The 264,340-nt window shown below is 42.6% G+C and overlaps 7 protein-coding genes across 8 annotated transcripts; 2 read left to right on the top strand and 5 right to left on the bottom strand.

The window, feature by feature from the left end:
- Positions 1-17,127: 17,127 nt before the first annotated feature.
- On the bottom strand, positions 17,128-41,051 carry LOC306793772 (ATP-binding cassette sub-family C member 12-like; the record flags this gene model as incomplete). The annotated part of the gene is made up of 29 exons (XM_079291536.1): positions 17,128-17,220; positions 17,302-17,466; positions 18,045-18,158; positions 20,807-20,885; positions 21,008-21,167; positions 21,631-21,820; positions 22,032-22,121; positions 22,226-22,415; positions 23,472-23,609; positions 23,779-24,005; positions 26,223-26,405; positions 27,023-27,126; positions 27,229-27,321; positions 31,208-31,298; positions 32,242-32,376; positions 32,748-32,951; positions 33,665-33,737; positions 34,033-34,157; positions 34,390-34,461; positions 34,550-34,783; positions 35,294-35,401; positions 35,533-35,681; positions 36,589-36,736; positions 37,422-37,595; positions 39,146-39,382; positions 39,786-39,933; positions 40,185-40,331; positions 40,459-40,610; positions 41,001-41,051. The coding sequence occupies 29 exons, from the start codon at positions 41,049-41,051 to the stop codon at positions 17,128-17,130; spliced, it is 4,074 nt and encodes a 1,357-aa protein (XP_079147662.1).
- Positions 41,052-59,053: 18,002 nt separating this feature from the next.
- Positions 59,054-88,227, bottom strand: LOC306793763 (ATP-binding cassette sub-family C member 12-like; the record flags this gene model as incomplete). The annotated part of the gene is made up of 30 exons (XM_079291527.1): positions 59,054-59,236; positions 59,318-59,482; positions 60,061-60,174; positions 66,112-66,190; positions 66,313-66,472; positions 66,936-67,125; positions 67,337-67,426; positions 67,531-67,720; positions 68,782-68,919; positions 69,089-69,315; positions 71,510-71,692; positions 72,335-72,438; positions 72,541-72,633; positions 72,998-73,048; positions 74,371-74,461; positions 75,405-75,539; positions 75,912-76,115; positions 76,836-76,908; positions 77,483-77,607; positions 77,840-77,911; positions 78,000-78,233; positions 79,580-79,687; positions 79,819-79,967; positions 80,875-81,022; positions 84,659-84,832; positions 86,353-86,589; positions 86,993-87,140; positions 87,391-87,537; positions 87,665-87,816; positions 88,177-88,227. The coding sequence occupies 30 exons, from the start codon at positions 88,225-88,227 to the stop codon at positions 59,144-59,146; spliced, it is 4,125 nt and encodes a 1,374-aa protein (XP_079147653.1). The 3' UTR covers positions 59,054-59,143.
- Positions 88,228-107,306: 19,079 nt separating this feature from the next.
- Positions 107,307-142,141, bottom strand: LOC306790374 (ATP-binding cassette sub-family C member 12-like; the record flags this gene model as incomplete). Its single annotated transcript, XM_079286583.1, has 29 exons — positions 107,307-107,489; positions 107,571-107,735; positions 108,303-108,416; positions 113,621-113,699; positions 113,822-113,981; positions 116,289-116,478; positions 117,211-117,300; positions 117,409-117,598; positions 121,541-121,678; positions 121,909-122,135; positions 122,862-123,044; positions 123,586-123,689; positions 123,802-123,894; positions 124,582-124,672; positions 124,961-125,095; positions 125,444-125,647; positions 126,256-126,328; positions 134,675-134,799; positions 135,032-135,103; positions 135,192-135,425; positions 135,893-136,000; positions 136,132-136,280; positions 137,188-137,335; positions 138,000-138,173; positions 140,326-140,562; positions 140,966-141,113; positions 141,364-141,510; positions 141,638-141,786; positions 142,091-142,141. 29 exons carry the CDS (start codon positions 142,139-142,141, stop codon positions 107,397-107,399), a joined length of 4,071 nt encoding a protein of 1,356 aa, XP_079142709.1. The 3' UTR covers positions 107,307-107,396.
- Positions 142,142-153,352: 11,211 nt separating this feature from the next.
- Positions 153,353-197,912, bottom strand: cep89 (centrosomal protein 89). The gene is made up of 18 exons (XM_079293990.1): positions 197,744-197,912; positions 197,019-197,125; positions 196,285-196,431; positions 195,579-195,771; positions 194,098-194,149; positions 192,791-192,901; positions 192,090-192,329; positions 191,347-191,489; positions 190,262-190,312; positions 189,706-189,789; positions 189,106-189,209; positions 187,751-187,866; positions 187,154-187,334; positions 186,396-186,563; positions 184,788-184,929; positions 181,701-181,790; positions 162,244-162,392; positions 153,353-154,184 (listed from the first exon to the last, which is right to left on the bottom strand). The coding sequence occupies exons 1-18, from the start codon at positions 197,783-197,785 to the stop codon at positions 153,875-153,877; spliced, it is 2,430 nt and encodes an 809-aa protein (XP_079150116.1). The 5' UTR covers positions 197,786-197,912; the 3' UTR covers positions 153,353-153,874.
- Positions 162,480-175,217, top strand: LOC306795459 (E3 ubiquitin-protein ligase RNF182; the record flags this gene model as incomplete). The annotated part of the gene is made up of 2 exons (XM_079293978.1): positions 162,480-162,543; positions 174,472-175,217. The coding sequence occupies 2 exons, from the start codon at positions 162,480-162,482 to the stop codon at positions 175,215-175,217; spliced, it is 810 nt and encodes a 269-aa protein (XP_079150104.1).
- Positions 197,913-199,181: 1,269 nt separating the features above from the next.
- On the bottom strand, positions 199,182-225,546 carry rhpn2 (rhophilin, Rho GTPase binding protein 2). 2 transcript variants are annotated; one of them, XM_079282513.1, is made up of 15 exons: positions 225,392-225,546; positions 221,155-221,270; positions 217,139-217,267; positions 212,023-212,098; positions 210,819-210,896; positions 210,427-210,551; positions 209,027-209,193; positions 207,133-207,320; positions 206,805-206,961; positions 205,571-205,690; positions 205,165-205,359; positions 204,677-204,753; positions 203,148-203,294; positions 201,684-201,839; positions 199,182-201,204 (listed from the first exon to the last, which is right to left on the bottom strand). In XM_079282513.1, exons 1-15 carry the CDS (start codon positions 225,455-225,457, stop codon positions 200,941-200,943), a joined length of 2,061 nt encoding a protein of 686 aa, XP_079138639.1. In that variant the 5' UTR covers positions 225,458-225,546; the 3' UTR covers positions 199,182-200,940. The 2 variants fall into 2 exon arrangements, with proteins under 2 accessions (XP_079138639.1, XP_079138640.1); XM_079282514.1 differs by having other exon boundaries at positions 204,707-204,753.
- A 7,706-nt stretch (positions 225,547-233,252) lies between these two features.
- slc7a10a (solute carrier family 7 member 10a) lies at positions 233,253-260,282 on the top strand. The gene is made up of 11 exons (XM_079284597.1): positions 233,253-233,453; positions 239,926-240,130; positions 241,538-241,689; positions 254,879-255,004; positions 255,791-255,944; positions 256,075-256,198; positions 256,681-256,784; positions 256,917-257,013; positions 257,155-257,304; positions 258,152-258,329; positions 258,421-260,282. Exons 1-11 carry the CDS (start codon positions 233,348-233,350, stop codon positions 258,519-258,521), a joined length of 1,497 nt encoding a protein of 498 aa, XP_079140723.1. The 5' UTR covers positions 233,253-233,347; the 3' UTR covers positions 258,522-260,282.
- The last annotated feature ends 4,058 nt before the right edge of the window (positions 260,283-264,340 follow it).

Below are 264,340 nucleotides of genomic sequence, written 5' to 3'. Positions count from 1 at the left end.
TTTTAAATTGGATATCTATTTTCAGCAATGTTTTTGAGATTCATTTCAGCTTTCAGCATTCCAATGCATTTTCAGCAGGAAATGCATTTTCTAGTTTACAATTAATGACCGACTAATGTAACCAAATACTTTTAACAGCATCAACAGGGAGGGTGTAACCATTTCTCATTCTGCTGTGTAACAGTGTGACGATATTACGGCTGTTGTGTGTTTGAAGCTTACTCATTTCAACACAATCATCAGCAGTCATAAGAAATGCTGTCATTCAGGATGCTTTATGTATTATGTTGTGGAAGATTTCTATGTTAATCGGAAGAGAGTTTTTGTTCACAAATCAATAATAAAGTCTTCAGAAGATTCAATGTTGTGTTTTTCCATTTATTCTCTTGCAAGTAGACTGTGTGAATGCTTCAAAATTTGTAACACACAAGCCCCTTTATTTATACAGCAACAAGTTATTTCTCAAAAGTGCAGCACCCACGAGGGCTTGTCTGCTGCATCCAGCTGACTTTTCACAGCTTCGATACAGTCAAGGTAACATGATGTGTTTCAACCACAAGTTCTGATTACTGCTTAGTCTGCACTTTCTTTACTCGATGTAAGGAACAAGTTGTTCTTGCCACTTTGCAAGTAGTTTTGTTACTTTTCCAGTAGCCATTTTCCTTAATAGATGACACGCACGTTTTCGAGTTCACTGCGAGTTCAGATCGAGGACACAAAGTTCAAATGCATATTTTTACCATTACAATTATAACTATGATGACAAGTCACAAGGCATTACAACTGTGATCAAAATACTTTCTTGGTCAAATATCACAAATGTACCCGCATTGCATGAAAGGTTATAAAATCCAATCAAAAACAAAAAGTAAGATTGTAATGATTTCGATAAGGCTCAGGCAGAGGCATGCAGAATATCAAACTTGTAAATATACATTTGTATACATTTTATATGTATAGCACCAATATTGTGTTCATACATTATCCTTATATTTAAACTTTGCACTATTTCATTTCTTAGATTCTCATTTTCACTTGCGTGACTTGAAATTTCAATTTCATTCATGCCTCGTACGTAACATCTGAAAATACAATGTGTTTATGAATTACAGCAGCGGTTCCCAAACCTTTTAGGCCACGCACCCCCTTCTACATCCCGACCGGGTTCGCGCACCCCCCCCCTTTAATAAAAAATAAAAAAGCAACAGAACCCTTTAAGCCTTTATAGCCGCATAAGAATCGGACCAATGAGAGAACAGTTTGCTCGCGCGTGGCATTTGTTTACAAGATGTAGTCCGCTGTTAAATGTTGCAGTGTGAACACAAACCGAACAAAGGAGCAAGTGCAACATTGTATCATATTAATCCCTGAATCAGAACAAAGGAAACGAACTGAAGGTGTGAAAACGCCCTGAAACACTGCAACAAAGTTTCAATAACTTTCAGTTACACAAGGCGTCACTTTTAAAGAGCAATACGGATGCGAGGACACACGCACAGGCTCAGAGGCAGATTGCATCACATTTAATTTACAATTAATGACCGACTAATGTAGCCAGGATGTCTTCGGACAAAGCATCGATGCGGCGCGGCACAGTGTTGTTGGACACAGGGATCATGTCCAACTTTTTTGCTTCTTTCCCCCCAATCATACATTCCACCATCGCTTTGGCAGCTGGCAAGCACACGTCTTCGGCGATTGTGTGCGGTAGCCCCTTTCTTGCTATTCTGTAACCAGATATGAAGCCCGTAGTGCGTCATTTATAGACCCAACATGAATGAGACTGCAGTTGTTTTGGCTGTTTTGTAACTCCTCCAATTTCGATATAAACTATGTAAGGGGCTTTTGACTTGCACTGGCATGCTTGGTGTTCAGGTGGCAACGTAAATAAGAGGGCTTCATACAGCTGTTAGCCAGAACCTCACTGCACACCACGCACTGTGGCTTTGGGGAATCTGCGTTGCCAATCCAAGTGAAGCCCAGACACAGATACTTTTCATAATTTTCCCTCTTTTTTTTCCCAGTCTGATGCTCACCCTCGTTTCCTCTTTTTTCACCTTGACTCCGCGATGGGCCGATGTGCTCCGGATTTCTCTGTGCTATCCCTTCCTCCTTTTCGGTCTCCTCCGTCTCATCTTCCTCTGACTCGATTTCTTCTCCCGGTCTCTCCCCAACGCACCTCTCCGTTCCCCTCGCCTCCGATTCCTCTCTCTCTCTCTCTGTCCCTCTCCTCTTTTATGACTGATAGCTTCAGATGTCCCACCTGATAGTTTCCCCGATTTCAGCCAGTTTAGCATATTTAAATGATTAATTTTAAATCTTACAAAGGGAATTTTTATAATTCATGTTTTTATTTTGTGAAATCAGACCGCCATTACACTTTTCCTCTCGCGCACCACACTTTGGGAATCCCTGAGCTAAGGTAATGTTAGACTTTTAGTTTCAACACTCCTTAGCTTGTTGAAACCGTTATGAGTTAATTTCGCATGTATTTCGTTTTCTAACGGTAACTTGACCGTCAGTTAATTGCCTTTGTTAGTCTGCTAGTTGGCTGAAGCTAACGCTAATTCGTTAGCCTAGATAGCGCGCGAAAATATATTTAATGTTAATTTAGCTACGCTGCTATGCTTCTGCCTGTGAAATCTGTTTTGGCTAACGGAGATGTGAGTGAGTGGGCGAGCAAGGGAGAGGGAGTGGCTGCTGTCAGACAGAGCTGTGCTGATCCGCGCAGAGCTCAGTGAGCTGTAAAAACTGAAGGAAGCTGTATACTATGAGCCACATTTTGTGATTATATAAATGATGTGGACCTTAAAGCAATTCCTGAATGTTGTGTAAATACACATTATTGATTGTAGTGACACAAACGATCTTAAATGTATGATTTTTAACCAGCTGTGGAGGATGAAGGAGGACACTGTTTGAATAAGATTTTTTCTCAAGGAGAGCACAGGACATGTAACTTATACAGCAGACACTTGTGTTCCAGCAGGTAAAAATAATGGATTTAATGTTGGTTGACCTTAAAATGTTGGTGCTTGTATAGTCTATGATTTGTCAGTTTGAAGGCAAATAAACATGTTGATGTGCTGTAGTACAAACAAGTGCAAAGAGATCGCTGTCGACAATTTTTGATAATAGTATACTTTTATCACACAGTCACTCATGAATAATGTGAACATATGTAGTCGTGATGGTAAAGACCTCATTCAAGGATGTTCAGCATTAAGCAAGGCAAGAATGTTAATTCCGAAACATGGACATGAGCCATGGCAACACATACCGACTTCGAACATGATTTTGGTCCAATAATGTTTCTCTCTGCCATAGATAATGAAGTAGATGGGCCTACACTTCTCCAGATGACTAAAAGAAAGTGAGCGAATCATTCCAAAAATGAAAGACCAAGTGAAGTTCCTGTCTGCTTTAGCGCAGCTGAAAGTGTGAGTTACGTTATACAGTGGAGCCATGTCATTTCAGTTAAAATTCTAAAGATTTACTTGTCTTGTTTTTGGTAGTTTTTTTACTTGTTGGCTTAAATTAAAATCAGATTTTCCTCCCCTTTAGCGGTGAAAGTGAAGCCCCTGTGAGTCAGAGAGCCCGAGCAGCCCAACCAATGATCAACTGCCAAGTCCGGTTTTCTCCAACAGTCTTCACGGCACTGACCAACAAGGATGCAGCTCTGTTTGACCATTTGAGCCAAGACACAATGTCAGTTTGTGCCATAATAGAAGATGGCGACAGACACCAACACGTGTGATGCGTTACATCATGTAAGCCAGGGGTGTCCAAACTACGGCCCGCGGGCCGTCCATTTTTAATTGGCCCGCAGCAACTTCTAAAAATATAATGTAATATGGCCCACACTTGAAACTTGCGCTTGACTGTATTGTACTTCTTAGTTTCACCACTAGGTGGAGATACTGTGTTGAACAAGGCAGCTTTTTCACAAAATAAGAGCAATCAAAGAAACTTTTAGCCCCGGATGATGACACGTCCTACACTGGTGCCGAGCGAGAACAGAAAGTTAAATGGCAGTTAGCTCAATAAGAGTATTTTTTTCCGTGCAAACAAAACACAAGAAAAAGTCACAATAGCAGCCACGAGGTAGCTCAACTCATTGCCACGGGAAACCTTTCTCAGATGGTGACTTCATAAAACAGTGCCTCACTAAAGTCGCAAGTGCCCGGAATAAATGCAGGAATTCAACAACGTTAGCGTGTCCAGAAACACAGTTGTGCGGCGAATCGAAGACTTGTCAGCTAACCTAAACCATCAAGTGTCAGATAAAGCAAGTGCTTTTGCTTTTTACTCCATTGCATATGATGAGAGCACAGATGCCACAGACACCGCACAGCTGTTAATTTGTTTGCGGCGAGTTGACGATCATTTCTGCATTAGGAGCTGCTTGATTTTAGGAGTCTAAAGAGCACAACAACAGGTAAGGACATGTTTGAAGCTGTGTCAGATGCAATTGACAAGATGGGACAAGCTGTGTGGAGTTATAACAGATAGGGCTCCAGCTATGAAAGGCGAGCGCAAGAGAGCGGAGGTGAGGCTGTTAAAATGCAGCGTATCACCCACCAAGAAGCCCTCTGCGCTCAGACAGTCCAGCTTGGCGATGTGATGAACACGGTTGTGAAAACTGTCAACATAATTCGAGCACAAGGGCACTCTACGCAACTTCAATGTTGCGCACTTCCCCACGCAGTCCGAAGTCAAATGTGCTTTTCCAAAGGCCAACCTTTCTGCTAAAAGGGGGAAATACGTGTCCGTGATAACGTCTCTCATGACAGAACTCAGTCAGTGCTTACGTGGCGGCTGGTCAATAGAGGGCGATAGGGCGCCGCCCCACCTTGAGCCACAACAAATAAAATGAATAATAATAACAATAATAAACGATACAAATTGTCAATATTTGTGTTTTTGAAATATGGAATCACCCAGTAATATGTGTAAAATATGATATCTGCGGTAAATATATGCTTTTCCTGCATGTCCTCTCTGCGTGTGCACGTCTCAGCAGCGCTGGAGAAACTGCCCAAAAGAGCAGTGAAGCAGTTTAGCCAATTGCTGATTAAAGATATAAATGTGTGACATACAATTTAGCCAATCAGCGCCCTCAAATAGATTCAGCTTGGGGCAGAATCGATTCGGGGAGTTGACGATCATTTGGGGTTCTGCCCCAAGCTGCGCGTTCCCGTCCGGACGAGTCTCTACAGGCGGGCGCGAGCTCCAGCGCGAGCACTACTCCTCCAAGACCCGTTTGAGAGGAGAACTTTGAGGAGAAACTGCAGTGCTGATATCAGATCAGCCTGACCTCACAATCAGACAGCAGACTAGCAGGAAAGGGAAGCAGTACATGAAGCTACTAGCTGTAAACAAGATGTCCTGACGTGTTTGTCAAAGTGTTATTTTCTGCTTTTTTCATGTTGGAATAAATGTTAAATATTTAACTGCAAAGTAGCAATACGTGTTTGATACCTTAATTTATTTAGCATTAAATCATACTGGGATGTTTGCTGAAATTGATTGGATGTGGCACAGCCCTACCTAGAACATGTTCCACCAGCTGCCATGGCTTTCAATATTTTTCTCTCATTGAGAGAGACATCGAGCTGTTCTCAACTCCCTTCTATTTGAATAATGAGTCTGTTCGGCTCAACATACGTGAGCAAACATCTCTGTTAAATCTGAACAAAAGCACATTGAGAACCAAATTTGATTGATTCTCAATGTGTCTCTTTAACACACTAGGGGTGAGGCGATCGGACCTGAGTGGCCCAGCCCTTGGTATATTTTTCTGTATGTGGCCCTCAGTGAAAAAAGTTTGGACACCCCTGATGTAAGCAAACCATATACCTATCAACTGTCATGTCCATTGTTCTCAGACTTTTTGTTGAACAGGCCAAAACACTGGCATCCAAAGGTGTGTCCTGAAGACAAAATGGAAACTGTATAAATAGTAAAGTTGTTGGACTATGTTGTTGTGTAGATTCAAAGGCAAGACCAACCATGCAACACAGTTTAATGGGTACTTTGGTTGTGTTTTCTGTTTACATCCTGGTACTCTTGTAGAGAAAACAGTGAAGTATACTGTGACTGCCACTGAATATCCTGACAGAGAAGCAAAAAAAGTGCTGGCAGATATGGAGCAGGCAGTAGCACAAAACAAAAGTGTCAGAGGAGTGAAAGGTCCATCACCACTCATCAACATGCCTTATTTTGATATAGTGTGGGGCTTTGTTCCAGACTACATGCATGCTGTGTTACTTGGTGTCATCAGACAACTCACAGAGCTTCTTCTAAACAACAGTGAGCAACCCTACTACTAATTGCTGTATTGTTCAATAAAACAAGCTTTATACACATACCTCCTTTCCTTTATCACAAGGTTATGGGTTTGTGTCACATATCCGACTCGTTAGTGGAGGACATTTTTCTCCAGTGTGTCTGATTCCAGTTGACAGGTTAGAGCAGAAATGCATGATGTTAAAAATAAGTGATCAGATGTACATTTGTGACTTTTCAAATTCACATGAGAGAGACGAGTCTGACTAGACTGAATCAAATATGGTAATTCTAGCTTGCATTAATTTTGAGTTGGCTGATTAGACTTTATCTCAGGTAGAGTTTAGGCTTAGCTATGCTGGGATGTACAGATGTGGAGAAATGTGTTTGTACCTGCGCTGTCCTTGTTGTACTGTACTGTACTGTGTATCATTTGACAGCCAGATAAACGCCATCCAAACATCAAAACTCTGAAGACTGTCTGCTTCTTGAAGGGTGAAACTAAAAACATAATCAATTCTCTGCTTTCTTTAACATGTATAGATGCACGCAATGTAGATACATGAACTCAATCTCTAACATGAATTAAGGTTTTACAGGCTTTATGTATTAATTGTGATTTTAACTTTAAACATAACATCAAACTTTTAATATGTATTCAGTCATCTGTTTGTTTATCTATTTGTAACTTTCATGAACTCTCACTGGCCTAAGAACAGTGCGGTCATTAGCAACAGTAATTCAGCAAACTTCTATCATAAACTTCAGAAAACGTAATATTGTCCAAAAATAATGCAGTGTTATATATGGGTATATTTTACGCAGTTATGGATAAGAACAAAACAAGACAATACATACCCATGATGCCACCATGAGGCATATGTGTACAGATAGCGCTGGATTAATCTGATACTAAAAATATAACCTCTCAGTGCCATGCTTCCATACTTTCTAATTACTGATCACTACTGACATCCTCTAATTCTTAAAGTGACCACAGCAAACTACAGGAACCCCTTTAGAAAACAGACAAGATTTCTAATGCACTAACTTAACTGTAACAGAACAGTACCGTTCCACAAAAAAATAACAATTCACAATTTCTCTAAAATGACTTGAAAATCAACCAGAATCCATTATTGTTTCTTCCATAAATTTTCAAAATCAGACTTTGCTTTTGATTTTTTATTCGTTTGACTATATTAAATAATGAAGGAAAATGGCAATGACGAAATTGATGATTTGTACAACATGAGTAGAATATTGCCACGATCACCATATTATTTTTATACCATAATAATAGTAACATTTTTGTGAGCTATATGACATGGCATGTGTTGAGAAGAAAACTCATGTTGAGGAGAAAACTCAGGTGAACAGACTTAGGTCGAGGAGTTTTGCTCAATTCAAGCAATAAGGTTCAAGCAATAAGGCTTATTTGTAACAGAAGTATTATGTCCAGCAGTTAAATGTGCACGGACCCTAGGAAAAGTTCACTCTGTAGGAGCGAATGAAAAGCTAAAAGGCGCTTAGTGTTGAGGCCAGCACACGTGGAATGATAGCTTTTCAGACACACGGCGCTAAAAACGTTACCGAAACTGATTTACAGTTATAAGGAATTTAATTCCACTGATGCAAGCACGATCACAGTTACACATTGGAGTACATACTCCTATGAAATATTAAAACAATAAAACCCCATTTGCAAAAACCTCAACTCAGCACCTCAGGTGAAAAACACGTCCGTCGTCCGAGGGGCATGACACAGAGAGAGGAAAAAAGTCTTGAAATTAAACCTCCCACCTCGGTTCGAAACACCTCCTCTTCCATTTATCTCGATTCCTATTGGCTAACTTCCAGGAGTGTATTCGGCTGTCTGCCCCTGAGTCTACTAACACATTCAATGACTGTCAGTTACGTTTTAACCCCTTCTATAATAATCCTTCAGTATGAAAGTTAAACTTCTGCAACTTGGCAGAAGCTTCATGTTTTTTAGCTACTATTCCTACATCACTTTATGTTTATCTTAATTATGCATTCCCAAAACCCTTATGATTATGACTAATTATGAATTATTAATTATGAATTATTAAACACTTTTATTATATCTACTAACTACAGTTTTTTGCTCAAATTTCTTACATTAGACAGAGTGCGCAAGCGTGTAATAGGTTATTCTGATGGAAGCCTATTGGTTAAAGCAAAGTTGGAGGCGGATCTGTTTCTATCTTACAGACAGCCTGTGGAGCTCTGGGCATCTCCGCCCACACTGGCTCACGTCCCGGGACCGCCCTCTCTGGAACGTCAGTGTGTATGCATATTGTTAACACCTAAGGTGCCGGAAAAGGGTGCAGTTCTAAGCTATTTCGAAGTCTCTGTGTGAATAGATAAAGAGAACTCTTCTCCGACTCTAAAATGGCAGTTTCCGCCCTAATCTAGTGGTTTAAGCAAGTGTTTCTTTCAGGGCCACTGTATCTGTTTCTATCGTGCGAACAGGCGACGGAATGCCCTGTGGAGTTTTTGACAGACTTACAGTGACCTCACAACTCCGCAATATAAGCTTACAAGTATAGCGCATATTATTTAACATTGAATGAATATATTTTTTATTTACACATGCCCCTAATTACAAGATTGAAGTCATGATACGAATGAAAGAAAACATCTTTAAAATATCAGCTTAACCAGCTTCATTAATGAGTTGTTGCTGGTGGACCAGCTTCATTAATGAGTTGTTGCTGGTGGACCAGCTTCATTAATGAGTTGTTGCTGGTGAACCAGCTTCATTGGTTTACCAGCACCGAACCAGCATAGACCAGCATAGAAAGTATGCTGGTCTATGCTGGTTTTTTTAGCAGTTACAGCAGTTTTTTAGAAGGTTTTTTTAAGTTATTAATGAACTACATGAGCTGTATAGCTTACCCTTCAGGAGCAATATCTGAGCCTTGATGAATTCCTCCTGCCCGCGCACCCAGTAAATCTTCTTAATATCGTAATGGTTACCGTCACAAACGTTACCGTCACAATCCTTGATGTTGACAGAGGGTATAATCTCCTTACAGTCGTTGTCGATATATTTGACATAGGCAAACATCCTGAAGCCGTGTTTGTTTTAGTCTTTTTAGTAGGCTACGTCCGTAAAACGGTAAAATGCCAAAAAACTACAGTTGCAAAAATGCAAAGAACTACATATACATATCAGTATTACTAGCTTGTACCGTGTACAGCATTTTACGGTTAGCAAACCGTTTAGAGCAGGGGTGTCAAACTCAAATACAGACTGGGCCAAAATTTAAAACTGAACAAAGCCGTGGGCCAAGGTTGAACAAATTAACCTTTTAATAGGGACCCAAACAAGTTTTGCATTGAATATTGAACAAGCAAGGCTTATATAACTTTATAGTGACATGCAAAATCGAGTTTCAAATAATAATAATAATAATAATTAAAAAATATCAATGGCATATCAAATACAATTTTAATAAAAATTGAATGCCTCTTTTCTATTTGCAACCTTCTGAGGTAAATATCAAAATTAACTTTTTCCACAGGCTAATAATACATTTGAAAATAAAATAACAATAATGAATGAATCAAACATTCAAGCCTTGAAGTAGCAAGAGAAAGTGCATGAATAAAACGTTAATTATTGCTCAGTTTGCTACACTGATTTGCTTTAACACTAAATATGGAACAAGCAACGCTTATATAACTTAATAGTGCAAAATCAACTTTCAAAAAACAAACGAAAAAACATCAATGGTATATTAAATAAAATTTAAATAAAAAATGGAATGCCTCTTTTCTATTTGCAGCCTTCTGAGGTAAATATCAACATTAACTTTTTACACAGGCTAATACATTTGAAAACGAAATAACAATGAATAAATCAACCATTCAGGCCTTTTTACTGCTCAGTTTGCGACACACTGATCTAATCTGATGTGCCCAAGCCAGATACCTGGCATCTTTTCTTGGATACTAGCTCATTAATGTCGGGGTTCAGGCTTTGAGCTGAGGCAACCTTCATTATCGAACGAAGGTGTTCATCAGTCAGACGTATCCTGTGAGACGTTTTCGTCATCTTCATTGAGGAGAAAAGTTGCTCACATAGATAAGTGCTGCCGAACATGGAGAGCAATTGAGCAGCTTGGGTGCGGAGCTGAGGCATTGTGTCAGGGATGAATTGTGGAAACTGTGCGGCGCCAACAGCATCATACTTTGACTTCAGCGTGTCATCACACTGGAGTTCAATCAGCTCCATTTGGAGGTTAGTTGGTGCTTTTTCCACATCAACTGCGAAGGGATTACTAAGCAGTTCAAATCGACATTTCTGACCATCAAAGTCGCCAAATCGCCGGATAAACTCAGCGCCGAGTACACTGAGTTTTTCAGCAAACTGTGCGCACACGGCAGTAGAGATCTGCGTTTTTATGGTTTGGCAGCAGGGGAAATGGCCAAGGTTTCCTTGCAGCAGCTGATTCTCCCACAGGCAGAGTTTAGTTTTAAAAGCTCTCACTGACCAGTACATATCTGTGATGATGCGGCCCCGCCCCTGTAGATGCAGGTTCAGCGCATCAAGATGGCTTGAGATGTCACACAGAAAGGCCAGCTCACACAGAAACGTTTGCTCCCAGAACTCTGCTGTGTCCTTCCCTTTGCTTTGCAGAAACTGACATATTTCTTCACGCAGCTCGAAAAATCTGTTCAGTACTTTTCCGCGGCTTAACCATCTCACCTCTGTGTGATACGGCACGTCTGTGTGTTCCGAACCAAACTCGTCCAGAAAAGACTTAAACTGGCGGTGATTCAGACCTTTGGCTCTTATAAAGTTAACAACGTGTGTTACTGTGGTCATAACATGTTCCATCTTTAGGGCTTTAGCACACAGTGACTCTTGATGTATCCCAGTGAGCACTAACCCGGATTTCAACGTTGATTTCTGGTTTAAAAAGCGTTGATATGGGGTCTGAACGTCTAAGACGTATTTTAACCGTCTTTTGAACCGGCTAAATTACGGTTACAATATCAACGTGTCACAAAACACCAATTTGTTTTAAAATATTGATGGTTTGTTCAGTTGTAGGTTGAAAGAGACGCGATTTTGGTTACTTTAAACGTATTTCTCCAAAATCATATTCCGCTGTCCGTTCATATGTGGTCTACACGAAGACGTTATTTCAACGCATTCAATGTCTCATATAAAACGTCGTAAATATGGAACTATAGACTGTGTGCTGTCAACAAGAAGCTCACAGGACATCATAATGAGAGCAGAGCACATCATGTCTGCATATGTTCACTAAAATGCAACTCAGTGTTTACTGCTGGAATACGCATGCGCACGGACTCTGCATTGTTCTAAATTAGAGGCTGGAAACACGACAAGGTTTGAGCAAGCTAGCTCTTACTGAGTAATGAGGAAGTGAACGAGCTGTGTAAATAAAATATATTCATTCACTGTTAAATAATATGCGCTATACTTGTAAAGCTTATATTGCGGAGTTGTGAGGTCACTGTAAGTAGGTCAAAAACGCCGAATGGGGCATTCCGTCACCCGTTCGTACGATAGAAACAGATACAGTGGCCCTGAAAGTAACACTTGCTTAAACCACCAGATTAGGGTGGAAACTGCCATCTTAGAGTAGGAGAAGAGCTCTTTTTATCTATTCACACAGAGACTTCGAAATAGTTTAGAACTGCACCCTTTTTCTGCACCTTAAGTGTTAACAATATGCTGTACATCAACATTTCACACACACTGACGTTCCAGAGAAGGCGGGTCCCGGACGTGAGCCATTGTGGGTGACGTTGCCCAGTGCTCCATCAGGCCATTTGAATGCTAGAAACAAATCCGCCTCTGCTTTGAATTTGACCAATGGCTCCACAAGGAGTACCAGAATGGACACGCCTGCGCACTCTGTATAAGCGCCCTTAGGTTTCACTTTTGCACTCTTTGCCTTTTGCTAGGGGTCCGTGCACGTTTAACTGCTGGACATAATACTTCTGTCACAAATAAATGTTATTGCTTGAATTGAGCTAAACGCCTAGATCTCAGTCTGTTCACTCGATCTTCATTCATAACAGCTGACGGTATAAACGAGGATAAACGAGGAATAAACGAGGCTTCACGCTAACGACGTACTCTGTAAGTACTTGAACTACTTTATTCCAGTATTGCAAACCGAAATATTATTACCATACCATTAATATCATGTTATGATCATCATGCGGGCGAGGCTGCTAGCTTGTTAGCATGTAGCGTTAGCAGTTTACGAACAGTAAACAGCAGACATGTGTGTTAGTTAATGTACTGTACTAACGTTAATAGATCATGGTCAAAACATTGTTGTTTGGGTTATGGCAATATATAAACAATATTGTGTAATATCCAGGTCAGCATTGTTCCGTTGAAGACACGTCTATGGTCTCCGGTGTAGAGACGTTCAAAACTGGTCTAAGTCAATATGTTTTTCTAATACTTGTTTTATTTACAGATGTCCAGCTTGAAAATATGGCAGATCTCCTGAAACAGGCTCCTGTGTGGCTTTGAAAACGACATTTAAAGAAGGAAAAGGAGATTATGTTTTTATATAAAGAACATTGTTATATTTATATTGTGCTTTAATAAATACAAATGAACTGTTGCTGTGTCACTTGGACCGACTTACAGTGACCTCACAACTCCGCAATATAAGCTTACAAGTATAGCGCATATTATTTAACATTGAATGAATATATTTTTTATTTACACATGCCCCTAATTACAAGATTGAAGTCATGATACGAATGAAAGAAAACATCTTTAAAATATCAGCTTAACCAGCTTCATTAATGAGTTGTTGCTGGTGGACCAGCTTCATTAATGAGTTGTTGCTGGTGGACCAGCTTCATTAATGAGTTGTTGCTGGTGAACCAGCTTCATTGGTTTACCAGCACCGAACCAGCATAGACCAGCATAGAAAGTATGCTGGTCTATGCTGGTTTTTTTTAGCAGTTACAGCAGTTTTTTAGAAGGTTTTTTTAAGTTATTAATGAACTACATGAGCTGTATAGCTTACCCTTCAGGAGCAATATCTGATCCTTGAAGAATTCCTCCTCCAGTAAATCTTCTTAATATCGTAATGGCCTACGTTACCGTCACAATCCTTGATATTGGAAGAGCGTACAATCTCCTTACATCATTCATATAAAAATAATTTATATTTTATGTTTTGGCATCTCAAACCATGAAAATGTCAGGCGGTGCACCTGTCCTAGCAGATGAACAGACTAAGAAAACTATTAAAAAATGTATTGAAATGATAATAAATTCTAAATGAAATACTATGGCATGCTTTTATTGTTGTATCGATTCAAATGAACCAAATTTTTACAAATACCAATAGTTTTAAGCTGTTGCGATAATTTAAAAATGTTTGTCCAGCAATTTGAATGTTCTCAAATGTCAGGGTGGCACAGCTGTAAAGATGGGACTTTTATGATCAAATTAAAGTGGAAAACAGGAAACAGGTTATTGTATCATCAAGAGGACCTCAACTGACCTTTATAGCAGAGTGAAAATGTTTTTATATCTCTTTTGAATATTGATAAAAACAGCTACTTTCAACTTATAGGTAGAGTGGTTCACTTTCCATGTCAGGGCGGTACAACCAATGTAAAACTAGAAAAATGTTATTTTATCATAAATGTCTTTATTCTATTTGAAATGTATATGTATGAAGTTGTTAGCAAGAACAAAAGTTAATGCTAGTGCCCTAGTAGATGCCTGTTTAATTTGAAATCAGTTGCAAATGTCAGGTGGTGCAACCAGTAAGGCAGGTGGTGCAACTGCAGAGAATGTTACTCTATGATGTTATATTTAAAGCTCTAACATTTTTATTTTTTTTAAATTCAAAAGTCTAACATTGTTAAGTTAACGATGTTATACACTTTCAAACTATTTTTTATGATATTAATGAATATTGTTTAACAATTAATTAAGGATGCCACGCGGAAGCGACTGTGATTTTGCCTATTCCAGTTATGTGCTAAACATGATTACTATGAAATATATACTTTATATATTTATTTTACTTAAAAAGAGTTGAGTAAAAGCATGTTTTATTTGAAAAAAAAATGCAAATTTTCTGCATTTTTCCTGTGATTACTAATATTGTCAGGTGGCACAACTGATAAATGTCATGGTGGTGCGACCAGGTAAAATGTTAATTTAAAGCAATAAATAACAGGTTAAAGTGAATTTTTTTTTGCTTGATATGATGTGAAGAACTATTGTATTGAATGTATTCATTTTTCATCAAGAATTGTGATTTGAATTCACTATTTTGTTATTTATTTTTTCTCTCTTTACAGCATTAATAAAAGAGAAAATATAAATAACAAAATAGTGAATTCAAATCACAATTAATTTACTGTCTGAGCCACTTAAAACCACTAAATATACACTTAATTTATAACTATAATATTCTATTCATAACAATTTGGTTAGTTAACTAGCTGTTTGGCAACTAAATGCTTGGATCACAGTATATAGTGTGACATAAAATCAGAACACAACATATAACAATGTTCTTTATAAAGAACATTGTTTATATTTACATTGTGCTGAATAAATACAAATTAACTGTTGCCTGTGTCACTTGGTCTTTTGTCCTGTAAGTGGAAACCGATGATGTGTTACTATGACTTAAGTATTTAGTTGCTAAATATTGATCTGAGAGCATTCAGACGTTGAAAACACGTTTAAAATACTGTGACGTTGAAAACACGTTTAAAGTGGTTCAAAAGTGAAAGTTTTTTCGCCGACTATTTATAGACGTTGATTAAACATTCACGGTTAGACCAGATTTCAACGGGATGTGCAATACTTTCTTTCAACTGATAAATGTGGATGTGGTTTCTTAGTAAGACTAAAATGATGATATATTATTATTAGCACAATGTAGAGGACGAAACATTTTAGTATTGCAAATCCGGTTGAAATCTGGTCTAAGCGTGAACATTCAATCAACGTCTATAAATAGTCTGCGAAAAAAGGATGTGTGCTCTCCCAACTGCACTTCTCCCTCTACACCAGGGGTGTCCAAACTTTTTTCAAAGAGGGCCAGATTTGATAATGTGAAATAGATATATAGATATATATATATATATATAGATATATATACACTTTTGGATATATATTTACATTTATATTGTACAAAGTAGGTAAATGTTTAAATGTTTATGCTTACCTCTGTTCTACTTTGTTGTCTTTAATATCCTTGTTTTTATTTTTTATATTTTTCTTGTTTGTATATTCTATGTATGTACCTTGAGAGCATACATGGATAATAAAGCTGATTGATATTCTGATTCTGAAAATAATGCACATCCATTAAGGATAAGGATTAAGGATAGTATATCGTTCCACAGTAATGTTAGGCAAATCTAATGTATTAATCTAATCTAATGTGTGAAACAGCATAGGGAACCATGAGTGCGAGCTCACCATAACCCACAATATCACGTGCAACAGCTCGCAGACATAGAGGAAGGCAGGTTCTAGTTTAGTAGAGAAACATGCAACAGGGATTTGTTTTCCTGCATGAGTCCAAACTGATGTCATGTAACTGTCCAAATGTCAACTGTCATGTTTGCAGCCAAAAATGTAGGTTAACTAATTGTAAATTACTCTAATTTGCATGCTTCTTCTGTGGGGCTACAAATAATGATATCATCAACATATTATAACAAAGCAGAATCATTTGGTGTAAATTATTCAGATTATCTCTGAAGGCACTGTGAAATACACCAGGGCTTTCTGAATATCGTTGGGGTCATTTTCAAACTCCTCCGTTTTCGGTGCTGAAAAACGCCGACGTAGCAAAACATGCATTTTCAAATGGAAACAGTAGTGTGGACATGGCCTGAGAGGCATGGGCCCCTGCTGAGCTGGGGGAGGGGGACCTGGTGGGCTGGAGCTGGTGGATGGGGTCAAGACTGTCCCATTGTCTTTCAAAGTGATAGTAAGACATGTTCAGCTCATTTGCCAGGCGGAGGTCATTCATGGACATACATTCATACGTACATACAGATGTCTATTTACTGTATGTACCGTGTGTAGGATGTATATTGACAGTGAGAGGTGATATGTACATTAAAAAAAAACTAATTCTGCATTAAAATTGTAAAAATCGAATCTATAATGGTAGCATTACATATGTTGGTGTTAGAGGGATATTGAGTGTATGACTGATGTTAGTGTTCATCAGAGGTAATGCCTGCAGGAAGAAACTGTTTTCGAGTCTGGCTGTTTTAGCATGCAGTGATCTGCAGCGCCACCCACAGAGGAGAAGCTGTAACAGGTTGTGTCCAGGGTGTGAAGGCAGTGATGTTTCCTGCCCATTTCCTGACTCTGGAGGTGTATAACTCTTGAACAGAGGGCCGGCTGGCATCAATGATTTTCTCTGCAGTCCTCAGCTGTGCGTTTTCGTCTGTTCCTGTCTTGCTCGGTTGTTGATCCAAAGGTCTCTCAAGGCTACCAAACGGAAGAAGTAAAACGAAGCAGCGTGTCTTCTCATTAGAGTCTAAAAGCAACGAGGCAATAACTGTTGTTGCTCGTAGCTCTGAACAGCTGTTGTGCTACGCAGCAACTGACCAAGCCAGTTAGACTCGTAAGTGGAACATTGTAGGTGTGTGGAAACAAACGAGGAGTCGAGTATTCCCTTTGGCTGCACCATGTGGCCGTTTATTTCCATCCATACAAAGATTACATGTGACAGGACTGATGAAAGTGGGAAATGAATATTATTATGTTACAGTTTTTAGTGTGTCATGGTACCACAGGGCCTCTGTGGTTCAGGTGTTCACAGTGTTAGCAGCTGCTAGGAGTGAGGAGAACAGAGAGTCTGGTCTTTGCTTCAGCACATCTGGATGGTCAAACTCAGCCACCTGTCGGACAAATCGCTGACTGTTAGTCTAGGATTAGAAGCACATGAACTTTAGCTTTATCTTTTTTTTAATCTCTCAAACCTTTCCGTTGTCCATGACCAGAATACGATCTGCATGCATCACAGTGTTGATACGATGGGCGATGGTGAGCATGGTGCAGTCCTGAAAGGCTTCTTTGATGGTGGTCTGGATCAAGGCGTCTGTCTCTGCATCGATGGATGCTGTTGCCTCATCCAAAAGAATGATCTGTTGGAGCAGGGGAAGGACCCAAACGCAGTCACAGATCGCTTCAAGATCAGAATATCAATACAGACTCAAATAATTAGTAAATATATAAATACATTCTGCCTGTAGAAAAATACAGAACGCGGTTCATTAAACAGGCTACAGAGAGGAAACACTGCTGCTCTGGCAGTTATGATAGCTGCGTGTCTTAATTATGCCTCTAGTCCAAGAGGGTTGTTGGAGTTTGATTTATCATAATAGCACCATCAACTATATCCATTTGTTTCAATATATCTAAATGTTTGAAACTCATTATGTGACATCTGCATATTGAGAACTAGTGTGAATATAGTGTGGTCTGAATAGGTCAACATACATAAAAAAACAACATAGGTTTGCCTTCGCACAGTGATCCTGTGCAGACACAAACTCCATCAGAAGTCTCTACAGCTGTTAAAGCCCACTGACAGCTGATCAGCTAATCAGGACGAAACCATGACATATATGTGGCAGTAGTAATCCAGTGGCTGTTCAGCGGCTGAAAAGTTGGGAAGTGTGTAAATAGCAAGAAAACAGAAGACAGAAATTCATGGACAAACCTTGGAGTTGCGTAGTAGTGCTCTAGCCATACATATGAGTTGTCTCTCTCCTACAGAGAAGTTCTCTCCATTCTCCAGCACTGTTGCCTGTAGTTTCCCCTCCAGTCTGGAGATCTAAGGAAACAAAACAATACTCATAGAACCACTTATACGTCTGCTACTACCACCTCTAAGAGTAACCTATACTGACGATGATCAAATAATGATATAAAAACCCCAAGTTTGTAAAATTGTCAAAGCTACCAACTGAAACATAAAATTGCTACTTACACTTTACTGCATTGGCAATAATAATCTAATGGTATTGTGTAAAACTCACAGGGTATATTTTTCTACTCTGTGTACTTTTACTTTGACACATACTTAAACTCAAGTAAGGTCTTTCTGTTTGCTGCTGCCTTTAATTGAACCACATTCAATTAATATATTAATCCATTTCCTGCATTTCTGCATTTTACTGCTGAATTTTATTTCTTACACTGTTTCTTGAATTGTTTTTAAATCGAAAGTTACGAATGTAACTACGGTTCTATGAATCCTGGATGACCGCCAGAGGCAGTGCTTCACACTGGATATCTTCCGTCTCGCGCATGCGCAGGTCGGATATTTATATTAACAAAGTCACGTGTGACCTCGGATGACCCCCGTCGTCTATAAGTTCCGGTGTCATCCTTAGCTCAGTCCTATGGAATCTTCTCGCGAGTTCACGGGATTCCGAGTGACCAAGAACTCTGGTGGTCATCCAGGATTCATAGAACCGTGGTTACATTCGTAACTTTCGTTCTATTTCATCCTTACTGACCGCCAGAGGCAGTGCTTCACACTGGATGACTTATACCAAAAGAGTCACGAGGAAGCACAGTAACTACCTCTTATAGCTCCGGCAGAGAAAATTGGCCAAAGAACCCTCCCCAGTGGGTGAGGGTTGGCAACGTTAACTCTGTAGTGTTTGGTGAATGTGCTCGGTGATGCCCATGAGGCCGCCGCACATATATCCCCCACAGGCACACCACTCAGGCTTGCCCTCGGTGTGGAGACACTCTTGTTAGTGACCCTTCACCCCGGACGGCCGAGCGCAGCCGCTCGCCTTGTATGTATAGGCAATGGCCTCCACTATCCAGTGGGACAGGTGCTGTTTTTTTAGTTTTTTTTTTAAAAGGAGCACAGCCCTTCTTAGGCTCACCATAACTGACTATGCAGGCGGTGGCTTCCACATAAGCTCTGATGGCCCACACTGGGCACAGCAGCCTTGACCTCTCCTCTCCCAATGGGGAGGGGGGGGGTCAACTTTGCCAGCTGGATAGGCCGGTTTATATGTGAACGTATCCACACCCTTGGGAGAAACACTGCATTAGGCCAGAAAGTGACACCCAAGCCATCTGAGTTCCACCTCAGACATGATTCTTCCACTGATAGGGCATGCAGCTCGCCCCCACATTGAGGTGAATTGACGGCAAGGAGAAAACAGTCTTGCCGATAGCCATCTCGGCTCCGCCTGTGCCAGGGGTTCAAAAGGAGACAAGCATAAGGTGTCCAGTACCAAGGGTAGGTCCCATGCCGGGGAGACCGGCCCTTATCCAGGAGGGACTGTAGAAACTCAGTACATCAGGCACGGGGCGCTGTACTGGGACCTTGTTCTGAGCTGCCCACCAGTCGGAGAACAGCTTCCACCCGTTTCTTGTACTGCAGGCAGGTAGACCGCGCACTGGCATTCAGAATAGTCAGTCAGACTGGTTCTATGCAGCCACTCAGCATCCGGTCGGGCCCTCCCGTGACCCATAGTTGAAGGCGGCAGGGATTGGAATGCCAAATCCGACCCTCTAGTTGAGACAGGAGATCCCTCCTGTCGGGGAAGAACTCTGCCAACCGTGGAACAAATAACTGTTATAGAAAACAATGTTAATCGATCTTACCGATTGCTGTCATCACGACTTAGCTGGCCCTTATCAGACTGGTGACGACCGATGATAGGGGCGTCCACCAGTCCGGGGCTCGATGTCCGAACGGCGAACACACCGTTCCCTCCGAAGAGGGACAGCTCGTCGCAGCCTTTGGAGGGTGAGAGAACCGCAACTCCGACCGGTGGTCACAAGGCTACAGCGACGAGCTCTAATATGTCTTGATCGTAGACACATCCTTGTGTATGCTACCATGGTAGCTAACCTGCGTCGCGAGAAGATGAAAAAGGACTGAGCTCAGGATGACACCGGAACTTATAGACGACGGGGGTCATCCGAGGTCACACGTGACTTTGTTGATATAAATATTCGACCTGCGCATGCGCGAGACGGAAGATATCCAGTGTGAAGCACTGCCTCTGGCGGTCAGTAAGGATGAAATAGAACTCCTTTTCTTTTGCCTTATGTTTTGATGCTTTTAATGTGTTTTAATGTGTTTTATGTGAAGCACTTTGAATTACCTTGTTGTTGAAATGTGCTATACAAATAAACTTGCCTTGCCTTGCCTTACATACAGTGACTTTACTTGTGAGTATTTTCAGTGTGGTATTGCTACTTTTACTAAAGTAAAGAATTGAATACTTCTTCCACCAATGCTATGGTTCATAATACATTGGAAAATAAGGGTTCAATAACATCAATACACCACTAAGACAGCTACTATCTGGTCAGATAACATTTCACTTCAAGATATGTGAAAAGAAATCGCTGCACGCTAGCTAAAAAGATTGAGTCTGGATAATTGATTAGACTCTCTAATGAAACTGTTAATGTACTGTGCTTCATATTGTCCAGCGAACATACCGAGTCCTTAATGTAGGTCTTCTCCAGCGCCGCCCAGATCTCCTCATCATTGAAGTTATTGAAGGGGTCTAAGTTGTACCTGGAGGAAAGGACATGCACTATCACAGTTGGCGAGCCAGAGACTAACCCACCACAGTGGGAGCAGTGTGTACCTGAGTGTAAACATAAAGCTCTATGGAGTTAGGGGTTAGCTTAGGTTACCTGACCGTTCCAATGAATAGCACAGGATCCTGGGGAATGATGGACAATTTGCTGCGCAGATCCTGCAGACCAATGGCTGTAATGTCCACGCCATCTATCAGGATGGTCCCTGATGCTGGCTCCACCAGCCTGAACAGAGCCACGCCTAGAGAGGACTTCCCTACAGAAACAAAGGACAGTAACCCTAATGGTTCACAGAGGCAGGTCCCCTTAGCACCCTACAGCCATGTCTCTACAAGTCAACACTCTCATCCAAGTAAGTTCTTTCATTTACACATTTAAATCCAAAAAGATGCTGTTAAACTGGGCGATCAACATTTGTATTGCAGAAGATATATTATGATCAATATAGACTATAGGCTTTGTGATTTATTGTAATGCATATACCGGTATGTTGCTTATTACGGTATATGATATGACGTATTGAAATAAGTAAAATTGTGTGCGTATTTAGGACTGTTCAAGATTCAACTCTGATAATTCGTGATAGTTACCTTCAATCAATCAAATCATTTTAATATGTCTGAGTCATCGTGACAGTTTCTGAATTGCCCATTTACACCAAACTCAACCTGCATGAAAAACAAAGTTATGAGTAAAAACTGCTGGAGTCAAGGTCTTACCAGAGCCTGTCCTTCCCACAATGCCCAGCTTCTCTCCAGCTCGGATGAAGAAATCGAGTCCGTTCAGGACAATAGGTGTATTTTCTCGGTACCTCATCTTATAGTCCTGGAAGGTGATGGTTCCGCTCTTCGGCCAATCCTCTGGGACTTGGGCCTCCTTTATTTGCCTGGGGGCCTCAGACGTACAACCCTGTACACAATAAACAACAACTACTTTGAGGGAGGGGAAAGGTAGTGTGTCAGAGAAAAATGTAACTATTAGCTTTAGAAACTGTTGTCCTTGAGTCGTTTAATGGACAGTAAAAGACCAGTAAAAAATGGTTGGATTGTTGGTAGTTGTCACGCAGCCTGTGTACATGTGTATCATTATTTTTCAGAGGCAGAGATGTTTAGAGTCTGACCGTGATGTATTCCTGCAGCCGCTCCACTGAGTTGAATCTAGCCTCGACCTCCGTCGCCTCCCTCACTGTATACTGAAGGATGCCTGTCAGCTGGACAACACATCAACATCTTTAAATAGACACCTTGCAGTTGCTTTCACTGTATCTTTACAAAAATAAACGAAAGGTTCATTCATTTTCTGTTCCAAACTCACCTGTATGGTGTAGGACAAGGCCAAGCCTTTCAAAGACGGACTGATGAAGTCATTACTGCTGAGCACAACGAACAGAGACACCAACAAGGTCATGGTTGAAGACATGGAGTCCAGGCAGAAGGAGAGCCAACGTGTTCCAGAGTGAAACAATAAATAGTGGTTGGAGTTGATGTCATTCAGTGACTTGAACCTGCAATGTGATAAAGAACATGCAGGTTTGTGAACATACATACTGTACCGCCTCACCCAAATGATCCGTAATGCAGCATTTAAAACGCAGACCAGGTTTAGAGACACTGACTGAAACATCACCTGCTACTTTTGCACTGCATCTAACGATAAAGCAAGGAAACTCTATGAGTGAGTGTCCTTTGCTTATCTCTAGAACTGTTGATTTGATCTACTTCAAACTTGGCAGTTGTATTGCTGGGGACCCAAGGGAATGCAGTGTGAAATGTGGTGCGATTTGATCAGTTGGTGGCACTACAACAAACTTTGCATTTTGGCCCGAAACGTCAGAGCTGTAAGTGACGAAATTCCCAACATTTTGTTTGTTGTTCTGTCAAAGATTTAATGATATTTTTTTCACTTCACTGAAAGCCAACAATTGTCACAGCTCTGCCCCTTCTCGCCTGTCTCTTTATTTCTCACCCACCTCACTCTACTATCAGCTCATTCAGTGTACCTGTCAGCCTCCCTCATTCACCTGCCTCTGTTCACTAATCAAGCACTCCCTCATCAGTACAACTACCCTCCCCTGCCTCTCAGTCACTCCTTGCCAGATCATTGCCATGTCTACCCTCCCGTTTGGCTCGTCCTTTTCCCGGTTTCCCTGTCTGCCTGCCCTGTCTCATCCTGCTGGAATTCCCCCCTCGTCTCGTCCGTGGATTCCCTGTTGTGTTCCTGGAAGTTTCCTGTTCTGATTTCATTATTCATTAAATACCTGCTTCACTCTACTTCTGGTCTTGTCTGCATTTGAGTCCTCCACCACACCCCGTGTCAACAATGACCTCTTAGGGTAACTTTAAATCAGGTTATAATGCATTATATTAGTTATTACAATACATTACTCTAACTCTAATGTATTAGAACTATGGGAATTATAATACACTGATTTTAAAAATGTGCGTCATGATCAATTTTCTGCCATTTTAAACTGTGTCCATATTGTCACCCCGACAACGCTGCAAACAGCAATATAAGGAGCCACACAGTTGAGTCATGTCGAGGAACGTTGCTATCTTACAGTTGTATGTGTCTGTCTCTTATGTTGTAGGCATGGATGGTGCTGAGGCCGTGCAGGGTAGAGGTGGTGAGAGAGATGCAGGGAGAACGACTGACGTTCTCCATCCTCTTCATCTGTCGGATACTCCTCTGGAAGATACTGCAGATGAATCACAACTGATATATTTAGTTTGCCTTTGAAGAACTCTTGTACTGAACCTGCTTTTAAGACGTGCAACAATTTAAATGATTGTGAATTGCTACGATCCTATTTTACAAAAGTACCCATACAAATAATTTTTTTCATGTTTAAACTGGTATCAACTCACAAGAGAATGAGGCCGAACAAAGCTCCCATGAAAACCACAGCTGCCAGCATCGGGGGGAAGACTGCCGAGATGGTGATGATGGTGAAGGTGACCAGCAGAGCAAAATCAAAGAAAGTGTCCATGTGGAGGGGAAGCACCGTGTCCACCTCCTCTTGATCTTTGGAGAAGCGGTTGAGAATGCGTCCTGTTGGCGTCGTGTCAAAGAAACTCATGGGACTGGAGAAAATCTGAGAAAGGAAAACAAAACAAAAGTCATCATAAACGTATATTTATAGGGAGTAGTTCATTTGAGGGTGATGAGGGGGGATGGCATTCCCTTTGTTCATAGAATGACCAAAATGCATCCCCCTTGTTAAGCTCCCATCCCTCCTCTCCATCCCCTAGTAGCAGAGTGAGGGCAGGGCCAGAGGGTTTGTTTAATTGTTGGAATGCTGTTAAGCATTCCAACAATTAAACAATTATCCTGTTTCTTTATTCCACTATTTCTTCCGTCCCCCTTTTTTTGAAACTCTTCTTCTCTATTTTTACAGGATCTGTTCTTCAACTCATCCTTCCTCTCAATTATTAATATCGGAGCAATAGGAGCTACGGTTATGGGAGTTTTGAGGATTTGTTTGAGAGGTGTTTCCCTGTGTTATCTCCATGAAAAAGCTCTCTCTCTCTCTCTGTCTCTCTCTCTCATACAGTCATTCAGGTCTTAGAGACTTTTAGAGGACCCCCCCCCCCCCACACACACCCCATTTCAAAATAAAAGCCCAAAAGAGTGAATTCTAACTGAAATGCTTGTGATGAAGCCAGGCATTTAATAACCTCTGTTTATGTGTGTCAAACATTATGATTATGTCTCCTCTCCCCCCTCCCCCCCACCCAGCCCCACCCTTTCAAAATAAAAGCCCCATGGATTAACTGTATTTAAACAATCTCAAAATTAGGCTTTTTTGTTAAAAAGATTAATGATCTTACTAATACTGCGACAACTACTACTGCTGCTGCTGCTAATATAGTATTACTACTACCACTATAACTTTTGCTGTTGCTACTATTACTACTACTGCTATTACTGCTACTGTTGGAGCTATTTATTTGATATTGTATTTTGTTATTTCATTTATAAGTAGTATTGTTTAATTATTGTAGATGTTTCATATGTTAAGATTATTTTTCTCTTTAATAGTAATTTGTTTAGTTCTATTATTTTTTGGGTAATTACTGTGGGCACCTGTTGCTATTTAAACGAGTAGAAAGGTAGGACCAGCATGCACCGGGGTGGGCGTATAGTTTTTACCAGCTGCACAGCAGCATTGCACTGCACAGGACAGGAGAGACAGCACGACAGGAGTTTTGTGAATTAGTTTGTTTGCTTGTTTTATTTGCTTTATTTAATAAATACACAAAAATGGAATCCTGCTTGGACATTTTACTCTCTTCTGGCTGCGTAAGGATACCGACCACGGTGCATCAGTGGCGTTTGATTATTATTTGTTTAAGTTTGATTTAGCCGACAAATGGCCACTACAGCTACCATCAATGTTATTAGTACCACTACTGCTATTAATACCACGACTACTATTACTTATACGACAACTGCCACTACTACTGCTATTCATGCTACTACAGCTATTAGTACGACTGCTACTAGTACTACTACTGCTACTTATTCTACTGCCATTACTATTCCTACTACTACTACTACTACTACTACTGTTATATTAAATACTACGACCAATACTACAGCTATTACTATGACTACTGATACTACGTCTTCTACTACTTCTTCTAATTACTAATACTTCTACTACTAATAATACTTCTACTACAACTACAAATATCACTACTGCTACTATTAGTACTTATTCTAATGCTACTAATACTTATACTAATAATACTTCTACTACAACTTCTACTACTACAAATATCACCACTGATGACATTTTTTAAGCCACAGAAACTATTAGAATATCAAAATGTTCAGCTCTTTCAGGAGAGGTGTGATATGACTTTTCATAGTTGGAATCTTTAAACTTTTAGAATTATTAAGCTTTTTGCAATTTTTAAAAAATTGGATATCTATTTTCAGCAATGTTTTAGCAATTCATTTCAAATTTCAGCATTCCAATGCATTTTCAGCAGGAAATGCATTTTCTAGTTGAATATGTTAGTCTAGTCTGTCTCACTAATTGATATCACTGAGGTTTTGGGGAAGTCAGGGAATAAATCCGTGGCTCCGACCATGGCTATGAAATATGTATCCATCGTGAAGATGTAGACGCATTTATAATTGTGACTTTTTCTCTTGGTCCCTCCCTTCTGTCTGTAATACCTTGTCCTTACATTATATTTTCAGTAAAATTCTTTTTTTTTTTAAACGATCGTATATTAAATTCAGTAAACATGGTTATGTTTGATGGTATATAGATGGCTGGGGGTCAGCCATCCAACAGTACCTTCTTGAACATGGTGTTGTGGAGGTTGGTGGCCGCATTCAAGGTCACCCAAGTGTAGGAGAAGCATTTGATGATGGCAAGTGTCACCATGACGACCACCATCACGCCATAAATCATTTGGTAGAAGCTCAGGTGAGGGTTTTGTGAGATGTCTCCTTGGTTTGAGGTTGTGTTATTGGATGACTTAAAAAAAACAGAAAATATATGATTTTAGTGGAAACCAGGTCCAGAGAGACAATTTATCAACGCAACATGTTTTTTTGAATATTTTTCATACTATTGTGAATACAATCGTCAACAATTGGTGCAGACTTGTGGAAATAACACATTGTATCACATATTTAGCACAGTTTACTACAGTTATACAGTTAAGTTCTATCTGTTCAATATAAGCACACCACCTCTATCACTGCCAATATAGACAAAACCAGTTTGGTTCAGCCGTAAACACAGACAGTGAAGTTATGTGAGGTAAAAGAATTTGCAGAGCACATGCAGCAATACCAACATCTGTGCACATCTGACCAACGATGAGAAAAAAGTGTGTGGCTGTTGGAAGGTTGGGTAAAACAGACACTCTTTGAAGAGAGCTATTCACAACCCTCAGACGTTCCATAAAACATGCCCATTGGAGCATGAAAAAGTCTTTCCAGCTGTGGGAAGTCACACACTTACTGAAAACACATTGAAATGAAACCAGGTGTGTGTGTGTGTGTGTGTATGTGTATATGTATGTGTATGTGTATGTATGTATGTATGTATGTATGTATGTATGTGAGGGAGAGAGAGATGGTTCTCACCCCATCACCCTGCCCCAGCCAGAAGCTGAGCCACCAGTTGCTGAAGGCTGTGGATCCAATCATCAGGACCAAGTTCAGGATGGTAAGGAAGCTTACTGTGTAGCCTGCAGCACAGTCACATCAAACATCATCCCATGTGTGAATTGTGTATCATTGCATATAATCACGACAATGCATTTGTGTGGGTTTGCTGTCAGTGTTCAAACCTCCAGCTGCCTTGCAGTATTGCTGGTAGACTCTCCAAGAGATGGCACCTTCTGTGGCGGACTCTTGACTGACCAGCTGATCATCGACAGGTGCTTAAGAGGAAGAAAAATGAAAACCATTGTAGAAAGGGGAGCAATAATTGTTGAAATGCGGGAATAACAGTGCACATATTCTTTCCTGGAAGGCATTCGTAATGTTGCGCTCGTTTGTTGTGAACAGAAAAAGTGAGAGGAAAAAGTGAAGAAACAATCTGGCGATGCCAGATTGTTTCTTCAGCTCAGTGGTAGCTACAGCCTCGCTGAGGTTTACCTCGTCTCACCAGTTAGTTTGCGTTGCGATTTGCAACTAACTTGTGTTTTTCTTGTGCTCCAAGATTCCTGTGCCACGTCGCCGCCCAGTTGCCGCCACTCACACCGCCTCACCTTCCTACCTGCATGCTCCACGAACAAACTAAATAAAACCTTGTATTTCACCTACCCTGTTGTCCCGGTGTCTGCGCATGGGTCCAGAACAACTGACCGTAACAGAACAATCTGGCCGCCATGGACCCAGCGGACCCAAACTTCCTCCGACAGACGCTAGCCTCACAGGGCAATCTGATCGACCTGCACGAGACACTTCTCCGGGAAGTAGTAGAGACTCTACGCACCCTTTCCCCCAGCGTGTCTCAACTCAGCGGCAAGATGGATCAAGTCACCTCTCTGCCTCCTCTGCCCCGGGCGCTTCCGCTGCTCCCACGGGGGATCCACCTGCGCCATCCACAGCCCCCCCGGCATCCGCCACTCTAGCTCCGCGTGCCCGTGAGCCGTACATCCCGACACCAGAACGTTACGCCGGAGACCTGGGAGCCTGTGGGCGGTTCCTCACATTGTCCTTTATTTTGTCGACCAAGGTCCCCTTGTTACCTCGATGGACAGCTGACTACCTTTTACCTCCTCCTTGTTATGTATTGACACGAATGGCACTTTAGTCCAAAGATAATTGTGCCAAAAGTAAAGCAGAATTGTATAGAATATCCCCCTTTGACTGCTTCTGCTCTCTAAATTGCTTTCAGGCAATAATGTGCCACACTCCCAGTGTGTCTTTGTACTAAACTCTATAATAATCTCCAGCCTTGTTTTCGTTAATTATTAAATGATGTATTGCGGCATCTAAAATCATCCCATTACTGTTTTAGATGCCAGATTGTTTCTTCAGCTCAGTGGTAGCTACAGCCTCGCTGAGGTTTACCTCGTCTCACCAGTTAGTTTGCGTTGCGATTTGCAACTAACTTGTGTTTTTCTTGTGCTCCAAGATTCCTGTGCCACGTCGCCGCCCAGTTGCCGCCACTCACACCGCCTCACCTTCCTACCTGCATGCTCCACGAACAAACTAAATAAAACCTTGTATTTCACCTACCCTGTTGTCCCGGTGTCTGCGCATGGGTCCAGAACAACTGACCGTAACAGAACAATCTGGCCGCCATGGACCCAGCGGACCCAAACTTCCTCCGACAGACGCTAGCCTCACAGGGCAATCTGATCGACCTGCACGAGACACTTCTCCGGGAAGTAGTAGAGACTCTACGCACCCTTTCCCCCAGCGTGTCTCAACTCAGCGGCAAGATGGATCAAGTCACCTCTCTGCCTCCTCTGCCCCGGGCGCTTCCGCTGCTCCCACGGGGGATCCACCTGCGCCATCCACAGCCCCCCCGGCATCCGCCACTCTAGCTCCGCGTGCCCGTGAGCCGTACATCCCGACACCAGAACGTTACGCCGGAGACCTGGGAGCCTGTGGGCGGTTCCTCACATTGTCCTTTATTTTGTCGACCAAGGTCCCCTTGTTACCTCGATGGACAGCTGACTACCTTTTACCTCCTCCTTGTTATGTATTGACACGAATGGCACTTTAGTCCAAAGATAATTGTGCCAAAAGTAAAGCAGAATTGTATAGAATATCCCCCTTTGACTGCTTCTGCTCTCTAAATTGCTTTCAGGCAATAATGTGCCACACTCCCAGTGTGTCTTTGTACTAAACTCTATAATAATCTCCAGCCTTGTTTTCGTTAATTATTAAATGATGTATTGCGGCATCTAAAATCATCCCATTACTGTTTTAGATGCCAGATTGTTTCTTCAGCTCAGTGGTAGCTACAGCCTCGCTGAGGTTTACCTCGTCTCACCAGTTAGTTTGCGTTGCGATTTGCAACTAACTTGTGTTTTTCTTGTGCTCCAAGATTCCTGTGCCACGTCGCCGCCCAGTTGCCGCCACTCACACCGCCTCACCTTCCTACCTGCATGCTCCACGAACAAACTAAATAAAACCTTGTATTTCACCTACCCTGTTGTCCCGGTGTCTGCGCATGGGTCCAGAACAACTGACCGTAACAGAACAATCTGGCCGCCATGGACCCAGCGGACCCAAACTTCCTCCGACAGACGCTAGCCTCACAGGGCAATCTGATCGACCTGCACGAGACACTTCTCCGGGAAGTAGTAGAGACTCTACGCACCCTTTCCCCCAGCGTGTCTCAACTCAGCGGCAAGATGGATCAAGTCACCTCTCTGCCTCCTCTGCCCCGGGCGCTTCCGCTGCTCCCACGGGGGATCCACCTGCGCCATCCACAGCCCCCCCGGCATCCGCCACTCTAGCTCCGCGTGCCCGTGAGCCGTACATCCCGACACCAGAACGTTACGCCGGAGACCTGGGAGCCTGTGGGCGGTTCCTCACATTGTCCTTTATTTTGTCGACCAAGGTCCCCTTGTTACCTCGATGGACAGCTGACTACCTTTTACCTCCTCCTTGTTATGTATTGACACGAATGGCACTTTAGTCCAAAGATAATTGTGCCAAAAGTAAAGCAGAATTGTATAGAATATCCCCCTTTGACTGCTTCTGCTCTCTAAATTGCTTTCAGGCAATAATGTGCCACACTCCCAGTGTGTCTTTGTACTAAACTCTATAATAATCTCCAGCCTTGTTTTCGTTAATTATTAAATGATGTATTGCGGCATCTAAAATCATCCCATTACTGTTTTAGATGCCAGATTGTTTCTTCAGCTCAGTGGTAGCTACAGCCTCGCTGAGGTTTACCTCGTCTCACCAGTTAGTTTGCGTTGCGATTTGCAACTAACTTGTGTTTTTCTTGTGCTCCAAGATTCCTGTGCCACGTCGCCGCCCAGTTGCCGCCACTCACACCGCCTCACCTTCCTACCTGCATGCTCCACGAACAAACTAAATAAAACCTTGTATTTCACCTACCCTGTTGTCCCGGTGTCTGCGCATGGGTCCAGAACAACTGACCGTAACAGAACAATCTGGCCGCCATGGACCCAGCGGACCCAAACTTCCTCCGACAGACGCTAGCCTCACAGGGCAATCTGATCGACCTGCACGAGACACTTCTCCGGGAAGTAGTAGAGACTCTACGCACCCTTTCCCCCAGCGTGTCTCAACTCAGCGGCAAGATGGATCAAGTCACCTCTCTGCCTCCTCTGCCCCGGGCGCTTCCGCTGCTCCCACGGGGGATCCACCTGCGCCATCCACAGCCCCCCCGGCATCCGCCACTCTAGCTCCGCGTGCCCGTGAGCCGTACATCCCGACACCAGAACGTTACGCCGGAGACCTGGGAGCCTGTGGGCGGTTCCTCACATTGTCCTTTATTTTGTCGACCAAGGTCCCCTTGTTACCTCGATGGACAGCTGACTACCTTTTACCTCCTCCTTGTTATGTATTGACACGAATGGCACTTTAGTCCAAAGATAATTGTGCCAAAAGTAAAGCAGAATTGTATAGAATATCCCCCTTTGACTGCTTCTGCTCTCTAAATTGCTTTCAGGCAATAATGTGCCACACTCCCAGTGTGTCTTTGTACTAAACTCTATAATAATCTCCAGCCTTGTTTTCGTTAATTATTAAATGATGTATTGCGGCATCTAAAATCATCCCATTACTGTTTTAGATGATTACACAAACAGTCATGTTTTCTTGATTCCATACCTGGGTTCACTAACCCACTGTCGGTGCTTTCTCTTAGCTCAATGTCCCTCAGCTGGGCAGCGTCTTGGGGAGACACTTCCTCATTCGGAGTCTGAATGACAAAGCAAAAACGCAGTGATACTGCGGAGTGTGGACAAGTTGACGACAACTCACTTTCACCCTGAAGTAAATGATGAATCGTTAACTTGTGGCCTAGTACAAGACATGTTTCTGCCTCCTATAAACCTCTGACACATTTGGTTTACAGCTTACGTGCGTCGGTTTATTGTTTTTAAGCTAAAAACCAATGAAGAACCGGTGAAAGGTGTAAGAAATTTGAGCATAGAACTGTGTTTAGTAGCTATAATAAAAGTGTTCAATGATTCATATTTAAGAATTCATAATTAATCATAAGGGTGTTGGAAATGCATAATTAAGATAAGCATAAAGTGTTTTAGGATTAGTAGCTAGAAGTAGAATTTGAGACATGAAGCTTTTGCCAAAGTTGCAGAAGTTTAACGTTTATACTGAAGGATTATCATAGAAGGGATTAAACCGTAACCGACGGTCATTGAATGTGTTAGTAAACTCAGGGACAGAAAGGCAGACAGGTGAATACACTCCTGGAAGTTAGCCAATAGGAATTGGGATAAACGGAAGAGGAGGCGTTTCGAACGGATGTGGGTGGTTTAATTTCAAGTCTTTTTCTCTCTCACGTGATGGCTCTCAGAGGACGGACGGGGTTTATACCTGAGGAGCTGAGTTGAGTTTTTTGCAAACGGGGTTTTATTGATTTAATATTTCATGAAATAGTGTACTTCACTGTAAATACTGTACTTGCATCAGTGGATTAAATTCCTTTTAATTGTAAACCAGTTTTGGTAGATTTATTGTTGCAGCGTGTCGACTGCTCAAAGCAGCCGGACACGTGCTCTGGCCTCCTCGCTGTGGAACAGACTCAAACTTCCACAAAGGTTTTGCAGCTATTAAAACATGGAGATAAGACACAAAGGTTATCGTACATTAGAGTATTTTACTGTAGATTTCTTTTTTACCTCGGGCTCTTCCAAGTGGTAGTTGCTGATGAGCTGAGCAAAGCGTGCATTGGCTTTCATTAGGTCCTGGTGGTTTCCAGCCTCCTGCACCTCGCCATCATCCAAAAGTATAATGTCATCACAGAACTCCAGATACTGACAGACACAAGTGAGGACAACCATGTCAACAAACTATCTCAGCTCTGTGGCCGGAGTTCTACCTAACGTAGTCTAAACAGCACGTCTTTACATATATGACACTTGGCAGAGGCTCTTATCTTGTGGTTATGGTGACGCTCACAATTCACGATAAAAAAACCTAATGGCTGCAATCAGAAGCCACCTACTGGTGTTTGATTTACTTACTTAAATTGTTACTTGTTACTTTGGGGTTTACACAATAGGATGGATCTTCAAATCATTTTTTATGTGTTTTAAACAAGTATGTAAATTTAATTGAGAAATGTAATTCTTAATTTTAAGCTATTTAGGATTCACTATCTGCTAAAGAACAATGCTGTGTCTACCTGGAGCTGGTGTGTAATCAGTATGATGGATTTTCCATGGAGCTCTTTCTTAATGCATTCCTCAAAGATGTGTTTCCCCACATGGGCATCGACAGCAGATAGTGGATCGTCAAGGAGGAAGATGTCCTTATTGGAGTAGACCGCTCTGGCCAGACTGATCCTCTGCTTCTGCCCCCCTGACATATTCAGCCCTCGCTCTCCGATCTGCCAACAAAACAGCAGGAAGCTGATAAGATCACTGACAACACGTCACGATATGGTACATTACAAAATCTGCTTTTCCCTTTTACTAACTTACAACAATATAGAAGAAATAAAACGAATAACAGCTTAAGAATAAGTAAGAAACATCCGTCAGACTTGGAACAAATTGTGTCGCAAATTTGGATATGCTAAACTCAAACCTAAATAAATAGGTCTAGTATTCAACTTGTAATTATTTAGTTCTGACTCAGACCTGAACATACCATTAATTTGCGTCATGTAATACATTTTTGTAAAATGACTGTACTTTGCACACTAGATGAATTTTCGGTGAACATCTAGTTTTAGTGTCAGTTTCATGAATGAATTGCTATCGGAGACAGTCAAAAAACACATAATTGGCAGAGTTTGAGGTATATTTTTTTGATATTTAAATGCTGTACAAAGCAATTCGAAATAAAATGATGTTACTAACAAAAATACAAGATTAAAATGGGCTTTAAAACAGTTCAAAGAAAGAAAAGCGAACTGGATTATTGATTGTACCAACTAATGTTTACCTTATTCCATCTTTTGTTAATGCTAATGTCCGCAAGGGGTTTCCTACCCCTCATCAGAGAGTGTTAAAAGTTCCACTCAGCTTGTAAGAAATCATTCAAAAGCAAAACAAACATTCAGCTCGGGGAGTTTTGAGTACAGCAGAAGGCCCTCACCTCAGTTTGATCACCATATGGGAGGATATCCAGGTCAGCTCTGAGACTGCAGACATCCACAACTCTGTTGTATCTGTGGAGGAAGACAATGAGTTACCTTAATGTCAAGAGACAGCGACGTATAGTGTATTCAACTGAGCCATTTTAAAGATAAGATTTGAATATTTTGGAAAGATATGTTTTTAAATACGTCAGTCGGGTCTGCTGCATGTTGACTTTCACTCCAGTATGTACTTCATACAAGATTATGATTACAGCACAACTATGGGCCTAACCACCGTCATGAATGCCAGCTGAATGATGTGACATATTCATATTCAAAAGCTCTGTGGTTACTTATAATGTTTGTGGGTTAACTGATTATATACTTGGACTGGTCAAGAGGTTCCCCCATCAGGATGTTTTCTTGAACAGTCCCATGAAATATCCAGGCCTGCTGGGAAACGTAGGCAAACGTCCCATCAGCGGTGAGGGAGCCCTGCTGAAGGTGCATCTAAAATATAAAAGTGAGCAGACCACCATGAGGAAACCTGTTCGTTACATGGCATCAGTTAGATCTGGTTTATCAAAATGTAAATAAGGAGCATAATTTTTACATAACTGTGTGACAGAGTGGTCATAAAATAGTGAAAATCAACAGCATTGAAATATCAAACATTATGTCAGGAACTTGCAGGGATTGTAAAAGAGAATAAAGAACAAAAAAGACAAAAGGAGGAGCCAACCTGTTCCAAAATGCTGGAAATCAGTGACGTCTTTCCACTCCCCACGTTTCCACAGATTCCAAGCAGGTTTCCCTTCAGAAGATAACACAGAGAGAGTTTGGGTTTAACCTTTAACCCTCTCTAGATCACCTTATTTATTCTCACCAGTCGTAGAACACACCTTAGGCAGTGTGAAGGAGATGTTTCTCAGGGTTGGCAAGGTTTCAGACTTCCCATTCTGGCACGTGTCCTCCACTTTGTGTCCCTTCTCCACATTAACTGAGATGATGGGTGGAGAGTCTGGCTGGTTGGCTGGTTTGTTCCAGGAAAGTGTCGCATTTTTCATCACGACGGCTGAATCACTGTCTTTTCTCTGGATCAGGTAGGGCTCTGGATTCTGGATCACCAATATTTTCTGAAATAGCCGAAAATTGCTTTGATAAGCTTCTTATTTTTTAACCGTAAAGATGAGATTTTAAGTGTGAACTTGTTCCACAACAGCAACAAACACAATGAAAGCTGACAATGAAGTTGTAGCAAAGAAGATAGCTCCAATAACAATGACAATGGAAAAACAATGTGGTAACAATACAAATTTTCATATTTTAGAGATTAAAGGCATTAAAGGCAAGTGTGAGGCTAAGAGAATGACAACAGAAGCAATAAAGCCAAATTTGCACTGCAGGTTGGCGTACATGTTAAAACTCCATACAAGCTATTATTTATGTTTGAAATTAATAAAGATAAAATAAGAACCATATCGTTAGTCTGCAGATTATGAGCTCATCATTATTTATTATCACTAGAAGGCACAACCTTGCAGTTGGTATGGCTGGATGACATCACAACAAGATGACTTTATGTAAGATCAGAGTAATAATGAATGCCGTTGCCAGCTGAGCAGCACAAAAAGAGAGGAGTTTACCCTCAGTCGTTTTAGTGAAACAGCAGCCTCAGCCAGGGCCTTTGCAGACGGGGCCATAATAGACAAGCAGAACCTCAAGCAGTTGAAGATGGCGATGGTGGTGAAGGCCTGTTCATAAAGAAGAAGTACGCTCACACTATACAACACTGACTCTTTTTTATCAGTACACCTCAACCATGTAAATCACACAGTGGGCATGATGGCAAGGGTTGTTGTACTGCATGTGCTGCAGTACTCACATCAGTTGTGTTGAGCTTCAAGCTCAACGAAGTGTGTACAATGAAGGTGAGAATGGTGGCCAGGGTGGGGATGATGCTGGTGATGCTGGTATTGGCGTTCTGGACGTAACAGACCTTCTGCAGTTCTTTCTTCTCATTTTTCCGGAAGCCTAAGAGAGACAGCGTCACATGTTTAGGGAACAGTTTCAGTTTTAACTTTACTTCTACTTCTGTTTCTGACACCAAAAGAGCATGGACTGGTGGAGGCAAGAGAACATGGGAGCTCAACCCTAGATTTTAGTTTTGCATATATAAGCAGCTCGTTCTATATGAGTTGAAGGTGGAGAGTACCGGTATGTGGCAGCCTTATTTCAGCCTGTAGTGCCTCTGGCAGCATGGCTATGTGAATTGTTATCAAAAACTAAAACAAAACAAGATCCAGATTGCTGTAAAAGGTGCACATAATTTCCCTTGAACTTTGACGTTTTGCTCCATGGAAAGTAGCACATGCGACTTTCAAGATTGGGTTTGTGTTCATACAAAGGGACTGTATAAATGATAACCATTAAATTAGTTCTTCAAGGAATGTCTGTTTAGCTAGTTTCCTGTTTTATTTAGAATGTCCCTGCCTCCTGTGTCTTGAGTTCACTTCACTACCTGCATTTGTATGTGTTCCCGCCTGTGTGATTGTCTGCCCCGCCCCTGATTGAATCCTCCTGTGTCTCATCATCTGCACCTCCACAGTGTCTCAGTGTCAGTTCGTCTGTTGTGCTACCTGCTCTGCTCCTTGTTTTGATCTACAATGATTCCTGGGATGATCCCTGCTCTTCTCTGCTGTGTTCCCTGTAAAGTAGTTTTGTTTTCTTAGACTTTTTGTGACACATTGTTTGACTCCCCAGCTCTGCAAGTTTAGTTTTGAACATTTTCTTAACAATTAAAGTCACCGTTATTCATCCCTTTGTTCACCGTGTCTCTCTGTCTTTGGGTCAATCCCCTGCTACCATTTTTGCCTTAAACCCTGACAAGAAAGGTTAAAAACATGTTTGACTGGACAACAAAGTCTGTCTAACTTCATACCTGTGATCGTCTTTTCAAAGGAATCTTCCCAGGCGTACATCTTGATGAGCTTGATGCTGTTGAGAATCTCATTCATTGTGCGAACACGGCTGTCTGTTATCAATATGGTTTTCCATTTGAATTTGTTGATGAGATTAGCCAGGCCAAGCTGAAAGCAGAAAAAACAATATTAATCTTTATGTTGTGGGAGAAAAATGTATTTGTGTCTTGAAATATATTTGTGTAAATTCAATCATATCCATAATTTAAAATGTATCCATGTATATTCACAGAGACTTAGGGTATAAAGTAATGTACAATGCTATTGTGAAGTTAGTTGGCTCCGGACTGCTCGATTTACTTGTATACTTTGTGATGCAAATACATCTGCGTGAACTGAAGAAAATTCAATCTCTCTTGTGTTCTGTGGGTGTTCGTTGCTGAGTTCCTAATAGTGAGATCCTGTGGTGTCTCACCACAAGTCAGATAGATAACAGTTACTGAGTTAGGTGTTGAGTTTTAACATAAGTCAAAGAAGCTGAGCATCATCATCGACGACGAAATAAAACCCACAACAGTGTCAATTGAAAACAAGCCGCAAAGAGGAAAATAAAGATATGTTAGTGTGGTGCACGTTGATGGCTGAATTAGTTGGAATGAATTAATTGGAAAGCTTTAATTATTTGCCAACAACTAGATAATTAAAATGCATTTCTGTTTATAACCTTTGATTATTGCAGTACCTCTTTTTAGCTCTGATTGTGATGTGGCTCAATTAAATCTGAATCCATTTATTTTACACTGCTCATGAAAATATGTCTCATATCTGTTTGTGCGATTTCCAACATACAGACCTGTACTGGGATGAAGATGAGGTAGATGCAGACTCCAGTCAGTGCGGTGTAGCCCAGAATGTAGCAGGCATAGACAATACACACAATAAAGAGCACTGGGGTGGCCAGCACGATGCTCCCAAACAATACTGCTTCAAATAATTTGTGGCCATCGTTGGTCAAAACACCAATCATCTGGATGGGAGAGGAGGAGAGAGACTGGAATCTACATTTGCCAAGATTGCTTTGCCAAGGCAAGTTGCTTGAACTAATGGTGAGAACAAGTGAATTCCACAGGATGTTTATGACAAAGAAGTGTGGCCTTGTAAAACAGGATCAAAAACAAAGTTGTGCAGGAAACAAGAACAAATATAGCCACAAGAGGCCATTCCAGGGGACTGGGTATTTGGCTTCACAAAGTTGAGCTAAGTCAATTCAACTGGTTTAATCTTGTTTAAGAAAGACAAAGTGAAACCAATCACACACTTGTTTCATCATGACCATGTATGCAGCCTTTCAGAATTTCACACTAAAAGCCCCTCCAGCCATATTTGGTTTTTACACACAGCCATGTTTCAACAGCTTAATCACAAATATCCAGCAAGTTTGGTGATGTTTGGACAAGCTGTCATTGATTTATGGCCACATTTGCTCCATGCACATGTTAAGAATTAGTCCGACCCCTATTAAGTTATTTTGAAATAGTTTCACACACGTGGCTTAACATTGTCATGAAACACATCCTAGGAGTTTTGTATTGATTGGATGAAAAGTTTCTGATTTATAGTCCAATTTGGTCTGTGTCGCGCTCATCTATTATATTGGAAGCGTTAACTAGTGGTCAATTCGACTGAAACTTTCAGGGTATGTTTCAGCTACTCTTGTAGATACACCCTGCAAGATGATTGGTCAAACAATTGTTGAGTTAGGTATATTAATGTGCTGAGGCAGGACCCCTGGAAGTTCATTGGTCAATATCTTGAAAACTTTATAATATATCAACAAGGTTTTGATAATTTTGTTTAACTTGGTCCAATAAGTATCCACAGAAAATTTGGTAGCAATCAGATCTACATTTAAGGAGGAGATGATAAAAATGTATGTTTCAAAAATTCCAAATGAAGAAAAATGTAGTGGGCGAACTTTCAAATGTGTCAAATTTCAAGTCAATCTGACTGGGTGGTGAAAGGTTGTGGCCTTCCCAAAATGTTTTTTTTTGTGTGTGGGTACATTCTAGTGCCATCCTTTGGCCGATTGAAGTCAGATTTCTTGCAAGCACATGCACATCATGTCCAGTTATTGGGCCAAGTTTCTATTTCTTGCTATTTCGAGCTCACACGGAATCCCTTTGGAGCTAGAACCCTAAAAATGCAATAATAACTGACAAAAAGAAATGTATGTATAAATATATATATTCAAGAAGGGCATTATGCAGTTGTCACCTGTAACTCTAACTAGATGTGCACTTGATGTATGTCCACATTAAAAATAACCACACCATAAACATTTTATTCCTGCCTTCACTTCAGCTGCTGAGGAAGACTGCTACCGTTCTTTGACCTGGACTGACCCCAGTTTACATGTTAAACTCCACAAATCTAAAACATCATATTATGTTATATTGAAAATATATTTTCTTTCCACTACTTTCTACAGTTCACCAAGAGTAAGAAGATCTCTCAAACGATGGGCAAAGAGATTTTGGTGTATGAGATCTCTTTCCTAGAGAAATGCAGGAACCCTACCTCTCCCATTGAAATGCCGCTGTGAACCCTCAGAGAGATGACTTTCTGAAAGGCCACTGAAGAGAAGGCTCCCTTCAGTCTGACTGCAGTGCGCACGTTCAACGCCCACAACAAGGATATCAGGAAGGCTTTGGAGAACTCAGTGGCGAACAAAGCGAAGGACAGACCAACACCGTAGGATACTGTGGACTTCTCTGGGTCCTCATTATATTTCAGGATCTCATAGACCAGAACAGCCTGAGAGGACAGAGAAGTTTGTAACACACAAAAGAGCAGTAAATATTAAACAACCTTTACATTTGTGTCATAAAACCTTTGTGATGTCACCCATAAAGCCTTAAGTTGCATTTCTTGACCATTTTACTGCAAAATGAGAACTTTTACTTTTCAGACTTTAAGTAAATGTAGCTGATATCTGTATATTTTAACTAAGTAAAGTTTTGAATGCAGTTCTTTTACTTGTAGTGGAGTATTTTACAGTGTTGTACTTGCACTTTTACTTAAAAAAAGATCTGAATTCTTCAAGCACATTTACAGTGAATGTGATATTAGGAAAAACATCAGAAAAGACTCCTGGATCTGGTATCCAATAGAGGAAGCACTGGTACTGGTATAGATATTCAGCTTCAAATGTAATTACCGGGCCCAGAAACGCTGCCACCATGGTAAGGACACCAACAGCGACTGAGAGAATCAGCCTGGTTCTTTGAAAGCGAAGGATTACACGGACCAGAGAGGCCTTCTCCAGGCCCACCTTTGCCACCTCTTCCTCCCAAAGTCTGTGGAGTCTGTGCACAACACACCATATTAGCCTTATTCAATTATTACTCAAGTAAAACATTGACACACACACATGACCTCATAATTAATAAATTTCCCAGCATTTTCATGAGTCATTTTCCAGATAAGAATTTCAGCAGCTAGACTTGTCATGTCTATATATATCTATAAATCTATAAATATACTGTCCTGTATTTCATTGCATGAAATGATAATAGAGAAATGTGAGTGCGCCCACGAATCAACAAGAGTGTCAAACCTTTCTCCGCTGGTGTCGGCTACATCCAAAGGAGACAGTTTGAGAGAGCTCATGTCCAGCTTATTCTTGAACAAGGCCCACATCATGGGGATCATCCATACAAAGGTTGCAAAGGACAGGAAACCTGCATTGTCCAGAGGGTGAGACCTAGACATGGAAACATCACCCAATATGCAATGGGGGCCAGTACAGTATCTGTCTGCTGACATGTCACCGTACATTTATTTATCAAATGGAATATAACAGCATCAAAACAAGACAAATGACAACTGACTGAGATGAGGACCAGCGGAAGGGTTTGAGGGTCTGAAGGCTCTGGCTGTATCTTCCAAACAGGGTAGGGTAGGATTTTTCTCTCTTGTCCAAATCAGTATGTTCTGAACTGGAGGCCAGAAATCCAGTTCTCTGTTGGAAAACATCTTCCTGCTGAAGAGTCATAAACACAAAGAGACAGAGTGAAAGAATCAGACAGAAAGACAGAAAGACAGAAAGACAGAGTGGGACAGAGTAAGAGATGGTGAGGAAAAGGAGAGACAGAGACACAGAGAGAGAAACAGAGACACAGAGAAAGAGACAGAGAGAGAGACAGACAGAAAGAGACACATAGAGAGAGACACAGAGAGAGAGCGAGAGACTTTTGTCAATATTCAAAATAAAAGACTAAAGAGAGCCTCAAAAAGTGGATCAAACAAGTTTGCATTGAAAACACAGGATGCAGGAGAAACAATAGAAGAGGAAAAGATCTCAGGCAGTGAAAGCCACATGTGAAGAGGCCGGAAGTGTACTGGTGGAAGCTGTTGTTTGTTCTAAACTTACAAAAGAGACTCCTCGACTGTCGTTCTTCTCCAGAGAAAGGTCTTTCTTCATTTTGTCCTGTACCGAGGGAAAAAAACATGCAGCGTCACTATTTCACTCGCCAACAAGAGATTTTAAGTGTGAATATTGCTTTAAGCCTACTAACCAAATACTTTTAACAGCATCAACAGGGAGGGTGTAACCATTTCTCATTCTGCTGTGTGACGATATTACGGCTGTTGTGTGTTTGAAGCTTACTCATTTCAACACAATCATCAGCAGTCATAAGAAATGCTGTCATTCAGGATGCTTTATGTATTATGTTGTGGAAGATTTCTATGTTAATCGGAAGAGAGTTTTTGTTCACAAATCAATAATTGAGTCTTCAGAAGATTCAATGTTGTGTTTTTCCATTTATTCTCTTGCAAGTAGACTGTGTGAATGCTTCAAAATTTGTAACACACAAGCCCCTTTATTTATACAGCAACAAGTTATTTCTCAAAAGTGCAGCACCCACGAGGGCTTGTCTGCTGCATCCAGCTGACTTTTCACAGCTTCGATACATTCAAGGTAACATGATGTGTTTCAACCACAAGTTCTGATTACTGCTTAGTCTGCACTTTCTTTACTCGATGTAAGGAACAAGTTGTTCTTGCCACTTTGCAAGTAGTTTTGTTACTTTTCCAGTAGCCATTTTCCTTAATAGATGACACGCACGTTTTCGAGTTCACTGCGAGTTCAGATCGAGGACACAAAGTTCAAATGCATATTTTTACCATTACAATTATAACTATGATGACAAGTCACAAGGCATTACAAGTGTGATCAAAATACTTTATTGGTCAAATATCACAAATGTACCCGCATTACATGAAAGGTTATAAAATCCAATCAAAAACAAAAAGTAAGATTGTAATGATTTCGATAAGGCTCAGGCAGAGGTATGCAGAATATCAAACTTGTAAATATACATTTGTATACATTTTATATGTATAGCACCAATATTGTGTTCATACATTGTCCTTATATTTAAACTTTGCACTATTTCATTTCTTAGATTCTCATTTTCACTTGCGTGACTTGAAATTTCAATTTCATTCATGCCTCGTACGTAACATCTGAAAATACAATGTGTTTATGAATTACAGCAGCGGTTCCCAAACCTTTTAGGCCGCGCACCCCCTTCTACATCCCGACCGGGTTCGCGCACCCCCCCCCCCCTTTAATAAAAAATAAAAAAAAGCAACAGAACCTTTTAAGCCTTTATAGCCGCATAAGAATCGGACCAATGAGAGAACAGTTTGCTCGCGCGTGGCATTTGTTTACAAGATGTAGTCCGCTGTTAAATGTTGCAGTGTGAACACAAACCGAACAAAGGAGCAAGTGCAACATTGTATCATATTAATCCCTGAATCAGAACAAAGGAAACGAACTGAAGGTGTGAAAACGCCCTGAAACACTGCAACAAAGTTTCAATAACTTTCAGTTACACAAGGCGTCACTTTTAAAGAGCAATACGGATGCGAGGACACACGCACAGGCTCAGAGGCAGATTATCACATTTAATTTACAATTAATGACCGACTAATGTAGCCAGGATGTCTTCGGACAAAGCATCGATGCGGCGCGACACAGTGTTGTTGGACACAGGGATCATGTCCAACTTTTTTGCTTCTTTCCCCCCAATCATACATTCCACCATCGCTTTGGCAGCTGGCAAGCACACGTCTTCGGCGATTGTGTGCGGTAGCCCCTTTCTTGCTATTCTGTAACCAGATATGAAGCCCGTAGTGCGTCATTTATAGATCCAACATGAATGAGACTGCAGTTGTTTTGGCTGTTTTGTAACTCCTCCAATTTCGATATAAACTATGTAAGGGGCTTTTGACTTGCACTGGCATGCTTGGTGTTCAGGTGGCAATGTAAATAAGAGGGCTTCATACAGCTGTTAGCCAGAACCTCACTGCACACCACGCACTGTGGCTTTGGGGAATCTGCGTTGCCAATCCAAGTGAAGCCCAGACACAGATACTTTTTCATAATTTTCCCTCTTTTTTTTCCCAGTCTGATGCTCACCCTCGTTTCCTCTTTTTTCACCTTGACTCCGCGATGGGCCGATGTGCTCCCGATTTGTCTGTGCTATCCCTTCCTCCTTTTCGGTCTCCTCCGTCTCATCTTCCTCTGACTCGATTTCTTCTCCCGGTCTCTCCCCAACGCACCTCTCCGTTCCCCTCGCCTCCGATTCCTCTCTCTCTGTCCCTCTCCTCTTTTATGACTGATAGCTTCAGATGTCCCACCTGACAGTTTCCCCGATTTCAGCCAGTTTAGCATATTTAAATGAATGTTGCTGAATGCATGAAGTTCGCTGTTAGCTGACGTTAGCTGCACAAGCTAGGCTCGCTAGTGTGTACGACTGGCGGCAGGTGCAAGACTGCCGGAAGGAGCTCAAGTGCATTTATTAAATTGTACGTTTTTAATTTTAAATCTTACAAAGGGAATTTTTATAATTCATGTTTTTATTTTGTGAAAAATCCCACTTTTTAAATTAAAATTACATTTTTTTTAAAATATATAATATTATTACACCATCAGACCGCCATTACACTTTTCCTCTCGCGCACCCCATAGAGGCAGCTCGCGCACCCCCAGGGGTCCGCGCACCACACTTTGGGAATCCCTCAGCTAAGGTAATGTTAGACTTTTAGTTTCAACACTCCTTAGCTTGTTGAAACCGTTATGAGTTAATTTCGCATGTATTTCGTTTTCTAACGGTAACTTGACCGTCAGTTAATTGCCTTTGTTAGTCTGCTAGTTGGCTGAAGCTAACACTAGTTAGCTAGCTAACGTTAATTCGTTAGCCTAGATAGCGCGCGAAAATATATTTAATGTTAATTTAGCTACGCTGCTATGCTTCTGCCTGTGAAATCTGTTTTGACTAACGGAGATGTGAGTGAGTGGGCGAGCGAGGGAGAGGGAGTGGCTGCCGTCAGACAGAGCTGTGCTGATCCGCGCAGAGCTCAGTGAGCTGTAAAAACTGAAGGAAGCTGTATACTATGAGCCACATTTTGTGATTATATAAATTATGTGGACCTTAAAGCAATTCCTGAATGTTGTGTAAATACACATTATTGATTGTAGTGACACAAACGATCTTAAATGTATGATTTTTAACCAGCTGTGGAGGATGAAGGAGGACACTGTTTGAATAAGATTGTTTCTCAAGGAGAGCACAGGACATGTAACTTATACAGCAGACACTTGTGTTCCAGCAGGTAAAAATAATGGATTTAATGTTGGTTGACCTTAAAATGTTGGTGCTTGTATAGTCTATGATTTGTCAGTTTGAAGGCAAATAAACATGTTGATGTGCTGTAGTACAAACAAGTGCAAAGAGATCGCTGTCGACAATTTTTGATAATAGTATACTTTTATCACACAGTCACTCATGAATAATGTGAACATATGTAGTCGTTGTGATGGTAAAGACCTCATTCAAGGATGTTCAGCATTAAGCAAGGCAAGAATGTTAATTCCGAAACATGGACATGAGCCATGGCAACACATACCGACTTCGAACATGATTTTGGTCCAATAATGTTTCTCTCTGCCATAGATAATGAAGTAGATGGGCCTACACTTCTCCAGATGACTAAAAGAAAGTGAGCGAATCATTCCAAAAATGAAAGACCAAGTGAAGTTCCTGTCTGCTTTAGCGCAGCTGAAAGTGTGAGTTACGTTATACAGTGGAGCCATGTCATTTCAGTTAAAATTCTAAAGATTTACTTGTCTTGTTTTTGGTAGTTTTTTTACTTGTTGGCTTAAATTAAAATCAGATTTTCCTCCCCTTTAGCGGTGAAAGTGAAGCCCCTGTGAGTCAGAGAGCCCGAGCAGCCCAACCAATGATCAACTGCCAAGTCCGGTTTCCTCCAACAGTCTTCACGGCACTGACCAACAAGGATGCAGCTCTGTTTGACCATTTGAGCCAAGACACAATGTCAGTTTGTGCCATAATAGAAGATGGCGACAGACACCAACACGTGTGATGCGTTACATCATGTAAGCCAGGGGTGTCCAAACTACGGCCCGTGGGCCGTCCATTTTTAATTGGCCCGCAGCAACTTCTAAAAATATAATGTAATATGGCCCACACTTGAAACTTGCGCTTGACTGTATTGTACTTCTTAGTTTCACCACTAGGTGGAGATACTGTGTTGAACAAGGCAGCTTTTTCACAAAATAAGAGCAATCAAAGAAACTTTTAGCCCCGGATGATGACACGTCCTACACTGGTGCCGAGCGAGAACAGAAAGTTAAATGGCAGTTAGCTCAATAAGAGTATTTTTTTCCGTGCAAAAAAAACAAGAAAAAGTCACAATAGCAGCCACGAGGTAGCTCAACTCATTGCCACGGGAAACCTTTCTCAGATGGTGACTTCATAAAACAGTGCCTCACTAAAGTCGCAAGTGCCCGGAATAAATGCAGGAATTCAACAACGTTAGCGTGTCCAGAAACACAGTTGTGCGGCGAATCGAAGACTTGTCAGCTAACCTAAACCATCAAGTGTCAGATAAAGCAAGTGCTTTTGCTTTTTACTCCATTGCATATGATGAGAGCACAGATGCCACAGACACCGCACAGCTGTTAATTTGTTTGCGGCGAGTTGACGATCATTTCTGCATTAGGAGCTGCTTGATTTTAGGAGTCTAAAGAGCACAACAACAGGTAAGGACATGTTTGAAGCTGTGTCAGATGCAATTGACAAGATGGGACAAGCTGTGTGGAGTTATAACAGATAGGGCTCCAGCTATGAAAGGCGAGCGCAAGAGAGCGGAGGTGAGGCTGTTAAAATGCAGCGTATCACCCACCAAGAAGCCCTCTGCGCTCAGACAGTCCAGCTTGGCGATGTGATGAACACGGTTGTGAAAACTGTCAACATAATTCGAGCACAAGGGCACTCTACGCAACTTCAATGTTGCGCACTTCCCCACGCAGTCCGAAGTCAAATGTGCTTTTCCAAAGGCCAACCTTTCTGCTAAAAGGGGGAAATACGTGTCCGTGATAACGTCTCTCATGACAGAACTCAGTCAGTGCTTACGTGGCGGCTGGTCAATAGAGGGCGATAGGGCGCCGCCCCACCTTGAGCCACAACAAATAAAATGAATAATAATAACAATAATAAACGATACAAATTGTCAATATTTGTGTTTTTGAAATATGGAATCACCCAGTAATATGTGTAAAATATGATATCTGCGGTAAATATATGCTTTTCCTGCATGTCCTCTCTGCGTGTGCACGTCTCAGCAGCGCTGGAGAAACTGCCCAAAAGAGCAGTGAAGCAGTTTAGCCAATTGCTGATTAAAGATATAAATGTGTGACATACAATTTAGCCAATCAGCGCCCTCAAATAGATTCAGCTTGGGGCAGAATCGATTCGGGGAGTTGACGATCATTTGGGGTTCTGCCCCAAGCTGCGCGTTCCCGTCCGGACGAGTCTCTACAGGCGGGCGCGAGCTCCAGCGCGAGCACTACTCCTCCAAGACCCGTTTGAGAGGAGAACTTTGAGGAGAAACTGCAGTGCTGATATCAGATCAGCCTGACCTCACAATCAGACAGCAGACTAGCAGGAAAGGGAAGCAGTACATGAAGCTACTAGCTGTAAACAAGATGTCCTGACGTGTTTGTCAAAGTGTTATTTTCTGCTTTTTTCATGTTGGAATAAATGTTAAATATTTAACTGCAAAGTAGCAATACGTGTTTGATACCTTAATTTATTTAGCATTAAATCATACTGGGATGTTTGCTGAAATTGATTGGATGTGGCACAGCCCTACCTAGAACATGTTCCACCAGCTGCCATGGCTTTCAATATTTTTCTCTCATTGAGAGAGACATCGAGCTGTTCTCAACTCCCTTCTATTTGAATAATGAGTCTGTTCGGCTCAACATACGTGAGCAAACATCTTTGTTAAATCTGAACAAAAGCACATTGAGAACCAAATTTGCTCACTTTAACACACGAGGGGTGAGGCGATCGGACCTGAGTGGCCCAGCCCTTGGTATATTTTTCTGTATGTGGCCCTCAGTGAAAAAAGTTTGGACACCCCTGATGTAAGCAAACCATATACCTATCAACTGTCATGTCCATTGTTCTCAGACTTTTTGTTGAACAGGCCAAAACACTGGCATCCAAAGGTGTGTCCTGAAGACAAAATGGAAACTGTATAAATAGTAAAGTTGTTGGACTATGTTGTTGTGTAGATTCAAAGGCAAGACCAACCATGCAACACAGTTTAATGGGTACTTTGGTTGTGGTTTCTGTTTACATCCTGGTACTCTTGTAGAGAAAACAGTGAAGTATACTGTGACTGCCACTGAATATCCTGACAGAGAAGCAAAAAAAGTGCTGGCAGATATGGAGCAGGCAGTAGCACAAAACAAAAGTGTCAGAGGAGTGAAAGGTCCATCACCACTCATCAACATGCCTTATTTTGATATAGTGTGGGGCTTTGTTCCAGACTACATGCATGCTGTGTTACTTGGTGTCATCAGACAACTCACAGAGCTTCTTCTAAACAACAGTGAGCAACCCTACTACATTGGGAATGGCACCACTATGAGGGTGCTAGAAAACAGAATGAAGGACATAAAGCCACCACACCTGATAACTCGACTACCCAGACCTCTTGCAGAGCTCAGGCACTGGAAAGCCTCAGAGTGGCGAACATGGCTCCTGTTTTACAGCTTGCCTGTCCTGAATGGTGTACTTCAGCCATGCTATCTGAAGCACCTAGGCCTTCTGGTGTCGGCAGTATATCTTCTTTTGAAAGAGAATGAAAGAGAATGTCACCTTCCAAGACATAAACAAAGCAGATCACTAAGTCTGTAGCTCTACAGATTGTGAACAAATTCCTGTTGCACAGAGCAGTACCTCTCTTAACCTCCAGGCATGTAGTAAGGGAGCAAGTCAAGGAGTTCTGTTTGGAGATGACAAATGACAGAAGAGTAAAAAGTTTCACAAAATGTCAAGACACAACTGTTCTAGACAACGGGAGAGTGACAGAGACCACTACTGAAGAGAAGAGTGCCTTTGTGTCTGCACAAAAACAAGCACCAGATGAATTGGTAGTGCACAAGAGAATGGTGCATAAAGGACTGGTGTATACCGGCAAAAGCTATACCCTCAGTAAGAGACGCAGGGACTGTTTTGCAAAGCTCAGCGATGGTGTTTATGGGGAAATTCAGAATATCATATCCCTTCAGAAGGAGGTACAGAAATTGCTGTATTGTTCAACAAGCTTTATACACATACCTCCTTTCCTTTATCACAAGGTTATGGGTTTGTGTCACATATCCGACTCGTTAGTGGAGGACATTTTTCTCCAGTGTGTCTGATTCCAGTTGACAGGTTAGAGCAGAAATGCATGATGTTAAAAATAAGTGATCAGATGTACATTTGTGACTTTTCAAATTCACATGAGAGAGACGAGTCTGACTAGACTGAATCAAATATGGTAATTCTAGCTTGCATTCATTTTGAGTTGGCTGATTAGACTTTATCTCAGGTAGAGTTTAGGCTTAGCTATGCTGGGATGTACAGATGTGGAGAAATGTGTTTGTACCTGCGCTGTCCTTGTTGTACTGTACTGTACTGTGTATCATTTGACAGCCAGATAAACGCCATCCAAACATCAAAACTCTGAAGACTGTCTGCTTCTTGAAGGGTGAAACTAAAAACATAATCAATTCTCTGCTTTCTTTAACATGTATAGATGCACGCAATGTAGATACATGAACTCAATCTCTAACATGAATTAAGGTTTTACAGGCTTTATGTATTAATTGTGATTTTAACTTTAAACATAACATCAAACTTTTAATATGTATTCAGTCATCTGTTTGTTTATCTATTTGTAACTTTCATGAACTCTCACTGGCCTAAGAACAGTGCGGTCATTAGCAACAGTAATTCAGCAAACTTCTATCATAAACTTCAGAAAACGTAATATTGTCCAAAAATAATGCAGTGTTATATATGGGTATATTTTACGCAGTTATGGATAAGAACAAAACAAGACAATACATACCCATGATGCCACCATGAGGCATATGATGTGTACAGATAGCGCTGGATTAATCTGATACTAAAAATATAACCTCTCAGTGCCATGCTTCCATACTTTCTAATTACTGATCACTACTGACATCCTCTAATTCTTAAAGTGACCACAGCAAACTACAGGAACCCCTTTAGAAAACAGACAAGATTTCTAATGCACTAACTTAACTGTAACAGAACAGTACCGTTCCACAAAAAATAACAATTCACAATTTCTCTAAAATGACTTGAAAAGCAACCAGAATCCATTATTGTTTCTTCCATAAATTTTCAAAATCAGACTTTGCTTTTGATTTTTTATTCGTTTGACTATATTAAATAATGAAGGAAAATGGCAATGACGAATTTGATGATTTGCACAACATGAGTAGAATATTGCCACGATCACCATATTATTTTCATACCATAATAATAGTAACATTTTTGTGAGCTATATGACATGGCATGTGTTGAGAATAAAACTCATGTTGAGGAGAAAACTCAGGTGAACAGACTTAGGTCGAGGCGTTTAGCTCAATTCAAGCAATAAGGTTCAAGCAATAAGGCTTATTTGTAACAGAAGTATTATGTCCAGCAGTTAAACGTGCACGGACCCTAGGAAAAGTTCACTCTGTAGGAGCGAATGAAAAGCTAAAAGGCGCTTAGACAGAGTGCGCAAGCGTGTAATAGGTTATTCTGATGGAAGCCTATTGGTTAAAGCAAAGTTGGAGGCGGATCTGTTTCTATCTTACAGACAGCCTGTGGAGCTCTGGGCATCTCCGCCCACACTGGCTCAGTCCCGGGACCGCCCTCTCTGGAACGTCAGTGTGTATGCATATTGTTAACACCTAAGGTGCCGGAAAAGGGTGCAGTTCTAAGCTATTTCGAAGTCTCTGTGTGAATAGATAAAGAGAACTCTTCTCCGACTCTAAAATGGCAGTTTCCGCCCTAATCTAGTGGTTTAAGCAAGTGTTTCTTTCAGGGCCACTGTATCTGTTTCTATCGTGCGAACAGGCGACGGAATGCCATGTGGAGTTTTTGACCGACTTACAGTGACCTCACAACTCCGCAATATAAGCTTACAAGTATAGCGCATATTATTTAACATTGAATGAATATATTTTTTTATTTACACATGCCCCTAATCACAAGATTGAAGTCATGATACGAATGAAAGAAAACATCTTTAAAATATCAGCTTAACCAGCTTCATTAATGAGTTGTTGCTGGTGGACCAGCTTCATTAATGAGTTGTTGCTGGTGGACCAGCTTCATTAATGAGTTGTTGCTGGTGGACCAGCTTCATTAATGAGTTGTTGCTGGTGAACCAGCTTCATTGGTTTACCAGCACCGAACCAGCATAAACCAGCATAGACCAGCATAGAAAGTATGCTGGTCTATGCTGGTTTTTTTAGCAGTTACAGCAGTGTTTTAGAAGGTTTTTTTAAGTTATTAATGAACTACATGAGCTGTATAACTTACCCTTCAGGAGCAATATCTGAGCCTTGATGAATTCCTCCTGCCCGCGCACCCAGTAAATCTTCTTAATATCGTAATGGTTACCGTCACAAACGTTACCGTCACAATCCTTTATGTTGGAAGAGGGTACAATCTCCTTACAGCCGTTGTCGATATATTTGACATAGGCAAACATCCTGAAGCCGTGTTTGTTTTAGTCTGTTTAGTAGGCTACGTCCGTAAAACGGTAAAATGCCAAAAAACTACAGTTGCAAAAATGCAAAGAACTACATATACATATCAGTATTACTAGCTTGTACCGTGTACAGCATTTTACGGTTAGCAAACCGTTTAGAGCAGGGGTGTCAAACTCAAATACAGACTGGGCCAAAATTTAAAACTGAACAAAGCCGTGGGCCAAGGTTGAACAAATTAACCTTTTAATAGGGACCCAAACAAGTTTTGCATTGAATATTGAACAAGCAAGGCTTATATAACTTTATAGTGACATGCAAAATCGAGTTTCAAATAATAATAATAATAATAATTAAAAAATATCAATGGCATATCAAATACAATTTTAATAAAAATTGAATGCCTCTTTTCTATTTGCAACCTTCTGAGGTAAATATCAAAATTAACTTTTTCCACAGGCTAATAATACATTTGAAAATAAAATAACAATAATGAATGAATCAAACATTCAAGCCTTGAAGTAGCAAGAGAAAGTGCATGAATAAAACGTTAATTATTGCTCAGTTTGCTACACTGATTTGCTTTAACACTAAATATGGAACAAGCAACGCTTATATAACTTAATAGTGCAAAATCAACTTTCAAAAAACAAACGAAAAAACATCAATGGTATATTAAATAAAATTTAAATAAAAAATGGAATGCCTCTTTTCTATTTGCAGCCTTCTGAGGTAAATATCAACATTAACTTTTTACACAGGCTAATACATTTGAAAACGAAATAACAATGAATAAATCAACCATTCAGGCCTTTTTACTGCTCAGTTTGCGACACACTGATCTAATCTGATGTGCCCAAGCCAGATACCTGGCATCTTTTCTTGGATACTAGTTCATTAATGTCGGGGTTCAGGCTTTGAGCTGAGGCAACCTTCATTATCGAACGAAGGTGTTCATCAGTCAGACGTATCCTGTGAGACGTTTTCGTCATCTTCATTGAGGAGAAAAGTTGCTCACATAGATAAGTGCTGCCGAACATGGAGAGCAATTGAGCAGCTTGGGTGCGGAGCTGAGGCATTGTGTCAGGGATGAATTGTGGAAACTGTGCGGCGCCAACAGCATCATACTTTGACTTCAGCGTGTCATCACACTGGAGTTCAATCAGCTCCATTTGGAGGTTAGTTGGTGCTTTTTCCACATCAACTGCGAAGGGATTACTAAGCAGTTCAAATCTACATTTCTGACCATCAAAGTCGCCAAATCGCCGGATAAACTCAGCGCCGAGTACACTGAGTTTTTCAGCAAACTGTGCGCACACGGCGGTAGAGATCTGCGTTTTTATGGTTTGGCAGCAGGGGAAATGGCCAAGGTTTCCTTGCAGCAGCTGATTCTCCCACAGGCAGAGTTTAGTTTTAAAAGCTCTCACTGACCAGTACATATCTGTGATGATGCGGCCCCGCCCCTGTAGCTGCAGGTTCAGCGCATCAAGATGGCTTGAGATGTCACACAGAAAGGCCAGCTCACACAGAAACTTTTGCTCCCAGAGCTCTGCTGTGTCCTTCCCTTTGCTTTGCAGAAACTGACATATTTCTTCACGCAGCTCGAAAAATCTGTTCAGTACTTTTCCGCGGCTTAACCATCTCACCTCTGTGTGATACGGTACGTCTGTGTGTTCCGAACCAAACTCGTCCAGAAAAGACTTAAACTGGCGGTGATTCAGACCTTTGGCTCTTATAAAGTTAACAACGTGTGTTACTGTGGTCATAACATGTTCCATCTTTAGGGCTTTAGCACACAGTGACTCTTGATGTATCCCAGTGAGCACTAACCCGGATTTCAACGTTGATTTCTGGTTTAAAAAGCGTTGATATGGGGTCTGAACGTCTAAGACGTATTTTAACCGTCTTTTGAACCGGCTAAATTACGGTTACAATATCAACGTGTCACAAAACACCAATTTGTTTTAAAATATTGATGGTTTGTTCCGTTGTAGGTTGAAAGAGACGCGATTTTGGTTACTTTAAACGTATTTCTCCAAAATCATATTCCGCTGTCCGTTCATATGTGGTCTACACGAAGACGTTATTTCAACGCATTCAATGTCTCATATAAAACGTCGTAAATATGGAACTATAGACTGTGTGCTGTCAACAAGAAGCTCACAGGACATCATAATGAGAGCAGAGCACATCATGTCTGCATATGTTCACTAAAATCCAACTCAGTGTTTACTGCTGGAATACGCATGCGCACGGACTCTGCATTGTTCTAAATTAGAGGCTGGAAACACGACAAGGTTTGAGCAAGCTAGCTCTTACTGAGTAATGAGGAAGTGAACGAGCAGACGGAATAAACGAGGATAAACGAGGAATAAACGAGGCTTCACGCTAACGACGTACTCTGTAAGTACTTGAACTACTTTATTCCAGTATTGCAAACCGAAATATTATTACCATACCATTAATATCATGTTATGATCATCATGCGGGCGAGGCTGCTAGCTTGTTAGCATGTAGCGTTAGCAGTTTACGAACAGTAAACAGCAGACATGTGTGTTAGTTAATGTACTGTACTAACGTTAATAGATCATGGTCAAAACATTGTTGTTTGGGTTATGGCAATATATAAACAATATTGTGTAATATCCAGGTCAGCATTGTTCCGTTGAAGACACGTCTATGGTCTCCGGTGTAGAGACGTTCAAAACTGGTCTAAGTCAATATGTTTTTCTAATACTTGTTTTATTTACAGATGTCCAGCTTGAAAATATGGCAGATCTCCTGAAACAGGCTCCTGTGTGGCTTTGAAAACGACATTTAAAGAAGGAAAAGGAGATTATGTTTTTATATAAAGAACATTGTTATATTTATATTGTGCTTTAATAAATACAAATGAACTGTTGCTGTGTCACTTGGACCGACTTACAGTGACCTCACAACTCCGCAATATAAGCTTACAAGTATAGCGCATATTATTTAACATTGAATGAATATATTTTTTATTTACACATGCCCCTAATTACAAGATTGAAGTCATGATACGAATGAAAGAAAACATCTTTAAAATATCAGCTTAACCAGCTTCATTAATGAGTTGTTGCTGGTGGACCAGCTTCATTAATGAGTTGTTGCTGGTGGACCAGCTTCATTAATGAGTTGTTGCTGGTGAACCAGCTTCATTGGTTTACCAGCACCGAACCAGCATAGACCAGCATAGAAAGTATGCTGGTCTATGCTGGTTTTTTTTAGCAGTTACAGCAGTTTTTTAGAAGGTTTTTTTAAGTTATTAATGAACTACATGAGCTGTATAGCTTACCCTTCAGGAGCAATATCTGATCCTTGAAGAATTCCTCCTCCAGTAAATCTTCTTAATATCGTAATGGCCTACGTTACCGTCACAATCCTTGATATTGGAAGAGCGTACAATCTCCTTACATCATTCATATAAAAATAATTTATATTTTATGTTTTGGCATCTCAAACCATGAAAATGTCAGGCGGTGCACCTGTCCTAGCAGATGAACAGACTAAGAAAACTATTAAAAAATGTATTGAAATGATAATAAATTCTAAATGAAATACTATGGCATGCTTTTATTGTTGTATCGATTCAAATGAACCAAATTTTTACAAATACCAATAGTTTTAAGCTGTTGCGATAATTTAAAAATGTTTGTCCAGCAATTTGAATGTTCTCAAATGTCAGGGTGGCACAGCTGTAAAGATGGGACTTTTATGATCAAATTAAAGTGGAAAACAGGAAACAGGTTATTGTATCATCAAGAGGACCTCAACTGACCTTTATAGCAGAGTGAAAATGTTTTTATATCTCTTTTGAATATTGATAAAAACAGCTACTTTCAACTTATAGGTAGAGTGGTTCACTTTCCATGTCAGGGCGGTACAACCAATGTAAAACTAGAAAAATGTTATTTTATCATAAATGTCTTTATTCTATTTGAAATGTATATGTATGAAGTTGTTAGCAAGAACAAAAGTTAATGCTAGTGCCCTAGTAGATGCCTGTTTAATTTGAAATCAGTTGCAAATGTCAGGTCGTGCAACTGCAGAGAATGTTACTCTGATGTTATATTTAAAGCTCTAACATTATTATTTTTTTAAATTCTAAAGTTTAACAGTGTTAAGTTAATGATGTTATACACTTTCAAACTATTTTTTATGGTATTAATGAATATTGTTTAACAATTAATTAAGGATGCCACGCGGAAGCGACTGTGATTTTGCCTATTCCAGTTATGTGCTAAACATGATTACTATGAAATATATACTTTATATATTTATTTTACTTAAAAAGAGTCGTAAAAGGAGTTGACTAAAAGCATGTTTTATTTGAAAAAAAAATGCAAATTTTCTGCATTTTTCCTGTGATTACTAATATTGTCAGGTGGCACAACTGATAAATGTCATGGTGGTGCGACCAGGTAAAATGTTAATTTAAAGCAATAAATAACAGGTTAAAGTGAATTTTTTTGTTGCTTGATATGATGTGAAGAACTATTGTATTGAATGTATTCATTTTTCATCAAGAATTGTGATTTGAATTCACTATTTTGTTATTTATTTTTTCTCTCTTTACAGCATTAATAAAAGAGAGAAAATATAAATAACAAAATAGTGAATTCAAATCACAATTAATTTACTGTCTGAGCCACTTAAAACCACTAAATATACACTTAATTTATAACTATAATATTCTATTTATAACAATTTAGTTAGTTAACTAGCTGTTTGGCAACTAAATGCTTGGATCACAGTATATAGTGTGACATAAAATCAGAAAACAATATATAACAATGTTCTTTATAAAGAACATTGTTTATATTTACATTGTGCTGAATAAATACGAATTAACTGTTGCCTGTGTCACTTGGTCTTTTGTCCTGTAAGTGGAAACCGATGATGTGTTACTATGACTTAAGTATTTAGTTGCTAAATATTGATCTGAGAGCATTCAGACGTTGAAAACACGTTTAAAATACTGTGACGTTGAAAACACGTTTAAAGTGGTTCAAAAGTGAAAGTTTTTTCGCCGACTATTTATAGACGTTGATTAAACATTCACGGTTAGACCAGATTTCAACGGGATGTGCAATACTGGCTTTCAACTGATAAATGTGGATGTGGTTTCTTAGTAAGACTAAAATGCTGATATATTATTATTAGCACAAAGTAGAGGACGAAACATTTTAGTATTGCAAATCCGGTTGAAATCTGGTCTAAGCGTGAACATTCAATCAACGTCTATAAATAGTCGGCGAAAAAAGGGATGTGTGCTCTCCCAACTGCACTTCTCCCTCTACACCAGGGGTGTCCAAACATTTTTCAAAGAGGGCCATATTTGATAATGTGAAATAGATAGATAGATAGATAGATATAGATATCTATAGATATATATATAGATAGATAGATATCTATAGATATAGATATCTATAGATATAGATATCTATAGATATCTATATCTATATATAGATAGATATATCTATAGATATAGATAGATATATCTATAGATATAGATAGATATATATAGATATAGATATAGATATATATATCTATAGATAGATATATATCTATCTATAGATAGATATATATCTATCTATAGATAGATATATATCTATCTATAGATAGATATATATCTATAGATAGATATATATATATATATCTATAGATAGATATATATATATCTATAGATAGATAGATATATATATATCTATCTATAGATATATATATATCTATCTATAGATATATATATATCTATCTATAGATATATATATATATATCTATCTATATATATCTATCTATCTATAGATATATATCTATCTATAGATATATATCTATCTATAGATATATATCTATAGATATATATCTATCTATAGATATATATCTATCTATCTATCTATCTATCTATATATAGATAGATAGATAGATAGATAGATAGATAGATAGATAGATAGATAGATAGATAGATAGATATATATATATATAGATATATATATATATATATATATATATATATATATATATATATATATATATATATTTACATTTATATTGTACAAAGTAGGTAAATGTTTATGCTTACCTCTGTTCTACTTTGTTGTCTTTAATATCCTTGTTTTTATTTTTTATATTTTTCTTGTTTGTATATTCTATGTATGTACCTTGAGAGCATACATGGATAATAAAGCTGATTGATATTCTGATTCTGAAAATAATGCACATCCATTAAGGATAAGGATTAAGGATAGTATATCGTTCCACAGTAATGTTAGGCAAATCTAATGTATTAATCTAATCTAATGTGTGAAACAGCATAGGGAACCATGAGTGCGAGCTCACCATAACCCACAATATCACGTGCAACAGCTCGCAGACATAGAGGAAGGCAGGTTCTAGTTTAGTAGAGAAACATGCAACAGGGATTTGTTTTCCTGCATGAGTCCAAACTGATGTCATGTAACTGTCCAAATGTCAACTGTCATGTTTGCAGCCAAAAATGTAGGTTAACTAATTGTAAATTACTCTAATTTGCATGCTTCTTCTGTGGGGCTACAAATAATGATGTCATCAACATATTATAACAAAGCAGAATCATTTGGTGTAAATTATTCAGATTATCTCTGAAGGCACTGTGAAATACACCAGGGCTTTCTGAATATCGTTGGGGTCATTTTCAAACTCCTCCGTTTTCGGTGCTGAAAAACGCCGACGTAGCAAAACATGCATTTTCAAATGGAAACAGTAGTGTGGACATGGCCTGAGAGGCATGGGCCCCTGCTGAGCTGGGGGAGGGGGACCTGGTGGGCTGGAGCTGGTGGATGGGGTCAAGACTGTCCCATTGTCTTTCAAAGTGATAGTAAGACATGTTCAGCTCATTTGCCAGGCGGAGGTCATTCATGGACATACATTCATACGTACATACAGATGTCTATTTACTGTATGTACCGTGTGTAGGATGTATATTGACAGTGACAGGTGATATGTACATTCAAAAAAAACTAATTCTGCATTAAAATTGTAAAAATCGAATCTATAATGGTAGCATTACATATGTTGGTGTTAGAGGGATATTGAGTGTATGACTGATGTTAGTGTTCAGAGGTAATGCCTGAGGTAATGCCTGCAGGAAGAAACTGTTTTCGAGTCTGGCTGTTTTAGCGTACAGTGATCTGCAGCGCCACCCACAGAGGAGAAGCTGTAACAGGTTGTGTCCAGGGTGTGAAGGCAGTGATGTTTCCTGCCCATTTCCTGACTCTGGAGGTGTATAACTCTTGAACAGAGGGCCGGCTGGCATCAATGATTTTCTCTGCAGTCCTCAGCTGTGCGTTTTCGTCTGTTCCTGTCTTGCTCGGTTGTTGATCCAAAGGTCTCTCAAGGCTACCAAACGGAAGAAGTAAAACGAAGCAGCGTGTCTTCTCATTAGAGTCTAAAAGCAACGAGGCAATAACTGTTGTTGCTCGTAGCTCTGAACAGCTGTTGTGCTACGCAGCAACTGACCAAGCCAGTTAGACTCGTAAGTGGAACATTGTAGGTGTGTGGAAACAAACGAGGAGTCGAGTATTCCCTTTGGCTGCACCATGTGGCCGTTTATTTCCATCCATACAAACATTTCACACATTCACTTCCTGTCACCCTTTAACCCCCTCTGTCACCAGGGTTACGCCCCTTTCCTTAAAGGGGCCCCGTGAATTCGGTCGTCCCCTACAACATGACAATATTTATGTTAAATGTGTTGGCGGCGCAAAGCTACGGAAAAATCCGAATATAAGCCGCACCGGTGTATAAGCCGCAGTCTCAAAGCGTGGGGGGAAAAGTAGCGGCTTATAGTCCGGAAAGTACGGTTGTTCAAATTGGGCCAAAAAAGCTTTCCAGTCAGACCTACCGGAGTATTTGGGTTTTCAACGTTGAGACTGGGTGCCGGGCGCCACCATTGTTATTTACGTTCTACCGAAAAACGGCGGGAACGTTGATGACGGAATCATACTGGCATATCTCCAAATTCTTGTTGTGTTTGTCCATCAGTGCCACTGTGCTATTGCATAGTGCATATTCACCCAGCAGATTGAAACTTCACACAGAAGCTTTGCAAAGTGGCAACAAACAAAGTCAAAGAAAATCAATAAATAATATCTTTTAAATATATATTCAAACCTCTCCTATAAAAACATTGTCCATGCATTTGCTTCAGCAGACAGTGGAGATAATTACATCCATATTTATACAGTGTGTAAGGTGAAAAACAAAAATTGTGTCTTTCTCCATGAATGTTGGACTCAGTCACACCGGATAAAACCAGACTGGTCCAGATTACATGTGACAGGACTGATGAAAGTGGGAAATGAATATTATTATGTTACAGTTTTTAGTGTGTCGTGGTACCACAGGGCCTCTGTGGTTCAGGTGTTCACAGTGTTAGCAGCTGCTAGGAGTGAGGAGAACAGAGAGTCTGGTCTTTGCTTCAGCACATCTGGATGGTCAAACTCAGCCACCTGTCGGACAAATCGCTGACTGTTAGTCTAGGATTAGAAGCACATGAACTTTATCTTTATCTTTTTTTTAATCTCTCAAACCTTTCCGTTGTCCATGACCAGAATACGATCTGCATGCATCACAGTGTTGATACGATGGGCGATGGTGAGCATGGTGCAGTCCTGAAAGGCTTCTTTGATGGTGGTCTGGATCAAGGCGTCTGTCTCTGCATCGATGGATGCTGTTGCCTCATCCAAAAGAATGATCTGTTGGAGCAGGGGAAGGACCCAAACGCAGTCACAGATCGCTTCAAGATCAGAATATCAATACAGACTCAAATAATTAGTAAATATACAAATACATTCTGCCTGTAGAAAAATACAGAACGCGGTTCATTAAACAGGCTACAGAGAGGAAACACTGCTGCTCTGGCAGTTATGATAGCTGCGTGTCTTAATTATGCCTCTAGTCCAAGAGGGTTGTTGGAGTTTGATTTATCATAATAGCACCATCAACTATATCCATTTGTTTCAATATATCTAAATGTTTGAAACTCATTATGTGACATCTGCATATTGAGAACTAGTGTGAATATAGTGTGGTCTGAATAGGTCAACATACATAAAAAAACAACATAGGTTTGCCTTCGCACAGTGATCCTGTGCAGACACAAACTCCATCAGAAGTCTCTACAGCTGTTAAAGCCCACTGACAGCTGATCAGCTAATCAGGACGAAACCATGACATATATGTGGCAGTAGTAATCCAGTGGCTGTTCAGCGGCTGAAAAGTTGGGAAGTGTGTAAATAGCAAGAAAACAGAAGACAGAAATTCATGGACAAACCTTGGAGTTGCGTAGTAGTGCTCTAGCCATACATATGAGTTGTCTCTCTCCTACAGAGAAGTTCTCTCCATTCTCCAGCACTGTTGCCTGTAGTTTCCCCTCCAGTCTGGAGATCTAAGGAAACAAAACAATACTCATAGAACCACTTATAAGTCTGCTACTACCACCTCTAAGAGTAACCTATACTGACGATGATCAAATAATGATATAAAAACCCCAAGTTTGTAAAATAGTCAAAGCTACCAACTGAAACATAAAATTGCTACTTACACTTTACTGCATTGGCAATAATAATCTAATGGTATTGTGTAAAACTCACAGGGTATATTTTTCTACTCTGTGTACTTTTACTTTGACACATTAAGTACACAAAGCTCATAACACTTAAACGTACTTAAACTCAAGTAAGGTCTTTCTGTTTGCTGCTGCCTTTAATTGAACCACATTCAATTAATATATTAATCCATTTCCTGCATTTCTGCATTTTACTGCTGAATTTAATTTCTTACACTGTTTCTTGAATTGTTTTTAAATCGAAAGTTACGAATGTAACTAAGGTTCTATGAATCCTGGATGACCGCCAGAGGCAGTGCTTCACACTGGATATCTTCCGTCTCGCGCATGCGCAGGTCGAATATTTATATTAACAAAGTCACGTGTGACCTCGGATGACCCCCGTCGTCTATAAGTTCCGGTGTCATCCTTAGCTCAGTCCTATGGAATCTTCTCGCGAGTTCACGGGATTCCGAGTGACCAAGAACTCTGGCGGTCATCCAGGATTCATAGAACCGTGGTTACATTCGTAACTTTCGTTCTATTTCATCCTTACTGACCGCCAGAGGCAGTGCTTCACACTGGATGACTTATACCAAAAGAGTCACGAGGAAGCACAGTAACTACCTCTTATAGCTCCGGCAGAGAAAATTGGCCAAAGAACCCTCCCCAGTGGGTGAGGGTTGGCAACGTTAACTCTGTAGTGTTTGGTGAATGTGCTCGGTGATGCCCATGAGGCCGCCGCACATATATCCCCCACAGGCACACCACTCAGGCTTGCCCTCGGTGTGGAGACACTCTTGGTAGTGACCCTTCACCCCGGACGGCCGAGCGCAGCCGCTCGCCTTGTATGTATAGGCAATGGCCTCCACTATCCAGTGGGACAGGTGCTGTTTTTTTAGGGTTTTTTTAAAAGGAGCACAGCCCTTCTTAGGCTCACCATAACTGACTATGCAGGCGGTGGCTTCCACATAAACTCTGATGGCCCACACTGGGCACAGCAGCCTTGACCTCTCCTCTCCCAATGGGGAGGGGGGGGGGGTCAACTTTGCCAGCTGGATAGGCCGGTTTATATGTGAACGTATCCACACCCTTGGGAGAAACACTGCATTAGGCCAGAAAGTGACACCCAAGCCATCTGAGTTCCACCTCAGACATGATTCTTCCACTGATAGGGCATGCAGCTCGCCCCCACATTGAGGTGAATTGACGGCAAGGAGAAAACAGTCTTGCCGATAGCCATCTCGGCTCCGCCTGTGCCAGGGGTTCAAAAGGAGACAAGCATAAGGTGTCCAGTACCAAGGGTAGGTCCCATGCCGGGGAGACCGGCCCTTATCCAGGAGGGACTGTAGAAACTCAGTACAGCAGGCACGGGGCGCTGTACTGGGACCTTGTTCTGAGCTGCCCACCAGTCGGAGAACAGCTTCCACCCGTTTCTTGTACTGCAGGCAGGTAGACCGCGCACTGGCATTCAGAATAGTCAGTCAGACTGGTTCTATGCAGCCACTCAGCATCCGGTCGGGCCCTCCCGTGACCCATAGTTGACGGCGGCAGGGATTGGAATGCCAAATCCGACCCTCTAGTTGAGACAGGAGATCCCTCCTGTCGGGGAAGAACTCTGACAAGCTTATAGCAAAATCAGAGGGAATGGTGGAAAGGCATAAAGAAGATCCTCTGGCCACGTGTGAGCCAGGGCATCTTGACCCAGAGGGCTGGTCCTCTCCGTCAGGGAGACCCAGTGGGGGCAGTGGGTCGACACGTTCTGGATGCAGCCGCCACTCTCACGGTGGAGGCTTGTGACGGAACAGGAAAACCACAACCTGGTTCCGTTCTCCTGGTGGGTGCATTGCACACAGGCTGGTCAGGCGAGGGGCCTCCCAAATCAGAAGGCCACGGTGATCCCCGTAGCAACTTCTGCAGATCTGGTGCCCCATTGATAGTTCATGGGAAATCACAGCAGAGGTGCTGTCCACCGGACAAGCACATGCTTTCCCTTCAAACATGGAAGGAAGTGCTCGAGCGCTAGCTCTAGAGCCTGGACCTGCGGTCTTTCAGCAGACAACTGCCCCCAGGCTGTCCTGTTCTGTCACACTGCACCCCGCCTTGAGAGGCAGGTATCTGTTGTGACAATCTCCTGGTGGAATGGGACACTGTTCGCCAGATATGCACTCCCTCCATGGGGATAGTGAATAGGCACTGTTTCGATAATATTACTGCCCTGTATCTGTGCCACTTGGCATCCAAGTGAAGGCTGTTCAGCCATCCGCAAACCCAAGGGAACGACAGTTGAGGCAGCTGTCAGTTTACCCAATAGTCGGTTGTTGGCCACATGCTGGGGCGACAGACAGGCCCTCATAGGGCCACACTAATGAAGGTTATGCTCTGAGAAGGGCTCAGGTAGCTCCTCTCCATGTTCACCTTGAGGCCCACCGGCCCACGTGAGAGAAGGCGAGCAGTGTCCTGTGGCGCCCGAAGCCGGGATGGCGCCTAGGTCAGCCAGTCGTCTAAGTACGGCAGTATGTTCACGCCCTGCGATTGCAGGGGCAAAGGACAGCAGTAACACACTGTGAACACCCATGGGGAGATGGGAGAGTCCGAATGGAAGCACCCAGGACTGAAAGTTGTGGTGATGCACCATGGGAACATGGGAATAGGCGTCGATAGACGTGAACCACTCTCCCTTGGAAATCCGCTGCTGGGAGAAAGAACCCCGACAGCCGGCCTGGAGACATCTCCTGGCACCCCTGCCGGGGGGACGGGGACGTAAGTAGGGTTGTATAGGTAGCGGTCCGGCCTCTCAGCAGGACGCCGAGGCCTGTTGCGGCTACTAGGGTAAGCTGGAGGCTGAGAAAACGGCCTTGTGGGGCCAAAGTGGCACCCCTAGGTCTGGGGGTGCAGGCATGTCCCTGCAAAGACCAGAGAACTGCTGCCTGGTCTGGCTAGCTCTAACAGTCCGCTGAAGCGCCTGTATAGCAGCTGACTCGAACAGCTCACCAGGTTCCACTGGGACAGTACGGAGGGTCCTCCTACATGTCTCAGATAGGGGTGACTGCGCCAGCCAAACCTGGCAGCGAGTCTGAACCAGGGTGGACATCATACATCCACGTTCCCTCGATATGAGTGCAAACGCCTGCAATGAAGCATCACTGAGCAGAAGCGTCGAAGTAGCCCGCTGCAGAGAATCTGCGAGGGAAAGCATGAGGTTGTCAGGATCCCTGTCTGACCCACTGTGTGGTTACCTCTGTTTCCCCTCCAATCTCCTCTCCTCATGTGTCTGTCATTCCCCTGTGTGTGTTTTGTTATGCCATGTGCTTGGTGTTTTCTCGGACCTGCCTCCAGACTCCTCCCACTGCTACCGCTCTGATGGATGCCAGCTGCGGACAATCTGGCTCGTTACCCGGCAGCATATAAGCCCTGGGCCTGCAGGCTTGGGGCGTCAGTCTGTTCTGTCACGGGAGTTCACGGGTAGGACCCAAATGCAGACCACAGGAGACAAAGTCCAATGAAACAGGTTTATTTGGTAGACAAGTGGGTGGCTGGTGTGAGTCCCGTGGCTCGACACCGGGGGCTGGTAGCTCGACGGTGTGATGTCCCGTGGCTCGACACTGAAGAGTTGACAGATCGACGGTGTGATGTCCCGTGGCTCGACACCGGAGAGTTCGTAGATCGCCCAGTACTTTCCACCCGTAGCAGAGAGGAGAGAGATTAGCACAGGAAGATACCATGGGGTTTACTCACGACACGGCGGCCGCTACCGAGGCAGAAGACAATACAGACTGACGCCCCAAGCCTGCAGGCCCAGGGCTTATATGCTGCCGGGTAACGAGCCAGATTGTCCGCAGCTGGCATCCATCAGAGCGGTAGCAGTGGGAGGAGTCTGGAGGCAGGTCCGAGAAAACACCAAGCACATGGCATAACAAAACACACACAGGGGAATGACAGACACATGAGGAGAGGAGATTGGAGGGGAAACAGAGGTAACCACACAGTGGGTCAGACAGGGATCCTGACAGAGGTGGGAGAGGGAGTTGTCGATACGGTGGATAGCAAGTCATCTTTGACCCAACATTGGGTCGAGGGCACCTGGCATCGGGCCTCAGAGTCTCCTCAGGGGAAACTGATGGACGCAATAGTCATCTAACTGGCTGGCATACGTGCAAGGCCAGATTTGCCGCCTCCTGCATGGTCTGATGTAAGGCGGGAGAGAGCCCTGGTGTCTCCAGCATGCATGCAACTCCCTCAGATATTCCTCGGAGAGAGGAACAGAAAAGGTGGTGAGGGCGAGAAGGCGCCTGAAGAAGGCACTCACAGGTGGATGTTCCAGCTGCTGTGTATGCCAGGCGTGCAAGCGTTTCCCACTGAGTTAACCTGAGCGGGGACGCTCTGTTAACTGTGACAGCCGTAAGGCTACAAAGTTTATGGCTACAGCCCCAGTATCAGCTTTGTTTAGCTAGTTTCCCACTGAGTTAACCTGAGCGGGGACGCTCTGTTAACTGTGACAGCCGTAAGGATACAAAGTTGATGGACACAGCCCCAGTATCAGCTCTGTTTAGCCATCTTCCCACTGAGTTAACCTGAGCGGGGACGCTCTGTTAACTGTGACGGCCGTAAGGTTTACAAAGTTGATGGACGCAGTCCCAGCTAGCATCTCACCAAGTTAGCCTGAGTGAAGACACTGCTAACTGCAAATTACGTCAGATGTAAAGATTAAATCTCAATGGACACAACGCCAATGCCGATCTAGTGTCTCACCAAGTTTGCCTGAGCAGGAACACTCTGCTAACTGTGATAGCCGTAACACTGTGAAGGGCGGGCCGACAGCGTAATTCTACGCTCTCGTTAGCGCGCCACTCGATTAACTAGAGCGGAAGCGCTCTGCCAACCGTGGAACAAACAACTGTTATAGAAAACAATGTTAATCGATCTTACCGATTGCTGTCATCACAACTTAGCTGGCCCTTATCAGACTGCTGACGACCGATGATAGGGGCGTCCACCAGTCCGGGGCTCGATGTCCGAACGGCGAACAGACCGTTCCCTCCGAAGAGGGACAGCTCGTCGCAGCCTTTGGAGGGCGAGAGAACCGCAACTCCGACCGGTGGTCACAAGGCTACAGCGACGAGCTCTAATATGTCTTGATCGTAGACACATCCTTGTGTATGCTACCATGGTAGCTAACCTGCGTCGCGAGAAGATGAAAAAGGACTGAGCTCAGGATGACACCGGAACTTATAGACGACGGGGGTCATCCGAGGTCACACGTGACTTTGTTGATATAAATATTCGACCTGCGCATGCGCGAGACGGAAGATATCCAGTGTGAAGCACTGCCTCTGGCGGTCAGTAAGGATGAAATAGAACTCCTTTTCTTTTGCCTTATGTTTTGATGCTTTTAATGTGTTTTAATGTGTTTTATGTGAAGCACTTTGAATTACCTTGTTGTTGAAATGTGCTATACAAATAAACTTGCCTTGCCTTGCCTTACATACAGTGACTTTACTTGTGAGTATTTTCAGTGTGGTATTGCTACTTTTACTAAAGTAAAGAATTGAATACTTCTTCCACCAATGCTATGGTTCATAATACATTGGAAAATAAGGGTTCAATAACATCAATACACCACTAAGACAGCTACTATCTGGTCAGATAACATTTCACTTCAAGATATGTGAAAAGAAATCGCTGCACGCTAGCTAAAAAGATTGAGTCTGGATAATTGATTAGACTCTCTAATGAAACTGTTAATGTACTGTGCTTCATATTGTCCAGCGAACATACCGAGTCCTTAATGTAGGTCTTCTCCAGCGCCGCCCAGATCTCCTCATCATTGAAGTTATTGAAGGGGTCTAAGTTGTACCTGGAGGAAAGGACATGCACTATCACAGTTGGCGAGCCAGAGACTAACCCACCACAGTGGGAGCAGTGTGTACCTGAGTGTAAACATAAAGCTCTATGGAGTTAGGGGTTAGCTTAGGTTACCTGACCGTTCCAATGAATAGCACAGGATCCTGGGGAATGATGGACAATTTGCTGCGCAGATCCTGCAGACCAATGGCTGTAATGTCCACGCCATCTATCAGGATGGTCCCTGATGCTGGCTCCACCAGCCTGAACAGAGCCACGCCTAGAGAGGACTTCCCTACAGAAACAAAGGACAGTAACCCTAATGGTTCACAGAGGCAGGTCCCCTTAGCACCCTACAGCCATGTCTCTACAAGTCAACACTCTCATCCAAGTAAGTTCTTTCATTTACACATTTAAATCCAAAAAGATGCTGTTAAACTGGGCGATCAACATTTGCATTGCAGAAGATATATTATGATCAATATAGACTATAGGCTTTGTGATTTATTGTAATGCATATACCGGTATGTTGCTTATTACGGTATATGATATGACGTATTGAAATAAGTAAAATTGTGTGCGTATTTAGGACTGTTCAAGATTCAACTCTGATAATTCGTGATAGTTACCTTCAATCAATCAAATCATTTTAATATGTCTGAGTCATCGTGACAGTTTCTGAATTGCCCATTTACACCAAACTCAACCTGCATGAAAAACAAAGTTATGAGTAAAAACTGCTGGAGTCAAGGTCTTACCAGAGCCTGTCCTTCCCACAATGCCCAGCTTCTCTCCAGCTCGGATGAAGAAATCGAGTCCGTTCAGGACAATAGGTGTATTTTCTCGGTACCTCATCTTATAGTCCTGGAAGGTGATGGTTCCGCTCTTCGGCCAATCCTCTGGGACTTGGGCCTCCTTTATTTGCCTGGGGGCCTCAGACGTACAACCCTGTACACAATAAACAACAACTACTTTGAGGGAGGGGAAAGGTAGTGTGTCAGAGAAAAATGTAACTATTAGCTTTAGAAACTGTTGTCCTTGAGTCGTTTAATGGACAGTAAAAGACCAGTAAAAAATGGTTGGATTGTTGGTAGTTGTCACGCAGCCTGTGTACATGTGTATCATTATTTTTCAGAGGCAGAGATGTTTAGAGTCTGACCGTGATGTATTCCTGCAGCCGCTCCACTGAGTTGAATCTAGCCTCGACCTCCGTCGCCATCCTCACTGTATACTGAAGGATGCCTGTCAGCTGGACAACACATCAACATCTTTAAATACACACGTTGCAGTTGCTTTCACTGTATCTTTACAAAAATAAATGAAAGGTTCATTCATTTTCTGTTCCAAACTCACCTGTAAGGTGTAGGACAAGGCCAAGCCTTTCAAAGACGGACTGATGAAGTCATTACTGCTGAGCACAACGAACAGAGACACCAACCAGGTCATGGTTGAAGCCATGGAGTCCAGGCAGAAGGAGAGCCAACGTGTTCCAGAGTGAAACAATAAATATTGGTTGGAGTTGATGTCATTCAGTGACTTGAACCTGCAATGTGATAAAGAACATGCAGGTTTGTGAACATACATACTGTACCGCCTCACCCAAATGATCCATAATGCAGCATTTAAAACGCAGACCAGGTTTAGAGACACTGACTGAAACATCACCTGCTACTTTTGCACTGCATCTAACGATAAAGCAAGGAAACTCTATGAGTGAGTGTCCTTTGCTTATCTCTAGAACTGTTGATTTGATCTACTTCAAACTTGGCAGTTGTATTGCTGGGGACCCAAGGGAATGCAGTGTGAAATGTGGTGCGATTTGATCAGTTGGTGGCACTACAACAAACTTTGCATTTTGGCCCGAAACGTCAGAGCTGTAAGTGATGAAATTCCCAACATTTTGTTTGTTGTTCTGTCAAAGATTTAATGATATTTTTTTCACTTCACTGAAAGCCAACAATTGTCACAGCTCTGCCCCTTCTCGCCTGTCTCTTTATTTCTCACCCACCTCACTCTACTATCAGCTCATTCAGTGCACCTGTCAGCCTCCCTCATTCACCTGCCTCTGTTCACTAATCAAGCACTCCCTCCTCATCAGTACAACTACCCTCCCCTGCCTCTCAGTCACTCCTTGCCAGATCATTGCCATGTCTACCCTCCCGTTTGGCTCGTCCTTTTCCCGGTTTCCCTGTCTGCCTGCCCTGTCTCATCCTGCTGGAATTCCCCCCTCGTCTCGTCCGTGGATTCCCTGTTGTGTTCCTGGAAGTTTCCTGTTCTGATTTCATTATTCATTAAATACCTGCTTCACTCTACTTCTGGTCTTGTCTGCATTTGAGTCCTCCACCACACCCCGTGTCAACAATGACCTCTTAGGGTAACTTAAAATCAGGTTATAATGCATTATATTAGTTATTACAATACATTACTCTAACTCTAATGTATTAGAACTATGGGAATTATAATACACTGATTTTAAAAATGTGCGTCATGATCAATTTTCTGCCATTTTAAACTGTGTCCATATTGTCACCACGACAACGCTGCAAACAGCAATATAAGGAGCCACACAGTTGAGAGTCATGTCGAGGAACGTTGCTATCTTACAGTTGTATGTGTCTGTCTCTTATGTTGTAGGCATGGATGGTGCTGAGGCCGTGCAGGGTAGAGGTGGTGAGAGAGATGCAGGGAGAACGACTGACGTTCTCCATCCTCTTCATCTGTCGGATACTCCTCTGGAAGATACTGCAGATGAATCACAACTGATATATTTAGTTTGCCTTTGAAGAACTCTTGTACTGAACCTGCTTTTAAGACGTGCAACAATTTAAATGATTCTGAATTGCTACGATCCTATTTTCCAAAAGTACCCATACAAATCATTTTTTTCATGTTTAAACTGGTATCAACTCACAAGAGAATGAGGCCGAACAAAGCTCCCATGAAAACCACAGCTGCCAGCATCGGGGGGAAGACTGCCGAGATGGTGATGATGGTGAAGGTGACCAGCAGAGCAAAATCAAAGAAAGTGTCCATGTAGAGGGGAAGCACCGTGTCCACCTCCTCTTGATCTTTGGAGAAGCAGTTGAGAATGCGTCCTGTTGGCGTCGTGTCAAAGAAACTCATGGGACTGGAGAAAATCTGAGAAAGGAAAACAAAACAAAAGTCATCATAAACGTATATTTATAGGGAGTAGTTAATTTGAGGGTGATGAGGGGGGATGGCATTCCCTTTGTTCATAGAATGACCAAAATGCATCCCCCTTGTTAAGCTCCCATCCCTCCTCTCCATCCCCTAGTAGCAGAGTGAGGGCAGGGCCAGAGGGTTTGTTTAATTGTTGGAATGCTGTTAAGCATTCCAACAATTAAACAATTATCCTGTTTCTTTATTCCACTATTTCTTCCGTCCCCCTTTTTTTGAAACTCTTCTTCTCTATTTTTACAGGATCTGTTCTTCAACTCATCCTTCCTCTCAATTATTAATATCGGAGCAATAGGAGCTACGGTTATGGGAGTTTTGAGGATTTGTTTGAGAGGTGTTTCCCTGTGTTATCTCCATGAAAAAGCTCTCTCTCTCTCTCTGTCTCTCTCTCTCATACAGTCATTCAGGTCTTAGAGACTTTTAGAGGACCCCCCCCCCCCCCCCCCCCACACACACACACACACCCCATTTCAAAATAAAAGCCCAAAAGAGTGAATTCTAACTGAAATGCTTGTGATGAAGCCAGGCATTTAATAACCTCTGTTTATGTGTGTCAAACATTATGATTATGTCTCCTCTCCCCCCTCCCCCCCACCCAGCCCCACCCTTTCAAAATAAAAGCCCCATGGATTAACTGTATTTAAACAAGCTCAAAATTAGGCTTTTTTGTTAAAAAGATTAATGCTCTTACTAATACTGCGACAACTACTACTGCTGCTGCTAATATAGTATTACTACTACCACTATAACTTTTGCTGTTGCTACTATTACTACTACTGCTATTACTGCTACTGTTGGAGCTATTTATTTGATATTGTATTTTGTTATTTCATTTATAAGTAGTATTGTTTAATTATTGTAGATGTTTCATATGTTAAGATTATTTTTCTCTTTAATAGTAATTTGTTTAGTTCTATTATTTTTGGGTAATTACTGTGGGCACCTGTTGCTATTTAAACGAGTAGAAAGGTAGGACCAGCATGCACCGGGGTGGGCGTATAGTTTTTACCAGCTGCACAGCAGCATTGCACTGCACAGGACAGGAGAGACAGCATGACAGGAGTTTTGTGAATTAGTTTGTTTGCTTGTTTTATTTGCTTTGTTTAATAAATACACAAAAATGGAATCCTGCTTGGACATTTTACTCTCTTCTGGCTGCGTAAGGATACCGACCACGGTGCATCAGTGGCGTTTGATTATTATTTGTTTAAGTTTGATTTAGCCGACAAATGGCCACTACAGCTACCATCAATGTTATTACTACCACTACTGCTATTAATACCACGACTACTATTACTTATACGACAACTGCCACTACTACTGCTATTCATGCTACTAAAAGTAGTCATACTACTACAGCTATTAGTACGACTGCTACTAGTACTACTACTGCTACTTATTCTACTGCCATTACTATTCCTACTACTACTACTACTACTGTTATATTAAATACTACGACCAATACTACAGCTATTACTATGACTACTGATACTACGTCTTCTACTACTTCTTCTAATTACTAATACTTCTACTACTAATAATACTTCTACTACAACTACAAATATCACTACTGCTACTATTAGTACTTATTCTAATGCTACTAATACTTATACTAATAATACTTCTACTACAACTTCTACTACTACAAATATCACCACTGATGACATTTTTTAAGCCACAGAAACCATTAGAATATCAAAATGTTCAGCTCTTTCAGGAGAGGTGTGATATGACTTTTCATTGATGGAATCTTTAAACTTTTAGAATTATTAAGCTTTTTGCTTAATAATAATTTCAGCATTCCAATGCATTTTCAGCAGGAAATGCATTTTCTAGTTGAATATGTTAGTCTAGTCTGTCTCACTAATTGATATCACTGAGGTTTTGGGAAAGTCAGGGAATGAATCCGTGGCTCCGACCATGGCTATGAAATATGTATCCATCGTGAAGATGTAGACGCATTTATAATTGTGACTTTTTCTCTTGGTCCCTCCCTTCTGTCTGTAATACCTTGTCCTTACATTATATTTTCAGTAAAATTCTTTTTTTTTTTAAACGATCGTATATTAAATTCAGTAAACATGGTTATGTTTGATGGTATATAGATGGCTGGGGGTCAGCCATCCAACAGTACCTTCTTGAACATGGTGTTGTGGAGGTTGGTGGCCGCATTCAAGGTCACCCAAGTGTAGGAGAAGCATTTGATGATGGCAAGTGTCACCATGACGACCACCATCACGCCATAAATCATTTGGTAGAAGCTCAGGTGAGGGTTTTGTGAGATGTCTCCTTGGTTTGAGGTTGTGTTATTGGATGACTTAAAAAAACAGAAAATATATGATTTTAGTGGAAACCAGGTCCAGAGAGACAATTTATCAACGCAACATGTTTTTTTGAATATTTTTCATACTATTGTGAATACAATTGTCAACAATTGGTGCAGACTTGTGGAAATAACACATTGTATCACATATTTAGCACAGTTTACTACAGTTATACAGTTAAGTTCTATCTGTTCAATATAAGCACACCACCTCTATCACTGCCAATATAGACAAAACCAGTTTGGTTCAGCCGTAAACACAGACAGTGAAGTTATGTGAGGTAAAAGAATTTGCAGAGCACATGCAGCAATACCAACATCTGTGCACATCTGACCAACGATGAGAAAAAAGTGTGTGGCTGTTGGAAGGTTGGGTAAAACAGACACTCTTTGAAGAGAGCTATTCACAACCCTCAGACTTTCCATAAAACATGCCCATTGGAGCATGAAAAAGTCTTTCCAGCTGTGGGAAGTCACACACTTACTGAAAACACATTGAAATGAAACCAGGGGTGTGTGTGTGTGTGTGTGTGTGTGTGTGTGTGTGTGTGTGTGTGTGTGTGTGTGTGTGTGTGTGTGTGTGTGTGTGTGTTTGTGTGTGTGTGTGTGTGTGTGAGAGAGAGAGATGGTTCTCACCCCATCACCCTGCCCCAGCCAGAAGCTGAGCCACCAGTTGCTGAAGGCTGTGGATCCAATCATCAGGACCAAGTTCAGGATGGTAAGGAAGCTTACTGTGTAGCCTGCAGCACAGTCACATCAAACATCATCCCATGTGTGAATTGTGTATCATTGCATATAATCACGACAATGCATTTGTGTGGGTTTGCTGTCAGTGTTCAAACCTCCAGCTGCCTTGCAGTATTGCTGGTAGACTCTCCAAGAGATGGCACCTTCTGTGGCGGACTCTTGACTGACAAGCTGATCATCGACGGGTGCTTAAGAAGAAGAAAAGTGAAAACCATTGTAGAAAGGGGAGCAATAATTGTTGAAATGCGGGAATAACGGTGCACATATTCTTTCCTGGAAGGCATTCGTAATGTTGCGCTCGTTTGTTGTGAACAGAAAAAGTGAGAGGAAAAAGTGAAAAACTAAGAAAGAGATCTTGAGAGAGATGCTGTTCAACCATCCAGCCAGCACTTCTGGCCACTTGACGCACGGACCCTTTGTCTTTAATGTGTCTTTAATGTTCCCACATTAAAATGGAACCAAATGAGTCTGACATCCCTGCAGAGACTGGATGTGTTAGATCTGAACTTCACCGACATCAGAGTTAAAATTTAATAAGTTTTCCAGACTCACATCTTTGGTTAGTTGTCATTCCATCGTCCTTTTCATCCAACATGTCAAATGCTGAAAGAGAACACAGATGTGGAAGGGAGACATCAATAAAATGACAGAAGAAATATCTGTCATCTTTATGCTGTAGACCGTAATAAGGACACACATGCCCAAATAAATCAATGATAGTATATTAACAGTCAGGATTGTAGATGTGTTGCCCTGTCTTCTATTGTTTTACAAAGCTTTTACAAAGTACATTGTGTCACGGCTCCGCTGTGACCTCAGCTCGTGTCGGTGTGTGTGTGTGTGCGTGTGTGTGTGTATGGCATGGGCGTGGCTTCAATCATCTGGCACCTGGGCTCATCTCCACACCTGCCAACAATCAGACCATCATCACAGACAACTCAAATACCCCAGCTTCCTTCAGTCTCATCGCCAGATTGTTTCTTCAGCTCAGTGGTAGCTACAGCCTCGCTGAGGTTTACCTCGTCTCACCAGTTAGTTTGCGTTGCGATTTGCAACTAACTTGTGTTTTTCTTGTGCTCCAAGATTCCTGTGCCACGTCGCCGCCCAGTTGCCGCCACTCACACCGCCTCACCTTCCTACCTGCATGCTCCACGAACAAACTAAATAAAACCTTGTATTTCACCTACTCTGTTGTCCCGGTGTCTGCGCATGGGTCCAGAACAACTGACCGTAACAGAACAATCTGGCCGCCATGGACCCAGCGGACCCAAACTTCCTCCGACAGACGCTAGCCTCACAGGGCAATCTGATCGACCTGCACGAGACACTTCTCCGGGAAGTAGTAGAGACTCTACGCACCCTTTCCCCCAGCGTGTCTCAACTCAGCGGCAAGATGGATCAAGTCACCTCTCTGCCTCCTCTGCCCCGGGTGCTTCCGCTGCTCCGACGGGGGATCCACCTGCGCCATCCACAGCCCCCCCGGCATCCGCCACTCTAGCTCCGCGTGCCCGTGAGCCGTACATCCCGACACCAGAACGTTACGCCGGAGACCTGGGAGCCTGTGGGCGGTTCCTCACATTGTCCTTTATTTTGTCGACCAAGGTCCCCTTGTTACCTCGATGGACAGCTGACTACCTTTTACCTCCTCCTTGTTATGTATTGACACGAATGGCACTTTAGTCCAAAGATAATTGTGCCAAAAGTAAAGCAGAATTGTATAGAATATCCCCCTTTGACTGCTTCTGCTCTCTAAATTGCTTTCAGGCAATAATGTGCCACACTCCCAGTGTGTCTTTGTACTAAACTCTATAATAATCTCCAGCCTTGTTTTCGTTAATTATTAAATGATGTATTGCGGCATCTAAAATCATCCCAGAACTGTTTTAGATGATTACACAAACAGTCATGTTTTCTTGATTCCATACCTGGGTTCACTAACCCACTGTCGGTGCTTTCTCTTAGCTCAATGTCCCTCAGCTGGGCAGCGTCTTGGGGAGACACTTCCTCATTCGGAGTCTGAATGACAAAGCAAAAACGCAGTGATACTGCGGAGTGTGGACAAGTTGACGACAACTCACTTTCACCCTGAAGTAAATGATGAATCGTTAACTTGTGGCCTAGTACAAGACATGTTTCTGCCTCCTATAAACCTCTGACACATTTGGTTTACAGCTTACGTGCGTTGGTTTATTGTTTTTAAGCTAAAAACCAATGAAGAACCGGTGAAAGGTGTAAGAAATTTGAGCATAGAACTGTGTTTAGTAGCTATAATAAAAGTGTTCAATGATTCATATTTAAGAATTCATAATTAATCATAAGGGTGTTGGAAATGCATAATTAAGATAAGCATAAAGTGTTTTAGGATTAGTAGCTAGAAGTAGAATTTGAGACATGAAGCTTTTGCCAAAGTTGCAGAAGTTTAACGTTTATACTGAAGGATTATCATAGAAGGGATTAAACCGTAACCGACGGTCATTGAATGTGTTAGTAAACTCAGGGACAGAAAGGCAGACAGGTGAATACACTCCTGGAAGTTAGCCAATAGGAATTGGGATAAACGGAAGAGGATGCGTTTCGAACGGATGTGGGTGGTTTAATTTCAAGTCTTTTTCTCTCTCACGTGATGGCTCTCAGAGGACGGACGGGGTTTATACCTGAGGAGCTGAGTTGAGTTTTTTGCAAACGGGATTTTATTGATTTAATATTTCATGAAATAGTGTACTTCACTGTAAATACTGTACTTGCATCAGTGGATTAAATTCCTTTTAATTGTAAACCAGTTTTGGTAGATTTATTGTTGCAGCGTGTCGACTGCTCAAAGCAGCCGGACACGTGCTCTGGCCTCCTCGCTGTGGAACAGACTCAAACTTCCACAAAGGTTTTGCAGCTATTAAAACATGGAGATAAGACACAAAGGTTATCGTACATTAGAGTATTGTACTGTAGATTTCTTTTTTACCTCGGGCTCTTCCAAGTGGTCGTTGCTGATGAGCTGAGCAAAGCGTGCATTGGCTTTCATTAGGTCCTGGTGGTTTCCAGCCTCCTGCACCTCGCCGTCATCCAAAAGCATAATGTCATCACAGAACTCCAGATACTGACAGACACAAGTGAGGACAACAATGTCAACAAACTATCTCAGCTCTGTGGCCGGAGTTCTACCTAACGTAGTCTAAACAGCACGTCTTTACATATATGACACTTGGCAGACGCTCTTATCTTGTGGTTATGGTGACGCTCACAATTCACGATAAAAAAAACCTAATGGCTGCAATCAGAAGCCACCTACTGGTGTTTGATTTACTTACTTAAATTGTTACTTGTTACTTTGGGGTTTACACAATAGGATGGATCTTCAAATCATTTTTTATGTGTTTTAAACAAGTATGTAAATTTAATTGAGAAATGTAATTCTTAATTTTAAGCTATTTAGGATTCACTATCTGCTAAAGAACAATGCTGTGTCTACCTGGAGCTGGTGTGTAATCAGTATGATGGATTTTCCATGGAGCTCTTTCTTAATGCATTCCTCAAAGATGTGTTTCCCCACATGGGCATCGACAGCAGATAGTGGATCGTCAAGGAGGAAGATGTCCTTATTGGAGTAGACCGCTCTGGCCAGACTGATCCTCTGCTTCTGCCCCCCTGACAGATTCAGCCCTCGCTCTCCGATCTGCCAACAAAACAGCAGGAAGCTGATAAGATCACTGACAACACGTCACGATATGGTACATTACAAAATCTGCTTTTCCCTTTTACTAACTTACAACAATATAGAAGAAATAAAACGAATAACAGCTTAAGAATAAGTAAGAAACATCCGTCATACTTGGAACTGATCCCAAATTGTGTCGCAAATTTGGATATGCTAAACTCAAACCTAAATAAATAGGTCTAGTATTCAACTTGTAATTATTTAGTTCTGACTCAGACTTGAACATACCATTCATTTGCGTCATGTAATACATTTTTGTAAAATGACTGTACTTTGCACACTAGATGAATTTTCGGTGAACATCTAGTTTTAGTGTCAGTTTCATGAATGAATTGCTATCGGAGACAGTCAAAAAACACATAATTGGCAGAGTTTGAGGTATATTTTTTTGATATTTAAATGCTGTACAAAGCAATTCGAAATAAAATGATGTTACTAACAAAAATACAAGCTTAAAATGGGCTTTAAAACAGTTCAAAGAAAGAAAAGCGAACTGGATTATTGATTGTACCAACTAATGTTTACCTTATTCCATCTTTTGTTAATGCTAATGTCCGCAAGGGGTTTCCTACCCCTCATCAGAGAGTGTTAAAAGTTCCACTCAGCTTGTAAGAAATCATTCAAAAGCAAAACAAACATTCAGCTCGGGGAGTTTTGAGTACAGCAGAAGGCCCTCACCTCAGTTTGATCACCATATGGGAGGATATCCAGGTCAGCTCTGAGACTGCAGACATCCACAACTCTGTTGTATCTGTGGAGGAAGACAATGAGTTACCTTAATGTCAAGAGACAGCGACGTATAGTGTATTCAACTGAGCCATTTTAAAGATAAGATTTGAATATTTTGGAAAGACATGTTTTTAAATATGTCAGTCGGGTCTGCTGCATGTTGACTTTCACTCCAGTATGTACTTCATACAAGATTATGATTACAGCACAACTATGGGCCTAACCACCGTCATAAATGCCAGCTGAATGACGTCACACAGCAAATTACTTGACACATCTTTGGCTGCATGGAGTGGTTTCCAAATAACAATCCTGTCAGATAACAGAGATGACCTCTTGTTTGACTACCTTGCCAGATGCGAAGTGACAGTGATAAGAGGAACTTTCTCCATTCATTACATTTGTCACGTGAGATAACCTCAAAAGACAATACCTATTCATGCCTTGTTGTAATGGTCTGTGTAACTGCAATGATGAGGAACATTGGTTAAATATTAACATCATAAACGGTATCCAGTTCACGATACCTCCTTTTGTTTCCATATTCAAAAGGTCTGTGGTTACTTATAATGTTTGTGGGTTAACTGATTATATACTTGGACTGGTCAAGAGGTTCCCCCATCAGGATGTTTTCTTGAACAGTTCCATGAAATATCCAGGCCTGCTGGGAAACGTAGGCAAACGTCCCATCAGCGGTGAGGGAGCCCTGCTGAAGGTGCATCTAAAATATAAAAGTGAGCAGACCACCATGAGGAAACCTGTTCGTTACATGGCATCAGTTAGATCTGGTTTATCAAAATGTAAATAAGGAGCATCATTTTTACATAACTGTGTGACAGAGTGGTCATAAAATAGTGAAAATCAACAGCATTGAAATATCAAACATTATGTCAGGAACTTGCAGGGATTGTAAAAGAGAATAAAGAACAAAAAACACAAAAGGAGGAGCCAACCTGTTCCAAAATGCTGGAAATCAGTGACGTCTTTCCACTCCCCACGTTTCCACAGATTCCAAGCAGGTTGCCCTTCAGAAGATAACACAGAGAGAGTTTGGGTTTAACCTTTAACCCTCTCTAGATCACCTTATTTATTCTGACCAGTCGTAGAACACACCTTAGGCAGTGTGAAGGAGATGTTTCTCAGGGTTGGCAAGGTTTCAGACTTCCCATTCTGGCACGTGTCCTCCACTTTGTGTCCCTTCTCCACATTAACTGAGATGATGGGTGGAGAGTCTGGCTGGTTGGCTGGTTTGTTCCAGGAAAGTGTCGCATTTATCATCACGACGGCTGAATCACTGTCTTTTCTCTGGATCAGGTAGGGCTCTGGATTCTGGATCACCAATATTTTCTGAAATAGCCGAAAATTGCTTTGATAAGCTTCTTATTTTTTAACCGTAAAGATGAGATTTTAAGTGTGAACTTGTTCCACAACAGCAACAAACACAATGAAAGCTGGCAATGAAGTTGTAGCAAAGAAGATAGCTCCAATAACAATGACAATGGAAAAACAATGTGGTAACAATACAAATTTTCATATTTTAGAGATTAAAGAGATTAAAGGCAAGTGTGAGGCTAAGAGAATGACAACAGAAGCAATAAAGCCAAATTTGCACTGCAGGTTGTGTTATGGGAAAATATGTCATCGTCTTATGCTTTAGGATTGAAGAATGTAAGTCTTTAAAAGTGCAGGCACAAAACCTATTTGAGTAGATGATTCTATCAGTTTTGCATCCAGGTGTCTTGTTATTTGTTATCTGTTATCTTGTTATCTGTTTTCCTGTGCATTGTTTCTGTCTTCAAAGACGGGGACACCCACAGGGGTCATGATTGCGGTATTTCCCTTGATGGGCATCAGCTGAAGGGCATGACCCTCTTTAGGTATTTATGATGTGTGATGATTCACAGGCTTATTCCGTCTCTGCATACTGTGACTTAACTTTTTAACCAGGTCACAGTGACATCAAAGGCCGCATCTGACTGGGTGTCCCCATGAATATTGTGGGGCAAACTGATAACAAAGGGATTTGTAAACAGGCCGTAAAAGCGCCTTCAGGGTATCGTAAAGACAGGACACTATGCTCCAAAGAAAAACATCTGCTTTGACTGGTTTCCTTCTTCTGTTTATTCTTGTTTGCGAACCGAAATAACAGCATGCTGGTTGGGTATAAATGTCCATGCATTTAACTATGTTGTCAGAGCACCTCAAACAGATGACGGTGATGTATCTGTGAGACTGTGCTCTCTTTGCTTGCAAGACATGCATTTTACTGTGTTATTCAGGGCACCTCCTGCAGATGACGTGATGTGTCTGTGGGACAGTGTTCTCTTTGCTTGCAAGCAAATAAATTGACTATTACAACTTTGATCGTTCATCCAGACTCTGTTTCATTTGACATTGATTTGATAACACTTTGACACTCTTCTCCCGACTATTCATAGAAATATTCCACAACAGTTGGCGTACATGTTAAAACTCCATACAAGCTATTATTTATGTTTGAAATGAATAAAGATAAAATAAGAACCATATCGTTAGTCTGCAGATTATGAGCTCATCATTATTTATTATCACTAGAAGGCACAACCTTGCAGTTGGTATGGCTGGATGATATCACAACAAGATGACTTTATGTAAGATCAGAGTAATAATGAATGCCGTTGCCAGCTGAGCAGCACAAAAAGAGAGGAGTTTACCCTCAGTCGTTTTAGTGAAACAGCAGCCTCAGCCAGGACCTTTGCACACAGGGGCATAACAGACATGCAGAACCTCAAGCAGTTGAAGATGGCGATGGTGGTGAAGGCCTGTTCATAAAGAAGAAGTACGCTCACACTATACAACACTGACTCTTTTTTATCAGTACACCTCAACCATGTAAATCACACAGTGGGCATGATGGCAAGGGTTGTTGTACTGCATGTGCTGCAGTACTCACATCAGTTGTGTTGAGCTTCAAGCTCAACGAAGTGTGTACAATGAAGGTGAGAATGGTGGCCAGGGTGGGGATGATGCTGGCGATGCTGGTATTGGCGTTCTTGACGTAACTGGCCTTCTGCAGTTCTTTCTTCTCATTTTTCCGGAAGCCTAAGAGAGACAGTGTCACATGTTTAGGGAACAGTTTCAGTTTTAACTTTACTTCTACTTCTGTTTCTGACACCAAAAGAGCATGGACTGGTGGAGGCAAGAGAACATGGGAGCTCAACCCTAGATTTTAGTTTTGCATATATAAGCAGCTCGTTCTATATAAGTTGAAGGTGGAGAGTACCGGTATGTGGCAGCCTTATTTCAGCCTGTAGTGCCTCTGGCAGCATGGCTATGTGAATTGTTATCAAAAACTAAAACAAAACAAGATCCAGATTGCTGTAAAAGGTGCACATAATTTCCCTTGAACTTTGACGTTTTGCTCCATGGAAAGTAGCACATGCGACTTTCAAGATTGGGTTTGTGTTCATACAAAGGGACTGTATAAATGATAACCATTACATTTGTTCTTCAAGGAATGTCTGTTTAGCTAGTTTCCTGTTTTATTTAGAATGTCCCTGCCTCCTGTGTCTTGAGTTCACTTCACTACCTGCATTTGTATGTGTTCCCGCCTGTGTGATTGTCTGCCCCGCCCCTGATTGAATCCTCCTGTGTCTCATCATCTGCACCTCCACAGTGTCTCAGTGTCAGTTCGTCTGTTGTGCTACCTGCTCTGCTCCTTGTTTTGATCTACAATGATTCCTGGGATGATCCCTGCTCTTCTCTGCTGTGTTCCCTGTAAAGTTGTTTTGTTTTCTTAGACTTTTTGTGACACATTGTTTGACTCCCCAGCTCTACAAGTTTAGTTTTGAACATTTTCTTAACAATTAAAGTCACCGTTATTCATCCCTTTGTTCACCGTGTCTCTCTGTCTTTGGGTCAATCCCCTGCTACCATTTTTGCCTTAAACCCTGACAAGAAAGGTTAAAAACATGTTTGACTGGACAACAAAGTCTGTCTAACTTCATACCTGTGATCGTCTTTTCAAAGGAATCTTCCCAGGCGCACATCTTGATGAGCTTGATGCTGTTGAGAATCTCATTCATTGTGCGAACACGGCTGTCTGTTATCAATATGGTTTTCCATTTGAATTTGTTGATGAGATTAGCCAGGCCAAGCTGAAAGCAGAAAAAACTATATTAATCTTTATGTTGTGGGAGAAAACTGTATTTGTGTCTTGAAATATATTTGTGTAAATTCAATCATATCCATAATTTAAAATGTATCCATGTATATTCACAGAGACTTAGGGTATAAAGTAATGTACAATGCTATTGTGAAGTTAGTTGGCTCCGGACTGCTCGATTTACTTTACTTTACTTTGTGGCAGCCGGAGGGGCAACCCCAGAGGGGCAGTGATAGAGGGACGATATTGCCTGACATGGAGGCGGAGCCCCCATGTCAGGGAAGGGAAAAGAGCGCCAAACCACCATCAGCCCAACAAGCAACACCTGAGGAGGAGAGACGAGGGAGCGACCACACCCTATCAGAGGAGGAGGAGGGGACTACAAAAGGGCCCAGGCAACAGGAAACCGGGAGAGAGTAGGAGTGGAAGAGGAAGCAGAAGAAGTAGCTAAACAGAGAAACCCTTGGAGAAGACTGCCTTACCCCTGGATCACCCTGGAACGTCTGACTACCCGCCCGGCTCACGACCCCTGCCTGTACGACTACCCTGCTCCTGCCCGCGCCCTGGACCGTCTGAGGAATACCCGCGGTGCACCGACCCGTGGAATTGGACCCCGACCCTCCCTCTGGAAAACGGACATTGTGTTCTTGAGTGTCTATCCTACCTCTTTCCCCTCTCTACCTTCAGTAAAAACCTCACTTGAACCGTTTATCTGCCGACTGGTTGTGTTTATTGGTCAGTGTTGTCGTGAAACCCCCTGTCCACCCCGGGGGCTGTCACAACTTGGTGGAGAACGTGGGCACTACCCGGTTCTGGCAACGCTGACCGATAGACCAACCGACCCAGTAAGCATGGCCACCCCGGTGCCATTTCAAGAGCTGCTAGCGGGGCTAATCGCTAGCAACCAAGAAACCCAAAAGCGCCACGAACAAGCCATGCAAATACAAATGCAAATCCTCCAATCCCAGCAGCAACAACAATACCAACAGCAAAGCCAAATGGAGAAATATATGGAATTGCAAACAGAACGCGCGGAGGCCATGCAAAGCGAAATCAAGGGCATGTTACAGAACCAACAGGAGCAACATACCGTGGAGAGAGCCAATCCAGCGCGCTTCCTGCTCAAACAAACGGCAGCGGACGATGTTGAAGTTTTTTTCCAAATATTCCAGACAACGGCACTCCGCGAGAAATGGCCAGAAGATCACTGGGCAGAGTTAATAGCCCCCTTTTTGATCAATGAAACGCAGGTAACGTATCAGGACTTAGAGCGCGCTGGAAAAGTTGACTTCCGGGTTTTGAAAGCGGAAGCGTTACAGCGATGCGGGGTCACGCTGTTCTTAAAGGCCCAACGATTTCATGACTGGTCATATGACGCCTCACTTTCTCCGCGAGCCCAGATGCATGAGATAAAAAGGATCACGACGGCCTGGCTACACGCAGAGCCAACCGAGGTGTCGCCCACCGATCGCGTGGTCATGGACAAGTACATCCGATCACTCCCGTATGAGGCAAAAAAAAAGGCTATTGGCAAGTGGCAGTGGCCCCCGAAGACAGGGAAAAGACGGCCTTCACTACTCCCATGGGCCTGTACCACTATAAGAGGCTGCCGTTCGGTCTCCACGGAGCCCCCCCCACGTACCAGAGACTGATGGACCAGGTACTTCGTCCCCATCGAGAATACGCGGCAGCCTATCTGGACGACATCGTCGTACACGGGGAGGAATGGGGGGCTCACCTCCAAAGACTGGACGCAGTCCTGAAAGCTCTGCGAGGGGCGGGGCTGACAGCCAACCCCAAGAAATGTCGCCTCGGCCTCCGGGAAGCTGACTACCTGGGGTACACCATCGGCCGCGGCTGCGTCAAGCCCCAGGTAGGAAAAGTCGACGCGATCCGGGAGTGGCCCCGCCCCCGCACAAAGAAACAGGTACGAGCCTTTATTGGGCTAGCTAGCTACTACCGACGTTTTGTTCCCCAGTTCTCTGCCCTTGCAGCGCCCCTGACGGACCTCACCAAAAACCGGCTGCCAGATCGGATCGTCTGGACGGCAGAGACCGAGGACGCCTTCGAGAAGCTGAAGGAAGCACTGTGTTCCGAACCAGTGCTGGTGACCCCGGACTTTACCCAACCGTTGGTGGTACAGACGGATGCCTCCGAGACCGGGGTGGGTGCCGTCCTGTCCCAGCTGAGGGATGGAGAGGAGCACCCAATCACGTACGTAAGCAGAAAACTGTTACCTAGAGAAACAAAATACGCCACGGTCGAGAAGGAATGTTTGGCCATCAAATGGGCTCTGGGGGAACTGAAGTACTATCTGCTGGGACGGCACTTTACCCTGGTCACGGACCACGCCCCCCTGGTATGGATGTCCCGAGCGAAAGACAATAACGCCAGGGTCACCCGCTGGTTTTTATCCCTTCAGCCGTATGCTTTCTCTGTTGTCCACAGATCCGGGGCCGCTCATGGAAACGCGGACGCCCTGTCAAGACGGGACGCCCTAGGTTCCTGGAGCAGTCCTCCCCCCAGGTCGGATTTAAGGGGGGGGGTATGTGGCAGCCGGAGGGGCAACCCCAGAGGGGCAGTGATAGAGGGACGATATTGCCTGACATGGAGGCGGAGCCCCCATGTCAGGGAAGGGAAAAGAGCGCCAAACCACCATCAGCCCAACAAGCAACACCTGAGGAGGAGAGACGAGGGAGCGACCACACCCTATCAGAGGAGGAGGAGGGGACTACAAAAGGGCCCAGGCAACAGGAAACCGGGAGAGAGTAGGAGTGGAAGAGGAAGCAGAAGAAGTAGCTAAACAGAGAAACCCTTGGAGAAGACTGCCTTACCCCTGGATCACCCTGGAACGTCTGACTACCCGCCCGGCTCACGACCCCTGCCTGTACGACTACCCTGCTCCTGCCCGCGCCCTGGACCGTCTGAGGAATACCCGCGGTGCACCGACCCGTGGAATTGGACCCCGACCCTCCCTCTGGAAAACGGACATTGTGTTCTTGAGTGTCTATCCTACCTCTTTCCCCTCTCTACCTTCAGTAAAAACCTCACTTGAACCGTTTATCTGCCGACTGGTTGTGTTTATTGGTCAGTGTTGTCGTGAAACCCCCTGTCCACCCCGGGGGCTGTCACAACTTGTATACTTTGTGATGCAAATACATCTGCGTGAACTGAAGAAAATTCAATCTCTCTTGTGTTCTGTGGGTGTTCGTTGCTGAGTTCCTAATAGTGAGATCCTGTGGTGTCTCACCACAAGTCAGATAGATAACAGTTACTGAGTTAGGTGTTGAGTTTTAACATAAGTCAAAGAAGCTGAGCATCATCATCGACGACGAAATAAAACCCACAACAGTGTCAATTGAAAACAAGCCGCAAAGAGGAAAATAAAGATATGTTAGTGTGGTGCACGTTGATGGCTGAATTAGTTGGAATGAATTAATTGGAAAGCTTTAATTATTTGCCAACAACTAGATAATTAAAATGCATTTCTGTTTATAACCTTTGATTATTGCAGTACCTCTTTTTAGCTCTGATTGTGATGTGGCTCAATTAAATCTGAATCCATTTATTTTACACTGCTCATGAAAATATGTCTCATATCTGTTTGTGCGATTTCCAACATACAGACCTGTACTGGGATAAAGATGAGGTAGGTGCAGACTCCAGTCAGTGCGGTGTAGCCCAGAATGTAGCAGGCATAGACAATACACACAATAAAGAGCACTGGCATGGACAGCACGAAGCTCCCACACAATACTGCTTCAAATAATTTGTGGCCATCGTTGGTCAAAACACCAATCATCTGGATGGGAGAGGAGGAGAGAGACTGGAATCTACATTTGCCAAGATTGCTGTGCCAAGGCAAGTTGCATGAACTAATGGTGAGAACAAGTGAATTCCACAGGATGTTTATGACAAAGAAGTGTGGCCTTGTAAAACAGGATCAAAAACAAAGTTGTGCAGGAAACAAGAACAAATATAGCCACAAGAGGCCATTCCAGGGGACTGGGTATTTGGCTTCACAAAGTTGAGCTAAGTCAATTCAACTGGTTTAATCTTGTTTAAGAAAGACAAAGTGAAACCAATCACACACTTGTTTCATCATGACCATGTATGCAGCCTTTCAGAATTTCACTCTAAAAGCCCCTCCAGCCATATTTGGTTTTTACACACAGCCATGTTTCAACAGCTTAATCACAAATATCCAGCAAGTTTGGTGATGTTTGGACAAGCTGTCATTGATTTATGGCCACATTTGCCCCATGCACATGTTAAGAATTAGTCCGACCCCTATTAAGTTATTTTGAAATAGTTTCACACACGTGGCTTAACATTGTCATGAAACACATCCTAGGAGTTTTGTATTGATTGGATGAAAAGTTTCTGATTTATAGTCCAATTTGGTCTGTGTCGCGCTCATCTATTATATTGGAAGCGTTAACTAGTGGTCAATTCGACTGAAACTTTCAGGGTATGTTTCAGCTACTCTTGTAGATACACCCTCCAAGATGATTGATCAAACAATTGTTGAGTTAGGTATATTAATGTGCTGAGGCAGGACCCCTGGAAGTTCATTGGTCAATATCTTGAAAACTTTATAATATATCAACAAGGTTTTGATAATTTTGTTTAACTTGGTCCAATAAGTATCCACAGAAAATTTGGTAGCAATCAGATCTACATTTAAGGAGGAGATGATAAAAATGTATGTTTCAAAAATTCCAAATGAAGAAAAATGTAGTGGGCGAACTTTCAAATGTGTCAAATTTCAAGTCAATCTGACTTGTTTTTTTTTGTGTGTGGGTACATTCTAGTGCCATCCTTTGGCCGATTGAAGTCAGATTTCTTGCAAGCACATGCACATCATGTCCAGTTATTGGGCCAAGTTTCTATTTCTTGCTATTTCGAGCTCACACGGAATCCCTTTGGAGCTAGAACCCTAAAAATGCAATAATAACTGACAAAAAGAAATGTATGTATAAATATATATATTCAAGAAGGGCATTATGCAGTTGTCACCTGTAACTCTAACTAGATGTGCACTTGATGTATGTCCACATTAAAAATAACCACACCATAAACATTTTATTCCTGCCTTCACTTCAGCTGCTGAGGAAGACTGCTACCGTTCTTTGACCTGGACTGACCCCAGTTTACATGTTAAACTCCACAAATCTAAAACATCATATTATGTTATATTGAAAATATATTTTCTTTCCACTACTTTCTACAGTTCACCAAGAGTAAGAAGATCTCTCAAACAATGGGCAAAGAGATTTTGGTGTATGAGATCTCTTTCCTAGAGAAATGCAGGAACCCTACCTCTCCCATTGAAATGCCGCTGTGAACCCTCAGAGAGATGACTTTCTGAAAGGCCACTGAAGAGAAGGCTCCCTTCAGTCTGACTGCAGTGCGCAGGTTCAACGCCGACAACAAGGACATCAGGAAGGCTTTGGAGAACTCAGTGGCGAACAAAGCGAAGGACAGACCAACACCGTAGGATACTGTGGACTTCTCTGGGTCCTCATTATATTTCAGGATCTCATAGACCAGAACAGCCTGAGAGGACAGAGAAGTTTGTAACACACAAAAGAGCAGTAAATATTAAACAACCTTTACATTTGTGTCATAAAACCTTTGTGATGTCACCCATAAAGCCTTAAGTTGCATTTCTTGACCATTTTACTGCAAAATGAGAACTTTTACTTTTCAGGCTTTAAGTAAATGTAGCTGATATCTGTATATTTTAACTAAGTAAAGTTTTGAATGCAGTTCTTTTACTTGTAGTGGAGTATTTTACAGTGTTGTACTTGCACTTTTACTTAAAAAAAGATCTGAATTCTTCAAGCACATTTACAGTGAATGTGATATTAGGAAAAACATCAGAAAAGACTCCTGGATCTGGTATCCAATAGAGGAAGCACTGGTACTGGTATAGATATTCAGCTTCAAATGTAATTACCGGGCCCAGAAACGCTGCCACCATGGCAAGGACACCAACAGCGACTGAGAGAATCAGCCTAGTTCTTTGAAAGCGAAGGATTACACGGACCAGAGAGGCCTTCTCCAGGCCCACCTTTGCCACCTCTTCCTCCCAAAGTCTGTGGAGTCTGTGCACAACACACCATATTAGCCTTATTCAATTATTACTCAAGTAAAACTTTGACACACAAACATGACCTCATAATTAATAATTTCCCAGCATTTTCATGAGTCATTTTCCAGATAAGAATTTCAGCAGCTAGACTTGTCATGTCTATAAATATCTATAAATCTATAAATATACTGTCCTGTATTTCATTGCATGAAATGATAATAGAGAAATGTGAGTGCGCCCACGAATCAACAAGAGTGTCAAACCTTTCTCCGCTGGTGTCGGCTACATCCAAAGGAGACAGTTTGAGAGAGCTCATGTCCAGCTTATTCTTGAACAAGGCCCACATCATGGGGATCATCCATACAAAGGTTGCAAAGGACAGGAAACCTGCATTGTCCAGAGGGTGAGACCTAGACATGGAAACATCACCCAATATGCAATGGGGGCCAGTACAGTATCTGTCTGCTGACATGTCACCGTACATTTATTTATCAAATGGAATATAACAGCATCAAAACAAGACAAATGACAACTGACTGAGATGAGGACCAGCGGAAGGGTTTGAGGGTCTGAAGGCTCTGGCTGTATCTTCCAAACAGGGTAGGGTAGGATTTTTCTCTCTTGTCCAAATCAGTATGTTCTGAACTGGAGGCCAGAAATCCAGTTCTCTGTCGGAAAACATCTTCCTGCTGAAGAGTCATAAACACAAAGAGACAGAGTGAAAGAATCAGACAGAAAGACAGAAAGAGTGGGACAGAGTAAGAGATGGTGAGGAGAAGGAGAGACAGAGACACAGAGAGAGAAAGAGACAGAGAGAGAGACAGACAGAAAGAGACACATAGAGAGAGACACAGAGAGAGAGCGAGAGACTTGTCAATATTCAAAATAAAAGACTAAAGAGAGCCTCAAAAAGTGGATCAAACAAGTTTGCATTGAAAACACAGGATGCAGGAGAAACAATAGAAGAGGAAAAGATCTCAGGCAGTGAAAGCCACATGTGAAGAGGCCGGAAGTGTACTGGTGGAAGCTGTTGTTTGTTCTAAACTTACAAAAGAGACTCCTCGACTGTCGTTCTTCTCCAGAGAAAGGTCTTTCTTCATTTTGTCCTGTACCGAGGGAAAAAAACATGCAGCGTCACTATTTCACTCGCCAACAAAAGATTTTAAGTGTGAATATTGCTTTAAGCCTACTAACCAAATACTTTTAACAGCATCAACAGGGAGGGTGTAACCATTTCTCATTCTGCTGTGTAACAGTGTGACGATATTACGGCTGTTGTGTGTTTGAAGCTTACTCATTTCAACACAATCATCAGCAGTCATAAGAAATGCTGTCATTCAGGATGCTTTATGTATTATGTTGTGGAAGATTTCTATGTTAATCGGAAGAGAGTTTTTGTTCACAAATCAATAATTGAGTCTTCAGAAGATTCAATGTTGTGTTTTTCCATTTATTCTCTTGCAAGTAGACTGTGTGAATGCTTCAAAATTTGTAACACACAAGCCCCTTTATTTATACAGCAACAAGTTATTTCTCAAAAGTGCAGCACCCACGAGGGCTTGTCTGCTGCATCCAGCTGGTGTGAAAACGCCCTGAAACACTGCAACAAAGTTTCAATAAATTTCAGTTACACAAGGCGTCACTTTTAAAGAGCAATACGGATGCGAGGACACACGCATAGGCTCAGAGGCAGATTGCATCACATTTAATTTACAATTAATGACCGACTAATGTAGCCAGGATGTCTTCGGACAAAGCATCGATGCGGCGCGGCACAGTGTTGTTGGACACAGGGATCATGTCCAACTTTTTTGCTTCTTTCCCCCCAATCATACATTCCACCATCGCTTTGGCAGCTGGCAAGCACACATCTTCGGCGATTGTGTGCGGTAGCCCCTTTCTTGCTATTCTGTAACCAGATATGAAGCCCGTAGTGCGTCATTTATAGACCCAACATGAATGAGACTGCAGTTGTTTTGGCTGTTTTGTAACTCCTCCAATTTCGATATAAACTATGTAAGGGGCTTTTGACTTGCACTGGCATGCTTGGTGTTCAGGTGGCAACGTAAATAAGAGGGCTTCATACAGCTGTTAGCCAGAACCTCCAGAACCGCACACCACGCACTGTGGCTTTGGGGAATCTGCGTTGCCAATCCAAGTGAAGCCCAGACACAGATACTTTTCATCATTTTCCCTCTTTTTTTTCCCAGTCTGATGCTCACCCTCGTTTCCTCTTTTTTCACCTTGACTCCGCGATGGGCCGATGTGCTCCCGATTTGTCTGTGCTATCCCTTCCTCCTTTTCGGTCTCCTCCGTCTCATCTTCCTCTGACTCGATTTCTTCTCCCGGTCTCTCCCCAACGCACCTCTCCGTTCCCCTCGCCTCCGATTCCTCTCTCTCTCTCTCTGTCCCTCTCCTCTTTTATGACTGATAGCTTCAGATGTCCCACCTGACAGTTTCCCCGATTTCAGCCAGTTTAGCATATTGTGGCAGCCGGAGGGGCAACCTCAGAGGAGAAGTGGTAGAGGGACGATATTGCCGGACATGGAGGCGGAGCCCCATGTCAGGGAGTGGAAAAGAGCGCCAAACCACCATCAGCCCAAACAAGCAACACCTGAGGAGGAGAGCCGAGGGAGCGACCACACCCTATCGGAGGAGGAGGAGGGGACTATAAAAGGGCCCCGGACACAGGAAACTAGGAGAGAGTAGGAGTGGAAAGAGACGGAGACACAGCAAACGCATTGGAGACAACTGGCTTACCCCTTGATCACCCTGGAACGTCTGACTACCCGCCCGGCTCCCGACCCCTGCCTGTACGACTACCCTGCTCCTGCCCGCGCCCTGGACCGTATGAGGAATACCCGTTGTGCACCGAACCGTGGAAGTGAACCCCGACCATCCCTCTGGAAAGCGGACAGTGTATTGTTGAGTGTCTATCCTACCTCTATCCACTCTCTATCTTCAGTAAAAACCTCACTTGCACCATTTATCTACCGACTGGTTGTGTTTATTGGTCCGTGTTGTCGTGAAACCCCCTTGCCACCCCGGGGGCTGTCACAATTTGGTGGAGAATGTGGGCACAGTCCGGTTCTGGCAACACTGACCGATAGACCGACCAACCCAGTAAGCATGGCCACCCCGGTGCCATTTCAAGAGCTGCTAGCGGGGCTAATCGCTAGCAACCAGGAAACCCAAAAACGCCACGAACAAGCCATGCAAGTACAAATGCAAATCCTCCAAGCACAGCAGCAACAACAATACCAACAGCAAGTACACATGGAGCAGTATATGGCGGTACAAACCGAACGCGCGGAGGCGATGCAAAGCGACATCAAGGGCATGTTACAGACACAACAGGAGCAACGTACCGTGGAGAAAGCCAACCCAGCGCGCTTCCTTCTCAAGCAGACGGCAGCTGACGATGTGGAAATATTTTTTCAGATATTCCAGACAACGGCACTCCGGGAAAAATGGCCAGAAGAGCACTGGGCTGAGTTGATAGCCCCCTTTTTGATCAACGAAACGCAAGTAACGTATCAGGACTTAGAGCGCGCTGGAAAAGTTGACTTCCGGGTGTTGAAAGCGGAAGCGTTACAGCGATGCGGGGTCACGCTGGTACTAAAGGCACAACGATTTCATGAATGGACATATGACACCTCCCTTTCTCCGCGAGCCCAGATGCATGAGATCAAGAGGATTACGACGGCCTGGCTGCACGCAGAGCCCACCGAGGTGTCGCCCACCGATCGTGTCGTCATGGACAAATTCCTCAGATCCCTCCCGTATGAGGCAAAAAAATTGGCCGGCCAGAGAAACCCCCGCAACCTCGAGGAACTGGTAGAGATCATGGAGGGTTACCACGCAGCACAAGCGTTAGTGCGTGGGGGAAGAAACCCGAAAGTGGAGGGGTCCACCCGCAAAGAAAAGATGAGAACGGAGGAAACTACCTATGTGTCTCCCTCCTTTCCCCCAGGCTTTCCCCGACGTCGGCCGGCGGGTGGACCGGAAGAGAGGAGGTGCTACCACTGCGGCGAGATCGGGCACATCGCATGGGAATGTCCTCACCGCCAGGACGCACCCATGCCCACGGCCAGTGAGGGGAGTCGCCCATGCGGACTGATTACCGGATGCTGGGCCACTCACGAGGACCTCATGCCCCTCACCCCGGTCAAAGTAAACGGCCGCGACGCCTCCGCGATGGTGGATTCCGGGAGCGCGATTACCTTGGTGAGACCTACGTTTGCTCAGTACCCGCTCCTAACCGGCACCCGAGCGGTCACGTGCATCCATGGGGAGACCCGCGAATACCCCACCACCGCCCTCGAAATATACACGACGAGGGGTAGATACGTCGGCACTGCAGGAGTAGTGGAAGGACTCCCCGTAGAGGTGCTGGTCGGCCGAGACCTGCCCGTGTTCCAGGAGCTGTGGCGCAGCCTGGTGGTGAAACCAGGTACGACCCCTCACCGAAAGTCCAAGAAGAAAGCCATCTGTGGGCTGGGGGAGGAGATCTCCACCGATCCCCTATCGGAAGGAGTCGCCAGTGCCGTGGCCCGGGCGTTGGTGGAGGCCACCCAACCCAACCCCGAGGACGTATATGCCACAGCCGTCGAGAACGACGGACCCTCCAGCCCCAGTGAGCCCGAAGGAGAGGCGCCACCCATCCCCGAGGAGGCAGATACCCCCTCCCTCGAAGAAGAGGAGCTGGCCGGGCTGTTCCCCCAGGACCCGGAGGAGCCCATCTTACCCGGGCCCCTCACAGGGAGGTTTGGGACGGCCCAGTTGGAGGACCCCAACCTAGCCCACGCCCTTCGGCAGGTGGCCGCCGTAGACGGACGACCACTGGACGGGGTAAGAGACCTCCCTCCCACACATTTCTCCATTTATAACGGGCTCCTCTACCAGGTAGTAATAAAGGACGGGGCCCCCCTCAGGTTGTTACTGGTACCACGTCCTTTCATACCCTCTGTCCTCCAGTTAGCCCACTCCCATATCTTAGGTGCCCATCTAGGAGTGGAGAAAACCCTGGAAAGGGTGAGGGCCAGGTTCCACTGGCCCGGAATAAAAAAAGCCGTGGAGGATTACTGCCGGAGCTGCCCCGAATGTCAACAAGTGGCCCCACAACCCCATCACAGAAACCCGCTGGTGCCCCTGCCGATCATCACCGTCCCCTTCAGCAGGATCGGGATGGACCTAGTGGGGCCCCTACCCAAGACCAACCGGGGACACAGGTACATCCTGGTGATAGTGGATTACGCCACCCGGTATCCCGAAGCCATTCCCCTACGCTCTATGGCCACCAAGGGCATTGCAAGGGAGCTGGTGATGTTGTTTTCCAGGGTCGGAATACCGGAGGAGATTCTCACCGACCAAGGAACCCCGTTCATGTCTAGGATCATGAAGGATCTGTGTGGCATGCTGAAGGTGACCCAACTGAGGACGTCGGTGTATCACCCCCAAACGGACGGACTAGTAGAACGATTCAACCAGACACTGAAGAAAATGTTGAAAAAAACCATGGACCAGGACGGGAAGAATTGGGACCAACTGCTACCCTTCCTGATGTTCTCCATCAGAGAGGTGCCCCAGGCATCTACCGGATTCTCGCCCTTCGAGCTCCTGTACGGTCGACGACCCCGGGGGCTACTCGACCTGGCCAAAGAAGCCGGGGAACACCAACCCTCCCCCTACCGCACCATGGTGGACCACGTCGAGGAGATGAGGGTGAGGATGGCATCCCTCTGGCCCATCGTCCGAGAACACATGGCCGAGGCACAGGCGGCCCAAGCCCGCGTGTACAACCGGGGAACCCAACCCCGAGTGTTTAACCCAGGGGATCGGGTGTTGGTCCTGGTACCCACGGCGGAATGTAAGTTTCTAGCCCGATGGAGGGGGCCGTATGAAGTAATGGAGAAATTGGGGCCGGTAAACTACCGAGTCCGGCAACCAGGTCGGAGGCACCCGACGAAGGTTTATCATGTGAACCTGCTCAAGAAATGGGTGCGTAGGGATGCCATGCTCTGTTTCTCTCTCTCTACCCTCCCAGGAAAAACGGAGCCAGTCGAGGTACCCGTGGGAGAAGAGTTGACCCCCCGGCAGAAGCAGGACGTCCGGGAAATGGTGGATCGGTTCCGGGACGTGTTCTCCCCGGACCCCGGATACACCACACTGGTGCAACACCGGATAATCACCGAGCCCGGGAAGAAGGTGAAGCTAAGGCCGTACCGCATCCCCGAAGCCCGCCGGGGGGCGATAGAGAGGGAGGTACAGAGTATGCTGGAGGCCGACATCATCGAACCCTCGACGAGCGAGTGGTGCAGCCCTATAGTGTTGGTTCCGAAACCCGATGGCTCGGTCAGGTTCTGCAATGACTTTAGGCAGCTCAACGCCATCTCAAAATTCGATGCCTACCCGATGCCCCGGGTGGACGAGATGATAGAGCGCATCGGGAGGGCCAGATACATCACCACCCTCGACTTGACTAAAGGCTACTGGCAAGTGGCAGTAGCCCCCGAAGACAGGGAAAAAACGGCCTTCACTACGCCCATGGGACTGTACCACTATAAGAGGCTGCCGTTCGGTCTCCACGGAGCCCCCCCCACGTACCAGAGACTGATGGACCAGGTACTACGTCCCCATCGAGAATACGCGGCAGCCTATCTGGACGACATCGTCGTGCACGGGGAGGAATGGGGGGCTCACCTCCAAAGACTGGAAGCCGTCCTGAAAGCTCTGCGAGGGGCGGGGCTGACAGCCAACCCCAAGAAATGTCGCCTCGGCCTCCGGGAAGCTGACTACCTGGGGTACACCATCGGCCGCGGCTGCGTCAAGCCCCAGGTAGGGAAAGTCGAGGCGATCCGGGAATGGCCCCGCCCCCGCACAAAGAAACAGGTACGAGCATTCATTGGGCTAGCTAGCTACTATCGACGGTTTGTTCCCCAGTTCTCTGCTCTTGCAGCACCCCTGACGGACCTAACAAAAAACCGGCTGCCAGATCGGATCGTATGGACGGCAGAGACCGAGGACGCCTTCGAGAAGCTGAAGGAAGTACTCTGTTCTGAACCAGTGCTGGTGACCCCGGACTTTACGCAACCATTGGTGGTACAGACAGATGCCTCCGAGACCGGGGTGGGTGCCGTCCTGTCCCAGCTGAGGGATGGAGAGGAGCACCCGATCACATACGTAAGCAGAAAATTATTACCGAGAGAAACGAGATACGCCACGGTCGAGAAGGAATGTTTGGCCATCAAATGGGCTCTGGGGGAGTTGAAATATTATCTGCTGGGACGACACTTTACCCTGGTCACGGACCACGCCCCCCTGGTATGGATGTCCCGTTCAAAAGACAATAACGCCCGGGTCACACGCTGGTTTTTATCCCTTCAACCATATGCTTTCTCTGTTGTCCACAGATCCGGGGCCGCTCATGGAAACGCGGACGCCCTGTCTAGACGGGACGCCCTAGGTTCCTGGAGCAGTCCTCCCCCCAGGTCGGATTTAAGGGGGGGGGTATGTGGCAGCCGGAGGGGCAACCTCAGAGGAGAAGTGGTAGAGGGACGATATTGCCGGACATGGAGGCGGAGCCCCATGTCAGGGAGTGGAAAAGAGCGCCAAACCACCATCAGCCCAAACAAGCAACACCTGAGGAGGAGAGCCGAGGGAGCGACCACACCCTATCGGAGGAGGAGGAGGGGACTATAAAAGGGCCCCGGACACAGGAAACTAGGAGAGAGTAGGAGTGGAAAGAGACGGAGACACAGCAAACGCATTGGAGACAACTGGCTTACCCCTTGATCACCCTGGAACGTCTGACTACCCGCCCGGCTCCCGACCCCTGCCTGTACGACTACCCTGCTCCTGCCCGCGCCCTGGACCGTATGAGGAATACCCGTTGTGCACCGAACCGTGGAAGTGAACCCCGACCATCCCTCTGGAAAGCGGACAGTGTATTGTTGAGTGTCTATCCTACCTCTATCCACTCTCTATCTTCAGTAAAAACCTCACTTGCACCATTTATCTACCGACTGGTTGTGTTTATTGGTCCGTGTTGTCGTGAAACCCCCTTGCCACCCCGGGGGCTGTCACAATATTTAAATGAATGTTGCTGAATGCATGAAGTTCGCTGTTAGCTGACGTTAGCTGCACAAGCTAGGCTCGCTAGTGTGTACGACTGGCGGCAGGTGCAAGACTGCCGGAAGGAGCTCAAGTGCATTTATTAAATTGTACGTTTTTAATTTTAAATCTTACAAAGGGAATTTTTATAATTCATGTTTTTCTTTTGTGAAATCAGACCGCTATTACACTTTTCCTCTCGCGCACCCCCTAGAGGCAGCTCGCGCACCCCCAGGGGTCCGCGCACCACACTTTGGGAATCCCTGAGCTAAGGTAATGTTAGACTTTTAGTTTCAACACTTCCTTAGCTTGTTGAAACCGTTATGAGTTAATTTTGCATGTATTTCGTTTTCTAACGGTAACTTGACCGTCAGTTAATTGCCTTTGTTAGTCTGCTAGTTGGCTGAAGCTAACGCTAGTTAGCTAGCTAACGTTAATTCGTTAGCCTAGATAGCGCGCGAAAATATATTTAATGTTAATTTAGCTACGCTGCTATGCTTCTGCCTGTGAAATCTGTTTTGGCTAACGGAGATGTGAGTGAGTGGGCGAGCGAGGGAGAGGGAGTGGCTGCCGTCAGACAGAGCTGTGCTGATCCGCGCAGAGCTCAGTGAGCTGTAAAAACTGAAGGAAGCTGTATACTATGAGCCACATTTTGTGATTATATAAATTATGTGGACCTTAAAGCAATTCCTGAATGTTGTATAAATACACATTATTGATTGTAGTGACACAAACGATCTTAAATGTATGATTTTTAACCAGCTGTGGAGGATGAAGGAGGACACTGTTTGAATAAGATTGTTTCTCAAGGAGAGCACAGGACATGTAACTTATACAGCAGACACTTGTGTTCCAGCAGGTAAAAATAATGGATTTAATGTTGGTTGACCTTAAAATGTTGGTGCTTGTATAGTCTATGATTTGTCAGTTTGAAGGCAAATAAACATGTTGATGTGCTGTAGTACAAACAAGTGCAAAGAGATCGCTGTCGACAATTTTTGATAATAGTATACTTTTATCACACAGTCACTCATGAATAATGTGAACATATGTAGTCGTTGTGATGGTAAAGACCTCATTCAAGGATGTTCAGCATTAAGCAAGGCAAGAATGTTAATTCCGAAACATGGACATGAGCCATGGCAACACATACCGACTTCGAACATGATTTTGGTCCAATAATGTTTCTCTCTGCCATAGATAATGAAGTAGATGGGCCTACACTTCTCCAGATGACTAAAAGAAAGTGAGCGAATCATTCCAAAAATGAAAGACCAAGTGAAGTTCCTGTCTGCTTTAGCGCAGCTGAAAGTGTGAGTTACGTTATACAGTGGAGCCATGTCATTTCAGTTAAAATTCTAAAGATTTACTTGTCTTGTTTTTGGTAGTTTTTTTACTTGTTGGCTTAAATTAAAATCAGATTTTCCTCCCCTTTAGCGGTGAAAGTGAAGCCCCTGTGAGTCAGAGAGCCCTAGCAGCCCAACCAATGATCAACTGCCAAGTCCGGTTTCCTCCAACAGTCTTCACGGCACTGACCAACAAGGATGCAGCTCTGTTTGACCATTTGAGCCAAGACACAATGTCAGTTTGTGCCATAATAGAAGATGGCGACAGACACCAACACGTGTGATGCGTTACATCATGTAAGCAAACCATATACCTATCAACTGTGAGCTCCAGATCAGACTGGAGACGTAACCTCAAAAAACAAAATGTCTAAGTAGTACTTGCTATCTGGCATTTTCAAAGCATGTGACAGTAATATAAAACGGTGTCCGACAAAAGTTCAGCTCTAAACGGTGCACAGCGCAGTACCACTCGCTGCCATTTAGGACACGGTGCCATGGACATAATGAACAACAAAAGATATTTGAATAGTTTGAACTTGTGTGTTTTTCAAGAACGAAAATTCAAATATAATTGTTGGCCAATTTTGACAGCCGTAATGTACAGTAATGACATGTTATCTGCCTGTAAAACAAGTTTCCTTATTAATCAAGTTTTAGGTCTGTATGCCATAGTGAAAACTATGCATCATGATGACAAACTACACATTTGCAGACCTTTAACTGCTCTCTCTGATCATTTGAGTTCGGTATCTGTTTATTGTGCTGATCTGGAATGTCAATCTTGTGTAACGCCTTGTGTTTTGTTCCTTTTGAAAACTTACAGGTATCCGTCTCATATTCAGTATGTGCAGCTCTTTAAGTCTGTCCTGCTCAACTTCCCTTTTCTGAAGGAAAGTTATGGATCTGGATATGTAAGTATTTTCTCATTGACTAAAAGAGTAATAGAGACAAACTGAATTTTATGCTTCATACTTCATGCTCCAGCTCAGTCCTAATTGTGTCATTATTTATTACTTAGCAAACAGATGCAATGGATGCTGGGGACGATGAAAGAAGTGCGAGCCACCATAGTGCAACAATGAAGCAGGAGTACCAAAAGACGAGGCCCAACTTGGTCATCATTCGCCAATGCCTCCAGAGAGTACAGAAGACACTGTATTCAACAACACTCTACTGCAGAGGTCTTAAAAGAATTCCCCTGCTTCTCTATTCCAATCTTGGTGAGTGTTTTATCTAATATATAACACGTGGTCCAGTGTTTCCCACAGGATTTTGTGAGACTGTGGTGGGTGGACCTCAGACCCTGAAATGGACAGGTGAACCAGCTGAACCAGAACTTAAGACAGAGGGCAATTTGGGAACAATTAGCTATTGGTTTGACAACGCATATGCCCCCGGGGGGAAGGGGCTATATTTCTGTGGTTCCAGTGTAGCCGGCAGATATCCAGGCCCAGACTTCCTTTTCAGTGCGCTGTTTGTTTGTTTACTGTCTGATGAGCAACTTAAGATGTGAGACTGGAGTTGAGAAACGACGTGTACAACAAGATGGTTTTATAAGTAGCCAGTTTACAAATAATTTCAAACCAATAAATTGCCTCATTAATCCATTTTCCCTTTAAGCCTTTTAGAATATCCCATATACTGTGTTTTGTGTGGAAGTGCTCTAAAAAGTTGACTTGACGTGTACCTAGATACTGTTATCCAAATCAACACTCCTGAGGAAATTGGTATGACAGTCTCAAAACTTTGCGGAATCAGAATTGTGACATTTATTGAAAAATGATTTGTCATTTGCAGGCCAGTTGGTGAATGCAGCCATATTCCTCCTACCATCGGTCTTCAAACAAAATGCATCACAGCTCTTTGCAATAGATAAGGTTAGTCATTTGTGTTTGTGGGGGGCAACAAAAAAGGGAAACATATTTTCAGAAAATTGGAATTAAGTGCAATTTCATGAATATGACAACTAATCTCAACAAACTAGCATTTTATGTGCAACTAAGCATATCAGAAAGCTTTGATCTTTAAACATTACAGAATTTAAATTTCAAATGTTTTGTTTCAGGAACTACTAAGCCCAACACCCACAATTGTCCTGAGCAGCAGCGATGGCAAGCCCCTGAGTGACGGCACAGATGTTTTTGTAGCAGTGGATGGACAAAAAATGATGGTGGACAATGAAGACGCAGACGGTTCATTGGCCGTGGGTGTTGTGTTGGCCCTCTATCATCTGAAAAAAACATTTTCATTTTTGGAGGCATTTATCCTGAAGCTGGACACACGGTACCTGTAGCTGTGCAGAGAGTGGCAAATGCTCCGAACATTTCTTAGATAGGACACTGCATGTAGCACATGGATTACATTGTATAGAGTTGATTTCTGACAATAAAGTGAAGTGCAGTACATCTACAGGTGTTTGTTTTATCCAAAAATCAATTCCATTGGTATGCTGTTTAAATGTAAAATCAGTTCTTTAAAGAACCATTTATTCCTTGGAAGAACCATTTCTAGCTAAAGAACCATTTGAAAAGGGTTCTTTATGGAACCATTTGGGACCATAAAGAACTTTTTTGAAAATGGTTCTTTAAAGAACCTTTTTGTCTTTAGGTTCTTCAAAGAACCAGAAATGGTGCTTCAAAGAACCATTTTTTTAAGGTTCTTCGAGGCACCTTTGTGGGTTCTTTAAAGAACCGTTTAAGGAAATGGTTCTTTAAAGAACCCTGTTCGGAAAGGTTCTTTGTGGAACCAAAAATGGTTCTTCTATGGCATCACTCCGAAGAACCATTTTCGGTTCCAGATGGCACCTTTATTTTTCTGTGTGCACTTACATAAACGTTTTTACATAGCATTACCAGTTTTTCAGCCACCATGGATTCTCCAATATGTTTGAAAGTGGACGGTGAGGGATGTTCAGTTTGTTGCAGTCTGCAACCTCACTGCTATCCTCCAATTCCTTCAAATGCACTTATGAATGTGTGTTGTTTTTGTTTTCTAGCTAATATCTTCATCTGGTCACTTTCTCCTAACTTCTGAGCTGCAACCAAGAGATGTGGCTTCCTCACCTGAAGGCAGTGTTTATGGACTCGATTCAGATCTGGAAGATCTTGGAGAAGATGAGCCAGTTAGAGAGACAGGTTTTGACAAAGACATGGACTCAGTTCTAATGTCAGCAGGTACAACAACAAAGGCTGAAGCACTGATCATGATAATGAGTCATGCAGCAAGGCACAATATAACAGGGACACAACTTGATGATTTATTAAAACTCATAAATACTCCGTTTGGCAAAGGTGCTACCAAGATCAAAATATTTGTTCAACAAGGTCTTTCAAAACAACTCAGACAGTGTGGAGTTTCACTACTACTGCAAAACCTGTAAAGTATATATTGGCACAAAGGGAGACATAACAGACAAAAACATTGCAGTGTTCAATTTGTAGTACTCCTATTGAAATCGATTCCATGAATCGTTCAAGTTTTTTTATCAACATACCAATTGCACCTCAAATTCAGACACTTTCAGAAACTCCTCAGATTCAAAACAACATGAGCTACAGACACCAAAGGCCACAAAATGATCATGTGATCTCTGACATCTATGATGGCGAAAAGTATCAAAACTTATCAAAACCAGGTGGAATTCTGTCAGATCCAAACAATTTGTCGTTTAATTTCAATTCTGATGGCTCAGCTGTGTTCAAGTCTTCCAGATTTTCAATATGGCCAATTCAGCTGCATTTAAACGAGCTTCCTCCCAGAATGAGATTTGACAATGTAGTACTTGCAGGTCTTTGGTTTGGTGCTCAAGAGCCTGTCATGTCCATTGTTCTCAGACTTTTTGTTGAACAGGCCAAAACACTGGCATCCAAAGGTGTGTCCTGAAGACAAAATGGAAACTGTATAAATAGTAAAGTTGTTGGACTATGTTGTTGTGTAGATTCAAAGGCAAGACCAACCATGCAACACAGTTTAATGGGTACTTTGGTTGTGTTTTCTGTTTACATCCTGGTACTCTTGTAGAGAAAACAGTGAAGTATAATGTGACTGCCACTGAATATCCTGACAGAGAAACAAAAAAAGTGCTGGCAGATATGGAGCAGGCAGTAGCACAAAACAAAAGTGTCAGAGGAGTGAAAGGTCCATCACCACTCATCAACATGCCTTATTTTGATATAGTGTGGGGCTTTGTTCCAGACTACATGCATGCTGTGTTACTTGGTGTCATCAGACAACTCACAGAGCTTCTTCTAAACAACAGTGAGCAACCCTACTACATTGGGAATGGCACCACTATGAGGGTGCTAGAAAACAGAATGAAGGACATAAAGCCACCACACCTGATAACTCGACTACCCAGACCTCTTGCAGAGCTCAGGCACTGGAAAGCCTCAGAGTGGCGAACATGGCTCCTGTTTTACAGCTTGCCTGTCCTGAATGGTGTACTTCAGCCATGCTATCTGAAGCACCTAGGCCTTCTGGTGTCGGCAGTATATCTTCTTTTGAAAGAGAATGAAAGAGAATGTCACCTTCCAAGACATAAAAAAAGCAGATCACTAAGTCTGTAGCTCTACAGATTGTGAACAAATTCCTGTTGCACAGAGCAGTACCTCTCTTAACCTCCAGGCATGTAGTAAGGGAGCAAGTCAAGGAGTTCTGTTTGGAGATGACAAATGACAGAAGAGTAAAAGTTTCACAAAATGTCAAGACACAACTGTTCTAGACAACGGGAGAGTGACAGAGACCACTACTGATGAGAAGAGTGCCTTTGTGTCTGCACAAAAACAAGCACCAGATGAATTGGTAGTGCACAAGAGAATGGTGCATAAAGGACTGGTGTATACCGGCAAAAGCTATACCCTCAGTAAGAGACGCAGGGACTGTTTTGCAAAGCTCAGCGATGGTGTTTATGGGGAAATTCAGAATATCATATCCCTTCAGAAGGAGGTACAGAAATTGCTGTATTGTTCAACAAGCTTTATACACATACCTCCTTTCCTTTATCACAAGGTTATGGGTTTGTGTCACATATCCGACTCGTTAGTGGAGGACATTTTTCTCCAGTGTGTCTGATTCCAGTTGACAGGTTAGAGCAGAAATGCATGATGTTAAAAATAAGTGATCAGATGTACATTTGTGACTTTTCAAATTCACATGAGAGAGACGAGTCTGACTAGACTGAATCAAATATGGTAATTCTAGCTTGCATTCATTTTGAGTTGGCTGATTAGACTTTATCTCAGGTAGAGTTTAGGCTTAGCTATGCTGGGATGTACAGATGTGGAGAAATGTGTTTGTACCTGCGCTGTCCTTGTTGTACTGTACTGTACTGTGTATCATTTGACAGCCAGATAAACGCCATCCAAACATCAAAACTCTGAAGACTGTCTGCTTCTTGAAGGGTGAAACTAAAAACATAATCAATTCTCTGCTTTCTTTAACATGTATAGATGCACGCAATGTAGATACATGAACTCAATCTCTAACATGAATTAAGGTTTTACAGGCTTTATGTATTAATTGTGATTTTAACTTTAAACATAACATCAAACTTTTAATATGTATTCAGTCATCTGTTTGTTTATCTATTTGTAACTTTCATGAACTCTCACTGGCCTAAGAACAGTGCGGTCATTAGCAACAGTAATTCAGCAAACTTCTATCATAAACTTCAGAAAACGTAATATTGTCCAAAAATAATGCAGTGTTATATATGGGTATATTTTACGCAGTTATGGATAAGAACAAAACAAGACAATACATACCCATGATGCCACCATGAGGCATATGATGTGTACAGATAGCGCTGGATTAATCTGATACTAAAAATATAACCTCTCAGTGCCATGCTTCCATACTTTCTAATTACTGATCACTACTGACATCCTCTAATTCTTAAAGTGACCACAGCAAACTACAGGAACCCCTTTAGAAAACAGACAAGATTTCTAATGCACTAACTTAACTGTAACAGAACAGTACCGTTCCACAAAAAATAACAATTCACAATTTCTCTAAAGTGACTTGAAAATCAACCAGAATCCATTATTGTTTCTTCCATAAATTTTCAAAATCAGACTTTGCTTTTGATTTTTTATTCGTTTGACTATATTAAATAATGAAGGAAAATGGCAATGACGAAATTGATGATTTGTACAACATGAGTAGAATATTGCCACGATCACCATATTATTTTTATACCATAATAATAGTAACATTTTTGTGAGCTATATGACATGGCATGTGTTGAGAAGAAAACTCATGTTGAGGAGAAAACTCAGGTGAACAGACTTAGGTCGAGGCGTTTAGCTCAATTCAAGCAATAAGGTTCAAGCAATAAGGCTTATTTGTAACAGAAGTATTATGTCCAGCAGTTAAATGTGCACGGACCCTAGGAAAAGTTCACTCTGTAGGAGCGAATGAGTTGTTGCTGGTGGACCAGCTTCATTAATGAGTTGTTGCTGGTGGACCAGCTTCATTAATGAGTTGTTGCTGGTGGACCAGCTTCATTAATGAGTTGTTGCTGGTGGACCAGCTTCATTAATGAGTTGTTGCTAGTGAACCAGCTTCATTGGTTTACCAGCACCGAACCAGCATAAACCAGCATAGACCAGCATAGAAAGTATGCTGGTCTATGCTGGTTTTTTTTAGCAGTTACAGCAGTTTTTTAGAAGGTTTTTTTAAGTTATTAATGAACTACATGAGCTGTATAACTTACCCTTCAGGAGCAATATCTGAGCCTTGATGAATTCCTCCTGCCCGCGCACCCAGTAAATCTTCTTAATATCGTAATGGTTACCGTCACAAACGTTACCGTCACAATCCTTTATGTTGGAAGAGGGTACAATCTCCTTACAGCCGTTGTCGATATATTTGACATAGGCAAACATCCTGAAGCCGTGTTTGTTTTAGTCTGTTTAGTAGGCTACGTCCGTAAAACGGTAAAATGCCAAAAAACTACAGTTGCAAAAATGCAAAGAACTACATATTCATATCAGTATTACTAGCTTGTACCGTGTACAGCATTTTACGGTTAGCAAACCGTTTAGAGCAGGGGTGTCAAACTCAAATACAGACTGGGCCAAAATTTAAAACTGAACAAAGCCGTGGGCCAAGGTTGAACAAATTAACCTTTTAATAGGGACCCAAACAAGTTTTGCATTGAATATTGAACAAGCAAGGCTTATATAACTTTATAGTGACATGCATAATCGAGTTTCAAATAATAATAATAATAATAATTAAAAAATATCAATGGCATATCAAATAAAATTTAAATAAAAATTGAATGCCTATTTTCTATTTGCAACCTTCTGAGGTAAATATCAAAATTAACTTTTTCCACAGGCTAATAATACATTTGAAAATAAAATAACAATAATGAATGAATCAAACATTCAAGCCTTGAAGTAGCAAGAGAAAGTGCATGAATAAAACGTTAATTATTGCTCAGTTTGCTACACTGATTTGCTTTAACACTAAATATGGAACAAGCAACGCTTATATAACTTAATAGTGCAAAATCAACTTTCAAAAAACAAACGAAAAAACATCAATGGTATATTAAATAAAATTTAAATAAAAAATGGAATGCCTCTTTTCTATTTGCAGCCTTCTGAGGTAAATATCAACATTGACTTTTTACACAGGCTAATACATTTGAAAACAAAATAACAATGAATAAATCAACCATTCAGGCCTTTTTACTGCTCAGTTTGCGACACACTGATCTAATCTGATGTGCCCAAGCCAGATACCTGGCATCTTTTCTTGGATACTAGTTCATTAATGTCGGGGTTCAGGCTTTGAGCTGAGGCAACCTTCATTATCGAACGAAGGTGTTCATCAGTCAGACGTATCCTGTGAGACGTTTTCGTCATCTTCATTGAGGAGAAAAGTTGCTCACATAGATAAGTGCTGCCGAACATGGAGAGCAATTGAGCAGCTTGGGTGCGGAGCTGAGGCATTGTGTCAGGGATGAATTGTGGAAACTGTGCGGCGCCAACAGCATCATACTTTGACTTCAGCGTGTCATCACACTGGAGTTCAATCAGCTCTGTCCAGCATAGACCAGCATACTTTCTATGCTGGTCTATGCTGGTTTTTTTAGCAGTTACAGCAGTTTTTTAGAAGGTTTATTTAAGTTATTAATGAACTACATGAGCTGTATAGCTTACCCTTCAGGAGCAATATCTGATCCTTGAAGAATTCCTCCTCCAGTAAATCTTCTTAATATCGTAATGGCCTACGTTACCGTCACAATCCTTGATATTGGAAGAGCGTACAATCTCCTTACATCATTCATATAAAAATAATTTATATTTTATGTTTTGGCATCTCAAACCATGAAAATGTCAGGCGGTGCACCTGTCCTAGCAGATGAACAGACTAAGAAAACTATTAAAAAATGTATTGAAATGATAATAAATTCTAAATGAAATACTATGGCATGCTTTTATTGTTGTAACGATTCAAATGAACCAAATTTTTACAAATACCAATAGTTTTAAGCTGTTGCGATAATTTAAAAACGTTTGTCCAGCAATTTGAATGTTCTCAAATGTCAGGGTGGCACAGCTGTAAAGATGGGACTTTTATGATAAAATTAAAGTGGAAAACAGGAAACAGGTTATTGTATCATCAAGAGGACCTCAACTGACCTTTATAGCAGAGTGAAAATGTTTTTATATCTCTTTTGAATATTGATAAAAACAGCTACTTTCAACTTATAGGTAGAGTGGTTCACTTTCCATGTCAGGGCGGTACAACCAATGTAAAACTAGAAAAATGTTATTTTATCATAAATGTCTTTATTCTATTTGAAATGTATATGTATGAAGTTGTTAGCAAGAACAAAAGTTAATGCTAGTGCCCTAGTAGATGCCTGTTTAATTTGAAATCAGTTGCAAATGTCAGGTGGTGCAACTGCAGAGAATGTTACTCTATGATGTTATATTTAAAGCTCTAACATTATTATTTTTTTAAATTCTAAAGTTTAACAGTGTTAAGTTAATGATGTTATACACTTTCAAACTATTTTTTATGGTATTAATGAATATTGTTTAACAATTAATTAAGGATGCCACGCGGAAGCGACTGTGATTTTGCCTATTCCAGTTATGTGCTAAACATGATTACTATGAAATATATACTTTATATATTTATTTTACTTAAAAAGAGTCGTAAAAGGAGTTGACTAAAAGCATGTTTTATTTGAAAGAAAATGCAAATTTTCTGCATTTTTCCTGTGATTACTAATATTGTCAGGTGGCACAACTGATAAATGTCATGGTGGTGCGACCAGGTAAAATGTTAATTTAAAGCAATAAATAACAGGTTAAAGTGAATTTGTTTTTGCTTGATATGATGTGAAGAACTATTGTATTGAATGTATTCATTTTTCATCAAGAATTGTGATTTGAATTCACTATTTTGTTATTTATTTTTTCTCTCTTTACAGCATTAATAAAAGAGAGAAAATATAAATAACAAAATAGTGAATTCAAATCACAATTAATTTACTGTCTGAGCCACTTAAAACCACTAAATATACACTTCATTTATAACTATAATATTCTATTTATAACAATTTAGTTAGTTAACTAGCTGTTTGGCAACTAAATGATTGGATCACAGTATATAGTGTGACATAAAATCAGAACACAATATATAACAATGTTCTTTATAAAGAACATTGTTTATATTTACATTGTGCTGAATAAATACGAATTAACTGTTGCCTGTGTCACTTGGTCTTTTGTCCTGTAAGTGGAAACCGATGATGTGTTACTATGACTTAAGTATTTAGTTGCTAAATATTGATCTGAGAGCATTCAGACGTTGAAAACACGTTTAAAATACTGTGACGTTGAAAACACGTTTAAAGTGGTTCAAAAGTGAAAGTTTTTTCGCCGACTATTTATAGACGTTGATTAAACGTTCACGGTTAGACCAGATTTCAACGGGATGTGCAATACTGGCTTTCAACTGATAAATGTGGATGTGGTTTCTTAGTAAGACTAAAATGATGATATATTATTATTAGCACAATGTAGAGGACGAAACATTTTAGTATTGCAAATCCGGTTGAAATCTGGTCTAAGCGTGAACATTCAATCAACGTCTATAAATAGTCGGCGAAAAAAGGATGTGGGCTCTCCCAACTGCACTTCTCCCTCTACACCAGGGGTGTCCAAACTTTTTTCAAAGAGCGCCAGATTTGATAATGTGAAATATATATATATATATATATATATATATATATATATAGAGATATATATATAGAGATATATAGATATTTGGTATTTGGGTTTTCACCGTTGAGACTGGGTGCCGGGCGCCACCATTGTTATTTACGTTCTACCGAAAAACGGCGGGAACGTTGATGACGGAATCATACTGGCATATCTCCAAATTCTTGTTGTGTTTGTCCATCAGTGCCACTGTGCTATTGCATAGTGCATATTCACCCAGCAGATTGAAACTTCACACAGAAGCTTTGCAAAGTGGCAACAAACAAAGTCAAAGAAAATCAATAAATAATATCTTTTAAATATATATTCAAACCTCTCCTATAAAAACATTGTCCATGCATTTGCTTCAGCAGACAGTGGAGATAATTACATCCATATTTATACAGTGTGTAAGGTGAAAAACAAAAATTGTGTCTTTCTCCATGAATGTTGGACTCAGTCACACCGGATAAAACCAGACTGGTCCAGATTACATGTGACAGGACTGATGAAAGTGGGAAATGAATATTATTATGTTACAGTTTTTAGTGTGTCGTGGTACCACAGGGCCTCTGTGGTTCAGGTGTTCACAGTGTTAGCAGCTGCTAGGAGTGAGGAGAACAGAGAGTCTGGTCTTTGCTTCAGCACATCTGGATGGTCAAACTCAGCCACCTGTCGGACAAATCGCTGACTGTTAGTCTAGGATTAGAAGCACATGAACTTTATCTTTATCTTTTTTTTAATCTCTCAAACCTTTCCGTTGTCCATGACCAGAATACGATCTGCATGCATCACAGTGTTGATACGATGGGCGATGGTGAGCATGGTGCAGTCCTGAAAGGCTTCTTTGATGGTGGTCTGGATCAAGGCGTCTGTCTCTGCATCGATGGATGCTGTTGCCTCATCCAAAAGAATGATCTGTTGGAGCAGGGGAAGGACCCAAACGCAGTCACAGATCGCTTCAAGATCAGAATATCAATACAGACTCAAATAATTAGTAAATATACAAATACATTCTGCCTGTAGAAAAATACAGAACGCGGTTCATTAAACAGGCTACAGAGAGGAAACACTGCTGCTCTGGCAGTTATGATAGCTGCGTGTCTTAATTATGCCTCTAGTCCAAGAGGGTTGTTGGAGTTTGATTTATCATAATAGCACCATCAACTATATCCATTTGTTTCAATATATCTAAATGTTTGAAACTCATTATGTGACATCTGCATATTGAGAACTAGTGTGAATATAGTGTGGTCTGAATAGGTCAACATACATAAAAAAACAACATAGGTTTGCCTTCGCACAGTGATCCTGTGCAGACACAAACTCCATCAGAAGTCTCTACAGCTGTTAAAGCCCACTGACAGCTGATCAGCTAATCAGGACGAAACCATGACATATATGTGGCAGTAGTAATCCAGTGGCTGAAAAGTTGGGAAGTGTGTAAATAGCAAGAAAACAGAAGACAGAAATTCATGGACAAACCTTGGAGTTGCGTAGTAGTGCTCTAGCCATACATATGAGTTGTCTCTCTCCTACAGAGAAGTTCTCTCCATTCTCCAGCACTGTTGCCTGTAGTTTCCCCTCCAGTCTGGAGATCTAAGGAAACAAAACAATACTCATAGAACCACTTATAAGTCTGCTACTACCACCTCTAAGAGTAACCTATACTGACGATGATCAAATAATGATATAAAAACCCCAAGTTTGTAAAATAGTCAAAGCTACCAACTGAAACATAAAATTGCTACTTACACTTTACTGCATTGGCAATAATAATCTAATGGTATTGTGTAAAACTCACAGGGTATATTTTTCTACTCTGTGTACTTTTACTTTGACACATTAAGTACACAAAGCTCATAACACTTCAGTACTTAAACTCAAGTAAGGTCTTTCTGTTTGCTGCTGCCTTTAATTGAACCATATTCAATTAATATATTAATCCATTTCCTGCATTTCTGCATTTTACTGCTGAATTTTATTTCTTACACTGTTTCTTGAATTGTTTTTAAATCGAAAGTTACGAATGTAACTACGGTTCTATGAATCCTGGATGACCGCCAGAGGCAGTGCTTCACACTGGATATCTTCCGTCTCGCGCATGCGCAGGTCGAATATTTATATTAACAAAGTCACGTGTGACCTCGGATGACCCCCGTCGTCTATAAGTTCCGGTGTCATCCTTAGCTCAGTCCTATGGAATCTTCTCGCGAGTTCACGGGATTCCGAGTGACCAAGAACTCTGGCGGTCATCCAGGATTCATAGAACCGTGGTTACATTCGTAACTTTCGTTCTATTTCATCCTTACTGACCGCCAGAGGCAGTGCTTCACACTGGATGACTTATACCAAAAGAGTCACGAGGAAGCACAGTAACTACCTCTTATAGCTCCGGCAGAGAAAATTGGCCAAAGAACCCTCCCCAGTGGGTGAGGGTTGGCAACGTTAACTCTGTAGTGTTTGGTGAATGTGCTCGGTGATGCCCATGAGGCCGCCGCACATATATCCCCCACAGGCACACCACTCAGGCTTGCCCTCGGTGTGGAGACACTCTTGGTAGTGACCCTTCACCCCGGACGGCCGAGCGCAGCCGCTCGCCTTGTATGTATAGGCAATGGCCTCCACTATCCAGTGGGACAGGTGCTGTTTTTTTAGTTTTTTTTAAAAAGGAGCACAGCCCTTCTTAGGCTCACCATAACTGACTATGCAGGCGGTGGCTTCCACATAAGCTCTGATGGCCCACACTGGGCACAGCAGCCTTGACCTCTCCTCTCCCAATGGGGAGGGGGGGGGGGGGGTCAACTTTGCCAGCTGGATAGGCCGGTTTATATGTGAACGTATCCACACCCTTGGGAGAAACACTGCATTAGGCCAGAAAGTGACACCCAAGCCATCTGAGTTCCACCTCAGACATGATTCTTCCACTGATAGGGCATGCAGCTCGCCCCCACATTGAGGTGAATTGACGGCAAGGAGAAAACAGTCTTGCCGATAGCCATCTCGGCTCCGCCTGTGCCAGGGGTTCAAAAGGAGACAAGCATAAGGTGTCCAGTACCAAGGGTAGGTCCCATGCCGGGGAGACCGGCCCTTATCCAGGAGGGACTGTAGAAACTCAGTACAGCAGGCACGCGGCGCTGTACTGGGACCTTGTTCTGAGCTGCCCACCAGTCGGAGAACAGCTTCCACCCGTTTCTTGTACTGCAGGCAGGTAGACCGCGCACTGGCATTCAGAATAGTCAGTCAGACTGGTTCTATGCAGCCACTCAGCATCCGGTCGGGCCCTCCCGTGACCCATAGTTGAAGGCGGCAGGGATTGGAATGCCAAATCCGACCCTCTACTTGAGACAGGAGATCGCTCCTGTCGGGGAAAAACTCTGACAAGCTTATAGCAAAATCAGAGGGAATGGTGGAAAGGCATAAAGAAGATCCTCTGGCCACGTGTGAGCCAGGGCATCTTGACCCAGAGGGCTGGTCCTCTCCGTCAGGGAGACCCAGTGGGGGCAGTGGGTCGACACGTTCTGGATGCAGCCGCCACTCTCACGGCTGGAGGCCTGTGACGGAACAGGAAAACCACAACCTGGTTCCGTTCTCCTGGTGGGTGCATTGCACACAGGCTGGTCAGGCGAGGGGCCTCCCAAGTCAGAAGGCCACGGTGATCCCCGTAGCAACTTCTGCAGATCTGGTGCCCCATTGATAGTTCATGGGAAATCACAGCAGAGGTGCTGTCCACCGGACAAGCACATGCTTTCCCTTCAAACATGGAAGGAAGTGCTCGAGCGCTAGCTCTAGAGCCTGGACCTGCGGTCTTTCAGCAGACAACTGCCCCCAGGCTGTCCTGTTCTGTCACACTGCACCCCGCCTTGAGAGGCAGGTATCTGTTGTGACAATCTCCTGGTGGAATGGGACACTGTTCGCCAGATATGCACTCCCTCCATGGGGATAGTGAATAGGCACTGTTTCGATAATATTACTGCCCTGTATCTGTGCCACTTGGCATCCAAGTGAAGGCTGTTCAGCCATCCGCAAACCCAAGGGAACGACAGTTGAGGCAGCTGTCAGTTTACCCAATAGTCGGAGAAAAGGATGTAGGGCAACCGTCTGTCCCCTCGGAAGAGGGAGAGGTTGTGGGGGTTGTTGGCCACATGCTGGGGCGACAGACAGGCCCTCATAGGGCCACACTAATGAAGGTTATGCTCTGAGAAGGGCTCAGGTAGCTCCTCTCCATGTTCACCTTGAGGCCCACCGGCCCACGTGAGAGAAGGCGAGCAGTGTCCTGTGGCGCCCGAAGCCGGGATGGCGCCTAGGTCAGCCAGTCGTCTAAGTACGGCAGTATGTTCACGCCCTGCGATTGCAGGGGCAAAGGACAGCAGTAACACACTGTGAACACCCATGGGGAGATGGGAGAGTCCGAATGGAAGCACCCAGGACTGAAAGTTGTGGTGATGCACCATGGGAACATGGGAATAGGCGTCGATAGACGTGAACCACTCTCCCTTGGAAATCCGCTGCTGGGAGAAAGAACCCCGACAGCCGGCCTGGAGACATCTCCTGGCACCCCTGCCGGGGGGACGGGGACGTAAGTAGGGTTGTATAGGTAGCGGTCCGGCCTCTCAGCAGGACGCCGAGGCCTGTTGCGGCTACTAGGGTAAGCTGGAGGCTGAGAAAACGGCCTTGTGGGGCCAAAGTGGGACCCCTAGGTCTGGGGGTGCAGGCATGTCCCTGCAAAGACCAGAGAACTGCTGCCTGGTCTGGCTAGCTCTAACAGTCCGCTGAAGCGCCTGTATAGCAGCTGACTCGAACAGCTCACCAGGTTCCACTGGGACAGTACGGAGGGTCCTGCTACATGTCTCAGATAGGGGTGACTGCGCCAGCCAAACCTGGCGGCGAGTCTGAACCAGGGTGGACATCATACATCCACGTTCCCTCGATATGAGCGCAAACGCCTGTAATGAAGCATCACTGAGCAGAAGCGTCGAAGTAGCCCGCTGCAGAGAATCTGCGAGGGAAAGCATGAGGTGGGAGAGGGAGTTGTCGATACAGTGCACAGCGCTGCTGTGTCATAAGCCCTGGATAGCAAGTCATCTTTGACCCAACATTGGGTCGAGGGCACCTGGCATCGGGCCTCAGAGTCTCCTCAGGGGAAACTGATGGACGCAATAGTCATCTAACTGGCTGGCATACGTGCAAGGCCAGATTTGCCGCCTCCTGCATGGTCTGATGTAAGGCGGGAGAGAGCCCTGGTGTCTCCAGCATGCATGCAACTCCCTCAGATATTCCTCGGAGAGAGGAACAGAAAAGGTGGTGAGGGCGAGAAGGCGCCTGAAGAAGGCACTCACAGGTGGATGTTCCAGCTGCTGTGTATGCCAGGCGTGCAAGCGTTTCCCACTGAGTTAACCTGAGCGGGGACGCTCTGTTAACTGTGACAGCCGTAAGGCTACAAAGTTTATGGCTACAGCCCCAGTATCAGCTTTGTTTAGCTAGTTTCCCACTGAGTTAACCTGAGCGGGGACGCTCTGTTAACTGTGACAGCCGTAAGGATACAAAGTTGATGGACACAGCCCCAGTATCAGCTCTGTTTAGCCGTCTTCCCACTGAGTTAACCTGAGCGGGGACGCTCTGTTAACTGTGACGGCCGTAAGGTTTACAAAGTTGATGGACGCAGTCCCAGCTAGCATCTCACCAAGTTAGCCTGAGTGAAGACACTGCTAACTGCAAATTATGTCAGATGTAAAGATTAAATCTCAATGGACACAACGCCAATGCCGATCTAGTGTCTCACCAAGTTTGCCTGAGCAGGAACACTCTGCTAACTGTGATAGCCGTAACACTGTGAAGGGCGGGCCGACAGCGTAATTCTACGCTCTCGTTAGCGCGCCACGCGATTAACTAGAGCGGAAGCGCTCTGCCAACCGTGGAACAAACAACTGTTATAGAAAACAATGTTAATCGATCTTACCGATTGCTGTCATCACGACTTAGCTGGCCCTTATCAGACTGGTGACGACCGATGATAGGGGCGTCCACCAGTCCGGGGCTCGATGTCCGAACGGCGAACACACCGTTCCCTCCGAAGAGGGACAGCTCGTCGCAGCCTTTGGAGGGCGAGAGAACCGCAACTCCGACCGGTGGTCACAAGGCTACAGCGACGAGCTCTAATATGTCTTGATCGTAGACACATCCTTGTGTATGCTACCATGGTAGCTAACCTGCGTCGCGAGAAGATGAAAAAGGACTGAGCTCAGGATGACACCGGAACTTATAGACGACGGGGGTCATCCGAGGTCACACGTGACTTTGTTGATATAAATATTCGACCTGCGCATGCGCGAGACGGAAGATATCCAGTGTGAAGCACTGCCTCTGGCGGTCAGTAAGGATGAAATAGAACTCCTTTTCTTTTGCCTTATGTTTTGATGCTTTTAATGTGTTTTAATGTGTTTTATGTGAAGCACTTTGAATTACCTTGTTGTTGAAATGTGCTATACAAATAAACTTGCCTTGCCTTACATACAGTGACTTTACTTGTGAGTATTTTCAGTGTGGTATTGCTACTTTTACTAAAGTAAAGAATTTAATACTTCTTCCACCAATGCTATGGTTCATAATACATTGGAAAATAAGGGTTCAATAACATCAATACACCACTAAGACAGCTACTATCTGGTCAGATAACATTTCACTTCAAGATATGTGAAAAGAAATCGCTGCACGCTAGCTAAAAAGATTGAGTCTGGATAATTGATTAGACTCTCTAATGAAACTGTTAATGTACTGTGCTTCATATTGTCCAGCGAACATACCGAGTCCTTAATGTAGGTCTTCTCCAGCGCCGCCCAGATCTCCTCATCATTGAAGTTATTGAAGGGGTCTAAGTTGTACCTGGAGGAAAGGACATGCACTATCACAGTTGGCGAGCCAGAGACTAACCCACCACAGTGGGAGCAGTGTGTACCTGAGTGTAAACATAAAGCTCTATGGAGTTAGGGGTTAGCTTAGGTTACCTGACCGTTCCAATGAATAGCACAGGATCCTGGGGAATGATGGACAATTTGCTGCGCAGATCCTGCAGACCAATGGCTGTAATGTCCACGCCATCTATCAGGATGGTCCCTGATGCTGGCTCCACCAGCCTGAACAGAGCCACGCCTAGAGAGGACTTCCCTACAGAAACAAAGGACAGTAACCCTAATGGTTCACAGAGGCAGGTCCCCTTAGCACCCTACAGCCATGTCTCTACAAGTCAACACTCTAATCCAAGTAAGTTCTTTCATTTACACATTTAAATCCAAAGATGCTGTTAAACTGGGCTATCAACATTTGCATTGTAGAAGATACATTATGACAGTGGTGGTCTGTCAGGGCCAGCAAAGCCTTCTCTGCTGGCCTAAACAGAATTACAAAGTTACAGCTATTTAATACTTTTTCATAAATACACTTCATGTATTCAAATTATTTTTCCCATTTGCTTAATTTCTCATTGCACAGCTACTGTCTTCAGCTGCTCTGCTTCCAGCACAGCTTGTTTTAAGGAGAGCTTTTATCCAATCAGATTTCGCCCCTATTTCTTTAGGTAAGAAGAGAGGCCCGATGCCCTCTAGGTAGACTTTGCAGTTTAAGTAAATGGGGACGATATTGTTGATTGTCATAGTGTTCAACCAATCAGATCTTTAATTTGACATCTTGGGCGTATTCTTTGACATGTCAGAGCTGTCTAGGTGGCCTACAAGTACGTCAGCATTAATGTGCAGTGTGATTGGTCAGTGGGCTAGCGTGACTGTTTTGAAGCTGAAGCTAGCTAGCAGAACTTAGTAATAGTAGTAGTAACAGTTCAAGCTGAAAGATATGTAAGAAGTTATGACATTGACATGACATTTTTCGTGTTTTGCTTGGTTTAGCTTTGTTTTTTTAACACTCAATGGATGGAGGAAGAGGAGAAACGGATTTAGGAGTTACTGGCAATGCCTTTCTGGAGAAGGACGTTTCCAGAATAGCTGGACATTGTAAGAAAGGGTCGGCCAACCCCACAGCTAGCAACCCTGACCTAGCAAGGAAAAGGATTTGTACGAACGGTATTCCTGGCTAACAGCGTCGGATCAGCGTTGCACATTTTATGGCTTGGAATGCGTTTTATTTGCAACTGAGCGTCTTCGTGTTTGGAGCCACGCTACGCTAACCTGAGGTGGCTAAGCAAAGCAGCAACAAGGCACCATAGCACGACAGGACACTTACGGAACTTTTGAAAACTTTTGCTGAGACACGAGTGGATCTACAACTCAACGAACACGTTCGCAGGAGGACCTCTTACTGGAACTGAACCGCACTGATGTACTGTACAACAGCGTCATTAAACTCTTTGGAAACAAAGAAAGGAGGATATACTTTGTCTTTAAGTTAACAGCAGCTTTGGTAAGTGAACTGCGTTTGTTTTACATCTGCAGTAGCGTTACTACTGTGTTAATTTGTCTATGGTGTTGTTTTTATGATATGGTTAATACCGTTTCCTCTGATGTGAATAATATTTGAATGGCCCGTGCGCTTTAGCATGTGCCGGAATACGTGTTTTAGCGCCGCAGTGTTGCTGGATTGATTCGTCATGCTTTGTTGTCACATAAATATATATGACTGGTTCTTGTGAGTTTGTTCTTGGCATTGTGTTAATTACATTGATTTTAACTATATGCATTGTCCGTTAATGACGAAGCATCCCATCATGTGTGTATTCATGTATCTGTTTTCTTTTACAAAGCAAGAATTTTGGTCTGGAGAAATGGGGATTGTGTGGCGATGCTTTAGCCCTGTTTGAATCGGTAAGGAACAGCTAAACGCTGACGGGAGAGTTTTCAGCGTGTCTGCTGATGTTGGTTTTCCTGCTAAGCTAATTTAGCATAGCCTCCCAGAACACACGCGCCTCAAAAGAGTAATGTTTTTCTTCTGTGGTGGCAGCACTACGTTTGGTGGGTTGCCAGGTTGAGCGCAGTGGCTCCACCAAAAGAACATTATGTTTCCCACAATTTAAGCTTCTGCATTTTCCAAATGCACGAGTATTATTTAAACGTATGGTTCGGTTCGTAAGCCTCGTACCGAACGGTTTAATGCGAACACGTGTATTGTTACACCCCTAGAAACAAATAATAACCGGTAGCTGTGGCGTCATACTGAGGTTATTAGGAGGTGGTTCAACTGTAGTAGGACAGCACTGAAGGCCCAGGTATAAAATGCATGGCCTGACACTGCATTGTGATCAATATAGACTACAGGTTTCGTGATTCATTGTAATGCATATATGTTGCTTATTATATGATATGATGTATTGAAATAGGTAAAATTGTGTCTATTTAGGACTGTTCAAGATTCAACTCTGATAATTAGTGATAGTTTCCCTCAATCAATCAATCATTTTAATATGTCTCCCACCAAACTCAACCTGCATGAAAAACAAAGTAAAAACTGCTGGAGTCAAGGTCTTACCAGAGCCTGTCCTTCCCACAATGCCCAGCTTCTCTCCAGCTCGGATGAAGAAATCGAGTCCGTTCAGGACAATGGGTGTATTTTCTCTGTACCTCATCTTATAGTCCTGGAAGGTGATGGTTCCGCTCTTCGGCCAATCCTCTGGGACTTGGGCCTCCTTTATTTGCCTGGGGGCCTCAGACGTACAACCCTGTACACAATAAGCAACAATTACTTTGAAGGAGGGGAAAGGAAGTGTGTCAGAGAAAAATGTACTTCATAGAAGAGAAACTATTAGCTTTAGAATCTGTTATCCTTGAGTAGTTTAATGGACAGTTTCAAGAAGATATAAAAATATTTTTTCCATTATCTTATTCTCACTGCACAGCTAGTCTTCCTCAGTTGCTCTGCTTCCAGTGCAGCTTGTTCTAAGTAGAGCTTTTATCCAATCAGATTTCACCTCTGTCTCTAGGTAAGAAGAGAGGCAGAGGCCTGCAGACTCACAAGTGCATCCATGTGCAGTTTAAGTGAATTGGGACGATATTGTTGATTGTCATAGTCTTCAACCAATCAGATCTTTAGTTTGACATGTTGGGTGTATTATTTGTCGTGCCAGAGCCTGCTAGCTGGCCTACAAGTACGTCATTGACAAATTTCCCCTTGGGGATGAATAAAGTATATTTCTATTCTATTCTATCATTACGTGCAGCTCAGTTTTCAGGTGCAGCTTTGCAGTGAGGTCACACAGCCAGTTGTCTCCTACGTGAGCGCAGAAAACATTATATTTTCAACAATTTAAGCTGTGGCGCCATCATGAGTTTATTAGGAGATGTTTCAGCTGCAGGACAGCAGTGAAGGCCCAGATATAAAATGCACGGCCCGTCACTGGTATACAGGTATGTGTATCATTATTTTTCAGAGGCAGAGGTGTTTAGAGTCTGACCGTGATGTATGCCTGCAGCCGCTCCACCGAGTTGAATCTAGCCTCGACCTCCGTCGCCTCCCTCACTGTATACTGAAGGATGCCTGTCAGCTGGACAACACATCAACATCTTTAAATACACATGTTGCAGTTGCTTTCACTGTATCTTTGCAAAAATAAACCAAAGGTTCATTCATTTTCTGTTCCAAACTCACCTACCTGTATGGTGTAGGACAAGGCCAAGCCTTTCAAAGACGGACTGATGAAGTCATTACTGCTGAGCACAACGAACAGAGACACCAACAAGGTCATGGTTGAAGCCATGGAGTCCAGGCAGAAGGAGAGCAAACGTGTTCCAGAGTGAAACAATAAATAGTGGTTGGAGTTGATGTCATTCAGTGACTTGAACCTAGAACGTGATAAAGAACATGCAGGTTTGTGAACATACATACTGTACCGCTAACGATAAAGCAAGGAAACTCTATGAGTGAGTGTCCTTTGCGTATCTTGATAACTGTTGATTTGATCTACTTCAAACTTGGCGGTTGTATTGCTGGGGACCCAAGGGCATGCAGTGTCAAATGTGGTGCGATTTGATCAGTTGGTGGCACTACAACAACAAACTTTGCATTTTGGCACGAAACTTTGGAGCTGTAAGTGACAAAATTCCCAACATTTAGTTTGTTGTTCTGTCATAGATTTAATGATATTTTACTGAAAGCCAACAATTTCTGCTTAGTACGTGTTGTGGAAGTCACAGATATCCCGGGAAACTAAAGCCGTCATGTCTGGTTCATAACATAGTATCGAGGTGTATTCACTGTGTCTAGCAAGCCACACGTCGCTGTTTAATACCGCTGTATGAACACTGAATAAACTGATTTGGCTGTGATTTAACGGCAATAAACCGACAAAAAGGGACACCGAAATAACTACATAATGATGCCGATTTGTACCGTACTTTTTGGACTATAAGCCGCTACTTTTTACCCCACGATTTGAGGCGTCTGCTTATAGTCCGGTGCGATTTATATACGGATTTTTCGTAGCTTTTCTCCGCCACAACAACAACCGCAACTTCCGGTTCCGGTCTAACACAACATTTACTAGCTCCCGACACAGAACAGTTGCTACCAGCAACCCCTCTGCTACCAGCTGTTACTGACAGGGTCACTACAATATGGATGAAGTACCTTTGACCTACCTCTCACCAGGACTGTTAACAAAAAAGGTTGAACGGCACGATGCTTTTAACAGTACATGTCCGACTCGCTAGCTTCTAAGCTAATTTTAACATTACCGCCAATGGGGAAATGCTAACCGCGATTAGCATTAGCGAATATATAATATATCTTTGTACATCTTTTCATGCAGACATACTTGCATTACAGACTAAGGTCTCTCACGGCTACCAAACGAAAAGCAATGAGGCAATAACTGTTGTTGCTCATAGCTCTGAATAGCTGTTGTGCTAGCAGCAACTGGCAAGCCAGTTGGCCGTAAATGCTATTCAGAGCTATGAGCAACGTAGACACGCTGCATGAGGAGAGCAACTTTTTCTCAAGTCTGCCAGTGGATCCTAACAGCGTGGAGCAGTGTGAAAGAATCCACCATCACCAACGGGTTCCGAAAGGCTGGACTGCTGCGAGATGAGGAGGACAGCGCAATGAGGAGGACAGCGCAAGCTCAAGGGCGGATTTGCCTCGGGAGCAAAGTGACACTGAGGGTGCAGACGAAACACGGACTGCAAGCACGAACGAAGCAATTCTGAGGCTGTTTAATTCCGACACTGAAGAAGAGGACTTCAATGGTTTTAGTGCACAGGAGGACGAAGGCGATAGCGATCAATAGCGATCCTGCGTGTTTTTGAGTGAGAGAAATAAATCATCTTGGTTTGCAATATAACTCTGCTGTCCTGAGTCTGCATTTGGGTCCTTTAACACACCACATCATGAACCGGTAGGTACATGTCCGACTCGCTAGCTTCTAAGCTAATTTTAACATTACGCCAATGGGGAAATGCTAACCGCGATTAGCATTAGCGAATATAATATATCTTCGTACATCTTTTCATGCAGACATACACAGACTAATGCTGCGTTCACACCGGTCGCGTTGATTTTTTGACGCGAGTCGAGATTACATACAAAGTCTATGCACAGACGCGATGAGACTGGCTCGCCGCAATTTTGCGATGGCGCGGCGGACGCGTTATTGCAGTGCGGTGGACGCGTTGGACGCCGCAAAATCGGCAACTCGCGAAATTTTTCAACTTCAGCGGCATAATCGCGTGACGCTGTGGCGTGACAGCCTATCAGCGTTGAGTTGATCCCCCTGTCATCACTGGCTTCCTGCCGTTGTTGAATCAGGAAATAAATCCTGTAGCCGTCTGTGTTCACCCAGAGCTCTACGATACCTCATATCAATAGAGACCGGACCAAACTATGTGTATACATGTGTGTGTGTAAACCATACGGTACAAACAATGAATAGACGCTGCCGTATTTACGTCTACGTGACGTTTTTGTCGGAGAAGACAAGTACAAATCGGCATCATTATGTAGTTATTTCGGAGTCCCTTTTTGTCGGTTTATTGCCGTTGAATCACAGCCAAATCAGTTTATTTTGTGTTCCTACAGCTGTAGTAAACAGCGACCGGTGGCTTGCTAGACAGTGAATACAGCTCGATACAATCCACGGAGCTCCTCTGAACAATATTATGAACCAGACATGACGGCGTTTGGCATTCCGATGTTTGAGGGACTTCCACAACACGTACAAAGCAGCAATTGTCCTTATTCCTTTCACGGTTGACAGCGGAAAGAAATGGCGGCCAGGTGAACGGCTTCCAGTACGATAAACCACGCCCCCTCTCCGGCGCTACGAGATTTTGCAGCGTTTGGTGTGAACACGACCGGCTGCGCGTTGGACGCGATTGTGCAGTGCGTTGGACGCAATTTTTGCAGTGCGTCAAAAAATCAACGCGACCGGTGTGAACGCAGCATAAGGTCTCTCAAGGCTACCAAACGGAAGAAGTAAAACGAAGCAGCGTGTCTTCTCATTAGAATCTAAAAGCAACGAGGCAATAACTGTTGTTGCTCGTAGCTTCGGAATACCGTAGCTGTTGTGCTAGCAGCTAGCAGAGCTACGAGCAACAACAGTTATTGCGTGTTTTTGTGTGCGTGTTTTTGAGTGAGAGAAATAAATCATCTTGGTTTGCAATATAACTGCTGTCCTGAGTCCTGTTGTTGCTCGTAGCTCTGCTAGCTGCTAGCACAACAGCTACGGTATTCCGAAGCTACGAGCAACAACAGTTATTGCGTGTTTTTGTGTGCGTGTTTTTGAGTGAGAGAAATAAATCATCTTGGTTTGCAATATAACTCTGCTGTCCTGAGTCCTGTTGTTGCTCGTAGCTCGTAGCTCTGCTAGCTGCTAGCACAACAGCTACGGTATTCCGAAGCTACGAGCAACAACAGTTATTGCGTGTTTTTGTGTGCGTGTTTTTGAGTGAGAGAAATAAATCATCTTGGTTTGCAATATAACTCTGCTGTCCTGAGTCCTGTTGTTGCTCGTAGCTCTGCTAGCTGCTAGCACAACAGCTACGGTATTCAGAAGCTACGAGCAACAGTTTTCCTTTGGGGACATAATTTGAAGTTGAAAAACGTAATAAATCGCAATATAGGCCTATGTTATCGCAATACTCAGAATATCGCAGTATCGTGATAATATCGTATCGCGGGATCTCTGGTGATTCCCACCCCTAGGCTACATCCAGTTATATAAATGTAAAAATATATTTAAGCACATTTATTATAACTTAAATCCTTTTAATTTAGGGTGAAGAAACCCACATTACTCTATCAAATATCAAACTGTTAAAGAAAATAGCAAAGACAAATATCAAACACAAGTTATTACATTAACTTTGTTCAATGCGTAAAATCCTTTCAAGAGTGCGTTTGCACAATCCCACATGAAGTATTTCATCTGTTGTAAAGCCATGTTTAAAGTAGTCTTCAATGTACTCCCAATACATTTCCATTTCAAGTGTACCAGCCAAAGAGCTGCTTCTATGACTGTGTTTAAGTATCTCATAATTATGATTTTCTATCTCATAACTTCGACTTTTGAGCTCATAATTTCGAATATGGGGATATTTTAATTATCAAATCTAACTTTAATTTTTGTATGTATTAGAACTATGGGAATTATAATACACTATGATTTAAATGTACATCAAGATAAATTTTCTGCCATTTTAAACTGTCCAAATTGTCACCCAGACAACGCTGCAAACAGCAATATGAGGAGCCACACAGTTTAGTCATGTTGAGGAACTTTGCTATCTTACAGTTGTATGTGTCTGTCTCTTATGTTGTAGGCATGGATGGTGCTGAGGCCCTGCAGGGTAGAGGTGGTGAGAGAGATGCAGGGAGAACGACTGACATTCTCCATCCTCTTCATCTGTCGGATACTCCTCTGGAAGATACTGCAGATGAATCACAACTGATATATTTAGTTTGCCGTTAAAGAACTCTTGTACTACACCTGCTTTTAAGACGTGCAACAATTTAAATAACAATCTGAATCTAAATAAATGTCATAAAATGAACTGAACGTGTAATCAGCATGTACCAGATTGTGAATTGCTACGATCATATTTTCCAAAAGTACCCATACAAATAATTTCTTTTCATGTTTAAACTGGTATCCACTCACAAGAGAATGAGGCCGAACAAAGCTCCCATGAAAACCACAGCTGCCAGCATCGGAGGGAAGACTGCCGAGATGGTGATGATGGTGAAGGTGATCAGCAGAGTAAACTGCAAGAAAGGGTCCATGTGGAGGGGAAGCACCGTGTCCACCTCCTCTTGATCTTTGGAGAAGCGGTTGAGAATGCGTCCTGTTGGCGTCGTGTCAAAGAAACTCATGGGACTGGAGAAAATCTGAGAAAGGAAAACAAAACAAAAGTAATCATCAATGTATATTTATAGGGAGTAGTTAATTTGAGGGTGATGAGGGGGGATGGCATTCCCTTTGTTCATAGAATGACCAAAATGCATCCCCCTTGTTAAGCTCCCATCCCTCCTCTCCATCCCCTAGTAGCAGAGTGAGGGCAGGGCCAGAGGGGTTGTTTAATTAAATATGTTAGTCTAGTCTGTCTCACTAATTGATATGACTGAGGTTTTGGGAAAGTCAGGGAAAGAATCCGTGGCTCCGACCATGGCTATGAAATATGTATCCATCGTGAAGACGTAGACGCATTTATAATTGTGAATTTTTCTCTTGGTCCCTCCCTTCTGTCTGTAATACCTTGTCCTTACGTTATATTTTCCTTTATTTTGACATTTCATTATTTCCTGTTCTATTTTGTGTTACTCACCTCTCTCGTTTCAGATGCTTCACTTTCTGCCCTTGTGTGTTTTGCCTGATTACCTGACAGATCTCCTGTGTTTCCGAACCTTTTTCTGACAAGCAAAGATGTTTTTTTCTGCATCTTATCCTGCTCTCTGGATCGTGTATTTGAGTCCTTACCCTGTGGTTCCATCAGTCGCAACAGTAAACGATATGGAAAATTCTTAACAGATTTAACGGGATCGTATATTATATTCAGTAAACATGGTTATGTTTGATGGTATATAGATGGCTGGGGGTCAGCCATCCAACAGTACCTTCTTGAACATGGTGTCGTGGAGTTTGGTGGCCGCATTCAAGGTCACCCAAGTGTAGGAGAAGCATTTGATGATGGCAAGTGTCACCATGACGACCACCATCACGCCATAAATCATTTGGTAGAAGCTCAGGTGAGGGTTTTGTGAGATGTCTCCTTGGTTTGAGGTTGTGTTATTGGATGACTTAAAAAAACAGAAAATATATGATGTTAGTGGAAACGTAAAAAATGGATCAACACATTTGTTTGAACATTTTTCATACTATAACAATTGGTGCAGATATGTGGAAATAACACATATTGCATCACATATTTAGCACAGTTTACAACAGTTATACAGTTAAGTTCCATCTGTTCAACATAAGCACACCACCTCTATCACTGCCAATATAGACAAAACCAGTTTGGTTCAGCCATAAACACAGACAGTGAAGTTATGTGAGGTAAAAGAATTTGCAGAGCACATGCAGCAATACCAACATCTGTGCACATCTGACCAACGATGTGAAAAAAAGTGTGTGGCTGTTGAAAGGTTGGGTAAAACAGACACTCTTTGAAGAGAGCTATTCACAACCCTCAGACTTTTTATAAAACATGCCTGTTGGACCATGAAATTATCTTTCCAGCTGTGAGAAGTCACACACTTACTGAAAACACATTGAAATGCTACCAAGGGTGTGTGTAAGAGAGAGAGAGAAACAAAGAAAAAGAGAGATGGTTCTCACCCCATCACCCTGCCCCAGCCAGAAGCTGAGCCACCAGTTGCTGAAGGCTGTGGATCCAATCATCAGGACCAAGTTCAGGATGGTAAGGAAGCTTACTGTGTAGCCTGCAGCACAGTCACATCAAACATCATCAACCAGGTTGTCCATGTGTGAATTGTGTATTATTGCATAGATCATGACGATGCATTTGTGTGTGTGTGTTGTCGGTGTTCAAACCTCCAGCTGCCTTGCAGTATTGCTGGTAGACTCTCCAGGAGACGGCACCTTCTGTGGCGGACTCCTGACTGACCAGCTGATCATCGACGGGTGCTTAAGAGGAAGAAAAATGAAAACCATTGTAGAAAGGGGAGCAATAATTGTTGAAATGCGGGAATAACGGTGCACATATTCTTTCCTGGAAGGCATTCGTAATGTTGCGCTCGTTTGTTGTGAACAGAAAAAGTGAGAGGAAAAAGTGAAAAACTAAGAAAGAGATCTTGAGAGAGATGCTGTTCAACCATCCAGCCAGCACTTCTGGTTATAGTTATAATTTAATAAGTTTTCCAGACTTACATCTTTGGTTTGTTGTCATTCCATCGTCCTTTTCATCCGACATGTCAAATGCTGAAAGAGAACATGTGGAAGGGAGATATCAATAAAATAAAATATCTGTCATCTTTATGCTGTAGACCGTAATAAGGACACACATGCCCAAATAAATCAATGATAGTATATTAACAGTCAGGATTGTAGATGTGTTGCCCTGTCTTCTATTGTTTTACAAAGCTTTTACAAAGTACATTGTCCTTTATTTTGTCGACCAAGGTCCCTTTGTTACCTCGATGGACAGCTGACTACCTTTTACCTCCTCCTTGTTATGCATTGACACGAATGGCACTTTAGTCCAAAGAGAATTGTGCCAAAAGTAAAGCAGAATTGTATAGAATATCCCCCTTTCATCCCATGTCAACTATTTTAGATGATTCCACAAACAGTCATGTTTTCTTGATTCCATACCTGGGTTCACTAACCCACTGTCGGTGCTTTCTCTTAGCTCAATGTCCCTCAGCTGGGCAGCGTCTTGGGGAGACACTTCCTCATTCGGAGTCTGAATGACAAAGCGAAAACGCAGTGATACTGCGGAGTGTGGACAAGTTGACGACTTTCACCCCAAAGTAAATGATGAATCGTTAACTTGTGGCCTAGTACAAGACATCTTTCTGCTTCCTATAAACCTCTGACACATTTGGTTTACAGCTTACGTGCATCGGTTTATTGTTTTTAAGCTAAAAACCAACAAAGAACCGGTGTAAGGTTTCGCAGCTCTTAAAACATGGAGATAAGACACAAAGGTTATCGTACATTAGAGTATTGTACTGTAGATTTCTTTTTTTACCTCGGGCTCTTCCATGCGGTAGTTGCTGATGAGCTGAGCAAAGCGTGCATTGGCTTTCATTAGGTCCTGGTGGTTTCCAGCCTCCTGCACCTCGCCGTCATCCAAAAGCATAATGTCATCACAGAACTCCAGATACTGACAGACACAAGTGAGGACAACAATGTCAACAAACTATCTCAGCTCTGTGGCCGGAGTTCTACCTAACGTAGTCTAAACAGCACGTCTTTACATATATGACACTTGGCAGACGCTCTTATCTTGTGGTTATAGTGACGCTCACAATTCACGATAAAAAAACCTAATGGCTGCAATCAGAAACCAGTTTGATTTACTGTTACTTTGGGGTGGGGTATTGTTTACCACAATAGGTAGCACAATAGATGGATTTTCAAATCATTTTATGTAAATTTAATTGAGAAATGTAATTCTTAATTTTAAGCGATTTAGGATTCACTATCTGCTAAAGAACAATGCTGTGTCTACCTGGAGCTGGTGTGTAATCAGTATGATGGATTTTCCATGGAGCTCTTTCTTAATGCATTCCTCAAAGATGTGTTTCCCCACATGGGCATCGACAGCAGATAGTGGATCGTCAAGGAGGAAGATGTCCTTATTGGAGTAGACCGCTCTGGCCAGACTGATCCTCTGCTTCTGCCCCCCTGACAGATTCAGCCCTCGCTCTCCGATCTGCCAACAAAACAGCAGGAAGCTGATAAGATCACTGACAACACGTCACGATATGGTACATTACAAAATCTGCTTTTCCCTTTTACTAACTTACAACAATATAGAAGAAATAAAACTAATAACAGCTTAAGATTAAGTAAGAAACATCCGTCAGACTTGGAACTGATCCCAAATTGTGTCGCAACCATTCATACCAACACTTTGTTTTTTGTAAAATGACTGTACTTTGCACACTAGATGAATTTTCGGTGAACATCTAGTTTTAGTGTCAGTTTCATGAATGAATTGCTATCGGAGACAGTCAAAAATAACATAATTGGCAGAGTTTGAGGTATATTTTTTTGATATTTAAATGCTTTACAAAGCAATTCGAAATAAAATGATGTTACTAACAAAAATACAAGATTAAAATGGGCTTTAAAACAGTTCAAAGAAAGAAAAACAAACTGGATTATTGATTGTACCAACTAATGTTTACCTTATTCCATCTTTTGTTAATGCCTACCCCTCATCAGAGGGTGTTGGTGTTAAAAGTTCCACTCAGCTTGAAATAAATCAATCAAAAACATTCAGCTCGGGGAGTTTTGAGTACAGCAGAAGGCCCTCACCTCAGTTTGATCACCATATGGGAGGATATCCAGGTCAGCTCTGAGACTGCAGACATCCACAACTCTGTTGTATCTGTGGAGGAAGACAATGAGTTACCTTAATGTCAAGAGACAGCGACGTATAGTGTATTCAACTGAGCCATTTTAAAGATAAGATTTGAATATTTTGGAAAAACATGTTTTAAATACGTCAGTCGGGTCTGCTGCATGTTGACTTTCACTCCAGTATGTACTTCATACAAGATAATGATTACAGCAGAACTATGGGCCTAATGTAAGAAATTTGAGTAAAAAACTGTAGTTAGTAGATATAATAAAAGTGTTTAATAATTAATAATTCATAGTTAGTCATAATCATAAGGGTTTTGAGAATGCATAATTAAGATAAACATAAGCATAAACATACATGCAGAAGCATGAAACTTCTGCCAAGTGCAGAAGTATAACTTTTATTTTGAAGGATTATTATAGAAGGGTTTAAAACGTAACTGACAATCATTGAATGGGTTAGCTGCTCAGGAGAGACAGATGTGAAGACAGGCGTTTGCTGAGCTGAGGGTGGGTAGCCAATAGAAATTGAGATAGACGGAAGGGAGGAGTCGTGAATTAATATGTGGGTGGGTGAGAAGCGTTTTTTCTGCCTCTTTAGTTTGTGAATCTGCTGGACGGCTGTGTCCTGAGACCAGAGGTAGTTTTTTTCCAAATGGGGTTGTATTGTTTTAATATGTCATAGGAGTGTACACTCCAATGTATAACTGTAAATGTACTTACATCAGTGGAATTAAATTCCTTATAATTGTAAATCAGTTTCGGTAATGTTTTTAGCGCCGTGTGTCTGAAAAGCTATCATTCCACGTGTGCTAGCCTGCTCCATTTTCATTGTGAGGAGATTTTAGCCTCAACAAATTTGGCGAACCCCAGATGGGACAGTCTTGCCGGCCTCGCTGTGTGTGCTGACGGCGGCATTAGTCAAGCAGACAATCCTGGGCCCACAATATCGGTGGGCAGAGCCGTTTCATGAAATCTGTGAGTTAGCTACTAGGAATCTTAGAGGTATTTCTGCTTGGCTAAGCGCTGCTAACGGCTAGCTCTGTGTGGCCGGTGGCCATGTTCCACGAGGGAGGCCTCGTTCCACTGAGGTAAGCTATGATTTGCAGTCTGAAGTATACTAGCAGGGTGAGCAGAGGGGACTAGTTCAGTGAATACTGAGATTCAGAGCGTTTGGTAAACTGCGAGGACTGGGAGCGCTGAATCGATAAGCGTTGATGGGCGGCAGCCCTGATAGGCCGAACTGCGTGTTCTTTGGGAGTGGCGGACCAACACTGCTCGGTATAGGTAAGAGCCCGATGTCCGCGGATTACCTCGCCGGCCTTACCTAGAGTTTGAGTTTTGGATGGTGTGGTTCAAAATGGAATAAAGACACTGACAAGAAGGAGCTGGTGAGCCAGGACAGCTTCGGTAGCTTTGGAAGCAACCAGGCACTGCTGCCGGGAATCGAGTCTGCAAAAGGTAAGATTGCCGCGGGGTGCTGGGAGGCTTTTGAATGCAAGATATTAAAGGACGTTCGGGTGGGTAAAAGATAAATAAGTCCGGTAACAATTGTGTCTTGTCATGTGCGTGGTTGCCGTGTTGACGATACGATTGTGAGAACACACTGGGTGAAAGGTTATATACGACGATCGTAGGGTCTGGTTAAACCAGAGGGTTTAAGGAAAAAACCGGACGATAAGTCCGATAATACGTGTGACTAGTCTGTGTTTTAGCAGCGTGGAAATACGTTTAAAATGATGACTAAATAAGTCCAATAATACGTGTGACTAGTCTGTGTTTTAGCAGCGTGGAAATACGTTTAAAATGATTGATATTGCATGACCGCGCTGTGAGGAGCTAACGCTAGCTACGTGTAGCTCCGGCGTTGCGGTACGCTGTATGTAAAATAAGTGCTTATACAATAAAATAACGGCTGGATTGAGAGAGGAGACAGAAGGCGTATGAGTGGAATTAAAGTGTGGGATTTTGGTGATACTTGTGTGTGCGTACGCTGTATTAGAAGCTCCGGTTTTTTCGTTAGCATTGCGGTTAGCATATCTGTACAAAAAAGCCGGTTTCATGACAACTTCCGGTTTGGCGCAGAACAACTTCCGGTTCGGCGCAGACGGCAAGGCAAGTTTATTTATATAGCACATTTCAAAGTGCTTCACATAAAACCATTAAAAGCATCAAAACATAAGGCAAAAGAAAAGGAGATTTAAAAAACAATTAAACAGAAGAAGGAGTAACTGCAGGCAACCGTAAAGAAGTGTTTAGAATCTGAATTTTTCAGAGATTCATTGTCTAAGAGCTGTGAGCTTATATCCTGACCTTAGTTTTAATTAAGCATTATAACTTTAGTCGTTGACTTTGGTTTTAGTTCAGCATTTTAACAAAGATTAATGGTTTCAGTTGTTCTTCAATTCTTGAACTTAATTGTGATTCATTCTTGTGCAGACCAGAGTGTAAGTGCAGTTCAACAGTTTGACTTGCCTTGGTATTTCTGATTGAATATCTTGAACACAGTTATTGATTTTTAAAGTTGAATTTAATATTTAATTGATTAATTATTCATTGTTTTTTAATTTCATTTTACTTCCAATTTTAAACCTTTCGAATTCTGATTTGGAACTGGATTGTGATTGTGATTCTGATTTAGATGTTGAGTTTGATTTCGGAATTCCAGCTTCAATTTTGGATTCGAGATTCCTTCACATATCCAGTATTGACTAATTTTGGTACATTTACTAATTTACACAGTTCCTAAGAATCAATTTTGACACGGACGGCGCAACATATTTGAGAGATCGTTGACCTCTCTTACACTACAGACGTATGCTAACATTTACTGCTGAACTTTTGGCAGTTCTGTGTTTGTTTTAGTCAAGGTGCGTGGCTGAGTGGGTCCAGATCTGGGAAGTGGAGCAGCGGATCCCAGTTTTGGAGTCAGCGGCCACACACCATACAGCACAGAGGGTGAGTTGACTTTGACTTCAATGACAAGTGTGTACATTTAACACACACATTAGAAACTAGACAAACACCACGCACACCCACATAACACATGCGATTGAAGGATTTAGAAAGTTACAGCAAGTTACGTTAACTATTATGCTAAAGTGTTTAGAATGTCACATGCAGGCTGATTCACTGCACAGCACATTTAGAGCATTTATTGGACAAAATATACTGCTGCTGTCTCTGTTTCTCTGTTCCCCCACAATCTGAGTTGTCAAGGGGGGAGATTCCACACTCGGACTCACTTTACTGACTACAGGAACAACGCAGTTCCGGGCACCTGTGTACAGAATAAAGGGGGGACATGGACGTGGAGACTCCAGGGGGCTGCCAGGACGAAGCAGGTCAAATGGGGTGCAGAGGAAAAAAGATAAAACGGGAGTGGAAGATGGGGAGTGGTGAGTATAAGACAGACGGTTATGTGTTCCCAAAACCCAGAAACAGACAGAGAGCAGCCACAAGTGATGATGACACCCTTGACGACACTGATGAGGACAGAAGAGAAGAGGTAAGTGGAGCAGCCGGAGGTTGTCCACTTCCCAGACGGTTCAACAGGAAAAGGAAGGCACCAGAACGCTGTCGAGAACGTCTTTATCCTGTAAAAGGTGAGATGCCACCATTAGCCCAGACCCAACAGTACCCCTTGCTGGTGAAATACAACGGACAAGCGGAGTATGTGCCATGGGGACATCGAGACATGGACACACTGGAGAAGGCACTGCCACCGCTGGGAGGAGGAGCCAGCCCTTGGATCCGTCTCTTTGAAAAACTCACGGCAGCGGATAAATTGGCACTGGGAGACATACGGGCCATGATTATCCGCACAGAGGGGACAATTAAGTTAAATGCCCTAGAAGCAGGAACGGGAACGGCCCGCAGAGTGGACCAGACCCCATTCGACAACTTCCGAGGAATCTACTGGGAAACTATGAGAAGCATCTGGCCCACGAAGCCAAACATGACTTCCCTCAGTGGATTGAAGCTAAAACCAGAAGAAGAGCTGCATCGGTATCTAAAAAGAGCTGAAGAAGAGTGGCATGAGGCCACAGGGGGGAGACATGACGGCAATGAAGCCACCACTGTAGTATGGCGACACACTGTGCAGAAGGGCCTGCCCCTACCAGTACAGACAGCGCTGGGAGGAGTGGTAGGCTTGAGCAACATGGAAGATGCCATGTGGAGGGAACACCTAACTCACTACAACCAGAGACATCTAACTGAGGAGACAAGAGGACAGGAAGATCTGGAGAGAATGACGCGGCGGCTGCTGAAACTTCAAATAGCGGCGGCCGACAGAGAAATAACTAGAAAACATCTGGCCAAGAAACAGATGGCCGTAGCCAAGGCTCAGGCCCCACAACAGCCCCAATATCCAGCTGCACCCCCGACCTCATACCAACCAAATCCAGCAGTACCAGCCCACACAGTGGTGTACTACCAACCTCCACCACATTACAGAGGCAGAGGACGTGCACGCGCATCTAACAGAGGGAGAGGTAACTACAGAGGAGGTTATGAAAGACCTGTAGGTAGAGGGAAGTGCTACGTATGTGGGAGAGAGGGTCATTGGGTGAGGGATTGTCCACATAAAAGGAGAGGAAGACAGATCAGTGCAGCACCACAACATGCTCCGTTCCCACCACAACATCAGCAGCACCTACGACCAGGTCCAGCTGGACCTCCTCCCGTGAGACATCAACAGATGCCCATGCTGTCACCAGGACCATGGGGAGGTTCAGGGTATAGCCAAGATACATAGATGGTTGCCATGTGATCCCTTACAGCAGAGATATCGAGGTGAAGGGGGAATATGGTAAGGTGTCAAATATTTATGGTAAGGTGTCAAACGTTTTTGTAGATCCACATTTAGAATCGTTTTCAGTAAAGGTGCTACTCACAAATTTTGAGATTTAATAACGTCATGATAAACCACAACTAGACTTGCTAACTCTAGAAATTGAGAAATATACGGGAGCTCTAACTAACATGAGCCGAGTGTTGTTTTCTCAGGTGACAAACGCAGAAGCAGCAGCTGACGAAAGGAAGCAGGCTGATGTGTCACCAGGCAGTCTGGTGTGGATAAGAGTCCACAAACGCAAGTGGAGTGAACCAAGGTGGACCGGTCCATGGGAGGTAGTATTGGCAACCTCACATGACACCACCTCACTCACTGTGCAGCAGCGAAGGTAACGAGTGTGACACTCGCAGAGACAGGAGTGAACATCAGACAGGAAAATTTGAAGTTAAAGACACCTCAAAAGAGGGGTTAGACAGTACTGAAGATGATGTTTTCCCCACAGTTTAAGCGAGGCCTTCCATTGGGAGACTCTAGCTTCAGTAGGTTATGGAAGTCTGTAATTACTTTCTTCCTGAGTTCAGTAGCTTCCCTCTTAGTATGTGGAATTAACCACAGACAGGAACCAGATCACATGCATGACTACATCAGGATTCGACATTTAGCCTCAGTAGCTAATCAAACCGATCTTAGACCACGTAGAGAGGCTTCTCTGACGACACTCACCTATGAAAATGTAACTCTCACTCTTATGTTCAAAGAAGGTACAACATCAACGGTCCAGTTCGACTTCTGTGAAGTAATTTCCAGTCCCAAGTATGAACACGCCTGCGGGTGGATGACCAAAACCGTGTGCATCATAACTGACGAGTGTGGGCCTGCCACACATAAGTATGGGAAGCTGTTATCATATTATGCCTGTGATGTGTACAAAGGGGGTGGGTAGATGTAATCCTTAAGACTTACCTAAATTGACTGACGGAGGACTTTACGTAGTACAGGGAAAGGCTACTGATAGTCCTGCCCCACAAGGGCTCATTAGGATTATTGTTAAGCCTGTAAAAAGACCAGGTTCGACATACGACTGACGCAGAGAATGAGGTAAGGGGTGGAAACCGGAATGGCAGATGGGAATTTATGGTGGGTACAATATACGGCTTCAAGTCAGTAGTACAGATTGTATTGTGTGATCAGGACCGAGCAACCCCTAGCAACACCAGTTCCTTCAAGATTCAGACTCATAAGTCCTGAATTTAGTTGTATTTTAACTCTGTTTACTGATGACACTTTGCCCCTCCAACACACTTGTCAGAGGCTACACTGGCATTACCCACCTGTAGAATATAATACCCCCCCTCTGTTCAAGGTTACAGAGGGTCCATTTGATTGTATAGCCTCAGATACAGCTATGGGGCCCAATGTAGGCAGTATTATTGAAGCAAATTGTAGCAACAGTCACAATGCTAGCAACTATCTATATAACAGTGTGTTAAGACAGACAGCACCTAGAGCTGATTTATGGTGATGGTGTGGAGGAAGAACCATACATCCAATCCTGCCTAAAGATTGGACAGGTGCGTTGGTGCAACTTATATTGTCATTCTATATCTTGCCTGTCACTGATGCAACTTATGGAGAACTCATCTCTCCACGCCCACATGCTAACAGAAGATCCAAAAGAGATGCCGGTGGCCCGAAGGGGGCTTTTGATGACCAAGTGTACATAAGATGTCATAAGACTGCCAAGGGGGGTGTCTAATGACTTTCAAGCCAGAAATCAAATAGCAGCAGATTTAGAATCTGTTTTCTCTCAGAGGGTGATGATTAATAAAAATGTCGATTGGATCAACTACATTTACTATAACCAACAGCGTTTAGTAAACTTCACCAGTGACGCCATATCAGGACTGCATGCACAGCTGGCGAAGACTAGTTTAATGACCTTGCAGAACAGAATGGCATTAGATATGATTTAGCAGAGAAAAGTGGCGTGTGCCAGATGTTTGGGTCTGCGTGCTGTACTTTCATTCCAAATAACACAGCTCCTGATGGATTGGTGACCAGGGCTCTGGAGGGACTGACAGCACTCAGCCAAGAGCTAGCAGACAACTCTGGTGTCACGAATCCGTTCACCGACTGGTTGGGAAGTATGCTTAGCCAGTGAAAACATACATTTTTGGCAATCGTAATTATTCTGTGTGCTGTCATCATAGACCGCCTAGTTGTCTGTGGATGGGGGTTCCCGTGCATCCGTGGACCTCTACAGGGGTTTATTGTTTCACCGATGAGCCAGACACCAGTCCAGGCAACCAGTTATGTGACGAGAATGAGGACGAATTGGAGCTTCTGATGGCCACAGTCTAGATGAGGCCACCAGAGGGACTTCACGAGCGGTTCCTGACCATCCAGATGGACTTCTAAAACATCCAGTGAGATGTTGGAAGTTTGGAAAATAGACGGATTGTTTTGGATGAGTATTTGGAGATTACATTTTTGTTTAATTGGGTTATAAAGGGATTTTAGGGTGTAAAAGATTAAGAAATGTAATTTTGTCACGTGTAAAAGAACAGTCAAGGCTTCTCAGTATGTGTTCTCTAGCCTACAGGCTGTATCCTGATCCTGCCAGCCCCAAGACGTGGAAGGCAGTGACTTCCAACGCACTCTATCTTGAAACGAACTGAACAGAAATACTTGAAATGATATCTGTGTGCATGCATTCTTTGCCTCGGTTTAGATAGATAGGGAGCCTTTCCCTGGATTGAGTAGGGGGGAGGTCTCCAGGGACATTTGAAAAACTAACTACATTTGAGTAGCTAACTCACAGTGAACTGTGAGTTAGGGGGGAATTGTAAGAAATTTGAGTAAAAAACTGTAGTTAGTAGATATAATAAAAGTGTTTAATAATTAATAATTCATAGTTAGTCATAATCATAAGGGTTTTGAGAATGCATAATTAAGATAAACATAAGCATAAACATACATGCAGAAGCATGAAACTTCTGCCAAGTGCAGAAGTATAACTTTTATTTTGAAGGATTATTATAGAAGGGTTTAAAACGTAACTGACAATCATTGAATGGGTTAGCTGCTCAGGAGAGACAGATGTGAAGACAGGCGTTTGCTGAGCTGAGGGTGGGTAGCCAATAGAAATTGAGATAGACGGAAGGGAGGAGTCGTGAATTAATATGTGGGTGGGTGAGAAGCGTTTTTTCTGCCTCTTTAGTTTGTGAATCTGCTGGACGGCTGTGTCCTGAGACCAGAGGTAGTTTTTTTCCAAATGGGGTTGTATTGTTTTAATATGTCATAGGAGTGTACACTCCAATGTATAACTGTAAATGTACTTACATCAGTGGAATTAAATTCCTTATAATTGTAAATCAGTTTCGGTAATGTTTTTAGCGCCGTGTGTCTGAAAAGCTATCATTCCACGTGTGCTAGCCTGCTCCATTTTCATTGTGAGGAGATTTTAGCCTCAACACTAACCACCATCATGAATGCCAGCTGAATGATGTGACATATTCATATTCAAAAGCTCTGTGGTTATTTATAATGTTTGTGGGTTAACTGATTATATACTTGGACTGGTCAAGAGGTTCCCCCATCAGGATGTTTTCTTGAACAGTCCCATGAAATATCCAGGCCTGCTGGGAAACGTAGGCAAACGTCCCATCAGCGGTGAGGGAGCCCTGCTGAAGGTGCATCTAAAATATAAAAGTGAGCAGACCACCATGAGGAAACCTGTTCGTTACATGGCATCAGTTAGATCTGGTTTATCAAAATGTAAATAAGGAGCATAATTTTTACATAACTGTGTGACAGAGTGGTCATAAAATAGTGAAAATCAACAGCATTGAAATATCAAACATTATGTCAGGAACTTGCAGGGATTGTAAAAGAGAATACAGAACAAAAAAGACAAAAGGAGGAGCCAACCTGTTCCAAAATGCTGGAAATCAGTGACGTCTTTCCACTCCCCACGTTTCCACAGATTCCAAGCAGGTTGCCCTTCAGAAGATAACACAGAGAGAGTTTGGGTTTAACCTTTAACCCTCTCTAGATCACCTTATTTATTCTCACCAGTCGTAGAACACACCTTAGGCAGTGTGAAGGAGATGTTTCTCAGGGTTGGCAAGGTTTCAGACTTCCCATTCTGGCACGTGTCCTCCACTTTGTGTCCCTTCTCCCCATTAACTGAGATGATGGGTGGAGAGTCTGGCTGGTTGGCTGGTTTGTTCCAGGAAAGTGTCGCATTTTTCATCAGTATGGCTGAGTCACTGTCTTTTCTCTGGATGAGGTAGGGCTCTGGATTCTGGATCAGCAATATTTTCTGAAATAGCCGAATATTGCATTCATAAGATTTTTTTTTAACTGTAAAAATTAGATTTTAAGTGTGAACTTGTTCCACAACAGCAACAAACACAATGAAAGCTGGCAATTACGTCAACAATGACATAATAAAACAAATTTTCATATTTTAGAGATTAAAGTCATTAAAGGCAAGTGTGAGGCTAAGAGAATGACAACAGAAGCATTAAAGCCAAGTTTGCACTGCAGTTTGGCGTACATGTTAAAACTCCATACAAGCTATTATTTATGTTTGAAATTAATAAAGATAAAATAAGAACCATATCGTTAGTCTGCAGATTATGAGCTCATCATTATTTATTATCACTAGAAGGCACAACCTGGCAGTTGGTATGGCTGGATGATATCACAACAAGATGACTTTATGTAAGATCAGAGTAATAATGAATGCCGTTGCCAGCTGAGCAGCACAAAAAGAGAGGAGTTTACCCTCAGTCGTTTTAGTGAAACAGCAGCCTCAGCCAGGACCTTTGCAGACAGGGGCATAATAGACAAGCAGAACCTCAAGCAGTTGAAGATGGCGATGGTGGTGAAGGCCTGTTCATAAAGAAGAAGTACGCTCACACTATACAACACTGACTCTTTTTTATCAGTACACCTCAACCATGTAAATCACACAGTGGGCATGATGGCAAGGGTTGTTGTACTGCATGTGCTGCAGTACTCACATCAGTTGTGTTGAGCTTCAAGCTCAACGAAGTGTGTACAATGAAGGTGAGAATGGTGGCCAGGGTGGGGATGATGCTGGCGATGCTGGTATTGGCGTTCTGGACGTAACTGACCTTCTGCAGTTCTTTCTTCTCATTTTTCCGGAAGCCTAAGAGAGACAGCATCACATGTTTAGGGAACAGTTTCAGTTTTAACTTTACTTCTACTTCTGTTTCTGACACCAAAAGAGCATGGACTGGTGGAGGCAAGAGAACATGGGAGCTCAACCCTAGATTTTAGTTTTGCATATATAAGCAGCTCGTTCTATATAAGTTGAAGGTGGAGAGTACCGGTATGTGGCAGCCTTATTTCAGCCTGTAGTGCCTCTGGCAGCATGGCTATGTGAATTGTTATCAAAAACTAAAACAAAACAAGATCCAGATTGCTGTAAAAGGTGCACATAATTTCCCTTGAACTTTGACGTTTTGCTCCATGGAAAGTAGCACATGCGACTTTCAAGATTGGGTTTGTGTTCATACAAAGGGACTGTATAAATGATAACCATTACATTTGTTCTTCAAGGAATGTCTGTTTAGCTAGTTTCCTGTTTTATTTAGAATGTCCCTGCCTCCTGTGTCTTGAGTTCACTTCACTACCTGCATTTGTATGTGTTCCCGCCTGTGTGATTGTCTGCCCCGCCCCTGATTGAATCCTCCTGTGTCTCATCATCTGCACCTCCACAGTGTCTCAGTGTCAGTTCGTCTGTTGTGCTACCTGCTCTGCTCCTTGTTTTGATCTACAATGATTCCTGGGATGATCCCTGCTCTTCTCTGCTGTGTTCCCTGTAAAGTAGTTTTGTTTTCTTAGACTTTTTGTGACACATTGTTTGACTCCCCAGCTCTGCTGGTTTAGTTTTGAACATTTTCTTAACAATTAAAGTCACCGTTATTCATCCCTTTGTTCACCGTGTCTCTCTGTCTTTGGGTCAATCCCCTGCTACCATTTTTGCCTTAAACCCTGACAAGAAAGGTTAAAAACATGTTTGACTGGACAACAAAGTCTGTCTAACTTCATACCTGTGATCGTCTTTTCAAAGGAATCTTCCCAGGCGTACATCTTGATGAGCTTGATGCTGTTGAGAATCTCATTCATTGTGCGAACACGGCTGTCTGTTATCAATATGGTTTTCCATTTGAATTTGTTGATGAGATTAGCCAGGCCAAGCTGAAAGCAGAAAAAACAATATTAATCTTTATGTTGTGGGAGAAAAATGTATTTGTGTAAATTCAATCATATCCATAATTTAAAATGTATCCATGTATATTCACAGAGACTTAGGGTATAAAGTAATGTACAATGCTATTGTGAAGTTAGTTGGCTCCGGACTGCTCGATTTACTTGTATACTTTGTGATGCAAATACATCTGCGTGAACTGAAGAAAATTCAATCTCTCTTGTGTTCTGTGGGTGTTCGTTGCTGAGTTCCTAATAGTGAGATCCTGTGGTGTCTCACCACAAGTCAGATAGATAACAGTTACTGAGTTAGGTGTTGAGTTTTAACATAAGTCAAAGAAGCTGAGCATCATCATCGACGACGAAATAAAACCCACAACAGTGTCAATTGAAAACAAGCCGCAAAGAGGAAAATAAAGATATGTTAGTGTGGTGCACGTTGATGGCTGAATTAGTTGGAATGAATTAATTGGAAAGCTTTAATTTGCCAACAACTAGATAATTAAAATGCATTTCTGTTTATAACCTTTGATTATTGCAGTACCTCTTTTTAGCTCTGATTGTGATGTGGCTCAATTAAATCTGAATCCATTTATTTTACACTGCTCATGAAAATATGTCTCATATCTGTTTGTGCGATTTCCAACATACAGACCTGTACTGGGATGAAGATGAGGTAGGTGCAGACTCCAGTCAGTGCGGTGTAGCCCAGAATGTAGCAGGCATAGACAATACACACAATAAAGAGCACTGGGGTGGACAGCACGAAGCTCCCAAACAATACTGCTTCAAATAATTTGTGGCCATCGTTGGTCAAAACACCAATCATCTGGATTGGAGAGGAGGAGAGAGAGACTGGAATCTACATTTGCCAAGATTGCTTTGCCAAGGCAAGTTGCATGAACTAATGGTGAGAACAAGTGAATTCCACAGGATGTTTATGACAAAGAAGTGTGGCCTTGTAAAACAGGATCAAAAACAAAGTTGTGCAGGAAACAAGAACAAATATTGCCACAAGAGGCCATTCCAGGTTGCAGGGGACTGGGTATTTAGCTTCAAAGTCAATTCAACTGGTTTAATCTTGTTTAAAGACAAAGTGAAACCAATCACACACTTTCATCATGATCATGTATGCAACCTTTCAGAAGTGCACACTCAAAGTCCCACCAGTCTTTTTTTTTTTTTACATTTGACCATGTTTCAAAAGCTTAATAAAAAATATCCAGCAAGTTTGGTGATGTTTGGACAAACTGTCATTGATTTATGGCCAAATTTGCCCCATGCACATGTTAAGAACTAGTACCGACCCCTATTGAGTGATTTTGAAATAGTTTCACACACGTGGTTTAACATTGTCATGAAACACATCCTAGGAGTTTTGTATTGATTGGACAAAAAGTTTCTGATTTAAAGACCGATTTGGATTGTGCCACACTCAGCTATTGTATTTGAAGCGCTACCTAGTGGTCGATTCGACTGGAACTTTCAGGGTATGTTTCAGCTACTCTTGTAGATACACCCTGCAAGATGATTGGTCAAACAATTGTTGAGTTAGGTATGTTAATGTGCTGAGGCAGGACCCCTGGAAGTTCATTGGTCAATATCTTGAAAACTTTATAATATATCAACAAGGTTTTGATCATTTTGTTTAACTTGGTCCAATATTGATTCAAGGGAAAATTTGGTAGCAATCAGATCTAGGAGGAGATGACAACAATTTATGTTTCAAAAATTCCAAATGGAGATAAATGAACTTCCAAATGTGTCAAATTTCAAGTCAATCTGACTGGGTGGTGAAAGGTTGTGGCCTTCCCAAAATGTTTTTTTTTTGTGTGTGGGTACATTCTAGTGCCATCCTTTGGCCGATTGAAGTCAGATTTCTTGCAAGCACATGCACATCATGTCCAGTTATTGGGCCAAGTTTCTATTTCTTGCTATTTCCAGCTCACAGGGAATCCCTTTGGAGCTAGAATCCTACAAATGCAATAATAACGACAAAAAGTATATTAGTGCTGGGCAAGTTAACGCGTTATAAGAATAGAATTTATACTATCTTTATCCCTTTCAGGGGGAAATATTTTTCTCTGCATTTGACCCATCCCTGTATATAGGGAGCAGTGGGCTGCCAATGACAGGCGCCCGGGGAGCCGGGGGTTCAGTGTATTGCTCAGGTACACTTCGACACGTGACACGTGAGAAATAAAGAGAGAAGCTGCACCAGCTGTTGCTCTCCCTGCAGACTACTGGACATCGCTGCAGTAAAGTCAGCAGACACTCAGATCTCCGTGGTCAACTCAGCAGACACTTACATGTTAGCGCACCAATATGCTGAAATTCAGGGTGAACGCATTTAAACGGCACAGATCGGGAGCGAGCGAAGGACTTTGAAAGTTAGCGGAAACATTAACGCGAGACAACATCCGGTTTCTGCAGACGAACATCCGGTTTTCAGAATAATATGCCAACAAAGTATGAATTATATTCACATTAAGTATAAAACATGTTACCTGCATCTCGTGAACCAAATGTTATTGCCCTTTTGTTCATATAGCAGTACTTTTAAAATAAAAGTGCGCAATACACTACTTTTGAATTCATGATTGAACTTTGCCATAACAATGCGATCAATCGCGATTAATCGCAAAAAATCCATGCGATTAATCGCGAATAAATATTTTCATCGTTGCCCAGCACCAATATATATTCAAGAAGGGCACTATGCAGTTGTCCCCTGTCACTCAGATGTGCACTTAATGTAAGTCTACATTAAAAATACATATTTAAAAAAACCTTTTGACCTGGACTGACCCCAGTTTACATGTTAGACTCCACAAATCTAAAACAGACATGAGGTATATTGAAAATATATTTTCTTTCCACTACTTTCTACAGTTCACCAAGAGTAAGAAGATCTCTCAAACGATGGGCAAAGAGATTTTGGTGTATGAGATCTCTTTCCTAGAGAAATGCAGGAACCCTACCTCTCCCATTGAAATGCCGCTGTGAACCCTCAGAGAGATGACTTTCTGAAAGGCCACTGAAGAGAAGGCTCCCTTCAGTCTGACTGCAGTGCGCACGTTCAACGCCCACAACAAGGATATCAGGAAGGCTTTGGAGAACTCAGTGGCGAACAAAGCGAAGGACAGACCAACACCGTAGGATACTGTGGACTTCTCTGGGTCCTCATTATATTTCAGGATCTCATAGACCAGAACAGCCTGAGAGGACAGAGAAGTTTGTAACACACAAAAGAGCAGTAAATATTAAACAACCTTTACATTTGTGTCATAAAACCTTTGTGATGTCACCCATAAAGCCTTAAGTTGCATTTCTTGACCATTTTACTGCAAAATGAGAACTTTTACTTTTCAGGCTTTAAGTAAATGTAGCTGATATCTGTATATTTTAACTAAGTAAAGTTTTGAATGCAGTTCTTTTACTTGTAGTGGAGTATTTTACAGTGTTGTACTTGCACTTTTACTTAAAAAAAGATCTGAATTCTTCAAGCACATTTACAGTGAATGTGATATTAGGAAAAACATCAGAAAAGACTCCTGGATCTGGTATCCAATAGAGGAAGCACTGGTACTGGTATAGATATTCAGCTTCAAATGTAATTACCGGGCCCAGAAACGCTGCCACCATGGCAAGGACACCAACAGCGACTGAGAGAATCAGCCTGGTTCTTTGAAAGCGAAGGATTACACGGACCAGAGAGGCCTTCTCCAGGCCCACCTTTGCCACCTCTTCCTCCCAAAGTCTGTGGAGTCTGTGCACAACACACCATATTAGCCTTATTCAATTATTACTCAAGTAAAACATTGACACACACACATGACCTCATAATTAATAATTTCCCAGCATTTTCATGAGTCATTTTCCAGATAAGAATTTCAGCAGCTAGACTTGTCATGTCTATAAATATCTATAAATCTATAAATATACTGTCCTGTATTTCATTGCATGAAATGATAATAGAGAAATGTGAGTGCGCCCACGAATCAACAAGAGTGTCAAACCTTTCTCCGCTGGTGTCGGCTACATCCAAAGGAGACAGTTTGAGAGAGCTCATGTCCAGCTTATTCTTGAACAAGGCCCACATCATGGGGATCATCCATACAAAGGTTGCAAAGGACAGGAAACCTGCATTGTCCAGAGGGTGAGACCTAGACATGGAAACATCACCCAATATGCAATGGGGGCCAGTACAGTATCTGTCTGCTGACATGTCACCGTACATTTATTTATCAAATGGAATATAACAGCATCAAAACAAGACAAATGACAACTGACTGAGATGAGGACCAGCGGAAGGGTTTGAGGGTCTGAAGGCTCTGGCTGTATCTTCCAAACAGGGTAGGGTAGGATTTTTCTCTGTTGTCCAAATCAGTATGTTCTGAACTGGAGGCCAGAGATCCAGCTCTCTGTCGGAAAACATCTTCCTGTTGAAGAGTCATAAACACAAAGAGACAGAGTGAAAGAATCAGACAGAAAGAGAATAAGACACAGATGGTGAGGAGAAGGAGAGACAGACAGAGAGGGAGAGACAGAGATGATGAGAAGGATAGAGAGAGACTTTTGTCAATATTCTAACTAAAGAGAGCCTCAAAAAGTGGATCAAACAAGTTTGCATTGAAAACACAGGATGCAGGAGAAACAATAGAAGAGGAAAAGATCTCAGGCAGTGAAAGCCACATGTGAAGAGGCCGGAAGTGTACTGGTGGAAGCTGTTTGTTCTAAACTTACAAAAGAGACTCCTCGACTGTCGTTCTTCTCCAGAGAAAAGTCTTTCTTCATTTTGTCCTGTACCGAGGGAAATAAACATGCAGCGTCACTATTTCACTCGCCAACAAGAGATTTTAAGTGTGAATATTGCTTTAAGCCTACTAACCAAATACTTTTAACAGCATCAACAGGGAGGGTGTAACCATTTCTCATTCTGCTGTGTAACAGTGTGACGATATTACGGCTGTTGTGTGTTTGAAGCTTACTCATTTCAACACAATCATCAGCAGTCATAAGAAATGCTGTCATTCAGGATGCTTTATGTATTATAACTGATGACAAGTCACAAGGCATTACAACTGTGATCAAAATACTTTACTTCGTCAAATATCACAAATGTACCCGCATTGCATGAAAGGTTATAAAATCCAATCAAAAAGAAAAAGTAAGATTTCGATAAGGCTCAGGCAGAGGCATGCAGAATATCAAACTTGTAAATATACATTTGTATACATTTTATATGTATAGCACCAATCTTGTGTTCATACATTATCCTTATATTTAAACTTTGCACGATTTCATTTCTTAGATTCTCATTTTTTACCTGCGTGACTTGACATTTCAAAACTAATCATTCATGCCTCGTACGTAACATGTGAAAATACAATTTGTTAATGAATTACAGGAATCATATCACCTCCATTCACACTGTGTCAAAGTTCCAACAGCCAAATTAAATGAGGGTGTAGGAAATGAGTGAATGAGTCCATGTGACCCTTGTTACCGCACAGTTAAATACACAAACACACTCCTATGGAGTATTTCTGATCAGGTGTAACATCAATGTGTGTTATAATTTATTATGAGGACGGTACACCTAAAAACACCAACTTCTCCGTCTTCATAACAGACCCTTTATACAAACTAGTATCTATTTGTAAAGAGGATTTTTTGCAACCTCAAGCATGAAAGACCATTTAAACATCTCCTCTCAGACATCAGACTGGACACAATCAAGCTTTTCTGGCATGCGATTCTGAAACTTTAGTGCATGTAAATAAAAAAACTGATTAAATTAGCTAAACTTGAATTAAACTCAAAAACACCAGGTGCTATAAAGTTAGTTAATGTATCTTTGCTCCTAAATTAATATAATTTAACTAAAATACAAAAACAAACAAACTAAAGAACCAAAACTGATTAAATACGTTTTTAAACAGAGTTGAGTGAAACTGTAAAGAAGCTAAATGAAACCGTACCTCTGTGTGGAGGACAAGGATCACTCGCTGCAGTTTGTTGATACTGACTCTAAAGCACACACTGGAGCAACAGTTGACTCTGCATTACATAAGTCACTTTGACAGAGATCAAAGGTTGGAATGTTCAGAGGCAACTGTCCCTCCTCACTCCTCAGGGGACAAAGTGGTCAAACAGCCATGACCAGTTTCATGTCCGGAGACGACCACACAAGTATGCTGCCCCATAACTTGAGCTACAGTGGTTTGATTACTTTTTTCTGTACAGTGATACCTCTTAAAGATAAGTCTGTGCTGACAATCACAAAATCACAAAAACACGAAATAACACCATATACATTATGACATACAAAAATTTACAATAAAGCAGAATAATAGCCGTTTAACAAAGTGGCCTTTCAAGACTAACAACCACCATGTTAATTGAATTATTTAGTATTCAACAATGGATATAAACATTAAAAATTGTAGCATTTGTCAAGTCAGAGCAAATTACTTGTACGACTTTGCCTGGGCACTTCAGAATATTAATGCAAACCCTGCATTATATGCAAGGGGCATGGCGTCCTTTTTGCTTATTTTCGTTTCTTGCAAATAAATCACAAAGTGAAACTCTGTATTGCGTTTTATGAGTTTTAGTGCGTTTGTTTGACTGTCTTCCCCCACAGGGTGCTAGCAGAGTGAAGGCCGTCCTTCCATGTCCTCAGCAGTACAGATACACAGGGAATTTGATTGATTCAATCCCAGTTTTGATGTGTTTCACGATGCAGAGAACACACCTGCCTGCAACAAGGATTGCACACAACTGTAAAAGACAGATGAGGAAGTGTCTTGAAACCAATTTGAAGCTATTTTACACAAGTATTCTTCAACATTCTCCCCATATTGGATTTCTATACAACAAGAAACAGGTTTACTTGTGAAATGATTTTAAGTGAGGCATCCTTTTGAATTTTCATGTGTCAAGATCATATATATCTGTATATTGTGCATCCTCATTTATATCGTGAGTGGTTTGCGTGAGAGTGGAGAAATATAGGAGGGATTATAAAAGCAGACTGAGGACGGGCCTCGCCATTAAAACATATAACTGCAGATAAAAGAAATGTCATGCCTTAACTGCATCTCACAGAAAAGATAACACTGTCCCTCATAAGACACTGCTTAGATTTGAATGCCCATGTGAAAGAATCAGTGAAAGAATCAGACAGAAAGAGAGTAAGGGACAGATGGTGAGGAGAAGGAGAGACAGAGAGACAGAGCCTTTTGTCAATATTCCAACTAAAGTATTCTCAAAAAGTGGATTAAGCTAATTTGCATCAAAAACACAGGATGTAGGAGGAACAATAGAAGAGGAAATTATCTCAGGCAGTGAAAGCCACATGTAAAGAGGCCGGGAGCGTACAGTTTGTTCCATTTCTATAAAAGAGACTCCTCGACTGTCGTTCATTTCCATCATTTTGTCCTGTACCGGTGGAAAGAAACATGCAGCGTCACTATTGTAGAGACAATATTGTAGAGACAAGACATTTTAAGTACAAACATTGCTTGAAGCCTACGAACCAAATACTTTTAACAGCATCAATATGGAGGGCATAACCATTTCTCATTCTGCTGTGTAACAGTCTAACGCAGTGGTGGGCCGCCAGGGCCAGCAAAGCCTTACCTGCTGGCCTAGATAGAATCACAAAGTTATAGCTATTCTATTATTTTTCATAAATACACTACATGTATTCAAAATATTTGTTCCCATTAGTTTATTATCTCACTGCAGCGCTGCAGTGCTGGAAGCAGCGCTGCCTCCAGCACAGCTTGTATGAAGTAGAGCTTTTAGCCGTATCAGATTTCGACCCTATACTCTCTAGGTAAACAAAATCTGCCCAGAGGCCTTCAAACTTACAAGTGAATCCCTTTGCAGTTTAAGTAAATGGAGACGATATTGTTGATTGTCATAGTCTTCAACCAATCAGATTTTTAGTTTGACATGTTGGGCGTATTCTTTGACATAGAAGAGCCTTCTAGTTGGCCTAGCAGAGTACGTCAGCATTAACGTGCGGCTTGATTGGTCAGTGGGCTAGCCTGACATGTTGGGCGGTGACAACACCAATATCTGCTGCCTCTGTCAAGCGGACATTTTCAGCCCTCAAACGCATTAAAACTTATTCAATAAATACAACTGGCGAGGCTCAACTGTCATCACCGGCGTCCATGAATCGAGAAGGACCTCTTGCTGGAACTGAACCGCACCAATGTACTGTACAACCGTATCATTGAACTCTTTGTTAACAAAGAGAGGATGGACTTTACTAATTTCAGCTAGATGCTGCATGTATTATAACTGATGACAAGTCACAAGGCATTACAACTGTGACCAAAATACTTTACTTGGTCAAATATCAAAACAGTACCCGCATTGCAAGAAAGGTTATAAAGTCCAATTAAAAGCAAAAAGTAAGATTGTAATGATTTTGATAAGGCTCAGGTAGAGGCATGCAGAATGTCAAACTTGTAAATATACATTTGTATAAATTGTATATGTATGCCACCCATATTGTGTTGATACATTATCCCTATATTTAAACTTTGCACTTCCATTTCTTACATTCACATTTTTTACTTGCGTGACTTGAAATTTCAACACCTGAAAATACAATGTGTCAATGAATTACAGAAATCCTATGTGCCCGTGGTGGCCACTGCCCCACAATTAAAGTTACCTGGATGCTGAGTTCCTCTTCCTGATCTGACAAAAGATGGGGATAAGGGTGGAGCCTGATTTTATTCAGATGTCGAGCCATGGACAATACCAAGAGGTCTGACAGCATAGGGGGGATCTGGACGGTTTTGTGTTTACCTTGTAGTTCTTGTCTGTGTTGTCCTCCCCTGTATGCTTTTGTTGGTTTGGTCAGCCAGTATATAGGTTTCCCTCAGTTTCATTCTAGAGGTTTGAGCACTGCCAGGCACCAGAAATGGTACAACATGTTATCACCTCCTGTATTAGACACAGCTCAGAAAGGAGGGGCATGCTGGGAGAAATGCAAAGACTAGGGATGAGAGGAAGAGAGTTGAATAATATAATAGAGTGGGGATCTAGTAATATTAATTAGTAAAATATAATTCATTTTTTTTTTTTTTAAATTCTTTTTTTAATTATTTGATTCAGTAAAACATTTTTCTTATCAAAATGTGGAACAAGGGGGGCCCCTCAGCTGTGGATGTGCGAGCTGAGAGGACCCTTGCCGGCGACGGACAGACTCGAGCTGCCGCCAGAGAGACCACGAATCCCAGAGACTCGTGCCCCGAGGTCTGTAGGAAATTTGGGTTTAGAAGTGTGTTTTAAGAAATTATAATAGAAGTGATTAACAATTCATAATTAAGAAATCATAATTAGAAGTGTTTTGGAAATACATAATTAGAATAATCATAATTGTAGAAGTGTTTTAGGATTAGTCGCTAGAAGTGTATCTTAGTAGAATTTGTAGCACCTTCATATCTATGTGAAGCTTTTGCCAAAAGTTGCAAATTCTTATCTTTGATATATCATTTTGTACAAGTACACAACATTTATTACACCCTTTGGGCGGTTTCACTTTAACCGTCTTCCATTTGGCATTGCCTCAGCACCTGAGGGGCTAGAAGGCTTGGTCTGCCACATCGATGATATATTGGTGTGGGGGCGGGATCAAGAAGAGCATGACGCTCGGCTCCATGCTGTGCTACAAAGACTGGAAAAGGCAGGCATCACCCTGAATGTGGACAAGTGCGAACAAGTGTGGACAAGTGGGTCACATCATCACAGCCACAGGCATCCGCCCTGATCCAAGGAAAACAGAGGCCATCATGGAGATGAAGGCGCCCACAAATGTCAGTGAGTTGAGGAGTTTTCTTGGGATGGTCAATCAGCTGGGAAAGTTCATTCCTCACTTGGCCGATAAAGACAAGGCACTTCGCAACCTTCTTTCGAAGAAAAATTGCTGGGTCTGGGATGTGGACCAGGCCACAGCGTTTTAAACGCTGAAAAGAGCACTTTCTTCTTCTCCTGTGCTGGGCATGTATGACCCGAACAGAGACACTAAAGTATCAGCGGATGGCTTGGGAGGTGTTCTTCTCCAGAGGTGGGAGGAGGAATGGAAGCCTATTGCATATGCATCGCGGTCGCTTACTCCAACAGAACAGCGATACGCACAGGTGGAAAAGGAGGCTCTGGGTCTCACATGGGCCTGTGAACGGTTCCGTGATTTTCTGATAGGCAAACTTTTCTGCCTGGAGACTGACCAGAAACCTCTTGTCAACCTGCTGGGATCACAAGCACTGTATCTTCTTCCGCCGAGAATCCAGCGCTTCAGGATGAGGCTGATGCGCTACACATACTCCATCGAGCATGTGCCTGGAAAGTCACTTTGGACAGCAGACACACTGTCACGCTCGCCTGTGAAATCATGTAGGTCCACAGAAGAACAGGAGCTAATGGAGAGCACAAACATTTACGTGGACTGTGTCATGCAAAGTCTACCTGTCAGTTCCACATACATGGAAAATCTGAGAGAGCAGCTGAGAGCTGACAGTGTCTGCTCACGTGTCATGACGCTGTGCACAGAAGGATGGCCCGTACACGCAAGACAGGAACCTGTGCTAAAAAGCTACTGGCAAGAGCGAGCTACATTCACAGTGAAAGATGGCTTACTGCTGAAGGACACACGGCTTGTAATACCTTCAGTGATGCGGAATGATGTGCTAGCCAAAATACACAAAGGACATCAAGGAGTGGTGAAGTGCAAGGAGCGTGCTCGCCAGTCTGACCAGAGATTGCACCATTGTCTCACACCAGGGCCACCGATGTCGTTGACCCTTTGAAATCAATCTTTGCCCGCCATGGCATTCCAGAGGTCCTGATGTTGGATAACGGACCACCGTTTTCTGGGCAAGCATTCACTTCCTTTGCAGCTTTGTATGGGTTTAGGCATGTTACCAGCAGCCCAAGGTTTCCGCTGAACGAGCAGTTCAGACTGTGAAGAATCTACTGAAAAAGGCAGGAGACCCCTACCTGGCTCTGCTGGCCTATAGAGACACACCACTTCAGAGTGGTTATAGCCCAGCTCAGCTACTCATGGGGAGACGTCTTCGCACCACAGTGCCAACCCCTCCATTCTCAGCTGGGGCCTCCACTGCCTGACAGCGTCATGTTCGCTTCGAAGGAGAAGGAGAAGGGGATATCAGATGCTGAGAACTACAATAGGCGCCACCGTGTCAAAACTCTGTGTTTTGTCACCAGGAGAACAGGTTTGGGTAACTGATGCAAAGTTATCTGGAACTGTGCTTCGGCACCACTCTACTCCAAGGTCCTACTTAGTGGATCTACCCCAGGGGGTGGTGAGACACAACCGCCAGCACCTGATACCTGTACACACGTCTGCACGAGACAGAGGTTCCCCATCACAGCAACAAACTCTAGAGACTACTCCTGAGCAGACTCCTGTGTCACCTGCTGTGATACCCCAAGTCACACCTGCAGAGGCTCCTACACTCAGATCTAGGTCTGGGAGAGCCATTGTTAAATCTCGTAGGCTTAACCTGTGAACTTGTGAATAAAAGAAGAAAAGTTATGTGGTTGTTACGGGTTACTGGATAGAAAAGAAATTCAGCCTATGTTCATTTTCTAAAAGTGTAGTTTGAGCACATGTGAAATATAAAGAATTGTAAATGCCTAAGTATGTTTGGTTGAATAATCACAGAGGCTATGTTAACAATGTTCTGTCAGGATTTAGATAGGAACAGACCTTCCAACAAAAGAGGCAGAATAATCCTCTAAGGTCTGAGGAGACAAAGGCAGTCTACCCTTTGCTCTCTAGAAAGAGGAGATGTGGTATTTGTTATAAATACTTGTTGTCACATAGATGTTATGCGAAGCTGTACATGGGGGGGACTTAGGACCCAGGGGAATGGGGGCGAAGCAGGGCAACCTGGGAAGGGGTCTGGACTGTGGGGTAATGTACCGGAGCAGCGTGGAATAAAGAGTTGAGTGAAGAGCAGTCTGTTCTCACGTTTATTTCTAAACACGACAGGCAGTGCCATGGTACCGTTGTCCACTCACAGCTTTCTAGTGGTTTCACGGCGAGCAAAACCGGAGGTATGTACGCGTTCGGCCACGGATGCTAGTGCTATTAAATGCATTGGTTAGCTCGGTAGCGGCTAGCATCAGAGTGCAAATCATGATTTGCGTACACATAACGGCGATTTCTGCCCATGATTTCATGCTGTTATGATACGTTTTCTAGATGCTTATGTTTGTAGTCTATAGTTGTTTGTAGTGTGTAAGAAGTGACTTAGATGATAGTGTTGCCCATACATTGCTGTTTAATCCAGTAAAAGAAATTTACAAATCCACAATAAATCCATTTTCACCACAACATTTTCAGGGGGGCTGAACCCCACGAGGTCGCCGGCGGCCTCGCGGAGTGGAGGAGGTTTTAATGCACATTATTGACCTGCTTCTTCACCAGAGTGTCTGTGCTTTCTCGCCTCACAGGTTCCTGTGTATCCGGGTTATACCTGGACCAGGTCTTGCCACCTGTCGTGGTTGTGTCATACATTGAATGTGTTGTAATTCACTATCCTGTTCTACACATGACATCTATTGCACAAAATCAAAATCAAGCGGGACTTCTCCGGGTCTTTAACTATAGAAAACGAATGCTAATATGTGTAAATGTGTGTGCGGATATAGTATGCATCAGTCGTGTGCCGTGCTGGACCGCTCTCATGCTTATCACAGGGGCTGCGTGGTCTCCTATCGGAGGAGACCGCTCCTCTCTCGGATTTTCCAAAACTGATGAAGAAAAAGAGTCCGTCGGAAAGAGTTAAAATCGTTAATTTATTTTTGTCCAATTCAAAGTATATTCTCTTGGTTCAATACAGAGAAAAAGTGATTAACATAAAAAATATATAAAAATTGACAAAGTGTTTAAAAACTCCTGACTCAGTGAGCAGGCAGAGTTCAATTGTCCGGAGACAAAATGTTCTAACCTGGTCGGCTTCTCCCCCAACTCAACTCTCTCGCGTCGAAAACCGAGAGTTTTTATACTCTTAACAACACCTGGGGCAAGTAACTCCTCCCCCCTTTCTTGCTGACTCTGTGGGTTATGACAGTGTCATGGTAACCCCTTGCTCACTGGTTGATAATAATATTCAGCGACATATACATCAGCGTATCTTTCAACAGGTTACAGTGATACAACAATACGTGATATAAAACATAATACACCTTTTTGCCCAGCGTGAGATTAATACCATGGTATTCTCATATATATGTTTGACAAGCTAAAGGGTTAATGCAGAATGCAAACTTCAGCAGGTTCTCCTGTGTGAAACTATGTGCAGGTGTATGTGTGCTCACATCCCGTCCCCCTGAGGGTAGGTCGCAACCCTGTATGACTAAGGAGATCATCAACCGCCACCTGAACAACCTCAGGTGTGTGTGTGTGTGTGTGTGTGTGTGTGTCAGATCAGTCTCAATAATCACAAATGCAAACAGAAAGATTCTCAAATGCGCACAGAACAATTCACAAATATATTCGATTTACAAATAAATAAATTACGATTTATAGAAATGTATGTATTTCTGTGTGTATTTCTTATATTTGTTTGTGGATTTGTATGTATTTATTTGTGGATCACACTGCATTTCTTTGCAGATCGCGACAGATGTCTTTGTGGATTTGAGACTCCCCTGATGTGGCTGGATTCGCAAATGCGTTTTTTCAACGTTCTCTTTTTCAACCAATCACATGAGTGCAGCTCCCCCCTCCCCTCCCCACGAGGCTGCCAGCTTTAGAGTTACGCAATTTGCGGAGGCGACACAGGAAGCTCAAAGGCACTTCCGGTTGCAAGCGCAACCGTTTTGGTGCGGATTCCGCGGTAGTTTGGCCTTTATTTGTCGTTATTTGACATTATGTGACAATACATTAAGGTCCTTGAAGGTATGACTGTTGGTAGTTGTAATTAGGATGTTTCTATGCATATTAAAACCTGTACTATGTGTCAGATGACTGGTAGGCCGAATCAGGTCCAACAATTAAATAAAAAGTAAAACGTTAATATAAAAGTCAAATGTTCTCTAAGTTGCAAACGAAACAAACAGTGCAAAGAACTAAATAATGAATGAGTATACATTGATGGATGATTATTTACAATATGAACATGTATGTTCGGAATCGGAACTGTTTATTGCCAAGTACGTTACAGATACAAGGAATTTGACTCGGTGAATGGTGCATAACAATAAACATAGATAGAGAGAGTCATAATTGTGGTATTGGATTGGGTGGGGGGGGGGGGGGGGGGGGCGGCACTAGGATGGGTGGTTGAGACTTGAGAGCCATGGGCCCCTGCTGAGCTGAGGCTGAGCTGGAGCTGGTGGATGTGGTCAGGACTGTCCCATTGTCTTTCAAAGCGACAGGCGGAGGTCATTAAGATAAGATAATCCTTTATTAGTCCCGCAGTGGACAATTAATGGACATAAGTACGTACATTAATGACCTCTGCCTGGCAAACGAGTTTTACTGTCATTTGAAAGACAATAAGACAGTCCTGACCCCATCCACCAGCTCCAGTATGTACGTACATACAGACGTCTATATACTGTATATACAGTGTGTAGGATTTATATTGACAGTGACAGGTGATATGTACATTTAAAAAAAATCGAATTCTGCATTACAATGGTAAAAATCGAATCTATAATGGTAGCATTACATATGTTGGTGTTCGAGGGATATTGAATGTATGACTGATAGTGCTCATCAGAGGTAATGCCTGCAGGAAGAAACTGTTCTCGAGTCTGGCTGTTTTGGGGAGGGGTGAGGGGTGTGAATGTGGACGTTTGCTTTCATATTTTCTAACGATCCAAGAGCCTTTTATTAGAATTTGAATTGCTGTTACAGGGTTACTTAGTTATTAGGAGGTAGTGGTTCACAACCAATTCATTTGACATGTTTTAAGCAGGTACATTTCTGTCTTCTGAATAGCAGACAAAGTGCAGTGTACATGCATGTGTACATACACATACTGTTTCGGGTAAAAATATCTTTGCACTACTTTACAATAAGAACTTTGCAACAAGCATTCCCTATTGTGAAGAGGAGATGATTGGGGCCTATTTGTCATGCTGGGTTGTGCTGAATGTTTTCATGGATATAGGTCCCATAACTTTCTATTTCAGGGGATGCAGAAGATGTTTTGATATTAATGTAATATCTGACCTTCACCGTGCTAAATTCCTTCAATTCGAATTTCCTTTAATGTTACCTGATGAAAGGCAATAGACCAGAACGTTTTGAATAAAGTCAGTGCAAGTGTCAGACGGTGTGCAGGATTCTTCTCAGTCTTGTGTTTTTGGTGCTGTGCAGATGCCAATAAGACTTCATAGCGTTTGAATTCTTAAATTCTTACATGGTGTGAATCTGTGTTGTTAGATGAATGTCAAAACCTTTTCTATTCTGTTAAATTCTATGATATCTAAGAATAAATCTGAGCCATATTTTGGCTGGTTTGATTTGTTGGCAGGCTGCCCGTTTCTACGATTACACCAGGTATTAGACGTGTCCCTCATCACTTTACAGATATAATACGTGTCTGAGCCACTGCACCGCCGTCATGCTGGTCTGAGATCGTCAGCAGGGATTTGTGGTGCATCTCCATTCAGACAGTACTCTGCCTTGTGGTATCAGTCTAATGCAGCAGGGCTGCGGTAGTGCCAAAGAGGTGATGTTATGTGTTATGCTCTGAAGTACCAGCTCTGCTATGTTCTCCAGAAAAATTGCTCAATGTCATTTAGTCATTTTGAACATCCTTCTTTACCTGTAGCTTTTCCATGTCTGCCTGTTCTGCACCATGCAATATTGCCACCGTGACAATGGTACAATAATACCATTATCATATGTGCCCAGCAGGGGGCAACATTGGCTAAATTCTTTAGAACACAACAGCCTTAATCAAGGTAAATAATGCAACTTTCTCCAATATTGGGTGAACTTGTTCATCAATTATACAACTTGGCATGGTCTACAAAACCCTGAGACGAATTAAAAAAATGCAAATAGATTTGAAAAGTCTTTATAAAGCGGATAAATCTTGGCAGACTTTCTGACTACCCAACCAGATGTCAGGTATATTTGGCCACGCTGTCAAAACTAAGTTGTGCTAAAAACTGAGCTGCTTTATTACGATTTTTTTCTCCAATGTTTTACTTCAATCCTTGTGTCCTTGCAGGACAATTTAAAAGAATGTAAGTGACCTTACCCAGACTACTATTGCCTCCCCTTCACTGTACATACTGGTTTCTACTTGAGACATGTGCTTACAAAGTAGTTAAATACAGTTATGAGTTTGTTACAGGGGACGGTGCAAGTTTTAAGGGTTAATTTTGCAAAACAAAGTCGATCTGACGATGCTGGTACGTTGACATGTTCAGGACTGTAACTTGCATAGTTATCTACACAGTCTACCTTGCCGTTGTGAGCAAACACACCTATGGTTTATGGCTTCAAGAATCTTAGCAATAGAAATCCAGCCCATGCTTATGTCTCTCGTCCAAGGGGTTGTTTTGGTGGTCTGAGTCAGATTTAAATATGGACCTTCCCTGGAGTCCAGGGCTTTGATAGGAGGTGAAGACGAGAGGCCCGGAGCTGTGCGTTTGATGCTGGGTGGCTGCAGTGGCCTCATCTGGAGCCTGAGAAGGCCGGCCAGGAGAGGCGCTGCCGTGATGGTCCGCAGTGAGCGTAGAGTCCAAAAGGGTCTCTCTCATCTGTTGGTTCTCCCTGGATGCTGCCTGCCACACCACCTCCAACTCTTCCTCTACTTCCCTGGAGGAGCAGAGAGAGGAGAGAAAACAAGGAGGTCAGTTAGTCAAGTGCAAGCTGATAAGGTGATGTAAAGGAAATTAAAAAAACTGAAGCATTGTATTTTTTCACATGAAAGAGAGAACGGCTCATATCAGCAATGGGAATGTGCTAGAGCACAATCGAGGCTGTAGTTGCTGTGGTTAAATTTCACAGTGCTGCTAATATCACTTTTATTATGACTCACATTACTAGTAATGACTCACATTACTACACATTACATTATTACTCATACTACCGATACCATTAATGCACATTATTGACCTGCTTCTTCACCAGAGTCTCTGTGCTTTCTCGCCTCACAGGTTCCTGTGTATCCGGGTTTACCTGGACCAGGTGTTGCCTCCTGTCGTGGTTGTGTCATACATTGAATGTGCTGTAATTACATTGAATGTGTTGTAATTCACTTGTCATGTTCTACACATGACATCTATTGCACTTCTGTCCATCCTGGGAGAGGGATCCCTCCTCTATTGCTCTCCCACAGGTTTCTTCCTCTTTCCTCCCCGTTAAAGGGTTTTTTTGGGGAGTTTTTCCTGTTCTGATGTGAGGGTCCCGGGACAAGAGGATGTCAAATGTGTACATATTGAAAAGCCCTCTGAGGCAAATTTGTAATTTGTGATTTTTGGCAATACAAAAATGAATTGAATTGAATATAAAATAAAGAGTTTGGTCGTGAGTAAAATGGAGGATGTGTTAGTGTGACTGTGCAAGAAACTAAACCAAATGTCTTCCTGTCATGTCAAAGATGTTTACGTACTGCTAGTACTACCAATCAAATGGCCAGATTCATAAGGGTTGTGCCTGGATACCAGCGCGTTATTTATCCAAGTGTGCTGTAGACACTAAAGAAGTGTCAGTTTTGCATCCGAAGCGTAATGGTGGGAAACTGAGATGAGTCAAATATGAAGATCAGAAGACTGATTTGTGAAGATGTAACAGATCTATCAGAATTACTAACCGCTTGTGTTCAAACACCGTTTATTATCCATGACAGTTTACCTAAAGTCTCTACCTGTCTGTTTGTTGCTGTCAGGGATATAAATCAACAAATTGCAACCAGATCAGACTGAAATGTGCTGGATAAACAGCATTTGATTTAGCTGATAATCTGGAGCTTTAACCTACAGAACGTTAGTGTCCATGACATGCTAAATCACTTTGGCTGGTATACTGAAACCCGGTAAAACAAACCCCATTTAGGATTGTATTAAACCTCATATATCTCACCACACAAAAACACATTCAATTGTGGTGTATTTCAATTAGAACTTATAAATTAAAACATGAAGCTTTTTTTTTTTTTTTTAAAGTCAGTGTGTGTGGTTTTACATTCGAATAGCCACAACATTCACCTTCACGTGCGTAAGGATGTTTAAGCTACCACATGAACTGGCCCAATGCAGGAAAAAGTTAAGTGTTTCTAAATAAAGAAGCAATCATCGGGCTCTGCGAGGGTGTTACACTGCAATCAGATCATATGGGAATAACTATCAGAGTGGTATGATTATTGAAGGCTCTGACTTGGAAGCGTCACACATTCAAAATCAACGGATGCCATAAAACGCGGTTTTCTTTTATTTTCCTCCAGATCAGTTTCTTAACACTGAGAGGGATGATGCTATTTCAGCATAATCAGCACAATGAGAGCTGTGATGATATTTCAGTCCGTCTCACCGTGGATTTAAAATGAGCATAATGTCTCAAAATGTGGTCTGCCTGTGGTGAGAAAAACATCTGTGTTCCGTTCCCATTAAATGTGGCCTCAAGCTTTCGTTTTAACGGACCCTTATTAAAAATAATTAAACAACATGACTTAAATAGGCCATGCCTAACTATAATTTTGACCCTAGCAAAACCGGTTTGTTACTCTGCCAAACAGCAGGAGCAATATCTCTGTTTAACTATCGATAATGTCCTTGCAAAGAGGAACACTTTACTTGACACCATAACAGTAGTTGTAACATAAAAAACATTTTGTTTTATTGAGACCCTGTCTGACAGCTGTTGTTGCTCTTCTTTTGTCCATTACTTTTGCATACGATCGATTAAATACTATGTCCATCAGCTGTTATAGGTTTGAGCTTTTTGCCACATTCTTGATAAGACTTGACAAGCACACAGACAGGAACATAAACAGCAGCCATGACAGTAATGCTGTAAAAAGATGTCAAGGTCCAGGAATGTGTCCATTCAACACATCATCAATCACAACTCATTTGGAATAAAAGCCATCACTGAATCAAAGACATAAAATAAAAACACCTTTCTCTGGCGTCTCTGCTGGTAGATTTATTTGACCCTTTCACAGTCGATGCTGTTACGCCTGTTGAGACTCAAGTCCCCCACTTACGTCACATGACGACAACTGGGCCAATTCCCTGACAACTGAGCAAACTCTATTCGCTAATGAGGACCGTGAGATGTGTTGTAAAGCTTCAGGAAAAGCAAGTTAAAGCACCATGAGTTGAGATGATTTAGGTCTAAATTGGACTTGTGTTCTGTGTGTGTTTTCTGTAAACATTTAAAGTAAAAGATAATGATATTCCACATTAGAGTTGATGTTTTACTCTGTTAATTCAGTTCATGATTAAATCAAAAACCGTTCCATCAATGTTGGCCATGTTCTTCTCATTTTATGTATGATTTCACGAATCAACAACCTATTATTCACAGACAGAGAGAAAAGAAGGAAGGAGTGACAACAGAAAACAATACCAGCTCCAAGGAGACAGCACTGCAATTACCCGTGTGCGCTGGTATTGCTATAATGGCTGATGGATTAAAGCTCTTTCGTCAAAGGCTGTTGACACGTCAGCAACTGAGTCAATCAGCCTCCATGTCTGGACTCAGATAGCCGCTTATTACAGCGGAGGGAACATCAGCATAACTGTACAACGCAAGTATTGTACGTGTGTATTTGAAAGCTGCGGACTTATCTGTGTCCAGTCAGTTGGTTTGAAGAGCGTGACACACTGTACCTCCAACCTCTGGCCCAAAGCTAGAAGAGGGTACGGCTACACAGTAAAAAAAACACTTTGGACACACACACAGGATTGGAGATATGCTTTTGTTGTTGCTTTTCTGTCTAAAAGCAGTGAACCATAAAACACGACGAATAGTCTACAGCCATGCTAGCAGCTCTGTGTGGCTGTCCTTAAAGAGGTTAACTATTGGATGGATTGACATAACGTTTGGTACAGACATTCATGTCCCTCTTAGCGTGAATCATAATCATTTTGGTGATCCAACGGCATCATCAATTTGTCCAATATTTGCCCGTCTGTGGGCAACACCAAAATAGTATTTCACAACAATCAGTATTTATAAGTTTTAGCCGGCTTTATCTGATCAACACTTGGATTTAGTTCAATTTTCAGGACAAACACAACAGGCTTCGGGACAACTGCTCGTACGTAGTCAGGACTGTCCTGAATTTGACGGGACATCTGGTCACCCACGCCTCAGCTTTGTTTAGTGCTGACTAGAAAATGTTCAACGCAAACACGTGAAACTAAGATTGTGAATATACTAATTTACAAGTTTATATCAAATTAATTGAGAAACACCTTGAGATATATGATTTCATTTTCTACGGGGGTTCCCCAAGTCACTCATACGACACGAGGTGATAAGACTGTACAAACTTTAAAAACCCTGTTCAAGCAGTTATTTTACATTCTGAACACAAATATGAGCATTGTTGTTCTCTAACTTAGTCAAGTAGTTTTGTGGCTCATGAATAGTTTATGATGGTCGAAAGGATCATTTTGGAGACAAGTGAAACTATCTATTTAGTTGTTTATGTATGGCGACCTGATTCCTTAAAAAACACACAAGATTGGTTGAAGATGGGGTTTGAAATACAGTATTTTCAATGTAATCTAAAATCATCGAGTCGCTCTGACATCACAAATGTATCTCGAAAGCATTGACTCAACTATGAGGGGAAGAAATGCTTTCACTCTTATTATAATGAAGATTAAATAATGTTGTTTCTTCTCGTCTGCTCATTACCTGCAGCCCAAACAGCATGCACATATGCGTTACCCGTGGCAACCACACTCTGCATCGCTTCTTATGCCGATACAGAGATACGTCTTGCCGCTGTAAGAGGTGGAAAATGAATCAGGAGCATGTCTGTTATGTGTACGTGTGTGTGTGTTTTGGTGGGAAAGCTGTGGTGACCAGTCGGTTGCTCAGCAGCAGCTCTTCCACCTCAGTATGTCTCCATTACAATTATAGCTCCAGTAAGCTGCAGCCATCTTAGGATTCGCTCTATCGCTCTGCGACAGAACCCCCCCCCCCCCCCCCCCTCAACATCCTCGCCCTGTCAGCTCAGACACCAACATTATTCAATGTTATCTGAGCGGTGGGGTTTATAAGTCTGGCTGGGAGGAAGAAACAGGGAACCACACAGGCACCAGCATGAGACAATCCGTCCTGAAGTATCGCTTCAATAAAGTGTTTGTCCTTCTGTTGCCTAACCGAAAAGCACTGTGTCATCTCGCAAATACACATGGATAATTGAATAGTCCTAGAGCCAGATAGAGACTGCAACGGCTGAGCAGCAGTCAATTGTAACATTCACACGTCACCGGCTTTGCTAAATTGAATCTGGCTATTCTCAGATCCATATCTTAGCAGAGGGTCTCAGAGAAAGTTTTCAATTTGTCGTCCAGCTTTGGGCGATACTCGGACATCATTCACATAAACTTTTTTTAAATTTTTTTAATGGATTAAAGTTTTATGACTAAAAGAGGTTCTGGATTGATTCTTCTTGTAATATATTCAAATATGGCTTCTGTTTTACGAAAAAAAAACGAAACATTTGTAACACTATAAGCAACTAACAGGTCCACTGTGGGCCATTTCATTGGAATTGAGAAATGGTATCTTGGTGGTGGTTGCAGCTCCACAAACGTATTATAGATTCTATATGTGAGCGGAGTGCTGCTATTAGCAAAGTACTCCGACTATGTGCCAATGGCAGACTTTAGATCACAAAACAAACCTTCCAAAGAGAAGCTGGGGAGACATGCGTACAAAAGAAAGTACGGTAGCTACTTGTGTAAAGTTTGCCATATAATCACCACCCATCACTGTCAATTCCATGCTTCCTTGTAGTACTTTTTAAAAGCTGTTTTCTTGAAACCGATGAGCCCTTACAAGGAAGTACGAGTTATAAAACACTTTGTCACAGGAAGTAAGGAACAAGTAACAAAAGAGAAAAAGAGAACCGGCCATCTTTGGTCCTCTCTGCTGGATGCATCAGACACAGAACCCCTCCTGAACCTGATGGGAACCCAAGGGATAAGGCAATACTACTAAAATGTTTTTATCTGCAGTCATGGGCTTTAGCATTAATGATGCATGAGGTTCCAAGCGTGTGCGCCATCAACATAAAAAGTCAACGATTTACACTGCTTGTTTTCCACTGTGTGAAAACAGGAGAATTCAGACTGCAGCAACCACAAGCTCCAACACACTTGTAAGGAAGAAGACTGCATTTAGATCAGAATTACAACTGAAAGTCACCAAGCTGAAAACAATATCTAAATAAACACAAGTTTACCCTGTATGCAATAGTTCAGGGCTGCACCCTGGAATGGAAATTAAATGAAAGCATATGTCCCAATGCAAATCCACTAGAGACTTCAGCTACCTTTATGGAGATCCCTCTTTGCTCATATGCAGCTTTCTATGTGTTTGTGGCTGGACGTGGGGAAGACGGGACTGCTTTTGGAGGGGAAAAGTGATCTGAAGGCTCAATCCCCTCCTGAGCTTCTGGAAGTCTCAAGACAGAGGCTACAGAGAACTCAGCAGCCAGGCGGTAATGTGTGCGTGTGTGTGTGTGCGTGTGTGTGCGTGTGTGTGCGTGTGCGATTTGTCATTACGATGCCCTCAGGGCCGAGCAGGACAGGATCTTCTCACAATCTGATTAGCTAGCTTTCATTTGATAGCAGCGGGCCCAGGGACAGAGCTAAAAACAGACACACCAATGAGGGAATAAAGAGGAAGTGGGAGATCGTTTCAGGAACAACAAAGTACCAGTCGAGTTTTCCATGGCTATCACACTGTAGCAGTAAGAATATCTGAAAAAGTCTTCCTGAAAGTCAGTCCCAACTCAGATGATTGGTTACATGACATTTGTCATTTTTTCACATAACCCTGTCATTTCAGTTATTTTGGTTATTACATTACTTCCCTCACCAGGACAATTCAATTAGCTTAATGGACTACGATTATCATTTACAAACAGCCTTCATTTACAAGATTGCTATTCTTCTTCTTCTTCTCTTCTGACATTCTAGCACCAAGTAGTTCAAAAAAGTCAAGAATTTATATGTACCGGTATATAACCCCATATATCGATATAACTTACAACATGAAAAACATTCTTAACACCAATGATTACCCACCACCCTCTGCTGTTTGTCCCAGTAGTAGGTCTTTCTATGTAGTTGCAACATGAAATGCTTCAGGCAATATGCAAATCCTGTTGAAAATCAGATAGGGCTGTTTCACCCCCAGCCATCTAGCACCTGTAAATGAGGACACACAGTGGGGATCGGAGGGTTGGTAGTCATGGACGGTCCTAAGGGGGTTAACTGATTTAGTGTTGAGAGAGAATTTTAGAAGAGCTGTCTGATCTGCTGCGTGCAGTGGTTTAATGGGGATATCAGCATCTACATCTGTTGTACTGGACAAATATAGAAAACCCGGAGAATGCATAGATACACAGTAAAAGAGATGATGTCTTGCTCTTGGAAAATTACGTGTTTTGATGCATTATCAGGCTGTGTTTTTGTGTGTACTCTCACTTGTGACTTGTTGTCCTGTTGTGGGTCACATTGTGTCGTGTAAAACCAAATGACTACCGTAGGTCAATTCTGAGACAAATAATGATATATGAGATTTTTTTAAATTCAGTTACGATAAATCTATCAATATTTGTTGCTGGAGCAAAAAACACGACATAAACAAACAACGTTGATGAGGATTCCTGAAGTCCGAAGACATAGTTTGAACCACTTTTTAACCACACGCTGGCGTAGACAACCGGCCGCGTCCTGAACGGAATTGTTCACATACTTTTCTATGTACGACATCGCTGAAGGATTCAACTCGAGCGATTCGCCAGAGAACTCAAATTGTATTGAATTTCTGGAGTTGCATGATGTGTACAATAAACCTGGCGACACTGCAGGAGGTTACTATTAATTTAGTTAATACCGAGATCACAGCAATTCAAGCAACATGCACCATAGTTGGTATGCAAGGCCCTTAAATCAAATACGTAGACTTCCAAAATGGTACTGATCTGTTGCCAGATATTTTCAGCAGCATATTTGTCAGTGCAGCTGCAGTGACACATCTTACAGATTTGTGGAACTGCAGACTATCAGCTTTTCTTAATAACTTTCCCCCATTGTTGTCTCTGCTGCGTAATGCATCTTTCAAACGTTTAGCGTAAATTTCTGCTCAGGTGTAGTTAAAAGATGCATTACCCACGGCTTGAAGCTTCTTTAACTGATTTTTGTGGCCACTTGGGGGCAGCGCAACAAGCTGTAAACAAATTATTGACATATTATCACGATGTGCAGTTGTTATGGCAAATGTGTTTGCAAACAGCTGCTTATTTACACATCCGGCAGACCCATCTGGCATTCATTTGGTGTTTCTGGCAACCTTATGTCCAATGTTATATTCACTCTATCATCTTAACACTTTGTTTGTACACAAAGCTATTTCTATGCATACATTTACATGAAGGACAGCGCATCAGAGACAACTGGGGTGGAAGAGGGGGAGTCACACACATTGGGACAAGGTGAGGAACCCCGCCCCCCACACACACACACACACACACACACACCGTCTCCTCTCTCTCTTTCTCCTCCTCTCATTCACATATTCTCTCCCTATCCTCCTCCCTTTTTCCGCCCATCTGCCTCAGACCGTTTCTCCTTCACTCTCTCTCTCTCTCTCTCTCTCTCTCTCCTCCTCACTCCCCTCCTACCGTTTGGACTGCAGCAGTCTCTCCTCAGCCTCTTGTCTTTCTCTTAGCAGCCTCTGCAGGTGAAGGATCTCCCTGTGGTAAGAAGCTGTCCTCCCCTCCGTTGCCTCCTCCAACACTGCCAGTCTGGTTGACGCCTGCCTCCGGTACACCTGCACATACACGTAAACACACACACACACACACACACACACAGAGGAATGAGATGTGGAGTGTTGCTATGAAGGAGGCGGATTTACATGAAGGACAGCGCATCAGAGACAACTGGGGTGGAAGAGGGGGAGTCACACACATTGGGACAAGGTGAGGAACCCCACACACACACACACACACACACACACACACACACACACACTAACCTGCAGATCGAGAGGCTGGTGTGAGTGCATGTGTACTTTTACTGCATTTGGTGTTAATTGTTTTGGATTTTTGTGTCCAGAAAATAACAGTTCTGTTTGAGACCTATATCTAAGTTGTTGTATCAGCAGATCAGCGGCTGTTGAGCTGTGGACAGTTGAGAACCACTGCGGGTGGTGCAGCACACACACACACACACACACACTCATACAAGTGGCATACATGTTCATTATGTGGCTAAAAAAAGCAAAAAGAGAGCAAGTAAAGTAAAAAAAAGAATCAACGAAAGAAAACACTGTTAGAGCAAGCGAGGCAGAGGAAAATGCAAATGCACAAAAAGAAACAGGATGGATTCTGTGGGTTGCTGCTCTGTCCTCTGCAGCTGGATATTTAGTGAGGATAAAAACAGTGTGTGTGTGTGTGTGTGTGTGTGTGTGTGTGTCCGCTTATTGTGTGTGTGTGCATTGGTGTTTATTACTCTGTCTGCTTGATAAAGGGTAAATCAAACAAGTTGTTTTTTTCCCCCTTTCACTCTAAATGATTATGGATCATGATGTAGCTTGCTGGTCTAGATTTGATTCCGAGACATTTGCACAGGAGTAGTAATGAAAAAGGGTGTTTAAATACTGGTGATAGATTTGATACTGATTTAAATCTCTGGCTGTATTTCTGAAGCTATCCTATCTCTTCTTTTAATTTAGTAAGTATGGTACAAGATCAGAGGACTGGTGAGTTGTAATTATCTGAACACAATGTGTTCGCACAAAGCATATTTTACCCCCAACTGCTCCTGCCTATTGTACACGGAGGGCAACCATGGCTTCTCTTTATGAAGCCTTTTTCAGAAAAGTGCCAACAGACGGGCAAATGCTTTTCCCTTAGCCAACCAATCCCAACCAAGGAGACAATCACATTTCTCCCAACAACAGGCTGAAAATGAGTCATTGTAATGAGTAGAACGCTGAGCAGAGGGCTCATGTACAATAGGGCCTCATGACGCTTATAGAAAACAAGGAGTGAAATTGCTTTTCTCACCTAAACCACTGTACTCTAATTAGTGTTGTGTGTTAAAGCCCCTTTGGAATTGTATTAGGAAAATCAATGATTTTAAATTACATTTCACATTTACGATTCGGTCTATGGTTGTGGTTTTAGATATTTTTGAACATTGTTTGTGGCTGACAGTTTTGCAATTTCTACACATTTTTCCCTTCACATTTTTTATTTTCCTGTAAAAATGTTTCATGTAAAAATGAATGTTTGGGCCTCGCTTTAGAAAGAGAGTTTGCTCTCAAAGAGATGATGAAAAGCATGAAAAAAAATAAAGTAATTGCCTGCGATGGACTTGAGAGCTCAGAGTGTGTCAAAATGAGTTTTGCGCTGCAGGTAAAAAGGACTTTGGGTCCAATTACGTTTGACAGTTTTGAAGTCTCTCTATTCCCGTAGCCAAATGTGACTGTTTGTTCCACATGGCTAGAAACTGTTGCAAAAATGGGAGAGTACATCTTTTATAAAAAAAAATAAAAAATTACATAATTTCCAAACCAATAGTCCACCGAGGAAATACAGTCCGTAAAGAAGAAAATCATCAGCTCATCATCACCATTATTGTCACCCATTTTTATGAAGAATAATCAACCTCCTACATCAGAGTCTACACAATGGTGGGATTAACTTTATGTAGCTTTCCACCTTATCCTATCAACACATACAGAATACAAACAGAGCCATGACAGAGTAACATGGCTAGTATGGAAGGCTGGACACATAGTGAAAAGGTTTGTTCGGCAGTGAACAAAGGCTATTGTTAAATGAATGTATGAATGATATTGGAATACTGAGAGCAGTATCATTTGCCCTGGAGCTTATTGGTGTTATTTGAACCACCATGGGACACACAGTAAGTCCTGAACAGTCCTGATGTGCCCTGACATCGATTGGGCACATGTGAATTACACATACAGGCGTTTATCCTTACCTGGAGCATATGATTTATAACATTGTCATTTCATACTGTACCTGTGTCATTCATTAAATCATCTGTGACAGGCTTAGATATACAACCTCACTGTCTCTTGAAGATAAAGGATGCCATATTTTCCAAAAAGCTCTTCAGCCATGAGGCAACTTGTTTTAAACAGACACTTTGCCTTTCATATGGAACAAATATGTTATATGACACAACCGGGATTGTTTGTGATTCCTCTTTTTAAGACAAGCTCTATATGACACCGACTAGTACAGATACTGAAAGTGGTTTCTTTAACTGTTTCACCACCGAAAGCTTTGAGTGTCTTTCTTTTAGCAATCAAGCATTAGTAGTTTTAATTAAGCAATTAATATATTCAGAGCATCATCAGACCAGCAATTGAAGACCTTTTACTAGCGGTCTATCAGTGAGCCTGCACGAGCCCCTGCAGAGCAGAAACTGGTTTGGTAACAAAACAACTTGGTGGTTTAACCAAAAACACTAAAGATAGTGGTTAAAATAAGAATATTTGTTACGTGAAACAAATATATTGGTTACGTAACTTATGTAAGTGGTGTTGGAAAAGTTACGTAACAAAAAGTCAACGCTGACTTGGTTTCACATGGGACACAAACAGAAGTCTGCTGGGTGAAAGTCCCGTGTTCGTTTGACCCATGCATCGACCATGACCCCCTCCCTTTGTGGACTTTGCAAGCCCACAATAAGAGCGCTATGCTTTGAAGCCATTTTTTCCCCATAGACTGACATTGGAAAAGAGACGTCTGCAAATCAGTAGATAATTTCTTTTCCAGCACAAACAGTTAAATAGCCCTTATTTAAATCATTAGGTCCTCATTAGGTTCACTAATAACCGAATCCAGAGTTATTTCCATCGGCATATTGATGACCGAGCCGTTGGGAGGCGGAATTAAAAGCCTGCAGGTGTGCTTGCTCTATGGGCCTATGGATGCGGAAGAGGTCATTTTTTCCCCATAGACTGACAGAAGAGGTCATTTTTTACCCAGCAGCCGAACCTTTTTGGCATAATGAGCAACTTTCATGAGAATGAACGTGACCTCGCCTCCAAAGCTGTATCCAGTTCTCTTCATACATCCATGGGACTTTGATACTCTTTATACTACGTCACCTGACAGAGAATGAACGCGGCCTGACAATAGTGTCGCAAGTAATGTGTCTGATTGAGTAAGTATCTGACCTGCCTTTTATTTACTGATGTCTTGCCACTGTGGAGTGCAGGCTGGTGTTTATGTGTGTGTTTGTGTGTGTGTTTGTGTGCGTGTGTTTTTGTGGGGTCATAAATCATGGCCAGCAGAATGCACAGCGTACAGCTAACAGCGTTAACAAGCATTAAAGCCCTCTGAGGCAAATTTGTGATTTTGGGCTATACAAAAATAAATTGAATTGAATTGAATTGAATTGAAATTATTATTTGTCCGATATTTGAATACAACATTATCCAAAAGGCACCGACACCACAAACATGGCGGAGAGGTTTAGGTTCAGTGACTCAAATTAGCTGAGGTGACACTTCACTGTGAAGGCACCCACCTGTCACTCAAAGCTGACACACCCTTAATTATGCATAACATTATTTTTCAGCTTCGGAGGTTGCCGCTTGGCTTTAGTACCAACATGCAGCGCGCCCAACTTAAGTTTTACACAAGCCTCACCTTCTAAAGAGCAGTACAGGAAATATAGGCTTGCCTGCTTAATCCTGCAGAGGTGACACACTCGCCTCTCGTATACCAGTGACCGCTCCTCCTCAGAAGAAGGTCTAGGTGGTTATTAGGTGGCATCATATGTCATCAGCCACCACCATGCTATCGTCTGACGTGCTTAGCGGGCAGCAACAGTCACTATTTTCCCTTGCCCCATGTGACAGCCAAGGAAAGTCATACTTAATCAAACCACATCCGACGTTTTGGCAAGGCTGCTAATATGTCTTAAGATAGAAATAACCAAAATATTGACCAATATACTGAAACTAGAATTTAAATGGTTAATCATTTGATGGTGCAATAAATTGTTTAAAGACACAGTGTAGATGTGTGAACTGCCAATTCAATAATTCATGTTTAATGTAATCATGTATGTATTCATTTGTTGTAGTTTGCTAAAGGAAACTGAGTCACCTGATGTGTAGACGACAGAGGGTATTTTTAGTGCGTAGAAAGAGAAGCAGACATGTGTTAGCTCGCGACATCAAACATCTTTGCTAGAAACGTTCAAGAAGTACTCAACAGTCTTGGTCCTGTCTTAGCAGGGTTGCTACAAGGCCCTGCTAACAATTGTGCCTTCTAAATATTTATTTGAAACACATCTGGATCTGCTCCCATCATATAATGGACACTTGGCCTGGCCGGTTGAGAGCTTTACCCCTGAATATGGCCGTAGCCCTCTCCCCAACCACCATGCAAATTCCCAGTTGTGCTCAGTAATGAATGGAATCGGTATTTGCTGTTGGAAAACTTGAACCTGGAAAGCAAAATGTCCCCCCCCCCGGGGAGGCAGCACGGCAACAGCATCAGCCCAGTTGAAGCGGTGACCTTTAGCTCACATAACAAGCTGAGCTGAGCAATGCCAAACCAATACATCCCCCCTCCTAGCTGGAGCCCAGAGGCTGGCTGACCTTCTCCACACAGTAACAACAAAAATACAAAAGAAATGCAGAAAAGTATTTTTTGATACTACAATTCAGTGGGCGATTGTGGGAAAATTGATTAATATGTATATGGCGTCCAGACTCAGACCTGACAATAATAACTTCTCCCTGGGGAAACCTAGAGCCTACTGATGCTGTGGGAGAGCGTTTGATATACTGCATGCTACAGTGACTAGCACTACACTGACGTTTTCTGCTTGAACTTGCTCTCAAGCTTTGCTCCGTTTATTTCCTAAAATAACCAGTCATCTGGTTCTTTTGTTTGTCTGCAGGAAACGCCATTTGAAGTTGATCCTTTGGGTCCCACCACCTGTTTGAAACCAACAATGTATCAAAGCTGCCATATGTCCTGCCTCACGCTGAAAAACTATTTGTGCTGCAGCCCACCACTGCTGCTACAGTCAGAGTCTAAATGCTGAGTAAATATTTGGCTGCTTTTGAATAGCCAAGCTACTGTCAATATCATTTTTTGTATTCACTCGACTTAGATTCTAAAAAATGGCACCCTGCAAACTACACTGTACAATACATCGACCTAGACTATGTTGAACAATTGACAAAAGTGAAAGTTATGCGTTGAAGATGATGACACGGCAGTTTCACATGGCAACATACAATGAGGGGGTACTATCAGCAGTGGAACGCAAAATAGACAAGGACCTGGAACAAAACACGATTTTAGTCGAGCCGAGCCATGCAGTAGAAAAGAGGCAATAGCTTTCTACTGTACTGGTTGTTTACTGGACAGATTCCAGTGGTAGAGAATGCAAGACTGTGGTGGCAATTCTAAGCTCTCAGGGGCCAACAGAAAAAAACACTGTGGTTGTATTGGTTGGCTCCCACTGGATAAAACTAAAAATATACTGTGCATCTCCCAGTGGCCAACAGGAGAATCCTGTGTGATTCTGTGCAGCTACACAATGTGAACATGTAAATCTTCCTGAGTGTGAAGCAGGTAGGCCAGGTATCTTCTCTTGGTTCAGTAAAGGTTAGAAATGATTACATTTCTTCTTCAAGCTACTGATGTACAGCAGTGAATGTCTCAATGTCAAGGAAGATCTGATTTGTCTCCTCTCACAAGACTCTGCTGTCATGCCCTTTTGTTTAAAAATCTCTGACCTTTGCTGAGAAGGGAAGCTCTTGTAGTGTGGGGCAGTCCACCGGTGTGAGGAGGTTGGCTTGCGATGGCAAAGGATAACTACAGTATGGGGTTGGTGTAACGACAGAAGTAAGATAAGTAAGCCTCGTTATCTGCTGGGTTTAAAAAGGTTCACAGCATAAGGGATGTAGCAGCATTTCTGCCAACAGCACATACATACACACAAATGCACCTCCCTTAGTAAAGAACTGTGAAAGCTTTCCTTCTTGGGTCTGTAACAAACATCTGCCAGTGTTACAGTCAATGTCACATTTAGTTCCGGTCATTAAGCCAGGAGGATCAGCAAATGCAAACTGCAAAACATACGTATGCTTGTGATTCAATCCCTGCACTCACATCGTGTTGGTGCTAGCTTATGTGAACGTTATAGCAACTCTCTTGTTGTTGCAGCCACACTGTCACTAACTACACTCCCTGCATAAATATAATTTGGAAAATGGAAAAGCAATTTCAGAGAGCAGCAGACATAGGCTGTACAACATGCATTTGAAGGATATTTTAAGGAGGAAAAACTGATTTAGCAGTGAAAAGAGGTTAAAAAAAGATAAAGATAGAAGCTAAAGCTACAGATCACAATGTAAAAGTGGACCACCACATCACCTGGAGATCAAGAAAGAATACAATGAAATTAAGGTACAACACTGTTCCTGTAAAGCCGAGTTGGTCTGTAGGTTCTAGATCTTACCATAGAAAATAAATATGACAGTTGAATGTATTCATCACGTGTCTTTGCAGGAGAATCATTCCAGCTAAAGTAGATCAAACTTCCAAATCCACTTTTGTCAACTTCTGGAACAAAACAAAACAAATCCCATTTTAGCTCACTAAGACAGAGAGGTTTCACTGGATTTTAAATTGTCAGAGCAATATGTTTTTAAGATTTCATCTCCGGTTTGGTTTATCAGGCCAATTATCTTTCATGTGAAACATTTGAAGTGGGGGTGTTATCTAAAAGGGCTTACGTGCAATCAAATATATATAAAAATCGGCGGTTCAAAAAAAGAATTGCAGTAAAAGGCCTAGACAGTACAGTTAGCTAAGAACTGTATTTTGAAATGTTTTGATTTAATGTTTGTCGTCTTTTTAATGAGAGAAGTTTACCAAAAGACTGTTCTGTGTTTACACCTATTTGTTGTGAACAAGGATGAAAGATCTGCCAACAGCAGCATGAACATAATCTTCTGGATCAATCGTATGATGGAGCGGAGCCTCACCAAGCACATATTCTGACAGCAAAGGTCAAAGCTATCATCAAAAATCCCCACTGAAAGGAGGAGGAGTAGAGAGGAGGAGGCAGGGGAGCAGAGAACATATGGGATGGGGAGGATATGTGTCCGATCTCCTATATACAGTGTAAACAAAGGTTTAACAAATTGCAAGCCACATAGACACACACACAAATGTGCAGCCAGCTAGGAGTTTAGAAATGGTGGGTGCATTAGGGGCTTCTTTGTGTGGTATGTGTTGTGGGATTCCTGCTGTAAGTCTGTGAAGCAAAATGCCGTCGGAGGTAGATCCTTAACTGCTTTGCTGTTAATCGCATGAAGACTTTAAAAGCTTTTCAAATGACAAGACTGTAAATCTAAACCCACTAAGCTACCAAGAAGTACTTGCAGGCTAAAAAGCTATTTTTCTTGTAGAAGAGAGCATAAATCTATTATGTCCCTCTTGTCATTTGCTATAAATGCAGTAAACAGAGTGTTCCATCGAATTCGTCTTGCCAAGATCCATGCGGATTATTGACTGATAATTCTGGCTGTGAAGGTGCAGATGCAACAGAGCGCCTGGAGCTCAATGTTGTGCTCGACTTCTGTGATAACCCAGCTCAGCCTTTGCTTTCATCATGGTGATCAAAGTCTTTGCCATTATGCAAGAACATTTGTTGATCAAAGCACTTTTTGCTTTTTACAAATATCGACTTGTCGTTGGTAGTGGTTTGTAGAATAAGTCAAGGTGATACTCATTGATCTCCCCGTGGTTAAATTCACCTCTGGTTCAGCCTCCTATGAGCGCTCAGGGTCAGCTACAAAACAGCTTTAACGGAGCTGGTAGGGATTCAAAGGTACATAACGTTCTAACCAACAAGTCCTCCAAATTGAATGGCACAATGCATTGTTTGTAATTATCCTTGAGAACAACACATTTTGTTATCTGATACCCGAATTGCCAGGAGAGCATGATTTGTCAGCGCCCATTGAAACAGTTACAAATCACTGTTGACAAAAATCAGTTTTACGATGTGACAAAGCTATGATTAAGGTTCAGGGAAAGATTGGGTTCGGGTAAAAATAAGCTCTTAGTCAATGTAAGGGAGATATGGTGGTTTGGGGCAAAATGAGTGCCTTTGTTGTCCACATTGGTAAGGTTAGGCAACGCGGTTACCATAAAACAGTTGGAAATGGAAAACAGACAGTGGTCTCCTATGTTAAAGCGTGGTGCTTTGTTGACCCATCCAGCCAACCTGACCTACTCTCTACACTGACTTTTGTGCTCTATAAAAACATTTGCTCTCATCATTATCAATATGACCGCTGGAGGGCTTTGTTGCTTGATCTAAACCTTTGTCGTTTTGGGCCACTTGCTGAAGCGACTGATGCTGTCGTTCTTCTTGGAATGCACGTCTCGTTCTTACTACATGTGTGTAATTAGTATTTGATTTAATGTGGAAACAAACAATTATGCACTGGTACCAGCACTGGTACCAGTGTTTTCCAGAGAGCAATGAAAGAACCCATATGTGTGCCAAAGTAAGATGTAATGGGATATATAATTACTCCGGAGAACAGGAACACAATTTCATCTATTTATGCTTCAGTCCACCTCCTCCCCTGTTATTCCTTCTCCTGTCCATAGTGGAGCTACATAACCCGTTTTCAAATCAATGTTTCACCTTTCAAATGAAACGTATTTACCGTGGAGACCAACTAATCAGTCAGTCAATCTGTCAATAAGTCAGTCAACCAAACAGTTAACCGATCAGTCAGTCAGAACCCGACAAGACTAGGAAGCTGCTGTCCAATCTTTCTTCACTCTCAATGTGGAGTTTATAACACCGCTGTGACTAGTAGACAAAGAGTGGTTGATTTGTTAATTAACCAAACACAACTATCACTCCATTGGTTGTCAGCTGCAGTTCCCTAATTGGCAGCGAGCAGAAATCCCAAATTCAAGCCTCAAAGTTCCCTTCAGAGAACTATGAGCAATCTCAAAGATGCAATGTGTGTGTTTTGCCTCAGTCTGTTTCCTACAGGCTACACTGCAATTTCAAGGTTGAGAAATGGAGGATCTGGCAGCATAAAAAGAATGGAAAACCACAGCAGTCTTTTAAACGGGAGCAGCCCAGTGGAAACGTGTATTGAACCTCGAAATGGCATACTCGGCAATGTCAAAACGCAATGAACCAATAAAAGAGCACAAAAAGAAGAAAATAAGATGATGCAATCAATATTGTTGATGTTTGAAAACGTTTTATGAGATAAGAAAGACATTGCTAGTGTTTAAGAACAGACACAATTATGTCTGGTTAAAGAGTTAACTCCACAAAATAGCTTTTCAAACGATTTTAACCTTTATGTTTAAATTCATTTTGCATGACAAGGAGCTGGATTTCCTCTGGCATGATCCCGGTGCAGTGTGATTACTGCATTTATCTGTCTTGGAGGTCTCGGGAAAACTAGGAAAGAATCTGCTCCTGGGATTGATGCAGCTGGTTCTTTCTGACATGTTTCAGAAGGCTTCTTAACGCAACAGACTGCTGGCTGAAATATTCAACAGTCAGCAAGTCACAGAGAGGCCTGCTGGGCAACTCCAAAGGCAACATCCACCGATTCAATCGATATTTCATGGTCATGAATGAATGATTGGCTGACTTTTCTTTATATAGCATATTTCCTGACAGGGGGAGGGGGGGACTTTCTAATGACGAGGTGAAGTGAGTAAAGTAAGATGTAACAAGAATGAGGTAACTGCAGCTGTAGCTCACGGAAGCACTCTCGTTTGTTTTTTGTTTTTACTAAACTTACCTTACCTTTGCTGAATCATCAATAATTTTGAGAAAAAAAACAAACCTGTATCTGGACAAAGACTGGAAAGCCAGTTTCAGCCTCTGCTGCGCCCCTGTCCTTGCTGATTGTCACGTCTGGGGGATAGGCGACAGCATGCACATGTCGTTCACCATCTTAGCAGACATTAAACATAAGAGGAACGCTGATTCTACTCATGGGCAGCTTCAGCGACATAATGTCACGGGGAGAGAGATCTGGGACACTTCCTGGTACGTCTGTTGACTCAGCCGCAGACACAGCACCTGCCCATTAAAGTCTTTCCTGTAAATTGCTCCTTGCACAATTGATAGTGAAACCCACCAACACATTGTGGTGGCAGTGTTGCAGGGCACAAGTACATGTACACACACACACACACACACACACAGTCACACACACACACACACACACACACACACACACACAATGGGCATACTGACATAACGAGAAAATGAGTGGGTTAAAAAAATAAACTACTGTATGTGTCTACCTGTATTAAATCGAGATTCATAATTCAGCTTTTGCTGCAGGCTATTTCAAGAGCAGAGAGCATTCAAATATATTCAGTTCATTATAAAGATTCATACCTCATTCAGTTTGAATAGATCTACGTATAAACCACAAAGCATACAACTATACGATGTATAGCAAGGTTTACATAAGATTGTATAAGATTGTTCTGATATTTAAAAAAAGTAATTTTGTAACTTACTTAATGCGATGATTGATATAGTTTTTTTAAATATTAAATACAGTGTGTAGCACATTGCATTGCGGATTTATGTCCCTTGCTGGAGCGGAGAGCGTCTCTCATTCAGTCTCCTGATTCATATTTTCCAAGTTGACCTGGGGATATGTAGTGTTGATTTGAAGACTGCAGATCTGCTGCGTAAGCATTCCGTCCCTTATGTGTGATCTCACCTATTTTCACAGCCCTCAGGGACATTATAGGAAATCCACGGCATGGCTTCACTACATATAGTTTTTGATTGGTCATTGGTTTGTGTTGTGTCTTGTCATTCTCAAATATTTTCTAATTTCATTCTTATTCATGCTAGGTGTCGATGGATTCATGCTTGCAGCTATTTGACCTTATTAGTGATGACTGAAAGTTTCTTGCCATTTCTCCATGAAGGAAACTGATCATTGGAGTTGTCTCGTGTCAGCCCTAATCTTATTTTTGGTGGTGATATCTGTAATATCTGCTCAATAACAATGCCTCTATTATTCCACTATATGTTTTTTTTACTTTGTAAACATTCTCTAATCTAATTTCCTCAGTGAAGACTCTTCAAGTATTTCCAAATATCTACACAAATGCATCAAATCGGTTGGTGTTGGCTGAGTCCTCTTCGGAAAATTATGTTTTTTAAGTTGCATTTTCTTTCACTTAACAATTGCCACCCATCATCTGTAGGTTTTTTAACAATAATTTTTCAATTCAACAGGCATGGATTAATGCTAACTAAAGCACTCATTGGTCAGTTTTAACAAAAGAGGAGCGATTGGCTTTTAATAAAGAAATGTCATTGCTCTTAAGTTGCGTATCCTAACAGATCAAACAGAAACCTAAAAAGGGCTTTTTATCATCCAAGGGACAACAATCCAAAAGCTTTGATTCAGGGGCTGGTCATTGTCATAAATATCTGCAAGAACATTGCATTCTACACAAAATGACTGAGCCAACAGGAAATGTTGAAGGAGCAGCTATCCCTCCCAGCTCTCCCCAAAAATGAATAGCATTCCTGGCTATTGCTATGTCACAAAGGGCTCTGGGTTCACACCCTGATCCAACTCCCAAAACATAAATCATTCATCACCAGCACATACAGAGAAAAAGGCAGACCCTGACCTTTCCCTGTAGAGGTACAGCAGATCACAGTAGCTAGAAACAACTTGTTCCAATGCAATTTCCATCCTACTTAAAGTTACATGTAACACTGGACTATATACCATTTTTACTTCTCACTCACTTTTTCTCAATGTGTCTCTGCCTCTATATTTCTCTCGCCTTCCCCAGAACATGACTTGAAGATGAGCGGTGCTCTGGCTGAGTTAGAAGAGAAGGACTGTCCTCCACCAGAGGACCTAGAGTGTAAAATCTGTTACCAACGCTACAATGCCCACAACCGCAAGCCTAAGATCCTGGACTGCCTGCACCGGGTCTGCGTCCGCTGCCTCATTAAGATTTTGGACATCGATGACGGGACGGGCTTCGTCTCCTGCCCCTTTTGCAGACACCAGACTGAGGTCACAGAGTACGACGTGTCAGCCCTCCCTGACGATGCTATCATCATGTCCCACTTGGCAATGCGGGACAAATCCTGGAGCTCCGACCACAACAGGGAGGTGGTCCTGACTCCAACGAGTTTCTCCTCCTCCAGCCCCTCTCACGACTCCTCCAACTGCCTGGTTATCACTATAATGGAAGTGCAGGGGGACTTACAGCACTCCCCGAGCCGAAATGGCAGCTCTGACGTCTACGCCGAGCAGAGCCTGGACTCGGTATCGATAGGCTCCAATGGGCCGGTTGATCAGGACGCCCTGTCCAAGTTCTGTAATCACGTCCCGCGCATCCTGGTCTGGCTGCTGGGTTTCTTATACTTTGGCTCACTGCCTCTAGGAATCTACTTGTTGGTGATCCAGAGAGTGACACTGGGCATTGTATGTGTTAGCTTGGTGCCATCGAGCCTGACAGTTTGCCTGGTCTACGGGTTCTGCCAATGTCTGTGCCAGGGCATGTGTGACTGTTCCTCCAGGGGCTGATGGGATGGGACGGGTCAGCTGCAGTGAACAGGTATTTGATGCGTTTTTACCCTAAAGGTAAAGATGATGCTAACACAGTCTCCAATACAGACTTAACAAATAATGGGCGAGTACAGAGACCTAAGACCGCCTTCAGTACTGGTCCAGTGCAACTCAGAAACCAACAGGAACAGAGCTCCTGACAAGATGTGTTGGTTGGAGTGGTGCCTATACCTTTCTGTAATGTATTTCTGTAACCCATATTCATTCTGTGCTGTGTGTATGACCTAGTTTGACATTATATTTGAGAGCAAACCTTTCATTTTTGACTGAAATAATGACAGCACTGATGGAGTCCTCGGCCCTCATTTATCAACACTGTGTCACCAAAATATAATTGTGAGTTCCCAAAGACAAAAACGGAGGAAAATCAAAGTTGTATGCGAATCAAAAGCACCTCTTAATTACTTATATTTTTATCGAGTGTTCTTCAGGTCCATAAGCCAGCATTCATGGCACTACATGTTACCAAATATTCCCCCTGTGTGCAAGTTGAATATATGTCAATTCAATTGTGATACTGGTCTTGCCATGAGCTCCTAAAAAATGCATGGCGAAAAACCATTGGTGCGCTGACATCTGTGGGTTAAAGTTGTTGAATTTCAGTGTATTGCTAAACAATGCAAGGAATATTACAGGAAAAGGCTGTATGCAATGCACATGTCAGCGAGGACTAAATACAAATGACCTAATCAACTGTGAATTGGCAATAATATTTAATTTTTTACCTCTTTAATAACTGTCACAGCATTGGCTTTGGTCTTACATGTGATGAGGTTGTGAGCATTGCTTTTTGAATGTGCCCTGCTCCTCTTTCTCTCTCTCTCTATCATTGCGTTAAATGGATTTAGCACGTGTGAGGCATAAACCAAGACTCATATCTCAGGTTTTTTGATGGTCTTTTGATGTTAAGCAACAACCGTTACCATTCAGTTCCTTGTCGGTTTGAAAATGGCACAGGCTGCTCTGTCGTGTTTTGTGGTACCGGTTGTAAAAAGCTACTAAAGGTTCAGTTTATGGCTCTGGGAATCCTGTTACCTTCATGCTGTAAGTCACATGCACATACTGCCATGTTGAAGCCATGTGGATTTGTTGTTGTGTGGCGCCTCAAGGTTGTGTGCATTATTGGTTTTCTTTTGCATGTAAGGCAAACACTCCCCTACATGTCATCATCCTGGCATGTGGATTTCAGGAAGGTAACAATAAACTACGATGTTATTTTAACAATTATTATCATTTATAGTTATTATAGTCTTAAATATAATTTCACATGTATGTAGAGAGAACATTTATCATATTTGATTAGGTCTGCTGAAGCTTAAAGCTTCTTCTGTGGGTACTAAACAGTAGTTTTCATTATAGCTATGTGACCAAAACAAACATTTCAGTGTGCTAGAATCTTCTGAGACATCTTCAGCTGCTGCAGTTGTACCCAGCAAAGGGTGACATTTCCGGCACCACTTCAAAAAATAAAAGGTTTAGACGATAGATCGAGTGTTTTTATTATGTAAGTGGAACTTTCTGTTCCTGAGCATGGTGGTTTAGAATTTGATGGTTTTATCAATTCTCACTACTTTTGAGGGGTGCTCGGAGCAGTTCCTGAAATTTACCAACTGTCTTGTACTCATTCCACATTTTACTCGTAGGAGTCAACCTTTTCTGTGCAATGTTGACAACTGAGGGACCTGGGCTGATCAAATGTAGATAGAAATAACAAACTTCAGGTAATTGTATTTCTCATCAAAATGGAGTATAATGTCCAGTTAGTCCTGTTCATTCTCTGATGTGGGGTACACATTTCCCTATCTTAACTTTCCTTTGTCAACCTTCTATCGCTGTTTCTCTAGCCGTCTCTGTACCCACTCCCTCTATGTTTTCCTGTTTTGATCTACAGACTGCAGCTCTCAGCTTAGTGCCACACTTCTGATTACAGACGCTACTAGACAATGAAATAAATGGAGAATTATTTTCTATATTTTGCTTGTGTACTTATTTCTAAGTCTGCTGTCTGCTGATTCCGTCCATAACAGTCAACATCGCTGTCCTCGCAGGTTAATCTTGCAAAGTGTGTCTCATCAACCTCAACGAGGTTGTTGTACTTCAAACCAACCAAATCACAAAAGGTAGGGGCTTATTTGTAACTTTACAGAAAAAAACATATTAATCTCCAATCCACTGGATTTGTAAAGTCTCTTAATCCATTTTTTTTAACAAGATTCTTCAAACCGTCACAAGATTGATGAGATGGAGGTCTGGCTGCACAAGATTACTTTCAAGTGTCACTAAAATAGCGATAGCTCCAAAGCGAGAGACAACAAAAGAACAATTTCTCTCACATGTAATGATGGAAGCTCAGCACGATAGTATTTCTAACTCGAACAAGATCAATCAGCCTCTCGTTTTTTATTTTTTTTAAGTACAATAGGAGTCAAAGATAATAAAGCAATAAAGTGCTGAGGCTGGTTTATACAGTACACCCAGCTGGAGACAGACGCGATAAGAAGTAATAAATTAGAGATGAGAGACAACGCCGGCAGGTCAGACAGTAGAAAGAGATTTTATTTTCTGCCTGAGTTGGCGGAGCAGCAGGACAGAGTGCTTGTCAGTGGAGCGTTTGCCCTGCTGGTTGTACCGTCTGACATCTCCAGGATTCTGCTTTCATCTTTCTGAGCTGAGTGGCAGGTTACATTTAAAAACACATAAGAGGACCCTGAATATCAGGATATCCCACAGACCTCACCTAACTGTCATCAGTTTGCATATGGACTGTTTCTCTCCTTAAAAATGGTCTAAATTACACAATGTGTGCAGTATAAGTGTAGTTTGTCAAGGAAAGGTTGTGAAAATAAAGAATCCTTGAGAATTGAACTCAAAGGAGTGAAGTGGTAGAATTTCTTCAATTAACAACAAACACAAAAAAATGAGGAGCTCAAGGGTCTCAGAGGGAGCAAATATCTATGCGATCCTATGATTATGTGCGATCAATGTTATGTGAAGGGTCCCTGGGAAGGAAATGCTAACTAAGAGCGGAGGAGGATTTTGATTGGGAAGAGAAGTTCCCCGCTAGCATCAAGCAGCACGGGTCACGCAAACCTGTGACTTGGCTATATTTATACACGCTTTCACTAAAAATATTCAACAATTTCAGGTGTTTCAAGGAGATGGAGGAGCATGCATTTTAATTACACATGAATTATGTATAGTCGCAATCTGCTTTTTCTCTTTATATCACACAATCTTTTCAATTCATAAGGTGGCCACATGCACTGCAATCACCATAGGTTGAGAACAATCAAATGAGAGCTGGAGTTGGTTGTGAAGGTTTTAGCTGGTCACTTAAAAGATTTGGTAGCAGTTCAGCTTGGTATGACGTGTGAGAGACAGAACTTTTGAAATGAACATTCTCATCTGCTGCTGGGAGAAAGAGATCAGGCGCCCCTATGAGCTGCAGTGGACTACAACAGGGACCGTACTGTGGAAAATCTGACTGAAGCAGGTAAACAGGTCAGGAATATAATCATGGAGCTCTAAAATGGAACACTTGTGGAAATGTGCAGCCATCATGTTGTAGACTTTTATTGTCATTTAAACGGGGTGGCCTCCATCAACCCATCAAAGTTATGTTTACTTTATCAAATCCGATGGGAAGATGCTGCATCTGGCGCTTCAAACCAAACCAAAACCGTTTGGTTTAAATGACATACATGAGATTGGCAGGTGCACTGCTAGCCCTGGGATACATTTGATTTATTTTCTCGAACAATGTCTTATTTACCTTCATCACTGACATAAATGTATTTTTTTTGGTATGTTTTTGCACAGCAGCACATACATGGATGTTTTCCATGTTAATGGTTCTAAACTCCACTACCATATGAGGCAGATGTATGAATGACTAGTTTTGACTTAGCTAGTAATTTTAACAAAATGTGGATCTTCACAAAGAAAAAAAAGACATTCATGTCCTGTGGAATTAATAGATAATCACACAAATGTGCTTGTTTTAGTGTGTTCCTCTGATGAGTGAAGGGCCAGATCCCATTTTAAACGGGACAATATAGTATACAATTAAGATATCAGTTAAATCACAATTTCCTCCTCGCCATGTCTGTCAATGATTACCCTAAAAAGAACACATTAATCAATAATGACAATAATCTTCAGGTCCTGACGATGCATGGCTTGTTTATTGTGTTGTAGCAGATCTATGACAGTGAATCTAACTAAAGTGGATGGAGTCTCTGTCTGTCTGTCCTTCAATTTTCTCGTCAACTGTTTATCGGATTGACTTCACACATGGTGGGTGATTAGATGAGGACTCAAGGAAGTGCAGTGTTGAGTGTGAAGTATTTTGGCTAATGGTTCTCAAAAAAGCTGCAAGCAGGAAGAGCAGAGGCCATGCAATCGGCAAGTTTCGAAAAGGAACATTTTGAACGGGCACTGCAATAGTGGTTTACAACTTGTGTTAAAAACAATTCCAGTATAACCACTACAGCACCTTGAAGAAGAAGTATCGTTTTACCTTTAAGTGTTCTTCTTTGTTAATATCTTGATCGGCTGGCAGGGAATAAGGGAGCAGTCTCAGGAAATAGTGCCTGTAAACACTTTTTTTAACAAGCTCTAGCCGACACAATTAGGTAAATCGATCAAAGGAGGGAAGTGGAAGAATTGTTAATTTCTTCAATCAATCACAAACACGAAAGATGAGGACGTTTACTCAAGCACAGGGGTGGAAAGAGTATTCAGGGGAAAATGCTTTGTTAGACCTCCCAGTAGACTAAAAGTTCTGCATTCAAAATCTTAGTACAGTCCTTGAGCCTAAATGTACTGAGCTTCGTTCCATCACTGCGAGGGCACAACATTGTTTCCAAGAACACAAAGTTCTTCATAGATCCTCTTTACTTTTTTCTTGAATTTTCAGGGGAGCATGTACCAGGACCCCCAAAATCCTGCAGGAAACACTGAATGAAATATAAAATGTAACATTTATAGCTCTTCTCTTTCAATGGTCTAATTACCGCCAATAGAAATCTCATCCACACACAGAAACACACATCTCTTTCTCTCTGGGCTGTTGCTATAGAGACACAAATAAAACTGTCAGACCCACTGAGATGTGTTTCCCTGATGTGGCTCGAATGACAAGAGCTGCTGATAGCTGGAACACAGAGCACCGGCCCTCGAGCAAGGCACTAACTCTGCCGGACCAATGCCATGTTCACGCCTGGCATGACAAACAAACCAATAATGACAGGATGCACCAATTGGCACTGCAGCACAACTGTCACAGCGCTAAGATTCAAACTGGCATTTAGGCAGATGTAGAAAAGGTTGCCATGGGGATTTGCTGGAATAGTCTGGAAAGAGCTGGAATGCAGTTTTTGTCACAGAATGGAAAGAAAAAAGACTATTGCAGCCTCCTATACCTAAAAAACATCCCAGTTCATTAGCACAGATCAGAAATTAATCATTTTTGAATTAATAAATTGTAAGGCGATATTAAACAGACAAGTGTTGTAACAAATCTTGAAATTATTTTCTTATTTATGTTATAGCTACGGCAGGTCTGAACAAAGTGGCGACAGCCAAAAAGTAGACAATTCAAATTAGAAATCAATGAAGTTATTGGTTGCATTTGAAGCAGGAAGTTTTACATCCAATCACAGTAATAATCAGACAATACACACGCAACTTAATGATATCCTCACAGTTGTGGTTTCGACTGATTTTGACGTAAAATCCAGAGTCTCTCTGTCTGAGACCGAGACGAGAGAAAGTAAAAGCACGGCCGAGACGAGACGAGAGTGGGACCTTGAGAAAGGGGTCTTGAGACTGGTCTCGAGTACTACGACACTGGTATCAGCAGCAGACATCAGAAAGTAATGAGCAGCAGGAATAACATCAGTGCTACGGATATAAGCAAGTAAGCACCATAGCTACTAGCGGGAGCAATGTCACAGAGATACTCAACAGATCAATGGGCCAAAGTCAGAGAGACCGGCACACACAGCAACACTGCTATCATTGCTGGTGTTCGCTTTACATTTCACATGCTGACTGTGCGCTGTTGATTCGACACTTTATTAAAGATAGGAAAACGAAGAGCTAGGAAGTCAATGAATTCAGCTTGAGCAAGTGTTTGTCAATTTATGCATTCTGAGTAGTGGAGACTGATAGTAGATGGACTATCAAGTGCAGTGGAGTGGGCTGATCAATAGAAAATGAATTGGAGTGTTAATCTTGGACAAAATTGACTTCAGATAAAATGCTACGTTTAAGTGTGGACTGTTGAGGCACCAGCTGAGCCAAAGTTGTAGCCTCACATGCTACTCCGGCATCAGGGGTTAAAATGAGATTAACCTCCCGCCATGCAGCAGGGTAGTTCCGGGGCTTAGGTCAGGGACAACGGTTGTAGTGTGAAAGTGACGTTTTGAATGAACCTACTTTGACTTCTTCCTGTAGTTTTCCAAATCGTAATGTACCATTCAGGATCCTGCTGACGAATCCCTGCTTTTCCTGCTGAAGAACCGAAGCCTGGGGAGGTAGAGAAGGAAGACAGGGGGTTACTTATCGAAGAGGAACACAGAGGGGGGGGGGGGGGGAGGTGTAACACACAGCTGGATGAAGGAAGTAAGGGATTATGGGAGAGACGATAAAGGAAAAGAAGGAAAGACTCTGTTGCCAATTAACAGTAGTCTCATGTGAGGTAAAAACACTGACACAAAATATCTGTTTCCAGTTCAACATCACCAATCAAAGGTTTTAGGTGTGCAGAAAAATAAGAAGGAAAAGGATACAAATAAAAACAGCATTAAAACAATGGTGAAATGTCTGTTAGCCTACAAAACACAGCTAGCGCTGCGCTAATGCAGCATAAAATCAATTTAACTCCAGCTTGTGCTGTAAAATGAAAGTCATTTACAGCAAATTGATTGCACATCGCAATTGCAGCCAAAAAGTCCCAAATTCGCCCCATTGAGGATGACGTGAGCTTCTGTTTTAAAGTTGTAATTAAGAAGGAAAAAAAGCTGCTCCCAAAGTACATTTTCTTGGAGTGTAATTTGAACAAGAACCAATTAGTCTGGAAGAGAACAAGATGTGTGTGTCTGTGCATGCACACAGTAAAAATATGATTTGTTATTTGCTGTGTTGTGGCTGGACCACATAGGAGCTGTTCTATAGGAGCAGATTTAAAGAAGACTGGCTCTTCCATTGAAGTACAACTGTAGTTGCCTTCAATGTCTGTCTGTGACCTTCAGGATTACTGCGTGTACGTTAATATCCGAGACACTATCTGATGTTCTAGGCACGATACAAAACATCTTTCATTTTCGATGAAGGAACTGTTTCAAAAAGACTTACTATTTATTGTTATTTTGGATGAATTTATCCAAGCTGAGAAACATAAATAAAGGGGTAGAAATGCAGAAAATAAAGATGCTCTCTTGTTAGCTTTAGACCCGCTATCTCAAATACGGTCTCAGTGTGACCTTCCACACATGATGGGCTCTGGCTTTTCCTCTAAAAAGAGTCCCTGAATCTATTAACATTTAACAGAAACACTTTCTCGGTTCCTCTGCCACACACTCAGCCAACTGAGCCAAGTTCTATTTGTTTCAGATTAGCTTAATATTTTGGGTTTGACATGGCTCTGATCATATTATTCTATTCTACCAAAATTGCAGAGCAACTCCTCTACCATGTTAGAATTATCACCAAAAAAAAGACTACTTCAGTCAAGTATGAAGGCTCTGAAAGAACAAAAAGTCATATTAATAGCATAAGAGTCTTTTGTTAATCAATACAATGCTCCACAGCGAGTAAATTACATGTTCTTCGAAATTAAATATTTTATGATTTAATGGCTGATTATTTCTTGCTGAAAAATCGAAATCACTAACTAGAAAAGTGCACACAGTAGAGATGAGATGTCAGCCAAAACAAAGGCCGTGTGATCCTTGTGAATTGTCCTTCACATCTGTTCTTGACATTCTGACGTGTTCTCATCGAGGTCAAGGAAAAGACACAGGACGTCATTTTTAGCTCACCTATCAATTACACTGGTGCCAAGGTGTCTGCTGCGAAAGGGTCTATTTCAAGCACCTTACGTACATTCTGTGGAATGTTTAATCACTCACACTTATCATATCCCCCCCCCCCCCCCCCCTTTTCTGCATCTCACAGCTGTGCTGACATGGAGACTGCTGGAAACTGCTGTGTTTGATAAATGACTTCTGGCACCAACAACAAGCGGTTCCTCTGACTTTTCTGCCTCTGCTGACCAACTGCCATCAGCAACACGCTGCAAGGCTGCTCCGTATTACTCAATAGCCTACATGGAGTAACACAGCATGAGTTGCTATTTTACGATTTGTGAATATGGACTACTGCAACACATAAAGGTATTATATTCATATATTAACATAATATAGTATAAAATAGTACAGTAGAATATAGAATGGGACATAATGTACAAAGTGAAATCACTACACTTAACGTTATGTTGAATATCCCATACTACATTATGTCACAATGTTTTCATTACATTATGTACGTTATTATATTCATATATTGATACAGACAAACACTAAGTATCATTACTTAATCATATTATGTATATTCTGGTGTACACTGTCATAGTAGATCATACCACTCTTGTATATACTATGTTTTAATGACTTTGTGTCTACTAATCACACCACTATGTGACTTACCTTTAGACAGTACTGCACTAGTAGTTGAAGTACAACACTGGGTACTGTATATGTACTACTTGCCTTGCAATGTTGAGTTTAACTGCTTTTGATTAAGGTCGTTTATTTTTTTAATCTATATTCTTATTTTTACTTTAGTTTTTTTTATCTGTGCTGAATTCCCCCCCTGGGGATCAATACAGTCTTGTATTAAATTGGTGCAAAAACAAATAAAAACATTTTAGATTTTTTTTAAATTGTTTTTAAAGCTAGAATAGGGAAGCTATAATAATTGTACTAATTACCGTAGTCCGTTTTTGTACAGAAGAAATTATCTGTGTGTTGGGTGTGTCTAGGTCCTGCTGACAACAATTTAGCCTTTGGGGGCAAATACATTTCTACTGTTCAGGTTTTTTTGAAATGCTAACGAAGCAGAAATCCTGATGATGATGTCGGATGGGTTATTATTGATAGTTTCCCTGCTTGCAGCCAAAACTCTCTCAAACATGATTGTAGTCCGAGTAGCATTGACCAAGCGGAAACCAGAACGCTTCTGACACCAAAATCTTGTTCCATTGCATTCATATGCAGCTATCTGCTCACAGAGATTATGAGTGTCTGAACTATCACGTGTAATACCCAGACCTTCTGCAGTGCCAAGAGTTCAATGTGTACTCCCTTGTTTTACTGCAGTCATAGAGGTGTCAGGGATATCACCAGCACCTGTATGTACATACATTGTCTCACTAGGGTGTCATTAGTGCTGCAACTCCACGTGAATCATGTGTACCACGTGATGTACTAATTCTTTCAACACTATCAGTAGCATTGGTAGTACCATTTGTAATAGTTGGTCTCTCTCCAGGGAAATGTGCTCAGCCACAGAAATGACAGCTCCCATGTAATGCCGAGTGTTTTCCTCTTTCAACACGCGCTCTTCCTTCTGTCTCTTCAATACACTCATCCTCCTCTCAGCTTTCCTGGAGGATGGAGAGACGGGGAGAGAAGAAGATAAAAAAAACAGAATAGAAGAAAATAGATGCCTGGGGGAGAAAAACAATGAGACAGAAAGGAAAAGGAGGATGGCAAAAAATAGGAGGACGAATAAAGCAGAGAAGGGGAAGAGATGTCTCAGGGGTTAAGGGAAAGTAACAGGGCAGATGGAATGGTTGAAAACAGGGAATACAAACTGGATGATATCTTGAGACCCTGCCTTTATGATGGGAGCAGGGTGAACACATCAAATCAAACACCTTCTGACAATCTTCACACTTCGGAATGAGAAAGTCCACTTTAATCTCAGCTCAGGTCTGCAGGGAGCCGAGGGAAGTGGCAGAGGACAGATCACATTTTAAAACAGCTGGAATCCCTGACCAAAATAAATTGTGTACTGTCGGAGAATAACCTGTGAACTGTGGTACAATGTGAACTGTTGAAAAGTCACTCTGGCAACTTACAGATTTGTTAAATAACTCTCCCGCAATAAGACATAATTTTGATGGTACTCTTTGGGTAGAGCGAGCATATTTTTTTTATAACATGAGATAGAACACTGAACAAAAAAGGGGTTCTGAGCATTGCCTCTAGTTATCACCCCGCTGACCTTTCCAGAAACCAGAGATCAAGCTACCAGCTCAAATCTCACTTCAGCATAAACTGAGAGTGCTAATTAGTGGTTTGATGAAGTGGTTTAAGGAGGACTTCATGTTTTCTTTTTTAATTCAATTAAACGCTCTGGTTCACACTTGATTCAATAATTATTTGCCAAAATTGTATAACCATTATATGCTCGGCCAACCCAAACAGGTATTTCATTATATTATATTCCGGCTGACTGCACCTCTGTCGAGGTTAAAGTCGAGAGCTATGCTGAAAATGATGTGAGGTCACTAAACTCCATGTACTAGTAAGAATAATTGAGCTGTAAGCTTCCCTGTCCTAATAGGTGCAACAAAATCAACAAGCGATGGAGGGAGGTGTCTATCAAACAGTTTGTACATGACTGCACACTCCTGAGGCCCTAATCTAGTAATGTGGAAAAAACAATGGGTTTTTCCACAATGGGTGGAAAAAACAATGGGTGTGAAGGGGCTTTAAATAATCACATTCTTCTATGTTTACTGTATAATAAGTATTGTAAACAGCCCCTTAACAATCTTAGACAACTTTCTAAGTCGATTTTGTCATTCACTTTTCAATGCTTTTTTTAAACAGCAGATTATAAAACATGCCAATGATATTAGCTGGACTAGTCTTGACTGCACATCTTAGTCTCATCAACAGTATTAGTAGCAATAGCAGTATTAACAGGGACAGTAGCAGTACACTGCTAAAATAAAGGGTCTAACATTTCTTTGAGGAGACGTGATGGAATAGTGGCTGACTGGCATGTCATAGGCTTCATGTGTAAGATGATATCAGACAAAGAAAGAAGTATCTTTAGTACCTGTTGGCTTGTTTGGTGAGATCCTGCTCAGCTTCCATTCTCTTTATATCAGCGGTCAGGTTGGCCTTGTCCAGAGCCAGACTCCTGTTCTCCTCTTGCAGGCTGGACGATCTGAGACGTGTCTCCTCCATCTCACTCTTGTTCCTACTCTCCTGCTGCTCCAATTGTCTGAGAGCCACATTATAACAAAACATCTGGGCCTTGGTGAACACTTTTCAACAAAGAACATTCCATCACTACAACATGTACAAACCTACATAGAGTTTTACTGCTACTTGTTTGGTTACTTTCCCACCTCTATCAAATATAACGAAAGTAATTACAGCTAGGATTCTGTACAACATTCGTCACATCCCAGTGCTCCTGTTTACTGCGATTAACAAAGCAATGCTTCAGGTGCTACTCTTGTTTCTTTGTTTGTCTTGTTCTTGTTTTGTCTTCTACAAATCAATTTTAAACTGAATACATAATAAACTGAAGTAAGACGTAAGAAGACGGCGAGGAGCTCTGGCATGTGGCCTTTTGGACAATATCAAGGACGCTGTACACCCTTTCCTAACATACAGCGAGCGAGAGTGTGTGCCACAATGTCGCAGTGTGTGTCACGAATAAAACCTACTCAGGAGTTATATTCTTGTTCTTACTTTGCAAAACGAAAATAACTGTGTCCCAGTTAAGAAGCAGAACTGTGTTTAATACCGACTGATTCATCTTTTAAAGAAAGAAATGTTTGATGAAATGAGACATTGTAGCCGTACCGCCTGAGTTTCCCAGCTATGTTGCAGTGTTCGTCCCATGTGACGGCATCCTTGAGACGGGCCTGCAGGACTTGTACATCCCTTCCATTTTTCTGCAACTCTCTCCTGCTCTCTTCCAGGTACTCCTGCAAACGCTGCTTTTCTGCTTCCAACAACATCAGCTGCTTACACACCTTGGAAACTGCAAAGCGAGGGAAGAGAAGTAGAATTCTGCTTGTTTATGCGGTACACCGATTACATTAATAATTAAATATGCTGGACAGCCTCCTTTTCAACTTAAAAAAACAACCTAAATCAGCGGTTCATGTTTTATTCCTAAAGTGCCATTTCAAGCCAACCCTGCTGTGTCACATTTTAAGACATAAAGTAACCATTAAAAACATAAAATACTGAAGAATTGTAACTGAAATCGGATCGGAACTTCTTCACCAAACTATTTCTTGTTCATTTTGTATCCTCATTGTTATACTAACTGTTGAAAAACACACGACATCTGCTGTGGGCTACAGATTTGTGGTGCTGTGTGTTCTGCATCTTCCAGCTGGTGCGCTCGGAGACACTAACACAGGATTTACAGCTTTGAGGTTGTCGTTGTACCTTCAGAATGGTGTCTGCTGTGGCTGGCCTTGGCCTTAACGTGCTGAGCCTCGAGCTGATCAATCAGAACCTGGTTCTCCTGCAGTACCAGAAGGGCCTGTTGTTGTAGCTGATGGCTGAAGGGAGAAAGGGGGGGAGAAAAATATTATGTCTACAGCACAAAGCTGCTATAATATGGCCCCATGAATCATCACAAGCTTGCCTTAATGGTACTGAATAGATTGTACCTTTTTGGAAATATAATCACTTTTATTGAGCCAAAGTCTAAATGTACATGTGACGTCTAAATCAACACTGGGCATTACAAGTTAAGTGAACGTTTTTGGAATAACCACAACAGACACAAATGAATATTACAAGCAGAGTATTGTCTTAAAACATTCATGGAGGATTTTTAGTGTTTCAAGGACAAGATCTTAGATAACTTTTGTAATCCTAACATAAAGTACAGTATCTCTTTCTAAGCACGAGTAATATTAATGATAACTTTTAGCGCTTTTTAAATCTTTAGCACTTTTCTAGAACTCAAAGTCGCTTTACACTAAGGAAACAAACTCACGTGACTCACACATTAACAGAAGGTCATGGAGAAGAGATGGGTCTTGAGGCGGCATTGGAAAATGTTCTTTATAATTGCATTATGTACACGGTTGACTTTCATCTTCTATGTGTTGTTGCTACACAGATATGTGTACGCTATATTTTGAAGGAAACTGAAACCTAACTGTTTGTTTATTCATAATTAGAGGGATAATTTGTGTGGTGTTGTTCTTAGTGCTTTGGAGTACAATCAATATTCTCTGAGGGAAATCAGGGATTTTTATGGAAACTGATGAACTGTAAACAGCTCTTAACACTTAGTCTCACGTGGTAAGACAGCACAATAGGAAACATCATGTACTGTACTCTAGTCTACAGTAAGAAACGTATTTAAACACACACACAACCAATGTCCTAATGAATCTTCACATTGTTCTTGAGTTGATACACAACTTAAAACAGGTTCAAATGTCTCTATCTGACCATATCTGACATGTCAGAGCTACTTACAATGAAAAGATACGAGTCAGCATTCAGCAACATTACAAGCCAGAGTGATGATAAAAGACAGAGTAGCGATGGGGGAAGATATAGGAGCGCAGCAGAAGAGATAACAGTTTTACAACAGTTCTATTTCATCCTTTCACACAATATAAGCTTTACGTACAGACCCAGAGACGGGCAAGCAGCGGTGCAGAAGAGAATAAAGGAGGTATTTCATTTTCACTACATCAGGGGGAATGAATGGCGACGGCCGAGCAAGTGCTGATGGTGTCGAACCAATACACATGCACGGAGAGAACATTTCTTCTTACCAGTTCTTCTGGCTGACCCCTTCGATCTTTGTGATGTCATCATGGAGTCTCTCGTTTTCTTTGATTACAGCCTCTACATGAACACGCAACCTCTTCACCTCCTCCTGTGGAAAGCAGACAAAGACACATATGGATCGCTGATTTGAAGGACAGCAAAAAAAAAGAAATCCTCTACTGTGCTACCGACCCTCTGCTAAGGATCAAGGGTCGTCCTTCCAAGACAAAAGCCTTGATAGCAACCACAGCTGGGTGCACCAGTTCTCCAGGGGCCTGTGCCATGAAGCGGGATAAGTGGGCTAGCCAGCTAACTTTTAGAATAGATTAGATTAGAAAGCTTCATTAATCCCCAACGGGGAAACTCATTTGCCACCTCATCAACAATAGATATAGTTTCCACAGTAAATAACAGACAAAACACACATTACAACAAATAAATAACATCATAAAATGCCATTTGAGACATGAAGAACATCAGAAAGATGCTAAATCTAAAAACCACATCTAAACGTCTGACTGCTGCTGAGACAAAATACCTAGACATAATAGCGGATAATAATAAACACACACACACACACACACATTCTCTCACATACACTTTACCTCAGTGGTTTGCAGAAGTGCGTCTTTCTCGTCCATCCTGTCTTCATAGGCCAGCACCAAAGGAGATAAATACTTCATGTCAAGCTAAAAAAAAGAGAAAAAAAAGAGAAATTAGCCAAATTAGCCACAACATCAAAACCATGGATCTATTCACATATGGGGCTTATCGAAGGACGGAAAATCATTTTCCAGCCCACTAGTCACAGCGGTTGGTAAATCTGAGCCACTGTGGACACATAGTGAACAACCTGGCTTTGTGTTTTGGTCATTTGAGAGGTGAAGCAGGTTTCAGTGATGCTGAGCTTCCAAACTATCAGACCCGTTATGTGTCACCAGACTGAGCATGTATGATTACACATATTAAATCCAAATCAATCTGCTAAACAAGTTATCATTCAGCTTATTTTTTATTTTATTTTTTTTAAACGACTTGCCGATTAAACTAGCCAGCCATCTTAAACAGATTGATTAGCTAATTTTGACTACTAACCAGCCATGCGGTTAGAATCCTGCCCTGCCGTATGAAAGTAATGTACAGCTATATGAAGATACTGACCAGCCAGGGAGGAGGAGACCCTGTCTTTGGTAAGCCGCTGACTCTTGAGCTCTGGATGAAACACAGTAAGAAAGTTAGTCATCATACGTAGCAGCCATGCTTGATATGGCAGCTTTAAATGGCATCCTTCACACAAAGTAAACATATTTTTAAAAAATGGTGAAAGAGGATTGAAGTCTGCTGCTTCTAGTGGACTGGTGCTGAGTGACTGAGGGAATTTCACAGGGAAGCTAATCCAACATTTTCTACAGCAAAGAATATTATAGTTTATAACTACAGAACAAATGGGAAATCAAAAGTAAATGGTCGTGTTAATGGGATCTATGGAAGTGGACAAAGTTTAATTCTAGCTTGGCCAATTTAACAAATTCAGATTTATCCCATCTCTTATTATCATTCTGCTATAAAACTACTTCCTCATCTTTTCCTTTTTCTCTTCCTTTCACCAGCAGTCAGGAATTAGAACTAGCAGAGACATCTAGCAACAGCAGAAGCAAACCGATGGCAGAGATCTCTTGGTGTGAAGACACAGCATGAGGTAGCCATGATTAAAGCCACAGGCCAGCCTTTTTCTGCCATGTAAAAAACACAGAACATACCAGAAAGGACACACAGCCGCAGATGGGAACAAGCAACTCCTTTAGTGCAACAAATCTGATCGAAGGACAGACAAAAATAAGCCTTATTTAGCTCAGCGGGATTCAAATCAAAGGCAGATTTCTATCTTGAAGGCTTGCTTTGAAAACAAAGTACCGGTCATAGATTTGGTTTAAAAGCTGCTGTTGTCGGTGAAGAGAGCAGAGGACTACACTAGAACAGATACTCCTGTTTTCATATAATTCTGGCAGTATGAGCTGGAGTGATAGAGGCTGGTTGATAACAGAAAGGGCCCTGGTGTAATTAGGGACTGTTCTACAGGGAAGCTTTTTAAGGCTGCCTACATTAGCCTTCTACCAGGAGTCTCTTATGCAAGGCATGAGCCCATAACTGTTTCACAGGGCCTACAATCAGGTTACAGGAGGTCTCATTCACAAATAGTCAATTTGTGAAAATGAGATGAGGTACGACTCGGTAGCAAGACATACTTCCTGTTTGGTCAACGGTCTGAAGAGGGTTTGGTAGCGGCTCAGCTCCACATTCAGACGGTGAACTGTCAATTTGAGGGCGTCATTTTCATCCACCAGCTCCTGAGCCTGTTGCCTCAGATCCAGTAGCTCTGCCTGGCTGCCTGTGAACACAGCAGATCCGGTTATACATAGTTCTGAGACATGCTCGCAAACAAGAAAAGTCGAGGGATGAGTGGCCTAACTCTATATACAATAACCATATTCATTATTATAGTTTCAGGAAGAAGGGAACCGAGAGGGCTGGTGCAATCTAAACTAAAGACGACTATGGTGTATTTTGCAAGATGGCTTTGGTCTTTCTTCAACATGGCTTTGACTCTCCATGTGGTCTGCTGACTGACCCTGAACCCTTCACCCTCGGGTGATGATAAATAGAACATAATGAATGCCTCACTAGCAGAGAATGAATAGTACTTTTCCATGCTGCATCTTTCTGCCCCCCGGGAGGTCAGAGTCTCTAATCACCAACCTGCTACCCATTTTAAACTGCCAATTTTCCATCCTTTGTGTGTTTTTTCCTTTCCGTGTTTCATTACACCCTATCTACTGACAGTCCTATCTCCAGCTCCCTCCGTCCCTGTTATGACTCCCTGCTTCACTCCCTCTCCCTTGATCCCTCCCCCCCCCCCCGTTAACCCTTATTCCACTTTATTGATTCTCCGTCTCCCACACGTGATTCTCCAGCGGCTCGTCCACTCTACCTGCAGATGCCCTCGGGTTAGAGGCGGCTTGGCTGTGACTGATCTCCTGCTCCAGCCGTTGCAGTCTCTCCTCCAGTAGCTTTTGTTTATCCACCATCCTTGTGTCCTTCACTGGCAAGGCCCCTGCTACCTCCCTCTGCACCTCATCGCATGCCCTGCTGAGCTTTGGAGACGGCTGGGTGGGGGGTTTCAGGTCTTTGGCTTGGCTGGGTTGGTCGGTGGTTAGGATGGGTAGCTCGGCTGTAATCGGGAAGGTCAATACTTTGGCTGGCAGTACACAAACATATTCTCAATGGAATAAAATGTGAATAATCTGCTGTATTGCAAACACACGTCATCTCAATACACAATACTTAAGGGAATATGCAAGTATCTCACACACCAACAAAGAAATGTGTGTATGAAGCAGAAAACTGTTTTATATTAAAGTAATCTGACAGTCACTTAAGTGACTAAAGCTATATTTAACTGGATAAAATGCATCATAAACATCAGTAAGAACCTAACCAAGAGAGGGCATATTCCCATCAGACAGCACTGGTCTGTCGGGACATGAAAGACAGGAAAAAGGGAAGCATGTTTATTTTTGCCTGATCTAAAGCAAGCCATGTTTTTTATGTGCTATAAATCAAAAGCTGGGTAAAAAAAAATAAGAAGTCAAAATGACAAGAAGACACACAGCAGGCTTCTTTGGGACTTACACCCGCACGGCACATCTCCCCGACTTCCAGCGCTCTTCCTGACAGAGGCTTTCTTCTTGGTAGAATCACTGCTGACTCCGGGACAAAGGACACTGGTTTCCTCCGAAAGATCTGAGAGATAAGAAAAGAATCAGAGACAATACAAAAAGGCAGTGCCAATAGGATGAGTGCTGGATCAAAGAAATACGTTGTAGATAAGAAAAATAAAGCCATCATTAAATGCATGCAATCGCAGAAGAAGTGATGGTTGCTATGTGCTTAACTGCACAACCCAATTTGACCATGAAATGCATATTGTTCTTTAAACGTGACTTTCTGCATAGCTTGAATGTGTTACTTTAGAACACAGCCAGCCTGAGTGTAGCGTACACAATTTAGTTGTTAAAAGGAGAAGCATTTTAGGGACACATAAAACATTTTCATTTAGCACCGTGAAAAGCCTGAGGCCAGCTTTGGTAACAGCAACTGTATAATGAGGCTGTCCATCCAGCTTTTAATGATGTAAGGTACATTATGTCTGCTGTGAAACTACATTTTGGTTGAGTTAGAGTTGCATCTTCGTCGTCCTCTAAAGCCTGAGGAGGAGTCATATAAAGAGAGTCACCATTCTTTTCTTTTTCTTTCTATGGGAGAAAATTCAGAAATCCAGTTGCACGTCTCTTTATATATCATCCGTTACATTTATTTTGCTGCATGTGGTTTGAATGATTTTCGTGGTTAATTTTTCTACTTTATTGGAATACATCCGGTCTGTTAGCAATTTATGATTAGAAGCATTCCACCTACTCTGTATACTACCGGAGGCTGCTGATAGATATTTCCATCTACTTACTGACACCCACCACCATATTGTCTGTTGAAGGTATTCATATTTACCACCATCTTTTCACATCAGTGGTGACAACCAGCAGGAGTACCACCTTTTATGCTTCTAATGTGAACGTAATGTGGAAACTGAGTGGACTCTAAAGATCTAGAAAAGTCCTACCCAGTCAGAGGCCGAATGTTTGCTAGTGACTACTTCCTACAATCTCTGGTTCTACAAACAAACAACAGAAATAGAATCTTAAAGTCTGACCAGTAAATACGGCAACATCAGTTTGTCAACTGTATAAAGAAAATCTTTAAAGAAAACTCATTGGAAATCTACAGTATGTAGATATTGACATCTGAAGTTGTTTTATTGGGCTGTAAGGTTAAGGCTACGGTAAATGTACAATGGGTTGCCTCATTAAACTATATACACCATTTGGTCTTATTATAGGTCGGGTTATATTGCCACTTACTGACAGATTATGAGTAATTACCTGGAGAAGGCGCTCTTCTGCTCGACATCTGAATGAGCTGGTGTGTACAGGTCTGAAAGACAGGACAAACCAATATTTGGAGAAAATAAAATATATATTGCTGGTGCGTTTACAGTGTTGTTGCGAATTCCCAGAGACACATTAAGGCCATGTGAATGAGCAAGAAGGAAGCAAAGAAAGAATGAAATACAAGAATGAGGCAGACTGAACAATGTCATCTGCTGATTCGTTCAAGGCACAATGCTCAAATGACAAGAAAATAAACTATATTCATAGACACTGACTTGGCTGTTTATTAAGTACATCTGATGCGGTTCAATACAACAGTCTTGCTATATTACAGTATACCTTCATAAAAGTTATTCAGAGAGGTGCAGATTCAACTGCATGGTCACATTGGAGGCTGCAGTCTGTGGTGCTGTTGAACTGCATGCTTTAAACAGAGATGTGTTTCTGTTATTTCAGGTGCATGGCTCGGTACCCACTTCTAATCGGTACCCTGCTGTCAGAGACTACCATAAATCACAATTATGAAGTCAATATTAAACGCAAGTTGCTCCTGAACTGTCAGAGGCAAATGATGCAGAGTGACGTTATGTGGCAAATAAATAAAAACACCTGCCAAAGGTAGATAAACTGCAATGGCACTGCAAAAAGAGCTTTACAAAGGAACAACAGCAATAAGTAGTGATTCTGGGACACTGAAAGGCTATCCCAACACTCTCCGCAAGTCCTAAAAATGATTACTGAGCAGAGTCAAAACCTGTGACAGTAAACTTTACAAATCTTCTCTACAGTATGAGGCTCAATAGATTACATTACCTTGATTCTGTGTGAAACTGTGCCTCCCAGTGGATAAGACTGGTGTCACAACAACACACAAACTGAACCAAGTATGAAAGTATTTGAGAAAGGATAATTATCTTCCATCAACGCAAAATTTCAGAAGCGGATATTCTGACTTGTCAAAGCAGTAAAGACGCAGGTGTAACTGATAACACTAACGATGTCTCAGGAGGACATCCCAATGTACGTACACACAGGGCCCTGAATTGCCTCAATTGAATGTACGGTAATGCAAGTCATCATTGAGATTATTAATCACAGCTGCGCCATTCCTGTTACAGCGTGTCACAATCTGTGAATGTGCATTACCATACCCCCACTACCATAATATTTAGTATTTCAGAAAAATATTTAGTTTGTCCCAAAACATAGTATGTCAAAAATGCCAGGATGTCCTCCTGCATCCGGTCGCATTTTGCAGTATGCAAGCCAGCATGCTTCTCTGGCCATTCTGACCCACAATCCTCTGCGCTTTGGATGTATGAGCAAGAGGGTCAAAGTTCAAGGTGCAATGTTATGAGGAAGTACTATGTTCCAATTAAATACATATTCATTAATTATGGTCCCAGACCTAGCAACACTCTAGTCAGAAACTTGCTTACACATAACAATGAGATCGTACTTTAGAGTCTCACCTTCGGTTTTAGTGGCAGAGAATAGATAGGTTCTGTGATCACACAATTCTCCTTTCTGTCAAGAGTTTGGTAAACATGTTCCTCCCTGTCCTCCTCACTCTCCACCTCCTCTTCCTTGTCTTCCAACTCCTCCTCTGAGTGGTCAGGGGAGGACAGGCGCGGTCGGCTGCCCAAATCGTCTGACCATCTGTCTCTGAGGAAGGTAATAAAGTAATATCACTATCACTATAACCAAAACAGCTAAATAGAATTCAGTTATCATTCATTATATTATATATACCTATGCTTATTCTTCTGTGGTGTGAAAAAAATGCCTTCTATGAGAAGCCTACTTTGGGAAAATTGCACCCAAAAAAAGAATTAGAACAGCATTTGAAGTCACACTACCAGCATAGATGGCTTCTTCAGATAGACATTAACTACCCGTATTCTAAATCTTTCTTTCATTTGTAAAGGTCACATCTCAAATTTTACAGACATCTCTTTTCCTCTATTTCTCTCAAATGTCCTGTTTGACGAAGCTCAAACTACTACTCTTCCTTAAAGTAGGCACAATCGTGTACCGCTTTGGCCCATTTTCTACTGTGACACACTTGATAGATACAGCCCCAGGTTAGGTTTAAACTTAGAGAGTCCCCTCTTGTAATTAGAATCATTTGTCACAATGCGTGTGATACTACTGATGTATTTGCAACAGGGAGTTTACCTGATGAAAAGGTCTGGGCTGATGTTTGGTTCAGATATGAAGGACTCTGATTGGCCACTCTCAGAGAAAGACCTCGGCCGGATCGGGGGGAGGGCCCATGTCTGTCCAGTGAGCGATGAAGACCAGATGGCTGCTGCTAAGGCCGATCTGTAGATGGAAATACGTAATTCATATGAGGAGGGACAGATACTTTGTAATACAAGCACAAGAAATGCTGCTAATCACATCAAAATGCCATGTCATACTTTATTATTTCTAATGTTGATATTGATGTGATACATTGTTAGGTAAATGTATGATGAAGCTTAGTGATGAATGCATTGATGATGGTAACAGTCTTCTGAATTTCAGTGACAATAACAGTGCAGACCAGAATGCAACTCTTCTACAACATGTCAATAATAAGTAAATGTTTGAGGACAACATAGGCTGGTGATACATGTGAGTACATTTTTGAGAATCAAGATCTACAAAGATGCATCATATAGTTAAGTTAATAAATTAGGAGTTGCATTTATTGTTCCAGAGTTTCATCTCAAAGTACGGAAAAGGATCTGTGATGAATCACTGGCTTGTTTACAGAACAGTCAGAAGAAGAAGAAGAAGAAGAAAAAGAAGAAGAAGAAGAAGAAGAAGAAGAAGAAGAAGAAGAAGAAGAAGAAGAAGAAGAAGAAGAAGAAGAAGAAGAAGAAGAAGAAGAAGAAGAAGAAGGGATGATGGAGGTTGTTAGGTACCTGGGTCTCTCGGGTGAGGGGTTTGGGCTGCGTGGGGGCGGGGTACGAGGCACAGCAGGCTTGGGAGCAATGGAGGCAGCAGGGATCAAACCATGAGCTATATGCTTCTACACAACGCGCACAAAGGAGGGTTAGAGAGAGGATTAGCGTCACACAGACGGACATTAACACACACAATGTGGGACAATGGTTGAGGAGAGTTTCATTTAGTAACATTAAATCATTGTTTCACATCCACACTGACGAAAAACAAAGATGCTAACGTCACAAAGGTGGAAGGGTAGAAAGGATGATTACAGAATCACAACATGACCACTTGATAAACGAGATACCAAACACTGAAGTATTCAAACAGCCTGTTACAGTGGCCACAATGTGTCCAGTATTCAGCGGTCAATTATACTTTAACTGCCTTTTTAAATAATAGCAGAGAGGATAAAGCCCTCATTTCACTCGCTGTTTTAATGGTGGTCAACAATATGAATACAATTACACCACTTGACGTATTAACGTTACGAAACGGGTATTATCAAACGCTAGCTCAAACATTTCTGAAATATCTAACGTTAGCCTAACTTCTGCTAATGTTAAATAGACAAAGGTATATAACAGCTAATTAAACGCTAGGTTAGTGTTAGCTAAATTACCCCAAAAAAGCATTTAAACTAGACATTTAGCTCGCTAGAAATGAGGTCAATTTATTTAATAAAAGACGCTAAACTTACAAAGTCGTTGTCTTTCTCCCTCCTGAAGTTGAATTTTAACATAGTGGAAATACGTGCTGGACACTTGCTTCAATAAGCTAAAGTTAAGTTTAAGCAAACAGCTTGACTTGTTTAGTCTTAACAGCATAAGAAACGGTTTCATGCCACTGCCATTGTGTTTCAAATGATCTGTCCTCTTTTACCCGAAAACGATAAAGAAAAGTAAGCAAGCTAACAGTGTTCAACAGGCTGGCTGTTTGCAGAAGATTTCTCGTATCTAGACGCTTCACCACAAGACGGCACCGTTCTACAAAAGTAGTGCTGATTGGTTAACAGTGAGGAGAGCAGCCAATCACTGACTAGTATGATTCACCTAGCAACGACGTCCTTACCGACAAGCGGCCAGGCCGACAGGGGGCGATGTCGTTCCCTTTAATAAACAACTGTCGCCTCCTGTCTCTAAACATTATGGTTGCTGTAAAATTACTTCTTTATTCTTTCTTTCTTTCTTCATAAAGCAACAAAATAAGTTATCATGAATACAATATACAGCAAACTTTAAATTGAATGAGTCGACTAAAATAACATTTAAGTCATACCTTTTTATAGTATACTTCACATGAAGGCAGCCACTCAAGTTTGTCTTCCATCCAGTCCACTTTGTCAGTTCAATATAGCTCCAAAACTGTAGTTATACACAATAATGATGATTATGGGCACTACCTTGCAAACTCCAAACAAATATTCCAATATTTATTGCGACTGATTGATAGAATTAAGGTTTTCCAAACATGAACAGATCTCCATCTTGTTTCTACACCCACCTGCACTGTGCAGGGTGATTGCAATAATATACTTCTTTTAAACGTGTATTTTCAGTCCTCTTTTGAAAATAAATCAGCTGAAAATTTGTTTTATCAAGTGCTGACCTTTGCCCCTAAGACCGGTGGAAGTGAAAATCCTATAACCAAAAGTCAACAGATGTGATTCCTGCAATATACGAGAGAGTTGGACCTTAGGGAAACTCATTTTCAAAGTTCAAAGCTATGAGAATAAACAATCAGTGCTTTCTTTTCTGCCCAATGTCCTAACACACACGGATAAGTGCCAAGCTACTGCCCAAAGACCATGAATGGTATGGGTGAACACAGACCTGATAGGTAAAACTTCACAAAAACAAATAAAATCACAAGGTGTTTTTCTTCTGTTTCCATGAAGGCAGATTAGGATGACATGTGACCCCAGGCCAGACTCCCATCGGTCACAAACCCATGAGTGTTGACTTAGTGTGTTGGCTCACTGAGGGATGTGTTCAAACTTCATTCCAGTCATTCCCAACCTGCTTGGTAGCTTCAATCACTGAGATACACAGAACCACATATATGTCTATATTTAAAAAAAAAGAAAGAAATTAAATCAAGGAAAATTAGTTTTATCCCCTTCTTTTATTGAGATTTGAGTTTATACATATGACACAAAGACTTACAGACAAGGCATTCACACCACAGTTGCTATGCAGTACAAAGTTCAGGGAGAGAAGCGAAGGCAACCTGAAACCTTCAGACGAACAGGTACCATCACCCTCTGCATAGAGTAGACCAAGGCGTTTAGGATCCCTATGCACGTGAAATCCTCTGTAAGCACTTATATCAATTAATTACTGCACTTTCTTGTTACACACTTATTGTGACGTTTTCCTTCATGAGTATGAGCATAAATGGCACTTAAGACACCACATTAGGTAAATAGAGACAGTTAAGAGTTCTACATATTCTCAGTGTTACCGTTTAAAAACATTTACATTTTAAAATAGCTTTCCATTGATAAAATGTACCAGTATATATAGTTCACCAAATGATTAACCAAGGCTAGTAAAATACATTCCTCCAAGAAACCAACCAGGAAATCCAACGTGCAAAAATTCACAACTTGACCATTCACAAACTAATTCTGAAACCTACAAATACAGGCATATATATATATAAAATATTTTTTGTGTGTATTTTTGTATTCCATAAATAATTTGATTATCAAATGTGTATAAGAATCTACTTTGTAGATAAAGAGATAGTCCAACACTGCAAAGTGTCAGTAAAATGTGGGATATGACTATGTTTATGACAGGTAGACGCAAATAGCAGAAACCTGAATGTGGGCTTTGATCAAAGTCGCTGTTGGGTGACCGGCTTTCAAAGTACGATGCAGGAATGTCATCGGCCTGCCCACATTCTTCCCTTCTGGACACAAATTAACATTTTAACTACATCAAGATTCACATTAACACAAAGACACGCAGCTCACGCTCTTCTTACGAATGGACAAACTGCCAGACGGCAGCAGCACTGATCGAAGAGGGCCAGAACTGGGTAAGAGGAGTCAGGATGGCAAATGGCACATCCTGGCACATCACGGATGTGGAGGCATTTTGGTCTGTGGCATAACTGGCACATTAAGCAAACCTAAAATACCAATGATTCCATTTACATTGCGCTCAGCAGAAACAATATTCAACAAATATCGTGGCAATGACCTAATCCTACACATATACCGTATGAAACACGACCTGTATTGACGATGCACAGAGAATATAACTGCACAGTGCACAGCTACGTCAGTACACAATGGAACTAACAAGGGACAGCTTAAGCCACAATAAAATTACCCCCTTGCCGCCAAGTTGAAACCGACGCTGGGTGTGTTTGTACAACTTTGTTTTTGAGTCCCTCAATTCGTCGGGAGCGTTTTTTCAAGAAAACCTACTGAGATGACAGTTTAACTTCGAGGCCTGTCTCAGTGCTGTGCGTGTGTATATATATAGAGACTGGAATGATAACTGGCATGTTTTTCCCACAGTGCAGTTGTACTGTGCTGTACGCATACTGGCGTGGTACAGAATGACTTCCCATTATGTCTGGTGTGCAGCCCAGATTATTTCAGATACTGTGCTAGGAAGGCACCCATGGACCAACAATGGCACCTATAGACAGTATTTGGCACAGCCAATTGCCAAGGTAGCTGGCAGAAATGTCATCATTACACTGGTGACATACAAGCTACATAGACTACTGCTCAGTATTCCAGTGGAAACACCAAAGGGAACTGGTGCCGTATCATAGCAGCTACAGTATGGGTACAACACAGCATTATATATATAGCCATACTTGGCCTAATATTCATACTGTACGATGCTTGCAGACGATAGAAAGTCTGCAGCCAGCTCAGTAGAGTGCACTGTCGTTGTTGTAGGAGCTGGAGCTGGGGAACGTGGGACAAGGCTTGTTCCACGGAAGGCTACCGGAGTGTTCAGCTGATGTGGGAAGGCTGAGGGTGCTGGCGCTCTTAAGCCGGTTCTTCAGACCAAAGTTGAGGAAGGATGACTTCTTGGATACTTTGCGGGACTTCTTGTCGTCATCATCATAGGCCAGACAAATCATGGAGTAGGTCTTAGGCAGGTTTCCGCAGAAGGTGGCACTCTTGGTTGGCTGGACAGAGACATTGACAGTGAACTAATGAGTCATTTTTTGTTCAATCGAAGAGTTACTCAGGACCCTGTCAGGACCCTGTACAGCCTCGATCAATATATGGGGTAAATAAGTTATATTTTAACTCAGATGTCAATAAATACCCAGAATCACAAACGGTCACTTTCTAACAACAATGGGATGCTTTTGACAGACACTGCTTTTTCTTTTCACCCTATGCATGTCTAGAGTAAATTATTTATGCTCTTTATCCTGATAATTAGGCTACTGGCTCATGAATTATTTCCTACACAATCCAAATATATGTTTTATGCACTACATCATATCCAAAGATTTTCTCATGTGAAATTTTACAGGCAATTTACCTTGACCAGAGACACTAAGGAGAAATCTGAAATCCTGACTGTGCTGTTTTGTCAGCTGATACAAAGACCAATTTTGCTGTCCAGTCGACAGGAGAGAAAAAGGGCATGGCATACCATCTGAGGGTTGCTGTCCATTATGCTGACCACCTGGATGTCCATCCCCGCCTCGTTCACATCCTTCAGCAGCCGCATCACATCGCTGACGCTCAGCCATTTGCAATCTGTGTCGCCCACAGCAACAATGTAGTCCCCCTCTTTCAGACCGTCAGCCTGGAAACATATGAAGACGAGCAGGAGTCAGAGAGGGAGAGCAGGAGTCAGAGAGGGAGAGCAGGAGTCAGAGAGGGAGAGCAGGAGTCAGAGAGGGAGAGCAGGAGTCAGAGAGGGAGAGCAGGAGTCAGAGAGGGAGAGCAGGAGTCAGAGAGGGAGAACAGGAGTCAGAGAGGGAGAGCAGGAGTCAGAGAGGGAGAGCAGGAGTCAGAGAGGGAGAGCAGGAGTCAGAGAGGGAGAGCAGGAGTCAGAGAGGGAGAACAGGAGTCAGAGAGGGAGAGCAGGAGTCAGAGAGGGAGAACAGGAGTCAGAGAGGGAGAACAGGAGTCAGAGAGGGAGAGCAGGAGTCAGAGAGGGAGAACAGGAGTCAGAGAGGGAGAACAGGAGTCAGAGAGGGAGAGCAGGAGTCAGAGAGGGAGAGCAGGAGTCAGAGAGAAGGGCCAGTGAAATTTCCTAAAGTTCCTAAAGTTTTTTTTACAGCAGGACAAACACTTGGTAGAGTGTGTGTATGTGTGTGTGTGTGTGTGTGTGTGCGTGTGTGTGTACCAGAGCACAGTATTTCATAGCTGTGGGAAGTCTTAACTACATGCGCTCAGCTATTTCTGTCTGATAACTTGATCCGTGTTCACCAGAGGCAGATCCGGAGAATCAGTCCGTTCCAAAATAAATCCTAGTAAATGCAGTATTAAAAAGTTATAAAAAGTCTGGCCTAGTTAGACTTATGCAATACGACTAATCTGATTCTCTGCATAGCCTGCAGGACCTGATAATACTCTGCTCCTCGTCAGCACCTCTCAATGAGCTGTCGGACTGAAAAGGATTGCAGAGAGTAAATACTCTCTGAATCTTAATTAAATTAGTAGCCAGAGTGACTGCACGGGTGGAGGGAGCGCCTCTAAACATTCTTTAACGCTGAATCCTGGTTAGGTTTATAGAATTACATTATCTAATCCAAGGTTCTCTGAGCAAATAGGACTCTATACAAGGACATTTGAACTTATTTGATATTCAGGGTGCATGCATGAAATTTAAAGCAGTTAGTTCCCCCACCGCAAACAAAGTCACTCCCCGCTAGTTAATCCTGTTGCGGGGAGTAAATATTGAGCAACCACGGCTTTTGTTAAAATTCAACTTGGCAGCATTTCAGGTACTTAACATGCCCCCTGAAATATCTTCTGTGCTTGAAAGAACATAGTTTGTGTGCAAGCCTATCTTTATCCCATACTGACGTTAATTGAAACCAAATGCTGGCTGCAAAATAGCAGATCGATCTTCCGGTGTTCATCCAAAAGGTAAGAAACAACTTACAGCAGCTGTGCAGAGGGGGTCCAACGAAACCACATGGACAGGTGATTCTCCTTTCAGGGTGAAGCCCAGGTCTTTGTGTTCTGGGAGAAGTTTTATTGTCCGTGGGGCTGTCCACCGCTGCCTGGCTGAGAAGACTGACAGAGGGCCCTGAATGGAGACAGTGTGGGGATGCTGGAGTCAATATGGTGAATGATAATAATAACTAAAATAATTATAATAATACATTATGATCGTGTGTTTACTTTCTTTCTATACTTTTTGAATAAATAAATGAACCAGTCGTTGTACTGTTTTATATCTGGTCATGACGTGTTTCTCCCTAATAGGCTGCACATACAGCAGCATTGTTTACTGTGGTTACCCTGGTTACTGCAGCAGCAAAAGGCATGTACTCTACTAGTACTATCGAAAATGTTAACCAGCCCTAGAAATAATAAACAGTTGTTTGTCACTGATGTCTAAAGTAATGCAATGATGGGCTAGTTAAACATCTTTAGACTGGGACAGTGACTCGGTATGTAACAGTCAACACAGGAAGCACAAAGCAAGAGGCTTTGACGTAGGATGACCCAAACGTCATAGCTGGCTCATGAACATGTCTGGTTGGATGTTGTGCGAACTCAGAAAACACGATCCTTCACATCGGGTCAATTCCGTAAAGCAGCCACTCTAAAGGAAACTGTGTAGGCCATTCACGCCACACAGGTGTTTCAGCCTTTGCCACCGTTGTCTATATTCAAACGATCGATCTCTCTAGCACCAGGCCAGTCACATTTCCTTTTGCAAAGGGCAAAGGGCATGCAAACCTCACGGTGTTCTCTTCAACACAGAGATGCATATGAAAAAGATATTCTCAACACATTGAACATGTTACTTCTGTCTTTTTAGTAGCATCTTCCATACTGTACAGTTATAGCTGCATGACTAAACTATGGCTGTATCGATTCATTCTATTTAATAGATGCACTTTCTAGTATAAAAACGTTTAAATTATCCTAAATCACGAAAACGTTTTTGTCTTGAAATATATACATTAAATTATTAACCTCTATGCATTAATTGTAAACTGTGGTGGTTGAAGAAAAAAAAAAAAAAAAGGACTCGCAGTTGAATGCCTCTTTCAGAGGACACAAACAGAGGATTGCAGTTATAGTGACAGAGGATGCCAGTGCCCCTCCCCCTTCCACCACCATGACAATAAAGCAAGGGTCCGAGCCCCTTTCTCCATGGTTAGTGTTAGTTGTGCATTTGTTGCTATGGATGAATGTCCAGGAGGCTTTGGAAACAAGATCAGACTTTGGATTGTCTGCTACTCAAATGTGCCAAAGCCTCCAGGAGACTCACCCTTGGTTGGTTGTATTCAGATATGACAAGAAAAAAAAATACACTCTGGGTGTTAACAGAATAAGTGCAGTATCAACATCTAAAACACAAATCCAGAGTCATTTCATGTCACTTGATGAATAAACCGACCGTGATGTACAAGAAAAACAGCAATGTGAGTGGAAGAGTATTAGTAACCCACATACCAGCCTCTGGAAGAAGTCTGTGACTTTCACCTTTGTGGTTGCGGGAACCTCCATCTCTGCTTTGTGCTCTGTTTTAGCTACAGAAAAAAGGGAGGGAAAAACAGCTGTTATTCTACACTGTTTATTGTCACAACCCCATTTCAACTGGTGCCATGTTGAGAGAAGCGGACAGGGAGTTAGCAGTGTAAACATTACATCACCTGTACCTGAAAGAAATGTCACTTATCACAGCTGATTGCAGCAGGTGTGCTACAAAACACCGCAGCCTTTTTTTAATACACCAACCGTTTCCTGAGAGACGAACCTCACAAATGAACACATTGGTCCTGCTTGACACTGGCGTCATTTGTGGAGTGTTTGTTGTGGTGACACTGAGGTGACTGGTTAGTTTCTATGTCAACCACAGGAAGAATAGCTGTCACCTCAGAGACTCAAATAAACGCCACAATTGTTCCAATTCTTCTCATTTAAAAACATTTAAGACTCACAGATGATGTCTGGGGCCTCTGTGTAGTCAGTGAACTCCTCCTCTTCTTCATTTTCGCTGCACTTGTTGAGTGAGCGCTGGTGACTGGCTCTCAAAATGTCCTCCAGGACCTCCAGCTTGTTCAAGTGATGGCACAAACCATAGATCCGTAGAGCCTCCTCATGACCCAGTATGGCCCGACGAATGTGTGCTTTACCTGGAGGGGGGGGGGGGGGGGAGGGGGGTGAAGAAGTGGCCATTGGGTGGATGAGGAGAAGTGGATAGGGTAGAGAAGGAGCGAATCAGAGAATAAAGAGGAAAGAAGAGGGTCAGAGATGAACAGGGGAATGTCAGTTCTGGTGTTATTGGCAGTGCTGTGCTCTTATTGTCTTCATTTGCCTTCGTTCAGCCAACGTGCTCGCTCTTACCGATGCGTTCGCGTTCATCTTTCTTTTTCAGGATGTCAAGAGGAGAGCGTCCCTCAGGAAGGCGATCATAGACCTGCGACAACGTCTTCTCCTGCTGATCCTCATCGTCACTGAGACCCACTGAACGCACAGACAGAATCAATGTTAACATGCATAGACAACTGACTGAACCGTTCTCTCCCACCAAGATCGTCTGAAAACAAATGGCCGAAAACTATTGAATGGCACAATGCAACGCCATGATTGCTTTGCAGTTGATCTGTTCGCTACAGCAATCTTCACTCTGTCCTGCTTTGTTAATTGCTCTATTATCCTCGTTCGCGCAGGAATCTGTTAATGAGCTGCCAAACTCAAAGCCGCTTCGCTCCGTGGTTCCTCCATTCAGTCGTGCCCCATTCATAGCACTGGCTAAAAACTATGACCGTTCACTGGAAACTTGATATAATCTGCTGCATTTTGTTTTCAGTTTAATCTCTCCTAAAGTGCATTTGTTAAGGTGTAGTAAGTCACTCTGAACTCACTCCAACCATCTCTCTTTCCCCCCTCATTCTCTCTCTCTGCCCATCCTGCCACTGAGTTCCTGGAAACTTGGCCATGGGTTTTGGATGTGTGTGCGTGTCTCTAAATAGCCGTTATGCAATAGCATTGTGGCTGGCTGTGGTTCAGTCCGGCCATCTGACATGACCAACCCAGTGGCCCATACAGCACTTTAAGAGAAGGATCAGGTTTTCCAGGGTGTTCAAAAGTCTTATTACACCAATCCCAGCATTAGGTTCACACCTTAGCAGCCAACAGCCGGGCTAACACCATAGAACTAGTCGTCTCAAACTGTGGATGTGGAGGTTGTTTATGACTAGAGTGGAAACAACTTTGCGGCCATAAACTCTACCTGTGTTGTTGTCAAAAAGAAGAGGGACAACATTTGATTTGTGCCGACTTTGCCACTAGCTCTAGGATTATTAAACAACATTGTGTGACAGTAGTCTGTGAAGAGCACACCTGTCTCTAATTTGCATCTAGTGCACGAGATGCAAATGTCTGTGCATTGCAAAAACAGAGTCCTGCTATGACAGTAGTGGTTCTCATCAGAAATAATAAGAGCTTGCATGCTAAATATAGAATTACTAGCAAATAATAGATGCATGGTGACATTATCTCTTTTTTTCAGTTCAACCTTCTCTTTTTTCACGTGAAATCTGTGTGAAAATGATTAACATCTCTCAGGTTTTCTTACACTGGTGGTCCAGGAGTGCTGAGGCTACAAAGTAGTGTGCCATGGAGCGGTAGTGGTTGGTTTTGACTTGCGACATGGTGGACCAGAAGAACGGGACATTGTCTTTGAGTGGCGTCTGGATCATGGACTGGTGGACATGGTCGTAGATTTCTGACACCTGGCAGGAAAAGGAGGGTAAAGTTACTGAGAGGACATGAAAAGCACTGATCAGAAGTGAGGAATCAGACTGCGGTGACATTATTACTTTGCCTACAGTATATCCACAGCGACAGAAACAATACACTGCCTAAATGATGTGAGGACTGCGTGTGTCTTTGCTGCCTTTTACCTTTGCAGCCTCCTGGGCCATTTTCATGAGGGAATGGAACTGGTTTCGGATTCCAGGCAGCGCAGTCTTCTCAAACAGGCACTCCTGAGCCTGAGCAAGCATCATCCGGATCAACATACTGAGCATGGCTGGGCCCATGTCGTAGCTGGGAGTGTGGGTGAATGTCTCCTTCAGGTGGTTCAGGATTCCTGGGGGAGAACGAGAGGTCAGCACAGCTCGAAACCAAACTATTCATTTGGATTTTCTGTCGCTAAACTTTCCCAGCTTGTCTGGCAATCTGAACTAAAGATCATTTGGTGAGCGCTATAATTTGATTAATGGGACTTTCTAATAGTTTGTGTTTTGTTTGTGATTTTAAGACCCTTTTTTTCTTTAGGACAGGGAATCACATGTCTTTTTTTCTTCATTATCTCCATAGTGAAGTTAGTAAATAACAAAAGGCCCTTTCATGTAATCCCAGCAGAATATCTCATTTGCAACTAACATCTTAATGATAATTTCAGATTGTTTTCGTGCATTCTGTCAAGCTCTTTATTATGAAACGTAGCCCCTCAATGAGTTACTCTCAAAGTGGTAGTTGGTACTACGAATAGTAGTGCTGTACTGATAGTACAGTTCAGGGTAACAGTGAATGTTCATGGGCAATGAACTCAGATAGTTTATTTGGGAGAGGCATATGGTTTGCATGTCCACAAAAGACTTCAGTATGCTGGTACATTAACCGTAATTACTGACACACTGTCTTATACAGATGTTTTAAAAGGTTCCACGCAGAGAATTAAGTGATCCAGTTGGTCAGAGCATCTACTTCTTCCTTTCCTCGGGCATGCTGCTGTTACTACAGTATCCAGTGCTGGCAGCGGGCGCAACGTCTGTGTGCGTCTTTAATGTTGAGCCAAGACACAAACCTTCTTAAATTAGTGTTTCATGTTCGATGGAAGCAACAAGACCATCTGCATTCCAACTGAGAACGCCTCCCCTCCTATTTTACAGATTAATAACCTCGCAGCAGAGAGATGTAGACAACTTAATAACAGAGCACTGCCTCGCTCGTCCTCGTCTAAGGTTCTGCCATTGTTGGCTGGCTCCTCCCATCCTCTAAGCCTCTTCCGTGTCCCTGGCTAAAGGGCACCGCAGCAGCCCTTCTACAGATAGCATCCCTGCCTATCACCTCCCAGCTTAGTTTATTGCAGGCCCTGTACACTGGTAAAAATGTTCCTCATAACAACATAATTGTTTTACTTAGTAGAATCCTAAATTATAGTCATTAAAGCAACATCATCAAAGCCATGGCCTCTTCAGAGCTGTAATTATACTTCAACACTCCTCATACTGCCAAGTCATAATTCTATCAAGACTTGTCCGAGCTTCCTGAAACCGCAGAGGGTTGGGAAACCAGTTCGTATGATGGCTGCTCCTCTGGAGCTCAGCCACATGACAGAGAGACATCAACGGCATTCATTCTTCGTCATGGAGCAGAAGTCAGAGGGTGGAGGCTGGCACACGTTATGAAAATAAGGCTGTGTTCATACCAGTGCGCTTTTCCTGGAAACAGTGTGTGCCTTTTTAATGGCAAGGTTATTGGGAAATGTCTGCAAGGGGAGATTATGATTTACATATTACATGTTTAAAAGAACAAAACAATTAAGGTGTCGGCTTCATTGTTAAGTATCCATTCTCCTGTCTTTGTTGTTCTTCCTCTCTTTACTTCGATCACTCGTTTCTTACAATGGGAGAATTTCAGCTTAGTTTCTCACATTATTTCCCTCGTTTGAACTACTGAAAGCAGAGATCACGTGGGATCACAGATAAGCCTGGTCTCAGGAAATAAAGAAAAGAGCGTTGTTTCTGTAGTAGCTGTTTGAACTAGTTTATAACTCCTATCTTTTCCTACCTGCACTTTTCTGGAAGGAAGAGATGGCCTCCTCCAGGCCGGCTATCGTCTGTCGGTTACTACGGGTACCGATCTGAGAGTAGAGGGCGGCCATGTTGAAGAGGATGCTGGCCTTCTCCAGGGACATGTTCTGTTGGCACACCGGCACTCCTGTGAAGGAGTCGTACCTGAAGGGAAGAGGGCAAAAGTTGTCACGATATATGTTTGTAAAGCAGGAATCACAACAGTCTCAGAATCACGAATTTAATGGGTAAATACAGGAGGAATAAAAGCCTATATGCCACTATGTGTTGTGAAAACTCTACATCACACCTAAAACGTTGTGAGGGTTTAAGCCTTTAAGCCAATATTCTCCATTGTCTCTTTCTTAATGACATGCATTTAGCATGTAGTCAATTAGGGGTTAGATGCTAAAATTGCTAAAATAAAAAACAAAATATGTGTACTTCATTCAGACATTCATTCTTGAGTTTAAAATATCTAAAAAAAAAAAAAAAAAAATCTACAGTTAGGACAATGTCTGACAATGTCTGCTCATGTAGACCACCGGTCTTCTCGCTCCCTTTCTAAATAGAATTTCTAATCTTCATGCAACAGGTGCAAAATGCAGCAGGAAGGTGAAACCAAAATTGAAAGGCTGCAGTCGTTATTATGAATCTCTCCTATGAGACAAAGCACAGCCTGGAGTTTTCTGGCAGAGATATACCAGTTGATCGCTGGATTTAAGGATGTAAAATGACTGAGCTTTTGGCTTTTAAGCTCTACGGCTTTGGAAAACCCTGGTGTAGGGGCTCAAGGCAGCTAGATTAAAGAGCAGCACAGCTTTCTGCATAATATTATTTGCTTAATAAGCCCCGTTTTATCACTTCTCACATAACTTCACTTGTTGCCTTTCCGTTTAGGGTTTGGAAGTTGTGGAACTTTGAGTCTGTTCCACAGCGAGGAGGCCAGAGCACGTGTCCGGCTGCTGTTCACAGTGGACACGCTGCGATAATAACTCTACCGAAACTGGTTTACAATTAAAAGGATTTTAATCCCACTGATGCAAGTACGATTACAGTGAAGTACACTACTTCTATGAAACATTACACTATTTCACCCACATTTGGAAAAAACTACCTCTGGTCCCAGGGGACACATCCATCCCTGGGAACCCTGGGAACCACACGCTAAGAACCACACTTATGATTATGACTAATTATGAATTCTTAATTATGAATCATTAAACACTTTTATTATAACTTCTAAACACACAGTTCTACGCTCAAATTTCCTACAAAGTTACGGTACTGTTGATGTTATTTGTTTTGTAAACCAATATCCTATGAAGAATTTCATGTCGTGCATTCTGATAATTGCTCTTAAAAAGTTGGTGTTAATTAGTAATCATTGGTGTGTACCAGGTGAAGAACATGCCAGTCTGGCGGGTTGGGGGGAAGAATCGGCTTTCCATCAGAGGAAGATGGCTGGAGTATTTTGCCAGCAGTTCCACCCCGGCCTCGTCTCGACTTGGCGTCCTGCAGGCCTAGGAACACGGAGGTAAAAAGATCTGATACAGTCTGCAATGATGGTAAACTTCTTGTCATGAACATGCACAGCTCTGTTGTTGTTTAAAGGATCAGTCCACCCAAATCACAGCCAAAACCTTTTTTTTTTACTGAAAGTAGTAGTCTTTTATTATCATTATGATATTATTATTTTTATATTATGGAGGCTACCAGAGTAAAAAAAAAAAAGCCACGTATCAGAAATATAAAATATAAAGTTAGATCAGACTTTGTGTGTACACTACCTGTCGCAGGTCCATCAGGTCAGCAATCTCTTCTTCAAAACTGTTCCCGTCTTCACTGTAGTGCTCCAAGATGAAGTCCTGTCAGAATCAAAAACAACTCGACATCTCAATACAACATTTTCCTGGCTTGTAGTTGGGGAGTGCTCCAGTGCTTAAACCTGTGACCTTTCGGTGACAGGCCGGCTACTCTCACAGCTGATCCACTCTGCCGCATCATTCCTAACTGCACACAGAAGTCCCGTCCGACTGAGCAGTGCCAAGTGGGGCTGGTGAGCGCTGCCAGTCTGTCAGAGTCATTAAGACTAAGGTCGGCGCGATTACGGTCAATGAGTAGAGCAGCATTAACGTGCTCATTAAGTCGCACAGTCACACAATTCTTGCCCACAAACCAGAACAGGATGCATGGCCCTGTAAAAGTATCATCAGCACATTTACATAGAGAGCCTCCCCACAGCTACATGAGAGCTCGAATAGCCCCCCCAATAACCACTGACCCACTTTGGTTAACAAGACAAAACATTTTATGGTCGGATGATTTATATTTCCTAAACAAATAAATGGCAAACATAATGTAGTAGCTGGAGTGGAGGGCGTAGACAATGTGACCCAAATACTTCATGAAAGGAACACAGTATTGAAAACACTGACAGCCAATGTGGTCCATATTTCGTGAATGTTAATTATCAGTATTTATAACCCTTTATCTGCATATTTCTGTCCTGGCTAGTTTCAATTTAGGATTGCGATTCCTCCTTGTTCATGAAGTCTGTGTTTATGCTAACAGGGTCTTTGAGAATGTTCTCCTTGACATATAAGAAAAATAGCAATTTTGGTTATTTGATGATGAAGACATGCAGGTGAGAACGAATCCTTTAAGCTCTTTGGAGCTCAGAGAGTTGTTGCTTACATCAAAGAGCTATCTTAGCATGAAACATATGAAAAACAACACCAATTCCTTGTATGTGAAATCATACCTGGCCAATAAAGCAGATTATGATAGAAGCACAGTTTAACAACATCACAGTATTCTGTATCTCTTTGCTCCAAAATTTCACGAAAGCTAAAGGAGTTTTACTTTCAGGAAAATATTGAAGTCAAAATGCCTGCATCACATCAAAATAGTAAATTCAGAATGTCAAATATTCATACACATTTGCTCTAATCAAAGGGTGGCGTGGTGAAGCTGTAATTGTTGCTTCTGTACCTTGAATATAGTGGAGAAATCAATGTCTTTTGTCTCCTTCAGACCCAGAGCAATGAGGGGGATGTTGGCTGTTTCCCTGTGAGCAAAACAGAAAGATATCATGATCAGTCATCATATGCTCAATGCAATACACATAAAAGGAAATATATTTGAGGTTTGCAACAGGGACAATAAGTCAGTAAATGCTGACGATACAGCAGAACTTTACATATAAACGGACAATGCAGTGCTTATCTTAATGTGATTTATGTACGCACGGACAAACAGCTAAGCACTGATGCAATAATAGGTCAATGCTGAACAAAAGCAGGCTCTAAGGTGTGGTGCAAGATATCAAGCAACAAGAAACTCCCTTTGACAACAGACCCAGCCTTGTTAGGGATATCACGACAATAACAATGTCAGATTACAATAAATATACATAATGTGCAGTGCCAGGATCACACCAGCGACGGCGTTGGTACCTGAGAAAATTTACATTTTCATCAAATCTTTAGTGTAGCTTCATAGAGGGGACGTCAGGATTAGACAGATGGTGCTGTAAGCAGACACTTTAGGAGTTAGGATTTAAAGGTGAATGGGGCCCCCACGTCTCCTCGTGTTGTAAAGCCTCACATCTCTCTGTTGATAAATCATTGAGGAGTTGCAGCCCTGCTTCAGTAATGCTAACGAGCAGGCTCTTTACCTCCTATTATTTTTACCGACCGAAAAGCAAATCGAGGTTTTTTCTGGCTGTGTGAAAGGTCCTAGCTGCTGACAGATGGAAAGCAGGTTCAGCTTGTTGTCAGAGTGGAGGAAGTACAACCTGACAGATACCTGCTGCCGATAAGACAGAGTTGGTAGAAAGAAAAAGAAAAACTCCCCCTTCTGAAAGCAGGAGACTGAGGCGTTACTAAATAAATTGCCCTTTAAAGAAAACAAAAAGACAAGCTTGGGTCGCTTCTGGATTTGCTGAGCATTTTATTCTTCAAACTTCCAAAGAGGGCAACAGCAGCCCAAACTTCAGTTCCAACACGAACAAGTCCCCGTGGTGTTGTTATCCCAAACCCATTTTAAATCAAGACTCCTTCCATCAAAGGGATCAGAGATTTGGCAGAGCCTTTTCACTGCATGCAAGACGTCAAAAGCACAGGGTTCGGAAAAACAACACCGTACACACTCATTCATCACTTGACGATAAGGCAGCATTCCTCTGGCATACTGGCTCCGTGAATCACAGAAAAGCTCATTCATCAGTAACAGGCTGCAGTGTAATCCATTAGCACTCGTAGATGAGATCGCTCTGGTCTCTTCTCTGGTTTGGCAGAGGGGAGGGGCGTAGGGGGGGGGGGGGCTATCTGTTCTGCAGGGAATCTGAAATGTTAAAAGCCTCTCACACTCCCCCCCCCCCCCCCCCCCCCCACACCACACACACATCTTCCCACTCACTGTGTAAGTGTCAGTGTGCATGACATGGAACAGGCGACCATTGCCACAGCAGTCAAGCGAAACTCTGGTGTTAGCTACGGCCCTTAAGCCCTTTACTGAATATCAAAACTCTGCATATAGAGTCGTTTTGTTTTGCTACACAGTAGACCGATAAGTTTCTGGCTTCTCGGACTCTTCGGCTCCCACAGGAGTTGAGTGGTGGCTTGTGTAAGTTAGCCACAGTGAGAGTCCGCTTCAAAGGAAAGGTTGCACATTTTGGGAAGTACGCTTATTTGTTTTCTTGCCCGTAGCAACATCAAAAAAACATATTCTCATGTCTGCCAATTAAATATGAAAGGAGAGCAAGGAGACAGGGTTGGCTCAGCTTAGCATAAAGTCTGGAAGCAGTGGGGAAACTAGCCCGGCTCTTTCCAAAGGTATGAAAAAAAAATCAACCTACCAGCACCTCTAAAACTCCCTATATCTCAGTTGTGTAATACATAAACGTTATGGTTTGCAACAAATAAATGTTTGGTTTTTTTACAGTTAATTTATTCTTATTCATTAGCCTGATCAGCAATCAAAAGTAATTTAAGAAATTGTGATCATACTTAACCATTTCTATCTATTATTATCATTATTCATTGTTGGATCATTGAAAGTACAAGCTCATCTCTCTAACAATAGATGACCGTAAATCATTCTTTCGCCTCTATCTCAGCAAAGTTAATGTAGCGTCCGGTAGTGCTGACGTCTCTATCTTTTCACTCGTCAGCACTTTTTGCTGTGCTGATTCAGAAAGTCTGGAAGTAAGTTCAGCTTGCTGTCCAGGTCAAGAACATTATGCAGAGCAACCGAACAAACATTTACTACATCACAGCACGAGTAACATGTTGGTACTGTGAGTGACACTGAAGGAATATCACACTCATAAATGTGTATAGTAAGCATGTTGTTCAACAAAGTGCGACTGGGTAAGAGGCGATGATAAGATTGTCACGATACAGCGAGTGAGTAGCTCTTATTATTCTCATGGGGCGATTGAAGTGGGTCACTAATGTCATGTACAGCAAGCGTGCTGCACCTCTCACATACAATGTGCTTTCTGTCGTGCATTACCTCATGCTAGAAGCAGCTGAATCTGGTCTGAGTGAGATGTAACCTCAGAGAGGGGCTATTCAGAGGACGGCTGGTGGGAATAGCCTCGAAAAGGCGAGGAGAGTTGTTTTTGTTTCCGTGCTTAAGGCCGAGGTTGTATTTCAGGCTGAGAGGAGGAACTCTCCATTGTGCCTCTACACAACGTCATCCCACTGAGACACCTGCTCAGACTTTCTCAACATATCCAATATTCCCGCGTGCATGCTACCTGTCCGCCTGTATGTGTTGGCCTTTTGTAGATCTGCTGGTGTGAATGTGTTGACGTGACCACTTTGGACCGTGCACACGCTCCATCTTCTTTTAAAAACAGACAATGGTGGCCAGCTGATGGTAGTTTCCCAGCATGCCTATTGTCTATGGATGGAGCAGGTGCTTCTTTAAGAGCCTGCCAAGGAGGCTGGTGAGAGGCTGAATGTTCCCACACTCAAGCCCGTCTGAGCCCATGTGACAGAGGACACTTGGGCTTTAAGATTGTACCGAGAGGCAGCTGTTGTATTTTGTCCACTTCCATGTAATTATGAAAATTGTTATTTAGGGTTTTAGGTCATCTGCAGATTTAATGTAGCTCATTAAAAAAAACGAATAAATGTTTTTAGGATGAAAAGATAGTAGCAGCTTGGTGCTTTGGAAAAAAAAACACATCCGTCAATGAGCCTCAGAACTGGTACCATAGTTACCACCATACAACAACCCATTACCCACAATCCTCCACAATCTCCTTCCCTTTCTCTTCACTCTGTTGTGATTTGTTGTCATGGGCAACATAGCATCCTCTACAGAAGTGTGTTGTGGTTTGTGTACGAATGGTAATCAATATAGGCATCATACATGTTTTTTTATAGTGTGTGGATCACACATGCTTGAGGTGTATATGTATATGCATTTTGGTATTTCCTCATGTGCATCTGTGTGAATGGGTAGTGCAGGTTTAGTGTTAATAGCATGTGTACAGTGTATTTGTTCACTCGTGTGTGTGCGCGTGCGTGCGTGTGCCCGGGCAGATGGTTCATGGAGGTCTCAAGTGTTCTCAATAAGAAGAGCCACCTGGAAGCAGAATTTTTTCAATCGAGAAATTATCAGAAATCCTGTTAACAACACTGTCTCATGACTTTACATTTGAAAGTGTTATGTCCGTGATGGAAATCCTTTATCGCCTTTATTATCTCTAAAATTGAGTTCCCGCCAATGTATTGTTTGCGTTCAGTCAACCAAGTGCTGTCCTTCACGAGGCACCATAGTTTAAGGGTGCAATGTGTAAGATCTGGACAGAATTTCCATTAAAAAGATTTAATGAATGAATTAACGCCACCAACAGAACATGAAGAGGTTGCAGTGTTGACTTAATGTCAAAGACATCTACGTATTGAGCTGCAGAGATATCGACTGAGATCAGATGTCTCACTGAGTAGCCCCAACCTGTCATGTCCTGTAATACCACTTGTACCTCAGGAGGCGATAGTGAGTCACTCTCGTGTCCATTTTCAGCAGTAGGTCAAATATTGCGTGTTCTTGCCTTGCTGTTAGTAGTTACCCCTTTTTTTTAAATAACTGTTGACTGCATCCTCATAGCATACATACTGCATTTTCATCCACAGCCCATAAACGTGGCTCGTCTTTGAATAAAGAAAACACCAGAAGCTATCACTGTCACTCACGCTAATACACACTCTATGATCAGACCGACTGAGAGAAGCTTTGAATCAGATGCTTGTCTCAGTTTGCATGCAAATTCAGCTCATAGTTTCCTTGTTGCCGCGTGCATTGTATCACAAAACCAGCCGGTCCAGTTCAACAACAACAACAAACTCATGCACTTTGTCTTCATCTATTTCAACAGGCCTCCCCCTTCCGCCATACACCAAGTTTCTCTGCTCCTCTGTCATCGAGTGTCTTTCATCTGGAAGAGTTCATGATGACTTAACCACAGTATCAGAGCCAGATCAGTCTCTTGTTGGCTGTCAGTCGACACTCTGTGTCTGTGTTATTCTTCTTCTGTATGAATCCTGGTCTGAGATTCAGATCTGCAGATTATTTGCAAACTGGGATTACTCTGACACTTCTTTGGGAATTAGAATTAGATTTAGTTTCACATTAAGGTTTAATATTGTTGGGTCAATGGTGTCCTTGTGTGAAGAGCGCACTGGTACATAGGTCACAGGTGTCTGGCTGCTATGCATGCATTTAACATGCAATCTATTTCATAGCCTCATCACAGGGCATCAGCATGAAAGTAATAACTTTTTAATTGATCTAATATGCAAGTAATTACATTGTATTACCTGCGGATGCATTGCTACTGGCGGAACAAAACCGCATGTCATTTTTATTGGTGATTTTAAACCAGCAGCGCAGAATATCTGTGCGTTTTATTTTATCTTCATTTCACTAATGCCCTGAACAAGCCTGTATGGCAGGTGTCGACATTTCTTCCTTTTTATGATTTTTTTTATGAAGACGTTTGTCACTTAGAAGTAGCTCACGATATTGCACCAGCGGTGGCCGTAGTGGAATCAGTAGTAGCAAAAGAGGGAGCAGTAACACTTGGACTTACTGGGCATCCTGGTACACCTCCACTGAGCTGTTGAGTCCCTCCAGCTGTCCCATCAGCAGCTGCAGGTTGGAGTTAACGTAGCTCAACTCCAGCAGAACCATCTCTTTCACCTTGTTGTTGGACGTAGCCCTACACATTGGAGAGGAACAAAAAATGAAAAGACGCAAAAGGGTCACAAAATGTTTGAAATAAAAGAGAAGAAACTAATTATCAGCCATGTTATTATCCACTCTGACGAAGCCAAACGTTCCTGCAGCTGATTATTCAAACAAGCGTGCCTCCCCCGCTATTCTGGACCACTGACCTGCGTCACTGTGCCCTGCTGTGCACTTGATTTACCCTCCAGCACACAGCAGCTTTACCAAGATCTATGAATCACAGTTGCGATCCCTGTGTAGTACAAATGCAATGTGATCGCACAACTTGGAGAGGACAGAGGTCCACCACATTTCAAAATTTGTTGTACATTTATGTAAACAAAAGGTTCATCATGTACACTACACACATGTGTGAATACTGCACGTTATTTATGTTGAGGTGGGTAAAGACGAGCGCATTATACGGACTGTGTGTGTGTATGTGTGTGTGCGCACAAGGGGTTAGGGCTCACTGCACCGCAGAGATAAGGTTGTAATATGCGCGTGTGTGTTTGTGTGTGTTAGCATACAAAGACAAAGTGGTTGGATCCTTTGTAAAGCAGAATTTATCATGCATTGTCCGTTTGTGACGCATCCATAGTGATACAAGGTAACACACACACACACACGTGGTTTCACTTTGTCCTTATCTGTGTTTTACAGTGAATCCTAAAACATTCGTAACTAATTGAAGACATCCACACGCACAGACCCAAACCACAAACTCATTCTCGAGATGTTTACTGTCTGTCTGCCTGTCAGCTGGTCTCTCTCTCTACCCTGTAATTACAGAGGAAGTGATTTTTAACAAGAATGGTGAGCTGTGAAGAAGCACTGGCAGGCAGGAGTTTAAACGTAATCAGATAAGCTAAAGGTGAAACAGACAAACTAGGTTTCTACTAACATTTAGTCTTTAATGGCTGATTTTATTCTTTTTTTCCCCATGGTTCTCTTTGTTTTGGCATGTTTGCCATTGACATATTCAGAGACAGAGACTGGAAATGGGGGATTTTCAAAGTTAGCAAAGTTTGTGACACATATGGATCATTTGGCCGAAGCACAAACAAACCATTAGCACTATGATATCTCGGGAAAACGTTGTTATGACCGTAAATGACCCAAACTCTGTTAAGCAAAATAACACGACCTTTCATTAAAATGGAGCACGCATCAAAACGTTTTAGGGAATCAATGGAGTCTTCTTTAAATCTGGTTCACTCTGCACTTTGGTCTCGATTCATTGGAACATAACCGGGAGGTCAACCCCGGCTTAGCATCACTTCCTTTTGGCCTGCTGAAGGGATTTTGAGGAGGTCTGGCCTGGGGAAGTCATCAGGATGGAGGAGGTGGAGGTGCTGTGGCTTGGGCAGAATAGATGCCAGCTCGCCAGCCCAGAGGCTGTTATTAATATCGAATTAAAGATCTAATATCGTCCCGCAGAGCGTGGGAACGAGACTGTAAACCAGCAAGTGTGGTTACACTGAAGTCCCCCCGTCCTCTTTCCTGGAAGGACTGCTTTTATATGTTTTTGGCGGATTGACAGTATGTTGCGTTTTTCCTCGAAGCTTTTCATCAGAAGACGGATATCCGGTTCTGATGATGATTGGCGTTGACAGAGATGATTACTATGTATTACATATCAAGCTTTAAAAGGGCAGTCCACCGCTGTGACACATGAAGTTCAGTTTACTTATAATGAGGAGCTGCTGTATCGTCTTCTGTGACTCTGAGGGAAATTTCTAAAGTTTGAAAAACAGCTAAACCATGAACTCTCAAACCCAAGTCAGAGGAGGCTAAAGAGAGAGAACTGGTCTGACTAGAATGACTCCACCTGTTGCTGATAGAGAGAGGAATGCAGAACAAAAGAAAAGGTGGAAAAAGTAAGATTGACAGCACCAAATGAGAAAAAGACACACACACACACACACACACACATACACACACTCAGTGTGTACTAAAGAAAAACAAGGATTTAGATTCTTCATAGGTCATAATGACCCAAACTAAACTCTCTTAATAAGATCTTTCTATGCTGTTGTTTTGTCATATTTTTTCTTTTAAAGTTTGTTATTTGATACAAATCTGTTTTTGACATGACAAGCCAGGTGGATGGTGTAAATAGGTCGGAGAGCCACGGAAACCCTGTTATCCACACACAGATGGTGGATCACAGGTACAGTCAGACTGCAAATGACCAGAAATAAAAAAGAGCTTAGTGCATACCTGAAACTAAAAAATGCATCCAGACTGTTCCCTGTGCTGCAGCTGGGCTAGTAAAGACGCGCGCGCGCACGCACACGCACACACACACAGAGCGAGAGTCCATTTGCCCCTGGCCTTGGCTGGGCAGACGATGTGAAGCACTACTAGAGGAATGTGGAGGCCTCTGAGGCTGACAGTAGGCTTAGACAGACCTAATGGACACATCCACATGTACAAGCACAAACACACACACACACACACACAGCAGTATCCTCCCTCACCAGACTTATCTTAACACAAACGGAAAGAGAGTTGATCCGAGAATCCCAGTGGGGGAAGTTGAGGCTCCACTCTGTCGGAGAAAAGGTGCACCGCTGTACCTTTTTGTTTCTCCAGACTCGGTGCCTCAGAAGATACCACAGGACCCGTTTATTAATAGCAAGGCCCTTACAGTTCACTAACCTTTTCTGTGGGTAACGTTATCCTTTTGCCAAATTCCACACAGAACAGAAGGTGGACACAGTAACAAAAAGAACTGTATATCTTAATGCAATCCAATACAGTGAGCCTGCAATAATAAACACTACTTTTACGAAGCTTATAATATTCCATTTCTGGAATCGCTTTATTCAACTCTGGGTGGTTTTTCCCCTGTAGATCATCTACAATTCACTAAAATGTCATAATAAGATGACTCTAGAGTTTTTCTATCTCCTAATTTTGTCTCACCAGGCAGCAAGCTGTTGACAGACCTTTCTTCCAGTATAGCAGGCTGGGGTGGTTTTACATTGGAAACAAGTATTTCTGAAGTCACCTATGTTTTATAGCCCGTCTGAGTGGCATGAAGGCCACAGAAGAGAATAACAAACGTAATAGAGGGAAGGTTGAACTCTTGTACACACGGCACAGCTGTTTACGTGCAGTGGAAGGGCCATAAGCATACAGTACAAACTGTGTAAACATGTAGCACTTCTCGACAGGTGGAGCGGAGCTCCAGCCTGGCTTGAAGCTTTCTTTGCAGTAAAAATATCAGAAAATAATCCTAGATTTTATTTTACAAGTGACACATTCCTGAAAAGACACAGGGATTCTGAAAGATAGTCTTTTGTAAGGAGAAGCCCCACAGCCAGACTAAGTAAAGGTCAGTAAACTTCCTAATTTTTCTCTGCTGCATTGTACCTGCTGAGATTATGACATTCAATGCTACAAGAACAAGTATTTCCGCAGGAAGAAGACATTTCTTCATGTATTTTTAAAAGACATATTATTATATTATTCTGAGGTTTGTTCCAAACCACGTATGACAATAGCTCTTTGTTTTCTGCTCCTCTTCAAGACTGTTACCTAATAGTTTCCGTGTTGTCTTAAGTCTCACCAGGAATTCATGACAACGGATGACAGAACAATGAAGGTGATGAAGCCAGTCTGTCTCAACATCAACAGTCCACCTGGAGTTCACATACAGCACATAACCGACTCGCAATACAGACAGATGAATGACACATCTGAGCCCAGAGGGCAAAGAGAGAACCTTGAGAACAGCTGGCTTTCACAACAAATGCCTAACTGTGAGTCCAAACCATCCTGGACTTTCCACTAGAATAATCCACATTGCAGGGAGTCGTCACATTAAGCAGACACAAATGTACAGTATGCATGCGTGCGTTTAGTTCTTACTTCAGCAGGTTCTCAGCTCCAGCCCTCATCCTCATCTGTTTGATGATCTGCTGGTTCAGGGTGGCTCGCTGATTCTGCAGTTTGCTTCGTCCGGTCTGGGCGAACGGGTTACAACCCTGAGAAAAGGAGATGCAGGAACAAACGTGTCAGCAGAAGATTATATCTTGTGTTATAAGTGGGGGAAACAAAAACTGCATTTGCATCAAGAAAAATTTGCACTCCGCAAATAAATTGGGTGATTTCGTTTTTACGCTTATACAATCTTAAAATAGATCCTTTATTTCCTTCAAGTCATTCAGAATCCATTTTAATTTAACCTATATCCATTTATATCAGGTCAGTTTGTTAAATCAGAATATATCACGATATCAGTCGGGGACTAAACTGACCAGGTTCACAGGTTTGTTCTTAAAACTTTCACCCTGAACCGTCAATTCCCTCCCGCAGAGCTGGCAAGATATTATTATTCTATCAAAGTACTAAATTGCTAGACAGCATTTTCTCTGAACATTCCTCTGATGTCAACATTTCTGTACATTTGGCTTTATTCCCTGAAGTAACGGTAAAAATGAACCTAAACTGGGTGTGGAGGGAGCTGCACCGTGTTGTACTGTGCTCAGCTCAAACACATGCTCTGACTCTCTGTGTTTACACTCGGCCAGTGTGTGGTTGAACTGTGTGTCCTTGTCCCTATCACAACCACAAGTGTCCCAGCCTCACGAAGTCAACAGGCTGTCACTCATACCAGCGCAGATAAACGACCCTTAGACATTCATACTGGCTGACTCACAGCAGAGCAGCATGATGCTCAGAAACCAGTCGGCTCAGTAAAACCTGTTCGTTTACAGTCCTCAACTTGGGACACATGGGATTGTTTTTATTGATTAAAGTCAGTCAGCGCAGTTGTGTTTTTCACCTGCCACAGCTTGTACATGTACATCTGCGTCATGTTGCTGATGCTCTCATCCAAAGAGACGTCCTGTGAGATGAGTAAGCAGTGAAGGTGTCCTTCCCAAATACAAATTTCAACACGTCAGGTCCAATGGGTCACCTTTGACATTCCATTTTCGCTATAACCACTCCACTCACCCGGGTGTTCCTGCCCAAACACTTCGGTGAGAGTGTAATGATTAACCATTCACACAAATGAGCGCCTCCTTAATCACACAATGTAGCAGGGTGAGGCCGTGGGCATACGACTGGAGAGGGCGTGGACTTATGTCAGTATGTTGTGACGTCAGTCATTACATCCAAACTGAGGCGGATGTTTGAGTTAAAGAACAAGGGAGTGGCTCGTGGTTGATAGTAACCCTAGCAGTATGTTCTGTTTCCATTTCTAATGTGTAGCACAGTGTGAAACTTCAACCCATGCTGGCATTCCTAAGTGATGACACTGACCCTGACATAGCAACATGACTCTGATCAGCTGATCGGTGACTATTACATTGTGTCTCATCATCAAGAAGTACAGATGGTCCGATACCACACCTCAACTTCTGCTTAGAGACATTAGGACTTTTGTGTTTCCGATTGTCTTGGACATTGTTTGACAGTGCCAAATTGATGATCTCCAGCTTATGTCTGCCTTAATGCTTGGGGGGAAAAAAGTCATACAGCTCAACATTAAATCAAGTGACACATGGAAGGGAGCCCTTTGCTAACCCACTGGACCACTCAGGGAATTGAACCCCTCCTACTCTCTGGCAAACTCAAACAGTAGAGCCTTTCTCTGCGAGCGCACAAAATACTTCATTACAGCAAAACACAAAGACGGTCCTGTCCGTTATCATATCCATCAAACAGCCAATCATTTGGCTGTTGTATAACCGAGGCTTCGTAAATAACATGTAGAGCTTCATGGTTCATGGGACAGTTGGTCGGATGGACTTACAGAATGTGTTCAGTACCTCAATATTCACGCCTCATCATGAGGTGAACGTCAAGCTGAATTCATGTATGTTCCCTAATTGACATTGAATCTACTCCAATTACCGAGGGGGCGCTTTGACAGCTCGCTCAAAAGTGGGTGTGCTTCATTCAATCTGGAGAAAGACATCTATATATTCAGAGAAGTACGGTGAAAGACAATACTCGATCACAGCTGAATCTCTCATTTGTCTTTTTCCAATACAAACCCTGCTAAGAGAATATAAATGTGTTTCCAAGCTGAGGGAGCTTGTCTGGTTTCTGAAACCAGGACACATGTTGTCAATTTGTGTCTGTGGTCTGGCTGAAGGACGGCCTCAGGCCAGATGCTACGTCAATGCTCTCGTTGGCCGCGGAGGACGAGGAGGAGAATCATGCCGATTCGGCTTTTTGCCCTGCCATCTTTCCACCCAGCATCCGTCCAGTCGGAGCTCAGCCCACTGGTGAGGTGAAACCGTGGACGGCAGCCCTGAACCACAACAGCTCCCCGGAGCTTCAGTGAGGCCTTGTAAATCATTAAACTCATTTTCGCCCAAGAGGAGGGTACACAGGAAAAATGGAAGCAAAGATCATCTTGGCTCCACTTGGTTAAATTTTTACCAAACAGTTTCCAAATTGCAAATCCCTTTAAAATGACAGAATGAGAATGCAGAACTCATTGCGTTGTGGTTTCAGCTAATGTGCAAGAGCTTTTTTTGTTTTACTGAGAAGGGTTTCTGCAATGAGTGCAAAGACTCAAGAGTGTTCAACACTTGGAAATACAGAAGACGAAGGAAATGTAGAGAGGGATGGGCACCTGATGAGACAGGATCTACAATGTGAGTTACAGTAATAAAGGATGCGATTGAGGCGTTCGGCTCTACCATCATGTCTAATGGCAGAGCCAGACCCTGGCTCCCACTGACTTTTTTTTATAGACACAGGAAGTGCAGCACAGAGCCTAAATCCAGACAGCGTTCAGAGGGGGATTCGGGGGGACTGAAAGACACAAAGGCCCTGTTCAGATGCCCATCCAAACAAGCTTGTCTATGAAAACCCTTTGCTGCATGGCAGAGCGGGAGCTCGGTAAAAACACATTCGATAATCACTCAACCACTGCCAAGAGCTTTTCACATAGCCTCAAACTAGACAAACTCACAGCTCTTGGAAATGTTACAGTCGCAGCTACGTGAAACTTAAGACTGGTTGGAGAGGTTTCTGTGCTGGTCCCGGAACAGTACATGTTAATTACTATATAATAATAATAATAATAATAATAGCTCAGCAGCATATTTACATGATGAAAAGGCATCAACTTCAACACCGGCAGGGAAAACATTTCTCTTATCTGATCGATCAATTTAGATAACCTGGCACTAACATGTAAATTTAATCATTTAGCTGATGCTGAAGCTGTAAGATACAGTTAATCAATAAAAAGGGTCAAAGGTCGGGGCTTTAGTGGCCTTACAATGTTCCCTTAAAACACAGCAGCTATTTGTTGTGATTACATAAGGGCGGGAGGCTAATCTGACCTTAGTTTAGCAGGCGTCTCATCAAAGCTTTTGAGGAATCCCTCACACACAACACTTCCTGTTAAATGCCAATCACCATCACACCTCTGACAACCAGCAGGGAACTGATGATGGTGATTATGGGATGTTTGGTCACTGACCTCATAGTCTCTGTTACCATCAGTAACTGCAGGAGACACAGCTACTCTTGGAGTAAAACACATATACACACACACACTGACAGCTGAAGCTGACAGTGCTGAGGTTTCTGCTGCTGCTGCTGGTGACACATCAGGAGCTGCAGCATTTGTTGTGCTACATTTGAGACCATACAGTTTCTAAAAATAAAATGACAAAAAGTTGAAGTTTTCTCCATGTGGTGATTTATATACACCTTTGATTAATTGAATTAATTATTGTGTCGAAGCTATTAGGATAACATAGCTTCTCTCGTAAGTTAGGTAACGTTATATGACTATGCTAACGTCCTGTGGTCCGATAGCATAACGACAGGTTACGTTAGTTAACGGCGTGTAAAAGTGACGTTAAAATTGGGCTAATATCTGGTGAAGACTGCTTCGTCGCCTTTTGCGTGCTAGCAATGCACCGAGACAGTCACCGAAAATATAAAACATTTAAAAAGCTCCAGTCAAGCCGTAAACATGTCACAAACAGTAAACTAACAGCAAGCTAAAGTCATTTTCCCCACTTTCAGCGCTTAAAATGTGCTCCTTGTCAGCGTCACGTTACGTGACGTACACGGATATATACCGCGAGCTGTGCATGTTGTTACCACAGAGACGACAAACAAAACTCACCTTTCTGAAATAACTGCTGTTTCCTCTGCCGTTTTTGATGCCGTTTGGTAAAAGAGTGTCCGTCATCCTGAAGGCTCGGACTCTGAGACTCTCAGAGGAAAAACAAGCGAATAAAAACTGTATTGAAACCAGACCGCTGCCGTTCAACAGGTGGTGTCGTATGTCCTCCAACAATGCGTCTGCTCTCTCTCGACTCCACCCGGGACTTTTCCTGCAGAAACCAGAAACTCCGCCCAAACGGAAAAAAAGGAAAGGTTGAGACTGGGTGGTGCGTTAAACCCCAAAAAACGTCACCGGACGGTACCTGTTTTATTCAGGTTTTAGGCAACAAGCTACCACCGTGTTGTTTACTAATACATATTTCATATATAGCCTACATTTCTACCTCAGTTTTGCACCATTTGTTGAGCCGGCTATCGTGAGTAAATCACTGTTGCTTGAACTGTGTTTACATTTTGTATTTCCTGTTTGAAACAATTTTGAAAGTTAAAAACAAGAAACACACAAGTGAGACAGAAAGTCCAGTCCATACCGAGATAATATCCTAATTTTAGCCGATAGAATAATAATTATTAGGGTTTATCTAAAGCTATTAAAACAATAATCACCTAAATGTCCTCCAGCAGTCCGGCTAACAGGAGTTGCAGTAAAATAATGTAGGGGAGAGCGGGGTCGGATGGGAGGTAACACTTGCACAACTGGCAACAATTATGTTTTGGTAAGTGGCATCATTTTAAAACAGTATGTGGTAGAAGAACACAAAAGAGCCAAACATGTACTTACAGACTGTACATTTCAATACTGTGAATAAAATGTGAATGGAACAGTCAGAAGGTAATTAAATTAAATTAAACTGTGCTTTTAATTGCTTGCCTGGCAACGGCAGTGAGAGGATCTGTGGGGGAAGTGAGCTTTACCCCTACTCTAGCTTTGAAGGAGCAGTGTGGGGGATTTAGTGGCATCTAGTGGTGATGTTGCAGATTGCAACCAACCGAATACTCCTCGTGTCGGAGAATGACCTGCTTCCGTTGTGGCTCATTCTATGGTAACGAAAAGACAACACTTCTTGTTAAAGGCGACTATACACGAATGAAAACATACTTATGAATAATACATTCAATGTTTGGCGATAACCCGTCTAAATTATGTTGTGGTGTGTTTACCTCACCAGTATGTTTGTGTCTGAGGTGAAACAAGAGGAGCCGTCTGCTCATGTTTGGCTGGTTTTGTAGTTAGAAAGCAGGTTAAGAGGTTGTAATTACTGTAAGGAAAGGATTATTGATAACAACTACACAGAGTTGAAGCCAGACGAACGAGGGTGTTGCTGCTGTGGCAGTAAACTAGGCCACGGCTATTCCTCACCTCATTTAACATGTGTGGCTGAATGATTTTCTTTCCATTTTAATCCTTCATGTTAGAGCACATTCTGTGGCTTTTTCACTTGGGCTTTTCAACAACAATTTTTTTTCCAATATTACAAGTTTAAATGAATAATGGATAAGCAGTTCATTGAAGCACTCATATCAGTTTGCCAATATACCACACAGTAAGTCAGTGAAGCACCATGTGAGCACAAAAGGACCAAGGTGAAGGATTACTAATGTTTTAAAAGGTCAATAGAGACATTAATTATCAGTTCATATTCCTGTACAGAGGACAATGTTTCACAGAAGAAGATAAGACTGGAGATGGAAGTTTAAAATGTAACTGATCATTCATTTTTCTTAGGTGTTACACTTTGCCACTGCCAACCAGAATGATGTCACAACCCTGTTCAAACCGGTCCAGCTGGTTATGTTGGTGACCAGCTGACAAAGTCAAGTGTGTCCTTCAGTTTCAGTCAGACGGAATGTTTTTTTGTCTTTGAACAAGAAAGGAGTGCCAGTTTTTATCAGTCATAACTGTTTGTTAGTCAGCACATTAACAGTCTGAAAAAAGAGCATCAACACAAGATTTGTTGCTTTTTATGTTTCGTTAAATGGTGACAAATCAACCACCGGTATCACTGCCTACTTCTGACATCACTACAGAGGTCTGGACTTTGATTACAAAAATATTTTGAAAAATTTAGTTGAAAGAGTGCAGGCGGCTTCTGTCCTTTCCTCTCGAGTACAATTGCTGATACAATTGGATGGACGGAAAATGAACTTCTGAAATGTGAGGATATGTTACATCACTAATGTTGTACTAAACAACACGAACCACTAAGTGGGAGTAGAGGTCAATATTTAGGCATTGACATTGTCCATTTATCCTTCTATCCTTTTTGTTACTTTATGGTGGCTGTGTTTTATTGTTTGTTCACTTCAAGAAGTCCAAGCTTACTTTAAATATAAGTGAAATTATTTTTCTGGACATTTTTTACAACTAATGGCCCATTTCCGCTTAGATGTGCCTGTAAGACAGTTAATACTAGGGCCCTGGAACTGCCACCCCTGCATGAAATGATTGACAATGTTATTCACACCTGAGTCTATCTGAGAAAAGTCTATACCTTCCCACGTCACTTATAGGCCTTTTATCACAGCACATGTTTCGCTCATCTGAGCAGGAAAAGCATGTGTCACTAATAATGGTGGCTCCTTTCGATTTAAAGGTCCGTCACGGGGTAAACCCGTGGCCTGAAAAGTAAGATGCACACACTAGCTGCATAGCTGCTTCCATTAGTGATTAAATGAAGCCAGCCGGGAGGTGTCTGTGTTGTTGTAGCATGATTTCGCAGCCCTAAACCGACATAATAAAAAAATAAAATGTAATACTGTTATCTCAAGATAACATGATAATCAACTTGAGAAAACAAAAGGTAACGATCGCTTATTACCTATAATGTTTGGGTCAAATCAGCCGACGGTGAAAGCATGCAAACGGCCCAGATCAAGCTGACAGTGACGGAATTGGCGAAGTCAGCAGAAGGATACACACGAGACTGAGTGACTACGTCAGGTTTTAAAAGTAAGGTGTTAACAAGGGTGTGTACAAAATACATACACGGAAATAACATTAACTGCATCATTTTAAGAAGAACTATAAAACGTGTTGCCTGTGGCCTTTATAGATGAAAAAGAAAATACCACAAATTGTGAGGGAAATGTCTTTATTATTTACTCTGATATTTGTGTTGCTTGAAAAGTAATTTCTGACAATGATTGACACATTTGAGTTCAAGGCACCTCTGACTACATACAGACAGAAAATCAAGCATTTTTCCTGTATCATTTCAGAGATTTACCAAAGTAAAAGTCATACATTTCCATATCTTCCAGTGTCAGTTTATTTTAGAAACAATATGTACGTATGGTTAACAGCAAAGGATAGTCAAAAACATTTTTGTTCCCATTTGAATTGTGGCTTGACTTACACATATAGTGTTTGTCAATTTGAAAGTCAAACTTTGCAAGTCAAGAAAGGTTAAGTATTTTCAGAACAATAGGAGTTTGGCTGTTGGGCCGTTGGATAAACGCACTTTCTGCCTATTGGGGTTTCACAGTAAGGGGCCTTCAGAACAGTGGCATGGCACCAGTGGGAGCACAAAGAGAAGTGTGTATTCCACAAATACACCGTTTGATTTCAGTGATTGATGCACATAAAGTCCGGGGATATTAATTGCATTTTTTTACCGTACTTGGATCCTGGATCAAGTATTGTCGAGATGTTTTTTGCATATTTGCCTCCTGTCCTGCATTTAACCATCACCTGGTCAACAGTTTAATCTCTTGCACTTTGATTAACTTGTCCCGTTCAATGTGAGTCTGCACTAAAGTTCTGAGAGCGTATGCACCCACATAAACATGGAAGCCAAGATCCCAATGACATTCCACGTAATGTCAGGAGGGCATGTCAAGTCAACGCCTGCCCTTGCATAAGCTGCTTATGTGAATTAACCCAGCAGGCCCTGGCAGTTATGGCTGTAAAACCATATTTTCTCGATAATCACAGAACACGGCTTGGTGGAGATGAACAGCTTTCTACATATTTCACAGTGAACATGGGCAGTCCACACTCTTCAGCTACACCATCACGAGTCTGAGTATCTGTTTTCTTCCTGAAAAAAGACAATCCTGTATGAAAGGATATTGATTTTGATTGAAGGATGAATACTTTAAAAGAGTTGTTCATGCAAACAGACACAATTAAAAGGTGCTGAATACTGATGTCAATGCTCAGCTGTCAACATTCCAAAAAATGTAACCGTTGGCCCTCAGGGGCCCACACAAATATCCAGGTCCCTGCCTGTTAAAGAGTACAGTGAACTGAGGGTGCTTTGCCTTTCCGCTCATTTCTCTTCGCCTCACAACCGAAGCACAAAGCCGATTGTAAGTGAGCTGCTTCCCGGCTGCTTTTCTAAAAGGCAGAGGGGGCACTGCAGTGAACAACGGGCACCGGCGTTCAACCCCTGGCCCAACAGGAAGTGCTGTAGGGTTGCTATGCAGCTCTGCTCCCCAGCCGCAAGAACTCTGGCTTCCCTGTTAACAAATGGTGTGCGATGCGGGCAGTATAGCAAACCATTTGTGCAGGCACTCCATAAGCTCTACAGTAAGAATAGATTAAGGGCGAGATGAGAGAGAGTGATAGTTTATCCTTGGCTGCAAAGTGGTGTTGGGTTCATGGGCTCTTCTCCTTTCTTTCTCTTTTGTTCCCGCTTTCCTCAATTGTCCTTTTTTGCTTCCCTTCACCACTCCCTCTCTACCCGTCTCTGTCCCTCCTTTCCTTTCGCCATGCCTTTCCTCCCTTGGCGGCTCTCTCCTTGCGTCCTTCTCTTCCTTGCAAATGCCTGTCTCCTCTTCCATCGTTGTTTTATTTATCGTTTCCTCTTTCTCGCCATTGCCGCTTCTGAAACTTTATACATACACACTAGTCATGTCTACATGCTGAAATCCCACACTGGGATGTGGAATTGCTATTAGCTCCTGATTATTATTATATTTTATATCCTGAAACTACCAATTTGTGCACTGAAATAAATAGTGTGAAGTAGAGAGGTAGAGGTATCTGCTGAATAATGTAGTGCAAAATAAACAGAAAATAATTGTCAGGTGGACAACTGGTAATCTAAACGGACAAGTTGGAAACCCAAGCTTCGGGGGGCTTTTTGCTCCTGTCACATTTTTCTCTCTGTGGCCTTGATTTTCACTGCAATTCATAAGTGCTGGACCAAACAGCACAACCATGGCTAGAAGTAGAGATAACAAAAAAATGTATTTTGTGTAGTACAGTGTAGTAAAATTACAATGCCATAAATCATAAAAAAGAAAAAAAACAAGTTGAATTTCTTTGATCATTTATATTACAGAAATTAGAAAACATCGGAATCTTTACATACAACTTGTTTCCAAGTTGCCACAAGTGTTACCAATGATGGGAAAAAAGGAGGCTCTGCATGCTACATTCACTGAGCTATTCACATTGTTACAACCTCTACTTACAACATCTGTCCTCTCCTCAATGCAATGTGTTCAGCTGCCTGCAGTTCAGTGGAAGCTTCACAGAAGTTTTGTCACGTGACTGTTGGTCTCAGGTGAGACAATCACGACTTAGTTGCGCTGAGGAGCGCAGAATTTCATGTTTTTTACAGGATCTGGTTACTTTAAATGGTTTATTTGGGATGATATCATAAATGAGACATGTAGCACAACATTAAAATCTATTCATATTCTCCATAAACAAGCTCTAAAAACACTTGATAAAAAACAAAAGTCACCATCACTGCAATATCCTCATTAAACACCATATCTTGAGTTGGGAGAACCTCACTAAATTCACTGATGTGTGACTGGTTTTTTAAATGTTACATGGTATGGCCCCGCCTCCACTTAGTGATTTTATGAAACAAAGCACTCAAAGCAGCAGACAGACTAGATCTGCTTCAAGAGGTGATTGTGTCATTTCACAAAGGTCAAGCTCTTTTAGCAAATCTACATTCTCTGTGAAGGCAGCTCACTCGTGGAATACTCTGCGCACAAATCACGTACAAAACATTCAAATAGCCTTAAGGAATTGGCTTGTTGCCAATCAGGTGTGCAAGCATTGATGTACTGTCTGTCGTGCCTGCTTATTTCGTCTATATGTGCATTTGTCTTGTTCAAATCTGACGATGATGACGTTTTTACAGCTTGGCAATAATAAATGATGTAGTTTTGGTGATTATTGTGTTTTTCCATCTTGATGGCGCATTTTGGGGTTCAGAGGGTTCTTATAGTTTTAGTGCTAAATGCTAATGTCAGCATGCCGACATGTGAGCCTTCCATATTGCTAACGACTTTATTCATCAACCATTGGGACGTTGCAAGTGCATTTCACAATCCAGCCCAGTTGGAGTGATGAAAGCTGTAATTTTGAGACAAAGAACCGGCCAATTCAAGAGAACAAATTTGCGGATGAGCTTGTCGGGTCACATTACCACACCTTGAATGAGAAAGAAGTCATGCAATAGATAATCAGGTGCTCAAAGGGCTGGATAACCGGTATGGGTTGGATTTGGTTTACAGATGAACCGACAGGTGTGGCACGTCATGATGTAATCTGTGACGTTTCTTTTTACACAGGGCCAAAATAAATCTCTCCGAATGAGATTGTATGTTTTACCAACACCCCTGTGCCCCGATTCGTCATGAGAGACCAAATCACAAAATTTCGAGGGCACAACAAGTTGATCTCCAACAAGGATCTCCAACAAAACCCTGGGTGGTTGATCTTTGTCACACAGCAGCTATATGTGGTTCTCTGTATCTTCATCAGAAAAAATAGCAAAGTTGACTTTTGGTGAACCCACAAAAGCTCGACAATTCCTGAAATCATAGTAAATAACTGATGGGTGCACATAATGCACCAAATGCGTCATGTGTCCTTCAGGATCAGTTGTCGATCATGCTGTGGATTCATTATAACCATTTTACCCAAGGCTGACTGTTGACCAGATTAATCTAACAGTCTGGGCCGACTGATTGAAAGCAGTGTGTGGAACATGCTGTTGTGTTGACCTTCTTCCACTTCAAAAGAATGAGCAGAGGCTCAAATTACAGCAGCCCAGAGGGAGAACATTCACCTGAATCCTTTTTGACTAACATGGAACCATTTCCAAGGAGGGACAACTTTTCCTCCTTTTGTAAAGTTGGGGAGTTTTCAAGAAAACACGGGAGTTTAAAAAGAAAAGGAAAAATAAAATAACATATGACTCAATACGTTTTATTTGAAGTGGACAGTTTAATTATTCAGCTTAATTAATAATGTATTAATTGTCAGCTGTGACAGTGTGTGCCTGGTATTGTTTTTACATTGTGAGTCTGCGTGTGTCATCAAAATGTATAGTTCTTGTACAACAGCACAAAGGAAAAAAGTAGTAAATAAGTCAAGAGCATCTGACTATACCTCATTAATCTCATGATCTGGGACTACATCTGTGCAGTAGAACAGTAGGCTATACTGATGGCCCTCCACTCCAAAATAATCAGCAGAGACTCAAATTACAGCAGCACAGAGGGAAAACAGACCTGACCTTTCTGAACCACCAACCTGTCCTATTTACTTGTAAAGTTGGGGCGCTTTCAAGAAAACATGGGAGTTTAAAAGATTCAAACAATATGTTCTTTTCGAATTAATTTAAGGACAACCTGTCCTTTTTTCCATATTTAAAAAGTTGGGGAGTTTGTGCACGTCCAAAAGCAAGAAAAATAGAATTCATTTGCCTGTCTTCATTTGTCTTATTGGAAATCTACAGTTTCCCGATACAGCTTGATTATCTATTTATAATTGTTTTTTAACATGTCATCTCGTCACACCTTTACATCAGCCTACCTGAGTCTAAGTGGTGCGTCAGTGGCGAGTGGTGCGCATGCGCATACCCTCCTCCGTTCATCAGTCGTAAATTATAAGGGCAGCCCGGGGAGTGGAGCTTGGTTCAGTCTACGGTATCTGGACCGGGCCGAGGCGGGCAGGAAGCACACTTGCAAGGCGGAGGAGATGGAGGGCAAAGAGAAAAAGAAGAAGGATAATAAGTCCTCCAAGAGCGACAGAGTCACTCTGAAAAAAGAAATTGGACTTTTGAGCGCTTGCGCTATTATCATCGGTAAGTGTGTGCCAGCTTTTGTCTTAAATCGTGTGTTCACGGAGAATGGGTCGATACAGTGGATTCAGCTACAAGGAGAAAGTGGTTGAGCGGAATAACTATCGTAACCTGACCGGTGTGCAATTGTTGCTTTCGTTGTTAAAGTTACATCATGGCACACAATAGGATACAGTCACAGAACGGGTTCCGGTGTTCCGAAACTACTGTAAGTACACTGTATGGAATGGAATTCTCCGTAACATTTAGATATGGCTTAGCAGTCTGACTTTGGCACAAACCGCCTAAATACGCACAGAAAGAGTCGATTTTACGCGCGGATGGCCCACCTCTGATGTGTCGGTCCACTTGGGTTTTGTGTGGAAACTGTTGCATCAGTCGTGATGATCTGAATATGGACATGCCTACGTGGCTGGACCTCCTCGTGTTGAACTTGAAAGGCATGCAGACAAAGCACAGCCTCCATATATGTTCTGTGGAACAGTCGAGCATTAAACTACCAGGGTTGTGGGTTCCACACCCCGAGTAGCGTGACACCGGGGTAGAGCAAGGCATCAATGTAGTTCCTTGTAATCATCCTATTATCACCCGCTCGTAGCCATACAAATACACTCGTTCTGCAGAACAGCACATTTGCATTAGAAAATGCCTCTATAGAAAGTAACGCTCTGTTTTAAAACGTGATGGGCTGCTGAACAGTGATATAGTGTTACAGTATAAACGACCTCATCTGCAACAAGTTACGTAGTATGTGCTCTGATAATGTGACAGTAATGCAGAGGATTCCCCAGGCACCAGCTGAAAACCAGAGTCCAGTCTCTACATTTTTGGAGGCAGGGGGAGGACACAGATGACTTAATCACATGACATGAATGTTGTCATGAGGTCATGGAGTTATTTCTGTGCGAGAGATTCTGTTGTTGGATTTAGCTTATGACAACACTAACTCACCTTTTTTTTATTGTACACTACGGATTGCTAACTTGCATGTTTAGAGTAGGGAGGCTCTACCTTCTGGCTGGTCACTTAAAATATATATCTATATGGTTCACATTATAGTCAGATTAACACATGAACCAAGAGCATGCAGGATGAAAGGACCGGACTGAATGCTTGTGACCGGTCGATACAGAATTTGGAGGACTGGGTGAATGAAAGCGTGAAGCAACATGCCGTTCTGTATGATTAGGAATGTGCCAGGGAAAACTTACAGTACTGCCATAAGATTCCATGACTCCATCTGTACATCTGCCCTCCAAATGATAAGCTCCTCCACCAGGAGTAGAGGCGGCACCCTCCAAGTAAAAGGGATGTTGGGGCGGACCAAAGTGACTGAAAGTTGAAGACAGATGTTGAATTAATTGAAACCCGGTGATTTCCACGGTGTTGTTTCTTTTTTTACAATGTTGATTACTACCCCTGCTTGCTCACATATCCTCATGTTTTATATATAGAGATGAATATGAAAATGGAGAAGTGCTTCGATGTGGAAAGAGGATTAAATATCAATGTGACATTCAAAAAGTGTTACAAAGGAAGTGCTACAGTGGCACTTTCAATAGTAAAGTTATAATTTGAATACCATATCTTCATAAGCAAGATCACATATATTGTGCTAGAGGCTGATACAGTTACAGTTAAGACTTATTCTTTAACCTGCCTGTTTAACTTTGTTTTTTATTCATTTGGCAAGCAGTCGCTGTTCAAATCCCTTGTTAAATGTTCAAAGTACACCCACAGTGCTGATTATGCTTTACATAAGTTATTCCCGAAGACTGGGTTGCAGAAGTTTTTTTATAGGGTCGCCAAATAATGATATATAAATAAATACATACCTTCCATAGTCTTTTATTTAACATTTATATCTGCAGTCCACTTCTGAGCCACACGAGGGAGCCTTCATTTTTTCTATTATTCTGATTATTGTAGCTTACTTACAACAATTGAATCTAATATGACAGGATAGTGTGCATGTGTTTGTTTTTTACTGATGAGAGAAAAACACTCAGAGGCTCTTAACTCTGCCAAAAAACATTTATTTGGTGTCATTTATAAAGTATTAAACATGTGTATATGTTTTAATAACACTTCGAAATGGCTGGTTTTCCTATTCAAGACAATAAAAGGTGACGTGTAAATGTTAGTAAAAATGGTCAGGAAAGTACAAATTTGCTCTTCTCGCGATTGGGAGACAAACACTACAGTGAACCGGGTCCCCGGAGAAAAAGTTTGGGAAACACTGCTTTACAGTACATCAGTGAGCTTCGAGGGTTATGGACTTGGTCTACTTTAATGTTGCTGGTGTGAAATTAGTGGTCAAATGACCAGTTGCCAAGTCTTTTTTATGGTGCACAGATGGAGTGAAGCCTGTGTGCAGCTATTACGCACATACAACTTGAGTCATGCTACTACCCACCAGATCCAGCCTACTCATATATCTGCCGCTCCGTCTAATAAGGTGGACTATTGGCTGCTGCCTCTCTGTGTGCAACTACTACTGCTTACGTTTAGGGGCTGGACAGTGAATCAAATGTATCAAATGACTTACATTGCCCCATTTTACCAGCCCCACCTTCACGCCAGCAAATAATTCATCCTGCTCCACATTCACCCATTGGAGGGAGTCTGTTATCATCACTCCCTGCTTCGTGCGTGCAAATTCTTGTAAGACAGACTCATGGAGAGAAAAAGAAAACACTGCAAACATTTCAAACAAGCTTATGGGTTGACAGAAGAGCGTGGTGGTGTATTTCTTTACTCATCTGCACAATTTGAATAAAATGGCGATTGATCTGAGCAGTACATTTGAGAAAATTTCCCAGCTAAAGTGCAGGGAGGCTGAGAGGGTCAGTAGGACTCTGATTCATGCTCTTATTCTTGATGCCAAACTTTATGACATAACAAACACAACGTAGGCGTTATGCAATGGCTCTGCATCTCACCACGGCCTCCACAATCAAATGTGACAGTGATAAATGCACTGTTTGGACCTCCTCTCTCCCTCTGCATCATTAAGGAGCATTCAGTGCTGCTCCAACGCGATGGCGTGCCGCACTGGGTTTTAAACAGCAAAAATGTTTACAGTGGCCAGAGTCATATTTTGTTATCGAAGACTCCAATGAGGAGAAAAACATAAACGACAGTGCAAACCATGTTTTGCTTGGACAGCTGCTGTTTGGTTACTTTCTCATGCTTGTTATTTTTTATTTTGTCTTTTCTTTTTGTGGGGGTGATGACATATGAGTGCCAGGCTGGATTTGAACTCATGACATGGTTGCTTATTAGTATGGGCCTTAGCCAACTGAGCCACCAGTGTGGCCAGATGGGGCCTCCTCTGCTCTCCAAGACTGCTTTGACACAACAGACTGGGGAATGTTTAAGCAGGCAGCCACATACAACAATCACACAGACATTGAGGAGTGCACAGACACTGTTACTTCTTACATTAGTAAGTGCATTGATGATGTGACTCATATAAAAAACATCATCACTCGGGCTAACCAGAAGCCATGGCTGACAGGGGAAGTACATCGGCTGCTGAGGGCCAGAAACAACGCCTTCAGAGCCGGGGATGAAACTGGCCTGAGAAGAGCGAGAGCCGACCTGTCCGACGGCATCAGAAAAGCAAAACAGGAATACTCGAATAAGATAACCAGTCACTTTGAAGACAGCAGCGATACACGGAGCCTGTGGCAGGGCATTCAGACCCTTATGGACTACAAACCCGTGCCACAGATCTGCGGCAGCAACATCTCTCTGCTAAACACCCTCAACAGCTTCTTTGCACGGTTTGAAACACAAAACAGCACACGTCCACACAAGACTCCGCCCCCTCCCCACGACCAGGCTCTGTGCCTGTCTGCTGCCAGCGTGAAGAGGACACTCTCCACTATCAAGACCCGCAAGGCAACAGGTCCAGACAACATCCCTGGTCGCGTGTTGAAGGACTGCGCAGAGGAGCTTAAGGATGTCTTTAATACTTCTCTGAGACAAGCTGTTGTTCCATCATGCTTCAAGGCCACCATCATCATACCTGTGCCAAAGAAACCCACTCCGTCCTGCTATAATGACTACCGTCCGGTGGCACTGACCCCCATAGTCATGAAGTGCTTTGAACGGCTAGTCATGTCACACATCAAATCCATTCTTCCCCCCACCCTGGACCCTTTCCAGTTTGCATACCGGGCCAAGCGGTCCACAGAGGATGCAATCTGCTCTGCTCTCCACCCAGCCCTCACCCATCTGGACTCAAAAGACTCATATGTGAGAATGCTGTTCATAGACTTTAGTTCAGCATTCAACACCATAATCCCACAAAAACTCATCTTCAAACTTGACCAGCTGGGGCTCAACACCTCGCTGTGTAACTGGCTGCTGGACTTCCTCAGCGAGAGGCCACAAGCAGTACGTGTCGGCAACAACACCTCGAGCAGCATCACACTGAGCACAGGGGTCCCTCAGGGCTGTGTGCTCAGTCCACTGCTCTTCACCTTGCTGACACACGACTGCACTACAACCTACAGCACCAATCACATGGTCAAGTTTTCAGACGACACAACTCTGGTTGGTCTCATAACCAACGACGATGAGACCCACAATAGGAAGGAGGTCAGCCTTCTGACCACGTGGAGCAGAGACAACAACCTCCTTCTGAATAACAGCAAGACCAAGGAGATTATTGTTGACTTCCGGAGAGGCCACACTCAACACCCACCACTGACCATCAATGGTGCTGATATAGAGAGAGTGAGCAGCACCAAATTCCTGGGGGTGGACATCAGTGAGGACCTCTCGTGGACAGCCAACACAACATCACTGGCAAAGAAAGCCCAGAGGCGCCTCTACTTTCTCCGCAAACTGAAGAAGGCAAGAACACCACCCCCCATCATGTGCACCTTTTACCGACGCACCATTGAGAGCATCCTGACAAACTGCATCACTGTGTGGGGCGGAAGCTGCACTGACTACAACAGGAAAGCCCTGCAGCGCATAGTGAACACAGCTGGAAGGATCATTGGTGCCTCACTCCCCTCCCTGCAGGACATATATGACACTCGCCTCACCCGCAAAGTCACCATGATTGTGCGCGACTCCAGTGTAAGAAATTTGAGCAAAGAACTGTGTTCAGTAGATATAATAAAAGTGTTTCATAATTAAGAATTAAGAATTCATAATTAGTCATAATCATAAGTGTTTTGGAAATGCATAATTAAGATAAGCATAAAGTGTTTTAGGATAAGCAGCTAGAAGTAGAATTTGAGACATGAAGCTTTTGCCAAAGTTGCAAAGTTGCAGAAGTTTAACATTTACACTGAAGGATTATTATAGAAGGGATTAAGCAATAACTGACAGTCTTTGAATGTGTTAGGAGCTCAGGGAAAGAGAGTCATGAAGACAGGCATTTACAGAAGTGCACAGGGAAGTTAGCCAATAGGAATTGGGATAAACGGAAGGGGAGGGGTTGCGAACGGATATGAGGGCGGGAGATAGAAAGTGTTTTTCTGCCTCTTTTTAGCGTGTGGTTGCCTGGGACGGCTGTGTCCTGGGACCAGAGGTAGTTTTTTCCAAAGTGGGTTAATATTGTAATATTTCTTAGGAGTAATTCACTCCATTGTGTAACTAATCGTACTTGCATCAGTGGGATTAAATTCCTTTTAATTGTAAACCAGTTTTGGTAGATTTATTGTTGCAGCGTGTCGACTGTACAAAGCAGCCGGACACGTGCTCTGGCCTCCTCGCTGTGGAACAGACTCAAACTTCCACAAGATGGCAACTCCAGCCACCCCTCACACAGTCTCTTCAGCTTCCTGCCCTCTGGGAGAAGATACCGGAGCCTCCGTGCTCGCACCACCAGACTCTCAAACAGCTTCGTCCACCAGGCTGTTAGGAAGCTGAACTCTCTGAAATCTCTCCCTCCTCTCTTTTAAGACTCCCCATGTCCAACTGCTGCTGAATACAGATTGATAGCTTTTTTGTTTTTTTCTCTTATTATATATATTTATTGTCTAAATGTTTTTTAATGTTTTTTAATCTATTGCACTGTATTCACTTTATATGTTTATATGTTGGACTAGAGAGAAACGTATTTTCAACTCCCGTGTATGTTCAATACATTGTGGAATTGACAATAAAGCAAAATTTGAACTTTGAACTTAGGTAGACACATGCCCAGCCTTGTGCTCAGAGCCCCGAGTGTCAACGAAAATAAATACAATAAGACCAAAAAACTAAAAAATCACACTTATGAAATAGCTCCAACTTGTGATAATTTACCATTATCAGAATCTATTACCATTACTAGTGTGATTGACATAGACAGAATAGTTCAGAAATAAAATGAATACATGTTGCTTTGTGTGTAATATGTAGACATTTTCTGCAGAAGTTTATGCTCTCTGACTACTTATTAGTTAAATATTTGTATTATTCATAGGCAAGTGGAAATAAGCGTCTTAATCTTTGTGTTTCTCCAAAGGTAACATTATTGGCTCTGGGATATTCATCTCACCTAAAGGAGTGTTGGAGCATGCAGGCTCCGTGGGGCTGTCACTCATCGTCTGGGTTTGTGGAGGGGGGATCTGTGCCCTTGGGTCCCTGTGCTACGCTGAACTTGGTGTCACCATCCCAAAATCTGGAGGAGACTATTCATATGTGACAGAAATCTTTGGAGGGCTAGTGGGGTAAGTACTGTTGTTTTGTCCAGTTACCCTTTGTTTATCTCCACCAGGAGGATCATGCGATTGTTCACATATTAGAACATATGTGAGTGAGTGAGTGAGCACGTCTGTGTCTGTCCACAGCTAATCTCACGTTCTGCTGCAGCAAACAGAATATTTTGGGTGGCCAGCTATGGCAGCATGCTCAAGGACCTCTCGTTGTTGCGTTCAATGCTATTGACAGCCTTGTGACACCTCACTCACCGCTCTTAACCGGCCCTCGTCCAGTAGACCCCACAGCCACTGCTCTGTGCCCACAGTGGAAGGATAATGTGTTTGGCTAACAGCTAACGGAACTGCCAGTACACACACTGCTGCGTACCTTTCGGTCGCTGCTCTGCAGCTTGCCTACCTTTATTGTTGTGGGCCGTGTGTTTGGCTAAATGGCAACAGCCAACGGAACTAACAGGACACACACACACTGCTGTAGCTAGCCATAACTCAACCGCTGCTGAGCAGCCAGACAGCTTGGTGAGTTTGGTTTTGGCAAGATTGTATGAAATGTCTTGGACGCCTGACTTCGAGTCAGTTGCCTGTAAAGATCGCTGCTCGTTTTTGAGTTTGAATGTGTTTTACGACGCCTAACAGCCCATTGGTGTTGTATTCATTCAATCGCACAATACAGCAGTGGTCGCTGCAGACACACCCGACGGAGATCTGTCTGCTACTTAGTGCAAATTTATAATTAACACTCTGTGCCTCAACTACAACAGCAGTTTGTAGTTCAACATCTTTGACACGTTTCATGTCGAGTGTTAGATTGCAGCAATTGTACTCACTTGGTATGGATTATACTGCAACAGTCTGTACACAAGAGGTCTGCCTGTCTGGAACAAATCAGCCCTGAAGGTCTTGTGACTTTCATTTGATCATGTGACATGTCAGCTGATAATAGAGCAGCAATGTAAGACTGAAAAGGTCAAATATACCTTGCACTGTGAACGCACTAGTTTAGTCCTGTGTGGCTCGTTCATTTGCACGTGCACAGAAGTGCAAAGAAATAATCAAAAAAATCAAGGTCACAGTAAGATAAGACATACTTTATTCTGATAACAATTTGCTACAATTTCCATTCGCTGTATAGTGCCGTTGTCACTGTCTCCTCCTCATGTCTGAGCAGGAGACCAGTCTCTTATAACTGGTGCTAAGATGCCTTTGAGCAAGTCACCCAACTCCAACTGCCGCAGTACAGAGACCAAGAGCAGGAAACTATGGTTGTGCCGGGCAGCTCTTCTGTATAAGTGTGACTGCGAAGTCAGAATGTAACTGAAAGAGAGCAGCAAGAGCTCCTCGCCTGTCCAAAAAACAGTCCACCTCAAAGTGTTACTTTCACATATGAAATCCTGTGTGTTTTGTCTCTTCATCCCGTAGCTTCCTGTTGTTATGGAGTGCCGTCCTCATCATGTATCCGACAACGCTGGCTGTCATCGCGCTCACCTTCTCCAATTACGTCTTGCAGCCGGCGTTCGAGGACTGCCTGCCACCGTACATGGCCACCAGACTCCTCGCCACCATCTGTATCTGTGAGTCACAAACATAGAAAACACTCTGAAAGTCACGATGTGTTTTGGTTATGATTGATGAGCTCTTCTGTTTGGTCTATTTTTGGTTCTTTGCTATGAAGATTTCTTTCCAGAGATCATCTGCCAATCAGTGCAGGTCTTTTTACTCACTCACAATAAACCATATGCAACATCACACGTTCAATTCTTCAAAACACACTTACGTTTCATTTTAAGCCTACGTTTCATTTTAAGCCTTGCATATTTGTGAACTGTGCCACTGCAATACATTAAGTGTAATATAAAAAAACACCATTCTCATGGTAGCTCAGCTTTCCATCCAGACGATTGATAGCATAGCATAGCATAGCATAGCATAGCATAGCATAGCATAGCATAGCATAGCATAGCATAGCGACTGGAAAAACTATTCACTATTCCTTGGAAGAAATATTTGACACATAGGACCCCATCAAATAAGTTTCATGTTTTTCCAGATTCTCCGGATGTCTGAGCTCCTCACCCTTTCTCTAAGGCTGAGCCCAGCCCCCCAACAAAGGAAGCTCATTTTCAGCCCCTTGCATCTGCGATCTCATTCTTTCAGTCACTACCCAAAGCTTCTGAACATCGGTGAGAGTCTCAATGTAGATAGACTGGTAAATCGAGAGCTGAGGCTCAGCTCCCTCTCCAACCTAACCGTCCGGTACAACCCCCGCATTACTGCTGAAGCTGCACTGGGTCTGTACGCCTACGTCCCCGTCTTTACCTGCCGCCCGGCTCACAATGCACCCGACCCCAATGCATATCCCTGCGAGTGGTGGGCCCTTAGCGCAGCTCCATGTAGGTTTTGGGGCTGTCCCCGGCCGAGCTCCATGTCCCAAGGCCCGGCCACCAGATGCTCGCCGAGACCTACCAGGAGATATTGCCCCCGATAACTCAGCTTTCACGGTCACTGACGCACTGAAACACCTCCCCCATGTTAAGGTGGCAATTCATTGGAGGGTGAAAAACACGTATAATGGTAGGGGAAACCCTGATTTTCCTCATTTTGTCAATTTCCACGATATTCAGCATTTTGCAGAATATTATTTTTCAATTCAAATGAAGAGATTCTGCACTTGTTCTCAACAAAGAACGGAGAAGGTCAGATTACAACACACAGGGAGAGTGACTTCATTCTCTACTCAGGTACACATTACTCCACTATATCATATCACCACAGCATTTAGTTGTTTCATGCTTTATTATGATTCTAAATATCATATATAGAACATTTAAACCAACAAATATAGTAGAACAAAGGAAAACGCTTTTGATTTTTGATTGACTGTTGATCCGTTTCTACCGAAAGCTAATCCCAACTTTTCCTAACTGAACATCTGGTTGCTGTGGGCCAGGTGAGTCCGGTTGATTGGCTCACAAAAATGTGTGTAAACAGAAGAAGAGTCATTGATGGAATCGTTGGTCGTTTGCCTGGAGAAAGTAGTTTCAGAGCATTCCCTTGGTGTATTGATACTGTGGCTGACTGGTCACTGCGGTTCTCTGCCTCCGTCACCATGACATCCTGGTTCAAAGTATCACACTTCAGACCCTCTGCTGCTTTCGATATCCAGGTCACCTGACTGTAAGACCCAGAGTGACGCCCAGTGAGGAAATATCAGAGCAAACTTCCTTTCCTAGCAACTGATCTTATGGTAAAAAGGTCAGAGCACACTCGATTAAAGAAATATTGATTGAGCATTGAATGATGGTAGATCATAAAAAGTGCTGGTAAAACAAATGAGAGCAAGGAAAAAGCACAACAGGTGCCTGTTTAGACAAATCTGTCCATCCAGCAGGATAAACCTGAGCACCCAGAGACCAACGTGTTGGGAGTGAGTGGCTAACTTGGTGGGTAGAGGCTCTCTCAATGTAAAACAAGGGAAAAGCCACGTAACTTGAAAGGCTAAAACAATCTCTGCAAACCAAATCCAGCTACTTTCATCTCATGCCTTGAAGATATCATGATACTGTGATAGTTCACAGTGTGCTGACGGCTGTCATTGACATTTGATGATTCCTTATGAAACGCTGTGATCTATTTCCAGCTTCTAATCTGACTAGCGCCCTTCCTTGAAATATTGTAGGGTACAGCAATCTGTATTGAAATAGCCAGTGGCGAAAGCAGACTGTCCATATATCTGGTAGGCACGCCAGCCAGTTTGGTCTTGTCTGAACTGGATGCAGAAACGGGGGGATGGACGGCAGGGGGCTGGGGATCTGTGCCTGACACTGTGTGCAGGTGCACGCTGGTCAACCGCCACTATTTTTGGCGACAGAATGTTCCAACCGCATGTGTTGTTCTCTTGAGTGTGGGACGAGTGTGTGTCAGTATCAGTGTCAGACTATATAATGGTGCCAGCCTTTGTGGACGCCGCTAATGAGAGGGTATGTCTACGCCATTGTGCATTGTTTCACAGTGGTTACCGTGACGCTCCTGTCACGGAGCACCATGTGAACAGGAAATGGGCAGGACACCTTGCACATCGATGATGGGGAATCCCATTGGCCAGCTGACATTCTGGTTGGATGTTTGATGTTCCTATCGGCTGCTTGGTAACGCCTCCGCCCTCCTCTCTGGTCCACAGCATCACACTTCAGACCTACAGTGAGATTGTATCTGGGACCAGCAGTTATATAAGTTTCAATCAGTGTGAGTGAAACTTTATTAGCGGGGAAAATGTTAAAAAATGTCTGCTTCCACAGCATCCTGATAAGAAATGGGGAAGATTTTCCTCTGAACACTTGGATGATAGAAACATTGACAGTGTACGGTTTGATAAGTCTTTTCAGTGTAGCTCCATCATCCTTAAACACCAACAGCAGACATGTCACTCCTCTAAAACTGGTGGTGTAAACAAACTTTTAGTGAGTTATCACCACCTACAGCCTTTACTGAGAGAAGATGATGGATTGCTATTTTAATTAAAAGGTAACTCATCCTTTTAGCAGTTGGCTTACACAACTCTGCGTTGAGTGAGTCACTCTGTAGAAGTGTAAATCGTAAATGCACTTCTCGACATAAACCATACACCATAAAATGAACCCCAGAAGCAAGTGCGAGACAGCTTAACATAAATTTACGGAATAAAAATGTGCAGTATCTTGGCTCTCGGGGATAAATTGTTAACATTTTTCAGCGTTTGGTGGTTTGTCTGAAACACTCAACCGGATCAAATGTTGTTCTGCATTGCTGAGCCCCTGTCGTTTTTTCTTAGTGACAGGTTGGTTTATGAATGTGAGTCAGCCTAGATACGTGTCCCCCCCCCCCCTTCTTTCTCCCCTGTGTGTGTGTGCGTGTGTATTTCAGAAAACCAGACATGTCCAGTTGTGATTCTATTTCATCCTTACTGACCGCCAGAGGCAGTGCTTAACACTGGATGTATCCCGTCTCGCGCATGCGCAGGTCGAATATTTATATCAACAAAGTCACGTGTGACCTCGGATGACCACCGTCATCTATAAGTTCCGGTGTCATCCTGAGCTCAGTCCTTTTTTTCTTCTCGCGTCGCAGGTTAGCTACCATGGTAGCTTAAACAAGGATGTGTCTACGATCAAGACATATTAGAGCTCGTCGCTGTAGCCTTGTGACTACCGGTCGGAGTTGCGGTTCTCTCGCCCTCCAAAGGCTGCGACGAGCTGTCCCTCTTCGGAGGGAACGGTGTGTTCGCCGTTCGGACATCGAGCCCCGGACTGGTGGCCGCCCCTATCATCGGTCGTCACCAGTCTGATAAGGGTCAGCTAAGTCGTGATGACAGCAATCGGTAAGATCGATTAACATTGTTTTCTATAAACAGTTGTTTGTTCCACGGTTGGCAGAGCGCTTCCGCTCTAGTAATCGAGTGGCGCGCTAACGAGAGCGTAGAATTACGCTGTCGGCCCGCCCTTCACAGTGTTACGGCTATCACAGTTAGCAGAGTGTTCCTGCTCAGGCAAACTTTGTGAGACACTAGTCCGCATTGGCGTTGTGTACATGGAGATTTAATCTTTACATCTGACGTAATTCGCAGTTAGCAGTGTCTTCACTCAGGCTAACTTGGATGCTAGCTGGCTAGCTAAACAAAGCTGATACTGGGGCTGTAGCCATCAACTTTGTATCCTTACAGCTGTCACAGTTAACAGAGCGTCCTCGCTCAGGTTAACTCAGTGGGAAACTAGCTAAAACAAAAGCTGATACTGGGACTGCGTCCATCAACTTTGTATCCTTACGGCTGTCACAGTTAACAGAGCTGTCACAGTTAACAGAGCGTCCTCGCTCAGGTTAACTCAGTGGGAAACTAGCTAAACAGAGCTGATACTGGGACTGCGTCCATCAACTTTGTATCCTTACGGCTGTCACAGTTAACAGAGCGTCCTCGCTCAGGTTAACTCAGTGGAAAACTAGCTAAACAAAGCTGATACTGGGGCTGTAGCCATCAACTTTGTATCCTTACAGCTGTCACAGTTAACAGAGCGTCCTCGCTCAGGTTAACTCAGTGGGAAACTAGATAAACAAAGCTGGTACTGGGGCTGTGGCCATCAACTTTGTAGCATTACAACGATCACAGTTAGCGGAATGTGCTCGCTCAGGCTAACTCGGTGAATGCTAGTTGTACTAAATCAGCATTGAGGTTGTGCCCATGGATGGTTTTGACGCATTACGGCTGTCGAGTTCGCTCCGGCTAACTAGAAGCTAATACTCGGTGTGTCCATTGAGTGTTGTAAACATTATGGACATATCGGTAGCGGATATCAGTTAGCAGAGTGCCCTCGCTCAGGCTAACTGGTAGCACACCAAGAGTTACAGCGCCTGTCCAAGTGGAGAGTGTCCTCGCACTGTAAGGACTGTGGGTTTTTTTGTCCGTTTTCACAGTAGCAGAGTGCTCTCGCTCAAGCTAACTGGTGGGACACCAATATCTGCAGCAGCTGTCTTAGTGAAGAGTGTCCTCGCTCCCCTCTCACTGTAAGGACTGTGTTCTTTTTGTCCGTTTTTCACAGTAGCAGAGTGCTCTCGCTCAAGCTAACTGGTGGGACACCAATATCGGCAGCAACTAGTTTAGTGAAGAGTGTCCTCGCCCCTCTCACTATAAGGACTTTGCCTGACCTGTTTCCACAGTGGCAGAGTGCTCTCGCTCAAGCTAACTGGTGGGACACCAATATCGGCAGCAACTATCTTAGTGAAGAGTGTCCTCGCTCCCCTCTCACTGTACGGACTGTGGTCTGTTTTGTCCGTTTTTACGGTAACAGAGTGCTCTCGCTCAAGCTAACTGGGGGGACACTAATATCTGCAGCAACTATCTTAGTGAAGAGAGTGGGCTTAGAGAGTGTCCTCGCCCCTCTCACTATAAGGACTTTGCCTGACCTGTTTCCGCAGTTGCAGAGTGCTCTCGCTCAGGCTAACTGGTGGGTCACCAATATCCGCAGCGGCTGGCTAAGGGAAGAGTGTCCGAAGGATCACTCGCCACTGACTGCCCCCTGCCTGTTCTCTCAACCTTCAGCAGAGCGCTCTCGCTCGGACTGATTGGGAATTCCGCATAAACTAGTGGGACAAGGGTTCCACCAGAATCGCGGCCATGTTCAACTCTCCCGGCTGTAGGACCTGTATAGCTCCTCTTCAGCCGGAGGACGGCCCTGACCTCTTGCCCTAGCAGGGAGAACCCAGGCAGGACCTGCGGCATCACGCCTTGAGCAGTAAGGTCTGCTAGGCTGGCCGAAGTGGAACACCTGATGCGGGAGGTCTACCTCCCCCTGTCAGGGCAGCTGAATCCAGACCAACCTACCCTGGTCATTGGTATGGCGCTTGCACGCCGGGCATACACAGCAGCTGGAGCATCCACCTGTGAGTGCCTTCTTCAGGCACCTTCCCGCCCTCACCACCTTTTCTGTTCCTCCCTCCGAGGAATATCTGAGCGAGTTGCGTGCATGGTGGAGACACCAGGGCTCTCTCCCGCCTTACATCAGACCATGCAGGAGGTGGCAAATCTGGCCTTGCACGTATGCCAGCCAGTTCGACGACTATGGCGTCCATCAGTTTCCCCTGAGGAGACTCTGAGGCCCGATGCCAGGTGCCCTCGACCCAATGTCGGGTCAAAGATGACCTGCTATCCAGGGCTTAGGACACAGCAGCGCTGTGCACCGTATCGACAACTCCCTCTCCCACCTCATGCTTTCCCTCGCAGATTCTCTGCAGCGGGCTACTTCGACGCTTCTGCTCAGTGATGCTTCATTGCAGGCGTTTGCGCTCATATCGAGGGAACGTGGATGGATGATGTCCACCCTGGTTCAGACTCGCCGCCAGGTTTGGCTGGCGCAGTCACCCCTATCTGAGACATGTAGGAGGACCCTCCATACTGTCCCAGTGGAGCCTGGTGAGCTGTTCGAGTCAGCTGCTGTACAGGCGCTTCAGCGGACTGTTAGAGCTAGCCAGACCTGGCAGCAGTTCTCTGGTCTTTGCAGGGACATGCCTGCACCCCCAGACCTAGGGGTCCCATTTTTGGCCCACAAGGCCGTTTCTCAGCCTCCAGCTTACCCTAGTAGCGCAACAGGCCTCGGCGTCCTGCTGAGAGGCCGGACCGCTACCTATACAACCCTACTTACGTCCCCGTCCCCCCCGGCAGGGGTGCCAGGAGATGTCTCCAGGCCGGCTGTCAGGGTTCTTTCTCCCATCAGCGGATTTCCAAGGGAGAGTGGTGCACGTCTATCGACGCCTGTTCCCAGGGTGCGTCACCACAACTTTCAGTCCTGGGTGCTTCCATTCGGACTCTCCCATCTCCCCATGGGTGTCCACAGTGTGTTACTGCTGTCCTTTCCCCCTGCAATCGCAGGGCGTGAACATACTGCCGTACTTAGACGACTGGCTGACCTAGGCGCCGTCCCGGCTTCAGGCGCCACAGGACACTGCTCGCCTTCTCTCACGTGGCCCGGTAGGCCTCAAGGTGAACATGGAGAGGAGCTACCTGAGCCCTTCTCAGAGCATAACCTTCATTAGGGTGGCCCTATGAGGGCCTGTCTGTCGCCCCAGTGCGGATGGCTGAACAGCCTTCACTTGGATGCCAAGTGGCACAGATACAGGGCAATAATATTATCGAAACAGTGTCTATTCATCTATTCACTATCCCCATGGAGGGAGTGCATATCTGGCGAACAGTGTCCCAGGAACCGAGCCCCAGGGGCTCGGTTCCATTCCACCAGGAGATTGTCACAGCAGTTACCTGCCTCTCAAGGCGGGTGCAGGGTGACAGAACGGGACAGCCTGGGGGCAGTTGTCTGCTGAAAGACCGCAGGTCCAGGTTCTAGAGCTAGCGCTCGAGCACTTCCTTCCATGTTGAAGGGAAAGCAGGTGCTTGTCCGGTGGACAGCACCTCTGCTGTGATTTCCCATGAACTATCGATGGGGCACCAGATCTGCAGAAGTTGCTACGGGGATCACCGTGGCCTTCTGACTTGGGAGGCCCCTCGCCTGACCAGCCTGTGGGCAATGTACCCACCAGGAGAATGGAACAAGGTTGTGGTTTTCCTGTTCCGTTACAAGCCTCCACCGGGAGAGTGGCGGCTGCAGCCAGACGTGTCGACCCACTGCCCCCACTGGGTCTCCCTGACGGAGGACCAGCCCTCTGGGTCAAGATGCCCTGGCTCACACGTGGCCAGAGGATCTTCTTTATGCCTTTCCACCATTCCCTCTGCTTTTGCTGTAAGCTTGTCAGAGTTCTTCCCCGACAGGAGGGATCTCCTGTCGCAACTAGAGGGTCGGATTTGGCATTCCAATCCCTGCCGCCTTCAATTAGGGGTCACGGGAGGGCCCGACCGGATGCTGAGTGGCTGCATAGAACCAGTCTGACGGACTATTCTGAATGCCAGTGCGCGGTCTACCTGCCTGCAGTACAAGAAACAGGTGGAAGCTGTTCTCCGACTAGTGTGCGGCTCAGAACAAGGTCCCAGTACAGCGCCCCGTGCCTGCTGTACTGAGTTTCTACAGTCTCTCCTGGATAAGGGCCGGTCTCCCCTGCATGGGACCTACCCTTGGTACTGGACAGCTTATGCTTGTCCTTTTGAACCCCTGGCACAGGCGGAGCCTAGATGGCTATCAGCAAGACGGTTTTCTCCTTGCTGTCAATTCAGCTCAATGTGGGGGCGAGCTGCATGCCCTATCAGTGGAAGAATCATGTCTGAGGTGGAACTCAGATGGCTTGGGTGTCACTTTCTGGCCTAAGGCAGTGTTTCTCCCAAGGGGGTGGATACGGTCACATATAAACCGGCCTATCCAGCTGGCAAAGTTGACCCCCCCCCCCTCCCCCATCGGGAGAGGAGAGGTCAAGGCTGCTGTGCCCAGTGTGGGCCCTCAGAGCTTATATGGCAGCCACCGCCTGCATAGTCAGTTATGGTGAGCCTAAGAAGGGCTGTGCTCCTTTTTAAGGGAAAAAGGAAAAACGGCACCTGTCCCACTGGATAGTGGAGGCCATTGCCGATACATACAAGGCGAGCGGCTGCGCTCGGCCATCCGGGGTGAAGGGTCACTACCAAGAGTGTCTCCACACCGAGGGCAAGCCTGAGTGGTGTGCCTGTGGGGGATACATGTGCGGCGGCCTCATGGGCATCGCCGAGCACATTCACCAAACACTACAGAGTTAACGTTGCCGGCCCTCACCCACTGGGGAGGGTTCTTGGCCAATTTTCTCTGCCGGAGCTATAAGGGGTAGTTACTGTGCTTCCTCGTGACTCTTTTGGTATAAGTCATCCAGTGTTAAGCACTGCCTCTGGCGGTCAGTAAGGATGAAATAGAACGAAAGTTACGGACGTAACTACGGTTCTATGAATCCTGGATGACCGCCAGAGTTCTTGGTCACTCGGAATCCCGTGAACTCGCGAGAAGATTCCATAGGACTGAGCTCAGGATGACACCGGAACTTATAGATGACGGTGGTCATCCGAGGTCACACGTGACTTTGTTGATATAAATATTCGACCTGCGCATGCGCGAGACGGGATACATCCAGTGTTAAGCACTGCCTCTGGCGGTCATCCAGGATTCATAGAACCGTAGTTACGTCCGTAACTTTCGGTTTGTAGTGTTATTCTAATAATAGGAGCACTGACAGCCCACAGCAGCACAGTCATGCGCCTATTTCAGGAGATAACGGCACTTTATTCTGTCAAATGTGGATCACTTGAACTAGATACAAATCACCAATCTGCATGAAGTACCTGTTCCAGTAATGAACAATAGAATATCATTAATTTATGTAACATCATACCCAGCAATCACTCAAAATGTGATAATGTTTTTCTTTTCAATACACGGCCTGATTCTCTCTTAGTTGCACTGAGGAGAAACAGCAGTGATAGCGACTGTTGTCCATTCCAGTGCAGCAGGGAGCCAATTTACCGTAGTCACTTGTGTGCCACATCAGTGTGGTGGTGCAACAGTGGAAGCAACTGAAGGAGTAGGAGTTGTGTTGCAGCCAATCAGATGTTAAATCTCGCCCACTGGTTTTGATGGATGACTTTGAAATATTCAACACAACAACCCTAAGAAATCGCGCCATTATTCTACTTAAGAAATGCAAATTTGTATTTCATTTAATGGAAGAAAATTATTTTACATTTACAAAACTAAAATCCGGAAGTGTAATGCCTTTCACAGGCACATTGTGTCCTGTTTCAGCCCTCCGTACAGTCAGAACGATACAACTATGGGCACAGGGTTGACACAGTTCACATGCTAAGGATATAACCAGACATCATGCCGATGTCACAGCCCGGCTCAGAGACTGGAACAAAATAGGGAGACAAAGAGCTTGCGGCCAAAAGTACGGGTTTATTTGTCTCGCCACAACACAATGTTAACAGCATTTTCACAAATGACAGCAACACTGAGGTGAGCCCATCAGCAAAGGTCTTCCTTCCCGCCCCCGCCTGCCAACTGGAACGGGTATTTAAGGATGAGCCACCCCGGCACAGGTGAGACTCATCCTGCTGACGATCCTCCACTCAGCACCTGTAACAGATGAGACACAACCCGACACCTCGTGTATGATAGGAGGGTCCTCACACCTACGTTACTCTTTAACGTGGTTGAGTGACTTCAATTTAATGTTTACAGTCCTAGACTTCCACAGATTCCCTTTCCACGTGCTGCACAAACCTACTTTGTATTTGATTGAGGGAATGTGGTCTGACAGTAGACTAATAGCTACAACTAAACAAGAAGGAAATCGGGGGAATAAAGTGTTCATCCAGCCTTTTCACATTGCCAACTCCTCACATACGGACGCTTGGTCGTCAGGATCCATTTAGGTTTAGGCAACAGAACTACCTGGTTAGAAACCTGCCAACAAAAACAATGTTGAAAGTCACTGTGAACCTGTTCCTGTCAGATTCCTACATAGGGCAGGTCTTACCAAGAAAAAAAGTGGGTTTCATAATCATGCACCAGCTTGCTGTCAACATGTTGAGAGCCGCTGGGAGGCAATCAAAATGCTCCCAATCCTGTATCTTGCACCTCTAACTCTGAATGGAGGTTAAATAAAGACAAATTAACAGTGATGTCTTGGTGCAGCCTTCCTTTTATCTACCCCTCCACTACATCACTGACTGTACTATGTTAGTTGTCAGCATGTCTTTGACCCAGACTTAATCCTGTAGATTTACTGTAGTCTGAGGGGAGTCTGGAGTCAACTTGTGGTGGACAGACAGGACTGAGGAGTTATTGCCACTTCAGTGACTCCTGTGACCAGATCCTGAACCGACAGGAGGCGTTCCTGAGGTTAAAGCCCCCTGAAGAATCTGCACGAAGTTTGGTTCAGAATTCATTAAGAGTAAAAGCAGTAATTAGTTTAGTATTCTAGTGCTGGGGCAGCCTTCAATAGAAGCTGTGATGGCATGGAAGCTGTGATGGCAGGACACAGATTTACCTGCGTTGTCGCATTCAAAGCCTGCTGGCACCTCCTTCCTGTCAGGGTTAACATAGAGGAAGGGGGAGGAGGTGGTGGATGTGGTGGGGGGCTTCACGGGAACACAGGAACGGAAATGCATGCAACACCCCAAGGGTGACTGACTATAAAACACCGCGGCGTTGTAGGGGAGAGAAAGCTCTGCCCGGTGCCACGATACATCCTGCCAAAAATGCACATGTGTGTGTGTGTGTGTGTGTGTGTGTGTGTGTGTCCGCTCCAGCGGAAGCAGTTTGTTCCGATTTCTGTGGTGGGAGGGAAACCTTGCCCCTTCAACACCCTTCACCCATATATGCACACACACACACACAACACACACACACACACACACACACACACACTTGTATACTTGCGTGAGCGTGTTTGTGTGTAAAAGCGAGGAGGAGTGAAAGGTTCAAATAGTAAATAATAATGATAATAATAAATAAGTGAGATTAAATAAAGACGGGAGGGAAACAAGACAGATCTACAGCGATCTTCCTCGAATCCAGTCGCCTAAACCGCTTCATAATCTCTAGCTCACGATTTGAAGTGCCACACTAATCTGAGTGCACGTGAGACACAGGCAATGGTCAGCAAGTGTGAAGGCTGAGGCTGAGGTAGAGGGATTTACTAATTATGCAAGTTAAACCCCTATTTCTCCCCGTTAAAGGTTTTTTCGGGGGGAGTTTTTCCTGTACCGACATGAGGGTCCCCGGACAGATGATGTCGTATGTGTACAGATTGTAAAGCCCTCTGAGGCAAATTTGTGATTTTGGGCTGTACAAAATGAATTAAATTGAATTGAATTCCCTGTTGATATGGTACGTCATTGAGAAGACAACAAAACACTGGGTATGCGGTTATCACTTTCATGTGATACACCTCCTCACAACCACACACACACACGGGCCACTTTAAATCAGGATTTGGTTTGATACTTTTAAATCTTTTAAAGTGGTTGTAGAAATGTTCAGATGGAGTTATGCTAAATTTAGAAAGCCATGTGTTTGGTTAATGTTGCACAGCCCTAATACTCTGAATGAAAAAACATGAGAAGAATCTCCTCCACACAGTATTTAGTGGTTTATTGTGCTGATTTTCTTTGTGTGTAACGAAATGATCATTAAAAGACAAATATATTACAGTGTTCTAAAGAATACAGAACATTATGATTGTAATATCTGCCATTGTTTGTTTAACCTTTTGCGTGATATGCACTTTATGTTAAGGCCACAGTATTTTATTTAGTTCTCAGCCATGTCAAAAGTGATAAAGAAATGTCTATTACATTTGTGTAACGAGGTGCATGTCTGAAAGTGATTTATAACATCACAACATCCAGCACCATAAAGCAGTCAGCATAGTATACAGCATATATGAAGTGAAGCCGGCAATTCAGTTCAGGCAGCCCATCTCTTACCTAACATGCCGAACCCCACCTAACAAAGCACTGAGCTGAGCTCCACGCTGTTCATGCTGTACATATTGAACATTCACATAGAATAGTCTATTCCATGTGAGCTGGCTGCTCAATTGCAGTTATCGTACATTGACTTTCAGACTAAAATCCGTGGTATGATGTGTAAAGGATTGCACACCTTAAAGTTGAAAAAGAAAAGAAAGAAATTGCACAAACGTCTCCCTCTTTCCTTTTTTTACTCTGTGCTGGAAGCCCGAGTCACACTTGCTACTGGGTTTACCTCTCACTTAAGACTGTAATGAGTTTAAGGGCTACTTGGAATTTGGCCAGCCCTAGTTATGGTGGCAAATATGCGCTCGCACACACACACACGCACACACACTCACACACACGCACACACACATACACGCACACACTATATATATATGCAAGTAGGAAACGGGAAGTAGGAAGTGTTTAATTCTATAGACATCTGTCTGTTTTTTCAGGAAAGATGTGTTCTTTTTTGTGCTGACTAGAGTGGAATGTTATGTGCAGTGCGAAAACGCACAGACCTGAGAGCGTTTGACATAAATATGAAGGAGGCAGCAGAATACATGTAGTCCATGCATCCAGCCGGTGAATACCTTTGCTGCTTTTCCTTAAAGGTTAGGATGGTATTTCATAAACGTGTATCATGTTTTTCCTCCTATTAGTGGAGGTTATTATTGTAGTGGAGGCGGTACTTATACAGAACTGTGAGAGACCTGCATTTATAAGGCAGAGCCTGTCAGAAACATGGCTCTTTTAAAGTACATTAAGTGTGTGCGTGTGTGTGTGTGTGTGTTTGTCTGCGTCCGCAGTATTCCTGACCTGGGTGAACTGCTCCAGTGTGCGCTGGGCGACAAGGATCCAGGATGTTTTCACTGTAGCAAAACTGCTCGCTCTGGTACTCATCATAGTGGTCGGACTCGTCCAGATCTGTAGAGGTAAACACACACATGCACGTTCTGGTGAGATGAACTCCTCAACATGATTTCTGTGGACATATCTAGAAATAGTGCATTCATCGTTTTATCACTGATTTTATTGTATTGTAAATTGTTGAAATAGCAAATACTGAAAAACAAATAAAAAATATGTAAAAGAACAGAGACAATTTAATATACCACCTGCATTTTCCACAACAGAACGGGATAATGACAAAGTTCCGCATTACCATCATGTGGAACATTACAGCAGTAGAACTCACTGAGACAGAAAATATATACAAATAAATGAAAGTTATTAACAAAATGTACATCTTAAAATTATCCATTTATGACGAAAGCAAAATAGCTTTATAGTGTTTCATGTAATTTGGGTGCAGCATGCATTTTGGAAAAAAAACAAAACAGCTAAGAGATTAAAAATCCTAACACTGTTGAAAAAACGTTTAAACACCTTTATGTGAAACAATGAACCAACAGTATTTAGGTTTGTGTTTGTTTCTAACCAGGTCATTTTGTTAGACTGTAAATCCCGTCACAGCAGATTGTAATGACACTGCTGACCCCTGGTGGACATACATAGACATAACATGTAAAGTTCTTTAAGTCAAAAAACAACAGTGACAAATGAGAAAAATACATTTATTAAGTAGCTTCGAGTTTTATAGATGTAAGCAATACTATGGTGATGAACAAGTGAAATTGTGCAGCAATACTTTATAGGTGATATTATAGAGGATCCTTTCACTGTTTCATCCACACATCCCTTCCTCTCAACTTCTCCAGGTCACTATGACGCCCTTCGGCCCAGTGTGGCCTTTGAATTCAGTCAGGACCCCTCAGTGGGACAGATAGCGCTGGCCTTCCTTCAGGCCTCCTTCGCCTACAGCGGCTGGAACTTCCTCAACTACGTCACAGAGGAGGTCGTGGAGCCACGCAAGTAGGCCACATGCACAGCATACTATTTCATATCCCTTAGTTCAGGACTTTATAATTGATTTGAATTCAGTCTCGTTAAAGCTCCTGAAAACAACACCAAGTTTTCAAATTATTACCATTATTTTTATCAGGAACCTGCCCCGTGCCATCTACATTTCCATCCCACTGGTGACCCTTGTCTACACTATGACCAACATTGCCTACTTCTCCTCCATGACCCCCGAGGAGCTGCTGGCCTCCAACGCTGTGGCAGTGGTGAGCAGCTCTCCGTCTCTCCACGAATGTATGTCTCATACAGGAGCGCATAGCAGTTTATATACTGTTTAACAAGAGTCTCAGTTGTCTGGAAACTGGATGTCTGCTGAAGCTGGGAATCGTAGCACGAGACAGACCTCAACCAACTAATTAATTGGTCGATAAGATTAAAGTTTACGGGTAAAGTTTTTTTTCATGATCCCAGAGGGAAAACTGTGAAACAGTCATGAGTTCAGCATGTGACTACTTTCCTTTATGGGACTTCAATTACAAGCAGTGTCCTCGAAAAAGGATAAAGCCGTTCTTAGAAAATAAAATTCAATAAAAAATGTGCTAAATGAGCTAAAGTGACGAAAGGTCCAACATTGCATCTTTCAGTGAAATTAATAAATGAACGCATTACTGTCAGGGACTGAATGACTGAATCAGTTATTCAATTATTTTGTCAAATATCTGACCCATCAGATATTGTGTTGTTCCAGACATTCGGGGAGAAGCTGCTGGGGATGTTTTCCTGGGTGATGCCGATCTCTGTAGCGCTGTCCACCTTTGGCGGAATCAACGGATATCTGTTCACCTCCTCCAGGTAGAACACACGACATGCCGAACCTACTTTCATAAATGTCCTTTTATGCTAAGAGTTACTCCTAACAAGTAGAGTAAACCTGAACACACACACACACACACACATATGCATAATGTGTCTGTCTCTCTGTAGATTGTGTTTCTCAGGCGCCAGAGAGGGTCACTTGCCTTATCTGCTGGCTATGATCCACCTAAAGAACTGCACTCCTATCCCCGCCCTGCTGGTCTGCGTGAGTGCCGCACTCACAGTTTAGCCTACTTTGTCTCACTCACACAAACTGTGTTTTAAATTAATATGGTACTGTTTTGCAGTACTTTAAAAATAGTTCAATATGTATTTTGACCTTTGACCTTACCTTCACCTCCCACAGTGCACTGCCACCATATTCATCCTGTGCGTCGGAGAGACACACAACCTGATCAACTATGTGTCCTTTATCAACTATCTGTCCTACGGCGTAACCATTGCTGGCCTCCTCTACCTCCGCAAGAAAAGACCCAACCTGGTCAGACCCATCAAGGTACAGAAGGCTGAGAACCACAGACCCGCTGCAGGACATGACAGAATGTTATCAATTCATAGCTCTCGGTTTATTTAAAAACAGAGCAGGGACCCCTGTGCCAGAACTCTTTTGCCACTGCTTGAATATTAACTTTTCACCCGATCATTTGCAACTGGGAAATCGTGTTTAAAAATATATATATATATGTTTCCTTTGCAAAAATCCAAAGCTTGACAGCAGAGCACAATGAGGAAATGTCAAAACAATATAACATAAATGATATAGCTTACATAGTGAGATAACAATGAGCCTCTTAGGAATTGTTATTAACAACAAATGGGGTCACACAAACACAGAAAAGTGACAAAGTGTATGTCTGGTCTTTTCCTATATCTTTCAATTGTGCAGACAATAATTCAGACACAAAAAATGTTAACCTAAACTTGCTCCACTAGACTGCAAGGCCGGAAAAGGTAGCGGTTGCAATTTAGCTAATTAAGTAACGTTACGGCACTCCTAAAGTGACTGAATTAGCAGTAAATTAAGCTCGTTCAAAGACCAGTTGGAGAGATGAGTTTGCTTTAGATACCGAGGGACGGTCACTTGTTGTCGGTCATGCACATGTATGGTATTTTAAAAATGTATAATATATGATACGTGTGACAGAATACATGCACTGGTTTTATTGGTCAAAATATCAAACATATATACAATTATTTATTTTATTTTCCAATCTTTTTAAAATAGTAATATCCAAGCTCTATACTTGGATATGGGTTTGTTTCAGATGGAAAAAAATGTAAAAATCCCAATGAACAAAATGTGGCAAAATATATATGTGTAAATATATTTTTGTCTTGTGCAGGTAAGCTTGTTGGTCCCCATCGCCTACTTGATATTCTGGGCTGTGCTGCTGGGCTTCAGTCTGTACTCTGAGCCGGTGGTTTGTGGCCTGGGAATGGTCATCATGCTGACTGGAGTCCCTGTATACTTTGTGGGTGTTCATTGGAAGGACAAACCCAAATGTGTCTACCGGCTAGTCGGTAAGTTGGGCTGTGATATTTTAATATTTATAGATATGTTAGCAGTCGGCCCGTGATAATAACACTCCTCCTGTTGTCTTTTGCATTGCAGAAAGAGTCACATACATGGGCCAGAAGGTGTGTAATGTGGTGTTTCCTCAGGAAGACCTTTCAGAGACTGAACCCCTCACTTCCTCCAAAGCCACTGACTGAGCAATGCAGTCAACCGAGAATTCCCTTTTTACATCGGGACTTACACTTCCATTTACATTTTTTTATTTTTTGCGTGACAATGTTTCACATCAGTTGGTTTGTGGATTTGAAAGGTTTTCGTCCATGTTCTTGCACAGGTGCAGCCTGAATGGGGCCGTGATGAAGCTCCAGCATAAAATAAGTGGAGGGTTACACTTAGGACAGTAGCACGTTTAACCCCAAAGCCCCGAAATATGATTTTACTTGTTGGTTGATACTGTTCCTCCATTTTCCTCGCCAGTATGCTGAGAGATCTTTATCTCATCTTCTCCCTTCTCCCTCTCAAAGAACCTCCGTCCGTCATCTTCTGCTTCACTGCCAAGATATGCTTGTTTTATGATTTTAACTAACTCCCTGAGCTAATGTGCCTCATGAAACGCATGTCTTGGTGTAGTGGATTGGTTTGTGCGGGTATTTGGAAAGTGTAATATCTTATTGAGGTAAATATGCAAGCAGTTTCTGCACTTAGCAATACTTCTCTATTACTGCTGCTACCTTCAGCTCTGTTTATTCACAAATTATTCACATGATGTTTGCTGTTTTTCAACTATGGATTAATACTTTTTCTATCTGTATCTCTGCTTGGCCACAGTATCAGGCCATTCTTTTTACTTTTTAGTTTTCTCTTTTTTTTAATATACTATAACACTACATTCTCCTGAGAGATACTGTGGGTGCCATCATGTTATTATTAGAGATTACATACTCATCATTCCCAGCAATATTTACAGCACAGGGGAGACGGGAAGTCAGTGGCCGTCAGCTGAACGAATGGCTCTCGGAAATGAACAAGTTGCATCGCTACAACACGTGTCGACGGGCTGTTCTGCTTTGGAAATGTTCTAATCTTTAGGAATGCCACTCTGAACTCTCTCAAGGTGCTTGACCCACCAGGACAGTTATTCCATTTCAGATTCCTCACCTGATGTTATGATGCAGCGCTAACATGCTGTTGAATGACACATCTGTATTGACAGATCTATTGGTAGCTGGCAGTGGATGTTTACTTGTGCACAGGCCTGCTCCCACTTCCCCAAAGACACATCATCACTGAAATGACCCCAGGCTCACCGACTTTTTATAGATCAGCTGTCTCGCTATGCTACTATTGAATATATATACATTAATATACTATATAATATTGTTGAATTGACCTTATGGACTTGGAGGATACTGACTGATTATGGCTCCGCTGAAACACTAATTTGCCCCCACATTATTGTGGTAAGATTAATGTCCTTGGAGTTGTGGTACTACCGTAACACAATATGCTAACTTACTGTGCTTCTGGTGATATTGATGTTTACATGCATTTAAGTAACCTCTTATAGCACTCGTCTAACAGCGGTTTATGTTGTGCATACAACAGAGCATATCAAGGTTCGGGCCAGTGGCCTTTTTTAATATGAACCACCAGGTTGAAACTTGAATAGAACATTCGGGTCCTTCTCCAGGCCAGCAGATGCTGGGAATTTCCCGCTGCATCAAATCCACTAAGAGACTTCAAACAGCTACACCTGTCTGGCATGTCCAGCTCAGTTGAGATCTGTAAATACTGTGTAAAGAACTGTTACAAACACGCTGGGGACTCCTACAAAGACCACATTTCTCAGACATGTCGTGATACATTTACATACTGTACAATTGTTGGGTGCGGCTCTGTGTTTTGTAAGAGCGTGAAGAATAACAATGTAATTACTTATTAAATTTAGCAACTTCTGAGATCCATCTTTTTTAATATATATATATATATATATATATATATATATATATGTATTATATATATAATACATATATATATATATATATATATATATATATATATATATATATATATATATATATATATATATATAATACAAGCAGGTGTTGTGTCTTCAATAGCATCCCCTGACTTTTCAACAAGCGCCATCATCAGGTCACCTCAGCTGTACTTTGTGTTTTGTGCTAATTAGCGATGGACGCTATCAGACTAGCTAACTGCTAATGTCGACTTGCTAACAAGTTTAGACTAATGTTGTGAATACATGTTGTGAATGGCCTGCCATTAACAGTATCAGTAATATGCTGGTAGTACCGGCAGTATTCTTTGGTCAAAAAGAAAACAATATTGCATCTATTTCGTACTGAAATAATTCAGTAAATGATAAAGAGCTTGACGTTTATTAATTGCAGGCACAGGAAAACAATGACTGATCAGCAAAAGGCTGTATCGGGTTTGTATCAGCAACCCCCACAACGTCATGATGGCGTTTCTCTTTCAGCATAAAATATAGTTCTTAAAATAGGAGGAACGCTTTCATACAAACACAGAATACACAATGACTTCAGCCTCTGACCGGGAAGAAGCTTAAAAAGCAAACAGCAAGGAGAGGGTGTGCCATTATCAGACAACCTGGTTCAGTAGTACTTTACTTTGCAGTGGCCTCGATCCAGCGTATTTACCTGTGTGTTAACTCATTGAAAAGCACAGTGATTGGATTGGAAAAGGTTTGATAATATACATTATGGTGATTAAATGCAACTAAGGAAAATAAATATTTCTAAGATCTTGACTTTGTCCAGCAGTTTATCACAACTTTAACAAAGCGGTAGAACCCAGGACAGAAACACTTGATCTTGGCCAACAGACAATGAGACATTACCTTAACAGATCTCTCTTTACATACAAAACATTTTCAATTTGTATATGTTACCTCACCAGCAATGACTTTCGGCTTTTATAGATTACTATTTAAAAAAAAAACAGGTACCGGTATATACACTGGAATGAGGTTATTGAAAAACAAATCGTCCCTTACTCCTCTGCCATAATAATCCCAGAGATTCCTGATGCAGTCGTGCACTTTAACTCCAGAGCAGTCGGTCGTACCAATCACATGTCACATCATAAAGCTGTATCCAGACACACAAATCTAATCTCTTCAAAACATGTAAACCACAACTGTGGACCATGAGACTGTCCATGATATTTACAACAGCAAGGGAAAAGGTTTACATCACAAAGCAAGTAAGGGCATACATTCTGCAGATGTGTAATTAACTTTAAGTTAAATGAGGACGGACAGGCTTTGAACTTAAATAACAAGGTACAAGGAAAAGAAAGAGCACATATGTAACATATGTGTAACGAATGAGTAAACCAATTTGAAATGGATCATTAGGTATTACTTGTGGAGAGATCTCTAATGGCACATAACATGTAGCAGACATTCATGACAAAACTTCTATAAGAAGAAAGCACATGAGGGTACTTGAAGCGCTCAGCTCACTTAAAAGGGAATCAGCAGGAGAGACCATGTATTTACACTGCAGCTTAAAACCTGCAGTGGGATTCTGATACCTACTTGCAGTTTTTCTGAGTTTTCTGATCAGCATCAACGCCCTGCAGTGAAAGAGGGAAACATCCACCGATTATATACGGAAGCCGAGGACGGCCGCGCTTGCAACTATGTTTTCTTAATGCCGTTATCTCGAGAGCACAAGTTGATTATTTGGCGATCTCAAAAACAACAAGCTTTCATGAGATAATCAAAACAGGTATCAGGAGAAAACTAATTACTTATGTTTATCAGAGATCAGGCGTGCTGTGCCAGTATGCTCAGATGGCCAAACTGTAGCAACTGATTTACTGACGAGGTGTACCCGTTATTATTTGAACGTACTTCAATCAAGGTCTAACACAGGCACACCATTGCATCGTGTCATTCTGTTCAGATCAGATTCATTCAGATCAGTCCTCGTCTTTTAAGGGTGACTTTATTCTGGGTCAACATACATGGGTTATCCTTTGACACAGTATAAAGCTTGCAGTGTTTTATTACCCTGGTTAGCCTGAGGCGGAGCTGTCCAGTCATCTGTGGTGCTGATTGGGCTACTGTCCACATGCAGCAGCTTGTTTTCCTTTCCACATCCGACTACGATGACTATTTGAACGACTCATCTTGTTACCTCCAAAGATCTGCCGTTAGTTTTCCAGAAAACCTGAAAAATGAACCCATTATCAACCGGCTTTGTTTCCTCAAGATAACGAAATAATCAACTTGTGAAATAAATGCAAGCTTGGCCGTTATTGGCTTCCGTAGTTTCAAAGAAAAATGAAAGTGATACATTCTTTAGAGGTCCAGCAGTAATTAGTAAATGGTTACTAGGGTCACCTCAGAGAGATACGCTTTACAATAAAACATCAGAGACACAGGCAATCGGGTTCAATCAAGTTCACTGTTTGTCAAGGCAGAGAGAGAAATATAAAGTAGGACTAGTACAGTAGTCTCCACTGAAGACTCAAAAATAGAGGTCTTTGTTTTAACGTCCTGTCATGGAAAATCCCACAGAGTAGATATGAATTTCCCGTGGAATAAACCAGCGGGCGGGGCGTGTGCAGTGACCAGTGTGCAGTCAGTCAGCAGGACTGCAGAGGTACCGCTGGGATGAGGAGGACTCGGCCAACAATCAATATTCTGAAGTGAAGCCTCTCTTCCCAACACTTCCTAGACATTCATATGAAATCTTCACTTTGCACTGAACGGAAATCAGAGCAGTCACAGACGCAGTCAAGTTCATTCAAAGTGAGGGAAGGCTTCCTCGGGAGGACGGTTCGGGTTTGACTTGAGGAGGACGAGGGGCTGAGCAGTTACAGGCGAGTACTTGGACTCTACCTCTGTTTCCACCCAAGTGTGGCTTTTTAAATCTGATGATACATCAAGTTAAAAACGCTGAATTGAAAAATCGATTTGATACAACGTCCCTTAAAAATAATGAAAAGGTTGTTTGAAAGAGAAGTATCACTCAATTCGCACTGGACACGCACAGTGTATGTTAAACAAATACCGACAAAGGTTTGGCATGAACGAACCGCTGAATGACTCAGTGACGCTGCACTGTTGAAGGAATAGTTTGACATTTTTTGTCCTTTGGCTAAGAATGAAATTAGATACCACTCTCCCGTATCCTTAAAAATAAGGCTACAGCCAGCAGCTGGTTAGCCTAGCTTAGCACGAAGTAGAAACAGGTAGCCTGGGTCTGTCTGAAGGTTACCAACTGACCACCAGCACCTTTGAGAATCATTCGCTGCCTTCAGACAGACTCAGGCAAGATGTTTCACCCTTTTCCAGTCTTTGTGCTAAGCTAGGCTAAGCTAACGGATGTGAGAGTAGTTATGATCTTTCCATCTTACCATCTTACTCTCACCCAGAAAGCAAAAAAGTGTATTTCCCAAAATGTCAAACTCTTGTGGTTCAAAGTCGTTTAAACGATAGGTCTGGTGTTGTTTTAAAATGTTCTTACTGTCAACAAGCCCGATGAAAAGACCAAAACCAACAACTACTGAGCCTACAAACAAGTGTTGTCCGGAGCGGCTTGGTACGGCGTCACACAACCGCAATGTGCCGGTTCAATTCCAGCCTTTTGTTGCATGTGACAATAGTCTCCAACTAATTCAATTATTTTGCCTTTTAAACAGGAAAGCATATAATCGGGCTGCTGAAGGAGGAAAGCATTGAGAGGTGGACATACTCATATTGGTTTGGGCTGGATCATATGATTCGTTGACAATAACATAAATACAACATTTCACCAGCTTTATCCTTTAATGCGACAGCCAACCATGGCCTTCCAGAAATGTCATACAATAATAATAACAACACCTCATTCAATAGAGTGGGAGTAAGACAGACTAGAGGACTATTAATCAGGTCAATTAATATGTGATCACTGAGCAGGCTTTTATGGTTCACAGTATATAGCGGTGCATAATGGCTCTGGGTAACGACACAAAGGCT

This window comes from Melanostigma gelatinosum, assembly GCF_949748355.1.
Source record: "Melanostigma gelatinosum genome assembly, chromosome: 2".
In the NCBI taxonomy this organism is placed as follows: Eukaryota; Metazoa; Chordata; class Actinopteri; order Perciformes; family Zoarcidae; genus Melanostigma; species Melanostigma gelatinosum.
This window is presented reverse-complemented; position numbering and strand designations above follow the sequence as displayed.

Bases quoted from the DNA above. Each gene is read 5' to 3' on its own strand.
- cep89 (XM_079293990.1), bottom strand. From the start codon at position 197,785: ATGTTAAAATTCAACTTCAGGAGGGAGAAAGACAACGACTTT. The intron at 196,432-197,018 runs GTACCTAACAAC...TTCCATCTACAG, and splicing joins CCCTCACCCGAGAGACCCAG to ATCGGCCTTAGCAGCAGCCA. The intron at 184,930-186,395 runs GTACTAAAGATA...TCCATCCTCCAG, and splicing joins CTCACCAAACAAGCCAACAG to GAAAGCTGAGAGGAGGATGA.
- rhpn2 (XM_079282513.1), bottom strand. From the start codon at position 225,457: ATGACGGACACTCTTTTACCAAACGGCATCAAAAACGGCAGAGGAAAC. The intron at 221,271-225,391 runs GTGAGTTTTGTT...TCCTTTTCTCAG, and splicing joins ACAGCAGTTATTTCAGAAAG to GGTTGTAACCCGTTCGCCCA. The intron at 212,099-217,138 runs GTAAGTCCAAGT...TTTTGCTCACAG, and splicing joins GAGGTGTACCAGGATGCCCA to GGAAACAGCCAACATCCCCC.
- slc7a10a (XM_079284597.1), top strand. From the start codon at position 233,348: ATGGAGGGCAAAGAGAAAAAGAAGAAGGATAATAAGTCCTCCAAGAGC. The intron at 233,454-239,925 runs GTAAGTGTGTGC...GTTTCTCCAAAG, and splicing joins CGCTTGCGCTATTATCATCG to GTAACATTATTGGCTCTGGG. The intron at 257,014-257,154 runs GTGAGTGCCGCA...CACCTCCCACAG, and splicing joins TCCCCGCCCTGCTGGTCTGC to TGCACTGCCACCATATTCAT.